The following is a 288358-nucleotide window of genomic DNA, read 5'->3' on the forward strand; positions in this document are numbered from 1 at the left end:
ACAATGACAATAAAAGTTGATTTGATTTGATTTGATTTGATTAAGGTGACATCAGGGGAAAATAGAAATAAGTCAAAGCTAAAGGCACTATATCTGAATGCGCGAAGCATTCACAACAAAATAGATGAATTAATAGCGCAGGTAGAAATTAATAGGTTTGATGTAATAGCCATTACAGAGACGTGGTTGCAATTTGGCCAAGGTTGGGAACTAAATATTCCAGGATACTTAACTTTTAGAAGAGATAGGCAAAATGGAAAAGGAGGAGGGGTAGCCCTGATAATAAAGGACGGGATAAAGGCAGTCGAGAGAAAGGATCTTAGCTCCGATAATCAAGAAGTAGAATCTGTTTGGGTGGAGCTAAGAAACAGCAAGGTGCAGAAAACATTGGTGGGAGTTGTTTATAGGCCCCCAAACAGTAGTTTTAATGTAGGGCAGCGTATACATCGGGAAATTAGAGGCACATGTAATAAGGGTAATACAGTAATCATGGGGGAATTTAATCTACATATATTCTGGGCAAACCAAATTTGCAGTAATAGTGTGGAGGACAAATTCATGGAATGTATGCAAGATAGTTTTCTAGATCAGTATGTTGAGGAACCAACTAGGGAACAGGCTATTGTATTGTGCAAAAAGAAAGGGTTAATTAATAACGTTGTAGTAAAGGGGCCTTTAGGGAAGAGTGACCATAATATGATAGAATTTTATATTGAGTTTCAAAGTGATTTAGTTAAATCTGAAAGTAGGGTCTTAAATCTAAACAAAGGAAACAACATAGGTATGAGGGGCGAGTTGGCTAAGGTAGATTGGGAAACTACATTAAAAGGTATGATGGTAGAGAAGAAGTGGCTAGCATTTAAAGAATTAATACATAATTTACAACAAATATACATTCCTTTAAGGCACAAAAACCCCACAGGAAAAGTGGTCCAACCATGGCTAACAAGAGAAGTTAAAGATAGTATTAGATCAAAGGAAGAGGCTTATAATTTTGCCAAAAAGTGTAGTAAGCCTGAGGATTGGGAGGATTTTAGAATTCAACAAAGGAGGACCAATAAATTGATCAAGAAAGGGAAAATAGAATATGAGAGTAAACTAGCGAGAGACATAGGGGGTGAAATTCAGTATCGCCCCGTTTGGAGCGCAATTATCGGCCGGGCGCAAAGTTTAGCACCTGGCACTAATTATCGCCTCCAACTGCAAATTTGCCTTCTATTACCCATGGAGGTGATTTGAGCGCTAAATCAGGTGCTACACACCTCTCTTAAAGCGCTAACACCGAGGAGTGAGGCGCTACCACAGAGTGCTGACGAAGCTCATGTGATGTCAGTTAGCAATGGAACACAGACACACTGGCGCCGGCCAGTTCTTAAAGGGGAGGGTCGATATTGCTCTCCAGCCACACCTTACTCATTGCAGCCTTGAATCTCGGCCTGGAGAGCATCAATTCTGCTGGAAAGAACAATGGAGAGGCCCAGGGACAGAGCTCAGAGTGCAGCCCCCTAAGTCTCTTCTAAATCGATGCAAGGTAGGTCAAATCAAAATGAACCTGCAAAGTGTTGCTCAGTACCCAAAATTCCTTCACACAGCGTTGAATCTCTCCAGAAGTCTCTCTTTCTCTCTCTCAGAATGCGTGTTGCAAAAATGTCGCTGACAAAAAAAGGCAGGAAGCGGCCACCTTTAAATAGCGCTCCCCAGTCCCTTCCCGACTGCAAAACGTTCCCCTCTACCTGTCGTTGCTAGCGGCAAGTGAAAAGGCAGGGGGCGCCACTCAAAATCCAGTCTGGGGCACTATCGGGACGTCGCATGCTCGACTGACATCATGATCTATGGGCGCAGGAGATCGTGGCGGTAGTATTTAGCGCTGCCACAAAATGTCTGGTCAATTTTGCATGGGGAGTAAGGAAATGACAGAGAAATTAAACAAATACTTCGTGTCTGTCTAAATGGAAGAAGATGCAAAAAACTTCCCGGATATAGTGGAGAACCGAGGGTCGAGCGAGAATGAGGAACTAAAAGAAATTAGTATTAGTAAAAAAATAGTACTGGAGAAATTAATGGGACTGTAAGCCGATAAAGCCCCTGGACCTGATGGCCTACATCCTAGGGTTTCGAAAGAAGTGGCTATAGAGATAGTGGATGCATTAGTTGTCATTTTCCAAAATTCCATAGATTCTAGAACGGTTCCCACGGATTGGAAGGTAGCAAGTGTATCCCCACTATTTAAGAAAGGAGGGAGAAAGAAAATGGGGAACTACAGACCAGTTAGCCTGACATCAGTAGTAGGGAAAATGCTAGAATCTATTATTAAGGACATGGTAACAGGGCACTTAGAAAATAATAATAGGATTGGGCAGAGTCAACACTGATTTATGAAAGGGAAATCGTGTTTCATGAATCTGTTAGTTTTTTGAGGTTGTAACTAGCAGAATAGATAAGGGGGAACCAGTTGATGTGGTGTATTTGGATTTTCAGAAGGCATTCGATAAGGTGCCACACAAGAAGTTATTAAATAAAATTAGGGCTCATGGGATTGAGGATAATATACTAGCATGGATTGAGGATTGGTTAACGGACAGAAAACAGAGAGTAGGAATAAACAGATCATTTTTGGGTTGGCAGGCTGTAACTAATGGGGTACCGCAAGGATCAGTGTTTGGGCCTCAGCTATTCACAATCTACATCAATGATTTGGATGAGGGGACTAAATGTAATATATCCAAGTTTGTTGCTGATACCAAGCTGGGTGGGAATGTAAGTTGTGAGGTGGATGCAAAGAGGCTTCAAGGGGATATAGACAGGCTAAGTGAGTGGGCAAAAACATGGAAAATGTAATATAATGTGGAGAAATGTGAAGTTATCTACTTTGTTAGGAAAATAGAAAAGCAGAGTATTTTTTAAATCATGAGAGATTGGGAAATGTTGGTGTTCAGAGGGACCTGGGTGTCCTTGTACACGAATCACTGAAAGTTAACATGCAGGTACAGCAAGCAATTAGGAAAGCAAATGGTATGTTGGCCTTTATTACAAAAGGATTTGAGTATAAGAGTAAAGACATCTTACTGCAATTATATAGGGCCCTGGTGAGACCACACCTGGAGTATTGTGTACAGTTTTGGTCTCCTTACCTAAGGAAGGATATACTTGCCATACAGGGAGTGCAACAAAGGTTCACCGGACTGGTTCCTGGGCTGGGGGGATTGTCCTATAAGGACAGATTGAGTAGACTAGGCCTATATTCTCTAGAGTTTAGAAGAATGGGAGGTGACCTCATTGAAACATACAAAATTCTTACAGGGCTTGACAGGGTAGATGCAGGGAGGATGTTTCCCTTGGCTGGGGAGTCTAGAACCAGGGGTCACAGTCTCAGAATAAGGGGTTGGCCATTTAGGACTGAGATGAGAAATTTCTTCACTCAGAGTGTGGTGAATCTTTGGAATTCTCTACCCCAGAGGGCTGTGGAGGCTCAGTCGTTGAGTATATTCAAGACAGAGATCGTTATATTTTTGGATATTAAGGGAATCAAGGGATATGGGGATAGTGCAGGAAAGTGGAGTTGAGGTAGAAGATCAGCCATGATCTTATTGAATGGTGGAGCAGGCTCGAAGGGCCGAATGGCCTACTCCTGCTCATATTTCTTACGTTCTTAAGTCCAAAGTCCCTGTGTTTGGTACATTTTTATTAGAATTCAAATTTATATTTCTATACATATTGACCCACATAAAACACACAAAAAAGCGAAGCAAGTAGGAAATACAGTAATTAAAAAATAAGAAAATTGCCAAATGAATGAAATAAGGTTGTAGTTTATTAGTTGCTGACATTGTAACATCTCCTAACGCTGTCAATTTCAACTACAGCGGAGCCCAAAGCAGTATCAATGAAGCCATGTGATTGGAAAAGTCCATTGCCAGAGAGGGGGAATCTGTGACACTTGTCCTTGGAATTGCTTTCTGTGTTCGACTTCGTTTCAAGCCGATATGTGAACCGATAAAAAGCTACATGTTACATCCATTTTTATTTGAATGCCTAAGGCCACGTTCCGTCTTGTAGGTCTGTTTTTGCTAAGGTTCATGCAAATGCCCACCCCTCCCCACGGTAGATGAGTAACAGGTGCCAGTTAAAGCCTGGCTTGATACTTTTGTGTCTGTCAGTTTGCGAGAGACACCGAGAGAGATTACAATGGGAAATCGGAATTTAATTCATAATCGGGGATTAAATGATATCGAGTTATAACAGAATATTTGGGATGTAAAAGGCGCTGAAAATGTGGGTCCCTGGATTCTCATGGTGGATGCCCATTCTCTGCTTGGCAGGTAAGAGTTAAACTACGTTTAACTTTGTAGTAAATGCGATGGTACCGCTAGCTCCCGCAAAAAAACATTCGATGAATGAACATGGCTGTCCAACGACGAGTTTATCGTTCTTTACCTACCTTATGTATTAGATCACCTGCTATTTTAGGGATATTTCCCAATGTTCCCTTTAATCCTCTCTCTCTACCTGCCTACGTTAAATAATAATAATAACCCTACGTGTTACTATGGTCCACCATATCACTGATATTTCAGCTAAGATCGATATATGCACTCGTCCACTATGTTTCAAGGCAAAGTTATTCATTTACGAGAATGAACGAAACCATTATACGCACCAAAACCGAGTGAAAGTATATAAATATAGATATGTTAATTACATTTTAGCAGCATTATACGCTAATTGATAGTTCAGTACAATTTTCAACAAAAAATGAGACCATTCGTTTGAAATTTAAAATATTGGATATTTTCGGTGACATTTTTCGATTAGTAACTACAAAAGCCTTGAAATCCCAATGTTATTTCTAAAGCGCAATTCGTGACTCAGGCTCGCATGATGCACTGAATCATACATGTAAAGACTTGGACTGTGACTATTGTATTGGATGAACTCTATTCTCCCAAATAAATGGTATGATTGGATCAGGAATTCTGAATAATGAGCATGAGTAATAGGAATTGTACTGCGGAATGCTGCGCTTGTATCTGAACCGAAGGCCAGATTTTTAACAAGTTGGTACATTCTCTTAAACCTCTGTGGCAATTCCAATTGTAGTAGAACAGAATCTTTTTTTTTTAAGTGTTTCCAAAGGATTTGCAACAAAAGCTACACAAAGGCTTCTAATTGTCTCAAAACAATTATATTGTTGAACTTTGCAACTGGTTGGAGCAAAACTTTTGTAGGACTGTTGGCATTTTACTCGAGTTCCTGGAGGAATGGACACAAGTGCAACTGGTTGTTAAAATGGTCGTACGCCCAAACCCGTCTTCACTGGTAGGTTATACATTATTAATAGAGATTTTATTACTTCTAACTCTCCCTTGCAGCACACAGATAATGCTGCACAACCGATGGAGATTTAAAATATGGTGCTCTGTTTGCACAATGTTAAAGAGTATTATTGGTGTATATTCTGGTGCTAACCATTTTAGCAATTCAACCAAGGTAGGAATATGCCTACCTTTTTATATAGTGAATCACAATCATTAGGAAAGTGTGTACACAGTGTAGTGAAATGAGTTATCCTGAGATATTGGAAATGGAAAATAGGAATATTAAAGTGAAATTCAGAGGACCATCCTGCTTCCATGTGGATTAAAGGTCAAATTTAAAACAAAATTCAAACGTCGGTACTTGTTTCTAAGTACCAATTTATTGCTTCTTCTATTTGAGAGCCATAATTTGGAACATGGTGCAAAGAAAATAGCACATTAGATATGCACTGAGATCTCCTAAGCTTTGTAGGTTGCTGTGCATGAGCTGCAGGTTCAGTTCCTGCTGGGGATACTACTTTTTGAAAAAGAAGGTTTTATTATTTTAGCAAAGCTCAGTTTTAGCCTTTGCAAATTGGTTGAAAATTTAAAAAGGTTGAAAGCTAAAATACCATCTCCAGCACTGTTCACTATTCAGATGAGTTCAAATACTGTGGAAAGCAAGTGAGAAAATTGGAAGTTAAGAGCAAGAAGGAAGAACAGAGGTAACAGGTAGCATCTTGCACAAAATTTAATAGACTTGTGCAATAAGTTACCAGGAAAGGCCATTGAAGCTAATAGTACAAAGATGTGAAGAAGCAACTAGATGTGTTTCTGTATAGAAACATATGAGAGATATAGTGATAGGGCAAAGGCAGGTAGACTGAGTGAGATCAAGCAAAAAGGTGGTTGGGCCTATTTGTTTTTTCCTGTTGCTGAACATTTTCCACAATGTAAGACGACTAATTTTGATGAGTTACCCAGTCAATACTATCCTCTTGGAGCCATCAATATTATGGGTATAATAACATGTGACTGCACATAGCACAACATCAGTTAACACATCTAAAACAAAACACTTCTGAATTGCGCCTTGTGGGTGGTGGAGAAGCTTTGAGTGGTCGGCTGGTGAGCCACTTGTCGCAGAGTACTCGGCCTCTGTACTGCTCCTGTGGTGAAAGTACTGATATGGCTGGTCCAGTTCACTGGTGATCTCCAGGATAACTGATTTTATTTAGCCCAATAGTTTATGTATTATACAAGTATGGGCCACGTTTAGGATTTTGGCCATTTTATACCAAGGTAACAAAAAACATAATGGCCTAGAAATTGCGGTCAGAGGCGTACCTCTGGAGTACGCCTCTGACCTGCAAAACAATTACAAAAGTACCTCCTAACACCCAGGCTAGGAAAGGTTGCAGTCTCGGGCCTCGAGGCGGAGGGCAGCATAAAGGCCCATGAATCCCAGGGATGCAGGGGGCTCGGAAGCATACCTGGGATCATGTGGGCCTGGTCCTCCAATGACAGGAGAATTCCATTTCAATCATTTACGAAGGGAATCCCCTAATGTTATGCAATGGAATCCCCAAATCTAATAATTACACAATGTACAGAATTGCAATTTTATTCACAAGTTCCTTCATTGCACCAACCTCAATAAAAATGTAATTTTTTGATAATTTTAAACATCACTAAGACTGTTCTCAGGCCAATATTTGCATAAACCCATTTAATAAAGTGTATGTGCATAATTAAGATATATAAATGTTTAATTTAAAGCTTAGATATCCCCTTATGCTGATGCAAGCAGGCCCTATGCCTACTTCCATCAACTGTAATACGTGGGCAATTGCTGGCCAGTCGCTGGGCAAATAGCCCAATTCTGCGCCAGCGATTGTTTTTTTTGGACCCGCTGTGGATGGCCTGTCGACACATACATTGACAAGCCACAAGTTCTGGATTTCGTGCATGTGCAAGCGCATGTGGTAATCCGGAACTTGCGGGGAATTTCAAAGGGAATACGATGGCGTACGCTGAGAGCACGCCATCAGAAACACTGCAATATCAGGGCCTATGGGTTGCTGTGTCTTTGTGCGTGTAGGTTTTGTATACTGTTCTTCGGGGTTTAACCTTATTGCCTTTGCGAATGTTTGTGTCTTTAGTACCTGTGCCAATCTTTTGTTTTTGTTTATGGTTATGTTGCATGTTCTAAGTCTCTAATTTTCTTTCCCTTTTTTTATGTCTTTGAATTTATGTCTCCCTACATCAGTTTTTGTTGTTCTGTTAAAGCTTGCATACCAAAGTGTAATAAGGTATTTAACTGCATTGTGTTAGTGCAAATGGATTATTAGTCCAAGCTGTCATCTATAGTTTGTCTATTTTGCCTTCCATAATATTTTCGTCAGGATTTTTTCATGCCCCCTTTTCCCATTTTGTTTAAGTTTCAATTTTATTGTTTGAAAAGTGAAGGCCTGTGCCCAGTGCATGTTAATAGTTGTTGAACCAAACAAAAAATGGAGCATAGTGTTGTAGGTTCAAATTCTGACATATCTCCTCTTGTCACTGTTCAGTGATCCCTTTTATCTATTAATTTTGGGTGAGAACAGAAAGAGGCTCAGCTGTAATGACCCAATGCCCACAGTCAAATAACTTATTGGCACTCACTATCTAGGCTCACTCATGAAAAGTTGGTCCTTAAATGAGGAATTGGAGGGAAACTGCCACCTGTTGAACCAACTACTGCATGTGTCATTGCCTTCAGCAGAATAGTAGAAGAGGAAGATTGAAGGGGTGAAAAAATTACAAGATAACTCATCTAGAAATGTGAAAGAAAATATTAAAATACATTTAGTTCAAGGCTTGGAAATGTTCACATGTTTTGGTGAGAAGCTATTGTATTTGGTTTTTATTTTCCGATTTCCTTTCCTCCCCCCTCCCCCCAACTTCTTTTCTGTTCGCCTGAAGTGACTGACGCAGTGGGATACAGCTCCACAAACACCAGGAGCTCTCTGATATCTCATCCAAGTTCTCATTCTTCATGTGTGAACTTTGACCATGAGATTCAACAGCCTATTCAATTAATGTGGGCATCACAGCACTAAATGTTATCAAGCAGTTACCCTAACTGAGTTCCTCACATCCAGCATAAGGATACTGAAGCCAAAAATAGTGGCCCGAATTTTGCGGTAAAAACAATGGGGAGACTATTAGCGTTCACCGTTATTAAAGTGTAAATCGCACAGCAACCTCCGGCGACCGTGCACGTGCAGTTAAACGCAGAAATCATAACGTTGATGTCCGAGTTGTCCTGCTCCTCCAGAAGCTCAACTATAACAGTATCTCGCTGAGAGACTCTGCATTCAAATACATGCAATGGCGTGAAGTTGCTGTACTTGCGGGCTAGATACACACTAAACTCGCCAGAAAAAGTTAGGGCTTGTCCATTCCAGTGTAAGTAAGTTTTAATTACTGCCAACCAGCCTCTCTGGTACTGAAAATTATCTTTTACAAGTGTGGAGTCTCATTCCTTCAGATTTTAATTATTGTTGGAGATTTAAAAAAATTGAAAGATTTAAATATTTTCTTTACCTTTTCTTTCTATCTCTTTTATCTCTTTCTCTTAATTCCATCTTTCTTTCCCTCTCTCTATTTTGTTTTCTGTACATGATTTGGCATTGAATTAAATATTATAACTTATACTTCCTGGTTCAGACTCTGCACTGCTCAGTAACAATTCTTTCATCTGATTGGTTAAGGAGATACACAGTTGTTTGTCCTGTTCACACAGGTCCCAGATCCTCTGTAGAGGGTGCTCTGCCGAAATGGCTTTCTAATCACAGCAAGTTCCAGTACAAAACTCCACAGAAAGTCTGTGGGCAAGTGTAAGTGTAATGATTGGCTGGCGCCATTCATTCACTGCTGACTGCAAAATCCGGCCCAACATTTCTACTGCTGCCTAGCTGAGTACAGACCAGGGATTGAATCTGAAACCTTCTTGATCTGTATAGTTCAATACATACCAAGCAATGCATTTACCCACTAAACCATCACTATTATTACATTTGGATTCATAAATATTCTTCTGAGGCAGTGTGTAGGGTGCAATGCATCGGAATACCAATACCCACTCCTGTACTGCTGTAGGGGGCATCAGACACAGTGTTCACACTGGGCTGCCATGACATGCCCTTAGCCAGCCAATCAAGGGCAGTACAAATCATGTATACTCTCTCAAAAATCTTTAATTCCTAGAGGTACCAATAATTTTTAACTTAAACTAGCAGAGCTCCAGTGCTGAAAGTGAATTGGAAGAGCATGATGGGGGACTGCTATAAAAAGCAAATGTGACACTTATACCCCTCCTCTGCATACAGTTTCTTAGCATCAACTTTTAATATATTATGCATTCATAAATGTTGATGCTAAGCAACTATATGCAGGGGAGGAGAGGGGGAAGAAAATTCAGTCGTAGTTTGAGTTAAATTGTTGTACCACTTTAATATTAATCCATGTGTCAATGGCCAGTAATCTGTTTAATTGTTTATTTTTTGTCCTGTGATGTCATTTCTCTTTAGTTGAAACATCATTAACAGCTGTTATGCCCTCATCATATTCACATAGTGCACAGTGCTCCCAGCGCTACAGGCAAAGTCGCCACGTTCAAGGAGCTGATTTGTAACAATGAAAATATAATTTGAAATCACAAATACCTCTAGGCTGTTACAAGTAATCGATATAATAAATTTATATCTATGTTTTTGGCAGTTTTAGAAATATTCAGGAGATTCAAGCTATTTTATTGCTAAAGTGATCTACCTCATAGACAATTTCCAGAAACAACACTCCCACTCCTTGAGTGGGAGTTTCAGTATTAGTATTGCAAACATTTAAAAATAAATATGATTAGCTCTCAAATCATTTTTCTGCACATTTTGTTGGCATTGAAACATATAGAGTACTGGTGACCTCACCAGGGGATTTGATCAGAAGGAATTATTGAGATTCATTTTCCTGGCCCTCCACCATTGCCTGAGTGCTGGACAGGCGGAGCACACCCGAAGTGCACTCTCAGTCCAGGCATCAGAGAGACCAAATGTGTTGGGCCAGCTGGCCACACCCTCCGCACAGGCCCACCCCTTGGCAGGGCAATGCACTATTGTAAACTCCATGACAGTTTTACATTGCAAATATCTTTTTTTCTTGTCAATTTTTTTCCCCTTGCCTTTATTGTTGAATCCATTTATTCATTTCTGGAGTATAGTTGAACAGGTGCTGGGCACATTCTGGTGCCCAACTAATAGTTAATTCATCAGTATTTAGTTAATTCACCTTGATGGCAAGTATCACCAAGCTATTTGATGGTGGGGACATTACAGCTGAGCTAGTCCTTTCCTCACGATATAAATACATGTACACCGCAACCAGGGGTCACAGATAGCAATCAGGACCAGTGCAGTGTTTAAGACTATCATATCATTATCATATATATAATATATATCTGGAGATTACACTGTTATTCATTTGATAAGCTATGCTCCTCACTGGAATATAAAGGATCAAAAAACAATGTAAGGGTATGGCTGAATACAAACATGTGGATCTATTTGTATTTGGGATGATTTCTCTTCAACTCCATTTGTACCCAGTTCTCCACACACAGCAAGCAAGGAATTCTCGTCAAATTCTCTCCTCGCTAATCTAGGGGCACTGAAGCCAATTGCTGCAGTGCTAATCTACCACTGCCCTGGTTAAGATCAGCTCATTCAGCACAGGCTGGGGATCAAATTTAGGACTTCCTTGTCCAGCTACTCAGCAGATAAACTCGGTGAGCCTTTGGCGGTGTTGTATTCGTTTTCATTTTTAATTGGTAATTAAAAAGGCGACGGGAGATCCACTGAGTACACATGGTAGGTCAGCAAAATTTGCATTTCTGAATTAGTGATACACGGCAAAATACCAGTTTCTTTGTGAAATAACTTGAGCAACATTTGTACGCAGAGTCTTAGGCATAGCTATTTCTGCAGAATTTTGCAGTCAGATCTTCTTTCCAGCATTGTGCCTCAAATACTGTATATTTACCTATCAGTTCAGTGTAAGCATATCCTGTTACTTCTCATTTCACATATTTTTCTCATTTCCGTATTATGCCAATTTCAGGGTCTGCCTGTTATAATTTTAATCAATATTTTTCCTCTCTTCTGCGTTTGTAGAAAATGATATATTTACTCTCATATACTTTATTTTCCTTTGTAAGACTGTGATGGATTAAAATGTAGGAGATGATTTCAGAATGAAATTTAGCACAAACATGAATGTTCTATGGAGAACAGTTGTACAATGTTCCTTTCACATTGATTCCCAATCACGAGAAAGAAACAGTCTGTTAACAGCATTAAACGTAGGGTTTTATAAGACTAAAGCCCCACATGCAATTTTTCTGCTAGTGTTTAAAATGGTGACCTAGTGTTACAGGGTATTCTGTGACTCAATGATATGATAATTCTGCACACTGTCATTGCCGTTCTTGCCCTTTGGCCGAGATTTCCCCTACTTCGGCGGGTCCGTGGGGGGCGACGTCGGTGGCAGGTCCTGACCCCGCTGCTGGCTCCATCCCGCTCTGTAGAATGATTTTTACATTGATTGGGCTTGTTAAGCCCGCCCAGTGCATTTGCCAGCCAATTGAAGGAAGTGGGCCTGATGATGTCATTTGATGACACATCATCAGCCGGTTTCCTTAAAGGGACCATGCGCAAATTTATTTTGACAGTTGTGCTGTCAGCGTTCTACGGCATTGAGGTGCTGCAAATATTGACGAGCACTGCACAAAGGTGCAGGGCTGCACCCGAGCTCTCCCATGATATGGAGGGAGTCTGAGCACGCAGTGAGGTTTTCTTCCCTTCCCATGGGTGGAAGAGACCTCCCCAGGAGATCAACGCAGCCTGGTTGCATATTGCACAGGAGGACACAAGCAGGGATGTCATCAGGGGGACCAAGCTGCAGTGGCACAAAACTTTCAATGATCTCAGTAGATCATGAAACATTACTGCAAAGCCACACTCAACCTATAATCACAGCCCCATCACTTTGCCTTCCCTACCCTACTCCTGCACGTCCTTACTCACACTAACTTGTACCTCCACCCATCCCTCTCTAACTACATTATCACTTCTCCATCTCACTAGCTGCCCCTCACACTCACCCTCATCCTAGTCCAATCATACCAACTAACAACAACTAGGCACTTGGGTGTTTTAGCCAATGTTCATGTAAAGTTTCTGTTAATGTGGTGTCAAACTTTGAAACCTTTATTTTCAACACTTTGCATTCTTGGACGGATGTGTGTGCACCTTTGGAAGTGACTTAGTAAGTTGCAGTGAATGGTGAGACATAGCTGTACCCCTCGCAATGGTGATGAGTGTGAAAGGAATGGCTTGGGCATTGTAGGGATGCTTTATGGTGTTGGTGTGGGGTGGTGCCAACCTGGCACATAATGTGGCAGCCAGGGTGTACAGCATCAAGTGAAGTAAACCTGGCCATAGTGAGGCCATCCCTGGCATCCTGGGCAGCAATGTGGTCGGGTGCTGATGCCCTCTGTCCTGTGCAGCATCAGTTGATTGTGGAGAAGGTTGGTATTGTTGTTGGTGCTGCTTGTGTGCCTGATGCTGCCGGTGTTGGTGCTGATCATGGTGGGATTCTGAGGACCAAGGTGAGTTCGTTTCAAGACCACCGATGCTGATGTAATAGATGGCAGGTGCGGTTGAGATGACAGAAGTGATCTGTCAATGGTGAGAGAGGTTGTTCCAATGAGGTGACATTGGATAGAGAGTTTGCTCCAAATCCTTGCAACCTGCATAAAGCTCAATCTGTCTTCCAAGTGCAGTAAGCAACAGCTACTGAGCTGGGAAAGTGAACAGCTGTGAGATGGGAGCTTTTATAGCACATTTGAAGCTGTCAAGTAATGAGATGATTCCATGGTCATGCAACTCCCAACCTCCTTACCTGATGTGAGCCACGAGCAGCATGGACCCAGTGGGTGACTTCGTAAAATGGTAAGGTGAGCTCAAAATACTTTTTCATGAGCTGTTAACAAGGTCATAATGACCTGAATTACATCCCCCGCCGCTGCATGTTGGGTCTCTTCAGCCCTGACGGACCCGACATCTGGGAAAGTCATGTGGCGGCGGGTTGACAGCGGTGTCCCGACCCGCTGTCAAATAAAAAATTCCCACCCGATCTGCCACCGAACGCGCCTGCTGACCCCTGAAAAATTCTCCCCTTTGTTTCAAGAGAAGGGAGAGAAAAGCATAGGGCAAGTCAACCCAGACTAGTCTCTCATTACTCTTAATGGCTGACTTTTTTTAAATTAATTTTTATGGGATGTAGGTGTCGCTGGCAAAGCCAGCATTTATTGCCCATCCCTAATTGCCCTTGAGAAGGTGGTGGTCAGCCGCCTTCTTGAACCGCTGCAGTCCTTGTGGTGAAGGTACTCCCACAGTGCTGTTAGGGAGGGAGTTCCAGGATTTTGACCCAGCCATGATAAATGATCGGCGATATACTTCTAAGTCAGGATGGTGTGTGACTTGGAGGGGAACTTGGAGGAGGTGGTGTTCCCATGCGCCTGCTGCCCTTGTCCTTCTAGGTAGAAGAGGTTGTGGGTTTGGGAGGTGCTGCCGAAGAAGCCTTGGCGAGTTGCTGCAGTGCATCTTGTAGATGGTACACACTGCAGCCACGGTGTGCCGGTGGTACAGGGAGTGAATGTTAAAGGTGGTAGATGGGGTGCCAATCAAGCGGGCTGCTTTGTCTTGGATGGTGTTGAGCTTCTTGAGTATTGTTGGAGCTGCACTCATCCAAGCAAGTGGAGCGTATTCCATCACACTCCTTACTTGTGTCTTGTAGATGGTAGAAAGGCTTTGGGGAGTCAGGAGGTGAGACACTCGCCACAGAATACCTAGCGTCTGACCTGCTCTTGTTGCCACAGTATTTATGTGGCTGGTCTAGTTAAGTTTCTGGTCAATGTTGACCCCCAGGATATTGATGGTGGGGGATTCGGCGATGGTAATGCAGTTGAATGTCAAGAGCAGGTGATTAGACTCTTGCTTGTTGGAGATAGTCATTGCCTGGCACTCCTGTGGCATGAATGTTACCTGCCACTTATCAGCCCAAGCCTGAATGTCGTCTAGGTCTTGTTGCATGCGGGCATGGACTGCGTCATTATCTGAGGAGTTGTGAATGGCGCTGAACATTGTGCAGTCATCAGCGAACATCTCCATTTCTGACCTTATGTTGGAGGGCAGGTCATTGATGAAGCAGCTGAAGATGGTTGGGCCTAGGGCACTACCAACCTGCCCCCGCCACACAGTACTGCCCCCCGATTATCAAAATCCACAACAAGGCCTTGGACAACGTGGACCACTTTCCATACCTCGGGAGCCTACTGTCAACAAGGGCAGACGTCGACGATGAAGTCCAACACCGCCTTCAGTGTGCCAGTGCAGCCTTCGGTCGCCTGAGGAAGAGAGTGTTTGAAGACCAAGATCTCAAACCTGGCACTAAGCTCATGGTCTACAGAGCAGCAGTGATACCCGCCCTGCTGTATGCCTCAGAGACATGGACCATGTACAGCAGGCACCTCCAAGCACTGGCGAGGTACCACCAATGCTGCCACCGCAAGATCCTGCAAATCCATTGGCAGGATAGGCGCACCAACGTCAGTGTTCTTGCTCAGGCCAACATCCCCAGCATCAAAGCTTTGACCACGCTCGATCAGCTCTGATGGACGGGTCACATTGTCCGCATGCTCGATACGAGACTCCCAAAACAAGCGCTCTACTCGGAGTTCCGGCATGGCAAGAGAGCCCCAGGTGGGCAGAGGAAACACTTCAAGGACACCCTCAAAGCCTCCTTGAAAAAGTGCAACATCCCCACCGACACCTGGGAATCCCTGGCCCAAGACCGCACAAAGTGGAGGAGAAGCATCCGGGAAGGCGCCGAACACCTCGAGTCTTTTCGCCGGGAGCAAGCAGAAGCCAAGTGCAGGCAGCGCAAGGAGCGCACGTCAACCCAAGCACCCCACCCACCCGCCCCTTCAACCACCATCTGCCCCACCTGTGACAGAGACTGTAGGTCCCGCATTGAACTCATCAGTCACCTGCAAACACATTTTTAATGTGGAAGCAAGTCATCCTCGGTTCCGAGGGACTGCCCAAGAAGAAGAAGAAGGAGGTTGGGCCTAGGACACTGCCCTAAGGAACTCCTGCAGCGATGACCTGCGGCTGTGATGATTGGCCTCCAACAACCACAACCATCTTCCTTTGTGCTAGGTATGACTCCAACCAGTGGAGAGTTTTCCCCCCGAATCCCATTGACTTCAGTTTTACTAGGGCTCCTTGATGCCACACTCGGTCAAATGCTGCCTTGATGTCAAGGGCAGTCACTCTCACCTCACTTTTGGAATTCGGCTCCTTTGTTCATGTTTGGACCAAGGCTGTAATGGGGTCGGGAGCCGAATGGTCTTGGCAGAACCCAAACTGGGCATCAGTGAGCAAGTTATTGGTGAGTAAGTGCCGCATGATAGCACTGTCGATGACCCCTTCCATCACTTTGCTGATGATTGGAAGTGGACTGATGGGGCGGTAATAGGCCGGATTGGATTTGTCCTGCTTTTTATGGACAGGACATACCTGGGCAGTTTTCCGCATTGTCGGATAGATGCCAGTGTTGTAGCTGTACAGGAACAGCTTGGCTAGAGGTGCGGCTAGTTCTGGAGCACAAGTCTTCAGCACGATAGCTGGGATGTTGTTGGGGCCCATAGCTTTTGCTGTATCCAGTACGCTCAGCTGTTTCTTGATATCATGTGGGGTGAATCGAATTGGCTGAAGACTGGCTTCTGTGATGTTGGGGACCTCAGGAGGAGGCCGATATGGATCATCCACTCGGCACTTCCGGCTGAAGATGGTTGCGAACGCTTCAGCCTTGTCTTTTGCACTCGCGTGCTGGGCTCCGCCATCATTGAGGATGGGGATATTCATGGAGCCTCCTCCTCCCGTTAGTTTTTTTAATGGTCCGCCACCATTCAGGACTGGATGTGGCAGGACTGCAGAGCTTTGATCTGATCCGTTGATTGTGGGATCACTTAGCCCTGTCTATAGCATGCTGCTTCTGCTTTTTAGCATGCATGTAGTCCTGTATTGCAGCTTCCCCAGGTTGGCACCTCCTGGCAAGCTCTTCTACATTCCTCCTTATTGAACCAGGGTTGGTCCCTTGGCTTGATGGTAATGGTAGAGTGAGGGATATGCCGGGCCATGAGGTTACAGATTGTGGTGGAATACAATTCTGCTGCTGCTGATGATCCATAGCGCCTCATGGATGCCCAGTTTTGAGTTGCGAGATCTGTTCTGAATCTATCCCATTTAGCACAGTGGTAGTGCCACACAGCACGATGGAGGGTGTCCTTCCCGACTATATACCACTGTGAGGCCACCCCTGGGTGGGTCTGTCCTGCCGTGGGATAGGACATACCCAGGGATGGTGATGGAGGAGTTTAGGACATTGGCTGAAAGGTATGATTCTGTGAGTATGACTGTCAGGCTGTTGCTTGACTGGTCTGTGGAACAGCTCGCCCAATTTTGGCACAAGTCCCCAGATGTTGTTGGGTGTGCCATTGCCTTTGCCATGTCCGTAGCCGGTGCCGAGGTCGATGCCGGGTGGTTCGTCCGGTTTCATTTTTTAATTATTTTTTGTAGCGGTTTGTTACAACGGAGTGGCATGCTAGGCCATTTCAGAGGGCAGTTAAGAGTCAACCACATTGCTGTGGGTCTGGAGTCACATATAGGCCAAACCAGGTAAGGACGGCAGATTTCCTTCTCTAAAGGACATTAGTGAACCAGATGGGTTTTTACAACAATCCGATAGTTTCATGGTTACGATTACTGATACTAGTAATTATTCCAGATTTATTTAATTAATTGAATTTAAATTCCCCAGCTGCCGTGGTGGGTTTTCTCTGGATCATTAGTCCAGGCCTCTGGATTACTAGCCCAGTGACATTACCACTACGCTACCATTCCCTGGTTTAAGTGTGGCTTAGGCTAAAAGCTAGGGAAAAGGCACTTTTCACCTCTGTCAGGGAATGGTGCATATTATAGGGAGACCTATAATTGCACCATAAAAGAACATCTGAACATGGAAACATGTAGTAATTCTTTTGGAAAAAAAGTGCATTTCACTCTAACAAATGATGCCTTATCTAATTATGGAAAACAAAATCATTAATTTCTAATTTAAATTTTCCAATTATGTAACAATAGCAGTGGCCCTGCTCCAAGTTGTATGATGTTTTCATTAATTCAGATATAAAGGAACACAAACATTCATTCCAGTCCTACATTCCATTCTGCTTCAACATGTTCAGCCTAATAAAAGACACAAGATCCATTGTGTTGGCCTTAAAGGCACAATGTCTTCCCATGGAAAGATTGGGAAGAAATACCCAGTGCCGTAACATTTATGAACGGCTTGAGCTGTATGAGAATGGAAATGTAGCTCCATTGCTATTTTTATAAATATATTTGTGGCCAGCCTAGCTATAAATAAAACCTCTAATATTTAAACAATACGTTACAATCAAAATAGCAAACCATAGTAACATTACTTACAATTGCTACAATTCAGTGTCACATCCCTATCGATCTAATCTCTCCACAACAATTCTTCACAATTGTTACGAATGTCTGATAATCTGGAGTTGGGTGTTCTCCCAGATATCTGCTGAGATTGCATCATTTGTTATTCCACAAAGATGGCAATACTCAGCTGCACATCATAAAGCTGAACTGTGCTGTAACAATACTAGCTGAGGGGAGACTGGGTGGTGCAGTTGGTTCAGAACATTGTTCTTTCACTTCTGGGACCCGGATTAAAATCAAACCTAGAATTAGAGGATGAAAGTCTCACTTCTCTGCTGCAATAAGGTTTCTAAATTAAAAGAGCTCAAGTAGTTTCAACCAGTTTTGGGGGCATGGCTCATGACATAAGCTAATAATAATTCAGAACTACTGACACTAAATTATACATTTCACTAAGAGAGGACACATGGATGGCTTATCTGGGAAATGAAAATGTTGCATTGGTGAAGGGAATGTTCTTCTGGAATCGAGGTTTTGGGGATTAGTGTTATTAGTCCACCTTAACCAGGGAGTGGTTGATCCTGACCAAGAAATCTGTTTAGTCCTTTGGCACTGACCTCATTGTTAGTAAAAGAAAAATTGCAAAAAAATGACTGATACTGGCTCTATGCTGCAATGAATATGGGATAGCATACTCCACAGAGACCATGTTTGTGTTTGAAATAGCTGTAAGTCAATTCATAATTCCTGCTCAATGCTTGAATGTTGTTCATTATACAGTGTTCTAGCCCTAGTATTCACATTGAATGAAGAACGTATTATTGACTGTATAGAAATGGAGCTTTGTCCTTGGTGTTTTGTGATGGTTTCATTGGAGAGGTGCCTTTATTAGGTGTATCTCCACTCTACTCCAATCACAGGGCTTTGTTTCCCACAATTGGATTGGATGATCTTTAGTTTTACTTTATCAGGGAACCTGTAAGTATGTCGAGTTTCCTTACTTTGAATTGATCCACTGACTGAAACAATCCACATGGGCACAAATGCCAGTGGGATAAAAACTGGGACTGGTGAACCATGTAGAAAGCACGAGACTTGCTTTATGCAATACGTATGTCATTTTCACAATGTGTTCAAAATAATAAAGATATGGAAATATCTTGTGATACTTATCAATCAAAGGCAGAGGTTTTATTGTTTATCACGCCCTCCAAGATAGCTATCTATTTAAATTGACCAGCTTAAGCTTCTTTGCACAGATCAAATATTATCCCTAATTTATTTACACAATACAGGGCAAGCAACCTAAAATATACATACTGGTCCTCATTCTTAATCATTCTGATGGAATAAAATAAAACATTCTCAAAATAAATATACACCCGAGACAGGCTACTGAGACAGTGACAGTAAAGCTTAATTAGTAGTCCAGAAATCTGGACTAACAATCCAGAGAATATGAATGCAAATCCAACCATGACAGTTTGAGAATTTGAATTCAGTTTTTTTTAAAGTCTGGAAATGAAAAGCTAGTATCAGTAAAAGTGACCATGAAGCTGTCGGATTGTGGTTAAAAGCACAACTGGTTCCCTAATGTCCTTTAGGGAAGGAAACTTCCCATCCTTACCTAGACTGGCTTACATGTGACTCCACTCCCACATAAGTGTAGTTGACTCTTAACTGTCCTCTGAAGTGGCTTAGCAAGCCGCTCCGTTGTATCAAACTGCTACAAACAGACTGTTTTAGCTCATGAAGAAGGCACACCACCACCTTCTAGAGACAAGCAGAGATGGGCAATAAATGTCAACCCTGTCAGCAATGCCCACATCCCAAAATGATTTTTTTTAAAAGGCTAACATTCATTATATAGGGCCCTGGTGTGACCACACCTAGAGTATTGTGTACAGTTTTGGTCTCCTTACCTAAGGAAGGATATACTTGCCATACAGGGAGTGCAACAAAGGTTCACCAGACTGATTCCTGGGATGGGGGCTTGTCCTATGAGAAGAGATTGAGTAGACTAGGCCTATATTCTCTAGAGTTTAAAAGAATGAGAGGTGATCTCATTGAAACATACAAAATTCTTATAAGGCTTGACAGGGTAAATGCAGGGAGGATGTTTCCCCTGTCTGGAGTGTCTAGAACCAGGGATCACAGTCTCAGAATAAGGGGTCGGCCAATTAGGACTGAGCTGAGGAGAAATTTCTTCACTCAGAGGGAGGTGAATCTTTGGAATTCTCTACCCCAGAGGGCTGGGGAATCTCAGTCATTGAGTATATTCAAGACAGAGATCGATAGATTTTTGGATATTAAGGGAATCGAGGGATATGTGGATAGTGCAGGAAAGTGGAGTTGAGGTAGAAGATTAGCCATGATCTTATTGAATGGTAGAGCAGGCTCGAGGGGCCGAATGGCCTACTCCTGCACTTATTTCTTATGTTCTTATTCACCATGCCACATTGCTGTCCATTCAAATTCCTATTGGTGTTCATGCTATATATAGAAGAAAGCCTTGACTAAACATTTTCTGAAGTGGAAAAATAATCAGAAGTCCAATTTAAATTCCAACAACGCCCTAAAGCATGAATGGCTTGACTTTGTCACTCTGTAAATATTATTGTTTCACTGCTCAGCTCACCACCCTACAGTTGTTCAAAACAATACTCCACTGGAGTGTTACGACCCTCTGTTGCACATACCGTAAAGGGTCAGACCGATATCTGCAAATCCCTTAAAATATCCCGAAGCACCTCAGTCTCTGAAGTGGTGTAGTGTCAAAATTAATTTTTCATTGCAACTATACATGTTCCATATTTGTTTCATTACAAACATTGAGGATTGTAGCAGTAGTATTGACAAAAAGAAAGAAAAATTAACATAGTGGGGTAGCTTTATAAGTAATCTTATTCTTGCAATATATCTGTATAAAAATGATTAAGCAAATGGTAAGTTAAAATTCCCTTTTAATGACACTGACAGTTGAAATTTAAGCTGCCGTTGAGTTATAATAGAAAGTTTATTTGTGAAAATTATAAATTTGTTAATTTTCTGTTTTTTAATAGTTCCTCACTTCTTGTTGAATATATGGGCTAGATTTTCCTGGAGCCATCGGGCGGGGTTTCAGGCGTGTGGGGGGGGGGGTAAAATCCTGAATTCGGGGGTCCCGACACCATCCCACCCAAAATCCCGCCCCACGCAACTTTCAGGGGTGGCAGGGACCCGCCGAAACCAGGCGGGAAGGGATTAGTGCCAATTAACTGCCTGTTAACAGGCAGTTTTTAGCCTAATCCCTATTTTAAGGAGTTTCATGTGGGATTCCCGACGGCTCCAAACCACGCCAGGTTAGAGCAGGCGGGCCGTCGGGTTGAAGGAGTTGGAGGGGTCGCGATGTCTGTGCTCAGGTGAGTGATGGGTGCATGAGTGCAAAGGTAAGTGTGTTTGGTGTGTCTAAAGTGTGTAAAGAACTTTTACTTACCAATACTTAACTTGACAGCCTTTCTTCCTGTAGCCGTTGGGAGCCCATCATTCAGCCGGCACGTAAAGCTGAACAGCAGCGATCTGTGAAAAGTGACAGCCTTCAGCTTTGAGTGCTGCTGAGATTTCTAACTGAGTCTGTGCAGAAGGACTCATGTTAGAAGTCAGACTGTCAGTGTTTCACAGCTTCAAACAGCTGTGAAACGTTGATATTTCATCTGTCAAGAACTCTTGACAGATGAAATTGCAGTCTGTGATGTCACCTGTTGCCGGGTGGCCCTTAATTGGCCTGCTGAGCCCGCTTGGCGGGCTCAACAAGGTCAATCAAGGGAAAATCGCGTGGATTGGCCGGATGTCGAAGTAGGTGGGTCTAAAACCCGAAAGTTGAAGTCCCGCCGCCTTCCCGACAGGTTCGGGAAAATCGACCCCTATGTCACAAAAACATTTAACTAGCTTGCACATCTACAATATTGACATTTTTAAAATAGGGTAAACTGAAACCATTTGCTACGTTTAATGAATTGTAACTGATGAGGTCAGATTACTTCAGTTACGTACAAGTACAGTACTTCATGCATTTTAATATCACAATGACCTCTCACTCATCCTTTGAAACCAACTGAAATGTTTATTCACAATACAAACGAGAACTAACAAAATACAATCTACACTCTACTGGCCTTTCCCGGTATGCATCTGGAACATTCGGCATGTCCAAGTCACTTGGAGAAAAAATATATGCCTGGAAATTGACAGGCAAGATTGAGTCTACCTTACGTGTATTCTCGGTCACCATGGTGTATCATAATGTAGGGAACATAGGTTAAGAATTCATAAATCTGATGGTTGAGAATTGGTCGTGCGACTGTGGCAGAGCTTAATTGCTTATTTGTATCTTTTGGGGTTACTTGACTGCAATTTTGACGGCAATATTTTATAGAATTTGCACCTGTGATTCCAACTCTTTGAGAGACTTTTGAAAAAGGATAATTGCCACAAAAGAAACCAATTTTGTTTAAGTTTTTTGAAAACTGAAGTGGTGCAAGAAAAAGAAAAATGTAATTCCAGACTTCTGGAAAAAAAATCATAAGCACTTCACTGGAAGTTTTACACAGTGGTTTGGGTGTTGCAACAGGCATCGTATTTTAGATATCTCTAATGGTATCTCCTTTATTGACAACTGTACCATGAGCAACATTCACGTCATTGATGCTTTATTTAAAGGTTAATGTGAACACTTTAAATCAATTTTCATATCTGGATTCCCAGACTAACAAAAAATGCACTACATTTTTTCCTACCAAGATGTTTTCAGATCAAATTATACAGCACTGGTCATTGAGCTCATTTGTGCATTTTAAATTTTGATTGAACTGCGATTGTGAAGAGTTATATATTAACAAATGCACAGAATAATGATGATATAATGAAGGACAAAGAAAATGCCAATTGAACAGTGGCCCTTGTCTGAAACCTAACAAGCCTCAAATTGTGAACCTAATTGGACCAGCTCTTCCCTTGAGGGTTCAACAGCATCAAACATTCCCAGGTCAGGTATAGTACAGCTCAAGCAAAGTTCTTTCTATACCCCCAACAATGTGCCTTAATCCCAACCTCCGAAGAAAAGTCCACTCCTCCACTGCACTAATATAAAGTTCTCTACCTCCTTGAGTAAAAATGCTAATTGAGTACCAGATCGTGAGTAGTTTTATTCTGCGGGCCTTTGCACATTAGCGACATAGAAACAGAAGATAGGAGCAGGAGTAGGCCATTCGGCCCCTCGAGCCTGCTCCGCCATTCAATGAGATCATGGCTGATCATCCAAATTCAGTACCCTGTCCCTGCTTTCTCCCCATATCTCTTGATCCCTTTAGCCTTAAGAAATATATCCAACTCCTTCTTGAATATATTTAATGAATTGGCCTCTACTGCCTTCTGTGGTAGAGAATTCCACAGGTTCACCACTCTCTGGGTGAAGAAATTCCTCCTCATCTCAGTCCTAAATGCCCCTTATCCTTAGACTGTGACCCCTGGTTCTGGACTCCCCGACCATCGGGAACATCCTTCCTGCAACTAGTCTGTCCAGTCCTGTCAGAATTTTGTAAGTTTCAATGAAATCCCCTCTCATTCTTCTAAACTCCAGCGAGTATAAGCCCAATCGACCCAATCTCTCCTCATACGTCATTCCTGCCATCCCAGGTATCAGCCTGGTGAATCTTCGCTGCACTCCCTCCATGGCAAGAACATCCTTCCTCAGATAAGGCGACCAAAACTGCACACAATACTCCAGATGTGGTCTCACCAAGGCCCTGTACAACTGCAGCAAGACATCCTTGTTCCTGTACTCAAACCCTCTCGCTACGAAGGCCAACATACCATTTGCCTTCTTAACCGCCTGCTGCACCTGCATGCTTACCTTCAGCGACTGGTGCACAAGGACACCCAGGTCTCGTTGAACTTCCCCTTCTCCCAATCTATTGCCATTCAGATAATAATCTGCCTTCCTGTTTTTGCCACCAAAGTGGATAACCTCGCATTTATCCACGTTATATTGCATCTGCCATGCATCTGCCCAATCACCCAACCTGTCCAAATCATCCTGGAGTTTCTCGGCATCCTCCTCACAGCACACACGCCCACCCAGCTTTGTGTCATCTGCAAACTTGGAGATATTACATCTAGTTCCCACATCTAGATCATTAATATATATATTGGGAATAGCTGGGGTCCAAGGACCGATCCCTGCGGTACCCCACTAGTCACTGCCTGCCACTCGGAAAATGACCCATTTATTCCAACTCTTTGCTTTCTGTCTGCCAACCAGTTCTCTATCCAAGTCAATACCTTGCCCCCAATCCCATGTGCCTTAACATTACACGCTAATCTCTTATGCGGGACTTTAGCGAAAGCCTTCTGAAAGTCCAAATACACCACATCCACTGGTTCTCCCTTATCTATTTTACCAGTTACATCCTCAAAAAATTCCAGTAGATTAGTCAAGCACGATTTACCTTTTGTAAATCCACGTTGACTTTGTCCGATCCTGTCACTGTTTTCCAAGTGCTCTGCTATTACATCTTTTATAAGATGTTGGGATGGCCCAAACTCATTTCGCGTCGAAACGTACCGCTAACAAAAGAAGAAACTTTGGGTGCTGTGGTACTAAATGCGACTTGCATCTGTAGACCTAGGCATGGAGTTATAGAGCTCTGGTCATCAGATAGTAAAATTATGCTGGGAAAGTAGGCAGAATCAGGACCTTTCTTTTAACATTTAATGGAATGAAAATTAATATTAAAATGTTTCCACTGCCTAGGAACTGTCAAAGCTTAGTTTTTGCATCAGACTGGGTTATACTACAATCTGTACACAGTCTGATCAGTGTAAGACTATCTTTAGGAGGCGATCTCATATGTCTTAGTTTTGGTTCACTTAGAATTAGATTGCTGACCAAACTCCCTAGTTACACTATTGCTTTATATTTAGCTAAAAGCAGTGGTGCAACGGCATGGTTTCAGCCCATCAATCAGTATGGATTGAAACTCGCATGCTAGAGGTGAAAGGACCATGTACTAACTCATTGTTCTGTATATTTCAAATGGGACTGTGTGGAGCAATCAGGGCATTTGACCATCGTGTCTGTGCCTCATCTTTGCTCAATCAATCCATAGCTAATCCCGTTGCCCTGCTATCACTCCATAGCCCTATGCCTCTGCTTCAAATGTTTATCTACTCACCCCTTTAAAAGATACAACGGTCACCACCTCAACTATACCCTTTGGCAAAACATCCTCTACTCTAACAACCCTGTGTAAAGAAATTCCCCCCAACCTCTCTCGCCACTCTTTTACTGGCATTCTTAAAATGTTGACTCCTCATTACTGACTCCACAACCAGAGGAAGAGAGGAAATAATATTTCTCTTCACCCTTAAAAACCCTTTGTGGCGGTACCACTGGTTGTCCCTTACATTGAGATACATAATTCCCTTTAACTTACCTTACTGTATGTGTCTGTTACTATACTCAGGCTCCTCTCCTGTACTCTGATGACGTCAGAGCTCGGAACCTTCCAACAGTGGAGCTCGGAACCTGCTGGCAGTTGAGCTGGGAAACTTCTAGTTAGTCCTCGTGGCGTCCCCGCTGGGACAAGACCTATACCACGGTGCTCCTACAGTCAGCCATCTTACCTGCCATCTTACCTGATGTAATTAGTCTGTTCCTGTAAATAAGCAACTTGTTAATAGTTCGTCAAAGTCAAACTCTCTTATTTAGTGCCGATCTACTCGAACCGCTACACCTTCATAATTTTAAAACCTTTATGAATCAACTCGGCCTTCTCTGCTCCAGTAGAAATAATCCCAGTATTTCAATTCTCTTCTCATAACTATAGTTTCCCATCCTTGGTATTATTGTGGTGAATCTACACTGTATGCTCTCCATGGCTTTAATGTCCTCTCTATAATGAGGGGCTCAAAACTGCACACATTATACTAACTGCAGCTTAACCATTGCATTGTACAAATTTATCATTACCTCTTTGATCATGTACGCTATCTGTAGTAAGTCAGCGGTTCAAATATTATTTGGTTCCAATGGTCTTAGATGCTTATAGTCACTGAAACAAGAAAGAATGAAAGTACTGCAAGTACTGAATTCCTCCGAAGCATAGTGCAGTAATGCAGAACAAATAACTTAGTGTGAATAATCCTTTTGTCTTTGTATTATAAGTACAATACATGCTAAACTTTAAGATATGGTACATTACAAACTTTAATTTTACTACAAATATCACAGCTCCTTCTTTCTGGGTATTCAGGGTAATGTTTTAAGATATAAGAACATAAGAAATAGGAACAGGAATAGGCCATTTGGCCCCTCGAGCCTGCTCCGCCATTCAATAAGATCATGGCTGATCTTTTACCTCAACTCCACTTTCCTGCACTATCCCCATATCCCTTGATTCCCTTAATATCCAAAAATCTATCGATCTCTGTCTTGAATATACACAACGACGAAGTGTCCACAGCCCTCTGGGGTAGAGAATTCCAAAGATTCACCACCCTCTGAGTGAAGAAGTTTCTCCTCATCTCAGTCCTAAATGGCCGACCCCTTATTCTGAAACTGTGACCCCTGGTTCTAGACTCCCCAGCCAGGGGAAAAATCCTCCCTAAATCTACCCTGTCAAGCCCTGTAAGGATTTTGTATGTTTCAATGAGATCACCTCTCATTCTTCTAAACTCCAGAGAATATAGACCTAGCCTACTCAATCTCTCCTCATAGGACAATCCCCCCCATCCCAGGATTCGGTCTGGTGAACCTTTGTTGCACGCCCTCTATGGCAAGTATATCCTTCCTTAGGTAAGGAGACCAAAACTGTACACAATACTCCAGGTGTGATCTTACCAGGGCCCTATATAGTTGCAGTAAGACATCTTTACTCTTCTACTCAAATCCTCTTGTAATAAAGGACAACATACCATTTGCTTTCCTAATTGCTTGCTGTACCTGCATGTTAACTGTCAGAGATTCGTGTACAAGGACACCCAGGTCGATCTTAACACCAACATTTCCCAATCTCTCACCATTTAAAAAATACTCTGCTTTTCTATTTTTCCTACCAAAGTGGATAACTTCACATTTCTCCACATTATATTCCATTTGCCATGTTCTTGCCCACTCACTTAGCCTGTCTATATCCCCTTGAAGCCTCTTTGCATCCTCCTCACAACTTAGATTCCCACCCAGCTTTGTATCATCAGCAAACTTGGATAGATTACATTTGGTCCCCTCATCCAAATCATTGATATAGATTGTGAATAGCTGAGGCCCAAGCACTGATCTTTGTGGTACCCCCCTACTAACCTGAAAATGACCTGTTTATTCCTACTCTCTCTTTTCTGTCCGTTAACCAATCCTCAGTCCATCCTAGTATATTACCCCCCACCCCATGAGCCCTAATTTTGTTTAATAATCTCTTGAGTGGCACCTTATCAAATGCCTTCTGAAAATCCAAATACACCACATCCACTGGTTCCCCCTTATCTATTCTGCTAGTTACAACCTCAAAAAACTCTTAACAGATTCATCAAACACGATTTCCCTTTCATAAATCCGTGTTGACTCTGCCTAATCCTATTATTATTTTCTAAGTGCCCTGTTACCACGTCCATAATAATAGATTCTAGCATTTTCCCTACTACTGATGTCAGGCTAACTGGTCTGTAGTTCCCTGTTTTCTTTCTCCCTCCTTACTTAAATAGTGGGGTTACTTTTGCTACCTTCCAATCCATGGGAACCGTTCTAGAATCTATGGAATTTTGGAAAATGACAACCAATGCATCCGCTATCTCTATAGCCACCTCTTTCAAAACCCTAGGATGTAGGCCATCAGGTCCAGAGGATTTATCGGCTTTCAGTCCCATTAATTTCTTCTCCACTATTTTTTTTGCTAATAGTAATTTCTTTCAGTTCCTCATTCTTGCTACACCCTTGGTTCTCCACTATTTCCGGGACGTTTTTCGCGTCTTCTGCTGTGAAGACAAACACAAAGGCCGCGATTTTATCGATCGATGCGGCTTGGGAGAGGGTCAGCTGGTTTCCGGGTTCCAGTCCCGCCCCCAACTTCATCCAGTCCACGGACATGAATTTACGTCAATTGGCCTTGTTAAGCCTGCCCTGCAGGCTTGCCAGCCAATTAAGAAGAAGCCGGTCAGATGACGTCATTTGATGACGCGTCATCTGCCGGTTTTCTTGAAGGGACCGCGCACATTTTTTCTTTGACCGCTCATTTCTCAGTATTTGATAGCATTGAGGTGCTGCAAACACTGACATTGACTGTTCACAACCTTTAACAGGCATTTAAGTGGCTATAATCCTATTCCCACTGCTAGATGTCGGGTCCATGTGCAAATCGGAGACCCAACACTTGGGAAGATTGATTGGAGGCGGGTTAACAGAGGGTTTCCTGCCTGCTGTCAATCTTTGCGATTTTGCCAGATGTCCTGCTGGCAAAATTCCGGCCAAAGTATTTGTTTAATTTCTCTGCCATTTCCTTATTCCCCATTATAATTTCTCCTGTCTTGGCCTGTAAAGGATCCACGTTTACTTTTGCTAATCTTTTCCTTTTTTTACATACCTATAGAAGATTTTACATTCTGTTTTTATGTCTCTCACTAGTTTACTCTCATTCTATTTTCCCTTTCTTTATCAATTTCTTGGTCCTCCTTTGCTGAATTCTAAAATCCTCCCAATCCTCAGGCTTGCTATTTTTGGCAACATTATAAGCCTCTTTGATCTAATACTATCTTTAACTTCTCTTGTTAGCCACAGTTGGACCACTTTTCACAGAATCACAGAAACCCCACAGTGCAGATAGAGGCCATTTCGGCCCATCGAGCCTGCACCGACACATCCCACCCGATCCCCGTAACCCCTACACCAACACATATCCCACCCTATCCCCGTAACCCCACGTATTTAATCCCCCTAACACTAAGGGTCAATTTATCATAGCCAATCAACCTAACCCGCACATCTTTGGACTGTGGGAGGAAACCGGAGCACCCGGAGGAAACCCACGCAAACACGGGGAGAATGTGCAAACTCCACACAGACAGTCACCCGAGGCTGGATTCGAACCCGGGTCCCTGGCGCTGTGAGGCAACAGTGCTAACCACTATGCCACCGTGCTGCCTGTGGGGTTTTTGTGCCTTAAAGGAATGTATATTTGTTGTAACTTATGTATTACTTCTTTAAATGCTAGCCATTGCTTGTCTACTGTCATACCTTTTAATGTAGTTTCCCAATCTATCTTAGCCAACTCCCCCCTCATACCTACGTAGTTTGCTTTGTTTAGATTTAAGACCCTAGTTTCAGATTTAACTAAATCAATTTCAAACAAAATATAAAATTCTATCATATCTATCATCACTCTTCCCTAAAGGCCCTTTTATTAATTAACCATTTCTAGTTGCACAATACTAGATCTAAAATAGTCTGTTCCCCAGTTGGTTCCTCAACATACTGATCTAGAAAACTATCTTACATACATTCCATGAATTCATCCTCCACACTATTACTGCAAATTTGATTTGCCCTGTCTATATGTAGATTAAAGTCCCCCATGATTACTGTATTACCCTTGTTACATGCACCTCTAATTTCCTGATTTATACTCTACCCTACATTACAACTATTGTTTGGGGGCCTATAAACAACTCCCACCAATGTTCTCTGACCCTTGCTGTTTCTTAGCTCCACCCAAACTGATTCTATTGATTTTCAGAGCTAAGATCTGTGGTGTATGTAACCTGTTCCACCTTACGAGAACTACCTTAAGAGATGTACTACTTTCTCTTGGCTGCTGTATACTGTAATACCGGTGGTGACCACACCGGTATATAAACGTTGTGTAGGGATTTGCTGGGCAGTTCAGCCCTGACCTCCGAATAGTAAAGACCTGTTAAAGTTATTCTTGTGGTCTGTGTCCAGTGATTTATAATAAGCATAACTGGGACACACGGACTTAACAGTGGCGACGAGTCCGATCTTACCCTGCTGCAGTTTTACATCCAAGGCAGCTTCGTCCTCAGAACGGGCGTCGAGAAGAGGCATCCACCCTCATCATCCTGCTGAGCACCATCGCACGGGAGGCATCGAGAACCCAGGTTAAAAAGAAAAAAAATTCTGACCACGAAGCCCTCCATCAGCGACAGGCAGTGATCATCCCTTCTACCACGGTGGTGGGTAAGCCGATCAGCGACACGAGCAGAAAGTCGGCCACGTTGACAGTGGAGTGGGGGAGGGAACACGGAGGAAAAAGGGCGGAGAACTCGACCACGGCCGGTGAAAAGGGCCGGGCTGCAATCGAGGCCGAGAGGCGCAGCGACTGGGGCAGCTTAAGGCACGAGAGCCACGGAGAACTCAAACGCAGCCGGTGTAAAGGACTGGGCTGCATGCGGGGCTGAGAGGCGCAACAGCAGGGGAAGCGTGAATGCCCACGGGAACCGTGGGGGAGTAAAAGCAGCGTCGGGGAATTGAGAACCGCTGGGGAGGCGAGAACGGCAGCAGCACGGCAATCGCCATTGCAGCCAGCGGGGGAAGAAGGCAAACGCGGGAATCCGCCATTGTAGTCGGCGGGGGAAGAAGACGAGCGCGGGAAAGACCGCCAAGCGCGGGAAGCCACCATTTTAGTAGGCGGGGGAAGAAGACAAGCGCGGGAAGCCGCCATTTTGAGAAAAAGAAAAATTTAAAAACTTGCAAGGATGCCTAAACATGGGAACATTAATACCTTTGATAGCGATATCGAAGATTGGACCACGTATGTAGAACGCATGGAAGTTTATTGTAAAGCAAATAAGGTACCAGATGATGAGAAAGCACTAACCTTATTAAGCTCAATGGGTGCGAAGACATACGGGCTATTGAAGCACCTTCTATCACCAGATAAACCGGCGGATCAGACTTTCGCGAATATTGTTACTGTCCTGAAAAATCATTTAAACCCCACGCCGCTGATGATAGCGGAACGATTTAAATTTTACAGAAGAACGCAGCTGAAAGACGAAAGCAACGCTGAATTTTTAATTGAACTGCGTAAGCTATCAAAGTACTGTCAGTTTGGAACAGGACTAGCAGATGCGCTGAGAGATAAATTTGTGTGTGGATTGTTAAAAGAAGGAACACAAAAGCGACTGCTTGAGGAGAATGATCTTACGCTTGATAAAGCTGTCACTATTGCAGCATCGCACGAAGCCGCAGCGAGAGGCACTGCGGAAATGCAGCTACGGTCACCAGAACTCGGCACCAATCAAATGGTCTTGGGTACAGTAAAATGTTATCGTTGTGGAAAGACAACGCACGATCAGAACCAGTGCTGGTTCAAAAATCAGGAATGCAGAAAATGTGGCAGGCTTGGTCACATAACTAAAGTATGCCGGTCAGGAAAGAAGACCAGCAACAAAACGCCACCGCAGGAAAAGTACAGAAAGGTACACAAGGTGACAGAGAACAGTTCGAACGAACAGAAGTCAAATTCAGACTCCAGCAGTAATGAACTGGGTAGTCTAAGAGTACACAATGTTGGTAATGAAGCAGACCTCCAAACAATCTGGGTCACACTTCAGATAGCAGGAGTCCAAGTGAAGATGGAATTGGACACTGGATCGGCATTGACGGTCATGAATAAGCAAGATTACAAAAGGTTATTCCCACATATTCCCCTACGGGATACGGAGATTGTATTGAAAACATACACGGGGCAAAGAGTATACCCCATCGGGAAGATAGAGGTAAAGGTGGTCCACAAGGGCAAAGAAAGCTGAGGAATGGACTTATATGTGCTACCTGAGGGAGGTCCACCACTACTGGGATGGGAGTGGATTAGGAAAATAAATATGGACTGGCATTCCTTAAAAGCACTAACGGTAGATTCCGGTAAAAAAGATGTCAAACCTAAACGATTGTCCAGAATATTGGACGATGCTAAAGAGGTGTTCCAACAGGGACTGGGAACACTGAGAGGAATTACGGCAAACATCAAGGTTGAAGAACATGCAAACCCGAAATTTTTCAAAGCCAGACCGGTACCTTATGCGATACGACCTGCTGTGGAAGCTGAGCTGGAAGGGCTAGAACGTTCAGGAGTACTGTCTAAGGTAGACTGGAGTGAGTGGGCCACGCCCATTGTCCCCGTCATGAAGCGTTCATCGAGCAACAAGCCGGGGGAACCGGGGAAGGTTCACATCTGTGGAGATTTCAAGATCACGGTTAATCCGGTGCTTCACACGGTGCAGTATCCGCTTCCGCGGATTGAGGATATCTTCGCTTCGTTGTCTGGCGGGAAACACTTCACCAAGATAGACCTGGCGCAGGCGTACTTACAGATGGAAGTTGAGGAAGAGTCACGCCAGTATCTCACGATCAACACGCATAGAGGCTTGTACCGGTATAATAGACTGGTTTTTGGAGTGGCATCGGCTCCAGCAATTTGGCAGAGGGCCATGGAGCAGGTATTACAGGGAATTCCAGGCACACAATGTTACCTGGACGATATTCTGATTACAGGAGATGATGACGAGGAACACCTTGCAAATTTGGAACTGGTGCTCACCAGATTGAAAGAATATGGACTTCGAGTTAATCGCCAGAAATGTGAGTTCTTTCAGAAGCGGATCTCGTACTGTGGTCATGTCATTGACCAGGAGGGGCTTCATAAGTCTCCTGACAAGATTGAAGCTGTTGTGAAGGCTCCCGCTCCGGATAATGTATCCCAGTTGAGGTCGTTCCTCGGGTTGATTAACTATTACCATAAGTTTCTGCCAAATTTATCCACGGTGCTGCACCCGCTGAATGCTCTTTTGCAGAAGGGAGTACCATGGAAGTGGAGCGAGGACTGTAAGAGGGCCTTTCGCAAAAGCAAGGCATTGATCACCTCAGGGAGTGTTGGCTCACTTCAACCCAATGCTGCCTATTCGTTTGGCTTGTGATGCTTCTCCATATGGTATTGGGGCAGTACTCTCACACAAGTTGCCAAATGGCCTGGAGAGGCCAGTCGCGTTCGCATCCAGATCATTGACCTCCGTGGAGCGCAACTATGCTCAGATAGATAGGGAGGCTCTCAGCCTTGTGTGGGGAGTAAAGAAGTTTAATCATTACCTACAGGGCCAAAAGTTTACGCTTCTGACAGACCACCAGCCGTTGGTATCCATTTTTAACCCGAAGAAGGGTGTTTCGGTGATGACAGCACAGAGACTCCAGAGATGGTCCCTTTTCCTAGGGGCACATCAATATCAGATTGAATTCAAAGGTACAAAGCAGCATGGTAATGCTGATGGGCTGTCGCGCCTGCCACTACCTACAGAGGAGGAGGCACCGACGGTTGACCCTGTTGAGTTATTTCACTCGACCATCATCGAATGTTTACCAGTCACCAATGCAAGTGTTGAAAGAGAAACCAGGAACGACCCGACACTGTCCCGGGTCTACGAAGTGACAGTGAAGGGATGGCCAGCACATGGTGATCCACTGTTACCGGCATTCTCAGCAAGACGAGAACAGCTGTCCGTCTGTCAAGGAACATTGATGTATGGAACAAGGGTGATTATTCCTCCTAAGTTAAGAGAGAGAGTTCTAAAGGAACTGCATGAAGGTCATCTGGGGGGAGTCAAGATGAAAAGCCTTGCTAGGGCTTATGTGTGGTGGCCGGGTATCGACCAACAGATAGAGGATCTGACGAAAAGCTGCTCAGGGTGCCAAAAAGTGCAAAATGCACCTCCGATTGCACCGCTGCATCCATGGGAATGGCCTTCAACCCCATGGCAACGTGTACATATTGACTTTGCTGGTCCATTCATGGACTCCATGTTTTTAATTGCGGTGGACGCACATTCTAAATGGCCAGAAGTGATTAAGATGACTACCACTACCTCGGAAAAGACGATCGCGGTGCTAAGAACGATATTTGCAAGAAATGGATTGCCAGAACAAATATGTTCAGACAACGGACCGCAGTTCATGTCAGAAGAATTCCAGAAATTCATGAAGAATGGGGTGAAACATTATACCTCTGCCCCATATCATCCAGCTACAAACGGGTTGGCCGAGAGATTTGTACAAACGTTCAAAAAAGCAATAAAGGCCATGAGCGAAGATCAGATTCCACTACAACACAAGGTGGACAAATTCCTACTGGCATATCGAAACGCCACTCATGCAGTGACAAAACCAAAGTCCTGCCATGATGTTCTATAACAGGAGGTTGCGGTCCAGGTTGGACTTGTTAAAACCAAATATGCGGAGGGAAGTTGAAAACAAACAGTTCCAGCATATAAATAACAAGACCACTCGGAGTTTCGAAATAGGACAACCAGTGTTAGCCCAGGACTATAAAAACGAGAAATGGCAATCTGGAACAATTCGGGCCAGACAAGGACCCCTGATGTACACGGTAGATATTGGTGAAAATGTAATACGGCGTCATGCTGACCAACTGGTAGAATCGAGAACAAGGGTCGAACCCAGGGTTACGGCAGAGACAACCGTGGAAGAAGTTAGTGAACCTGAAGCATCTACCTCAGAAGTGAATGTACCTGAGGATGATGTCCAATCCATAAAAGAGATCAACTAGATGAGTCACCCCAGCAACGAGAATCAGAGACCCCTGAAAGGCGTTATCCAACTCGAATCAGGAGGCCTCCTCAGAGACTGAATCTTTGAACTGTTTTGCATGAAGTTGTATATATATATATCTATATGTTATTATGTTATGTTAAATGGGGATATAACTGTTAAGCTAAAAAGGGAGGATTGTGGTGTATGTAACCTGTTCCACCTTAAGAGAACTACCTTAAGAGATGTACTTCTTTCTCTTGGCTGCTGTATACTGTAATACCGGTGGTGACTACACCGGTATATAAACGTTGTGTAGGGATTTGCTGGGCAGTTCAGCCCTGACCTCCGAATAGTAAAGACCTGTTAAAGTTATTCTTGTGGTCTGTGTCCAGTGATTTATAATAAGCATAACTGGGACACACAGACTTAACAAGATCCTTTCTCTCTCCTGTCTTTAAAGACATTCCAAATAGTAAGTGACACCAAGGTTGAAGTGACAGTTCTGTGATTGTTTGTGTTTGTTATTATAACAAAACTGTTAACAGCAATTTAGAGAATGTTTTGAGCCAATAAACTTTATTATTTTTCTAAAATCACTTGTCTATCTGGGGAGTGTGATGGGATATGTCCTTTCTGCATGAAACTTTGAAACTGTTGAATGGCATTTGGGTTCTGAAGCTGCACATTTTGGTTTTAAAAATTATCCCGCTGACTAAACAGATACACCATACAGATAACTTAAGATATGGAGGCTACATTTAATATTGGAAGATTTTCTTTTCTGTTAGTCATTAAGTTTTTGGTTAATTGTTTTTAAACCTTTTCACAATATAGCTCCCCAAATGCAACCTAATGGACAGGTCTTGAGTTAAGTCTCAACATTGCTGTTCACTCTGCCTCAGATCATTCCATTAACTCTCATTAACTGGACTGCTAGGCATTGTCAGGGGTGATGAAATCTGCATCTCCTGGGTAACAAAGTATTAAACAGTATGTACAGCACAGAAACAGGCCATTCAGCCCAACAGGTCCATTCCGGTGTTTATGCTCCACATAAGCCTCCTTCCACCCATCTTCTTTTAACCCTAACAACACATCCTTCTATTCCTTTCTCCCTCATGTGCTTATCTAGCTTCCCCTTGAATGCATCTATGCTATTCACCTCAACTACTCCCTGTGGTAGCGAGTTCCACATTCAAACCACTCTCTGAGTGAAGAAGTTTCTCCTGAATCCCCTATTGGGTTTATTAGTGACTACCTTATATTTATGGCCCCTAGTTCTGGTCTCACCCGTAAGTGGAAACATCTTCTCTATGTCTACCCTATCAAACTCTTTCATAATCTTGAAGACCTCTATCAGGTCACCCCTCACTCTACTCTTTTCTAGAGAAAAGAGCCCCAGCCTGTTCAATCTTTCCTGCTAGGCATAACCTCTCAGTTCTGGAATCATTCTAGTAAATCTTTTTTGCACCTTCTCTGGTGCCTCTATATTCTTTTTATAATATGGAGACCAGAACTGTTCACAGTACTCCAAGTGTGGTCTAACCAAGATTCTATACAAGTTCAACATAATTTCTCTGCTTTTCAATTCTATCCCTCTAGAAATGATCCCCAGTGCTTTATTTGCTTTTTTATGGCCTTATTAACCTGCTTTGCTACTTTTAGTAATTTGTGTATCTATACCCACAGATCCCTTTGTTCCTCTGGCCCATTTAGACCCCGAGGGCTGGAATTTTGCTGGTGCTCAGAGGGTGGGATTGGAGGCGGGTCAGAGGTTAAATTCGTAATGATTCACGGCGGGTTCCGAACCCGCCATGATCCCGCCTCCACGCATCTTTCCCGAGTGTCGGGTCTCTGATCTGCAAACGGACCGACACCAAACGGCGGGAAAGGGATTAAAGGCACTTAAATGCCTTTTACGTGGTACTTTAGAGCTATTTCACAGGGTTTTTAGATTTTCTAACTTCTGGGTCGGATTTCATGACATTCCAACAACATGCCAGGTAAGTGTGGCATGAACACCAGCGAGCTGGAGACTTCACAGCTGCAACTGCAGTGTAAAAGCTGCACTCTCAAATCTTGTCATTTAGAAATCTGTGAGGTTGGTGATTGAACAATTTGGGGGCATATTCTGTGTTTCAGCTGCAAGTATGTGTTGTGTACTATAGATCCACTGTAACCTGCATTGCTGGATTTTAAAGGTGCACTTGCCCTAAACTGTGCCCCCTCAACTTGTCAGCACACAGATGGCAACGATGCCAAACCTTTGTTCTACATCAATTTATTATAATATTGGCAAAGAATAGAAACTTTACAAATAAATCTATCATATCACCCAAGTGAGAACCCTTGTGATTATTAACATGACATAGAGTCATAACGGCACAGAAGGAGGCCATTCGGCCCATCGAGTCCGTGCCGGCTCTCTGTAGAGCAATCCTGTCAGTCCCATTCCCCCGCTCTATCCCCGTAGCCCTGCAAGTTTATTTCCCTCAAGTGCCTATCCAGTCTCCCCTTCAAAACATTGTCTCCGCTTCCGTCGACAGCGAGTTCCAGGTCCTCGCCACTTGCTGCGTAAAAACGTTTTTCCTCACATCTCCCCTGTATCTCTTGCCCAGAACCTTAAATCTGTGTCCCCCAGTCATTGTACCATCAACTAGTGGGAACAGCCTTTCCCCGTCTAGCCTATCCAAATCCGTCATAATCTTGTACACATCTATCAAATCACCCCTCAACCTCCTTTGCTCTAATGAAAACAAATCCAGCTTCTCCAACCTGTCCTTGTAGCTAAGATCCCCCATCCCCGGAACCATTCTGGTAAATCTCCTCTGTACCCTCTCAAGTGCCTTCACATCCTGCCTAAAGTGTGGTGACCAGAACTGGAAGCAGTACTCCAGTTGTGGCCTAACCAGTGCTTTATAAAGGTTTAGCATAACTTCTCTACTTTTGTACTCAATGGGCTGGATTTTCATTAAGCTGTCGGGAAGGAGGCGGGACTACAACTTTCGGGTTTTAGTCCCGCCTCCATCGACGTCCGGCCAATCGACGTGATTTTCCCTTGATTGACCTTTTTGAGCCCGCCCAGCAGGCTCAGCAGGCCAATTAAGGGCCACCCGGCAACAGGTGATGTCACAGGCTGAAATTTCATCTGTCAAGAGTTTTTGACAGATGAAATATCAGTGTTTCACAGCTGTTTGAAGCTGTCAAACACTGACAGTTTGACTTCTAACCTGAGTCCTTCTACGCAGACTTAGTTAGAACTCTCACCGACACTGAAAGCTGAAGGCTGTCACTTTTGACAGATCGCAGCCATTCAGCTTTCAGTTCCGGCTGAGTGATGGACTCCCGCAGCCTAGAGGAAGAAAGGCTGTTAAGGTAAATACATAGAAACATAGAAGATAGGAGCAGGAGTAGGCCATTCGGCCCCTCGAGCCTGCTCTGCCATTCAATGCGATCATGGCTGATCATCCAAATTCAGTACCCGGTCCCTGCTTTCTCCCCATACCCCTAGATACAGGTAAATAAAACTTCTTTACACACTTTAGACACACCAAACACACTTACCTTTGTACTCATGCACCCATCACTCACCTGAACACCAACATCGCGACCCCTCCAAGTCCTTCAACCCGACGGCCCACCTTCTCTAACCTGGCGTGGTTTGGAGCCATTGGGAATCCCACACGACACCCCTCAAAATAGGGATTAGGCTAAAAACTGCCTGTTAACTACCTGTTAATTGGCACCAATCCCTTCCCGCCTCGGGTCGGCGGGTCCCAGTGCGGGGCAGGTACCCGCCTCCCTTGAAACTTACGTGGAGGCGGGTTTTAGGAGGGATGGTGTCGGGACCCCCGAATTCGGGATTTTTGCCCCCCGCACGCCTAAAAGCCCGCCTCACGGCACGCTGAAAATCTGGCCCAATATCTCTATTTATGAAGCCCAAGATCCCATATGCTTTGTTAACCATTCTCTCAATATGTCCCGCCACCTTCAGGGACCAATGCACATTAACTCCCAGGTCCCTCTGTCCCTGCACACTCTTTACAATTGTCATTAACTGTATATTGCCTCTCTCTCTTCCTTATGCCAAAATGCATCACCTCACATTCTCTGTATTAAATTCCATCTGCCACTTGTCTGTCCATTCTGCTAGCCTTTCTATGTCCTGTTGCAGTCGATTGGTATCATCATCACTGTTTGCCACACTCCAAGTTTGGTGTCATCAGCAAATTTAGAAATTCTACTCTGTATTCCAATATCCAGGTCATTTATATTAAAGAAACAGTGGCCCCAGCACTGACCCTTGGGGAGCATCACTGTCTACCATCCTCCAGTCTGGAAAACAGCCATTTACCACAACTCGCTGTTTCCTGTCCTTAAGCCAATTCCTTATCCAAGCTGCCACTGACCCACCTATTCCATGAGCCTCAATTTTGTTAACCAGCCTTCTATGTGGTACTTTGTCAAACGCCTTCCAAAAATCCATGTAGACAACATCCATTGCATTCCCTTCATCAATCCTCCCTGTTACTTCATCAAAAAATTCAATTAGATTAGTCAAACATGATCTGCTTTTTACAAATCCATGTTGGCTCTCCTTAATTAGCTTAAACCTCTCCAAGTGCCCGTTAATTTTTTCCTTGATTATTGTTTCTAAAACTTTACCCACCACTGATGTTAAATTGACCGGCGTGCAGTTACTAGGATTGTCCTTGCATCCTTTCTTGAACAATGGTATCACATTTGCCACTTTCCAATCCTCAGGTACCTCCCCGCATCTAGGGAAGATTGGAAAATCGCGGCCATATTTTCCAAGGAGTATGTAGCTTCCTTATTCTTCCTACAAAAATGTATTACCTCACACTTATCCATACTGAAGTTCATTTGCCAATTACATGCCCATTCTGCAAGTTTATTAATGTCTCCCCATATTTTGTCACAGTCCTCTCCTGTATTAATTACACTGCCCAATTTGGTGCCATCTGCAAAATTTTGAAATTGTTTTTGCAATTCCCGAGTCCAAATCGTTTATCTAAATGGTGAACAACAATGGTCCCAGCACCGATCTTTGTGGAACACCACTTCCCACCATTTGCCAATCCGAGTAACTACCTTTAACTCCTACTCTCTGTTTTCTGTTTGGTAGTCAGCTTGCTATTCATTCTGCTACTTGTCCCCTAACTCCACATATTCTGACCTTAGTCATGAGTCTACTATGCCATACCTTATCAAAGGCTTTTTGGAAATCCAAATATATCACATAGACTGCATTACCGTTATCTAACTTTTCTGTTACTTCTTCAAAGAAATCAATAAGGTTGGTCAAACATGACCTCTTTTGGAATCCGTGCAGACTACACTTTATTATATTTTCAGTTTGTAGATGTTTTTCTATTACATCTTTGATTAAGGCTTCCATTGTCTTTCCTACCATTGACGTTAAGGCTTCTTTGGATTGAAGCAGCCAGGAGCTGCATATTTCATCATTGCCTGATTGCGATGATCATAGTTGGAGAAATGTTATGTGAAGACTCCCTCAATAGCTCAGCAAGCTTACCCAGTGAGCACCTGGGCCGTATAAAACTGACTTCAGCCATGGTGGTAGTAAGGGTGCTAAAATTAGTCTTGACCTACTCTGACCAATTAGGTCAACAGGAGGGAAAATTAGTTAGAGTTCCTGCTCCTGGTGACCCCTGCTAGAAGTGCATCTTTGTAGACATAGGGTGAAAACACTTTGGGACATTTTCTATGTTAAAGGAACTGTGCAAATTGTTGTTGACATTATTTGCTGGTTAAATAGGAATTAATGGGGAACCTGCAAATATACACAGAATTTACTTGATTTGCACATGGCCATAATTTCACACAATCAAAGCTGGCATCAAAACATCAGAGGGAACCAACAGAGTTCAAGGCATTAGCAGAGGAAGAAATAACTGGTGGACATTGACAACAAGGACTATATCAGTAAACGCAGCATCGGTGTTGTATCGGGTCTTTCTTCGCTAGACATTTTCAAGGAGGAGGTGGAAGAACAATAAAAGCCATGCGTGTGACCACCCCACTCAACCTCTACACTGCAGAATTATTCCAGCCGCCATCAGTAGAATCAGCCAGTTCACCACTTCATCATTAAAGAGGTAAAAGCTGTTCTTTCACCACATGTTGGAATACAAGTTCAACACTGCCATGAAACAATAAGTGTCACATGCATCTCCAGTGGTGTTGCTCACAGTGAGTCATCTTACCTTGTGACTCATTCTGTGGTTGTGATTTGTATTGTATTTTGGCCTGTTTTTCTCTTCCAGCTGTTGTCTCTTTTTGTAACAATATGCAATAAGGGTATTTTTTTTAGAATTTTCTGTTTTAAATGATTAGTTTGACATAGCGGAATAAATTGGTTTGACATAAAACTCTTGCCTTTTTTATTTCTTTTAATACTTATATTCTTATTCATCTAAATTTCTTTACTTAGGGTACCCTACTGAACTGATGCATCTTCATCTCTGTTATCAAGTATGTAATGCAGTACAAGGCTCAAAGGAATTCTACAGGATAAAGCTCTGCCTCACCTTTGTTTGCGTGAGAAATAGCCCCCTCTCTAATTAAAAAAAAATAAGTCAGAGTAAAATGGCTTTTAATAGCACCTTACAACAGCTAGCCTCTGAATAGGGATCACCATATTTGTAGGCTAACTCTCGAGTGCTCCACTGAAAGCAATGAACAGTAGGAGAATCCAGAAGTTGAAGTTAAACAAAGAAACATCACATTTCAATGCAATTCGCTGCAGAAATGCTGCAAAGGTGCCAGCTTAATTGTGAGGCCAAAAGTGCATGTTTCTTTTTGTTTCGGATGTGTGTTCTGTGCTGACTTCAACAGATGCTGTATTGCAGTCACCACAGTTGAGTCCTGAAAACCTTGGGCTGGATTTTGCCAATGGGGAGCTTTTGGAGGCGGAACTCCCACTTGTCGGGTTTTAATCCCGCCTCCGTCGACTTCTGGCCAACCCACACTATTTTCCCTTGATTGACCTTGTTAAGCCCACCCAGCGGGCTTAGCAGGCCAATTAAAGGGAAGCCGGTAACCGAGAACGTCAGCGTATGATGTTTCATCTGTAAAAAAAAACTGGACAGAAATGTAAATTCACATTGCAGATGTCTTGATTAATTAAATCTAGAACAGAACAAATTCAAACAGTAATCTTCTACACCAATTTGCACACGTTGCTTTTCCTCAAACCATTTTACTGGAAATAGGATTGATTTCTATCACAATATTTCCCCTGCTGCCTTACTTATCTCTTAATTGGAATTACATTAAATTAATCACCAGAAAGTGATTGATCTGAAAAACATTTATACAGCACTAGGCCCAAGGAAGCAGCCACAGTTGAGGTGGGTTTTGCATTGGAAGTGGTTGACAAATATTCATCGGGGACAGTGGCAGTTGAGGTCGTATTTTAGGACTAATTATGGCATACAGTTTTATTGCAAATGATGAGAAGGCAAAAAAGCTTAAAATCTGATCAAATTGTTCTGATGTGATTTTTTTTACTCATTTCCAGTGCAAATGCATTTCAATTTAACTTTATTGTTTTTTTAATTCATTTATGGGATGTGGGCGTCGCTGGCAAGGTCAGCATTTACTGCCCATCCCTAATTGCCCTTGAGAAGGTGGTGGTGAGCCGCCTTCTTGAACCGCTGCAGCCCGTGTGGTGAAGGTACTCCCACAGTGCTGTTAGGTAGGGAGTTCCAAGATTTTAACCCAGCGACAATGAAGGATTGGCGATATACTTCTAAGTCAGGATGGTGTGTGACTTGGAGGGCAACTTGGAGGTGGTGGTGTTCCCATGCGCCTGCTGCCCTTGTCCTTCTAGGTGGAAGAGGTCTCGGGTTTGGAAGGTGCTGCCGAAGAAGCCTTGGCGAGTTGCTGCAGTACATCTTGTAGATAGTATACACTGCAACCATGGTACGCCGGTGGTGGAGGGAGTGAATGTTTAATGTGGTGGATGGGGTGCCAATCAAGCGGGCTGCTTTGTCCTAGATGGTGTCGAGCTTCTTGAGTGTTGTTGCAGCTGCACTCATCCAGGCAAATGGAGAGTATTCCATCACACTCCTTACTTGTGCCTTGTAGATGGTGGAAAGTCTTTGGGAAGTCAGGAGGTGAGACACTCGCCGCACAATACTTAGCCTCTGACCTAATCTTGTTGCCACAGTATTTATGTGACTGGTCCAGTTAAGTCTCTTGTTTAATGGTGACCCCCAGGATATTGATGGTGAGGGATTCGGCAATGGTAATGCCATTGAATGTCAAGGGCCGGTGGTTAGACTCTCTCTTGTTGGAGATAGTCATTGCCTGGCACTTCCGTGGCGTGAATATTACCTGCCACTTATCAGCCCAAGCCTGAACATCGTCCAAGTCTTGTTGCATGCGGGCATGGACTGCTTTATTATCTGAGGATGTTCCTTTGTGGTAGCTGCTGTGTTCAGATATTCATTGCAATTGTACTTTAGAGGGTAAACTTAATGACCCGGAATTTGCAGGCAGCAGTGAAGGCTTTGCTGCTGGCCCCGAAATACGCTTTGCACAAGGGTCTCTCAATCACTGTGCCGAGAACTTCGGGTTTTCCGACTTTCAATTCAAATCAACAAACTGTAGTGGGGATCCCCTTGTGCAAAGTGCTGCCAATCAAAATGCAGAATTCTCACAGACAGCGAACAAGTAAGCTGTTAAAATTCTAACTTTTTAAAAATGTTAGAGAGAGCAAAACAAAGATTTGGGCTGCCACATGGGGAAAAGGCAAACCTGAAATAAGGATGGCCAAACTTAGAACAAACTTTTTTAAGAAAAAATATTTTTTTAAACATTTCTTAAAAATTAATTTTTATTAAAATGGACAAATTTTACACTGCATAAAATGAATATTACTTTTTGAGGCCCTTAACATTTGTTTAGCAGTAATAATGTGTCAAAACCCCAGTTACACCTAATCCCTTTGGATCTAACTTTTAGTGGCGAATTTAACAGCGTACTTACTGCGGAAGAGCCGACGTTTTCGTCAGTTTCAATGATTTGCAAGATTTCACTGACTCTGTGGGTGGGGGCACAGCGCAACCAGTTTCAGAGCTGTCATTGACCGACCGCAACGTCAGAATTTCTGCATGCACCTGTGCATGCGGCAAATCCCGAAGTTGCTGTCAGTTTCAAAGGCGGAATGACTGCGAACGCTGCCAATTCGCCGTCATCCCAACCGCAAATTCCGGGCCAATATAATTCCAGTTAAGCGATATCTAAGGGAGAAGGGAAATTCTAATAAATATGAATGTTGTTCCCCCTGCCCCCCTACAGAGTCGGTGAAATCTCGCAAATATATATATTTTAAATATATGTAATTTAATGTTACAAACAAGCTAGAATTTAATCACCAGACCCTAGAATGAGAAGATGATGCTTAACCGCCTGAATCACCAAGTACATAATTGGTTTCATTCACACAGTGATGGCCTGGGAAAGCTGACGTCATTGAAGCTGATTGGAACCTGCTGCAAGTCTGATATTGAGAGGATATGGTATCATTGCACGCACACAGTACTCCAGAGGCATCATGCACATGCAATGTCAACAGATGGCAAGCCAACCTGACCCATCTGTGGTTTAGTCCATTAATACTTGACTGGTGTCTGTGCTGTAAGCCTTCTTTTTAAAACTTACTTGGAAATAGTTATTTCCTTACAAATTAGCTACAGGGACAAGTACTTGAGAATAAGGGTGTTATACTTGAGTATTCCTTCCATTGAATTGCTTTGTAAAAATATAATAGATGGCAGAATGTATAATATATATTAGAAATCAGATGCACAACTTAATTAATAACATTCAATTGTGGTATATGTCAAATTCATTCATGAGGAAACATATTTATTTCAGTAATCATTGTTTTGAAAACTAGAACTGAATATAATTGTCGTCAAACAAAAAAGGTTAATACTTGCCTGAGCATCAATTGTAGGGCTTAAAAGTTTTCTTAAAAATTACACCTCTCTAATTTTGATGACAATAAGCTTCTGCTTTGTTTTTTATGTATAAAATGGAGGCATAGATGGAAGGATATGGAATTAGGAATCTTGCAAATGTGAGGCTAGTAGGAAGCAAATGGAAAGTGACAGTAAAATTAAACCTAATTATTGAATATCCTTAACACTTAATGAGACAAGAACTTTTGCTATAGCATCTACAGCTCCTAAATATACACTTTCCACAGTATTTATACACTGCTCAGGAGTGTACTCTTAAGAATGTAGTATATTCAGAAGAACTGATGTGGTGTTAATACCAATCACTGGTCAGTAATTTTGCCTAGTTTCCCTAATTTCTATATTCTGTTCCTTGCAGGCCTGAACTATTTAATGACAATCACCCTTCAAACTCGAGTTTTAAATGGAATTTTCACTGAGTCCTTTATCAGTATACCATTTCCCCCCATGGTTAATGGCAGTGGGGAAATTGTTTTATCTAGAGGTAGCTAGTAACAGCACTTAAAAAATTAGACATTCAACATATCACCAGTTGGAATATCGTGCTAAATATTCTTTGTATTCACTATAAAATCCTATAGTTTCTGAAAAGATATAAAATGAACTCACAGCATTAAAGACACTTTGTTATCCTGCAGACAAGAATTGCTTGATGACAGTGACCTTTTAAACTCAGAAATTTTAAATGGAATTTTCAAAGAGGCCTTGGAGAAGACAAAACTTGCCAAGCAAACCTCCCAGAATCACTAGATGTATCAACTCCTATTCTCATTTCCTAGCACATCACAAAGAATACGTTTGGCGTGCAGTCTTCTGTAAAATTGCCTACATATGAATTTAAAAATTGTGCCCTGCCAGAGATAAGACAGCTTCTTCGCTAAAGGGTAAAATGCTATGAAGGTAATGGAAGAGAAATACTGCTGATTAACCCCACTGGTGTGCCAAGGGAAGCTCCACTTGATTCTGAGTTGTGCTTCGATCAGGTTATAGCCAGATTACACTTTTTTTTAAAAAGCACTAAATTGTCGTATACCTCACTGCATTTAGCTATTCATTCTTTAACTAAATTTAAATCAAACAACAAATTTTCTTTCTCTCTTTCTCTCGTATCTGTTCTCTGCAGGCTGCTTACTGTCAGGTTCCTCCAGCTGGGTGATTGAAAGTCTAGGTCACAGACATTTCCATGATTTCTCTGGAGTTTAGAAGAATGAGAGGTGATCTCATTGAAACATATAATATTGTGAGGGGGATTGACAGGGTAGATGCTGAGAGGTTGTTTGCTGTGGCTGGAGAGTCTAGAACTAGGGGACATCGTCTCCTGATAAGGGGTAGGCCATTTAAGACAGAGATGAGGAGGAATTTCTTCACTCAGAGGGTTGTGAATCCTTGGAATTCTCTACCCCAAAGGGCTGTGGATGCTGAATCGTTGAGTATATTCAAGGCTGAGATAGATTTTTGGACTCTGGGGGAATCAAGGAATATGGGGATCGGGCAGGAAAGTGGAGTTGAGGTCGAAGATTAGCCATGATCTTATTGAATGGCAGAGCAGGCTCGAGGGGCCGTATGGCCTACTCCTGCTCCTAATTCATATGTTCTTATTCTGGCCTCTTGTGCATCCCTGATTTTAATCACTTCACCATTGGCGGCTGTGCCATCAGCTGTCTCAGCCCTAAGCTCTGGAATTCCCTCCCTAAACCTCTCCACCTCTCTACCTCTCTTTCCTCCTTTAAGATACTCCTTAAAACCTACTCTTCCCTAATATCTCCTTATGTGCCTCAGTGTCAAATTCTGTTTGATAACGCTCCTGTGAAGCACCTTGGGACGTTTTACTATGTTAAAGGTGCTATATAAATACAAGTTGTTGTTGTTAGGAAATAGCAACGGCTCTGGCCACAATTTTTCAATGCTTGCTAAATATGCGAATTGTGCCAATGGACTGAAAGTAGCCGATGCAATACCCTTGTTCAAGAAGAGAGAGAAGGATAAATCGGGTAACCGTAGACCAGTTAATCTAACATCAGTTGTGGGCAAACTCTTAGGGCTCGATTTTAACAGCGGGTTTGGAGGCGTATCTGCTGCTAAAATCGAAAAATAAATAAATAAATAAATAAAAATAAATGGCTTCAGACACTCAACCCGCCTCCATCCAGCCCCCACGCAATTCTCGTGAGTGTCTGTTCAGCTGCTCCCAAACTGACCAGACTCCAGCCTGTGGGACAGGTAGTTAAGGCAGTTAAGAGCCTGTTAACTGCCTTGATAATCCTATTTTGATAGAGGGTTCCCATTTTCTTGCCGCTGGCTCCTGTTTCCTGTCTTGTCAGAAACAGTCCAGCTGCAAGGAGACGAGTTGCTAGAGGACATGATCTGTAGTCGTTATTGGTGCGGAACTTTAAAAGCACTCCTGTAACATGGCTGGCATTCAAATGCATCAACTTTGTTGTTGGAGGTTTAGGATAAGATTTTGCAACTCTATTTACCTTGGGGTCGATTTTCAGTGTGCTGTGAGGTGGGTTTTTAGGCGTGCAGGGGGGGCTAAAATCCCGAACTCAGGGGTCCCGACACCATCCCGCCCAAAACCCGCCTCCATGTAAGTTTCACAGGAGGCAGGTACCCGCCCCGCACTGGGACCCGCCGACCCAAGGCGGGAAGGGATTAGTGCCAATTAACTGCCTGTTAACAGGCAGCTTTTAGCCTAATCCCTATTTTGAAGGTTGTCGTGTGGGATTACCGATGGCTCCAAACCACGCCAAGTTAGAGGAGTCGGGCCATCGGGTTGAAGGACTTGGAGGGGTCGAGATGTCGGTGTTCAGGTGAGTGATGGGTGCATGAGTGCAAAGGTAAGTGTGTTTGGTGTGTCTAAAGTGTGTAAAGAAATTTAAATTACCTGTACTTACCTTTACAGCCTTCCTTCCTCTAAGTTTCAGGAGTCCATCATTCAGCCGGCACAGAAAGCAGAATGGCCACGAGCTGTCAAAAGTGGCAGCCTGCAGCTTTCAGTGCCGGCGAGATTTCTAACTGAGTCTGCGTAGAAGGACTCAGGTTAGAAGTAAGACTGTCAGTGTTTGACAGCTTCAAACAGCTGTGAAACACTGATACTTCATCTGTCAACACGTCTTGACAGATAAAATTTCAGTCTGTGACGTCACCTGTTGCCGGGTGGCCCTTAATTGGCCTGCTGAGCCCGCTGGGCGGGCTCTACAAGGTCAATCAAGTGAAAATCACGTGGATTGGCCGCATCTCGATGGAGGCGGGACTACAACCCGAAAGTTGTAGTCCCGCCTCCTTCCCGACTTCTGAATGAAAATCCAGCCCCTTGTGACTGGTCAAGCTGACAGATCTGCTGTTTGAACTGATTGGAATAATTTCAGGCCACTTTGAGTGTGCGCTCGCAAGCTTCTTGCCTCAACTGAAGTCTATAACAACGGGATGGGAACCATTTACATCCTCTCATCCTGGTCGGCAGATTCGGAGGAAGAGCAGCGCGGCTTAGTGCTGCTGGACGAACAAGTGGCTCTGCACACAGCCTCCGAAGAGGAGGAGGACGGGGAGTAACGCCTTGCCGGGCCGGATGTGGCCAATCCAGCAGCAAGTGACCACATTGCTGGCCGTCAGGCAAGGGATGCACTCATCCATGCCAGATTCGCGTAAGGTTACGCTTCAACCACAGGTGGCTGGCACATGGAGATGAATACAAGTCTGACATTCTCAAAACCCCAGGCATCATCTGTCCAATAAACGGTGGTTTGCGCTCAGTGTCACCACCAACATTCTGCATGGAAATCACCCCGAGTCCTCACTCTTGAACTTCCATTTCCCAGAACACAGAAGCCGCACTTTAGGTGATCTCCGCAGATCATTAAACCTTTTTCCACAATGAACCTTTGTGCGTCTGCACACAGACCTTGAGCTCACCTTCTCAACAATTTGCAGTCAAGTTGTCCAAGCTGCCTCGGTTTGCTGAGGAGGCCTCCTTCTGTTTCCAGGGAAGAGGAGCTCCTGATGTCCTCTAACTCCCTCAACAAGAGCATGGAGAGAGCCCTCATTGAACCTGGGTGCAGCCTTAGTTATTGGGGCTGCCATTCCTGCAGCAGCCAGCACCTTTTAAGAGAAAAAAGCATTAATATTACAAAGCCAATGATTGGAACAAATCTGACATCTTTTTCATTTCATAGTCAGATAATAAATTGATATATATAAATAAATCATAAATATCTTTCTGGAATAATATGACCAGCAATTTTATTCATTACATTTTGTTCAGAACAGACGCTTCAACTGCCCTCTCTATATAATACAGCGCCAATCCATCCCATTGACGTTTTTTCCAAAGGGGACATGGCTCCTTTAAATTTTCATTCAAACAATGCGTCATCAGACGCGAGAAACTGACGGCCTTCAAGCAGTTGCCTGGAGGGACCCGCACGTTGGCCGTAATGAGGCCAATCAACCCAAAATAGTAACTGATGGGAGGCGGCAGCCGTGAGCAGGTCAGAAAGCTGCCGAGCAGCAGGCCCGCCCTAAACCCGCCTCCTCCATTAAAATCGAGGCCTTAGAATCTATAGTTCAATAATAAATTAGCAAGCATTTAGAAATGTATGGGTTGATCAAGGGTAGCAGCACGGATTTGTTGAAGGCAAATTATGTTTGCAAAATTTAATTGAGGTTTTTGAAGAAGTAGCAGATTGGATAGGTAAAGGGAATGCAGTAGATGTAGCTTATATGGATTCTCAGAAGACAATTGATAAAGTGTCTCACAGAGGGCTGTTGGAAAGATTCAGGCATATGGGGGGAAAAATTCAGTATCGCCCCGTTTGGGGCGCCATTATCGGCCGTGCGCAAAGTTTAGCACCTGGCGCTAATTATCGCCTCCGACGGCAAACTTGGCTTTTATCGCCCCTGGAGGTGATTGGAGCGCTAAATCAGGCGCTTCACACCTGTCATAAGGCGCAAAGTCTGAGGAGCGAGGCGCTACCTCAGAGCGCTGGCGAAGCAAGGAAGTGCATATCAAAATGAACCTGCAAAGTGCTGCTCAGTACCCAAAACTCCTTCACACAGCGTTGAATCTCTCCAGAAGTCTCTCTCTCTCTCTCAGAATGCGTGGTGCACAAATGTCACCAACAAAAAAAGGCAGGAAGCAGTCACCTTTAAATAACGCTCCCCCAGTCCCTTTCTGACTGCAAGACGCTCCCCTCAACCTGTCGTTGCTAGCGGCAGGCGGTAAGGCAGGGGGGCGCCACTCAATATCCGGTCCAGGGCGCTACCGGGGCGTTGCGCACTCGACTGACGTCACGATCTGCCGGAGCAGGAGATCATGGCGGTAGTGTTTAGCGCCACTGCAAAATGTCTAGTTAATTTCGCGAGCGGCACAAACATCGCCGCGCCCAGCTGCTAGTTGCTTTGCGCCCCATTAGCGCCCTCTTAAGGCGCTAACGGGAGGCGCAAACAACTGAATTTTTCCCCCATGGTATAAAAGGAACCTGGATAGAGATTTAGCTGATGGACAAGAAAGAAAGTTAGGATAAATAGGTATTGCTTAGATGAGAGAAGGTTGGATGGAAGTGATGTACCCCAGAAGTTAGTGCTGGGTCCACTTTTGTGGTTGGTATATAGAGATGATTTGGACTTGTGTACAGGGAATACAGTGTCACAAATAGGAGGTTTGGAAAACACTGAAGAGGGTTGTAAAAGACTATCTGGAAGACATAAAGTTAGTAAAATGGGCAAACAAGTGGAAGGTGCAATTTCATGTGGATAAGTGTGAGCTAATAAATTTTGAGAGAAAAAAAGAACGCAGTACATACTCCATGGAAAGGCACTGAATGGTATGGATGAAAAGAGATCTAGGGGCTGACTTACATATTTCCCTGAAAGTGCGACTGCAGGTAGATAAAACCAAAAAGGCCAATAGGTTTTATAAATAGGGGTATAGAGTAAAGAATTAATGATGAAGCCATACAAAATGGTGGTTAGGCCACTGTTTGTGTACTGCGTGCAGTTTTGGATGCCCCATTATAGAAAGCACATTAAAGCCATGGACAGCTTACAATATAGAATCACCAGGATGATGCCAAAAATGGGAAACTGTAGCAGAGCCACTAAAGGACTCAGATTGTTTGTATATAATTCCCTTTAACAACATGATAGCTACAGCCTGAGTCTGTATCTTTATTTATACTGTTTACTTGTACAGAGCGTGATTACTTTAACAGCGTGGGTAAACGCGATGACGTCACGCCGTACATCACGTGATCCCCCACTGGCGGGAAGACCGTGATGACGTCTTGACGTCAACCACGGGACCGCCCAAGCAGTCCTCGTGGAGCCTCCGAACTGAACAGACCTACACTCGATGTTCTCCTGCAGTTACTTGTTTAAACCTGTTAGTTTCCATTAAACTTCATTTTGTTTGAGCGCCTGAGTGGACCTCAGTCTTTGGATAGGAACTAGACATTCCTACATTGGTGACCCCGACTTTTGCGAACGGTTTTCGCAGAAGATAATCAGCATGGAAACGAACGCCGTTACCTTGAAGCTACCGCAGTTCTGGGAGCAACAACCAGCCACGTGGTTCATCCAGGCTGAAGCCCAGTTCGCCATCAGGGACATCGTTGTGGATCAGACCCGTTATTATTACATGGTCTCCACCCTCAACAACGCCACAGCCTCGCGGATCATCAGCCTACTCGGGAGTCCGCCTACTGATCGCGAGTATGACACATTAAAGGCGCGGTTGCTGCAGGTCCTCGGGCTCACGAAGTCGGAGCGCGCCCGCCGGCTGCTCGCTATGCCCGGCCTCGGGGACTCCAAGCCGTCCGAGCTCATGAGCCAGATGCTCACGCTCCTCGGTTCCGAGCCGGAATGCTTCCTCTTCAGGGAGCTATTCCTCAGCCTACTCCCGGAGCAAGTTCAGGCTGCCCTAGCCAGGTCCGAAGTCACAGACTGCGCGGAGCTTGCTGCCGAAGCGGACAAGATTTTCGCGGTGACACAGCAGCACTGCGCTGCCACGAGGCGCCCATCCCCCACAGATGCAGCTCCAGCTCCTCAATCAGCGGGGTTGTGCTTCTACCACGCCCGTTTTGGCGCGAAAGCAAGATGCTGCTGCCCTCCCTGCAGTTTTTCGCTCAAATAAAAACATCTACAGCCACCCTGGTGAAAGAGGACCGGATCTAACGAGCACCCCGCGGCTGCGATGGCCATCGGAGATTCGGGAAAGCTTCTCTTCATCACCGACTCCCTATCTGGTCGCCGTTTCCTTTGCGACACCGGGGCACAGTGTAGCATCCTACCTGCGTCAAATCTCGATATACTAGCTGGGGGCCACGGCCCCGCCCTTGCGGCGGTTAATGGCGCAGCCGTTCGGACCTTCAGAAGGCGGCGGGTCCAGGTGTGTTTCGGCGGCCAGCGCTTCCACTGGGAATTCATCACAGCCAAAGTCACGCAGGCCATCCTTGGGGCAGATTTTTTGTGCGCCAACGGCCTCCTGGTCGATGTCAGGCACCGCCGGTTGATCAATGCGGCCACGTTCCACTCCATCCCGTGCCACCGTGGTAACGCCATGCCGCGCACTGTCTTCTGTGTGTTCCCACCTCCAGACAACTTCACTCTGCTCCTCGGAGAGTTCCCAGATCTGACCAGGCCCACTTTCTCCTCCTTGGCCACTAAACATGGTGTTGAACATCACATCACCACCACCGGCCCCCCGGTTTACGCACGGGCCCGACGACTCGAACCCGGCAAGCTCGCAGCTGCGAAAGCGGAGTTCGACACGATGGAGCGGCTGGGGATTATTCGCCGGTCGAATAGTCCCTGGTCTTCGCCTCTCCACATTGTTCCGAAACCCGGCGGCGGATGGCAGCCATGTGGCGACTACCGACACCTGAATGACGCCACTACTCCTGATCGGTACCCGATCCCGCATATTCAAGATTTCTCGGCCCATTTGGCGGGAAATACCTTTTTTTCAAAAAGTCGACCTCGTCCGTGGTTACCACCAGGTCCCCGTGCACCCGCAAGACGTCCCGAAAACCGCAGTCATCACCCCATTCGGCCTGTTTGAATTTCTGCGGATGCCGTTTGGCTTGAAGAACACTGCACAGGCTTTCCAGCGCTTGATGGACTCCGTGCTTCGGGACCTCAAATTCCTCTTCGTCTACCTCGACGACATCCTCATCACCAGCCCTTGCAAAGAGGAGCACTTCTGCCATTTGCGCACCCTCTTCACACGCCTCAGTCAACGCGGTTTGATTATCAGCATGGTGGCATAGTGGTTAGCACTGTTGCCTCACAGCGCCAGGGACCCGGGTTCGAATCTGGCCTCGGGTGACTGTGTGGAGTTTGCACATTCTCCCCGTGTTTGCGTGGGTTTTCTCCGGGTGCTCCGGTTTCCTCCCACAGTCCAAAGATGTGCGGGTTAGGTTGATTGGCTATGATGAATTGACCCTTAGTGTTAGGGGGATTAAATACGTGGGGTTACGGGGATAGAGTGGGATATGTGTTGGTGTAGAGGTTACGGGGATCGGGTGGGATATGTGTCGGTGCAGGCTCGATGGGCCGAAATGGCCTCTATCTGCACTGTGGGGTTTCTGTGATTCTGTGATCAACCCGGCCAAGTGCCAGTTCGGCCTGCAGCAGATTGATTTCTTGGGCCACCGGATCACATCAGACGGCGCAATTCCCTTACAGACGAAGGTCGAGGCGGTTACATCTTTCCCGCGGCCGCAGACCATCAAGGCCCTACAAGAGTTCCTCGGGATGGTCAATTTTTATCACCGGTTCATCCCTAAGGGCGGCTCTGCTTATGCAGCCCTTGTACGAGGCCCTCAAGGCCAAGTCCGGTAAGGATCCGATCAGCTGGACGGCCGAGATGGACCGGGCGTTCGTCGACACCAAAGGCGCCTTTGCCAACGCAACCATGCTGGCACACCCGCTTCCAGGTGCCACCATTGCCCTTACCACCGACGCGTCAGACTATGCAATCGGCGCAGTGCAGGAACAGTGGGTGAATGGGACGTGGCAACTGCTGACGTTTTTCAGCCGTCAACTACGGCGAAATGAAAGAAAGTACAGCACTTTTGACCAGGAGTTGCTGGCCCTTTTCCTAGCCATCCGCCATTTCCGGTTCTTAGTAGAGGGACGTCCGCTCACGGCTTTTGTGGACCACAAGCCACTAACGTACACTATGGCCAAGACCACCGAACCGTGGTCGGCTCGGCAACAACGTCACCTGACGTTCATTTCAGAATTCACCACGGACATTCAGCATTTGTCCGACAAAGACAACCTGGTGGCGGATTGCCTCTCCCGCGCGACTGTGCACACAGTCCAACTCGGAATCGACTATGCCCTCATGGCTGCGGATCAAGCCTCAGACCCAGAGGTCCAAGCATACAGGACCAGCCCCTCTAGCTTCCAAGCGGCCGACGTCAAATTCCATGCCGCAGGCACCACGCTACTTTGCGACGTCTCCATGGGAGCTCCCCGCCCTATCGTACCAGTCGCCTGGCGCCGGAAAGTGTTCGACACCATACACGGGTTGTCACACCCTGGCATGAAGGCCTCGCAAAGGCTGATGTCATCAAAATTCGTCTGGAGGGGTATGCACATGGATGTCCGTGACTGGGCCAACACCTGCGTGGTCTGCCAAAAGGCCAAGGTACAGCATCATGTAAAAGCTCCATTGGCCACTTTCGCTGTTCCGGAGCGTCGATTCGACCACGTGAATGTGGACCTCGTGGGGCCGCTTCCACCTTCTCAAGCTTTTACACACATCCTCACAATGGTAGACCGCACCACTAGATGGCCAGAGGCAGTTCCTTTGGTTTCCACCACTTCAGCAGACGTGGCCAGAGCTTTCATCTCCTCTTGGATTGCTCGTTTCGGGGTACCGGCGGACATCTCTTCCGATCGTGGCTCGCAGTTTTCCTCTGAGCTCTGGAATGCTGTGGCTCAGGGGCTCGGCACCAAACTACATCGCACCATCGCCTATCATCCACAGGTGAACGGCCTGTGCGAGCGATTCCACAGGTCGCTCAAAGCCGCTCTGCGGGCCAGTCTTCAAGGCGCGGGATGGGTGGACAGACTTCCCTGGGTCCTTTTGGGTCTTTGTACGGCGCCCAAAGAAGATTTGCAATCATCTTCGGTGGAACTTGTATATGGCCAGCCACTACGAGTACCGGGGGATTTCCTCCCATCTCCAACAGAGCCATGGTCCGCATCCCAGCAACTCATCAGCCACCAGGAAGCGGCCAGATGTTTCGCTCCAGTCCCACATCCCAACTGAGCTGAAAAGCGCCGAGTACGTGTTTATCCACCACGACGCTCACTGGGATCTGCTCAAGCCTCCTTACACTGGGCCCTTCTGCATCATAGAGCCGGGAGACAAAACCTTTTCGGTTGATATCGGAGGTAAACCGGACCACATTTCGGTTGACCGGTTGAAGCCGGCACACTTAGACCTGGACCGTCCAATTGAAATCGCTCAACTGCCAAAATGGGGCCGACCGCTCACAGTCGCCGTGCCAGATCCACCGCAACCGCCCACCAGCTCGACCACTGTCCATCAGCTTCCACGTCAGGGTTACAGAAGTCGCTCGGACAGGCTTGTCAGGCCTCCTCGCCGTCTCACTTTTGCTGTTAAAGACAATTCTGGGGGGGGGGGGCGCATGTGGCGGAGCCACTAAAGGATTCAGATCGTTTGTATATAATTCCCTTTAACAACATGTTAGCTACAGCCTGAGTCTGTATCTTTATTTATAATGTTTAATTGTACAGAGCGTGATTACTTTAACAGCGCAGGTAAACGCGATGACGTCACGCCGTACATCACGTGATCCCCCACTGGCGGGAAGACCGTGATGACGTCTTGACGTCAACCACGGGACCGCCCGAGCAGTTCTCGTGGAGCCTCCGAACTGAACAGACCTACACTCGATGTTCTCCTGCAGTTACTTGTTTAAACCTGTTAGTTTCCATTAAACTTCATTTTGTTTGAGCGCCTGAGTGGACCTCAGTCTTTGGATAGGAACTAGACATTCCTACAAAACTATAGTTATGAGGAGAGGCTTGAGATATTGTCCTTATTTCCACTGGAGCAGTGGAGGCTAAGAGCAGATTTAAAATACATAGAGTGAAAGGAAAAGACTATTTCCTCCGTATAGGGAATCTGATGGAGGGTTATCAATTTAAAACGATCACTAGGAGAGTGAGGAGAGAGATTAGGAGAAATTTCTTTAGAGAGAGGGTTATTATTAGAAGATGGAATGCTTTGCCACACGCAATGGTTGAGGCAGAGACCACTGGATCTTTAAAGAGGAAATTGGATAAATATTTGAAACCAAAGAAGATGCAAGGCTATGGGGTGAGGGTGCAGCGATGGGATTAGCTTTGAATTACTCTAGTAAAGAGCAGCACAAATGGTTTCTTTCTGTTCTGTAAACATCTGTGATTCTTCCAAATGGTGCAGTAGGGGATGCTTTTCTGAGGTCATTGTTGGGACAAAGTACAGGGAGTTTTATTCTGCAGCTTTACATGATCTAGGCGTGTTTGATGCTGACAGTGCATAGCTGAACTGGGAGTGGTTCATTTCAGAACTAACATGCCTCCCCTTGTATCATCAGCAAAAAAAACAATTAAAAAATTGTTGTTCTTTCTCATTAGGGTAAATTCAACAAGAGCACACTCCCAAAGTGGGTTGGAGAATCAAAGTGTCAACTGCTACTCTTCTTAAAGGAGTGCAGCCCTTGCTGAATTTACCCTCACTGCACAACTTTTCTCAGCAAGAATTGTGGTGTAAATCTGTTCACAATCAAAAGCTTTGACATTTTCGCTACATCTCCAAATATATGAGATGTTCTTTTTGGCTCAGATTTTGCTGGAGCGGGGCATCTCACGTGCCCCGTTAGTTAGACTTTTTCCTTCGCCCTTCAGCTCAGAAGATGTCTGCCCTGTAAGTTGTTGGAAGTGTGAGCTGGTAACGGCGCAGTGAGGGCAAAAGGACATCTGGGACCTTAGTGAACAACGGGGCCAACAGTCTATCTCCTTAACCAACGAGATTTAAGGACTGAGAAAGAAACAGAGGAACGAATAGGGTGAATTAGAGTAAAATCAGGTACAGAAAGAGAAATAAAGGGAGGGGAAGAAAAAGTGGATTAAAGTGAGAGAAAAAAGAGACAAAGGAAAAGTAAGAAAAAAAATTCAATTTTAAAAGTCTCTAACAATAATTTACTACCTGTGAAAATGAGACTCCACGGTTTAAATTGTTCCTTTTCTGGGCTGAGAAGTTGATTGGCGTTAAAGGTACTTACGCTGATAAGTACTAGCCCTAACTTTATACGGCAAGTTTAATTGGCAATTAATGCGCAAATGCAGCAACTTCATGAAACTCTCGGCGGTTGAGGGAAAGCTGCCATTTTCGCGAGGCTAACTGTGGAGCAGTGCAAATCATTCAGCAACTTGTGGCAATTCACGGGGTATTTCTTCCTCACCGCAAGTTGCTGGAGGGTTTACACATTAATAATGGTGAGCACTATTAAACACGCTGTCATTTTGGCAGCAAGTACTGGCCCATTATGTTTACAATGTCACTAAGACAGTGACCAGAGGACATTTTGCCCCATTATGTTAATGTTTGGTTAAGTGATTTCTATGAAGATGGAGAAAAATATGTTTGTTTTGCTTCCAAATTCAATGCCTACAAACAAAAGTATTTAGTAAATAGTTATCATGTTAATGTTCTTGTTTTATTATGGGGCACATTAAAATGATAGCCATAATTTTCCTATTGTGATTAATAACTGGACAGTGCTAATTTTTCCAATGATAAATACCAATGATGGCAGAATTGCTAATAGTTTTGATTAAGAAACCATCTCAGAATTAAGTAGGTGCAGTATTTGGAACACTGTCCTTTCCTCTGTTACTTCGGCTTGAATCCAGCACAACCTAATTGGATGAGAATCTCATCTCTCTGGTGGATATAAGCATTCTAGGTGAAATATGTTTGGGCAGTCAGAGTCCAGCTCCTAATGAATCTGAGGAGACCGCATAAAGCTCCCAAAATTTGGCACTGAATTTCCTATTTCATTCAGAAAGGCTTTAAAGGTGGCTGTTATGGGAAATGGAAAAATTCATACTGTGTAGTAGGGGTACCCTTAGGATTAAACCACATTATTCGGGAATTGTAGAGGAAGCTTTACATCTTGCTGTACTGTACTTGGCTTGTGATGGTTGAGGCTGATACTAGGTGGGGAAAAATGTCCCATTCCCCTCACTGACATCTCTCCCCTTGACCAAAAAAAACACACACAGCAGAATGATGGAAAACTGCCCAGTAACTGCTTTAAATCACAAAGTCAATGCTAATCAGTACTATTTTACCACTGCACTATGAAGCACTCTCAGAAGAATATTTCCATTGAAACCACTTATGTAACAGCTGTTGCACAGATGAGGTGGGAGATTCGTCAACAGTTATATTGGCAAAGAATTTATTTGCTGTAAATGACAAAAAATAACTTAAGATCTTTTGGGCCTAAGAGACAGGTTCTGAATTAAGTGGAGATTGTTATCGTTTTGGTGAGATAAAAAGCCTGGAAGAGCCATGAGTCATCTGACATCATGTGAAAGTAACTTGATGATGCCTTTTTGAGGAGACTGAGCGCATTTTTGCAAATGATGATCCCCTTCTGTAGCACCTCACAATTTTTGTCTGCAAACCTTCTTTCCCATCCCCCCCAGATTGGGTAGGCTGCAATGACATTGTTCAATTTCTGCCCAACCTTCACGATATTGGCTTGGCGCTTCAATGTGTCTGTATAAGCTACATATTACTTCATGCTGTTTAAGGGTTTCTTGTGCAGATGATCCACCTTAACCTCTAACTCCTGGTGCTCATCATGCTGTTCCTGGTTCTGCTGCTGCCGCCTCTGCTGCTGGAGATCCTCTAATGGCAAGAAGGGTAGGATAAAAAGGCGACCCATGCTTCTCGTAGATGCCTCCGCTGAGGAAGCGCTGAGTGAGGGCGGTGAGAGGGGCTTCCCAGGAGATCACATTGGAGAAGTGTGTGAGGCTCCAACCTTCCACAGCTGTGCCTAAGCCTTGAAGAAGTAGCCCCAAAGCTGCAACAACAAGGTCCTTCAACATACAAATGCTGTCCCTTTAAATCGCAGCTTCTCCGATTTGACCTACAGCTAACAGCAAGCAAGCCGGCAAGCTTCACGCCAGGTTTCATCAGCGGGGTTCCCCGCAGGCGTGTTTGATGTGGGGAAAGCCCCAAAATCACAACGGTCCCTGAAAATCGACTTAAACAAGGTAATAATTGCTCATTAGTGTTCCGACGGCCAGTCCCACCAGCGGCGGGCGGGACTGAAGCGGGTCGCGGAGAAACGGCGGTCCGAAAGTCGGGCGGGGAATCAGGCGGGGGGGGAGTCGCGACCCGCTTTTTTGGCGATTTTCGGCCCCCGGCCGCCTGAAAAGCCGCCTGACGGCTGGCAGAAAATCGGGGCCTATGACTCTATGACTCAAATGAGAACTTTGATGGGGCAGGCTACAGAAGGAGGCTTGTGAAAATACGCAATGATATGATTGGCGCATTGGGAAGCCCGCCAGAAACTCTGCGTGCAATCTCAAGGAGCATGGAGGAGTCCGGCACCAACGTAGCACAGGGTTTTGTGCGGAGCTTGGAACCCATCCTTTGCAGCATGGAAGTCATGACCAACTCCATTAGCACACATGTGGACCCAACCATACTGCAACGTCTGATGGCCGATGTCTCGGCTTCCATTGCAGCACAAGCAGCAGCCACCCAACGTCTGGGTGCTGAAGTGGAAGCTCAGACTGCTCTCGTGCAAGGTCAGCTTGCTGCCACGCAAGCTCAGACTGCTTCCATTGTGGCTGCATTTACAAGTGTGGAAAGGGGCAGGGTCTCGCAGCAGTCCAGCCATCTGTCCTCCAACAGATTACTAGGATTGCTGAGGCATAAGAATGAGGGTCGGCCATTTAGGACGGAGATGAGGAGAAACTTCTTCACTGAGAGGGTGGTGAATCTTTGGAATTCTGTACCCCAGAGGCCTGTGGAGGCTCAGTTGTTTAGTATATTCAAGACAGAGATCGATAGATTTTTGAATATTAAGGGAATCAAGGGATATGGTGATAGTGCAGGAAAGTGGAGATGAGGTAGAAGATCAGCCATGATCTTATTGAATGGCGGAGCAGGCGCGAAGAGCCAAATGGCCTACTCCTGCTCCTATTTCTTATGTTATTATGTTCTTAATTGTCTGCTTTATTACATTTTGTGTGGCAGCATGGCTTTCATTTTATACAAGTTGTGCATGTGTGTGTAGGTTGTGCACCAGAGTCATCAGCCATGTTGTTAACTAATAGCCCTGGTCGCCCAGTAGCCACCCTTTGGTTTGCCGTGGTGGCTCAAATGCAGATGACACACTGGACTGCCGCAGAATGAAGGCATCATGACTGCTGCCAGGATACCGGGCATTGACCTGCATGATTTGCTGCCTGTAGTCACACACCAGCTGGACGTTGAGGGAGTGGAATCCCTTTCGGTTCTGGTATATGGCGAGTTGACATGCAGCGGCCGCAAAGTAATGTACATGTAGTCAATGACGCTCTGCACCATGGGGAACCGGAGCGAGGTGCTCGGCGAGTCGGGCAGAGGCAGCGCAGCGCGGTGAGCAGCAGCAGCAGCCAAGCCGACCCGCTGGAGCACATCGGCCGGCAGCTCCTCGGCAGGAAGGAATTCCGACTGGGAGGAGGGGAGCCGAGCATGGCGGCCAGAGGCCGACCCGTGAAGAAAGAGAAGTAGGCCCTGGGCCGTGGAGCGTGGAGCCGGCGACGGTGAAGAGGAGGCCGCATTGGAGCATTCACATCCCGACAATGTGTTCGGCGAGTCGGGCAGAGGAGCGCAGCGCAACGAGCAGCAGCAGCAGACTCACGACACGCTGCAGCACGTCGGCCGGCAGCTCCATTTTGGGTAACTCGCAGTCCGGATGGGAGGAGGGGAGCCGGGCATGGTGGCCAGAGCGGGAGAAGCAGGCCACCACACGTGGAGCCGGCAACAGTGAGGAGGAGGCCGCGGTGAAGAGGAGGACGGAGCGGCTAAGGGACATCGTGCTCCCACTGCCACGGGAAGCCATTGTATTGACTCAACGCGGCGCTGTATGTATAGCTGACGCGTCCCTATGGGGAACAAGCATTCCATTGTACTTGTTACATATGGCAAATAAATCTAATCTGAATCTGAAGCCTACAATCCTAGCAAAGCCATGTGCCCGCTCCGCCTCCTGGTCTCTGGCAAGAGAGAGTGAAATGTAGTTAACTCTTTTGGAATAGAGAGCCTCAGTGAGCTCCGTTACACAACAATGGACGGGAAACTGCGAGATGTTGTAAATATCTCCAGCTCCAGCCTGGAAGGAGCCAGGCGCATAAGTTCATCATCACGGTCACCTTCACAGCCACTGGCAATGTGGTCCTTGCCCTGCTCTGAGGTAGCCGTTGTGGCTGCAGCAAGTGGTAGATTTCAGTGAGGATGTCCTTATTGAAGGCCAGACATCTCGCACATTGTTCTTCGCTGAGGTTCAGGTAGGGAAATTGCTCTATGAACACCCAGGGCGGATATGGCCTCCTGTTGAGAGCCCTTCTCCCTCTCTTCCTCCTCCCTCCTCCAGCAGCTTGTCCTGCTCTGCGTGCCCTCTGTTCATTCTCCAAGTCATGTTGCATTCGAAGGGGAATGCCTACTAGTGCACCCATGTCTTACAGCAACTGATTTGTGCAGAAGCCTTGAACACAGGAATAAGTCCTTCAGCACCTGCCACACCACTCCCTGTAGACTGTCGAAACTTCAAACAACTATGGAAAGTACCAAACACTTGTAGAATTGTAGCAACAGCCAGTAGAAATCAATCAGCAACTAACCTGTAAGTAGGTGATGATCCCTTTAAATCGCACTGGTGGGGGGTCCTTCCTGCTGCTGAACACTTGTTCAGTGGTGTGAGGTTAAGAGAGGGCATTAGCTGAGCTCCAAAATGGCACCAATTGACGTCATGATCTGCATACTTCCAGTGGACGTTCACTGCATGTGCACTAACACCCTCACCAATATGGCATCCGGCACAATTTGCCCCACAAGTGTGCGCGTGCTGCGGACATCATTTTGGAACCAAAACGGCACTCATAGCACCAAACAAACTGGCTCTATGGATCCAAATTTTGCACCCTGAACACATTTGTATGACATGCCTTGGTCCACTATTTTAATAGAGGCATTAGCCAGTTTATTTTAAATGGATTAACTCCTCTGCTAAAATAGCAATACAAACACATTGGGGGTGATTTAAAGTCACTCTGCTGGGTGGCAGTGAGGCAATAGTGACCGATTATCACTGTGCTGTACTTACTGCTGCGTTCTCGCCCGGCTCCATTTTCCTGGGGGGCTTCACATGGGCAGTGAGAACCTCATTGCAATATGCTAATTGGGGCCTATGACATACATAGGTACCGGCATTGAGCAGCCTAAACAGCAATTCTTAAAGGGACCACTGCAGGACACTCCAAAACTAGGTTCGTTTTTTGTTTTTTAAACATTTTTGTGGAATGTAAATACTCCTCCTGGCCCCACAAAAATCTTCTAGCCTGCTGCCAGACACCTCCCCCTCCTCACCCTCGGAGAAAATTTCCAGCCTGGCTCCACCATGGAGCTACTAGAATTCTCAATCCCTCCATCGACCAACAATCTGCCTGTGAATACCCAAAAAACACTTGAAGCTCACTGGGTTTATGGAAATGACGCTCGGCCCTCAAAATGGGTCAGGCCTCCCCCAGGGACTTCTAGCACGCAACTCCTCCCACCACCCACCCGAAGTCTGTCCACAGTTAAGATTTACCACGATAATTGTTCCTCCCCAAATATCATTAATGACGTTACCATTTTTGATTTATATGGTCATTTTCAATTGTGCATCTGACCATTTCACACTCTGTACTCTGTTTACGCAGTTAGCCTTCATACTCAGTTCTGTCATTAGAACACATCAAGAGGTGAGATAGTATATCTCAGCAAAATAAACATTGGCTTCAATTAAAGAACCAATAAATGGGCTTCATTGTTAGTTTAAGCTAACAGACCAATCACTCCCAAAAAAGTGGCAATTGGAGATACTTGATTTTGTTTTAATGACATGTAGATTTATGTCAGAGGACTTTTAAATTAAATGATTTGGAAGTCTTTTTATGCTCTAATGATCTGTATCCAAACAATACAATATATTGACCTCTTTATCTGTTTCTACCAGGAATTTCCAATATGCTACTTACTAATATTTTTTAACATCATGTTTTTACAATGGGCCATTGTTATTCTGTGGCAACTGCAACAATAATTTTTGTACTGATTGCCTTTTGCAACTTTTTTAATATTCATGTATTCTCTCATGCAGCAGTAAAGATTAGCAAAAATGATTCCAATATATTTGTTCAGCATTCTGGCAATGTGCGGAATCAGCTTTGTCATTTTCATTATTTTTTATTAACTAGATAATTATAATTTTGTCTTTTGTTATTATCTTAGTGCAGAGTTCCACAGTAGTCTTCAAAGGGTTAAAATTTCACATATGAGGTATGCCACTTGAGATTAAAATGACCCCCACTATGTATCACAAAAAAAGGTCACAAGCTTTGTTTCCAAGGATACCATTGTGGTCTTCTAAGAAGTTTGTGATTGGGGGAGTAGTGTTTTGCAATACTGCCATGTCACCCAAGGTCTTGTAAGTGCAAACTGAACAAAAGAATTGAACTCTCCAATTAAAACGATTGATTATCTGCATCATTCAATATCTCAAAAAAATTCTCAGTAAAATTATTTTGCTCCATTTGCTTACAACTTACATTACAATGCCACGATGAGCAAAACTACTTTAAAAGATCAAGTGCCTTTTTTCAAAGTTTAAACGTAAAAATTGTTGATTTATATGTACGTTAAGTAAAATTATGGCACAAAACAAATGAGTTAAAGAATCATTCCTTATGCTATAAATTATTTTAATTGAAATATTATAGATTATAATTAAATGATCTAGACCATTTAATCTCTTTGGTTCAATTTACAAATATAGGACCTTGAGTGACAGGGCAGAATTCATATTTATGTTGATGACACTCAGCTCTACCGTTCCACCCAGACCACTACACTCCTTTCCATGTCTATGTCTTTTTTGGCTATCTGAAATTAAGTTATGGGTGACCCCTAACTTTCTCCCGTTGAATATTGGGGAAAATCCAAACCTTATTTAGCTCCAGCTAAAATCTCTGTACTCTTGGCTCTGACTTCCTCCCTATCCTCAACTGCTCGGGTCAATCCAGAGGATATGCAATCTTGGTGACCTTTTCAACCTCGAGCTGAACTTCAAACCCCATATCATATTTATTACTAAGACCGCATACCTCCATCTCTGCAACATTTCCCACCTCTGCCTGTACCTCATCCACTTCTCCACTGAAACTCTAATTAGCACTTTTGATACTACACCGCTAGACTTCAATGCCCTCCTTGCCACTTTTGGGCCTGGGAGGTAGAGAGAGTGATACTTCTGTCACCTGCCTTAAGTCTGTGAGTTGGTAGGGTCGGCCCAAGAACCTGTCAATCAAGGTTAATAGCCTTTGATGTATGGGCATGAGGCTCCTCACCATCTGCCTTAGCTAAGCTTCCTGCTACGTGAATGGAACAGAACAATACCCATGCCCTTGGATGTCACGAGAAATCCATCTTTTCACAATGGTGTGAAAAACTAATGATTATACATAACAATATTATTATTTGTTTACTAATTAACACTCAAAATCACACTGGTAATGTGCCTGATTTCAGGCTGCTGGCTTATTGTTGAGAAAATAACTTTAATATTACAGAAATATAAGTTTTAAAAAGTTCAGTTCGGGCAACAAAGGCAAAATCAAATTTGTCACAGTGCCTTTCTACGTTTTGGGTTAAGGGATATTAGTAGGTCATTTCTAGTTGAGGGGAAAGAATTCCACTATTATCTGTAACTAAATCATAAAACCAATTATAAAAGAACTGGAGTATATTTTTGTTACACAGATGAAATCCTCTGTCAAGAGTCATTGATGCTGAAACAAAAAGTAGAAAAGTATTGATTTCCCCAACACTGACTTGTCTTATGTTAATGAGCACAGAAATTCATGAAGTATTTATTATGCATATGTAAATAGTGTATGTAGAGGGAGCTTTTTAAAGACTGTTGCACAAGTTGCAGTTTTCAGATAGCATCACAAACTACTCAAACTATTGTTTAGAAATGTCCAATATTAGAACTGGAGTATAAATGAGATTTTATCATTTGTTATTCTGCCAATCATTTTTTTTTTAATTCAAAAAATCAGCCTGAAGAAATAGTAAAACAAATTAAAGATTATTTCATATACAATGAACTTGGATTGGAGCAAGTCCATTCAGAATATTGATTTTGTTTCCCATTTGTTTCCATGCTACTGAATTTCTGTTGCAGGTGGGCTGTTGAAATAGAGTCAAACCATAACATAACATATCACAATACAAGTTTCTATATTAGAATATCATTTTGTTGAATTACATATGTGCTGAAAGGGTACCTACATTAAGCTGAATTAACTTAACATAAATCTGAGAAAAAAGACTATTTTGAAGCAGTTTTGCAAACATGCTTTCAGATTAGGCGGTGTGTTAGTAGATCTAAACAGGGTGCAAGATGCTCCCAGGCAGTAACTGATTTTCAGCTATGTAATAAAATAGGATATGGAATAAGCTAAGAAACAACTTAGAACCGAAAATCAGTTTATATTCAGGTAATTTGGTTAAATTTCAGTGGGTCATATGGTCTTCAAATTCAGAGCAGTTTTGTACAAATTAGCCCTTAATCATATCAGCACTATGAGCTTTTGTTCAAAAACATTATAAATTATGATGTGTAACATTTGCAGAAATGAATTTGGCAGTATCAATTGTAAATATCATTACAAGTTTGGATACAGATTCTCAGTCTTGGTTATCTGTATCCAAATTGGAATGAGTATTCTTAAAAGGTTCAGTTTTAATAGTTTGCTATACTATATTTTGTAAGTTTCTCTACTGAATTCAAGAGTTTTGAGAGGAGTTTACCCCAGTACTAATTCAGGGATGACTTAGAAATCGTGGGTTACTGTAGACGGCAAAACGTATTGCTGGAATGTTGCTTTTGTTCTTGAGAACTCCAAGTAAACTCCAGAAAAAATAGTAACAAGCCTGTTTCAGTGGTTTAACTTGCAAACACGAATGGAGAGCTCTAGGATCCGTAATTAATAAAAACTTTTTTGCTTTCAGCGGTGAACGAATGGCGCTAGCCGTTCATTACACTTACACTTTCCCACAGACTTCCTATGGGATTGTGCACTGGAGCTTGCCATTTCGGGGCAGCGCCCTCTACGTGGCATCTGGAACCTGTGTGAACAGGGAAAGCAACTGTGTATCTCCTTAACCAATCAGATTGAAGTATCGTTAATGAGCAGCGCAGTGTCTGAACCAGGAAGTGCCAGTTAGAATATTTAATTCAATGTCAAATCAGATACAGAAAGCGAAATAAACAGAGGGAAAGATGGGATTAAGAGAGAGATTTAAAAAAATTAGTTTTTAAAATCTCCAACAATAATTAGAATCTGAAGGAATGCAACTCCACACTTGTAAAAATTAATTTTCAATTCAATTTACTTACACTGGAATGGACAAGCCCTACCTTTTCCTGGAGTGTTTAGTGGGTATATATCATGTAAGTACAGCAACTTCACACCATTCCATGTATTTCAATGCTGTGTCTCTCGGCGCGTATAGCGCAGCTTCTGGAGGAGCAGGGCAGCTCGGACAGCAGCATCCTGATTTCTAGGTTTAACTGCGCATGTGCGGTTGCCGGAAGTAGTTGTCCAATTTACCATTAATAACGGTGAGCACTGTTAGCCTCCCTGTTATTTCTACAACAAAATCAGACCCAATTGTCAGGCAGTGTCTTGGGTGGTGGACCTTCCTCGGGCACAGTTTATCGGGAAAGAAAAATTATCCAGTGTTTTATTTTGACAACCAATATTGTCCCCACCCACTGAAGAAACTCCATGCTCTTTAAAGCAGTGGGACCACTCAGTGCAAACCTACCCCAACAAACTGAAGAACGTTATTCTTACTGCAGTCTGTGCTTCTGACACGTTGTTTTTCTTTCCAAACCAATGATTTGAAGTTGCTGACACTTTGACTTTTCAAGGCAGTTGAGCAGTTACAGATGTCAAGTAAAGCCAAATGATGGAAAGGTTTCAATAGATAACAGCTATTCATTAACATTCTGATAGGCTGATGACCGGAACTAAATGAACAATAGCATGGCTAGACAAAACGACCGCAAAACTTTTTCCAAAGTTAAATTTTTGTGGAGGCAGAGGAGCAGAAATGAGGCTTCATGAGGCAGGAAGGCTGTGAGGGCAGTCAGGTTTTGTTCAAGCGAAAGCAGTAAGGGCTGTCACTGGGACAAAGAGCCTCAAAATGCTGGAGGATAGTTAGAAGACAACGGCCTAGAAATTGGGTATAGCCCCGCTTGAGGCGTTGGAACTGGCGCTGCGCAAAGTTTATAGCCAGACGAAACTTATCGCCGCCTGGCGCAATATTGGGTTGCATCGCCCCTAAAGGGGATTGAGGCGCGAATTCAGGTGTTACACGGGACTCCTAAGGCGCTAATCTTCCGGTGCAACCCAATATCGGAGCGGACGGGCTCAGCGCAGGTGCTCTCTATTACTGATGACCACGAGACTTCCAGGCGCTGGCCAGCTCTTAAAGGGGTGGGTCAATCAGCTTCAGCATGCACACTCTTCGCCTTGCAGGCCTCAGAATCGGCGCAGGCCCTTCTCTGGCGCTAAAAACTTGGACCAGATGGAGAAGGTGAGACAGAGAGCAGAGCGCTTCACCAATGAGGCTCTGGAGCAATTGGTGGCCGCAGTGGAGCGCCGGCGAGATGTTCTCTACCCAGACAATGGCACGAGGCCGAATCATAAGGACTACCGACGAGCTTGGAGGGATGTATGCCAGAGGGTCAACTCCAGCAGCATGGTGACCAGGAGCCCTGTCCAATGCAGAAAGAAATTCAATGACCTCACTCGGGTCGTGAGGGTGGGTGTTGTTTCTGCAAACTTCTGCATCCCTTCGTTTGCACCTGACTTTATGGCTACAGGGTGGGCTGTGCCCCATTGGCCATCTGCCAGCAAGCACCCATGGCCCTTTCTGGGCACACACATGCACATTTGACTCAAGGCGTCATGTAAGGGCTCTTGCACCATGGGGTGCATGAGATGATCACTCAGGGCATCATGTAAGGGCTCTTCCACCATGGGGGGCATGAGATGATCACTCAGGGCATCATGTAACATAACTTCCCCTCCTTTCCCCTGCAGTCCAAGCTGGCGAGGATTGGCAAAGACCAGCTTCGCACCGGTGGAGGACCTCCACAAGTGGTCACTCTCACGGATCTCGAGGAGAGAGTCCACCAGATTCTTGGAGGACGTCTGAGTGGTCCTGTAACCACTGCAGCTGCCGACCCCATTGTCGACAGCGATGGTAAGGCTCTCACCTTTTACAACTGTCTCCTTCCACTTGTTCCCCCCGCCAGCATGCTTTCTCACTGTGGACCCATGTCATAGCCTTGCCGCAATCTGGCATCCCTTGCTGCCAAGCTGTCCTTTTGCTAAAGCCACTCTTCCACCTCCCTGCTTTCAGATGCTGCATCACCAGCTCAGGAGCCAGGCCCTCAAGCTGCCAGTGCCAGTGCCTCCGAAGGCTCAATGAAAAAATTACTGTCCAACAGAAGGTCAGCAACTCTCTCCAGCAACGATCAGAATGGCCAGCCCAAATGGCTGCAGCTTTTATACTAGTGCTGTCCCCTTTAAATAGTGCCCCCCGAGTCCGAGAAGGGCCTGGGAACGCTCCATCCAACTGTCACTAATAGCGCCAGGCGAAAAGGTTGCGGGCGCCACCGAATATCCGGTCCGGGGCGCCAAAAAGGCGTTGCACACTGAAATGATGTCATGATCTGCCTGCGCCCGCGGGCAAGCGAAAAGAGTTGGCGCCGGCACTAAAAGGATACTCGATATGGGAGGTGGCGCTATATTCACTGCGCCCGCCCGAAAATTGGGTAACGCCCCAATTCTCGGGCTCTTTAGGCGCTAACCGCTGGCGCTACCAACCGAATTTCTAGGCCAACTTGTTTAAGTCAAGACAACTTACTGTTGTGGGCAACTGTCAAATTCTTTCGTATCACTGAGAAGATAAGTTATACTAATTGAATAAAGTGAATCTGATCATAGCTGTTGCTCTGTATGTTTACCTTTCTGTGAATTAAAGCAGCTTATTAATTTGTATCAGACATTGTATTAGATTGAGGGCATGTGTAAAAGATGTAAATCTCCAGTACAGTTCACAAGCAGGGCACTATTGTTACAACAACAGGAAATGCTGGAAACTCTCAGCAGGTGAGACAGCATCGAGGAGAGAGAAACAGAGGGGGGAATTTTCCCAGCCCTGGGAAGGCGGGTATGGAGGCTGGACTGACGGGGAAATGGCAGAAACTGGGAGCGGGTACAGACCCCGCTCCCAACCCGCCTCCATGCCATCCTCCCGGGAGGTGGGTCCCCGACTCACACAGAGACCCGTCTCCTCGAGGTGGGAAGGGGATTAGAGCCAATTAACTGCCTGCTAACAGGTAGTTAACAGGCAGTTTTGAGGCTTTTCCCGTTTTTACCCCTGCAAGTGCGGGCTTCCCGACGGCTGCGAACCTCGCCAGGGTCAGCGAGATGAGCAGTGGGTCTGCGGGAGTGAGAGGGATTGAAAAGTCTGCTGTAGAGGTGAGTGATGGGTGCAAGTGTGGAGAAGTAAGTATGAGAGGTGAGTGTAAAGTGTTGGAAAAAGTTTCCTCACCTTTGCTTGTTCCTGCAGGCTTTAACCTTTGAGGATCTGGAGGTGCCTCATCTCAACAGCAGAGATGACAGAATGGCTGCTGCATTCTCAGATGCAGCAGCCATCTGCTTTCTGCTGAGGAGAGGTTTTTGTGAGCCTTCTGTGCAAGAGCTCACCTTAGAACAGAGATTGTCAGTGTTTGACAGCTTCTCAAAGCTGTCAAACGCTGACAATTCATCTGTCAAAAATTTTTCAACAATTGAAACGTCATATGCTGACGTCCTTTGTCACCGGCTTTCCCTTGGTCTGACATCATTGGGGGCGGGACTGAAACCCGAAAACCAGCAGTCCCGCCCCCAACGCGTCCCCATTTACAAAATCCAGCCCAGAGTTAACATTTCGGGTCGAGGACTCTTCGTCAGAACTGGAAAAGGTTAGAGATGTAATAGATTTTTAAGCAAGTGCTGCAAGTGTTAACTCTGTTTCTCTCTCCTCGATGCTGCCTGACCTGTTGAGTGTTTCCAGCATTTTCTGTTGTTATTTCAGATTTCCAGCATCCGCAGTATTTTGCTTTTGTACTATTGTTACACCCAGGTTACTCTACCATACAAGTATAGGACAGTGTGCGTCAATGCCCTTAAAAATACACAGACCCTTTATAGGAACAACTGGCACAACTGAACCCAAAAAGGTATCTACAGCAGACCCAAATTTATAACAGCAAGTAAGAGTTTTCCTGTGAATATTTGGAAGCGTTTATAAGCCAGTGCAGCATAAATCCAATTTCCTTTCATGGAAGTGTCTTGGGGGAATTTTGTTCAGAATGGGTCTTTAGTATTTGTTACATCAGGAAGCACTGTGACAATATAATGGGAATATGAGAGTACATTGAAGTTGGATCAGAGATCTGAAATGAATGAAATTTTGAAACATAAATGTGGCAAATGTTCACTTTGAACTTATGAAAATACACTTGTGAAGTAAAGTGAAGGGCTGGATTTTCCCTGCGGAGGTGAGATGGCGGCAGGAGAGCTGGTTGGCTGTTTCCGCTCCCCCTCCTGTCTGCAGCCGCTCTCTCAAAAAGATTTTCCATAGATTGGCCTTGTTAAGCCCACTCTGCGGGGTTCCTGGCCAATTAACAGGAAGTGGATCTGATGACGTACTTTGATGATGTATGCTTATGGAGGGAGTCACAGCACGCAGGGAGATTCTCTTCTCTTCCCATGGATGGAGGAGACCTCCCCAGGAGATCAACAGTCTGGTTGCACATTGCACAGGAAGGCACAAGCAGGGATGTCATCAGGAGGACCAGGCTGCAGTGGCCCCAACCTTTCAATGATCTCAGTAGATCATGAAACATTACTGCAATGCCACACTCCAACTCACCCTGCTGTGCCACTCATCACATCTCCATCACTCTGCCTTCCTTACCCTACTCCTGCACATCCTTACTCACACCAACTTGCCTTGCACCTCCACCCATCCCTCTCTATCTACATTATCACTTCCCCATCTCACGAGCCACCCCTCACACTCCCACTCATCCTACTGCAAACATACCAAATAACAACACACAAGGGTTGGCACTTGAGGGGTTTAGCCAATGTTCTTGTGAAGTTTCTGGTAATGTGTTGTCATACAGTGAAATCTATATTTTCAACACGTCACCTTATTGGACAGATCTGTGCACAGCATGAGAAGTGTCTTACTGAGTTCCAGTAAATGTTGAGACATATTCCCTCCGCCCCCCCCCCCCCACCCCGCTATTGTGATGAGTGTGAATGGAATGGCTTGGACATTATAGGGATGCTTTATGGTGCTGGTGTGGGATTGTGGCAGCCAGGGTTTACAGCGTGAAGTAAAGCTGGCCATGGTGATGCCATCGCTGGCCTCCCGGGCAGCAATGTTGTCAGGGGCTGAAGCCCTGTGTCCAGTGCAGAATCAGGTGATGGCGGAGAAGATTGGTGTTGTTGTTGGTGATTTTTAAAAAAATTCATTGATGGGATGTGGGCGTCGCTGGCTAGGCCTGCATTTAGTGCCCATCCCTAATTGCCCTTGAGAAGATGGTGGTGAGCCGCCTTCTTGAACCGCTGCAGTCCATATGGTGTAGGTACACCCACAATGCTGTTAGGGAGGGAGTTCCAGGATTTTGGCCCAGCGACAGTGAAGGAACGGCGATACAGGTCCAAGTCAGGATGGTTTGTGGCTTGGAGGGGAACTTGTAGGTGGTGATGTTCCCATGCGTCTGCTGCCCTTGTCCTTCTAAGTGGTAGAGGTCGTGGGTTTGGAAGGTGCTGTTGAAGGAGCTTTGGCGAGTTGCTGCAGTGCATCTTGTAGATGGTACACACTGCAGCCACAGTGCGCCGGTGGTGGAGGGAGTGAATGTTGAAGGTGGTGGATGGAGTGCCAATCAAGCGGGCTGCTTTATCCTGAATGGTGTCGAGCTTCTTGAGTGTTGTTGGAGCTGCACTCATCCAGGCAAGTGGAGAGTATTCCATCACACTCCTGACTTGTGCCTTGTAGATGGTGGAAAGGCTTTGGGGAGTCAGGAGGTGAGACACTCGCCGCAGAATTCCCAGCCTCTGGCCTGCTCTTGTAGCCCCAGTATTTATATGGCTGGTCCCGTTCAGTTTCTGATCAATGGTAACCCCCAGGATGTTGATAGTGGGGGATTCAGCGATGGTAATGCCATTGAATGTCAAGGGGAGATGGTTAGAGTCTCGCTTGTTGGAGATGGTCATTGCCTGGCACTTGTGTTGTGCGAATGTTACTTGCCACTTGTCAGCCCAAGTCTGAATGTTGCCCAGGTCTTGCTGCATATGGACACAGACTGCGTCAGTATCTAATGAGTCTCGAATGGTGCTGAACAGTGTGCAATCATCAGCGAACATCCCCACTTCTGACCTTATGATGGAGGGAAGGTCATTGATGAAACAGCTGAAGATGGTTGGGCCTAGGACACTGCCCTGAGGAACTCCTGCAGTGATGTCATGTGATTGAGATGAATGACCTCCAACAACCACAGCCAACTTCCTTTGTGCTCGGTATGATTCCAACCAATGGAGAGTTTTCCCCTTGATTCCCATTGACTTCAGTTTTGCTAGGGCTCCTTGATGCCACACTCGATCAAATGCTGCCTTGATGTCAAGGGCAGTCACTCTCACCGCACCTCTTGAGTTCAGCTCTTTTGTCCATGTTTGGACCAAGGCTGTAATGCGGTCAGGAGCTGAGTGGCCCTGGCAGAACCCAAACTGGGCGTCAGTTAGCAGGTTATTGCTGAGTAAGTGCCGCTTGATAGCACTGTCGATGACACCTTCCATCACTTCGCTGATGATTGAGAGTAGACTGATGGGACGGTAATTGGCCGGGTCAGATTTGTCCTGCTTTTTGTAGACAGGACATACTTGGGCAATTTTCCACATTGCCGGGTAGATGCCAGTGTTGTAGCTGTACTGGAACAGCTTGGCTAGGGGCGCAGCTAGTTCTGGAGCACAAGTCTTCAGTACTATTGCCGGAATGTTGTCAGGGCCCATAGCCTTTGCAGTATCCAGTGTCTTCAGCCGTTTCTTGACATCACGTGGAGTGAATTGAATGGGCTGAAGACTGGCATCTGTGATGCTGGGGACCTCAGGAGGAGGCCGAGATGGATCATCCACTTGGCACTTCTGGCTGAAGATAGTTGCAAATGCTTCAGCCTTGTCTTTTGCACTCACGTGCTGGGCTCCACCATCATTGAGGATGGGGATATTTTTGGAGCCTCCTCCTCCTGTTAACTGTTTAATTGTCCACCACCACTCACGACTGGATGTGGCAGGACTGCAGAGCTTTGATTTGATCCGATGGTTGTGAGATCGCTTAGCTCTGTCTATCGCATGTTGCTTCCGTTGTTTGGCATGCAAGTAGTCCTGTGTTGTAGCCTCACCAGGTTGACACCTCATTTTCCGGTATGCCTGGTGCTGTTCCCGGCATGCTCTCCTGCACTCTTCGTTAAACCAGGGTTGATCTCCCGGCTTGATGGTAATGGTAGAGTGAGGGATATGCCGGGCCATGAGGTTACAGATTGTGGTTGAATACAATTCTGCTGCTGCTGATGGCCCACAGCGCCTCATGGATGCCCAGTTTTGAGTTGCCAGATCTGTTCGAAATCTGTCCCATTTAGCATGGTGGTAGTGCCACACAATACGGTGGAGGGTATCCTCAACATGAAGATGGGACTTCTTCTCCACAAGGACTGTGCGGTGGTCACTTCCACCAATGCTGTCATGGACAGATGCATCTGCAACAGGTAGATTGGTGAGGACGAGATCAAGTAGGTTTTTCCCTCTTGTTGGTTCCCTCACCACCTGTCGCAGACCCAGTCTGGCAACTATGTCCTTTAGGACTCGGCCAGCTCGGTCAGTTGTGGTGCTACCGAGCCACTCTTGGTGATGGACATTGAAGTCCCCCACCCAGAGGACATTTTGTGCCCTTGCTACTCTCAGTGCTTCTTCCAATTGGTGTTCAACATGAAGGAGTACTGATTCATCAGCTGAGGGAGGGCGGTAGGTGGTAATTAGCAGGAGGTTTCCTTGCCCATGTTTGACTTGATGCCATGAGACCTCATGGGGTCCTGAGTCAATGTTGAGGACTCCCAGGGCTACTCCCTCCCGACTGTATACCACGGTGCCACCACCTCTGGTGGGTCTGTCCTGCCGGTGGGACAGGACATACCCAGGGATGGTGATGGTGGTGTCTGGGACATTGGTTGTAAGGTATGATTCAGTAATTATGACTGTCAGGCTGTTGCTTGACTAGTCTGTGGGACAGCTCTCCCAATTTTGGCACAAGCCCCCAGATGTTGGTAAGGAGGACTTTGCAGGGTCGACAGGGCTGGGTTTGCCGTTGTCGTTGTCGTTTCCGGTGCCGAGGTCGATGCCGGGTGGTCCGTCCGGTTTTATTCTTATTGTTTTTCGTAGCGGTTGTTTACAACTGAGTGGCTTGCTAGGCCATTTCAGAGGGCATTAAGAGTCAACCACATTGCTGTGGGTCTGGAGTCACATGTAGGCCAGACCAGGTAAGGACGGCAGATTTCCTTCCCTAAAGGACATTAGTGAACCAGATGGGTTTTTGCAACAATCGACAATGGTATCATGGTCGCCATTACTAAGACTAACATTTAATTCCAGAATTAAATTGAATTAAATTTAAATTCCACCAGCTGCCATGGTGGGATTTGAACCCATATCCTCAGAGCATTTGACTGAGCCTGGTGTGCCTGGTGATGTTGGTGTTGGGGCTGATAGTGGAGAGATTCAGAGGACCAAGGTGAGATTTTTTTTCAAGGGCGCCGATGTTGCTGGAATAGATGGCAGCTGCAGGTGAGATGACAGAAGCGATCTGTCAATGGTGAGAGAGGTTGTTCCAATGAGGTGCCACTGGATAGAGAGTTGGCTCCAAACACTTGCAAGCTACAGAAAGCTCTATGTCTTACAAATGCAGTAACCAACAGTTTCTTATCGCTGAAACTGAACATCTGCAACATGGCATCCTTTATACCACTTCTGCAGCTGTCGGGTTATCCGATAAATCAAAGCAAACTCAACTCACGACAGAGTGAGCTGGCGTGTTCCCCGAGGGGGAGCACACAAAATTGCAAGGTAGGCTCAAAATAGCATTAAATTGGCTGTTAACAAGCCATTTAATTATCTAAATTGTCTCCCCCGCCGCTTGGTGTCTGGTCAGTTCTGCGCAGACAGACCTGACACCTGGGAGACTCATGTGGAGGCAGGTTGACAGTGGGTTTCCTACCCGCTGTCAATCTTTGCTATTTTGATAGCTGACCCACCTCCAAACCCCCCCTCTGAGCGCCGGCAAAATCCAGCCCGAAGTCTTTTTCATGCTTAACCAATTTTCTTTATACCTACAGGTGTATCTCTTGGCGTTCAAGTGACCATTTCTGAATATAAAAAGATAGCCATGTTGTTCCAGCCTGCTGTTCTACATTGTCAGTACTCCACCACGTCTATCCAACAACCTGTGGTGCAGTGGCGCTTTAAGTCATACTGCAAGGATCGTACCAGAGATGCCTTCAGCATCCACAGCACCGCTGCACACATAAGCCAGAAAGAACAGAATCCCACATGGGACCCATACCTAGACTGTGCGGACAACAGTCGCACCGTCCGAGTTGTGGCTTCCCGTCAGGGTTCTGCAGTCACCTTGGGAGAGTACTACAAAGGACGGGAAATCACCATCATCAACGGTAAGGATTTATTTCCAACATCTTTACTTGCTAATAATTCTATGAATAAGATAGTAAATTAATTGGATATTGGAGTCACTTACATTTTTTTGTTGCATAATTAGTATTTGCATAAGATATTTAAATAACAAGTTAACTTACTACTCATTAGAACAATCATGCATTACATGTCAAGTTGATGCGCTGGTGCAATTCCTAGCTTGCGTCAGCACAGGCCCCATTGTACTCAATTGATGCTATGGAGTGAACTCTGGACCACTTACATGATTTGTTTGTTTTGCACCTAAATAATTCAATATAATATAAATCTCACGTTTAATTCCTAGAGGGCTGTATGCATCTGCTTGGTCACTGCTGTGGGTTTACAGGCATGCCACCAGTGGTCAAATAGAGGCTTTCTCACATGTGCCAGCCCCATTTAACATTTGGAGGTAAAATTGAGTCGTGCCCCCTTTGGGGCTCTAACTTCACTGGGGCGCTACTTATTATAGGGGAGGGGCCAGCGGAGCACAACCCGGGGCCCAGCTGGACAACCAGGGATCAGAGTGCCAGCAAAAGAGACCGGCACTCAAGAGGAGTGCCTGTCAGACATAGCGTCCAGCGGTAAGTCAGGGGGCCCTAACGGTTACCGCCGCCGCTAACCTCGTGCTGAATTTCGCGGGAGGCGTTGGCAGCGCCGCGCCCGGGTGCTAGTTGCTTTGAGCCCCATTAGCGCCCTCTTAGGGAGGCGCAAATCAACCGAATTTTTCCCCCTTGCGCTTTGGATTCGAATAGCCAAAATTTTTAACTTTCCAGTTCTAAATGACTGTATGTATAGATCGTGATGGTCATAATTACCAGCTTTATCAGAGGGCCTCACCTACACTTACAATGGGTGAGACACAAATGTCCCTGTGGCTTCAACACAAAGGTCACTTTATATTCGTCCAACAAAGAAAACATTGGCTGCTGTACGTGTACACCATATAAGCTGATTATGACCTGGAATCTGAGTCCACTTGTGAAGTAACAAAACTCTACAATGTGTGGCTTTAAAGCAATCTCCATGTTCTAGAAAAACATATTTAAATATAGTCTCATTACAAAAATTGGAAGCAAAAATTTTGGTCGTGAAATTCATCTTGAGCGGTGGAGCAAAATGGGCGATAGGAAATCACTGGCCCGTTTTATGTGCTATCGTCCAAGGAGAATTTCACCCCATTGAGTTAATCATTTTCACAGTGAGTATCATACCTGAAATTTAAAAAAAAGATGATCCTGCTTTTCAGTCTGCTGAGAATTGTATATTACAATAGACTACAGCTGTCTGTCACCGTCTGTGACGGTAGTAAATTGGCTGCTCTGTCTGCAATAATATCCTTGTGCATTGAATGTTAAACAGGAATTCCTCACCAACAAGTAAGTAATGCAGATGGTAAAAGGACATTAATGAGAATGTATTGCACGTTTGTAGACTGAAGGTTGGCCTCCAACATTGTTCAGGTCAATTACCTACCATTGTTTGGTCTCTTACAGATGCAGATCTCCAGATTGGGAGGTTACACTGGGGAGACAGTGGGGCTTATTACTGCTCTGTTATCACTCCAGATGACATTGTGGGTAACAGCGAACAAAGGATGGAACTTCTTGTTTTGGGTGAGTATATAAGTATGTTTAAGCAGGTACCTGCAAACATGGTCACAGCCGAAGGTAGTAAATAGCAACTGTTAACTGGATCAATCCTCAAAATGTTTGCCATAGGATTTATTCCTAGATATGCACACACATTTATCTATCATATAGACTTGTTAAGTAGAGTAAGAGTTAAGCAGCCCAAAGAAGTGGGGTGATATGGACCGTTAAAACAGTTTATTGAAAAAGGATTTATTTGTAAAAATGGTCTAAATACTAAATTACTATGGGTCAGTGTAAGCCCACCACCTTATACTTTATATTATTATGTCATCTTATTTTTAAAATTTATACTCACAATAAAATGTGTTTTATGCTAACTTTGTCATGTTGTCAATGTTCAATTTTTGCACCAGCTGCAATTTTTAGAATTAGATATTAAAGCTAACTTCAAACTGAGTTACAGTGCCCTAAAAATATGTGTAGGTTACCCATTTTCCTTACTTTAGTCAGAATTAACTAAGGGAAAGGGGTAATTTGTGCAGAGTATTTACATTTCCACATGCTATTACTGCACAGTCCGTGTGGTGAAGGTACTCCCACAGTGCTGTTAGGCAGGGAGTTCAAGGATTTTGAGCCAGCGACGATGAAGGATTGGCGATATACTTCTAAGTCAGGATGGTGTGTGACTTGGAGGGGAACTTGGAGGTGGTGGTGTTCACATGCGCCTGCTGCCCTTGTCCTTCTAGGTGGAAGAGGTCGTGGGTTTGGGATGAAGGGCCTGTTGATGTGAGTCGGGTCTATTGGTATCTTGGAGTGGGAGGCAAGTTTATGTTTTGCATATACTGTAGATTCTTTGTCAGAACACAGTTTTTTTGGAAGTGCAGATCTGGATTAATTATCAGAAATTATATACATGTTACCATATGTGTATCATTACTGTATAGACAATGATTCTGGCAAATGTTTAATATTTAAATGTTAAATGTAAAATAATTTACAAAAATCATATATTTTAGGAGGCATAACCTCTAAAATGCAAAAGGATTCTGGTCAGACTATTATTTTCTTCTATAAAATGGGATTACTTGAACAGAAAGTACTCCCCTAATTAACAGTTATGAGCATTGGCACTGTAAAAAGCCTAACAGCTGAAGTTTAAATGCTTCATTTAAATCTCATTGACGTGCCACTGTGCGCCATGTCTGCGCTTGATTGGAACATAACTTTTTGGTGCTCCGACGCAATGGTGTCTTGACACTGACCGAGCCCTAAAAAGAGGATATTGGCTTCGCTGACATATGGCATTTATGTTTGTCTGACTGCAAGACCATAATAGATGACTAAAGTTGTGTTACACCAACCTGATAAAACAGACATTTAGTATTTATAAAAAAACAAATAGGAGTCGGAAGTCTGCTACTTATGTCTGGTTAATTACTCTTATTATGAATGACTTTGTAGAAATTGAAAGGGAAAATGCTAGCTTAATAATAGGAAAGACACTTAACAGGTTTAATGAATAGAATAAAGTTTAAATTTGCAACATTGTCCAACTAATATGATTTTAACACAGGTTTGATTTGATAGATGGAATAGCTAAGGGAACAATGTTACATGAGACTGACTCTGGCGGAGGTGGTTACCAGCTGAAATTCTTGAACAGTGGTGTAGAAATATAGGCCCGTAATTTCCGATAGGAGGCTTCCTGCGTGCAGATGCCTCCTATCGGGAAAAAATCTACGCCCTTACCCGAGGGCTCCCGAGGTCCGGACTCTTCTGCCCCTGGGCTTCTCCTGGCACGCGCGCAAAGGCCCAGGTATCCCAGGGGCGCAGGCGGTTCGCAAGCATCCCTGGGATCACGTGGGCCAAGCGAGCCAATGGGAGAAGGGAATCCCCCTTCATACTTTTGACAGGTAGACTCTGTCAAAAGTATGAATGGGGATCACTGAAAAAAAACACAACATTAAATGCATTTTTTTTAAATCACGTTTTTAAAATGAGTTAAAATTACATTCAATTAAATATTTTAAACAAAAATTTAATTTTTTGAAGAAAATGAAAGTTTTTTTTACGGGGCTAAAAATAAACTTACCTTCTTTAAAAGTATTTTTACATTATAAATGAGTTGGAAAAAAATTATTTTACTTTTTTAAACTCTTATGCTGGTAAAAGCAGGCCTTACGCCTGCCTTTACCTGGCGTAAGATTTTTAAGGGATTTCAGCGGGCAGAGGCTCTGCAGAAAGCGGAACTCTCCCCCCGCAGAGGCCCTTCTCCAGGGCAGGGGTGCGATCTGTCAAGAGGATTCTTGACAGATCGGAAGTGCCGGTTTTCAGCGTATGCGCTTCGCATGCCTGAAACCGGAACTTGCGAGGTCCCGACGGATGTGTACACAGCTCGTACACACTCATAGGGATCAGAAATTACGGGCCATAATAAATGCAGGTGTCCCAATAGTCTGAAAACCCCCAGAAGATACAGCCATCATTCACCACAAGATGAGAAACAAATTCTCAAATGTTGTTTAAAAATTGAAAGTAACTGTGTCTCTGGATGTCCAATCAATTCTGGATACGGATGACAATGAATAAAGATTTACTTAGGCTTGGGTTTTGTATTTTAAAAACATCCCACGCTGTTCTATAGGGTTTTGAATTCACAATGAAAATCAAAGATTTCCACACGTTGGAAGTCATAGAAAACACAGATTCCAGATGACTCATTTCCATGTGACTAAAGGGGCTTTTATGAATCATTTTTGTTACATGTTGACAGCATTTTGACAGCAGTTCTTTACACATATCTACAAAGAATGAGACGCACTTTATTTTTATCTCACATAGCCAGCAAGTAGAATCTGAAGCTTACAAATATCTGATTGAGTGAATTATAAAAGTGCTTATCTGAATAGCAAAACACACTCATTTATTCTGGTTAAAATCATAATTCATTTGTTATTGCTTTGAATCCAAAACACCAAATCATTTCAAATTTATTTGCAAATAATACATCCTATTTTATGTTTTGAGCAGGCCCATTTATTGTAATAAATATTTTGAGGTTAAGTTAGTTACTGCTGAAGTTAATGAATGAGAAGATCTACTTATTAGAGGTGTGATTAGCCACTGATTGCTTTGGCACCAGTAAAAACCAAAGGGGAAAGTTCTTGACTTTAGTAATTTTAATGAACAAGCAGACATAAGCATGAGAAGGAAGTAGAAAGTGCTAACGGAAGACTGGCCCATGTTTAGTACTGCTCTGACCATTCCTACTCCTCCACAAATGAATTAACAACTATCTTCAAAAAGTGAGGAGAAAAATAAACAATTTTTACTTATTTAAAATCATTAAAATGCAACTGTGCAGAATTAAGCACCTGTGGAAATGAGCAAAAGGTGAATATTTTATTCCAGATCTGGAGTTAGTAGGGGAGATTTCCTGGAACTGCTCCCAGATGCAGTGGATCAACAACAAGAACGTACATTTATAGAATGCCCTTAATATAACAAAATGTCCCAAGATGCCTCACAGAGATGGAATCAGACAAAAATGGATGGCGACCCACAGAAGGAGGGTGACCAAAACTGGGTCAATGAGCATCTGTGTCAGAGCTACTGACTCTGCCTACCTTGAAATTTCCCCTTTCCTTAAAATCATAAGGGAAGGTTATCCTGGATCTGCTCGCAAATGCATTGAATTGCCTGGGTGCAATGAATATTTTGAAAATTAGGCATGTTGGAGCGCATGCCAGTAAAGGAAGCTACCCAAATATATAATAAATAAAAGTGTGCATATCTAAATATATGGGCACATACTGAGGCAGATGTTACATTACACTGCTCACAGTAAATCAGATGATGTGCTGTTTTTTTAAGGACAGGGCTTTTTTTTATATTCGTTCCTGGGATATGGCATCGCTGGCAAGGCCAGCTTTTATTGCCAATCCCTAATTGCCCTTGAGAAGGTGGTGGTGAGCCACCTTCTTGAACCGCTGCAGTCTGTGTGATGAAGGTGCTCCCACAGCGCTGTTAGGGAGGGAGTTCAAGGATTTTGACCCAGTGATGATGAAGGAACGGCGATATATTTCCACGTCAGGATGGTGTGTGACTTGGAGGGGAACTTGGAGGTGGTGGCGTTCCCATGCGCCTGCTGCCCTTGTCCTTCGAGGTGTTAGAGGTCGCGAGTTTGGGAGGTGCTGTCGAAGAAGCCTTGGCGAGTTGCTGCAGTGCATCTTGTAGATGGTACACACTGCAGTCACGGTACGCTGGTGGTGGGGGAAGTGAATGTTGAAGGTGGTGGATGGAGTGCCAATCAAGTGGTCTGCTTTGTCCTGGATGGTGTCGAGCTTCTTGAGTGTTGTTGGAGCTGCACTCATCCAGGCAAGTGGAGAGTATTCCATTACACTCCTGACTTATGTCTTGTAGATAGTGGAAAGGCTTTGGGGAATCAAGAGGTGAGACACTTGCCACAGAATACCCAGCCTTTGATGTGCTTTTGTTGCCACAGTATTTATGTGGCTGGTCCAGTTAAGTTTCTGGTCAATGGTAACCTCCAGGATGTCGATGGTGGGGGATTCGGCGATGGTAATGCCATTGAATGTCAAGGGGCAGTGGTTAGACTCTCACTTGTTGGAGATAGTTATTGCCTGGCACTTGTGTGGCATGAATGTTACCTGCCACTTGTCAGCCCAAGCCTGAATGTCATCCAGGTCTTGCTGCATGCGGGCATGGACTGCTTCATTGTCTGAGGAGTTGCTAATAGAACAGAATACAGGAAACTTTCGTTTAACCGGTGGTTAAATGTCCGGAAAGCTCTATCTACCGGCAAAATTCAGGAGCCGTTTCCTATAAGTTTTTTTTACTTCTCGTTGCTTTTTTTTTTCCAGTCAGGCTCTGCAAGGTCTAGCTGAAGCTGTTGCTTAGCTACAGAGACGCTTTTAAGCTGCGGCCGACTGTTTTGAAGCTGTTGCTAAGCAACAGGGTTTGTTGATTCACACGGAGCTCAAAAGCTCCGTATGTTTTAACATTAGCGCTGGTTTCTACGGCAGTTTTGATGGTACGGCACCAGCTCGGTCCCGTCAGTGCCGGATACCAGAAAGTTTCCTGTACCATGCAATCATCAGCGAACATCCCCACACCTGACCTTATGAAGGAAGGAAGGAAGGTCATTGATGAAGCAGCTGAAGATGGTTGGGCCTAGGACACTGCCCTGAGGAACTCCTGCAGCGATGATTGGCCTCCAACAATCACAACCATCTTCCTTTGTGCTAGGTATGACTCCAGCCAGTGGAGAGTTTTCCCCCTGATTCCCATTGACTTAAATTTTACTAGGACTCCTTGATGTCACACTTGGTCAAATGCTGCCTTGATATCAAGGGCAGTTACTCTCACCTCACCTCTGAAATTCAGCTCTTTTGTCCATGTTTGGACCAAGGCTGTAATGAGGTCTGAAGCCGAGTGATCCTAGCGGAACCCAAACTGAGCATCGATGAGCAGGTTATTGGGTGAGTAAGTACTGCTTGATAGCATTATCAGCAGCTAGTTCTGGAGCACAAGTCTTCAGCATGACAGCCGGGATGTTGTCAGGGCCCATAACCTTTGCTTTATCCAGTGCGCTCAGCCATTTCTTCATGTGGAGTGAATCGAATTGGCTGAAGTCTGGCTTCTGTGATGGTGGGGACTTCAGAAGGAGGCTGAGATGGATCATCCAGTCAGCACTTCTGGCTGAAGATGGTTGCAAACTCTTCAGCCTTGTCTTTTGCACTCAAGTGCTGGACTCCACCATCATTGTGGATGGGGATGTTCATGGATCCTCCTCCTCCAGTTAGCATGTATGTAGTCCTCTGCAGCTACCCCAGGTTGCCACCTCATTTTAAGGTATGCCTGATGCTGCTCCTGGCATGCTTTTCTACACTCCTCACTCCTCATTGAACCAGGGTTGGTCCCATGGCTTGACGGTAATGATGGGGTGAGGGATATGCCAGGCCATGAGGTAACAGATTGTGGTGGAATACAATTCTGCTGCTGCTGATGGCACACAGCGCCTCATGAATGTCCAGTTTTGAGCTGCTAGATCTCTGTTCTGAATCTATCCCATTTATCACGGTGGTAGTGCCACACCACATGATAGAAATATAGAAACATAGAAGATAGGAACAGGAGTAGGCCGTTCGGCCCCTCGAGCCTGCTCCGCCATTCAATGCGATCATGACTGAACATCCAAATTCAGTACCCTGTCCCTGCTTTCTCCCCATATCTCTTGATCCCTTTAGCCTTAAGAAATATATCCAACTCCTTCTTGAATATATTTAATGAATTGGCCTCTACTGCCTTCTGTGGTAGAGAATTCCACAGGTTCACTGCTCTCTGGGTGAAGAAATTCCTCCTCATCTCTGTCCTAAATGGCTTACCCCTTATCCTTAGACTGTGGCCCCTGGTTCTGGACTCCCTGACCATCGGGAATATGCTTCCTGCATCTAGTCTGTCTAGTCCTGTTAGAATTTTATAAGTTTCAATGAGATCCCCTCTCATTCTTCTAAACTCCAGTGAGTACAAGCCCATTCGACCCAATCTCTCCTCATACGTCATTCCTGCCATCCCAGGTATCAGCCTGGTGAATCTTCGCTGCACTCCTTCCATGGCAAGAACATCCTTCCTCAGATAAGGCGACCAAAACTACACACAATACTCAAGATGTGGTCTCACCAAGGCCCTGTACAACTGCAGCAAGACATCCTTGTTCCTGTACTCAAATCCTCTCGCTACGAAGGACAACATACCATTTGCCTTCTTAACCGCCTGCTGCACCTGCATGCTTACCTTCAGCGACTGGTGCACAAGGACGTCCAGGTCTTGTTGCACTTCCCCTTCTCCCAATCTATTGCCATTCAGATAATAATCAGTCTTCTTGTTTTTGACACCAAAGTGGATAACCTCGCATTTATCCACGTTATATTGCATCTGCCATGCTTCTGCCCAATCACCCAACCTGTCCAAATCATACTGGAGTTTCTCGGCATCCTCCTCACAACACACACGCCCACCCAGCTTTGTGTCGTCTGCAAACTTGTAGATATTACATCTAGTTCCCTCCTCCAGATCATTAATATATATTGTGAATAGCTGGGGCCCAAGGACCGATCCCTGCGGTACCTCACTAGTCACTGCCTGCCACTCGGAAAAAGAGCTGTTTATTCCAACTCTTTGCTTTCTGTCTGCCAACCAGTTCTCTATCCAAGTCAATACCTTGCCCCCAATCCCATGTGCCTTAACTTTACATGCTAATCTCTTATGCGGGACCTTATCGAAAGCCTTTTAAAATCCAAATACACCACATCCACTGGTTCTCCCTTATCTATTTTACCAGTTACATCCTCAAAAAATTCCAGTAGATTAGTCAAGCACGATTTACCTTTTGTAAATCCATGTTGACTTTGTCCGGTCCGGTCACTGTTTTCCAAGTGCTCTGCTATTACATCTTTTATAATGGACTCTAGCATTTTCCCCACTACCGATGTCAGGCCTACCAGTCTGTAATTCCCCGTTTTCTCTCTACCACCTTTTTTGAACAGTGGGGTAACATTAGCTACCCGCCAATCCATGGGTACTGTCCCAGAGTCTATCGAATTTTGGAAGATGACCAGCAATGCATCCACTATTTCTAGGGCCACTTCCTTAAGTACCCTAGGATGTAGATTCAGGCCCTGGGGATTTATCGGCCTTCAATCCCGTCAATTTCTCTAACACCATTTCCCTACAAATACTGATTTCTATCAGTTCCTCCCTTTCATCAGACCCTATGTTCCCCGACATCTCTGGGAGGTTATTTGTGTCCTCCTTTGTGAAGACAGAACCAAAGTATGTATTTAATTGGTCTGACATTTCTTTGTTCCCCATTATAAATTCCTCTGATTCTGACTGCAAGGGACCGACGCTTGACTTCACCAATCTTTTTCTCTTCACATATCTATAAAAGCTTTTACAGTCAGTTTTTATGTTCCCTGCAAGCTTACTCTCATACTCTATTTTCCCCCTCTTAATTAATCCCTTTGTCCTCCTTTGTTAAATCCTAAACTGCTCCCAATCCTCAGGTTTACTGCTTTTTCTGACCAATTTATATATCCTCTCCTTGGATCTTATGCTATCTCTAATTTCCCTTGTTAGCCATGGTTGAGTCACCTTTTTTGTTTTATTTTTATGCCAAACTGGGATGAACAAATTCTGTAGTTCATCCATGCGATCTTTGAATGTTTGCCATTGCCTATCCACCATCAACCCTTTGAGTGACATTCCCCAATCAATCCTACCCATCTCACGCCTCATACCATCGTAGTTTCCTTTATTTAAATTCAGGACCCTAGTCTCTGAGTCAACTACTTCACTCTCCATCTTAATGAAGAATTCTATCATATTATGATCGCCCCGACCCAAGGGGCCTCGCACAACAAGATTGCTAATTAATCCTTTCTCATTACCTAATACCCAGTCTAAGATGGCCTGATCTCTAGTTGGTTCCTCGACATATTGGTCCAGGAAACCATCCTGTATACACTCCAGGAATTCCTCCTCCACAGTATTGTTACTAATTTGGTTAGCCCAATCTATATGTAGATTAAAGTCACCCATGATAACTGCTGTGCCCTTATTGCACGCTTCTCTAATTTCCCTTTTAATGCCATCCCCGACCTCCGCATTACTGTTTGGAGGTCTATATACCACTCCCACTAACGTTTTCTGCCCCTTGGTATTTCTCAGTTCTACCCATACAGATTCCACATCATCAGAGCTAATATCCTTCCTTACAATTGTGTTAATCCCCTCTTTAACCAGCAATGCTACCCCACCTCCTTTTCCTTTTTGCCTATCTTTCCTGAATATTGAATACCCCTGGATGTTGAGTTCCCAGCCTTGGCCACCCTGGAGCCATGTTTCCGTAATCCCAATCATATCATATTCGTTTACCTCTATTTGCGCAGCTAATTCATCCACCTTATTACGAATGCTCCTCGCATTAAGACATAAAGCCTTCAGGCTTGTTTTTTTAACGCTCTTAGATCTTTTAGAATTCTTAACTACTGTGGCCATGTTTGATTTAAACCCTTGATTTCTCTCTCTGCCACTTTCGTTTTTCTCCTTCCTGTCTTTTGCTTTTATCCTTGTTTCCCTTTCCTCTGCCTCCCCGCTCAGGTTCCCAACCCCCTGCCATTTTAGTTTAAACCCTCCCCCAGAGCACTAGCGAACACTCCCCCTAGGACATCGGTCCCGGCCCTGCCCAGGTGCAAACCGTCCGTTTTGTACTGGTCCCACCTCCCCCAGAACCGGTTCCAATGCCCCAGGAATTTGAATCCCTCCCCCTTACACCATTCCTCTAGCCACATATTCATCTGAAATATCCTTCTATTTCTACTCTGACTAGCACGTGGCACTGGTAGCAATCCTGAGATTACTACCTTTGAGGTCCTATTTTTAAATTTACCTCCTAACTCCCTATATTCAGCTTTTAGGACCTCATCCCGGTTTTTACCTATATCGTTGGTACCTATATGCACCACGACAACTGGCTGTTCACCCTCCCTTTCCAAAATATTCTGCAGCCGCTCTGAGACATCCTTGACCCTTGCACCAGGGAGGCAACACACCATCCTGGAGTCTCGTTTGCGGCTGCAGAAACGCCTATCTATTCCCCTTACAATAGAATCCCCTATCACTATAGCTCTCCCACTCTCTTTCCTCCCGTCCTGTGCAGCAGAACCACCCATGGTGCCAGGAAGTTGGCTGCTGCTGCCTTCCCCTGGTAAGCCATCCCCCTAATCAGTATCCAAAGTGGTATATCTGTTTGAGAGGGGGATGGCCACAGGGGACCCCTGCACTACCTGCCTGCGCCTAGTACTCTGCCTGTTGGTCACCGATTCCCTTTCTGCCTGTGCAACCTTTGCCTGCGGTGTGACCAACTGCTTAAACGTGATATCCACGACGTCCTCAGCATCACGAATGGTCCAGTATGTATCCAATCGCAGCTCCAGCACCGCAATGCGGCCTGCCAGTAGCTGCAGCTGGATACACTTCCTGCACACATGGTTGTCAGGGACACAGGAAGTGTCCCTGAGTTCCCAGAAATGCAGGAGGAGCATGCCACAGGGCCGAGCTCTCCTGTCATGACTTACCCTTTAATTAATTCAAAATAAATTAAATCAAATCAATCCCACCAATTACACTACACTTAAATGATATATATTTAAGGGCCCTGGTTTACAAACTGTCCCCGCTACACCACAGAGAGCTTAGAAACTATAAACCACAGAGTTAAAGATTAAAAAGAGAGAATTACTCCCCAACCAATCACTTACCTGCTTTCTGGTGACGTCACACTTCGATTACTTTTTACTTCTCTCCCTCTCTCTGAGATTGGTAAGCCTACTTGGTCTCTGCCGCTACTTTATAGCCTCACCGCCGCCGCCGAGTTTCCCGCCACCGCTCTGAGGCCTACCTGGTCTCTGTCGCTGCTTTATAGCCTCGCTGCCGCCGCCGAGTTTCCCGCCACCGCTCTGAGGGCTACCTGGTCTCTGTCGCTGCTTTATAGCCTCGCTGCCGCCGCCGAGTTTCCCGCCGCCGCTCTGAGGCCTACCTGGTCTCTGCCGCTACTTTATAGCCTTGCCGCCGCCACCGAGTTTCCCGCTGCTGCTCTGAGGCCTACCTGGTCTCTGCCGCTGCTTTATAGCCTCGCCGCCTGATGGAGGATGTTCTCAGAGTGAAGATGGGACTTTGTCTCCACAAAGACTTTGCGGTGGTCACTGCTACCAATACTGTCATGGCCATATGCATCTGCGACAGGTAGATTGGTGAGGACGAGGTCAAGTAGGTTTTTCCCTCATGCTGGTTCTCTCACCACCTGCCGCAGGCCCAGTCTGGCAGCTATGTTCTTCAGGACTCGACCAGTTCAGTCAGTAGTGGTGCTATCAAGCCACTCTTGCTGATGGACATTGAAGTCACCCACCCAGAGTTAGGGTTGCAAAATTCTGGGAATTTTTAAAAGAGGAAACTTTCCATGGGAATTTTCGGGAATTTATGGGAATTTTGAGTTTTTTTGCACACTGATGGTTTTTGTCTCTGACCCTTATATTATCTTTGTCGTCAAAATAGACATACTGTTCCATACAAATAAAAACAGGCTTTCAAAACTTTATTTAGGTTATAATTTTGAACTTCATTGAACCCCCACAAAAAAGACCCATCTAAAATAAAATAAAAAGAGCGTCAGCTTATTTAGCCTGTAATTTGTCCTTATTTTGTCCCTTTGAGTCTTCTACTCATGAGTCTTCTGAGTCTTCTACTCCTCATTGCTCCTCCTGATTCTCTGGCTCTGACGTGTCCATTTCCTCCTCTGTGTCAGTGTCTAGCTGTGTGGTGGACACTTCTGTATCTGGCTCAATAAGTTGTAGGTTCGCCCAGATAGCCACCAGTTTCTCCACTCTCTTGTTAGTCAGCCTGTTGCGCACCTTTGTATGCGTATTCCCAAAAAGTGACCAGTTTCGTTCAGAGGCCGCTGATGAAGGTGGGATTTGGAGTATCACCGATGCAATAGGTGACAGGGCCTCAGATGCACAAAGTCCCTTCCACCAGGTATGTGCACTGATATGCTTGCATGATTCCCATATCCCATCCTCATTCCAAAGACCTTGCTTGGTAGAGAACTTTGCCAGACTTCCCAGAACTTTGCCCACATCCAGATTGAGATGGTGTGAGAGGGTAGAAATCACACTCTAAGCGCTGTTGATCTGTTCTCCAGAAAGTATTGGTCTCCCAACATGCTTTGGGTCCAGCATGTATGCTGCAGCATGAATCGGCTTGACACAAAATTCTTGACGTGTCTGTATGAATTGAACAATTGCCTTCTCCTCTGCTTTGAGCAGCAGGGATGTGGGTAGGGCAATGCTGATTTGTTCTTTTAAACCAGTAAAAAGCCTGAGAACATCTAACAAGACAGCGTCATCTCCTTCAATCTGAGCAATTGCAGATGCTACTGGTGAGAGTAGTTTAAGGCTGCTAACCACACTCTCCCAAAACACATCATCCAGCAGTATTTTCTTGATGGTGGTTTCCATATCCCCAGACTGGGATATTGCCATTTCTTGCAGCGACTCCTTACCCTCCAGAAGGCTGTTGTACATTATGACAACACCACCCCATCTAGTGTTGTTGGGCAGCTTCAGTGTGGTGTTCTTGTTCTTTGTCATTTGCTTGGAGTTGTAGGTTGCTGCAACTACCTGTTTTCCCCTGACATACTTAACAACTTGCTTGGCTCTCTTGTACAGTGCTTCCATGGTTCTCAAACCCATGATGTCCTTGAGGAGCAGGTTAAGCCCATGAGCTGCGCACCCAATAGACGTAATATGAGTGAAGTTGTTGCATTTGGATAAATGCTGCTGCATCTTTGTGGCATTCTTTACATATGGCTTTCTACAGTGTTTGCACATGTACACAGTCTTTCCATCTTTAATGCCTGGGGTAAAATGCTTCCACACATCCGACGGTAAACGTGGCATTGTTCTATGCAGAGAAATAAAGGGCATTCATGTCTGTGTCGAACTGCGGTCGATCAGCACGATTGCAACAGGGTGAGTACATTTTTGCTGATGCTCCATGTGATGGAAGCATGACCTGTACACACACGATGCTACATCACCAATAGTGTATTATTTTGTATATTTTAAATTGAAGGACAACAGAGTTCAACAAGTAACTGGTTTATTTGGTATAAAGTCTGACTTACTTACTGCATCATCACAACATCAGCAGAAAACAAAATGACTTCCCTCAGGACCCCTAACCTGGATCTTAAAAAAACTATAGCAGTCTTGCAGATGCCTGCAGGCCAATCACAATTCGATATGCAAATATTACAAATAGAGGGAGCTAATCGCTCATCCACTCATCCAACCAATCAGGACACATTTGTTCACAGTCACACACAAAACTTGTAATTATTAAAACAAGCCAAGTAAGAAGATAAACATATATTGATTAAGAAATTCCTTAATAATTAAGATTCCATCTCTGTTAGTAATTTTAAGAGAGGACCTGTGGGGAAAAAAAAAGAAAGAAATACAAAAAAACAATATTATGCTAGCATGTGCATTTTTGGGCAAAATTCCCAAAATTCTCAAGTTAAACTTCCCGTGGAAAATTTCCGGAAATTTACCGGAAACTTTCCACCCCTTTGCAACCCTACCCAGAGTACATTCTTGCTACCCTCAGTGCTTCTTTCAAGTGGTGTTCAACATGCAGGATTCATCAGCTGAGGGTGGGTGGTAGGTGGTAATCAGCAGGTGGTTTCCTTGCCCATGCTTGACCTGAAGCCATGAGACTTCATGGGCTCTGGAGCCAATGTTGAGGACTCCCAGGGTCACTCCCTCCCGACTGTATACCACTGTGCCACCGGTGGGACAAGACATACCCACCAGGACATATCCACCAGCGATGGTGATGGAGGAGTCTGGGACATTGGCTGATAGGTATAATTCTGTGATTATACCTATGTCAGGCTATTGCTTGAGTCTTCTGTGTGACAGCTCTCCCAATTTTGGCACAAGTCCCCAGATATTAGTGAGGAGGACTTTGCAGGGTCGACTGGGCTGTGTGTGCCATTGTCATGTCCGAAGTCGAGGTCGATGCCGGGTGGTCCATCGGTTTCATTCTTCTTATTGTTTTCCGTAGCAGTTTGTTACAACCAGTGGTTTGTTAGGCCATTTCAGAGGGCAGTTAAGTACATTGTTGTGGGTCTGGAGTCAGACCAGGTAAGGACATTAGTGAACCAGATGAGTTTTTATGACAATCTAATGTAAGAAACACGGCAGCCAATTTGCACACAGCAAGGTGAAAGCAGTGTGATAGACAGCAATGTGATAATGACCAGATATCTGTTTTTAGTGATGTTGGTTGAGGGATAAATATTGGCCAGGACACCGGGGAGAACTCCACTGCTCTTCTTTGAAATAGTGACTTAAGTCCACCTCAGAGGACAGACAGGGCCTCGGTTTAAAATATCATCCGAAATACGGCACTTCGGACAGTGCTGCACTCCCCCGTACTGCACTGGAGTATTAGCCTGGATTATGTGCTCAAGTCTCTGGAGTGGTACTTGAACCCACAAACTTCAGACTCAGAGGCGAGAGTGCTACCAATTGGGAGAGTGCAGGGCAACGGGCACTCGGATTAATTTTGGATTGCTCCAGCAAAGTGCCGCCTTCTATGCTGCAAACTTCTATTATTCTGTAGATGTTGTGATGGGAGAAACAGTGTACCAGGGAGTTGAGCTTCAATGGACCAAATGACCTTTTCTTTTCTCTGACTTTTCTTATCTGCACTGAGAATACTAGTGATAGTATAACATGTGTGTATGACATTACTACCATAGATCGGAGGAGGCTATGACATTTTCAAAATTTTCCCTACTTCACAATCCTTGATTAACAGTGAATTAAATATTTGTAATTGTGATCAATTGTAATGGTCTGTTACTAGTATTGAGAGGGTTATTGTTGTGTATGTAATATGTGTGCTACTTTGAACCTATGGACAGGACTGCACTACTTGTTGGGCGTAGTGATACGCAGTACCACTCCTGGCCATAGGGGTATAAATAGTACTGTGGGTACTGATCTCCCCTCAGTTCCCGCCTGTGGGCATGAAGTAAAGACCTACGTATAGTCCCTACCTCCAACCAGTAAAGACCTGTTTTATTGTTACTGATTAAGTCTGAGTATTAATTACTTGAACAACTCACAGATTTAACACTGGCGACGAGTCTGATTCGGACCCTGCGGCAGTCACTCCACGGCAGCTTCGTCCACAGCCAGGACGTTGCAGAGAGGTTTCCACCCTCTCCACCCCACTGGAAGACATCCTGACCTCGGAGCCTCCATCGGCGACCGTCAGCTTCTTCTCCAGCTTGGTGGTGGGTAAGCCGTTGTCTGAGCCGGGCAGCGACGCGACAGGCAGTCCACCGCGTTGGCCGCACGAACGGGGCTGGGGGAGCTGGAGGAATAGGGCGCGAGAGCCGCTTCGAGCGGGAGGCGTTTCAACAGAGCGATCGCATCTCCTGATAAGAGCCGAGAGCCGCTTCGCGATCCAGCGATCGCATCCGCTGATAAGGGCCGCACTCGGGCGATCGCGGCGAAGATAAGGGCCGCACTCGGGGGCTGAAGGGAGACGGCGTTGGGGGACGGGTGAAGACCGCCAAGCGCGGGAAAACCGCCATTTTGTGGGCGGAGGACGACGGCAAGAGCGGGAAGCCGCCATCTTGGACAGCAGTAAAAAAAAAATCTGAGAAATTGCAAATCTACAATGCCTAAACACGGGAATATTAGCACCTTTGATAGTGACCTCGAAGATTGGGCCATATATGTTGAAAGAGTAAAAAATTATTGTAAGGCCAATAAAATTCGTGACCAAGATAAAGCTCTAACATTATTAAATTTAATGGGTGCGAAGACATACGGGCAATTGAAACACCTGTTATCACCAGATGAACCGGCGGATAAGACGTTCGATGAGATTGTTACTGTCCTGAAAGATCATCTAAACCCCACGCCGCTGATGCTAGCGGAACGATTTAAATTTTACGACAGAAGGCAGCTACAGCATGAAAGCAATGCTGATTATTTGCTGGAATTGCGTAAATTAGCGAAATATTGCCAGTTTGGAACGGGACTGACAGAGGCACTTCGAGACAAATTTGTGTGTGGTTTATTTAAACAGGATACACAAAAGCGACTGCTCGAGGAGAATGAGCTGACGCTTGAGAAGGCGGTCACTATGGCAGCAGCACACGAAGCTGCAGCGAGAGGCACGGCAGTAATGCAGCTACGGTCACCGGAGCTCAGTGCACACAAATTGGGTGTGAGTTCTGGCAAATGTTATCGTTGTGGAAAGACAACGCATGATCAGAACCAGTGTTGGTTTAAAAACCAAGAATGTAGAACTTGTGGTAGGCTTGGACATATAGCTAGAGTATGCAGGTCAGGGAAGAAGACCAGCAACAAGAAGTCACCGCAAGGAAAATACGCAAAGGTACACAAGGTGACCGAACAGGAGTCCGATTCAGACGCTAGCAGTAATGAACTGGCTAGCTTAAGCTGTAATGAACTGGCTAGCTTAAGAGTACTCAACGCTGGTAAGGGTGCAGACCTCCAGACAATTTGGGTCACTCTTCAGATAGAAGGAGTCCAAGTAAAACTGGAATTGGACACTGGATCGGCATTGACGGTCATAAATAAGAAAGATTACGGAAAGTTATTCCAACATATTCCCCTACAGGATACGGGGATTATATTGAAAACATACACGGGGCAAAGAGTGTACCCCATCGGGAAAATAGAGGTTGCAGTGGTCCACAAGGGCGAAGACAGTCAAATAATGGACTTATATGTGATATCTGAAGGAGGTTCTCCACTACTAGGACGGGAGTGGATTAGGAAAATGAATATGGACTGGCATTTCCTACAAACAATAACGAGTGAGAACTCGGTGAAGATAGTCGGCCCAGACTCTGGAACGGATGATGGTAAGCCCAACTCAGGTGCAAAAGACAAAGTTTCAGCACAGAATTCCACTGAGCAACAACAACATAGTTTAACTGTGGATTCTGAGTCTGGCAAGTCTACTGATGTGCCCATTTCTGAGGGACATCGGGCTCGAACTCAACTCCATTTCAAACTACAACAGCAATTAGAACAAATGCTTCACCGTTTTGAGCAAGAGTTGAATGCAACGAAAGAGTTCTTTGATATAGAGTTGGAGAATCTGGAAAGACAACAGAAGCAGCTGATGGAGAAAATGGAGCAGGAGCACACAAAACGTCTGATGTCAGAGGAGTTAACGGTCAGCCAACTCCTGCATATGCTGAAGGACAGGACTCTGAAATGGGAAAAACTTGAACACGAACTTCAATATTCAAACGAAAGGGGTTTGGAGCTCTCAAAGGTTATTGGAAGAGCTGAGGTGGCAACACGGACTGAGATGACTGCAACAGAGCAACCCTTGGATGCCAAAAGTACGCTGACTCACGTCAACGTAGAACAACAGACCGCTGAAACAGCTGCTCCGGTAGAGGGATTGAATAGTCCGATCAATCAATCTCCAAAAGAAGTTGAAGTAGTAAAATCTCAAATGAGGTCATTAGTAAATGACTTGCTGAAAGCCCAGAAAAAGCTGGATGAAGAGGTACGCATGAAGAAGTCTCTTCAGGAAAGATGTCTGGACTTGGAACAAAAGCTGGCTAACGCCCAGCTGGGTATGGAGGAAATAGAAGACCCTCTCGCTGGCCTAGATCAGGACGACACCGAATATTACTATGTCCTGTCCTGCCCAACTTGTAACTTCGACTCCCACCATACAGAAATCATGGAGGAGCACCGAAAGTCTACGGAACATCGGGAGAAGGTGGCTCTACTACGGAAAAAGGAGGAAGAGAAGGAGGAACTGCGCATGCAGCTGGCAGCTGACAGTGGAGCCCAGAGAGTCTCCAAGAAGCAGAAAAGGAAAAGTCGAAACAGAAGATGACCCATCTGAACCATTATTACCTCTACCAGATCACACACGTGGTCCCTCCGAACGGAGCCAATTCAGTTCGGAAGCTCAAACTGTTAAATCCATGGAAGGACTATTGAATGAGTCACTCCAGCAACGTGAACCGACTACACCACAGAGATTGAATCTGTGAACTGTTTTCCGCAGAGACTGAATCTGTGATCTGTTTTGACATGAAGTTATCTATGTTATTCTGTTATGTAAACCTGAAGTTATATATGTATATATGTTATTACGTTATGTTAAATGGGGAGATGACTGTAAAGCTAGGAAGGGAGGAATGTTGTGTATGTAATATGTGTGCTACTTTGAACCTATGGACAGGACTGCACTACTTGTTGGGCGTAGTGATACGCAGTACCACTCCTGGCCATAGGGGTATAAATAGTACTGTGGGTACTGATCTCCCCTCAGTTCCCGCCTGTGGGCATGAAGTAAAGACCTACGTATAGTCCCTACCTCCAACCAGTAAAGACCTGTTTTATTGTTACTGATTAAGTCTGAGTATTAATTACTTGAACAACTCACAGATTTAACAGTTATAACTTATGTGTGTAATTGGTAGAGAAGTGCAGCAATTTATCTATCAAAATACATGTAAAATGAATTAGGATTGGCAGTAATGAGAGCTACCAGGATTTGAAATGCAGCATTGGTCCACCAAATTCAGTAGAGAGATTAATTAACTACAATCTGCCACCCACTGACCTGACTTTATGGGTCAGTGCGTTTCTCATTATGCTTGTTAGCTTATCCGTTTATTGTTCGTCACCATTTTCTCTCATTTGCCTCTCCATGTAGACTGCTCACAAGCACATAGTCTCCTCCAGCTGGGAGGGCATAATGCTCTGTGATGCAGCGTTCTGTACTACAGCTGTCAGTGCTGCTGAGTGATTGGCTGTCCGGAGATGTGATTGGACTGAGGGGAGCCAGACTCCATAATCTTTTTCCTTCCCTCCCCTGCCCCCTTCCCCCACTCATTCCTAAAATTGCAAACCTCACCTCTGTGTAATGCTTCATCTATACTTAAAGATAAAACCAGGAATTACTTCCCCAACTGAGATAAGCTTCTACAAGTAAAAAGGCAGGTGTCCATTGAACAACATGATTAATTAAAATGCAGCTTTAATATATAGAACCCTTTTAAGACAGTAAAATACTTTTTGTGAATGGAGAAAATGTATACCTTTGTTAGACCCTCTTGAATTAGCAATTAAAACACGTTTTGTTCATCTTTATCAGCCACAATTCTCTAACATTCGAATGCATTTTCTGATTTCGAGATATAGCCACCACAGATTTATTCTTAGTAAGGATACAAATAATAAGCTGTAAGCAGTAAAGGTTTTGAAGATTAAGGCCTTTGCTACCAGAGTTTCCATAGCAACTGCCTTTGCAAGGCTCTTGTCGCCTGTTAGGCCTTTGATCTTTTCAAAAGTGCTTCTTTTGTGCACTTGCCTCCCTCTGCAGCTTTATTGAAAGCTTCAAAAGCTTTTGGAGAATAAAATCAAGAAAATAGAAATAAACAAATTAATTGAACTCACATCTTCTGGCAATAAATCTGTAACCATCTTTTATCACACAGTGGTTAGTTTTTTCTTAAATAAACAAACACACCAGTGCCTGTGATGACCTGCTTTCCTCAAGAGTTCAAAGAAAAAACGGTTTCCAATTAGGGAGTGTTGTTCAGTTGGGTCTCTCAACTTCATCTGCTGTTGGTATGACAACAGTTGGGTTAAATGAAGGGTAGAGTCAAAGGTCAAATATGAATTGGACTCCTCTACTCGATTCATTCTGATGCAGTGAAGAAAGAAAAGTGATTATTTCAAGAATGTTTTATGATAACATGCAGTTTTAAACTGAGAGAAAAATGTAACGTGTTCCTTAAATCTTTCAAAAAGCAAATTATCAGTATTCTATCCAAATATTTTTTGTATACTAATGGAAGTTAAAGGAAATTATATCAAGAAGTTATGCATTGCTTTTTAAGATAATATAAATAACATTAATAACAGCTGTAATGCCTGACTATCAGGTCTGAATACAGACATGAGTATGGAAACCTATCAAGTGTGAATTTGTAAGCTTTCTCAATATTTACAAATTCTAATTTTTGTAAAATATATCTGTTTCCTTAAAATGTCTGTGCCTTTGCGATCTTCCATGTCCCAGCATTGTGATGCCATTTCTTGACATGCTCCTGATGTAAGTTATGGTTAGTGGCAAGTGCCCAGCTGCATTTTATAGCTAGCGCCACAGCAACAAATGTGTGTCTTTTTCTTTTTGCAAATGTGAAAAGGTTTAAAATTATTTTTAGTTCTGTAGTGGTAGGTATCTGCTTCCTGACATTTTAATTGCATAGGATGCACTGTAGTCCCCACTGGTCAAGTGCTAAGTACACCTACCTACCAACATTACCCATACCATTTTACCAAGAAAGGCTAGAGAGCATGATGATTTTATTAACCATCATAGTCTGGAGTGGGTGGTGCTGACAGGTAAGTATCTGGTCATTGGGATAAGCGACTGATCGTTGATCGCCTGAGGTGATATCCAGTGGCTCGATTGTCCTGTGTGGGTAATGTTATAGTACATGGGAACAGTAGCATAGTGGTTATGTCACTGGACGAGTAATCCAGAGGCCTGGCCTAATGATCCGGAGAAGTGAGTTCAAATCCCACCATGGTAGCTGAGGAATTTAAATTCAGTTAATTAAATAAATCTGGAATTTAAAAAAAAAAGCTAGTACAGTATCATTAATGGTGATCATGAAACTATCAGATGTAAAAACCCATCTGGTTCACTAATGTCCTTTAGGGTCTGGTCTGGCCTATACGTGACTCCAGACCCACAGCAATGTGGTTGACTCTTAACTGCCCTATGAAATGGCCCAGCAAGCCATTCAGTTCTAACAAACCACTACGAGAAACAATAACAATAATAAGAATAAAACCAGACGGACCGCCCAGCATCGGTCACAACAACGGCACACCCAGCCCAGTTGACCCTGCAACGTCCTCCTCACGAATATCTGGGGACTTGTGCCAAAATTTGGAGAGCTGTCCCTCAGGCAACAGCCCTCCCTCAGCTGGTGAATCAGTACTCCTCCATGTTGAACACCACTTGGAAGAGGCACTGAGGGTAGCAAGGGCACAGAATGTACTCTGGGTGGGGGACTTCAATGTCCATCACCGAGAGTGGCTCAGTAGCACCACTACTGGCCAAGTCCTGAAGGACATAGCTGCCAGACTGGGTCTGCGACAGGTGGTGAGAGAACCAACCCGAAGGAAAAACGTACTTGACCTCATACTCACCAATCCAACTGTCGCAGATGCATCTGTCCATGACAGTATTGGTAACAGTGACCACTGCACAGTCATTGTGGGGACAAAGACCCGCCTTCACACTGAGGACACCCTCCATTGTGTTGTGTGGCACTGCCACCGTGCTAAATAGAATAGATTCAGAACAGATCTAGCAGTTCAAATCTGGGTATCCATGAGGCGTTGTGGGCCATCAGCAGCAGCAGAATTGTATTCTACCACAATCTGTAACCTCATGGCTCAGCATATCTCTCACTCTACCATTACCATCAAGCCTGGTTCAATGAGGAGTGCAGAAGAGCATGCTAGGAGCAGCACAAGGCGTACCTAAAAATGAGGTGCCAACCTGTGGAAGCTGCAAAACAGAACTACATGCATGCTAAACAGTGGAAGCAGCATGCTTTGACAGAACTAAGCGATCTCACAATCAACAGATCAGATCAAAGCTCTGCAGTCCTGCCACATCCAGTCATGAATGGTGGTGGAAAATTAAACAAGGGAAGAGGAGGCTCCATGAATATCCCCATCCTCAATGATGGTGGAGCCCAGCTTGTGAGTGCAAAAGACAAGGCTGAAGCATTTGCAACCATCTTCAGCTGAAGTACCAAGTGGATGATCCATATCGGCCTCTTCCTGAGGTCCCCACGATCACAGAAGCCAGTCTTCAGCCAATTCGATTCACTCCATGTGATATCAAGAAATGGCTCAGCGCACTGGATACAGCAAAGATATGGGCCCCGACAACATCCTGGCTGTTGTGCTGAAGACCTGTGCTCCAGAACTAGCCACGCCTCTAGCCAAGCTGTTCCAGTACAGCTACAACACTGGCATCTACCCGACAATGTGGAAAACTGCCCAGGTGTGTCCTGTCCACAAAAGGCAGGACAAATCCAATCCGGCCAATTACTGCCCCATCAGTTTACTCTTAATCATCAGCAAAGTGATGGAAGGTGTCGGCAACAGTGCTATTAAGCAGCACTTACTCATCAATAACCTGGTCACCGATGCTTTGTTTGGGTTCCGCCAGGACCACTCGGCTCCAGACCTCATTACAGCCTTGGTCCAAACATGGACAAAGGAGCTGAATTTCAGAGGTGAGGTGATGGTGACTGCCCTTGACATCAAGGCTGCATTCGACTGAGTGTGGCATCAAGGAGCCCTAGTAAAACTGAAGTCAATGGGAATCGGCAGGAGAACTCTCCACTGGCTAGAATCATACCTGGCACAAAGGAAGATGGTTGTGGTTGTTGGAGGTCAATTATCACAGCCCCAGGACATTGCTGCAGGATTTCCTCAGGGCAGTGTCCTAGGCCCAACCATTTTCAGCTGCTTCATCAATGATCTTCCCTCCATCAGAAGGTCAGAAGTGGGGACATTCGCTGATGATTGCACGGTGTTCAGTTCCATTCGTAACTCCTCAGAAAATGAAGCAGTCCATGCCCGCATGCAGCAATACCTGGACGACATTCAGGCTTGGCCTGATGAGTGGCAGGTAACATTCGCGCCAGGCAAGGACTATCTCGAACAAACAAGAGTCTAACCACTTCCCCTTGACATTCATGACCATCGCCAAATCCCCCCACCATCAACATCCTGGGGGTCACCATTGACCAGAAACTTAACTGGACCAGCCACATAAATACTGTGGCCACAAGAGCGGGTCAGAGGCTGGGTATTCTGCGGCGAGCGGCTCACCTCCTGACTCCCCAAAGCCTTTCCACCATCTACAAGGCACAAGTCAGGAGTGTGATGGAATACTCTCTGTAGTGTATGTGCCTTTAAGAGCCCCATGTGTGCTGTAATGCCGGTAATGGCCACTCGGGCTATATAAGCCTGTATATTGTGTTATATCTGTTAGTACCCCTCCAGACTTTGCTTAGTAAACACCTATGAACCAACTCCTGTCTTCAGTGTCTCTATCAACACACGGACACTGCAGTGGCGATGAAGTGGAAACGGACTTACCTGCAATTCGGCAGCACCTCAAGGACATCGATTCCTCGGGCGTCCAGAAGACTGGAAGAAAGTGAAAGAAGCTGTGGTTTCACCAGCTGGCCAAGCTGTTGGCAGGTACTGCGCTAATCCTTCCTGGGCGTCAGGCTGGGGCTCCAGCGGCTGGCTCTACAGCTGGGACAAGCAGCGAAATCGGAGGCAAGCAATAACAGACGGGGAGGGAGCACTCGGGAGACGGCCGGCGCTGCAAGCAGGTCGGCGTTCAGACCTAGAGAGAAAGTCTGGCGGGAACGAGTCTCCAACTGTAAATAAATTTTTTAAAAAGAACGGAAACCGCGGGAAACAGCGTTGTCATCAGCAGCAGCGGCGGGAAAGCGCAGGAAGCGCCATATCTTTTCTGCAGAAAAGAAAGAAAAGCGCGGGAAGTGCCATATCTTTTCTAAGATGCCTAAGTCTGGCAATATTGATGCTTTTGATAGCGAAATAGAGGATTGGACCACATATGTGGAAAGAGTAGAGGTATATTGCACTGCAAATGGAATAGAAGGTGAAAAAAAAGCTTCAGTACTGCTGAATCTAATGGGCGCAAAGGCATATGGGCTGTTACAAAATTTAATCACTCCAGCCAAACCAAAGGACAAGGATTTTAAAGAAATTGTTGATACCCTGCAGGAGCACTTAAACCCAACACCGCTGCTAATAGCGGAACGATTCAAATTCTTCAAGAGAAATCAACACAAGAATGAAAGTAACGCTGATTACCTCACCGAATTAAGAAAGCTATCAAAACACTGCCAATTCAGGGCAGGACTAGCAGATTATCTTCGAGACAAATTCGTCTGCGGTCTCTTAAGTGAAGGAACACAAAAAAGGCTGCTTTCTGAAAAAGATTTAACACTGGACAAGGCTTTCAGTATGGCTATATCATACGAAGCAGCAGCAAGAGGAGCTGCAGAGATACAACAAAAGACACAGGACTTCGGCACCCATGAAATGACACAGGGTTTCGAAAGATGTTATTGCTGCGGCAGATCCACCCATAACCAGAGGGACTGCTGGTTCAAGGACAAAGCATGCAGGCAATGCGGAAAGATTGGACATATTGCACGGGTATGCCGATCTGGACAAAATAAATCCACAGACAGGAAAAAAAAAACCAATAAAGAAAAGTACAGAAAGGTACAAATGATGACGGACAGTAGCTCCGAAGACCAGAAGAGCAATAGCGACTCCGAAAACAAGAGACTAAGCTGTCTCAAATTACATAATGTACTTGCCAAAGATGATTACCAGACCATTTGGGTTACCCTCACGATAGCAGGGTCCCCAGTTAAAATGGAGCTAGATACAGGATTAGCTCTGACCGTAATAAATCGATGGGATTACGAGAGGCTATTTCCGCATATACCTTTAAAAGACACATCCATTATCTTAAAAACATATACGGGGCAGAAAGTATACCCCAAAGGAAAAATAAGGGTGCCTGTTGTATACAACGGCAAGGAAATACAAAAGTTGTATTTATACATTCTACAAGATGGTGGCCCACCGCTGTTAGGACGTGAATGGATCAGGAAAATACATTTAGACTGGCACTCCATTCAGGCACTGACGGTGACCAGTAAGAAAAAAAACGATGATGACATCATACCTGAACGATTAAAAGACATCTTGGCCAACGCCAAAGAAGTGTTTCAAGAGAAACTAGGAACCTTGAAAGGCATCACCGCCTCAATAAAAGTGGAAGATGCAGCAATTCCCAAGTTTTTTAAAGCAAGACCAGTGCCATACGCAATTCGTCCAGCAGTCGAGGCAGAGCTGGAGAATTTGGAAAATGCAGGCGTATTATCCAAAATAGATTGGAGCGAGTGGGCAACACCCATCATTCCAGTCATGAAGAAAGCATTGAATAATAATAAATCTGAAGAACAGAGAAAAATTCGCATCTGTGGAGACTTCAAGGTGACGGTAAACCCGGTCCTTCACACGGTACAGTATCCTCTTCCGAGGATAGAAGATATTTTCGCCTCACTATCCGGAGGGAAACGTTTCACCAAAATTGACTTGACACAGGCATATCTACAGATGGAGGTTGAAGAGGCCTCTAAAAATATATCTCACGATAAATACACACAAAGGTCTGTACCAGTACAATCGACTAGTTTTCGGAGTAGCATCCGCTCCAGCTATCTGGCAAAGAGCTATGGAGCAAGTCCTCCAAGGGATTCCGGGTACTCGATGCTACCTGGACGACATCCTTGTAACAGGAGAAAAGGACAACGAGCACATTGCCAATTTGGAGCAGGTGCTCACTAGGCTGAGAGAACTGGGCCTACGAGCAAATCGCCCCAAGTGCCAATTTTTCCGAAATCAAATATCATATTGTGGCCACATAATAAATAAGGAAGGGTTGCATAAGTCACCTGAAAAAAATTGAAGCGGTCAGAAAAGCCCCAGCACCTGAAAATGTTTCACAATTAAGGTCGTTCCTGGGATTAATAAATTACTATCATAAATTTTTACCGAACTTATCAACTCTTCTACACCCTCTTAATGAACTGCTACAAATAGGAGTAATTTGGAAATGGAACGAAGACTGTAAACGTGCCTTCCATAAATGCAAAGACTTAATCACATCCGAAGAAGTTTTGGCTCATTACAACCCATCACTGCCAATCAGACTGGTGTGCGATGCATCCCCTTACGGCATAGGAGCAGTATTATCGCATAAATTCCCTGATGGCTCGGAACGGCCGATAGCTTTTGCGTCACGCTCATTGAACTCAGCTGAGCGTAACTATGCCCAAATCGACAGGGAAGCAATCAGCCTGGAATGGGGAGTGAAGAAATTCAACCATTACCTACACGGACAAAAATTTACCTTGTTGACTGACCATCAACCCCTCATCTCCATATTCAACCCTAAAAAGGGTGTTCCCATTATGACAGCGCAAAGGCTACAGAGGTGGTCCCTTTTTCTAGGGGCACACCAATACAACATAGAATACAAAGGATCAAAACAGCATGGGAATGCTGACGGTTTATCGCGCCTACCGTTGCCAACGGTAGAAGAGGCACCTACAGTAGACCCAGTGGAGATGTTCCACTCTACCATAGTGGAATGTCTACCAGTAACAAATTCTGCCATTGAAAGGGAGACGAGAAATGACCCGACTCTCTCACGGGTCTACGATTTAACAGTGAAGGGATGGCCAGCACATGGCGAACCACTGTTGCCAGCATTCTCGCAAAGAATAGAACAGCTGTCAGTGTGCCGAGGAACCTTGATGTGTGGATCCAGAGTGGTGATTCCACCCAAACTCCAGGATAAAGTGCTAAAGGAGCTTCACGAGGGGCATCTGGGTGGAGTGAAAATGAAGAACCTAGCCAGGGCGTTTGTATGGTGGCCAGGTATCGATGGAGACATCGAAGAAATGACCAAGAGCTGCCTAGGATGCCAGAAGGTCCAAAACGCTCCACCACAAGCCCCTCTACATCCATGGGAGTGGCCCTCATCTCCCTGGCAAAGGGTACACATCGACTTTGCTGGTCCATTTATGGACTCAATGTTCTTAATTGCGGTTGATGCACACTCCAAGTGGCTGGAGGTAATAAAGATGTCCTCCACCACCACGGAAAAAACCATCACAGTATTAAGGACCATATTTGCCAGGAATGGGCTGCCGGAACAGATCTGTTCTGATAATGGACCGCAATTTGTGTCCGAAGAATTCAGGAAGTTCTTAAAAAAACAATGGGGTTAAGCACTACACGTCCGCCCCATACCATCCCGCCACCAATGGATTGGCTGAAAGGTTTGTCCAGACTTTCAAGAAGGCCATAAAGGCCATGGGTAATGAAGACATAAAACTTCAGCACAAGGTGGATAACTTCTTGTTCGCATACAGGAATGCAACACATATGGTTACCAACCAAACTCCCGCCATGATGTTCTTCAATAGAAACCTAAGATGCCAGCTGGATTTGGTCAAGCCCAACATCAGAAGGGACGTGGAGAACCGGCAGTTTCAAGGCATGAATGAAAGGCCAACTAGAACCTTCCAGATAGGTCAACAAGTTTTGGCCCGGGACTACCGTACTGAGAAATGGCAGCCTGGAACTATCTGCACAGGACTAGGACCACTGATGTATACCGTGGACATCGGAGAAAGCATGATAAGGCGCCATGCTGACCAAATCATAGAGTCATCCGAAAAGGGACAACCTACACCACAGCTCTATACGCCTAACGATGAAGTAGAGATACCCATATCTACCTCCGATCTGGTGATACTGGAACCCGATGAACCCGACACTGGCATTCAAGCCGAATCAGCCTTGCCAAAAGAACCTACTACACCACCAGAAACTACTACACCACCGAGGCGTTATCCGGACCGAGTCAGGAAGCCTCCAGAGAGACTGACTTATAATTAACTACCTGAAGTGCCCGGTGGTGCCGAGGCTTTTTCGAGGGAATGTTGTTGTTGGAAGAGAGAGAGAGAGAGCGACTGGGGGGGGAAGAGGGGGGAGGGGAAGAGGGGGGGAGGGCGGGGGGGAGGGGAAAGGGAGGGCAGGGAGAGGGAGGGCGGGAGGGGAGGGAGGAGGGGAGGGAGGGGGGGAGGGGGAAGGGAGGGCGGGGAGGGGAGGGGGGAAGGGGGGAGGGGAGGGGGGGAAGGGGGGGAGGGGAGTGCGGGGGGGAGGGGAGGGAGGAGGGTGGGGGGGGAAGGGGCGGGGCCCCCCCCCGAGGGTCGCGGCCCCCCCCCCGAGGGTCGCGCCCCCCCCCGAGGGTCGCGGCCCCCCCCCCCGAGTGTCGCGGCCCCCCCCCGAGGGTCGCGACCCCGCCCGCCCGCCCGAGGTGAAGACCGCCAATTGCGGCTGTGCGAGACGGCCGGCCGGGGTTGCCAGGGTAACGCTTGACGCTCAGCAAGCCCCGCCCCCCGGCCGAGCCAGAGAGAGATGCCGCGTCTCAGCTCCTGCTGCGCGCGCACCCTAGCGGCGCTGGGCTGAGGCTCGGCCCTCCAGCCTTCGAGTGGGGCCGGGAGGTGCCTAGCTCGGGCATGGGTGCGGAGGAGACGCCGAGGCTTCTAGGCCTACCTGGAAAAACGGGGAAAGGTAGGAAAATTAATGAGATTAGATAAGTTAATTACTTTCTAAATCATTTTTTAAAAAAACAATATGTGTTTTAAAAGCAACGTTTTTTTTAAGACGCAGAAAGCGGGAAAAAGAAAGGAAAAGTTTGGAATCAAGATGGCGGCGACTCACCTCGGTTCAGAAGGATAAGGCTCGGCCACACGCGCACCGATTGGCCCGGCGGCACACGCCAGCAACCCGGCGTACGATTGGTCGAGCTCGAAGTCACTCTGTCGCTAATGAGCGGATAATGAGATGCTAATGAGCGGAACGTTGAAGGTTTTTGGGATACCGCGGGCGGGATTTTAGCCCGGCCGAAACGTAAATACGCTTAAAACCGTCTCGGAAGCGTAAGCTTTCTTTGGAGGTAACGCGCGCGTAGGTACGCCCTGTAACTTTCGAGCGCATAGCCCGACAGACGCACAGGCGATGACAGACAGAATGACAGAATGACAGACAGACACACCGACCGATTTATATATATATAGATTAACTACAGCAATGTGTATATTATTTTTCTTATAACATGTAATTAATAATTACTTAAAATATGATGTACTGGTTAGCTAAAAGGGGAGGAATTGTAGTGTATGTGCCTTTAAGAGCCCCATGTGTGCTGTAATGCCGGTAATGGCCACTCGGGCTATATAAGCCTGTATATTGTGTTATATCCGTTAGTACCCCTCCAGACTTTGCTTAGTAAACACCTATGAACCAACTCCTGTCTTCAGTGTCTCTATCAACACACGGACACTACACTCTCAACTTGCCTGGATGAGTGCAGCTCCAACAACAGTCAAGAAGCTCGACACCATCCAGGGCAAAGTAACCTGCTTGATTGGCACCCCATTCACCGCCTTAAACATTCACTCCCTCCACCACCGGCGCACCGTGACTGCAGTGTGTACCATCTGCAAGATGCACTGCAGCAAATCGCCACGGCATCTTCGGCAGCACCTCCCAAACTCGCGACCTCTACCACCTAGAAGGACAAGGGCAGCAGGTGCATCTGAACACCACCACCTCCAAGTTACACACCATCCTAACTTGGAAGTATATCGCCGTTCCTTCATCGTCACTGGGTCAAAATCCTGGAAGTCCCTCCCTAGCAACACTGTGGGAGCACCTTCACCACACGGACTGCAGCAGTTCAAGAAGGTGGCTCACCACCACCTTGTCGAGTAATTAGGGATGGGCAATAAATGCTGGCCTTGCCAGTGACGCCCACATCCCGGAACAAATTAAAACAAAAATTTATTACTGATTGCAGTATGTTACCACTGCAGTAAATCAACATTTATGCTAATTTCTAGTAATCTGCATTATTTACATATTATTAAACACAATTTTAACAATAATAGCTGGCTAAAATACCAATTACGCCAACGATTAGTGGATAGATCACTTTTCAGTTTTAAAAAAAAACTGGCCTGTCCCACTTTCTTGCTGCTGCTGAAATCAATTTTTCGATATAAAAGTTAAAAATATGCAGCACTTCACTAACTATCCTTGTACAGCAACACTAAACCTGGACCAGTGACTGTATTATCAGTTGTATATGAAGCTTTGTTTACCAGCATGGTGTCTCCAGGTCTATCTTAATGGGCTCGGAAGAACTGAAGAGCTGTAGCAGGCTGCTGAATTATATCGCTCTGCCTGTCCATTCAGCTGTCCATCAATACCTCCCGCAGACACCTTGTGGACTATCCCCTGCTGTGAGAGATTCTGCCACTCCATGTGTGTCTCACAAAGCAAGCCGATAAATAAGATTGTTATTTTTAGTGTATTAAGAACACTTTATTGCAGTCTGCTGGCTCTTCGAGTACACAGATTAATGAAACATATACTCCCCAAGTTATTTTTAAAAATAATCTTTCTTAGCTTTGCAAATACCATTTAAAAAATAAATAAATAAAATACTGATTTTTCTCAGACAATTTAGATTTGGGGTAATTTAAATTTTTGGTGATCATGTAAAACAGCCGCCTATTACACATTTCCACAATGGAATTAAAACTCAGGAGAGATGTATAACGGGCAGCTGAATCAACATCGCCCGCTTTACACCATCACCCAAAGTCAAAATTATCCCCTGATATGTCTTAAAGACTATGGGATAAGATTTTAAAAACCTTTTGTACTGCAGATTTAAGAGGCCTTGGAAAACGATACAATATGCGATTTATATGACATTTGGCATCCAAAATGAAAATCCAATGAGTCAATGGATGTGCACATTAGTCACTGTTATAAAAAGGAAATTAGCATCACTGTCCCTTCAACAGCAAATATTCTTGTGGGTGGAGCACCTCCAGCTTTAGCCTTCCTAGTCAGACTTTTTTCTATCGGCACTTTTAATTATGCTATCCATTGATTCATTCAGATTGTTTTCACATTCCTCGGCATCCCTGAGACACTTTGTTTATTTTCTGGGCTGATAAAGTCCAGCTGTTCTGATACACAGACACTGTTGGTATTTTCACAGCACCATGGCCCGGAATTTATGATGGGTTATTACCTCTTCGAAACTGACTGCAACTTCAGGATTCAGCCTATGCGCATCCTAACGCGGAAATCCTGAAGTTGCGGTCAGCCATTCACTGCTCCGACACTGGCTGCGCTGTGGCCCCTCCCTCCCCACAGCTGGCACTCGGGGAAATCAGGGAAACTGATGAAAACGTTGGCTTTTCCACAGTAATATCGCTGTTAAATACCCCATTAAAAAAGTTAGACCCTTTTGGATTAGGAGTAACTGGGGTTTTAACAGCGTATTGACTGCTAAACATTATGGCCCTGAAAAACTAATTTTGTGGAGTGTTAAATTTCTCCACTTTAATAAAAATTACAATTTTTAAGAAACTTTAAAAAAAAATGTAAATATTTTTTAAAACATTGTTCATATTTATTTATGGTTGACCTTCCCCCCCCCCCCCCTGTGAAAGCCCCAATCTTTGTTTTGCTCTCTAACATTTTTAAAAAGTTAGAATTAAAAGGAGTTTATTCACTTCCTGGTTCCGGGTCTGTGAGAATTCTGCATTGTGATTGGCTGCTTAGACAGCTTGTTGACGTCACAGCAGCTCGTGTTAGGGATTCCCCATTAACTTGCACTGATTTCAACTGAACGTCGGAAAAGCCAAACTTCTCGCCATGGAGATCGCGAGATTTTTGTGGGAAGCTTACTTCGGGACCAGCGGCAAACACCTTTTTTTTTGCCACAAATTCCGTGCCCATATATTGGTGCAAGAATGCCAAAGCTTCTTGTATCCGTGGGCCGCTTAGGTGCACAACATAGTGCTTCGCAGGCCAGATATAAAATTTGAATCAATGGTCCTATTTATGTATATTTCAAGCTGTGGTTACAAGCAGATCAAGGTGTTCTGATTTCGGATTTATCTATCAGTGAGGCAACAGTACTAAGAGTAGCTCTTGCCAAATTCCTGGTTCAAGAATTGAAGAAAACCGGACTAACTCGTGTGTAAGAAATATAAACCCAAAAGAACAGAGTTGCCTTGGCTTCTTGGGCTGGAGTGCTAGGGCTTGAGGGGCAGAAATGGCACATGGGCTGTAGTTTGGGCACCCCTCCATTAGTGCACTATACCACCATGTTCCTTTCGTCCACAATTATTTTAAGAAAATAGTATATCATAATATAAGAGTCAAATATTATTTTAAGACGGCACCTCCGACAGTGCAGCACTCCCTCGGTACTGAAGTGTCAGCCTCGATTGTGTGCTCAAGTGTTTGTAAAAGTTTTTCTTTATTCTGTACTGGAAGGAACATTGAGACTACATTTGAGTATTACTGTATGTTCCTTGAACCAAGGAAGCCATTTTGAGGAACTTGCAAAAGCAGACATGATTAATAAATATGTTCGTTTGAGTTCAGACTTTGAAAATGGTCAGGAGCTCCAGCCTCCTGTGGACCAGATACACTTAGCGGAGATGCCAGCGTGCAGGATCGTTTGGTTATGAGGCCCAATAATCATTTTTTCCCTCAGAAAATAGTATTGAATTAGTTAGAGTGCGGCTGGAGGAAAAAGGGTAATGTTTGTTTACACCTTTTGCACCTGCTGAACTGAATAAAATGTGTCATTTATTTAAAGTACAATTATTAACAAGGCAAGAAATTAAGATGTCGAAAAGGATCAGTTCCACTTCCACCATTTGCAGTATTACAGAATGAATAAGGTATATAACCCAACCAAGATCAAGATGATGATTTAATCACAGTGGATATCCTATCAGTTCAGATTTGCTTTTTAATCATCTATTGCTAGTTTTTATTACCGAATTGCACATTTTTTATATCTTGCTACTTCAGAAACGCTTTTGGAATATTTCTCTCCGAAACATCCCAAAGCACCTCACTTGCAATAAATTACTTCAAAGTGCAGCAATTGTTGTTATGCAGGTAAACGTGGCCAGCATTTTGAGCACTCAAACAGCAATGAAATGAATGACTGGTCAATCTGTCTTTGGTGGCAGTGGTTGAAGTAACAATGTTAGTCACTTCTTGTGATTCGTCAGATAATGCCACACGATCTCTAACATTTAACAGAACAGTTTAAAATCTCATTCAAAGAGCAGCATTCCTCAGACTGCACACAAGTATCAGCCCAGTTTATGTGTTCGAGTCCTGGAGTGGAGGTTGAACCAAAAACCAACTGGCTCGGGGCAAAAGGGCTACCAAATGAGCCAAGCAAGCACAATAGGAAAATGTGACAATTACTGATCCATTAAAAAAAGCTAGAAAATATATGTGCAATATCTTAACTTTATTGTAGATATACTAAAGAATAAAATGATGCAGTTTTATAGAGCTAATGGCTTTTTGTTAGAACTTTATGAAAAACATTGTACTGAATGTTCATTTTCTAACATGACATTTTGTAATCATGCTGATAATCACGGAGACAGCAAACTGAGAACTAATAATAAGCACCCTTAGTCCAAACAGTCTGAATGTACTGGTCTTTGATTATCTGTGGACAGCTATATTTAAAGGGGCAGTTTAGTGCTATGCCAGACATGTGCATCACCCCATTGTACATGGTAACAGACTACAAAACTCCCACATCCTTTTTTTAGAATGCTATTTGTGAAGCATTTATAACCCACTCAATCTTCAGCTGGAAGCTTCCTTGAGTGTCTCACTATTTAATTTAAAGTAGGATGGGGGAGGAGGCTCTAGTGGAGCATAAACATTGGCATTGACAGTTGGGCCGAATGGCCTGTTTCTGTGCTATAAATTCTATGTAAACCCGTTAAGAATTGTGCTATTGGAAGAATTGTGGCTCATAGTTTGCTGTTTTATTGCATTGTTGCTGCAGTAGATATGTAAAAGAAAACAATACAGCTTGATTCACATTAAAATAGCAGTATGTTACAGTATTTTTTTGTCTCCATTTTTGATTTTTTTTGTATTAAGCCTAGATCTTTCCGCCTCCTATTTTTTTGGTCATTTTGTGTCTTGTATCCATGCAAGAAGGAAGGCAAGCCACCTCTTGCAAGCATTGTTCTTTTTCATCTAGTGTTGATACATTCATCATCTTTTGCCTCTTCGGATGGCTCTAGTTTAGATTGGGAAGTCACCTTGAAGAGCATCACAAAAGTGAACCATTGAAATTAGTCTACCATTTTAAGAAGAAATTAAGACTGTGGCAAAAAGCATGACGTTAGCAAAATGACACATTCTTGAAAAAAAAAATCACACAACATGTATCAAAGCAATTGCAAACAGACCAAACAAGCCTGTTTATTAATCCTTAATCCAGACCTTACTCAGTCTGGGGTAAACTGATTTTTTTTTTAATGTAACAGTGCCATCTAGTGTTTCTTTATATGACAATAAATGACTACTTTTTGAACATGATGGGTAACTACAACAATTTCCAGCATTGCCATTCTACGTGTGTTTAAGGATTTGTGATCTAGCCCATTTTGGTTCAGTGTGGTTCAACCTTTACCAAGCCCCCCCACCACCCCCAGCTATTTTAATAAACTCAAACAGAGCCATTAACCAAAGCTGTGCACAGGACTTTGCACTTTAGATTTTTAAACAATGCTCAATCCAAATTCAAGTCAGGTCACCAGAAATGAACTGGCTCAGTTCAATCTAACCCTTGAAATCTGTGAGGAAATATTAGTGTAAACTCTAACTGTTGTTTTTGATTATTTCAATATACAGGAAACTTTTTTTTATCCGGCACGGACGGGACCGACGTGGTGCCGGTTCATCAAAAATTCCGGATAACCGAACGCTATAGTAAAAGATACGGAGCTGAGAGCTCCGTATAAAGCAACAAACCCAGCTTCAAAACAATGGCCACAAGTTGCAAGCGTCTCTGTAGCTTAGCAACAGCTGCAGCCACACCCTTGCACAGCAACAAATGGAGGAAGGCACGTAATAAAAGTTACCTGAACCTACTCCTGAATTTTGCCGGTTAACCGAGATTTCCGGTTATTTAGGTGCCGGTAAATCAAAAGTTTCCTGTAATTCATTGAGTTCACAGCAATTTAAACCAGATGAGTTATAAGCAGTAGCTAATGAATTGTAGAACATGACATCTACCAGTCCTGTAATACTAGGGAATCTAAAATGGCTCCAACTGGAACATTGCTGGAATGCTGCTCGGCTGATGACTGGTCTTCAGCCATGTAATCAAGAGGAGAGGACATTTAAAAATAAATAAATAAATGGTGGTGCAGAAATAAGACTCATCACTAGCTGGGCTTCTATCAGCCAGAATTAGGAAAATGAAAAATGAGATGATGGATCAGCAGTTCTACCAACCCACCCTTATTATCTATTCTATCCTTTCACCAGTAACTCCCTACCATCAGTGTTGGAGATATTGAGACAATCATTGTATCTGATGGTAGTCACTGATGCAGGATTGTAAAAAGTAAAAACGAAAATAAACTAGTGATAATCCCCCTCATGTTAACATAGTGTGGGATCTAGGCCGATGCTGGAAGAGTATGACAGTGTACGGGGGGGGGGGGGGGTTTACACTCTATCTAACCCAAGCCACACTAACAAGGATGCATGAGTACATGATCCTGACAGCTGAAAAGAAAAAGGAGAAAATATTTCATTTCCTTGTACTATCATTCTTCATTTTGATAAGCAGAAATAAATTGTGTGCACACACAAAGCAATAACAGTAGAAACCATTTTATCTAAACTTCTGAATAAATTGAAATGCCTATTGGTTTCCTGTGCACCATCACAGGTGGGAAGTTTATTTATTGTTTATCTGAAATGCTGGTTATCCAGATTTTTCAAATGTCTCTTGGGTAATTTATTTTCTTCTGTTCTTTCAATATGATGTGTTCAATCAAATCTATGTGGACTGATGTCACTCTAAACTGCAGCTTCTGTAGGAGGTAGTTGTTTTGGTGAATGGCATTGATTTCAACAAACACAATTGTTAGCAAATGTAGCTTTAACATCCAGCATGCAGTAGTTACAAGGACTGAGCATGTATCAGTCACAAGTACAGATTGAACTGTACTCTATTCATGCTTAGTAATCATATTTCTTTCTCCTCTCTTTCTCTCTCTCTCTCTCTGATTTCCTAGGTAGGAGTGAAGTGGTTGCAGATCTGTTGCCCAGTTTTGATGTAGAGATTATGCCAGGTACTGGTATTTCTCATGAAGTCCATTCCATCTCTCACTCCTCCCCCCTCCAATTTATACTCACTATGATGCTGTTTATCTGCCATCACAAGGTCTGACATTTCAAGCAAATTGCTATCTTAATGTTTTTGTGGACTGCAGTGAAATTTATGTATCAAATGGATCTTGACAAGCTTAATCAGTTGGTGGAGAAATGACATGCAATTTAACACAGGGAAATGTGAGATTTGGCAGAGGGAAGGTTGATGCGGTAAATTGGAATGTACTTAAGGTATTGGAGCAGGAGAGAGATCTTGCGGTTTTAGGGGACAGGTCATTAAAACCATCAGCACAATGTTCCCAGACCGTTAAAAAAGCAAACAGAATATTGGGATGCATAGCAAGGGATATAACATATAAATCCAAAGAGGTAATTTTCAATCTGTATTTGGCCCTGGTGAGATGAGACCACATCTGGAGTTCTACGCAAAAAGGATATTCCATTATTGGAGCAGGTAGAGAGAAGGGCTACTCGGCTGATTCCTGAACTGAAGGGAATGATGTTTAGGGTAAGACTGACTACCCTGGGTCTTTTCACTCTCTTGAAAAGAGAAGACTGAGGGTATATGATAGAAGTCTAAAATTATGAAAGATTTGGACAAATAGGATCTAGGTAAGCTTTTTTGTCACACACAAAATTTATGCACAAGGAGTCATATTTACGAATTAAGGACAACACAGTTGGTTGCAATTTGTGGCATTAATCTTTGGCCGCCAAACCTCCTCCATCGATAGGCGAAAATCTTTACAGCCCATCAATTGGGAGAAACTGCATTTTGACCTAAATAGGTAGGCTGAGCACTCAACCTGTCCATGGCTGCCTGCCTCCGGAAGATCCAGGCAAAACTGCCTCTTTAGTTGGGTGTTGGTGCCTCCAGTAATACCACCTCGTTTACCTCAGTGTTGTAACCAAAGTTGGTCCTGCAGTCAACGGGAGCGATTCTATGGTAAAGGCACCACTTCTTTTAGCCTGACCATACAGAGACTAGTTTGAACTGACCTCTGAAATCTGTCTTCATTTTTAATTAGCTTTGTTAAGAACAGTATCACATTAACTAGAAACCTTCAGTGACTGACTAGTAATCACACCAAAATCCTTTTCCTTTTCCATCTTTGCTAAGGGAGCCTCTCCAATGGTTTAGTTGGTAAAAGTAGTGAGTAACTCAGCCATACTGCCCAGAAGATCCCAGCTGTTGCTGGCCAGCCTGCCTTGAGGCTTTTCACTTCCCTGAGTTACTGACCTATCTTAAAATAGGAGCCTTTATCATCCCATGAAGTTAGGTTTCTACATTCCACTGGCCTATTGTGAAATAACTCATCATGCAGATTTCATACTTCCTATTCCAACATGCATTACATTAATTTATCGTCACTGAATCATTCTGCATAATTGTTCCGGATGTTTCTGAATGTTGCTCATTTCTCTTGTACTTGTAACCTGTCCACATAGCTTGGGAAATAGTGTGAACAGCAGACGATCCTGGACAGACCCCTGGAGAACCGTTCATCCTCAGCCAGAGCTTTTCCCATTTATCACCACCACCTGATTCCTATTGTCAAAACAAGGTTCCAGTCCAGGTTACTAATTTAACGTTTATTCCACTGATTTTTTTATAGTCTCATGTGGCTGATTAACTCAGAGGGGAAAGATTTCCTGTTTGTTTGTATAGCAAAATTGGAAATGGGATAATTGTAAATGTAAGTATAATTTTGTTTAAAAAACACAGAGAGGAAATCTTGAATGCATCAAATTGACATTGTTGGAATGCCCATGTGAAAGCAACATGCTTAAAGATAATGCAACTAACATAATAATTTTAAAATCCTCCAAGGAAAGATCAATTTTGCTTTGCCTGATCACATTTGCCAACTGTGGGTGGAGAACTGCCCTAGTGCTTACTCGTATGCTGAAGCATCTTTTGCTGAAAGTAATTACTTCCATGTATCATAAATAACAGCAGCAGCAAATCAAAATCAAGTAAAAATTTGTATTTATATACTGTAGCACCTTCCCACATCTCTCAAACATCCCAAAACACTTCACATTACAATGAATTACTTAGAAGTGCAGTCACTATTGTTTTGTGCCTAAGGTCCCAGGCAGTAACGAGATGACTAACAGCTTAATCTGGTTTTGGTGGTGTTGGTTGAGGGAAGAATGTTGGCCAAATAGTGTCATGTAATCTTTAACATCCAATGGAACAGACCGATGGAGCCACAGTTTAATGTCTTAACCAAAGATGGCAATTCCAATAATGCAACACTCCTTCAGTGCTTCACTGAAGTCTCAGATTATGCCCTTAAACCCTCGAGCAGGTCTTGAATCCAGAGTCGAGAGCGCTATCAACTGAACCAAGATTACACTGAGGAGAAAATGAAAATAAAGAGCAGTGCATTGGAAAATATCAGGAATCAGCAGCAAACATATTTCATAGTGAGTGATATGAAATGTCAAATTGGAATATTTCACATATTAGTATGGTAGTTTATAGAAGGGAAAGAAGTAATGGTGTGAATTTACACCATGCCTCTCAAACTGCTTTATACTCAAAAGGAGTGGGACTGTAGTTTTGGGTACAACTAACGAATGAACTGATCTTTCCAGCTAGCTGCCTCACTTATTGCTGCTGATCCTGACTGGTGCTGTTTAATGTCAGGATGGTCTGATTAAAACGAGAGCGTTACGAGGTGCGTTTTACACTGTTCCCAGGGGAGTTTTATTGTCTGAAATATTTTTGCCGTAATTTTCTGTACCTGGGCGGGTCGGCGTGGCAGGTCGCGACCCTGTTTTTCATTTCATCCCACTCCTGAGATCGACGTTCCCTTAATGGCGTCTATTAAAGCCGGCCTGCGTGTTACCCGGCCCTATTAAATAGTGCAGGTCTGATGACATCATTGTTGATGCGTTTTCAGGCGGGATATTTAAAGGAGCCATGGCTACATTGCATTTGAAGGTTCAGCTAGGATTGTGCAGGCACTGTATTGGACCACTGGAGTCTTGGAAAGACTAGCAAACATAACTGCACAGAGACAGAGGGCTGCACCCAGGTTCTCGGGTGACTCCCTGTATATGCTTGTGGAGGGAGTCAGAGCACGCAGGGAGATCCGCTTCTTTTCCAATGGGCGGAAGAGACCTCCCCAGCAGACCAAAGGAGTCTGGTTCCAAATAGCAGAGGAGGTCAACAGCAGGGATGTTGTCAGTGGGACCTGGGTGCAGTGCCGGAAACGTTTCAATTATCTCATTAGATGAGGAAAGATGAGTGCAAAGCCACACTCAACTTCATCCTGCTGTGCCTCTCATCACCTCCCCATCACTCTGCTTTCCCAAACCTACTCCTGCACTTCATTACTCACACCAACATACCTTGCACCTCCACCCATCCCTCTCTCTCTATCTACATTATCACATCCCCATCTGACTAACCACCCCTCACACTCGCCCTCATCCTAATGCAATCATACCAACTAACAACATACAAGGAGGCTATTTGGCATTGCCACCCCACTCCATCATAGTCACCCTCTAAAGAAGTTACCCATCCATTCCTTACACTCATTCCATCACTCTCACTCAACCTTCTCTTCTTTCCTTCTTGCAGAAGGGAGCCCACAATAAGAGGGAGAGAACTGGAGTTGGCACTCTATCATTGTCCATCTTGACAGCAACAGAGGAGGTCATCCTGGAAGTGTCAGGAGTCACAGAACAGCTGGAGATGGGAGACGGAGAGAGGGGGACATCTCAGCAACCTGGTGACACAACTACATCTCATACAGCTACATGGCATACAACAGTCACTCATATGGGGACTGATGTCAGCAGCCAGTGAATGTTCATCATATGCATAATGGTATCTGTATCCATTCTTCATATGACATATCTAACTCATCTCTTTACTGTCCCACAGGTCCATCAAAAGCACCCCCCACCCTCCACTGTCCAGGAGGAAGAGGAAGACGACTCCTCAGAGGAGCCTCCAGCCTCTGAGGGCGCACCATCAGCAGACATAAGCACACCCAGCACCAACACAGATACGCACACCTTGGTGGGTGCCATGCGACACAGAGTAGTGTTGTCACCTGGTATGTCACAAGTCACAAGTGAGCAAGAAGAGATGGTGGAGACAGGGGCATCAGTGGAGACTCCTCGCCAGAGGGCACAGGATGCTCCCAGCTCTGCTCAGCTGCATGCAGACGCTCAGCCTCGGGGGCCATCCAGAGAGAGGGTGTTGCTGAAGGTGCAACAATAAGTGCGGGAGGCTTTGACAGGTTTTGTGACTGCGATGTCTGTAAATGTACAGAGAATGCAGGAGTCCATCTCTAACATGAGCACCACCATGTCGCAGGCAATGGCAACTGTATGGATAAGATGGCCACCTGCGTGGAGCAGCTAATGTGCCACTCACAGGAGCACATGGTCTCTATGGAGAATAGATGGCAGACGCTTATAGACTTCCTGTCCAGGAGGGATTTCAACGTAGATTTAGGTTTTCGTGGCCCCAGTGCTGTGCAGCAAGGTGCTCTCCAGCTCCTTGCTAGCAGGGAAGTGTGGGTGGCCCATGAGAGGGATGATGTTGAGAGGGGACATGGAAGTGGGGGCTCCTCTCAAAGCGCTCACACTTCTCCCCATTGCCATCCCTCAGTCAGAGTCCCAGATGGCTCCTTGGATCGCGATGGCCAAGTCTGCTGCTGCACAGTCACAGGAGCAGCAGTCTTTGGCGGGGCCATCAGAGGCTCCAAAACCCAGAGGACGTCCGCCAAAAGTGTCTGTGCAGTCACATCAGGGAAGTGAGCAGGCTGCCTCTAACTCTGCTGAAGCCACAGGGGTAGCATCTCATAGAAGCACGCATAAAAGAAAAATGAAACACAATTAGATGCACAAGGATAGCCACTTGGGTGTTTTAATAATTGTTTGTGTAAAGTTTCCGTTACTGTGATGTCACAGATAAAATATTTATTTTCACCACTTTCATGGCCAAATTTGTGTGCAACTTTGGAAGTGACTTCGTGAGTTGGAGTGAATGGTGAGACATAGCGTTACTTCCACAATGGTGGTCAGTGTGAAAGGAATGGCTTGGTCATTGTAGGGATGCTTTATGCACTTTGGCAGAAAAAATCAAGAGCAAGTTATTATCTAAATGGAGAGAAACTGCAAAGTGCTACAGTACAAAGGGATCTGGGGGTCCTGGTGCATGAAACACAAAAAGTTAGTATGCAGGTGCAGCAAGTGATCAGGAAGGCCAATGGAATCTTGGCTTTTATTGCAAGGGGGATGGAGTATAAAAACAGGGAAGTCTTGCTGCAGTTATACAGGGTATTGGCAAGGCCACACCTGGAATACTACGTGCAGTTTTGGTTTCCATATTTAAAAGATATACTTGCTCTCGAGGCGGTTCAGAGAAGGTTCACTCGGTTGATTCCAGAGATGAGGAGGTTGACGTATGAGGAAAGGTTGAGTAGGTTGGGACTCTACTCATTGGAGTTCAGAAGAATGAGAGGCGATCTTATCGAAACATATAAGATTGTGAGGGGGCTTGATCGGGTGGATGCGGTGAGGATGTTTCCACTGATTGGTGAGATTAGAACTAGGGGGCATAATCTTAGAATAAGGGGCTGCCCTTTCAAAACTGAGATGAGGAGAAACTTCTTCACTCAGAGGGTAGTAAATCTATGGAATTTGCTACCCCAGAGAGCTGTGGAAGCTGCAACATTAAATAAATTTAAAATGGAGATAGACATTTTCCTAGCAGATAAGGGAATTAGGGGTTACGGGGAGAGGGCAGGGAAGTGGACGTGAGTCTAGATTCAGATCAGCCATGATCCTATTGCATGGCGGAGCAGGCCCGAGGGGCCGTATGGCCTACTCCTGCTCCTATTTCTTATGTTCTTATGGTGTTGCTAATGGGTGGTGGGAACCTGGTGCAGCATGTGGCAGCCCTATAGATGTAATGCCTGAAGTTAAGTAAATCTGGCCATGATGAGGCCATCCCTGGCCTCCCGGGCAGCAATGTGCTCGGTTGCTGGTGGGATCTGGACCGCAGGTTCCTCCTGCTCCTCCTCCTCTGAAGAGGCTGTGCCCTCAGAGCCTTGCTCCCCACGCAACACGAATCCTCGCTGCTGTGTTATGTTATGCAGGTTGCAGCAGAACACGATGATTCTGGAGACCCTGGCTGGTGCGTACTGAAGGGCTCCTGCATCCAGATCGGATCAGGCATCTGAAGTGCATTTTCAGCATGTCTATTGTCTGCTCTGACACATCTGTTGAAAATGTGGCTTTCATCTCTCCTCGACCTCAGTACGTGGCCTCCTCAAGGGTGTCATGAGCCACGTCTTCAGTGGATAGCCCTTGTCTCCAAGCAGCCAACCGGAAAGTCTGTTTGGAGGAGCGAAGAACTGAGGGACGGTGGACTGGCACAGAACAAAATAGTCATGGTAGCTGCCAGGGAATTTGACGCACTCATGCATGATGATCTTGCTGTGGTTGCAGACGAGCTGCACATTGAAGGAGTGGAAGCCCTTGCGGTTGACAAAGACTCCTGGGTGATGATGGGGTGCCCTGATGGCCACATGTGTACAGTCAATGACTCCCTACACCTGTGGGAAGACAGCCAGAGTGGCAAAGCCGAGCGCCTGCTCAGTAACACTGGCTTCATCAGTGGCAAAGTTGATATAATTGGCTGACTTGTCAAACAGGGCATCGGTGACCTGTGCAAAGCACCTGTGGGCGGCCGACTGCGAGATGCCGCAAATAACTGCTGCAGGCCCCTGGAAGGAGTCTGAGGTGAAGAAGTTGATTGCACCGATGACTTTGACAGCCACTGGTAAGGGGTGGCCACATGCTCCTCTGGGCTGCAGCTCTTGCTCCGGCAATCTGCAAATGTCTGTGATGACCTGGCACGATAGCCTGAGCCTCCTTTGGCACTGCTGCTCAGTCTTGTTGAGGAAGCTCATCCTCTGCCTGTATACCTGGTGTTGGGGGTACCGCCTCCGGTGCGGTGCAGTCCTGCACTGATGCCCTCTGTCCTGTGCAGCAACAGGTGGTTGAGGATAAGGTTGTTGGTGCTGCTGGTGTTGGGGCTCATTGTGGTCCGATTCTGAGGACCAAGGTGAGACAGTATAAACGGCACCCATGCTTATGTAATAGATGTCAGGTCAAGTAGAGATGACAGAAGCAAACTGTCAGTGGTGTGATAGGTTCCAACAATGAGGTGACAGTGGATCCCGACTTTGCTGAAAAGACTTGCAACCTCTAGAAAGCTAAATCTGTGCTGACAATGAACTCAGCAACAGCATCTGCCTTCGGAAAGTGACCAGGTGTCAGGTGGGAGTACTTATTGTACTTTCCATGCTATGCACTAATGAGCTGGATCAATGGCCACTGAACTTCTGCCTCTGGTTCACAGATATGGTTCTTCAGCTGCGTGATTCCTGTGGTCATCCAGGGAAATTTGAAAGGTAGAGTTGAAAAGTTTACGGGTCTGACAAGTACCTAATAATCATCTAAATTACCTCGGCTGCCTCTGCCGTTCGGGTCGCTGCCGCGCTGGCAAACACCCAAGGGAAAGGCGCGTGGGGGGGGGGGCGGGATGACAGCGGGTTACCGACCCGCTCCAAGTTATTTCATATTTCCCTCCCGACCCGCCTCCAATCACACCCACACAGACGCCAGAAAATTCCGGCCTTGGCTGTTGATTAAAAAAAACTATACTTTGAGTGTGTTTCATTAAGAATACATATCAGAATGCCATGGATAATGGAAAATAAACCACTGAATGATGCAGGGCAGCGTACTTCACAAGTGGTATTAGGACAAGATAATTATGTTGACTGTGTCATGAATGATTTATTTACAATGATCCACTGCACCTTGACGTGTATTCTGTTTATACCAAACTATGCAGTTATTTATAATATACACAAGCTGATGTCGCTCATGAGAGGTCTGGGGTCTGGAGTACAGTTGTGATGTTTAGCTATTAACCTGGCCAGTCCCTTTAAAGCCTTTGGTCAGTTACTCCCTGTAAGAAAGTGTTACAAATTGGTCCTGGAGCTGTCTGGACGTTTTTCTAGATTGACAATTGATTGATTTGCTTGGTCTTATCCCCATTGGAAGAGGCCAAATTATATCTAAATAACCCAAAATATCTGAAGGTCTGAGAAAAGAAGCATAGAATGAATGAAACATTTTTAATTATTTAAGTATTTAAATATATTTTTTTAGATTGGGCAGTTGGTGTTTTATGCAAGGTATGATCTCTGGAATGTGATAGACACACTCAAAGCTTCCATATAAGTAAATAAGAAAGAAAGCAAGATCGTGCCTTTCACAACCTCAATGTCCCAAATTACAGCCAATTACGTACTTTTGAAGTGTAGTCATTGTTGTACTGAAGGAAATGTGGCAGCCAATTTGCATACAGTGAGGTTCCACAAACAGCAATGAGAAAGTAATCTGTTTTTAGTGATGTTGGTAGAGGGATAAATACTAGCCAAGACAGCGGGAAGAACTCCCCTGCTTTTCTTCAAAATAGTGCGATGGGATCATTTATGTCCACCTGAGAGGGGAGATAGGGCCTCGGTTTTATGTATCATCCAAAAGGCAACACCTCCGACAGTGCAGCGCTCCCTCAGTATGGCACTGAAATGTCAGCCTAGATTTTGCGCTCAAGTCTCTAGGGTGGGACTTGAAACCACAACCTTCTGGCTGAGAGGCAGACTTTGGATCAGAGAAAGATAAATCGTAATATTTTCTTAATGGTGAGAGACTAAGAACTGTGGAAGAGCAAAGGATTTAGATGTCCATGTACACAAATTACTAAAAGCTAGTGAACAGGTACAAAAAGTAATCAAAGTGAGGAAGTGATTCTTTGGTTGTGCAGAGTCTTGGTCAGACACCATATGGAATACTGTGTTCAGTTATGGGCACCGGACTTCAGGAAAGGTATATTAGCCTTCGAAGGGGTGCAGTGCAGATACACCAGACACTGGCTAATATTTATTCCACTGCTCTTCTTCGAAATGGTGCCATAGGATCTTTTATATTCACCCGAGAGGGCAGATGGGACCTCAATTTAACATCTCATCCGAAAGACAGCACCGAAAGTTACAGAAATAGGGTCAGGTAAGATCATGGATAAGAATTTTAAATTTGAGACTCTGGGAACCAGGAAAAAAAATCAACATTCCCGTTAAATTGCGCGGCCACGCGATCACTCAGCGGTCTGGAGGTCCCACGCAGACCACTTACCGGCTTTACAATGGAAAAACCGAGCATGCACGGAAATTTGAATGGGCTACGCAGTCTGTTAAAAGGGGCCGGGCACCCAAAAATAATTAGAGGGAACATGGGAAACAATGTAGGTCAGCAAGCACAGGGGTGACGGCTGAGCAGGACAGTGCGGGTTAGGATACAGGCAGCAGAGCTTTGAATGAGCTGAAGTTTATAAAGGGTGGAAGATGGGTGGCCGGCCAGAAGAGTGTTGGAGTGATCGGGCCTGAAACTGACAATGGATGAGTGTTTCAGCATCAATTGGGCTCAGGCCGGGGTAGAAGCAGACGATGTTATAGGTAGGCAGTTTTTGTGGTGGAGAGGATATGGGACTGGAAGCTTAGTTTGAATGTCCTAAATATTTTGAATAATCAATTGTTTAACCACCAGGATATAGAGGATGTACTATATTAGCAGGAAATTATTCATATCATTAAGTATTTACTCATTTGGATTTTAGCTCTTATTTTAAGTACTTTGACTCACTCTGAAACAGATAAAGCTATAAATATGGTTTATCTGAAAAATGTGATGGCAATAAAACTGAATATTTAAAGGGGGTGCATCATCAGCAGTTTGAATTGTAAATCAAAACCTCCTGTTTCCAAAATCATCGACTATTGTGATGGTTCTGTCATCAATGTGCTTGCAGAGCTAGTGACCCCCACTTTGTTAGCATTGTGTCTGGAATATCCTTGCTGGCAAGAGTGAAGATTGTGCCCATGGCACCAATTTTTATTCTAAACTCTATCCATTATAGTGCAAAAGATGCATGGAAATTATATAATATTAACACTGCATTGCCTACAGTGGGAAGGAAGGCCCACTTCAAACAATCCACCAGCCACCCCCTCATACCCACCCATCCTGGAAATATTTCAATTTTGAAATTTAATTAGTTTTCCCTTGTTCTTTTTCCCCCCCAAGTTTGAAATAAATAATTAAACCCAAACTGTCAATTTAATATGAATTAAATCTGAATAAGAAACTGTTTCACTCACAGAGGCCATAAGGGAGCCTAGAGTGGGAAATGGAAGTGACACGCCCATACAGTAAAAGTTCCTGTTCTGAGATTTACGTTTAGAATCATCAAAAAATGTGGCAGGATCTTTACCCTACTTTTATCTTGGACTGTACCTCAGCTAAGAGCCTTGGATGCTAATACTTGGGTTCCCTGCACAGGTATTCCTTACCTGGATGAGCATAAATTTCTAAGAAAAAATTAGGGCAAAATCCAGGAATGTGCCAACCTTTATCTGGCTTTAGATAACTAGCATATTAACTAAAAAAAAGATAAACAGCCCCAGTATTTACCATTATAAACCCCCCCGTCTTGCAAGACCAGTAATTTCAATTGGCAAAATAATGCTAATATCACATTTTTGTGCATATGAAATATTAAATTTGGGGTCAAATTAGGGTAGCATGAAATTATCACAATGAATATTGAAAATAAAAAATCTCTCTCAAATCAGAAACTCTTGATGATGTACTCCCACTTCAAAATCACTGCAGAAAGTAAATACACAAATATCAGAATGGTTCATTATTCCTTTGTTTGTTGGATGTTTCCCAATGTTCTCCCGTGTCCTGGCATAGTCCCTCATCATGAACTACTAACATTTCAGTCATCTTCAGCATTTTGTGTGTTGGGATGTTCATGTCGTAATAGAATTAGGCTTTAAGGGCACTGATGTTGACACTAGTGATGCAGAGACCATCAGTCATGCGAGAAAAGGATAACCGCAGAAACATTTTGACAACTATTCCTTTGAGTTCTATGTGGGAGGTGGTGGATTCACATCACCTTACATTTTCAGTGTAATATAGAAATAAAACCGAATCTAATATTTTTTTTTAAACTATTATTGCTGTCTATTTTCTCAACTTTCCTGTAGGCCCCTCACTACAACTGCCTGCTGCTACATTTTCTCCAGCTAGGAGAGGGAAATCTGGACTACGGACTTCACCATTTTTGAAGGACTTCTGGTTTTAAATTTGCTATCAGCCAAAAATTACTGACTATGGTGCATATGTATTAAAGCCAAGCTCAGCCAGGGTAACAGTACAGGCACTATAATTGGCCTCAGTAGCTCCTGAGAAGAAAACCAGCTAGAGGTCCCACTCCGATCACTCTTCAGTGTCCCTTTTGTACAGTGCATATCTGTAGATGTTGGGAGAGGACAAAGTAGAGCTTACTTATGATTACCTCCCTGCTGACACTTACTGTGCAGTTTCACAGGAAGAAAGGCCACTTAAGCAGCTTTTCTCTGTGGGTTTACCAGGTTGATGCTGGAATAAGGGTACCAGATTTTGCAGTGAGCTCACTAATGCTCCTAGAACCCAAACAAAAACAGTACCAATATAGAAGTGGCTTTGGAATGTTCCCTGTGGAACCATGTCCCAGTATGAGTGACTGACGTCAGGAGAAGTGGGAGGGGTTAACCATTGTGGTATTTTTCTGGGTTTTTTTTTATCAGTTATAATGAAATCTATCAAGGTAGAATGGTGAGTCATTCTCTAATAAAGCATCAACATTTATTGTAAACACGTCACCCCTTGCCAATGACCTAAACTTTATAGAAATGTTATTTATTTAAATATTTTAGAAAATACTTTTAGGGTGAAAGAAAAACATTGTATTTTTCAGCAAGCACAACAATGTAAAGCAGTAGTGAATAATACAGCATGTTTTATGGTGCAATAAGGGGTAGAAAGCTAATTAAAGCATGCAGTAACATGTGAATAAGATGTGAGGACCATTATGTTATTTAACCATTGCACTCAGCATGGCGATAAAATTCTTTGTGTGTTGTATAATGTTCTTTATTCATTTTTTGTATTACAGAATGGGCATTTGTTGGTTTAGTGCTCTCAGGATCTCTTCTACTTCTTATCCTACTTGGTGTATGTTGGTGCCAGTGCTGCCCTCACACATGCTGTTGCTACGTCCGCTGTCCATGTTGTCCAGAATCCTGCTGTTGCCCTCGAGCCTGTAAGTACACCTTTCCACAGTACAGTTGTTAAAGAGATTGTTTTCTGTCACTTTATTTCTCCCTTACATTACCTTTAAGGTATTTCACAGATGCTTATTTAGTTAAAGATGCAAGATCAATAGGGTCACGTCGTTGCTCATACTCTTCAGGAATTACTCTCCTTGGAATATGACTATTAATTTTTCCTCTATGCAATTATGTCTAGGAAAAGATCTGTTTGGGGGGGTTACAAACAAAAAGATGCATAAGCTATACGCTGATCTAAGTAGAAATTGTGTTGCCTGTGATGTGCCTCAATAATTCCGAGACTCGATGTTAGCGAAACAAAACAAGGCTTTTATTAACTTAGAAGGTAACACGCAGTGGAGAGAGGTATCTTCCATCTGGAGGTCTGCAGTACTGGATATGAGGCCAGACTGAGCTTGCTTACATTGGGGCCAGGTATGGGCGGAGCCCTACACACAATACATTACAATATACAATACAATGGTGAGGAGACGGAACTGAGGTAAGGGAACTGAAACCTGAAACCAACCACAGTCACAGGCAGTGATGAATGGAATATTTCATCACAGCCTGAATATAGCTCTGAAACCGGCTAAATGCCTAAAAGGATTTTATGGGATGAGGGCGTCGCTGGCAAGGCCAGGATTTATTGCCCATCCCTAATTGCCCTTGAGAAGGTGGTGGTGAGCTGCCTTCTTGAACCGCTGCAGTCTGTGTGGTGAAGGTAGTCCCACAGTGCTGTTAGGGAGGGAGTTCCAGGATTTTGACCTAGCGACGATGAAGGATCGGCGATATACTTTTAAGTCAGGATGATGTGTGACTTAGAGGGGAACTTGGAGGTGGTGGTGTTCCCATGCGCCTGCTGCCCTTGTCCTTCTAGGTGGAAGAGGTCGCGGGTTTGGGATGAACTGCCGAAGAAGCCTTGGCGAGTTGCTGCAGTGCATCTTGTAGATGGTACACACTGCAGCCACGGTACGCCGGTGGTGGAGGGAGTGGATGTTTAAGGTGGTAGAGGGGCTGCCAATCAAGCGGGCTGCTTTGTCCTGGATGGTGTCGAGCTTCTTGAGTGTTGTTGGAGCTGCACTCATTCAGGCAAGTGGAGAGTATTCCATCACACTCCTGACTTGTGCCTTGTAGATGGTGGAAAGGCTTTGGGGAGTCAGGAGGTGCGACACTCGCCACAGAATACCTAGCCTCTGACCTGCTCTTGTTGTCACAGTATTTATGTGGCTGGTCCAGTTAAGTTTCTGGTCATTGGTGACCCCCAGGATGTTGATGGTGGGTGATTCAGTGATGGTAATGCCATTGAGTGTCAAGGGGCGGTGTTTAGACTCTCGCTTGTTGGAGATAGTCATTGCCTGGCACTTCTGTGGCGCGAATGTTACTATGGCAGCACGGTGGCATAGTGGTTAGCACTGTTGCCTCACAGCGCCAGGGACCCGGGTTCAAATCCGGCCTCGGGTGACTGTCTGTGTGGAGTTTGCACATTCTCCCCGTGTTTGCGTGGGTTTCCTCCGGGTGCTCCGGTTTCCTCCCATAGTCCAAAGATGTGCGGGTTAGGTTGATTGGCCATGATAAAAAAAAAAAAAATTTTTTTTAAATTGACCCTTAGTGTTAGGGGGGATTAAATACGTGAGGTTACGGGGTTACAGGGATAGGGCTTGGGTGGGATGGCTGTCGGTGTAGGGACCGGGTGTTAGGGTTTGGATGATCAGCCATGATCTCGTTGAATGGCGGAGCAGGCTCGAAGGGCCGAATGGCCTACTCCTGCTCCTATCTTCTATGTTTCTTCTATGTTTCTATGTCACTTATCAGCCCAAGCCTGAATGTCATCCAGGTCTTGTTGCATACGGGCATGGACTGCTTCATTATCTGAGGAGTTGTGAATGGCACTGAAAACTGTGCAGTCATCAGGGAACATCCCCATTTCTGATCTTATGTTGGAGGGAAGGTCATTGATGAAGCAGCTGAAGATGGTTGGGCCTAGGGACACTGCCCTGAGGAACTCCTGCAGCGATGTCCTGGGGCTGTGATAATTGACCTTCAATCACCACAACCATCTTCCTTTGTGCTAGGTATGACTCTAGCCAGTGGCGAGTTTTCCCCCCCGATTCCCATTGACTTCAGTTTTATTAGGGTTCCTTCATTCCACACTCGGCCAAATGCTGCCTTAATGTCAAGGGCAGTAACTCTCACCTCACCACTGGAATTCAGCTCCTTTGTCCATGGTTGGACCAAGGCTGTAATGAGGTCGGCAGGCAAGTGGTCTTGGCAGAACCCAAACTGAGCATCAGTGAGCAGGTTATTGGTGAGTAAGTGCCACTTGATAGCACTGTCGATGACACCTTCCATCACTTTGCTGATGATTAAGAGTAGACTGATGGGGCGGTAATTGGCTGGATTGGATTTGTCCTGTTTTTTATGGACAGGACATACCTGGGCAGTTTTCCACATTGTCAAATAGATGCCAGTATTATAGCTGTACTGGAACAACTTGGCTAGAGGCGCAGCTAGTTCTGGAGCACAAGACAGCCGGGATGTTGTCGGGGCCCATAGTCTTTGCTGTATCCAGTGCACTCAGCCGTTTCTTGATATCATGTGGAGTGAATCAAATTGGCTGAAGATTAGCTTCTGTGATGGTGGGGACCTCGAGAGGTGGCCGATATGTATCATTCACTCGGCGCTTCTGGCTGAAGATGGTTGCAAACGCTTCAGCCTTGTCTTTTGCACTCATGTTGGGCTCCCCCATTATTGAGGATGGGGATACTCATGGAGCCTCCTCCTCCCGTTAGTTGTTTAATGGTCCACCATCATTCACAGGTGGATGTGGCCGGACTGCAGAGCTTTGTACTGATCCGTTGATTGTGGGATCGCTTAGCCCTGTCTATAGCATGCTGCTTCCACTTTTTAGCATGCATGTAGTCCTGTGTTGCAGCTTCCCCACGTTGGCACCTCATTTTTAGGTACGCCTGGTGCTGCTCCCAGCATGCTCTTCTACACTCCTTATTCAACCAGGGTTGGTCCCCTGGCTTGATGGTGATGGTAGAGTGAGGGGTATGCTAGGCCAATTAGATTACTGATTGTGGTGGAATACAATTCTGCTGCTGCTGATGGCCCACAGCGCCTCATGGATGCCCAGTTTTGAGCTGCTAGATCTGTTCTGTATCCCATTTAGCAGGTGGTAATGCCACACAACACGATGGAGGGTGTCCTCAGTGTGAAGACGGGACTTCGTCTCCAAAATGACTGTGCGGTGGTCACTGTTACCAATGCTGTCATGGACAGATGCATCTGTGACAGGTAGATTGGTGAGGACGAGGTCAAGTAGGTTTTTCCCTCGTGTTGCTTCTCTCACCACCTGTCGCAGGCCCAGACTGGCAGCTATGCCCTTCAGGACTCGGCCAGCTCAGTCAGTAGTGGTGCTACCGAGCCACTCTTGGTGATGGACATTGAAGTCCCCCACCCAGAGTACATTCTGTGCCCTTGCTACTCTGTGCTTCTTCCAAGTGTTGTTCAACATGGAGGAGTACTGATTCATCAGCTGAAGGAGGGCAGTAGGTGGAAATCAGCAGGAGGTTTCCTTGCCTATGCTTGACCTGAAGTCATGAGACTTCCTGGTGTCCAGAGTCAATGTTGAGGATTCCCAGGGCCACTCCTTCCCAACTGTATACCACTGTGTCGCCACCCCTAGTGGGTCTGTCCTGCTGGTGGGACAGGACATACCCAGGGATGGTGATGGAGGAGTTTGGGATATCCTCTCTACACTATGTTACAGGCTAAAATAACATAAGGTATTTCTTATATATCATGTAGACTCATGTAAAAGGAGAAACCGAATCATAAGACACTCCAAATATCAGGTTTGCAGGTCGTACAAGAATTAATTAAAAAACTTCCAAAATGCCTCTCATCACTTGTACCAAACTATACTTTATAAATGGTGTGGAGATGCCATAACCTGGTGTTGTGTGACTTCTATACTTTATAAAGATCACTGAAATATAGAAGTGACTATAGGAACTACAAATTTAAACAACAAAATGTGACTGTGGAAGCTGTCCACTGCTGATTTAGGAGATCATGACAGTCAAGTTGTGAGCAGTAACGAAGGGTTGGGTATCACACAAATAATAACAAGAATTAGGAGCAGGTGTAGGCCATACGGTCAAGTGCATTGTTCAAGTGCATGCAATGCTCAATAGTTGTCAGTCCTTTGTTAATCAAGAAAGAAAAATCAATATACCTGCAGGCAACTTGACCGTTAAAAATTAAGAGAGAAATGTTTAACAGTATTCTTTTCTCTTTATCAGTGTACGCAGCTGGGAAAGCAGTAAAAGCTGGACATCTTCCCAATGTTGCAGACTATCCACCATACTACATTCCTAGTGTTTCTAGGGTACCCATTTCACCAAGTGTAATTGATGCAAAGCCTTTGCCTCCACCTGCACGTGTGGACAATGATATGGGGGGATCTGGTAAGAATACTTTCTTTCAAAACTAAAATTAACTCAAAGACGTAAGGTACCATGTCATCGACATCAACATTATCAACTTCTGTGTGTGAATGGATAATAGGGTCTTCAACTTCTTCCAGACAAAGCTCCAAACCCAACTATATAGTAATAACCGGCAGTAATGTTACAAGTCAGCAACTTGCAACAACAATTTGCCATTTTTCACTTCCTCGCCCACTCCTTCTCCCTCATCCTGGGTTTTGCCTTATATACACAATCCGCCCTCTGCTTCCTCAGGAGGCAGAGGAACCATAACTCCCCTCCTTCCCACAGCCCAGTCCCTCAGTAATTCTGTCCAGCAACCGGGAGAGGGAGGGAGGCAGCGATCAGGAGAGGGAGGGAGGCAGCGATCAGGAGAGGGAGGGAGGCAGCGATCAGGAGAGGGAGGGAGGCAACAACTGGAAAGGGGGGGGGGGCGGTGAGCAGAGGCCAGTGGCGGCCTGTGGTTTTAATGTGGAGCTGGGAGGTGTACTCCTGCTCTTCCCGGCTCCACATTCAAGTAAGGACCACCGGTTAGGCCGTATGTAGACCTGGTTCTCCTGAATGCAGCCGGCCCACGCCAGTTGCGTTCAGCCCAGTTTTACAAAGGGAGCCTCAAACAGGCATTATATACAAGACCGAGATGATTTTTTTTTTTAGGTAAGGGATATGGAGGAAAGGCGGGTAAATGGGGTTGAGGTACAGATCAGCCATGATCTAATTGAATGGTGGAACAGGCTCGAGGGGGCTAAATGGCCTACTCTTGCTCCTATGTAATTGCTACCAGCACCTGATGCCCTCGTGGATAAGTACACTGCCCAATGTACTACAAAGGTGTACAGATCAGAAGATCCCAGGTTAAATTTCTGTGTATGCTGGGTTGGCTAATCTCAGCTGGTACAGTTATTGGAGCAAAATAACAACAGAAAACACTGGAAAAACTCAGCAGGCCAGGCAAATTCCGTGGAGAGAGAAACAGAGTCAACGTTTCTGGTCGAAACCCTTCTACAGAACTGAGAAAAGGCAGTTTTGCTATTGTATCAGTTATTGGAGCACTACAGTTGGGCTCAGTACCCTTGGACAAGGTGGGAAATAAGTGTTGGTTCCTGCTTCTTACTCCTGTCCAATGACTTTTGCTGACAAAAGTTTGTATTGACTTCCATGGTTGAACAAGCTCAGATATGAAGAAAGACTACTTGAGGAGGTGCAGGAGGGTTGCTGGTGCCGCACCATGAGTCAGCACCTTCAGTTTGTACGTTCTTTACATTTTGGTTTGATTATGTGACAGTGAAACCCTCATATAAACAGTAAATCAAAACTTATATTTGCAAAACACATATGTTTCTTTAAGTTATTAGCTATAAATTGATTTAAGGCCAGGTTCCTGTAATACAGCTATTTTTTTCTATTTCCTCCATAGTACATAGTGGCTACAGGATTCAAGCCAACAAAGAGCAAGACTCCATGAAGGTCCTTTACTATGTGGAAAAGGAGCTGGCACAATTTGACCCCTCTCGGAGAAAGTATGAGCAATGTACGGGTTATAGGTATTGAGATAAATTTGAGAGATAGTTGGGGTTGATTTCTTCTGTAAATCTGCTGGCTCAGTAAAAATACTAACTTCACAGAGACCTATGTCTTGTTTCAGTTTGCACTATCATGGTTCATTGGGTTCTGTTCATCCTCAGCCAAGCTGCTAATTAGATTGCCTCATCTTCGTCCTGAGTTAAAGAAATAATAGCACTACTATCCAAATCTACGGGATTTTGAAGTATGCATTTTGAAATGGAATGCGGAGTCCCATCTACCAGTTTTAATATGTAATAATTATATTGATATGGTTAACATTTTCAGTGTAAATAAAGTCAATATTACACAAGGCCTCTGAAATTCCGTGAAGGTTTTCACGGTCTCCTGCTATAACTGTAGTGGGAGACTGGCAGAATCCCCCAGAAATGGTGTAAATGGCTGAAAACAGCCGGGACCACCCTCCGCAGAATTTTCAGGACCAAAGTCATCAACTATTGCGGGAGTCACCAGTTTGCACTTTTTGTGGAAAAATGCATAAAATCATGTAATGAGGTCCCCAAAACATCTTCACAAATCTGGGAATCTGTAATAATTTGAATCATTCAATCACTACAAACTCGTGGCTCTGCTTGTTACCTGTAAAGCAGAAGCACTCAATTCGTTCTGCCATCCGAAAGCTCAGAAGATAAACTGAACATCACAATGGCCGTATGACAATTAATGGGCACAATTTCAAAATTTGCAGATGACACGAAACTTGGAAGAGTAGTAAACAGTGAAGGAGATAGTAATAGACTTCAAGAGGACATAGACAGGCTAGTGGAATGGGCGGATACATAGCAGATGAAATTTAATGCAGAAAAATGTGAGGTGATAGATTTTGGTAGGAAGAATGAGGAAAGATTTTGGTAGGAAGAATGAGGAAAGACAATACAAGCTAAATGGTACAATTTTAAAGGGGGTGCAAGATCAGAGAGACTTGGAGTGTTTGTGTACAAATCTTTGAAGGTGGCGGGACAGGTTAACAAAGCAGTTAATAAAGCATATGGGATCCTGGGCTTTATAAATAGAGGTAGAGAGTACAAAAGCCAGGAAGTCATGTTAAACCTATAAAAAACACTAGTTCGGCCTCAGCTGGAGTATTGTGTCCAATTCTGGGCACCACACTTTAGGAAGGACGTGAAGGCTTTGGAGAGGGTAGAGAAGAGATTTACTAGAATGGTTCCAGGGATGAGGGAATACAGTTACGTGGATAGACTGGAGAAGCTGCGGTTGTTATCCCTAGAGCAGAGAAGTCTAAGAGGAGATTTGATAGCGGTGTTTAAAATCATGAGGGGTTTAGATAGCGTAAATAAAGAGAAACTGTTTCCAATGACTGAAGGGTCGATAACCAGAGGGCACAGATTTAAAGTGATTGGCAAAAGAATCAAAGGCGACATGAGGAAAAACTTTATTATGCAACGAGTGGTTAGGATTTGGAATGCACTGCCTGATAGGGTGGTGGAAACAGATTCAGTAGTAGCTTTCAGAAGGGAATTAGATAAATACTTGAAAGAGAAAAAAAACTGCAGGGATATGAAGAGCGGAGGAGTGGGACTAATTGAATTGCTCTTCGAAAGAGCCAGTGCAGACTCAATGGGCCGAGCGGCCTCCTTCTGAGCTGTACTATTCGATGATTCTATGTAGGGAGACTACATGCAATGAGAAATACTTAGCACTTTACAGAGCCATTATTGACTTCAGAGAATTTTTGAGTTGGCAAAGTTCCTGGAAATTGTAGAAATAGCTTGCTCTGAAAAATATGATTCCACGGCTGCCAATCTCACTGTTGGGAAAGTGTGCACTGTCTGCTACAGCTCAAACTATTGTGATGTGATTTTTGTACGGGTAGTTGAATTTTTTTTTTAGCCTTTACACTGCAAACGCATATGCTTTTAGAAATATCTGATGCGATTGTTAGTTTACAAAGATGACAATAGCCTTTCAAGTATTCCAAAGCCTTTTTACTCCAAGATCCAGGCTGTGAACAATAATCTAGTACTGAAGGGCTGCTCTGCAAGCAGCAGACTGACATTGTGCAAGAGCAGGTGCTAGGCTGACGCCATCACAGGGTTTAGTCAGAGAGCATCTCGGTGGGAAATGAGTGTTTGCTGCATTTTCTGTTTTTAATTGAGTTCAGCATTCGCTTTCCCTTTTCATATGCAAATCAGAAGCTGTGATTTGCATTGTAAACCAGTTTTGGAAGAATTCTGGGTTGCTTTTGTCTGGTACCAGTTTGTAATGTAAACCACCAGGAAAACATTAGAAAAAGAATATAAATAAATGTTTTAAACTTTTTGTATTATACAGCCAGCAACATGTCAGAGCTGAGTTCACTGCACGATCAGAACACTGATTACCGCCAGACATTCTGTCAGGCTCGAAGACAAGCGCTCCCCACAATTACTGACCAGGACGCTGACTCAGCACCCAGGGCTCAGCTGGGAAGAGGATCGGGACATTTCAAGTGCAGAGAAAAGAGAGACAATGAACGCAGCAGTAGCAGGTACAGTAAAAGAAATGTTCAGTGTTTGAAAAATAAATCTCGTATAGCATATATATAAATATTCCTCTTTATAGTTTTTTTTTTACAATAACCTGTACAGCCTCGCAGGTACACTGTTGGTCATCCATATTATCAGAGGTCATAACTCCCTCCTGACCTTTTTATTCCATCCTCTAAAAAAAAATTGACATTGCTGGAGATGGAGAAACGTTCTTGCAAGTGAATTAGACAAAATGAACAGTTAATAAACAGCTACACGTACATTTAAAACTACTCCTCGATACCGATTGTTATTACGACTTTAATATAGAAAGTTCATTTAAATCCCTAAGCAGTTACAGGATAATGGTAAATGTTACGTTTTTAGTGTTTGTTCGATGATCTATATATAAAATCATTTAGTAAAGTAGGACAAAGAAAAAACAGCACAGACTTGCCTAAATATAACAACAACATAGTTAGTTTCCATATTTAAATTTCCAATCACATAACCAAAATACTTAGGCCGAGACTTTCCAGGGGGTCAGCGGGCGCGATCGGTGGCAGGTCGGGTGGGAAAGTATTTCTTTCCCCCAGAGGGTTGGACCCCGCTGTGAACCCACCGCCACGTGCCTTTTCCCAATGTCTGGTCTGTCAGCGCTGAGCAGACCCGACACGCAGCAGCGGGGGACCCAATTCAGGTAATTATGACCCTGTTTAAGGATCATTAAGAATACTTTTGAGCTCACCCTTTGATTTTACGTGCTCACCCACGGGGTCCTCGCTGCTCGGGGATCACGTCTGTTAAGCTGAGGCAGGAGTTCAGTGGTCATTGAATCAGCTGTTGAGTTGACAACTTCAAATGTAAAGTAAAAGCTCCCACCCTAGAGAGATATCTTCCCTCAGCTCTTCTTCACTGCATTTCCATGACAGATTCACCATGCTGCAAGTCTTTACACAAGTCTCCATCCAGTCTGGCTTCATTACCTCTCTCACCATTGACAGATCACTTCTGTCATCTCTACTTCACCTGCCATCTATTACACCAGCATCGGTGCCCTTGAAACTATCTCGCCTTGGTCCTCCGAATCCCAACACGATCAGCCCCAACACCAGCAGCACCAACAACACCAACCTTCTTCACAATCAACTGATGCTGCACAGGACAGAGGGCATCAGCACCCGAGCACATTGCTGCCTGGGATGGCCTCACCATGGTCAGATTTACTTCACTTGACGCTGTACACCCTGGCTGCCACATGATGCGCCAGGTTGGCACCACCCCACACCAACACCATAAAGCATCCCTACAATGTCCAAGTCATTTCTTTCACACTCACCACCATTGTGGGGGGTACTGTTATGTCTCACCATTCAGTGCAACTCACTAAGCCACTTCCAAAGGGGCACATAAATCTGTCCAATAACGCAGAATGTTGAAAATAAAGGTTTCAATGATTGACACCACTAACAGAAACTTTACATGAACATTGCATAAAACACCTGTGCCTACCCTTGTGTGTTGTTAGTTGATATGATTGCAATAGGATGAGGGCGAGTTTGAGGGGTGGCTAGTGAGATGGAATGTAATTGGCTGCTTAGCCAGATCCTACTAGAGGAACCCCACTTAAATGTCAAAAAAGGCAAGCTTCTCGCCACAGAGATCGTAAGATCTTCAGGGCCAGCGGTGACCACCTTTGCTTCGCCGCTGACCGCAAATTCCGGGCCAATGCTTTTTGTCTCTAATGGGGAAGGGGATATGCAGATCTAATGAAAACTGGTTACTCTGAAGGAGAGTAACGATCTAGTAGTGGTGGTGGTAATGCAATTTGTAGTCAAAATGGTGATGGTTCTTGGACACACTCCTGAGCACAGGTGTAACTTCTCTAACCTTTTTAGTGGTTTCAGTCATGGGAGCTTCAAGTATTTTAATTTGTATTCTATGACTTTCAACTTTGACTTCAGAGTACCAGACTTTGTCGCTCCAAAACCAAGGCAGAACAGAAGTGTGAACTAACATGAATACTGTACATGCTGTTTAGTAAGAATAAGTTTTTTGCTATGTACATATTCCATGAAAGTGAATGAACTTTCGTAGCAATGGGCACATCATATAGCAGGATGTAGCTCGTTTTGAATTGCAGTAGAAAGCCATTAAGAATATTTCATTTTTATTGTTCACTAGGTCACGATCTCGATCTTGTGAAAGACAAAGGGTTGAATTCAATGACAAGGAACAAACAAGGTCACTGGATGAACTTGAAGAGTTTGCTGAATCCTACCATTACAGGGGGAGGAGGGGTAATTCCCTGGAGCCAGAACGATGGGAGAGAAAAGATGCTGACAGAGGGGAGTATTACAGAGCACTCAGAGACCGGTACCACTATCAAGACAGCTCTTTGGATGATTATTACAATAAAAGGAGTAGAAGCAGGAATGAACTGTATGATGCTGACCAGGGACAAGTTTATAATAGTCAAAGGAAGAGAGATAGGCAGGAAGAATATCCACTAAGGTGCACAAATGATGGTGGCAGAGCCTATGATGATGCTTTCATGAACAGTATTCTGGAGAGAAAAGCCAAATGCAGATCTTACAATGAAAGCTACAGCAGTGAAACCCCTTCCAAAACCAGCATCAAGCGAGGGAATGACCATTATTATGGGAAATCTCCAAGCTACAGGACAGAAGAGGAAGAGACACTGCCTCCATACACTGAAATGCACTTGCAGAGGCTTAGGCCAGAAGAACTGGCAGCCAGGGTCTACTACCAGAAAATGGAGAGTGCTCATGAGAGGAAAGAACAAACACGACAGAAGAAAACTGTGAGTTCAATGATCTATTTAATAAAAAAAATAAAGAAGAAATTGTATTTCTTTTTGGAACCTGTATACGTCCTTTGAAATGCATTAGTTTGATTTAAATTTAGTTTACTCTAAGATAATGTTGTCTTGTGCTAATGAATTCTGTGCTCATCAAGGTGCAGTTTTTGTCAGTTCTGGGGAACAGAATATTCTCTCACGTTTGGCACCCATTGCCAAGCATCCTAAAGTCAAGTATCGCACAGTGCAGAGTAGCGTACCCTTCACCCAGTCCCAATAATGTCCTTTATGAAGATACAAATCTCCCAGTTTGTAGTGTGGTTCCTAGGGTTGGGTGGCTCTGGAACAGCTCTCAAGCCGATTTGAAATCTTGTTTGCAATGGAACCATTCCAAGATGCAGTGGGATACTTCTCATAACTGACATTACCAGAGCAGAGAAGGAACCCCTTCTATTTTAAAGAGAAAAACGTAGAAGAGATAGTTAGTAAGAATATCATTTTCTAATATAAAAGAGGGAGAGTACTTGGGAGAAATAATTTTTCCCTTATGCTTTTCATCACTTTTACCCTAAAAGGAACATCACATTAAAACGTAATGGGACCGATTTTCACCTTCGGCAACGAGTTGCAGATGAAGTCAATGGAAAGGAAAATCGTGCAGGGTGTATAACAGGCAGATGATCCACTCCTGCCAGTTTTCCATCTCCACCGAAAGTGAAATCTGGCCCCTGTCGGTTTTAGAAATAGCGAGCATTAGCGGTGATTTATATTCATATTTTATATGTCTTGTATCTGTATTGTAGTTGTATTTTTTATGTGTTTTAAAAAAATAAATTAACTTTATAGTAATATAATTACTCATGTACCAGACAGTATTTACTTAAGGTATTTACCAAACAGTAAAAATGGTCGCTCTGAGGATAGTCAATTTATAAAAGCGGTTATGAATTTCAATTAATTGAAGAACAAAAAGAAATTAATACAGCCTGATAAATAAGCCCTTTATATATTTCAGTGCTGCGTATGCTGGGAGCTAGCCCTGACTGCAGCAGTGCTACTTTACAACGAAAACAGCACAGCTGTCACCGGCGGAGCAGAGAACCACCTTTGTAGGTGGTTTTCCAAGACTCCTCTGGAGTCAGCAGTGCCGGCTGCAGCAAATATGAATGCCTAGTACTGGTTGCCCTGGCCTCTCTTTTTTTCCCAGCCACAGGCAGATTGAGCACACCCCTGAAATATTCATCAGCCATCACCAATAGTCCATGTGTAGTTGTTTCTCTGTTGCCACCAATGCTGCACAATATGTTTACCACAGTAATGCTGTAAATTCCACAGCACCAGGAACTCTTGCATATTACAGAATGTTCTGCAGTATAAATAGGCCATCAAAGTGGGTTCAGTCAGGCACAATCAAACAAGCCACATTCAAACAGATTTGGCTTTTCTTGGCTTGCCATCACACTTGATTCTACAAAATGTTTCAATTTTTCAGCACTGTCATTCTTTAGCATGGATGATGAGTGTATAATACATTGACTGGAAATTTTGCTCATGTTGTTTGTATTTTGAATAACCATAGTTAAAAATGTCAAATCAATTATATTAAAAAAATATTCAATATCTAATTCACCCTATCATGTAGCAAATATATTGAAGGAACATATTGTTGAATGTCTTCGGTTGCTTGATTAATATGTTTTTGTCTTACAGAATAATTTCCCAGCCAGAGATGCTCTTGTGGTGTAAAACTAAAAAGGATTAAGGGAAGATTCTGCCACCAAGTTTGTCAAATGTGAGATGCCAATGATTTCAGAATGCTGGGGACATGGTTTGTTCAACATGGGGGCTCTACAACACTCGATAAAATGGATTACAAAGCACTGGGAGCTGGCTGCCACAGTTCCATATTTCCAAGTATTATCAGTCTCTGGCAGATTTGTCAGATTGGTTTACATGTACAGTATACAGTATTAATATGGTGGCTTTAGAACCTGCCGCAATTTATGCCATGGTTGATGCTATTATTCTAGAATTTAGAAACAATCTTTTTGTATCTGGTGACTGATTCAATACAGTGGAGTGTGGACATTACCATGCCAATTTGTCCCAAGCACTGGTCATCATCGTTATAAAATATCAAACACAAACCACAGAATCACAGAGTTTTATAGCACAGAAATAGACCAGGCAGCCAAATATCGCCCATGCTGGTTCTCTGAAGGAACTAACCACTTAGTCACTTTCCCCATGCTCTTTTAATTTCTTTTCTGTTTCAAATATTTATCTACTTCTCTTTTAAAAGCCATTATGGATTCCACTTCCACCCTATTTCTGGTATAGAATCCCATGTTCTCTACCTAAACAAATTATTCTAATTTCTCCCTTGGTTCTTTTGGTGATCAAATTAAATTTATGCACTCCTCATTCACCAACCAGTTTTGCTCTGTTTACTTTATCGATATCTCTCAACTTGAAAACCTCTATTAGATCTCTTAACTTTCTTTCTTCTAATGAAAAGAGCCCCAGTTTGCTAGTTTCTCCTGATAACTAACCACTTACTATATCTTTCAACCTACTGTATTTTATTCAATGACTTAACATCTCAACTAAGTAAAAGTGCAATTTAACAGATTACAATTCTTGGGACTGTGACTCTCTAATTCTGAACTCTCCCACCCTAGCCTGCCACCTGCAATAACATTAATACCTCAGTCAATCTTCTCAATGACTGGCTCACCTCCAGCTTTGATGCTCTCATCCCCCCACATCCCATACAGTCTCACATGCCCACAATCGGGAGACCGTAATCCACTTGCCGTTCCTCCTACCTCTTTCGATCACCAGTTCTGGCTGGACCATCGTTCCCACTCCCTTGTCAAAACTACTTTCCAAGATCTTCTTGGTGAGCAGAAACAACATCAAACTCCTGTTCTCCACCATGAACTGCATCTTCAAACTTCACCCCCTCCCCCCACATGCTCACTCCAAACTCAAAATGTGAGGAACTCGGGCTTTATTTGGATCCAATATTGAGGCCATTCACCTATCAGCCACTGCTCCTAAAATCTCTCACTCTTCCAACTGCCAGCTTCCCTTTCTGCTCTCCACCTTTGTCCTCACCTTCCTACTCGTAGTTTCTCCTCGATCCTCCCCCAAGCCAACCCATCTCATGCATGAAATCCATCGCTTACTTTCTTGATCCCCTCCCTCCGAGCTCTTGACTATCCAATTGTGCTTCTCACTCCTATGCTTACTGATATTATCAATCTGTCTCTCTTGTCCAGCACTATGCCTCACCTCCTTCACTCCTTCGTCAAGAAACCCACCCTCATCCCCCTCCACCTTCATCCCCCTCCACCTTCATCCCCCTCCACCTTCATCCCCCTCCACCTTCATCCCCCTCCACCTTCATCCCCCTCCACCCTCATTCCCCTCCACCCTCATTCCCCTCCACTATCTCCAGTAACATCCAATCTCAAACTTCTACTCCCAAGAGAATGCTTCAAGAGTGCTTATCCACAAAGTCAAGACTGGAGGTTTGTTAAATTCAGTTAAGGGAAACCTAATTAATGGTCAATGAACAATTGAAGAATGCCCAATATTAAAAGCAACGTATATCTTGGACCATGGCTAGCAAATTAATTATATTATTCAATATTGAAGAACATGAGTCAATTACTTTTCAAAACCATTTAACTTGAGAGCCATGACAAAACCAAAGAAGCTAATCCTACATGCTGCCTCTTAGGATTTAAATATTTTCCATTAGATAGTTATATTTTTACTGTAATTCTATAAAAGTCTCTACATCGGAATGACTATTATCTTCATAGTGTAACATGACATCTACTTCTACTTTGCCATTTGTAAGATGCACAACACCTGGTTCCTCAAGAGTCTAAATTCTCAGCTTGACAAATGCTTTCCATCCATAGCTGGAGCTTTAAACAGAAGATGCTGGAAATGCTCAGCAAGCCAGGCATCATCTGTGGAGGGAGAAACACAGATAACTTTTCAGGTCGATGACATAATTGGCCTGAAACATTGGGCTCGATTTTCCCAGCCCCGAGGAGGCGGGTTTGGAGGCGTGCGAGTTGTTAAAATCGCCAAAACTGGTGGGTGGGCCCGTTCCCACCTCCATCCCGCCTCCGAGCAATTTTCCCAAGTGCGTGTTTTTTGACCTGCTTTCCATCCCGCCTCCAAGAGGCGGGATAGGCCCTTAAGGCCCTTAACAACCACTTAATTGCCTCTATAATCCCATTTTGAGAGGCCTTTCCAATTTTAACACATTTCCCCCATCCTACCCGCCTCCTCTGGAACATGCCAGGTAATCCTGGCGGCCTCACTAGTGGATTGCTTACGAACAGCTACAGATGCAGCTCCACCATTACAAAGGAGTTTTCACCGATGATCATTTGGAGGTGGCAGAACTTTGTTGTTTCAGGTCTGGGGGAACTTTTAGAAGGCATACTCAGTGTTGTGGAAGTTTGGAGCCTGACACCCATTTCCAGTGTGACCTCCTTGGAAACCCCTCTCCCCACCTTGACTAAGCGCTTCCTCAACTGAGGCATATACCAGAAGCATGGTGACCATTTAATTCCTTTCCTTTTGGACATCAGATTCGGATGAAGACCAGCCGCGGCAGCAGCAGAACCATGAGCAACAGCAGCACCAACAGCAGGAACATCAACAGGAGCGCCAAGCTGCTAGTTACCCACCTGAAAATGCACAGGCCAGAAGGCGCCAGAGTGCCACCATATTGCTGCCCGGGATGTAAGGGACGCACTCATGTTGGTCACATTTGCTTAGCCTGCACAATCAAACAGTTTAGCCTCACACCTTCTTACCAGAGCATCGACAATGGACAAGAACCTGCGGATTCCTCTCACTCTGACCACCATACTGACAATTGCAAGTCGCCCTAAGCCCTCAATGTCGAAGTTCCATTAGTGAAATGTCACATGCCACAACTGCAACAGTTTGCCATCAGAATTTTTTATGGCAATAAGCAACTGATGGCTTCTCAAAATTAAACACAACATTACACCCAAGTGACAACCCTTGTGACTACTTGTGCATTATCTTCCTCTTGCGCGTGCTCCTACGTGATGCTTCCCCTGTGGCTTCAGCAGATGTGGAGGCCCCTTGCTCACTTTCTTGCTCCTGTCTCGACACTTTTGGTGGACATCCTCTGGGGTTGCAAACCTGTGAGGGCTCGGCAATAGTCTGCTGCTCCTGCGGCTGTGCAGGGGTTGAGACGCCAATCTCAGTTGGGTGGGGACTCTGGTGGGGCTCTGGCCGAGGGCTCTGCAGTGGCATGGTCGTGTGAGCGCTTGGAGAGGAGCCCTCACTTCCTTGTTGTATGCCACCAACATCACTCTCATGGGTCAGCCCCACTTCAGAGCTAGCAAGTGGCTAGACAGCACCTTGCTGCACTGCAGGGGGGGCCATGAGGATCCGTTTCTGCACTGGAAGTCCTACTCCAAAGGACTTCTATGAAGTTCTGGTTTGTTTGCTCAATAGCTAACCATCGCTCCTCAAGAGATGTCAGTCTATTCTGAACAATTACCATGTTTTCCATACCCTGGCGACTAAGCTCCTCCATGGACGTAGCCATCCTCTCCTCTACTGTAGCCATCCTCTCCTCTACCATAGCCATCTTCTCCTCTACCGTAGCCAGCCTTACCATGGAGGTAGCCATCCTTTCCACGGAGGTTGTCATCCTTTCCGCGGTGATGCGTTCATGCGCCAATGCCTCCACAAAGGCTCTGCTCATGTTTGCGATGGACTCCTCCATTTGCTCCACACTCGCAGCGACCCTGGAGACAAAACCTGCCAGAGACTCCTGCACCTGTTCCTGGAGTTCAAGCACCGCTCTCCTTCTGGATGGACCCGGAGGCACAGGGTCGACATGCAGCTGAGCCGAGCTGGCAGAGTCCTGCGCCCTCCGACGAGGACTCTCCACTGCTGTCCCTGTCTCCACCATCTGCTGATGCTCACTTGTGAGCTGTGATACACCAGGTGACAACACTACTCTATCTCGCGAACGTCTCACCGAGGTGTGAGTGTCTGCGCTGGTGTTGGGTGCACTGAATTCTGCTGACGCTGCACCCTCAGAGGTTGCAGCTTCCTCTGAGGAGTCTGGATGCTCAGGCTCTTCCTCCTGGCTAGTGGGGATGGGTGCTGTTGATGGTCCTGTGGGGGTGTAAAGGAAAGAGTTAGAGATGTGAGGTCAAGATTACATGAACATTGAAAAGTGCAGATGATCATAAGTCAATCTGTTAGAGCATCAAATTCATTATCAGTGACTCATGCAATGTCAATGAGAGAGATGCCAAACTATTCTGTCACCAGCTTGCTGTGATGCGCCTATCTGTCCGTCCCCCACTTGGGAATCCTCCTCGATCCCAGCGATTTCCAGGACCGCCTCCTCCCAGGCGGTGAGCTGGGCTACTGAGGGTGGCCCTCCTCCTGTCATGGCTCTTTCCCTCTTATTGTGGCCTCTCTTTTCCTGCAATGAGGGACACAAGTGGAGTTTGAGTGAGAATGAAGGAGTGAGTGTAGAGAATCCATAACATAGATGCTTAGAAGGATACTGTGCTGAAAGTTGTTGTTGTCACGGCATCACAGTGATAGGGAGTGTGAGGGCTGCATGGTTGAATAGTTAAGTGAATGTGATCCTAGAGAGGGAGGGAATGGGTAAGGGTGCAGGCATGTAAGTGTCAAGTGGAATGTGGAGGAAGAGGTTGGCAAAGCGGAGTGCTGGTGAGGAGAGGCGATGGGGATCAGATTGAGGGTGATGGGAAAGTCATACTCACTTTTCCTGTTCGGAGAAGATCATGAAACCTCCTCCTGCATTGCAGCCAGGTTCTGCGGCTCAGCGAGATGAAGCTGACCTCCTGGGCCACTTGCAGCCACACAGCTTTTGTCTGCTGTGGTGGCTTTTTTCTCCCTGAGGAAGGGAGCAGCACCTCCTTCCTGGATCTCACTCCCTCCACCAGAGCTTGGAGGGAGGGCTCATCGAAGCGTGGAGCACAATTTGGCCTACTGCTGGACATAATTTGGCCTACTACTGAACATAGTTGATGAAGAAGGCGAAGACAGCAATGGCCATATAGGTTGCAGTCTCCAGAAGAAGCAAGGCTGCTTGCAGGCCTTAAATCCAGCAGCATTGATGACATCATCAGAGGCGACTTTCTGTCTGAAAAGATTCATTGGGCGAGGGGTTCCCACGTGCAGGAAATCAATTGGCCAATTCGGGGAAAATCCCACTTTTTCAGCACTTCAATTAGGAGTCAGGGTCCTGGCACGATTTCACCCTGACACGCTCCAGCCCGCCCACACTGACAAAATCCAGCCCATAAACTCTGTTTCTCACTTCACAGATGCTGTCAGACCTGCTGAATATTTCCAAAATTTTCTGTTTATATTTCAGATTTCCAGCATCTACAGTATTTTGCCTTTGTGGAAGTTTAATCAGTTCATTTCCCAAGAACTTTATTATGCTCTTAAATTTGGATAATTAACTGAGAAATGTACATTGGTTTTCATTTCAGACTCTCGCCTCCTAAAATTTTTAATGGCATTAGAGCTGCCATGGGTCCTCATCATCTGTGCCAGTTACAGGTTGCGAAGTTACTTAGTTGTATATTAGCTCTCTACATCTGTATTAACCAGTGTCACCCAGTGGCTCAGTTGGTAGCACTCTGACCTCAGAGTCAAAAGGTTGTGGGTTCAAGTCCCACTCCAGAGACTTGAGCACAAAAATCTGAGCTGACACTCCAGCGCAGTACTGAGGGAGTGCTGCACTGTCGGAGGTGCCGTCTTTCAGATGAGGTGTTAAACCGAGACCCCCGGGGGGGGAATTTTGCCAGCCCTGGAGAGGTGGGTATGAGGCGGGACTGTTGGGAAAACGGCAAACATTTTTGACCGATGAAACATCATACGCCAACATCCTGTGTCACCGGCTTAATTGGCGGGCTTAACAAGGTTAATCAAGGGAAAATAGCGTGGGTTGGCCGGACGTCGTTGGGGGCGGAACTGAAACCCCACAAGCAGCAGTCCTGCCCCCAACGTGTCCCCATTGATTAAAATCCAGCCCCCCCGTCTGCTCTCTAAGGTGGACGTAAAAGATCCCATGGCACTATTTCGAAGAAGAGCAGGGGAGTTATCCCTGGTGTCCTGGCCAATATTTATCCCTCAATCAACATAACAAAAACAGATTATCTGGTCATTTTCACATTGCTGTTTGTGGGAGCTTGCCGAGCGCAAATTGGCTGCCGCGTTTCCTACATTACAACAGTGACTACACTTCAAAATTACTTCATTGGCTGTAAAGTGCTTTGGGACGTCCGGTGGTCGTGAAAGGCACTATATAAATGTAAGTCTTTTATTAGTTGGTTTTTTTGTTAATTCCATAAGAACTTTTCCGGCCTCGAGTTCTATACAGGAAACTCTTTTTTTATCCGGCACCGACAGGACCGGCGTGGTGCCGGTTTATCAAAAAGTCCAGATTACAGAGAGTTATAGTTAAAAGGTACGAGAGCTCCGTACACAGCAACAAATCCAGGCTTCCCTGTTGCTCAGCAACAGCTGCAGGAACCCCGGCCACAGACCAAGCATCCCTGTTGCTTAGCAACAAGTGCAGGAACCCCGATTACACAGCCACAGATCCAGGAACGGCCACTAATATGAAGTAAAACTTACCTGAACCTACTCCTGAATTTTGCCGGTTAACAGAGATTTCCGGTTATTTAGGTGCTGGTAAATCGAGAGTTTCCTGTATCTTCCTTCATTTCAGTGGCTGCAACTGGGTCTGCCTTGTTCTAGGTTTATCAGATACCTTCTTAATGCTCCAAGAACCTATTTGTTAGCTATTAACAGATTTATGTTTCTTTGTGCTTTCCTTCTGCTCCTTGGGCCAGAGCAAATTAGCCCTTGCCATCTTCTTTGCATTCTATTTTACCAGCTCTTATTTTATCATAAAGCAAGGAGATTGTTCACAGAATCACAGAAACCCCAAAGTGCAGATAGAGGCCATTTCGGCCCATCGAGCCTGCACCGACACATATCCCACCCAATCCCTGTAACCCCTACACCAACACATATCCCACCCTATCCCCGTAACCCCACGTATTTAATCCCCCTAACACTAAGGGACCCAATCCAGCAACAAGCTTGGCAGAGAAGTGCTTCTATTGGTCTTGTCGTGGGTGTCAGTTTACAACTTACATAATAACACGCTGTCACTTAATAGCCTCCCTTGTTTATTACAGCATTGCCTGTTAAGTTAGTTAGCTGCTCACGTGTTAAAATACCTGTTCTGAGGAATTGGGTGGAGAAGAAACTGCAAACCACATTTCACTTTATGGTGCTACCTACACACGGCAAATCTAGAATGTATTTTGTCACAATTTTAGCAGCCAAAGCCATCTTTTGGATATTTGTATTGCTATTGTGCCCAGGGAGTTCCTTTCCTTCAAAGAACTGACAATTGTTGTTTGTCCCAGCAACATTGCTGTCACAGCTCTCTGATTTAAGGGAGTTATTGCGTTGTCCTAAATTTAGTGCAATATCCACCTCCCCACTTTGGGTTAAAATGGACGTCTTCTCCATCCAATTTCTCAGAATGGGTACTTTAACAAGTGGGCAGCTAAGTAACTTAGTGATGAGGACTGCTGCCCTAAGCTGCTGGGGCATTTTTTTTTTTTACCCAGGCCTTATCCCATTTGGTGTGGTTACAAACATCTTAAATTTAATTTTTTTTTTACTGGGAGGTGCTGAGTTCCTCAATCAGCAGGGAGAATGATCTACACAGATTGTAATCCAGAACGTGTACCATAAATTAGAAGATTGCTATTGCACAAGTCATTTAGCCAATGAAAAATTCGGCAATGTTTTCAGCAGTATCCCAAAGACGACTGACTCACTGTGACTGAAAAACTCTCTTAAAGAGTCATAGTTACTCCTGCTAATTAATTATCATCTCGCAGCTGTGCTTTCATCACTCCTTTTTCAAGCCCCTCCAAGCCTGGCTGCCATCTGACCAAAGTACAAAGACCCTACTGATCAAAATCTCAAATGACACCTTTTGTGTATGTAACTATGGCTCACTATCTTTCCTGTTCCTTCTTAACCTCTGCCACTTCAGATACTACAGCCCACTTCCAATTTCCCTCCTCTGAAGTCGACCTTCAGGATACTGTACACTTCTGGTTCTTTTTGACTTAACACAGGCAATATTTTGCTGCCAACAGCTGCTCCTCTTCTACATGGTTATCTCTAGCATATGCCAGAGGCCCATCCTTGGCCCCCTCCTCTTCATCATTTATATTCTACATTTGGTGACACTATCCAGATTTATGGGGTTAGCTTCCCCATTTATGCTGATGACACCCAGCTCTAACTTGCTGCCTCTTCCACTGACAGAATAGTTGTTGTCAAATTCAAAATGCCTCTATGATAACAAGACCTGGATTAACCAAAACCTACTTCAGTTGAATGTCAGCAAAACTTAGGCCATCGACGTCAGCTCCAGTCAGTATCTTTATGTTTCTGGCCTAGATTCCATCAGTTTCTTTGACTGCCACCTCAAGCTGAGTCATTCGTGCTTGATGCTGAGCTCACCTCACGCCATCACCCCACCCCCAACATCTACTCCATTACCAAAACTGCTTTCTTCTAACTCCACAACAAGATTCTCTCCTATCACAGAGACAATCTTAATAAATCTTTCAAAAGTTCACATGAAAGTATGAAATCACTAATTGATTTTTGGATAATATTCATTTAATGGAATTCATTACCATAGGTGGTTCCAATATCTTAAATCACTTTGGATTTTGAGGAATGTGTCCTCTTCCTTCATCCCCACAATATTGGGTGTCTATTCCCACTTCCATTGGTTTAAGGCTATTTTCATTGAGACTGCAATAATTTCTAATTGGACACACCGTATGCGGTAACCCAACAATATTGACAATTAATTTATAATTTTCTATGTAATTAGTTTCCTATATAGGTTCTGTAAGACCAGTTATCACCCACATCCAGTCTTGACTTTGTGGATAACCATGATATTCTGTCCCATTAACCTTTTTCTCAGCCTTCTTAGCTTTGTTCAAGGGAGAAGTCGTCAAGGAGCAGCCTATTGGTAAGGATGAGGGCCTGTGGATTGGAACATATTATATGAACCCACCTGATAAAATCTTTCCAAAACCAAATTTCACCAACTTTTAATACAAGTATCACAATCTGTCACATCCCACCCCACAACCTATCTGTTCCTTTGCTTTATAAAAGGACAAATACTTTCATTTGATTTGGTTTCGTTATTTATATGCCATTAGTTTACCCAGCTTTCCCTCTCCCCCAGTACAAGTCCCTCCGGGGCCTTTTTTCCCTGCAGTCAAAAGGACAGGATTGGTGGCTTATTTGCCAAGAGGTGTGTAAGAGAGGCTCAAAAAGACTCCCATCTGATTTTTGCACCCCTTCACGGAGGTGCTTAGCCTTCACTTAGCACTATGCCGCATAGCTGAGATTGGGAACTCTCTGGAGTATCAAGTTAAATATGCTTCCCACCACTCAGGCACAATGCACTGAAAACCACCTAAAGACTCTCGTTTTAATCTGACTAAAACACTGACAAAAGTAGCCTATTGTTCCAATAAATACACAAGCACATTTCACACCTCAACAGTATTTTCAGTCAATCATCTTTGTCAGCTGCTCTCAGATTTCATTAGAAACAAGATTTCTGCAATCTCAGTCTCACAAAATCTAAAATGCCCAATTTACAACACTTGATTTATCTTTTTCATCAAATTAGTCTAATTTCTACCTTAACTCTGGTTGATAAATTGGGTGCAAGACTACCCTGCAATGTATTCAAAGGGCAGAATGTGGGCCAGCATTTTATGTAACAAACAAATTAACTGATGATGTTGGTTGGGAATCTTGCATCCTACTGCTGCTTTTTTTCCTGTGCTGGTGATTAATGTCGGATATCTTAATTAAAATGGGACAGTTGGAGGTATGGTAATCACACTCCACTACAAAATGGGGCTTAATCCAATGACAATCTTAGAGAAGCAAAAAAAAGAGAAATTCAAATCAGCAATACAAACTATCAGATGTGACTCCTACGTGTTCATACTTGCCAATCTTTTTTTCAACAAGAATTGAACATAGGCGAACAATGACAGACAGGAAAAGACCCACTGGTCCATCCCGCCTGTCTCACACAACTGCAATGCCTTGTGCATCACAATATAGACACTCCCCACCCCACCCAAAAGCCATGTAATCTCCTGGGAGAGGCCATATGTACACTAACATGTTCAATGATGGGTCTATTAGAGTGCCAGTCTAATAGTAATTCAACCTTCTGTTATCAGTGATGTATAAAAAATGGATGTGATTTCCTGTGGTTGTTATCTGAGAATAGTGTTACTATGTCTGGTGACTTTCTTTTACCATCTGGCAGTAGTAGTGAATTTATAGTATTTAGTCAGGTATTTAATATTTTGCAATCTGTTGTATTTAATTTTTACCACTTTCTGAATGCTAGTAAGAGTGTGTTATTACTGGTCTAAAAGAGGTTGGGTTGACAGTCATACTGAACATCTACCCATTTTCTCCTTTATTTGATGTGGTACACTGATATAAGAAAATAAGACTATTTGTATTATCAATATTTTACATAAGTATTTCTCGCTGAATACCTCTTGTTATGATTGATTGTACCTACTGTATGATGGTGGCAGCCAAAGTTTTGCCATGTTCATATTATTGTCGTTTCGAGGGAAAAAAATGATAAGACAGTAGAAAAGCAAAAAAGTAGTATTTTTGATTGAATTGGTTGAACCAGCAACTAGGAATATCGAGGACTTTCCGTATTTCAGTACTACATTGGGAAGGAAAACATTTCTGCCTATGTAGTCTGTATAGAATAACCTACTAGTTGGTCAAACACTATGGGCCTTATTTAATATTTTACTTTGTGCTAGCATAATCTCCAAATTGATTTCAAAATTGTGGTTGCAACCAATATCTATTGAAAAGTTCTGAATGGATTGCAACATTCCACTTCAAAATGCATTGAAAAGCCATGTTATACTATCTCAACAGGAGAACCCATCATTAATGTTTCAACATTTACCTGCACCTGTTACTCCTGTATATGACACTGTGATAGGATTCCTCAATGTTAAGTTTCACATAACTTTCAATATGCAATGTGGGAGCTATTCTACTAGCTGCTAACGTTAACACCAAACAACCTGGTTCAGTTTCCGTGCAGTTTCATGATCTGGCCACTAAGTCACACTGTGGAGCAGCCTGTTTGTAGCCACTGTTGTTTCAATCAGAAGAAAAGGCAAATATTAAAGTTTTAAAGTATTTTAAAAAGGTCAATATTTTCAGTCCCTTACAGCTCTCCTGGACATCACTCCATCTCATCCTCCATGTGCATCTTCTCAGAGGTGTGCCACCTCCAGCCACCCCAAATGGTCACTGATCAACACGCCTTTCTCATCCATCAAACCCCAACCACCCACTCCAGATCATTGCCCTTGCAGCCCACGCATGAAAAAATGCCAGCCTGCTGCCCACCCACCTGGCCTTTCACTCCTCTGCCAGCTCTTCAGCCCCAGACGACAAACTAATTTCGCTGCCTTTGCATACGCTGACGGGTTCTGTGGCCTGCATTGAAATCTCCCCCTCCTGGCCTCCCCTTTCCCCATTGAGCACCACTATGCCATTTTCTCATTGCCAGCTGCCTTCAATGAATGGCCACCCCTCCAAACATCTGCCAGCCCATCATCAACTGAACAATTGCCCACCCAACACCTCCTCCGTACAGTTTGGAGTTTGGTGTGTTGTACTTCACTGGCCACAGGCCCAGCCGCACCCCGCCCCCACCACCAATCAGCATGTTAGCATTATTGCCACTCCCCCACTCCACTGTGCAGAACTGTGGACCTCTCTCCCCCCGGCACTTTGCAACATCCACATTCCCCCAGATTCTCACCCCACCCCACTAAGCAGCGTTTAGGCCCAGCCCTCTTACTGCAATTATCTACTTCCCCTCTCTACTGAGAATCCTTGCGGGCCCCAGACTTCACCTCCACTGAGCATCATTTAAAATCCCTCTCTCTATAATTAGTACTTTTAGCCTTCCCCAACTGAGCATCTACCCAGCAAGACTCGCTCTTTCTCCTCCTCTTCCCCCCCCCCCCCACCCCCATTGAGCAGCACATCAACCTCACTCACTGAACAGCATTTCAGCTAGCTCTCCCTTTCCCATTCCCATTCCTTTTCCTCCTCCTCTCTTCTCTCCCCTTCCCTTCCTCCTCACCACACTCTCCAAATCCTTATCCTTCTTCGCCCTCTATCTCCTTTATCTACTTCACCACCACCACCGCACCACCCCACCCCCCCATCCTTTTTGTTTTCCCTTCCCCATCCCTTCTCTCTTCCAGTCGCCACTTTCTGGGAAGAATAAGCCACCTACCTTCTAACTTTGTTTGACCTAAATACTGCAGCTGGTCTTGACTCCCCATGCACAATGCCACAGGAGATTGACTAGTCTATAAATGTTCTGCATCTGGCACATATGACTCTGCAAGTCAAGACAGATCATTGTGGTCTATCTAACTGATCCCAAAGTTCAAAGAACCCAAAACCAATGAATTGGTCTTTTATCTCAGTTTGTGGAACCTTGCTGTCTCATTTGCCTAGATAGCAAGAGTGCCTACACTTCAGAAACAATTCATTGACTGTGAAGCGCTTTGCGACTCCTGAAAGTGAAAGGTGCTATATAGATGCAACTTCTTATTTCTGCCCATCTCTTAAAACCTCTCAACAGTTTCTTTCCCCAAAAATCTGCCCAGCTTCCTCCTGAAATTGCGGACACAAACTGCCCCATCTGTCTTGTCGGCTGTCTGTTCCACATATTCGCTGCTTTATAGAATCATAGAATAGTACAGCACAGAAGGAGGCCATTTGGCCCATTGAGTCTGCGCGGCTCTTTCGAAGAGCAATCCAGTTAGTCCCGCTCCCCCGCTCTATCCCCATATCCCGGCAATTTTTTCTCCTTCTAGATGCAGGAAGGATGTTCCCGATGACGGGGGAGTCCAGAACCAGGGGTCACAGTCTAAGGATAAGGGGTAAGCCATTTAGGACTGAGATGAGGAGGAATTTCTTCACCCAGAGAGTGGTGAACCTGTGGAATTCTCTACCACAGAAGGCAGTTGAGGCCAACTTATTAAATATATTCAAGAAGGAGTTAGATATATTTCTTAAGGCTAAAGGGATCAAGGGATATGGGGAGAAAGCAGGGACAGAGTACTGAATTTGGATGATCAGCCATGATCTCATTAAATGGTGGAACAGGCTCGAGGGGCCGAATGGCCTACTCCTGCTCCTATCTTCTATGTTTCAAGTATTTATCCAATTTTCATTTGAAGGCTACTATTGAACCTGTTTCTACCACCTTATCAGGCAGTGCATTCCAAATCCTAACCACTTGTTGCGTAAACAAGTTTTTCCTGAAGCCACCTCAGGTTCTTTTGCAAATCATCTTCAATCTGTGCCCTCTTGTTATTGACCCTTCAGCCATTGTTAAATTAAACTCTTTGTTCACTTTTCTTCTTCTGAGGTTGAGTCCATGTGCCCTTGTTACAGTATGTGATTATGTTTCATGTTTATTTGTACCTCTTAGAAACTTAAAAGCTTTGATAGAATATCCCTGTTCTGTTTTTATGACTTCCCCAAATATTTCTCGTGCTCAGTACCAAAGACCATGCCCATAAGTGAACTCTCACTTTCTACAAAATGAAGTGTAACTTCACACACACAATATTTCATATTATAATGTTGCCCAGGGTCAAATATGAGCCCTTGTTACTGCCAATTTGTGTTCTCCCACCCTTCGGACAGTGAAAGAATAAACATTCTATCACAATGTGCGGCTTAGGCTATAAACCTAAGCAGAAAGTGAGTACAGCGGATTATGCTGGATTACAAGCTTTTAACTTGCAACCTCTTGGGTACAAATATAACACTCCTAATTCTACCAAACTTGACCTAGCACCCATAATTCATACTTATGCATAAGGGTTCATATAACCACCATGGAGACTTTAGATATCTGTCTCTATCATGATGAACCCAGAAAAACTGAAAAGCTGTATGAAATTGTCAAAAAATCCTTCTGCTTGGGCATAGAATTATCTGTCAAACCCTCCCACAGAAGAATTGTGGACCATCCCCTGTTGTGAGAAACTCTGCCATGACATCTCAGCTCTTACAGACATCTAGCCTGGCAATCCACATCTGAAATGGTTCCTGGCCAGAGCCATACAATAGATGCTAGACCAAACTCCATTGACTCCTGATCCCAAGCTCTTTTGCCTTTACTGACTAAATTCAGAACAAAGTAGGCATCCATCACCAAGATTGGCTCGGTAGCACCACTACTGACCAAGTTGGCCGAGTCCTGAAGGACATAGCTGCCAGTCTGGGCCTGCGACAGGTGGCGAGAGAACCAACACGAGGGAAAAATCTACTTGATCTCGTCCTCACCAATTTACCTGTCACAGATGCATCTGTCCATGACAGCATTGGTAGCAGTGACCACCGCACAGTCATTGTGGAGACGACAGTCCCGTCTTCACACGGAGGACACCCTCCATCGTGTTGTGTGGCACTACCACCGTGCTAAATGGGATAGATTCAGAACAGATCTAGCAGCTCAAAACTGGGCATCCATGAGGCGCTGTGGGCCATCAGCAACAGCAGAATTGTATTCCACCACAATCTGTAACCTCATGACCCGGCATATCCCTCACTCTACCATTACCACCAAGCCAGGGGACCAACCCTGGTTCAATAAGGAGTGTAGAAGAGCATGCCAGGAGCAGCACCAGACGTACCTAAAAATGAGGTGCCAAGCTGAGGAAGCTGCAACACAGGACTACATGCATGCTAAAAAGCGGAAGCAGCATGCTATAGACAGAGTTAAGCGATCCCACAATCAATGGATCAGATCAAAGCTCTGCAGTCCTGCCACATCCAGTCGTGAATGGTGGTGGACAATTAAACAACTAACAGGAGGAATATCCCCATCCTCAATGATGGTGGAGCCCAGCACGTGAGTGCAAAAGACAAGGCTAAAGCGTTTGCAACCATCTTCAGCCAGACGGGCCGAATGGACGATCCATATCGGCCACCTCTCGAGGTCCCCACCATCACAGAAGCCAGTCTTCAGCCAATCTGATTCACTCCACATGATATCAAGAAACGGCCGAGTGCACTGGATACAGCAAAGGCTATGGGCCCCGACAACATCCCGGCTGTCTTGTGCTCCAGAACTAGCTGTGCCTCTAGCTTAGCTGTTCTAGTACAGCTGTAATGCTAGCATCTATCTGATAATGTGGAAAACTGCCCAGGTATGTTCTGTCCATAAAAAGCAGTACAAATCCAATCCAGCCAAAATTACCACCCCATCAGTCTACTCTCAATCATCAGCAAAGTGATGGAAGGTGTCGTCTACAGTGCTATCAAGCGGCACTTACACACCAATAACCTGCTCACTGACACTCAGTTTGGGTTCCACCAGGACCACTTGGCTCCAGACCTCATTACAGCCTTGGCCCAAACATGGACAAAGGAGCTGAATTCCAGAGGAGAGGTGAAAGTGACTGCCCTTGACATCAAGGCAGCATTTGACCGAGTGTGGCATCAAGAAGCCATAGTAAAACTGAAGTCAATGGGAATCGGGGGCAAAACTCTCCACTGGTTGGAGTCATACCTAGCACAAAGGAAGATGGTTGTGGTGGTTGGCGGTCAATCATCACAGCCCCAGGACATCGTTGCCGGAGTTCCTCAGGGCAGTGTCCTAGGCCCAACCATCTTCAGCTGCTTAATCAATCATCTTCCTTCCAACATAAGGTCAAAAATGGGGATGTTCGCTGATGACTGCACAGTGTTCAGTGCCATTCGCAATTCCTCAGATAATGAAGCAGTCCATGCCCGCATGCAACAAGACCTGGATGACATTCAGGCTTGGGCTTGATAAGTGGCACCACACAAGTGCCAGGCAATGACTATCTTGAACAAGTGAGAGTCTAACCACCGCCCCTTGACATTCAATGACATTACCATCGCCGAATCCTCCACCATCAAAACTTAACTGGACCAGCCACATAAATACTGTGGCAACAAGAGCAGGTCAGAGGCTAGATATTCTGTGGCGAGTGTCTCACCTCCTGACTCCATAAAGCCTTTCCACCATCTACAAGGCACAAGTCAGGAGTGTGATGGAATATTCTCCGCTTGCCTGGATGAGTGCAGCTCCAACAACACTCAAGAAGCTCGACACCATCCAGGACACAGCAATTCACTTGATTGGCACCCCATCCGCCACCTTAAATATTCACTCCCTCCACCAACAGCGTACCGTGGCTGCAACGTGTACCATCTACAAGATGCACTGCAGCAACTTGCCAAGGCTTCTTTGGCAGCACCTCCCAAACCCGTGACCTCTACCACCAAGAAGGACAAGGGCAGCAGGCGCATGGGAACACCATCACCTCCAAGTTCCCCTCCAAGTCACACACCATCCTGACTTGGAAGGATATCGCTGATCCTTCATTGTCACTGGGTAAAAATCCCTAACAGCACTGTGGGAGTACCTTCACCACACGGACTGCAGCAGTTCAAGAAGGCAGCTCACCACTACCTTCTCAAGGGCAATTAGGGATGGGCAATAAATGCTGGCCTTGCCAGTGACGCCAGGTCCCATGAACGAATAAAAAAAAAAAGCAGGTATATAAGGTTGTAATGAACACATTGGCATACTAAGAATAGTGTTTCATTATTCTTATGAAGGGTACACACCCAAAACATCATGACCTGTTTTTCACTTTACAGCTGTGACTAACTTGCTGTGCATTTCCAGTATTTTCTGTTTTTATTATCAATTTATCACAGTCTGATTTGCGGTAGGAGTAAATAATACTGGCTTAATGAAATGTAAATTTTGTAAACCGTTATTTTTAAGACAATCTGTCTTGGCCTTGGAAATACCATAAAGAAAAATAATACACTATGGTCAGAATACTCCTGTTTTATCACAGTCTCCTCTAAGCCTTCTTTTCTCTATGGTATACATTCCCAGCATCCGTAGACTTTCCTTGTTGCTCAGCTGTCAAATCCCCAAATTAGTTTGCGCATGCCTACATTACAACAATGACTACACCAGAGTTTATCCAGTGAGTAGCAAGCCATACAGACCAGATAGGCCAAGATTTAGGAAGGAGATAGATAGATTTCTAGACACAAAAGGCATCAAGGGGAATGGGGAGAGAGCAGGAATATGGTATTGAGATAGAGGATCAGCCATGGTCGTGTTGAATGGCAGAGCAGGCTCGAAGGGCCGAACGGCCTACTCCTGCTCCTATTTTTCTATATTTCTATTCAATCTCCAGCCAGTCTCTGCTTAATCAGCTACCTTAGCCAGGGCGAGGGTAATGATGCTACAGCTATCCTCAACAGTCCTCAGTTAGAAAGAGGAAAATTGGCCAGGGTTTCCTGCTTATTGCTATCTAGTGACCCCCCACCCCCCTGCTCCCTGCTAAAGTGCAAGGAGACACTGACCTCAGTTGTGATGCCCCCTGTGACTGAACAGCATTCTGACATTACCAAAGCTCATATGTAAATATGACCATTTGGGGGTGTACCAGAATTCAACTGGTGCCTGTGAAAAAGAGAACATTGGTGGAGGAAATTGAAAGAAAAAACAAAAAAAATGTACATTTGGCAATAATAGCTGCCAAAGCTAGCGTTTTCAGAGCTAATCTGAGGGGAATGACGAAGAACATTGCGGGTAATTTAAAAGGATCATTTCCTTTCTCAGCTTCCCCCTCCCATTCCCCATCTCCCCAAACAAAAGGATTGTACCATGTCAGAGAGCTTTCAGGAACAAAGGAACAAAAGTTGTTTTCCATTATTTACAACATACTCCCAAAAATGTATCAATTCAATCTGTTCGTATTGGCACAGTATCAAAAAACTAAATTACAGTTGTTATACTTACGAGCACAGCAGTACCACAATTGTAGCCGAGCATCAGTTTATGCTGACATAAGAAAATATTAGATAGTGCCCAATAAATACCTTCAAATAGGGAGTAATTAATTCCTCTGCAAAGCTATTGTGGTGCCTTTTGAAAGCTGAACCTATCACTGACTTATCTCAAAGCAGGAACACTTATTGTTGATGCATATTGTACTTGTATTCAGTATTAATGCAAGTAATGTATAGCAGGTTGGATGTACTGTAGCAGCAAAGAACATGCCACATAGAATAGTGTCATTTGTTTATTGATTCAAGCAACTTTAAAAAAAAAAATGCACATAACTAATTCGGATCAAAGTTAAAGATGGCTTCTTAAGACACTGCTGCTAGAGTCTGTCTCTAATTATTGTTTTTTCCAATAAGCAAAGTGATCCTCACTGAGGCAAAACATAGTGAACTATCTTAATGCTGCCAAAAAAGGGAAAGTGACTACTCTCTCAGCAGTTCAAAAATGAAAGTCCCAGTGTTGGTCGTGAACTTCCTATCTGTAATTAAGACAATTCTACTTCTAACCAGAAGGAATGATTTAAGAGCATCTAGAGGCTGCAACAGAAATGCAAGTTATCTGAGATTTGTGTAATAATTGTATTGTTTGAATTGAGTTAAATGACTTTCACTATTAAATTTCTCTAAAACCTTACAATTACAAAGATTGGATTGGAGTTGCACCTCTGTCATATTTCTGATTATTATTGTTCTTATAGCTTTGTCAGTAAAATTCAGAATTGTTTAATCATTTACTTTTCTTTCCAGAACTAAGAGTTTAATTCTGTTGTAATTTGTTCCCGAAGACAATACTGTAGTAGCCTGGTGCTATAGTACATACAGGAGATTTGTTAAACTGTGTTGATAACATGTCCTCTGAATACACCAGTAAATCTGGCTGTCATAAAGCTATGCTTGAAATGTGCTTCTATGTATTTGATTATTTTTAAAATCATGATGTTTAAGTTTTCAATAAATTGTGTTACATCATGGGCATAAAGTTGTGAAATTGTGTAAAGAAAAGATTAAAATGTCACCATCACAAAATGTTTAACTTGGTACCAAGTGAAACTGCACAACTTATTTACAGTGGGACCTTTGGAAAAATGTGGGATATTGGCTCGGACTACATGCCCACTCTTTGTGTTTAGCAACAGGAGGTTAGATTTTGTAATTGAGCCTTCGATTGGACAATAGAAAACTAGTGAGTTATTAGCACCTGCTCAACCTTTACTGTGCTGACCCCTCCTGATTTAATATCATGGGGGAAAAATTGGGTATCGCCCATTTTGGGGCGCTAATATCGACCGGGCGCAAAGTTTAGCGCCCGGCGCTAATTATCGCCTCCGACTGTAAAATTCGCCTCTATCGCCCCCTGGAGGTGATTTGAGCACTAAATCAAGCACTACTCACCTCTCTTAAGATGCGAACGTCAAGGAGCGAGGCACTACCTCAGAACGCTACCGAAGCTCAGGCGATGTTAGTTACCATGGAAGCCAGACAGACTGACACCGTCCAGTTCTTAAAGGGGAGGGGCCATCTTGCTGGCCAACCACACTCTGCTCATTGCAGCCTTGAATATTGACCTGGAGAGACCTCTGTTTCAATTTTGTCTTGGAAGCACTAATGGAGAGGCCCAGAGAAAGAGCTAGGCGCTTCAGCGACCAGGCATTGGTGGTGCTGGTTGGCGCTGTGGAACGGCGATGGGCAGTGCTGTTCTCTCCCGGGAGTTTAGAAGGGTATGGAGGGAGGTGGCTCAGCACGACTCCTCAAGGAGCCTGGTGCCAAGGACCCACACCCAATGTCGTAAGAAGTTCAATGACCTCACTCAGGTGGTCAGGGTGAGTACCTGCTTTTCAATACTTCTACATCCCTCCATCTCAACTTCATTCTGTGCCCATACGGTTTAAAAACCCAAATGCCCAACACTCATCCAAGAACTATGGCCATCTCAAAGCTCACATGCACATCCCACACCTTGCACACATTAACGGCTATTCAACTATGGTAGGCACATCTGCCAAACACATGGCTGCACACTCACTCACACGCTGTCCTTTTTCTTGCAGGCCAAGCTGTCTCATAACAGATGGGAGCAACAATGCACAGGAGGAGGACAGGCAGACCTACACCCCCTCACTGAGTCCACAGGATCATTGCCAGCCAGGTTAAAGGTGCCGTGGCCGCTGGAGTGGTCGACCCTCTTGGTTGTTCATCAGCTTTCTCTCCTCTCTCATACCACTTCCCCATCACAACACCAGCCTTTTACACTTTCAATCCAACTAACTGTCTCCAGTCCTTTCTCCCTTCCTGCCCCCCTGCCCTCACACTAAAGCCACTCTTGTATCTTCCTGCTTTCAGATAGTGAACCACCAGCTGAGCAGCCTGTACCTCAACCTGCCAGTGGCAGCAATGCACCAAAGGAGGAGGAAGAGGAAAACAGAGCCTCGCCGCCTGCGTGTCCCGAGGGTGAGACATCCGACACTGGGGCCACGCCTTCCCTGGAGGGGAGCAGGGGATTAGTGTCTGAAGAGGGCGAAGCTCCTGGACCCAGCGGGCTGCAGCAACGCCATGGGGATAGGGAAGCTTGGGGGCCATCTCCCCGGAAGGTGAGTAGGTGCACGAGTTCTGCTGCACAGGACTCGGATGAGGACCTCGACATCGCGGTCATGAATACACAAGCCTTGAGCATGCATACTGAGCTCATGGGTGCAATGGCAAGGGTGCCCAAAAGCATGGATGGACTGGCCAGGAGCGTGGAGGAGTCCGCCGCTAGCACAGCTGTCATCTGTGCGCAAACCCTTGAACCTGTCCTTGCCTCGTTGCAGAGGATGGTTGAATTGCAGGGAGACCGTGGGGAACCAGAGCCCATGCCGCGTGTAATGGGTGAGGTGGCAGAATCCATTGCAGCACAGGCTGATGCCACGCAACAGCTTAGTGCTGCAATCGAGTCATTGGCTGGTGCCATCCAGTCTCAGACTGCTTTCATGCAGTCTCAGATTGATGTCACGCAAGCACTGACTGCTGCCATCCTCGCTGGGTCACCCATAGTCTCTCGGGGATCTCACGGTACCGCAGTAGGCCAGCAATCTGTGATCGAGCAGATTGCTCCGGATGCTGAGGTACTGCCCCGTGGGAGTGGCAGTGTGTCAGTCGAGCAGGAATGACAGCATTCCTGCTCCCACCACTGCCACTTCCCCATTGCACTTGGCACGGCCTGCAACACAGCCAGCCCAGACTGCTGCCGTCTATGCAGAGTTTGTGCAGTCTGCAGCCGGGCCCTCCAGGCCCAGAGCTGGTCAAGGGCATCCTTCAAGGCCATCTGCAGCCTTCTGCCAGCCTTGCTGCAGCCACAGGGGCCACATTGCGGAAGAGCAGTAGGGTGGGAAGGGGGGCAGTGCACAGGGGATGGAGATCACCCTCAAAGGCCCAACAGTAGAATCAGTAAATAAATGGGGGAATGTTTGTGGGAAAGTTCAATGTTGATGTTATTATATTTGTTTACTGTTTTGCCTTTTATCTCCATGTTGTGAGAACGAGTTTTGTTAGTTCATGAATTGTTGGGTTTGTTTCTAATTGTTAGAATAATCACACAGAGTTTGTAATATAAATAAAAAATGTTATTGTTACTTTACATCTTTGCTGATTTGACGCTTTGCCCGACAATAGGGGGTGCGGGGTGCTTGCGATGATGTGCTTCTTCATCCCAGAAGCCATCTTCTCTGTAAATGGTTAGAAGCGGTATCTTATCAGCTGATCACGGACGGCGCTTGCAGTGGCAACACTATGCACCTCCCTCCCACGTTGGTGCTGCTGATCCTTCTCTTCATTCTCCTCCTCCTCCTGAGGTGGTGCACCAATCCCTGGTGGCTGTTATGTCCGTGTAATAAATAAGAAAAGGACTGCAGAGAACGGTACAACAGGTGTTTACTCAACGTGGTTCAAACTGCAACTGAAACAACAGATTACTACTCAGCGTTATATACAGGTGTGGTCACTGCCGGTACTACAGTATACATGAGCTGTAGAAAGTAGTTCCCCCCTTAAAAAGGTACATACATTACAATTCCTCCCCTTTTAGATTAACAGTACCATAACACTCATTTAACAATTAAATATCAAACTAATTACAATTAACACTTTTAACATGCAACATTAGCTGAAAATAGTCTATTATAAATCCAGTCTTTGGGGAGGCTTCCTGATCCTTTCTGGATAGCGCCTTTCCAGAGTGTCTTGCTCTTGGTGCGGAGGTGATTCTGGCCCCCTGTCGTCGGTTGGTTCATCAGCTTCCGATGCTACTGTTTCTGGGGTAGATGCTACCTGTACGTCGGGTTCATCACCAGGTACGTATGGGCGAGGCATGGGGTTGACTCGTTCCTGTGACTCTAGGATCTGGTCAGCATGGCGTCCCACGATGCTCTCCCCAACGTCCACTGTGTACATTAGTGACCCCTGCCGTGTGCATATCGTTCCTGGTTGCCATTTCTCTGTTCGGTAGTTGCGGGCCAAGACTGGTTGCCCTACATTGAAGCTCCTTGTCGGCTTCTCATTGATGTGCTGGAATTGCTTACTCTCAACATCTCTTCGTACATTTGGTCTGAGCAAATCCAGACGAGATCTCAACCTTCGGTTAAAGAACATTGACGTAAGAAAAAGGAGTCTTACCATCAAGTAACTTTAAAGTAAGCTTTAAGTAACTTATAAACACACTATATACAAGAGAGGTCTTTACCATGCCTCTGGTAGAAGCCTCTTACAATACCGAACAGACCAGTATTTATACCAGTCCAACAGGAAGTGACATATGACAGGAAGTGAGGTATGCACACAGTTCATAGTTCATAGTTCACAGTTCACAGGAAGTGATGACATAACTTCCCGGAAGTTATTATTATTATCACATTCTTCCCTCCTGCAGGATTAGGAGGCTGTGGTCTACCTTTTGGTCCGCAGCCGCCGAACAAGGAAGAGTCGCACCCGTTTGGATTCCCGTCGTAGAGGGTCGCTGGTCCGCTTACATGCGGTTGGCCATTGGTCAGAGTCTGTGTGGCCTGGATTGCCCTGTGAAGGGTTGGGGAGATCATGGCTTCGAGTACGAGCCCCAATAGGTTCAAAGTCGGACTGCCTCTGTTCAGAGGGAGGTGCAGAGCTGGTCTGTGGTGGATCAGTACTTTCATGTGCGGTACTGGGAGGGTCGCAACCTTGAGTACGGGGTTCTCGGAATATCGTATGTTTGCATAGGTGGGGTTGGCATCGGTTAGTTCGACCTCGTCTACGAGAGGGTCATTTTTAGACGTTTTTAGACGTCCGAACGTATCTTCGGAGTAATACAGGTCCAGGAGTAGTTAGCCATGACGGGAGTGATGTCCCATGAGATGAGCGACGCTGGAATCCAAAGAACCGCTCATGAGGTGTAGTATTTGTGGCTGTAGAAAGCAGGGACCGGATAGAGTGCAATGCATCCGGAAGCACTGTTTCCCATTGCTGGTCTGGTAGGCCCCGAGATCTTAAAGCGAGACGTACGGAATTCCAGATGATACCGTTGTACCTCTCTACCTGCCCATTTCCGATGGGATGGTATGGTGTTGTTTTGCTTGTAGCAATTCCCCGTTCTGAGAGGTAGTCCTTGAGTTCCCTTGACATAAAGGATGGACCCCGATCTGAGTGAATATAAGCCGGCATGCCACAGAGAGAAAATACCTGCTCAAGGCAGCAGATTACTGTGGACGCCAGCATATTGGAGCAGGGGAAGGCAAACGGAAAACGTGAATATTCGTCGATCATGGTGAGCAAATATGTGTTCCGAGTTGAAGAGGGCACTGGGCCCTTAAAATCGATGCTAAGTCGTTGCATCGGTTGGGTTGCATGTATGAGTATACCATCTGAGGGGCGGAAGAACTGAGGTTTTAATTCCGCACAAAGCCGGCATTCTGAGCATATTTTCTTTACATCTCCAGTGGAAAAAGGGAGATTCCGTGATCGTACGAAATGTAGCATGCGCGTAACGCCAGGATGACACAAACCATTGTGGACATCCATGAGAGTGGAGGATGACATAGTGGAGCAGAATGCCCGTGTGAGGGTGCCCGGGGCCACATTCTCCTTGCCAGGCCGATAGAGAATGGTATAACCAAAAGAGGCCAGTTCCATCCTCCAAAGTTGTATTTTATTATTCTTAATTTTGGTTCGTTTCCGATTATCGAGCATGAAGGCGACTGATCGTTGGTCCGTGATCAATGTAAAGTGCTGGCGAGCTAGAAAATGGTTCCACTTCCGTACTGCCTCTATGATGGCTGTGGCTTCTTTCTCAACCGGAGGATAATGTAGCTCGGCACCTTGTAAGGTCCTGGACATAAATGCTACAGGACGACCTTCCTGATTCAGAGTAGCCGAGATCGCCACCTCCGAGGCATCACATTCAACCACGAAAGGGAGATTCTCATCGATGGAGTGAAGAGCCGCTTTCTCCAACTGTTTTTTGAGAAGGTTAAAGGCTGCAACAGCCGCTGTTCCCAGTGGAAATGATCTAGCATGCAGCAAGGGTTGGATTTTGTCCGAAAAATGAGGAATCCATTTAGCGTAGTATGCAAACAGACCGAGAGCCCGACGTAAAGAAGCCGGATTCTTAGGTGACGGGAGCTCTTGGAGCGGGCGAAGTCTTTCTGGGTCTGGCTTAATGATACCATTGCCTACGCAGTAGCCAAGGATGTTGATGGTCGGTTGCGACTCAACAGATTTGGATTCATTCAGGGTCAAATTACGGCGATGGAGGGCATCCCGAAATTTTTGGAGGTTGGCGTCGTGTTCCTGTTGATCGTGACCTGCAATGGTAATGTTATCAAGATAGGGAAAAGTGTCCCTTAGGTTTTCCTGCTTAACCAGGCCATCCATTGCCCGTTGGAAGACAGCCACTCCATTAGTAACCCCGAATGGGTGGCGACGAAATTGGTACAGCCGTCCATTAGCCTCAAAGGCCGTGTACTGCTTATCTGAGACCTTCAAGGGTACCTGATGATAGGCACTTTTTAAATCGTAAGTTGAGAATACTTTGTATTCGGCCAGTTTATTAACCATATCATCAATGCGTGGCAATGGGTAGGCGTCCAAGTCGGTATATTGATTGATGGTTTGCGAATAATCGATGCATAGTCGCTGTTTGTGAGGTTTTAGAGGGTTCTTGACAATGACGACTTGAGCCCGCCAGGGCGACAAACATGGTTCGATGATATCCTCTGCTAGAAGTCGAGAGATTTCAGCCGCAATAAAAGATTGGTCTTCCTGATTAAAGCGCCGCGATTTCGTTATTATTGGTTTGCATTGAGGCGGAATACTGGCAAATAATGAGGGTTCATCAAGTGAAGCTGCTGACAATGCACAAAACGGTAATTTAGACGGTATATTAGAAATAGTAAGTCCGGGTTTGGATCCACCAAACTCAATGGTGAGTTTCTTATGCTGTTTTTGGAAGTCCAGCCCTAAGAGGAGATCACTACATAAGTCCTTGAGCACCGAAAGTCGGGTGGAGGGATACATACGACCATGAAGTGTCATAACACAAAAGCCGGAGATTCTGGTATTAAGTGATGACTGAGCCATCGCAATTGCCTGGTCCGATGGGAAGACATGTAGTTTCAATTTCGCAACAATCTGTTCCTTAATGAAACTATCAGTACTTCCTGAGTCAATTAAGGCATCTAAGGTATGCCCTTTAATTGAAATTTTTGTGGCTGCATGAGACAGGTTCTGTGGGCAAGCAGCTGTAATTGGTGTCGTTGCACAGAGAGTGGCTAAAACTCTCGGTGTGCTTCTTCGGGAGAGAGTTCGAGAGGAAGCTTGATCGGTCCTAGCTGGAGCATCTTGATAGGCCCTAATTGGGGCAGTTCGGTAGGCCTTAGCTGGATTGGCCCTCGTAGAGGCCCTTGATAGGCAAACTTTAGCAAAGTGTCCTTTTTTCCTTGCAATAACTGCAGATTGCATTGCGAGCAGGGCAGGTTTTCCTAGGGTGAAAAGCATCTCCACAAAAGAAGCACTCCTTCCTAGATTGCCAAGAGGCTGCTAAAGTGGGGTCATCCTCCTCTTCTTCATCAGAATTATCAGAATTAGATTCCCCCATGATAGGGTTCACCTGAGACCGCTTGAATTGTCTGGTTGCAGCTACAGCAGCAGATCGAGATCTGGGCAGCTGATAGAGGTCTGCATTTCTCTTTGCCAAATCCAGAGAACAAGCTAGGTCAAAAGCTTTTTGTAGCTCAAGTGTTTTACTTTCTAGTAGACGCTGGCGTATAAATGGAGAGGCAATCCCGCAGATGAAAGCATCACGAATCATTTCATTGCGGTACAGCTCAGCTGAGGCTGCCTGAAAGTTACAATCTATGCTGAGCCTGCGAAGTTCTTGCAGGAATTCGTCAATTGATTCCCCTGGCCCTTGTTGGGCTGTGGCCAGTAGATGTCTAGCATAGACCTCATTTGGGGTCTTGGCATACAGTTTCTTAAGTGCCCGAATCACCTCATCGTAATTATCCCATTCATCAACATATTCGAACACTTTTGGGGTCACATAATTGATAAGTATCCTCAATCTAGCAGGAGCATCCGCTTTACATTCATCCAGAAAATTCTCAAAAGTACGGTACCAATGCTTCCATACCCTGCCAGCTGCTGGTGTATTCGGGTCCAAGTCCAGACGAATAGGTCTAAGGATTCTCTCCATGATGGGTGGTTCCCTGGATCCTTAACTCCGAGTTTGTCCGAAGGTCTAGTATTTGTGAGTGTAAATACTAAGTTACTTAAATTGATGTAAGAAAAAGGAGTCTTACCATCAAGTAACTTTAAAGTAAGCTTTAAGTAACTTATAAACACACTATATACAAGAGAGGTCTTTACCATGCCTCTGGTAGAAGCCTCTTACAATACTGAACAGACCAGTATTTTTACCAGTCCAACAGGAAGTGACATATGACAGGAAGTGAGGTATGTACACAGTTCATAGTTCACAGTTCACAGGAAGTGATGACATAACTTCCCGGAAGTTATTATTATCACAAACATCATGGCCGGGGCCTGGTTGGTGACTGCATGTGTCGCATTTCTGTAGGCTAACAGGAAATTGTCCACCTTATGCTGCAGTGGAATGTCGTCATCGCACATGGCCTTTACTGCTTTTTTAAAGGTTTGTACGAACCTCTCAGCCAATCCATTTGTGGCTGGATGATACGGGGCGGATGTGTAATGCCTTACCCCATTCCTTTTCATAAATCTTCGAAACTCTTCGGACACAAACTGTGGTCCGTTATCAGAGCAAATCTGCTCTGGCAAGCCGTTCCTGGCAAAAATGGTCCGTAGGACTGCAATAGTTTTCTCCGTGGTGGTGGAGGACATTTTGATCACCTCAGGCCATTTCGAGTGCGCATCCACGGCTATTAAAAATATTGAGTCCATGAATGGACCAGCAAAATCAATATGCACCCGTAGCCATGGAGATGAGGGCCACTCCCATGGGTGTAGAGGGGCATGTGGTGGTGCATTTTGGACCTTCTGGCATCCTGAGCAGCTCTTTGTCAGGTCCTCAATTTGCTGATCGATCCCCGGCCACCACACAAGCCCTAGCAAGGCTTTTCATTTTCACCCCTCCCAGATGACCTTCGTGAAGCTCATTGAGCACTCTCTCCCTTAACTTGGGTGGAATTACCACTCGGGATCCACACATCAAGGTCCCCAGGCATACGGACAGCTGTTCTCTTCTGGACGAGAATGCCACTCTTCGGCATTTTTGGGTGTGGTTAGACTGGCTTAAATTGGCGTCTTCCCGCGCTTTCCTTTCTTCCCTGCTGCGGCTTAAAATGGCGTCTCCCGCGCTGCTGCCAACGCCGCTCTCGGCGGTCCTCGTGGCAAATGGCGACGCCCTGTGGGTTTCATGCGCTGCTCCTGCGCTGCTGCCAACGCCGCTCTCTGCGGTCCTCGTGGCAATGGCAGCGCCTCGCAATTTCCTGCGCGCCTCTCTCCCCCGTTGACGCTGCTCGGCCCTTGACCACCGGCTGCGCTCTGCTCTCTCTCGTCTCTCTCCCCCGTTGACGCCGCTCGATCCTGAACACCGGCTGCGCCTTGTGCGCTCTGCCCTCTCTCTCTCCCCCGTCGACGCTGCTCAGCCTTTTTCTGTGCCGCTCGGTCGGGCTCTAGCCCGTCGCTGTCCGGGAAGGGTCTGCGCAGTACCTGTTGCCAGCCCGTTTCGCTGGACCACCGTGACTGGAAAGCCAAGCCTGGCTCTCGACAGCCTCCCCTGCGATGCTCAAATCTCCGCTGGATGACTGGGCGGTTGCCCGTGGTCGACGCCCGTGCTTCTGGACTCGACCTTCTTCCACTGTTCTCCAGGAGCGAATCCCTGGGAGGTGATGCAGAGTTGCAGGTAGGTTCGAAATTGCTCGTCGCCACTGTTACGTCCGTGTAATAATAAGAGAAGGACTGCAGAGAACGGTACAACAGGTGTTTACTCAACGTGGTTCAAACTGCAACTGAAACAACAGATTACTACTCAGCGTTATATACAGGTGTGGTCACTGCCGGTACTACAGTATACATGAGCTGTAGAAAGTAGTTCCCCCCTTAAAAGGTACATACATTACAGTGGCAATGGCTGGGTCCTCATGATTGCAAGGTTGTGAAGCATGCAGCACACAAGGAAAAGCAAGATTCGCTCGGGAGAGTACGGCAGGGCTCCTCCCGAGTGGTTCCGGTGTCTGGACCATTGTTTCAAGACGCCAATCGTCTGCTCTATGAGGTTCCTGGTGGCACTATGGCTCTCATTATACCGCAGCTCGGCAGGGGTGTTGGGGTTACGGAGCAGTGTCATCAGCCAGGTGCAGAGTGGATAACCCTTGTCCCCGAGGAGCCATCCACTAGGTTGACGCGGTAGTTGGAAGAGGTCTGTGACACCGGTCTAGCACAGGATAAAAGCATCGTGGCTGCTGCCAGGATAACGGGCATTGACGGCGAGGATGCACTGTCTGTGGTCGCACACCAACTGGACATTCAGAGTGGAAGCCCTTGCGGTTTCAGAACACCTCTGCATTCTCATGGAGGTGCCCGCAATGCCACATGCGTGCAGTCAGTGGCGCCCTGAACTATGGGGAAGCCCACTATCCTAGCAAAGCCACATGCGTGTTCGGGCTGTTTGTCCCGGGTCATGGGGAAAGAGATGTACTGGCATCTCCTTTTATACAGAGCATTTGTCACCTCCCCAATGCAACAATGAACAGCAAACTGGGAGATATTTGCTATGTCCCCAGTTGAAGCCAGGAAGGATCCGCTGGCATAGAAATTCAGAGCCACTGTCACCTTCACTGCCACCGACTGAGATATCCTGGTCCTGAGCTGAGGCTGCAGATCTGGTTGCAGGAGGTGACCACCTCCTTGCTAAAGTGCAGCCTTTGGAAACACTGCTCCTCAGACATATGGATATACAGTAGGAGAATTGCTCCCGGAAGGGTAAGGTCTCCTGTGCAGAGGCCTGTTGGCCCTCCTCCCTCTAGCAATGTTTGCCGCTCTCTCTCTGTGCCTCCGAAGGTGAAGCTGGAGGACGACGCCTCGAGTTAGTGCAGCCCCCATAAAAGCTTCTAAATATGAAGGTCAAATAAATAAGAACCTCAAAAGTGGTGCTGAAGACCCAAAACTCTCCAGATGTCTCTCTCCCTCTCCCTCTCAACCTGCGTGTACCTAAAATTTTGCCGACAAAAAAAAAGGCAGGAAGCACCCGCCTTTAAATAACGCTCCTCCAGGCCCCTCCCTACTTGAAAACGTTCCCCTCTACCTGTCGTTCCTAGCGGCAGGCGCTAAAGCAGGGGGCGCGAATCAGTTTCCGGTTCGGGGCGCTACTGGGGTGTTGCACGCTTGCAGGATGTCACGCTCTGCGGGCGCAGGAGATCGTGGTGGTAGTGTTTAGTGCCAGTGCAAAACGACTGATCAATTTCACGAGCAGCGCTAAAATTGCCGCGGTCTGGCACCAAGTTGCTAATGCCCCTCGGAGACGCTAACGGGAGGCGCTAACCAACCGAATTTTTCCCCCATGTGTTCCAACTCCCTGCCCATATTGTGATTGGTGTTGGGAATTTGCCAGAAAGGGAGGGGGTGGGAAACTTAAAATTGCCTGTAAATTGCATGCAAAAGGCCTGTTTACAATAGTGATGGGTAAATTTAAAAGGATGCAGCCATTTAAGTGGATACGTTGGTAGCCTTTATAAAGGCAGCGAATATTTTAACGATAGCAAAATACTGCAGATGCTGGAAATCTGAAATAACAGAAAATGCTGGAAAAACTCAGCAGGTCAGGCAACATCCGTGGAGAGAAATTGAGTTGACATTTCGGGTCGAAACCCTTTTTCAAAACTGGAAAGGAAATAAAATAGATCGAAGGCAGGGCTGCAATAGAACAAAAGAAGTAAAAGAGACATTAAAAGGTATTCAAAACCAGACGAGATGGTAATAGGCCAGTGGAGACAAAAGACAGCTGAGATTAGGTGTGAAGTGTACTGGCAGGATAAGAGACAGCTGCCAGGTGGGAGAGAGAAGAAAAAAGGAAAGGGTTGTGGGGGGGGGGGGGGAAGGAGGATCCAAAACAAAGGGGTGGAAAAAAATATAAGTAAAAAAGTAATAGGGGCCAAGGTTACGATCTGAAATTGTTGAACTCGATATTGAGTCCGGAAGGCTGCAAAGTGCCTTATCAGAATATTTTAATGTGTATTTCTGCCTTTGCAAAAATTATTTGGGCAACTAAAATTCCTGAGAAAAACCCAGTGGCTGGCACTAAAAATAGAGGCAGAAAACCTGAGGCCAAGTGATGTAGCGGCAACACTCCAACCCCCTTGTTTGATGGATGTTTTAATGAGGTAGAATGAGATGTTTGCAAGGAGGGTGGTTCGGTTTGCCACTCCAGAGCACCTCCACCCCCATAGGACAGCATTGCCACATGCCTGGGCGAAGGTGGAGGGAAAAGGACTTGGGGATGCATCTGATCATTACAGCCACGGGCAGTTCCAGCCCTACAGTGCGTGCTAGCTCGAGGTGTCTTGGAGCAGATGGACCAGCTCAGCTGGCTGCCTGCTGCCCCAGAGCTTGTGTTCCCGAGTTTTGCACTGTCATTGCCAGGTTGGTCTGCCTCTTCCTATAAACAGGAAGGTCCTAGATGGTGGGCCCAGTCTGCCTCTGATGTGGCCTGACCTTTCTGGCATTGGTCCACTGCTCCTCCTCTAAAAAGCAAAAGTAAAAGTGCATTCCCATTTGGAAACCCATTGTCACAATATTGTGAGCGTACCAAAAATGGCAGGGCCAGAGCACTTGGCACAAATTAAATGGAAACAGGAAAGATTCAAAATGCTGCAACTCCATGAATTTTGAAATGTACTTGCATAAACAGCATTCCCTAGCAGTATTGGACATAGAGGTTATATGGGCGGGTGTAAACATTGGAAAAGTACGTGCTGTTTAAGTGACATGGAAGCCTAATGTTAATACAATTAACTGCAAACTAACAGCTGCTTTTGGCACCAGTTTAAACCTAACTGGAAAATTGAATGGGGCATGAAATGGCCTGAAATCTGGCATAACTGATCTCTGCCAATTCTTCCGATCAGTTACATCTATTTTATACCCTTTAACGGGCATAACCAATCAGAAAATCTAAATACTATGTGAGCTTTTTATCACCCATCAGAACAGGCATTTGACACCTTGGTTTAAGATCTCATCCAAAGCTAGGTAGTCCTATCTGTACTGGTCTGTCAGTACTAAATATGAGCTCAAGTTCCCAATCTGCATATTTTGATTTCACAAATTTTTGCTTCAAAGCAAGACTAAGCCAACTGACATCAATTAGCAATGCACAACTCAGATATCCGTTTCTATTCAAAGAAATTTACATTTTCTAACTTATTCCCAATGAATCCTAATGTGAATTTATATGTAAAACACAGCACAGCAAATACTTCACTGCCCAAAGCTTTCACTTGATTAAATCCTAAACCCAGTGCAATGTTCAAGTCAATGGTACCAGCTACCTCTTAAATATTAATAGACAAACATATTCTAGAGGTTTTGTTAAGGATTATTAATTGGTGATTAATTGTACACACCATAGGACAAAATGGTGTCTGCTTACACTCATGTTTTGGAATTTTGTGTCCATTTTTCCACAGAAAGATTTTAGGGAAAAAAAAAGTTGCCTTTAAATTGTGGTATTTTATAGTATAGTATATTCACACAAGTTAAAAAGGCTCCAAGACAACATGTGGTTAAAATGATAACGAGCTAGCTTTAATGTTGTTTACCCATAGGCTGTAAAAAATTGATCAATTCATTAATTTGTCTGTAATCAATAAAGCACCTCGCACATATCGTGTTGGCAAATCTGGTTCTGGTGGGCTTTCCTTTGTTGGGTGTGAACAGAGGGTGATAAGAAATAGAAGGGACACAGCCAGCGAATCATGTTTTCAGAGAAATCTGCGAAGGCTTTTGCTGAGACCGAGATTAGAAATGCTGAATGACAGTTAGAAATCATCTTGTAAATCAAGTAAGATGACCCACCGATCTGGGGTAGCATGGTGTGTTCTTTATTTTGTATTATGTGAAGATACGTTGTACTGATTGAATTAAGTGAGTCTGATCATAATTGTTGTTCTGTGTTCAAATTTTACAGTGCAATAAAGCAGCTTAATAATTAATGTCTGGCCTCGTCTGACCAAGTGTTTGCTCAGTCTGCCTTTGAGAAGCTTGAAGAAACACACATGCTAAAAGCACGAATATCCAGTTCAGATCACGGGAGGATGCGAGTGTCACACCCCTGGGTTACACTTTGTTACAAATAAAGAGCAGTGCAAATCAATTTCTATAAAAGTAAGATGCTCGGGCTACTTACGGGAGCAACTAGCACTGCTGTACCCGAGAGAATCTCTCAGGCAAGACCCTCAACGTGAATTAGGTACCTTCAATCGTTGACATATGATCTGTATCTGAAAAGAACTTTTTGTTCAGTTTTAAGCCTGCAATTGCAATTTGGATCTTCTTTACACTGCCTAGCTGCAAACTGACTTTGCTGGCACATGAATGCTTACTTGCAAGCAACAAGCTCTGTTCCCAACTGGAGTACTGCATTCAGTTTTGGGCACCCAACCTCAGGAATTATAACAGAAAACGCTGGAAAAACTCAGCAGGCCAGGCAGCATTCGTGGAGAGAGAAACAGAGTTAACGTTTCAGGTCAAAGACCTTTCGTCAGAACTGGAAAAAAGCAGGAAATGGAAAGCAAGTTTAGGAGCTGGGGAAAGGTGAAGGGGATGAAAGAACAAAAGGGAAGGTCAGTGATAGGACAGAAAGCAGGAGAGAGTAAGAGACATTGAGAAACATTAAGAGATATTCAAGGCAAGAGGAGGTGGTAATGTGACAGGTTAAGGAACAAAGGATGGCTCTAGATGAAGTGTGAATTGCGCTGGCAGAATGAAGGACAGCTGCCATGTTTGGGGGGGGGGGGGGAGAAAGAAAAAAAGGCCAAACAAAAAGTGTGGATAAAAAAAAGAAAATATATATATGTGATAGGGGCTGAGGTTATGATCTGAAATTGTTGAACTCTATGTTGAGTCCAGAGGGCTGTAGAGTGCCTAATCGAAAGATGAGGTGCTGTTCCTCGAGCTTATGCTGAGCTTCCGTGGAACAATGCAAGAGGCCGAGGATGGTGAGGTCTGAGTGGGAATGGAGCGGTGAATTAAAGTGACAGGCCACCGGGAGCTCAGGGTCCCCCTTACGGACTGAACGGAGGTGTTCTGCAAAGCGGTCACCAAATCTGCATTTGGCCTCCCCAATGTAGAGGAGACTGCATCGTGAGCAGCAAATACAGTATAATAGATTGCAAGAAGTACAAGTAAATCACCGTTTCACCTGGAAGGGGTGTTTGGGGCCCTGGACAGTGGGAAGGGGGGAGGTATAAGGGCATGTGTTGTATCTCCTGTGCTTGCACAGGAAGGTGCCGGGCGAAGGGGAAGGGGTGCTGGGGGTGGTAGAGGAGTGGACTAGGGTGTCGCAGAGGGAGCGGTCCCTACGGAATGCTGAAAGGGGAGGCGAGGGGAAGATGCATTTGGTGGTGAGATCACGCTGGAGGTGGCGGAAATGGCAGAGGATGATTCGTTGAATGTGGAGGCTGGTGGGGTGAAAGGTGAGGACAAGGGGAACCCTATCGTGGTTCCGGGAAGGTGGGGCAGAAGTGAGGGAGATAGAACGGACACGGTTGAGTGCCGTGTCAACCACTGTAGAGGGGAATCCTCGGTTGAGGAAAAAGGAAGACATGTCGGAAGCACTGGTGTGGAAGGTGGCATCATCGGAGCAGATGCAGCAGAGACGGAGAAACTGGGAGAATGGAAGAGAGTCCTTACAGGAAGCGGGGTGGGAGGAAGTGTTGTCCAGGTAGCTGTGGGAGTCAGTGGGCTTGTAGTGAATGTTTGTCAATAACCTATCCCCAGAGATGGAGATGGAGAAGTCAAGGAAGGGAAGGGAAGGAGATGGACCATGTGAAGGAAGGGTGGAAATTGGAAGCAAAGTGAATGAAATTTTCTAGTTCAGGGCGAGAGCAGGAGACGGCACTGATACAATCATCAATGTACCAGAAAAAGAGGTGAGGGAGGGGACCCGAGTAGGACTGGAACAAAGAGTGTTCCACATATCACACGAAAAGGCAGGCATAGCTAGGACCCATGCGGGTACCCAAAACAACACCTTTGATTTGGAGGAAATGAGTGGAGTCAAAGGAGAAGTTGTTCAATGTGAGAACAAGTTCGGCCAGGCGGAAGAGGGTGGTGATGGATGGGGACTGGTTGGGCCTCTGTTCAAGGAAGAAGCGGAGCGGCCTCAGGCCATCCTGGTGGGGGATGGAGGTGTAGAGGGATTGTACATCCATAGTGAAAAGGAGGCGGTTGGGGCCGGGAAACTGGAAACTATTAAAGTGGCGGAGGGCGTCGGAAGAGTCACGGATGTAGGTGGGAAGAGGCTGGACAAGGAGGAAAAAATAGAGTCGAGATAGGAAGAGATAAGTTCCGTGGGGCAAGAACAGGCTGAAACGATGGGTCTACCAGGACAGTCCTGTTTGTGGATCTTGGGAAGGAGGTAGAAGCGGGCTGTGCGGGGTTGGGGAACTATGAGGTTGGCGGCCGTGGAGGGGAAGATCTCCAGAGGCGATGAGGTCAGTGACTGCCTTGGAAATGGTGGCTTGATGTTCGGTAGTGGGATCATGGTCCAGGTGGAGGTAGGAGGAGGTGTCGGAGAGTTGGCGTTCAGCTTCCGCTAGGTAGAGGTCGGTTCGCCAAACAACAACAGCACCACCCTTGTCAGCAGGTTTAATGACAATGTCGGGGTTGGATCTGAGAGAATGGAGTGCTGCAAGTTCAGAGGGAGGTAGGTTGGAGTGAGTGAGGGGAACAGAGAAATGGAGACGGCCGATGTCACGACAGCAGTTTGCAATGAAAAGATCTAGAGAGAGTAAGAGGCCAGAGAGAGGGGTCCAGGTAGAACGAGAATTCTGAAAGCAGGAGAAAGGGTCAGCCGTGCAAGGGGGGGGGAGGGGGAAAGACTCCTGGCCAAAGAAGTGGGCACGGAAGCGAAGGTGGCGGAAAAAGAGCTCAGCATCATGCCGAGCTCGAAATTCATTGAGGTGGGGGTGTAAGGGGATGAAGCTCAGGCCTTTGCTGAGGACTGATCGTTCGGGGTCAGAGAGTGGACGGTCAGAGGGGATAGTGAAAATGCAGCAGGGGGTGAGATTGGGAGAAGGGGGGTCAGAGGAAAGTGAAGGGGAAGAAGGTTCCGGAGGGGCGTTGGTGTTCAAGAGTTGATGAAGCTTGCGATCCTTGACATCAGAAAGGAAGAAAAAAAGTTTTTTGTTGAAGCGTCCGATGAGTCGAAGGATGAAATGGAACTGTGGATCGGACAGCTTTGAGATAGAGTGCGTCGGTGCTGCTGAAGAGAGAATTATATATTGGCCTTGGAGGGGGTACAGTGCAGATTCACCAGAATCATACCAAGGCTTAAAGGATTAAATTATGAGGACAGGTTGTATAACTTGATTTGTATTGCCTTGAGTTTTCTCTGGTGGGGGAATCCAGAACAAGGGGCATAATCTTAAAATTAGAGCTAGGCCAGTTAGGAGTGAAATCAGGAAGCACTTTTTCACATGAAGGATTGTGGAAATCTGGAACTGGCTCCCCAAAAGGCTGTAGTGTTGGGTCAATTGAAATGTTCATGACTGAGATTGATAGAGTTTTGTTAGGTAAGGGTATCAAGGGATATGGAGCATAGGCGGGTAAATGGAGTTGTGGTAGAGGTCAGCCATGATCTAATTGAATGATGAAGCGGGCTTCAGGGCTTGAATGGCCTACACCTTTCCTACGTTCCCATGAAACCAAGTAGAGATAGGAGTCTCCACACTCAGAACAGTTTATAAAGTCCAGAAGGCCCAGTGGACCCCTGAATGTTCTTTACTCCAGGCTTGGCTCGACACTGGAACTAATATTCCATTGAGCTGTTGAGCCAAATCAGTATGAAACAGCTTCCTCCAGGGACTTCAAACTGCTTCAATCTGGAGTTCGAGGCTGGGATTTTCCACTTTAGTGGAATCCTGGCACATCTTCAACTGGATGAGAATTCCCCGGCTGATTTTCTACAGTCAGAATCAATTAATTAATGCCTATGGGCTCCCAGCGGAATTCCTGTCTCCATTGGGAAGCCCATCTCAGGGGAGGGAGAAAAATCATTGCAGTAGGACTCCGTGCTGCCTGTCTCTGGAGCAGCTGAAGGGAATTGTAAAATTTTTGGAAAAGTTTTGAATTTACAAGGCTCAATTCAATTCCCTGTGGGCCAGTTTAACATTGAAAATCCCCACTCCTACCCTCTCCATATGCCATAACTGTCTTAGAAGCTAGGGGTTCCTTGCACCCAGTGTTGCTTTGGCACACACAACAGATAATGCAATGGATGACATAGTCCTGTCATTTAGATGTCGTTTCAAAGAGCCTGCCCATGTTTAGGCACATATATTCTACATTAACCTATTAGTTCCACCAGAAAATTCTGGAAATGCCTGGAGAGTGTTTGATCCAGCAGAACAACTCTCAAAGAATTTCAAGTCCCAGCCCACTGGAGTTGTGCCAAAGAGGTAGCGAATCACCAGCGTCAAATCCCGCCCATACTGTCACACTTGTGTGGCTACAACATCTCCACAGGATTATGCTGTGTAAACTTTTGTTCACATTTATAAATCAGAGAAAGGATAAACCTTTTCAAAAGCAAATTGTGTTTCCTGAACAAATGTTATACTTGCACGCAGTTTACACTTCCACTCAAACATTCCCATTTATTTAAGTGTAAATATGTCTAATTTGTGTTTTCTCATAATCGCTAACCTTTTAATTAGTAATCTAATTAAATTGGTTTAACACCCCATTATTCACCAATTCAGTTTTCACAAAACATGTGCTAGTTAGTTGATCTTATTGGCAGCACTGATTGTGACAATATTAATATGCTGCCGGGTGCACAGCCAATGCAAATATTGATTTTGTGTTCACACACAGGCCTTAGACCACACCATTGATAACACTGCCTTGATAACACTGGGTTTACACCACTGGTCTTGAGCTTTTTTTGTAACCAGGGTGGAAATAGCTTTTCAAAATTCTGCGAACGGTCACAGACCTGAAACGTTAACTCTGTTTCTCTCTCCACAGATGTTGCCTGACCTGCTGAGTATTTCCAGCATTTCCTATAAGGCTATTTCTTATCTGCTGTTTAGTTGTAAATAGGTTTAAATTAAAACAAGCATACTAACGCACCATCAACATGCACACTCGGTTACTAAATAAAATAAGCCTGGGAATTATATTGTGCGATGTATGAACATTTACTCCTAGAATATTCTTCTGTGTGCTATTGTAACAGAAGCATTGTTCTGTTTATTTTACAGCTTTTGCACCATTACACACAGAAGCACATTTATATCTCACATATTACAGGACAAATCTTGCATGTGCTTAGCTATGCCCTTTTGGAAAATTTCTGAAAACATTCAGGTCAGTCAACAACTATAGGGAAAAAAAAAAGTTCATGTTCCAGGTGTAGACCCTGTGGACTAGAAATTCGGCTCCTTTGTGCCTGCCATTAGTGTCTCCGGGGGCGCTAATGGGGCGCAAAGGGCTATCGCCCCACCGGGGGGGGCAAAAAAGCGCCTCCTGAGAAATTCGGCGGGGCATTGCTGAGGCGCTACTCGATAGCGGCGCGCCCCCACTAGACATCATCGTTGTGCGCCACAACCCCTTAGCATGCCACTACATCCCCTTACCGCCCCGCGGCAGAAATTCAGCTGCACCCCACGAGCGATGTCAGCGCCAGCCTTGCGGATCACGAACCGGGCTGACCTCTGCTCGCGAGGCGGTATTTAAAGGGAAGGTGCAACTGTGACCCTCGCCGCCATTTTCTTTTTTTGGTCGGCCCTCTGTGGTATGTTGTTGCGTAGTCCTGGCCGCCATCGCGCAGATCGGCACCGCGTCTCGGCACCAGACTGCTGCCATGGCACCACGCCGCCCTGGTGGCCTAGTGTGGGCCATTGGAGACCCTGCAGTGTGTGCAGCGGCCTTTCCCTTTAACTGATGGGGAGGGGCGTTGAAACATGGCAGCACTCCATGACGCCTCCGCGGAGCGCTGCTGATCGCACCCTGACATCGCCTCGGTTACCTCCGCAACAGGAAGTGAAATGCCTGAGATTGCGCTCCACTTCCTGGGCGGGGTGATAAGGCAAATTTAGCAGCCGTGGCGGTACTTCCACGCCCGGTGCTAATGTCCGGCCTTAACTCGGTTACCGTTACTGCCCCCAAACGGGGCATAACCGAATTTCGCACCCTTTGACTTTCCTCTCAATTCCCCTTGTTCTGTTCTTTTTCTAAATGCTGTTCAACTGTAATTTCTTCCAGTTCTGATGAAGGGTCTACACTGGAAATGAAAAACTTTTGTTCTCTCGACTTGCTCAATTTCCAGCTTCTACACTTGTTTTGGTTTTTGCAAGGTTTCAGATCATTTTTACTCTTATCTGAAAAGAGAATAAGATTTATTTTCCAAGATCTTAAAATATTTATAAAAAGGTTCTTATATAGTTCATATATTTTCTGGTAGGCACAAATTTTACATTGTAGCATACTTCTCCAATTTGAGTGTAACCAAGGGACGAGGCAGTGAGCAATCTATCTTTTGCTGCTGCATTGAAACTTGACACCTAGTTTGATAGATCAAATTGTAAAGTGCATTGAAATGGCCTTGTGTGTCCTTAACTGAGAAGTACCCACATTCACATGGTAATTTCCTTTGCCTTTTAGAGTTTGTACACAAATGATAAAAGCACTAACATTCTCTCAAACCTTTTTGACACCACTGTTGATCATCAATCGAAATGGTGACAACAACATGCTCAGGTTATGATTTGAGGTGTTAGGATGATGTGTCCCTAGAGCTCTTGTATGCTTTACTACTCAGACACAAGAGGCAGATGTGACCACATTTAATACAGATTAATTGCAGTCTGATTGACACTTTTGAGGCTTTTACTCTACTATAGTGCAGCCAACAGCAAATATGCTGTTCTCCACTGGGTGCATTCACTAATCTAAATGTCCTGATCTCTATTGTTCAGACAACAGTATAGGCCCGCATTATACTGGGCCTACTGATCTGGCACCTCTGCTCTTGCATCACTAAATGCACCAAAGTAATTGACACAAAAAAAACTCAGCAGTCAAAACAACTGCATACTGCACTCATAGAAAGCACAGCTTTGATGCTGCCCTTTTCAGAAATAAACCAAATTTCTCATCTTTTGGCAAAGGATCTTAAGGCTTTTGCAGCTGTAAGCATCACATTTTGCAATTGTGTCATTAAGTGTTGATTCTCAGTTGGAGCCCCTCCCTCACAGCAGAGAATGGAGACAACCTTTAAATATAAATGGGAGAGAGTGTGGCACATGACGCTTATCCTCTCAAAAAACAGATTAACATTAACCCCCAATATAAAATCACCTGTTAAAATATCTTTCATTTTTCTTTTCCCTTTTCTACTATGTAGCATCAAAGCACTGGGGCTAACCTTTGTGTGTGGCATATATATCAGGTGGATGGGGCGCCCATTCCGCACACCCAATGATGTCGCCTGGAGGTCCAGTTGATTTTCATGATTGGGTCTCATTTGAATTGCCACAAGATAAAAGTGTCATGGCAACTGCCAGAAAAGTAGGTATAGATCTGCATCATGTGCGGCTGGTGATTACACACCAGCTGTGCATTAATGAAATGCAAGCAGTTACGATTCATAGCAGTGAGCTCATTTGCATGGTGATGTGTTTACAATAAATGATGCCATGGACTTGGGGAAGCCTGCAATCTGCACAAACCTCAGAGCCCTATCCTGCTGTTCCTGGATGTCCAGCAAGAACACTGGCTGCCTAAATGAAACCCCACTCAAAAATCACAACGGGTGGTCCTCTGGTGATAGGTTGTGATTTCTTTTTGATTTTTGTGCCACCCTATTTCACACCAAAAATGGAGCGGAAGGGAGATGAAAATTGGCCCCACTATATCTTAGTGGTGTCCACTTTGGTGAATGACCAAACTCAATTTTTTCCTCATGTCCAAAGAAAATGTAAAACAGATATATTGCAAAATGTTTCTTTATTCAGAAGATAGATAGCTGGAATAATTTACCAAAGTTGAGGGCATTTAGTGCAGTTGGACCCCAGGCTAGGTGAATTGAACTAGTCAATAGTCTGAAAAGCCTTCTCTCAGGTTTGACTTTTCTTATGATTTTGTATCTGTTTCCTGAATTCTAGCTTGATGTCACAGTTCTTTAGATTTCTTTTCAGTGTTTCCTTATTATGAATTAACTGTTCTCATGGGAACAGCTGTCCTCTTTCAGCTGGGAATAGAGGTTATTTTTGGCCATTTGGGACTCAGTCTGCTATGCCAGTACCTCAGTGTATGGGATATTTTCTTGCCCTCTGATGTTAAAGAGGCTGCAGAAGTAGAAATCTTAAAGAATTTGATATGGCCTCTGTCCAAATCATACAACCATAAATAAAATTATCTTTCTTGAGCTTGATCTTGATTTTTGGTCCATTTTCATCCCATATGTACTTTCACAAACACAGCATGTTTGCAACCATCCTAAACTAATGCAAATGAATTTTCATCCAGAAAATTAATACCTTATGTAACCATCATAGCAAATAATAACTGATTACAAAAAATACATTTGGAATAGGCTTCTAGCTGGTAAATTACTTCTACTTGCCTAATACTTATACTGCCATAACACTTCATTGTCCTTCTGATCCATTCTAAATGCACAAGAAATGCCTCATTACTAAGCAAGACTGGGAAGGCTCTAAGATCTGAACCATCAACTGACTAACTTCTGTTTCTTCACAAATGTTGCCTGATCTGCTGAGTATTTCCAGCTTTTTTCTGTTTTTGATTTCCAGCATCTGCAGTATTTTGCTTTTTGTTTCAATTAAGTGGTTTGTAGCATTTGTTCAAGTGTTGGATGAACCTTACTGACCTTATGATCGATTTTGCACCCATGATTCCCGTAGGTGAGAATAGACAGACTCTTCCAGCAATGCAGCCCGAACTCTTCCATTCCCTTCCCCCCCCCCCTCTGCTGAAACGATTCTCAGGATATTGAATCATGGAATCAAAGATTTACAGCACAGGAGGCCGCCATTTGGCCCATCTTGTCTGTGCCGGCTGAAAAAGAGCTATCCAGCCTAATCCCACTTTCTAGTTCTTGGTCCATAGCTCTATAGGTTACGGCACTTCAAGTGCCTATCCAAGTACTTTTTAAAATGCTATGAGGGTTTCTATATTTAAAAAGGGAGATATAGATTTCTAGACACAAAAGGCATCAAGGGGTATGGGGGAAAGAGAGCGGGAATATGGTATTGAGATAGAGGATCGGCCATGATCATATTGATCATGGGCAGCACGGTGGCATAGTGGTTAGTACTGTTGCCTCACAGCGCCAGGGACCCGGGTTCGAATCCGGCCTCGGGTGACTGTGCAAACTCCACACAGACATTCTCCCCGTGTTTGCGTGGGTTTCCTCCAGGTGCTCCGGTTTCCTCCCACAGTCCAAAGATGTGCGGGTTAGGTTGATTGGCTATGATAAAGTGACCCTTAGTGTTAGGGGGATTAAATACGTGGGGTTACGGGGATAGGGTGGGATATGTGTTGGTGTAGGGGTTACAGGGATTGGGTGGGATATGTGTCGGTGCAGGCTCGATGGGCTGAAATGGCCTCTATCTGCACTGTGGGGTTTCTGTGATTCTGTGAATGGCAGAGCAGGCTCGAAGGGCCGAATGGCCTACTCCTGCTCCTATTTTCTATGTTATGTTTCTGCCTCTACCACCCTTTCAGGCAGTATGTTCCAGACCCACCCCTTGGGTGAAAAAAGTTCTCCTCAACTCCCCTCTAATCCTTCTACCAATTGCTTTAAATTACTTTATACTAAAATACTGGGTGCGTGTAATGTAATAAAAAAATGCAGAAATAGTTTGGCCTCTAAAATATAGAACACCAGAGACATCTTCTCTGGTTTGACCACATTTTGAGCAGCAGGTCTCAGCTCCCAGTGGCGGTGCGGTCACATGCCACACCTGTTTGGCGAGCGGGGAGAGAGCTTCTATTGTGAAAGCTCACAACAAACCGGTTCAGGCAGAGCGAGAGAGAAAAAACACTAACCAGAAGGCGGAGATAAACCGGCCACGCAGTCTGTTACCGGGGTTCCTCGGGATCTGCAGGCGGAAAGCGTTGCTGAAACCAAAGGGCACCAACTTGCGATGAGTTTGGAAAAGTGAAGCAACCGGCCGGAGAATTTTCAGGAGGAGTCGGAAGAAAGTGGCAATGAACAAACTCGCCGTCTGCATCGTGTTCTCCGTCACCCAAACAGGTAAGAAAAGCGGTGGAGAGAAATTTTGCCAGCTGTCTTTTGCCAGCCAGCTATTGGGGGAACATTGTGGCCTCGCTGTTTTAATTAATTTTCATAAATAATGTTTTACCCGAGCGCGCCTGCGTACTAGGGCATACAAACAGGTGAGTTGGGAGTGGATCCCATTTTAAAGCTCAGACCTTCAAAAGGTAACCTCTTCATTCAGGGCGCGGCGGCCAGTTTTATAGTAACGAGTATTTTAGTTAATGTTGAGTGGCTAAACGGGACCAATCTCTCGATTGATTGGGTAAATTGGATGTATTTGAGAGGATTTGTGGGGCTTTTATTGGGCAAACGACAATCCAGCGCCAAAGCGGAAGAATGGCTCCAATCCTGTAAACGGTTACTCTAGAAAAGTCCCTTTTTTTCCAAAAAAAAACCTGACAACTATTTTTAGTGAGTAAAATGGTGTCGTTTTTAAAGTGACTTCCTATTTGGTGGGGTAGGAGAGTTCTTGAACTGGCCCAATATGTAAGGTGTATTAGAGCAGCTTGGGTGGACTCCTTTCTTTATTGCTTCTCCCATACCTGAGTTACAGGTACTGCGCAATACAGTGTGTCTAACCACTCCATGCACAGGGTAGTGCTAAATCGTTTCATCAATATCTGGGATGGCTTATTCAGAGATTTTTTAAAAAGTGTTAGTGGAGAAGTTTAAATACCCAGATCCCTGGAGGATTATTCAATCCTTATCCGCATGCCCAAAAGCACTTTTAAAAATTGTGATTTTAAATCATACAATTTTTTTTAACAAACAAAAGTACCCAATTTCCATTATAGACTCTTTCATCCCCCCCATTCTTTTACCCCCCAGTACTAATATGAGAAGTGTCTCTGATCATGGATTTCGGTATCTGCTTCTATGTGGATCCTGTAAGATGAGTACCAGATTCTTGCACTTCACCCTGCTTTTTGGCTAGCTACAATACTCTTGCTAGGATTTGTTGCCTTCTGAAGGATTTTCTCCAAGGTGGTTTGCTGGATTATTTTTGGCCTTCCATGCTTCCCTTTTCCATTCAAATACCACATTTCGCAGTTTGATGTGGTAGTTTGGACTCCTGTTTAGTGACCAAATGACCTAACCAAATGAAATGTTTTTGCAATGCAAGCTGACTTTCTGGTACGTACTTTACTCTTTCTTGAGTTTGTCACTTTGTTAATATCATCCTGCATAAATAGGAACACAGAACAAGAATAGGGCATTCAGTCCCTCGAGCCCTCTCTTGGATCATGGCTGAGTGTTTTGCAAAGATCTTTCATGTCAAAAATGTCAACTTTCTTTTCTGTAGCTTGTCATTGCCAGGTTTCTGTTCAACATATTTTAAATATTATCAGGACTGTATTGAAATACAATAACAACAGATAAAACATTGCTTTTGTATTTCGGTATAGTCCTGGTAGTTTGATATAAATGAAGGCGTTGTCTGATATCCATAATCAATCTTTTGATTTGCATTGTGTCTGCAGGTCAAGGACGTCAGTCTGTTTGGAGTTACTGATGTAGTTTCACTCTTCCTGTACAATTGTATTTCAGCGCTCCAGCTTTTTAGTCAAGTGTAAATGCTGAAAACCTCATCAGTATTTATGCATTTTTACTTCAAGTAATATTGTAAATGCTTGAAGCTGTAACTATTGAAATGATGAATCCAATCTTTTTACATCGTGTTAATGTACATTCTATGCTTTATGCAGGAAAGGGCCTTATCATGATTTTTATTTGATTAACATCATCATGGTTATAAAGGAAACTTGGCTCACAGGTGGCATTGCTTTGTGCCTTTCTGAAGCCTTGCTCCCTGGTTATATTTTTCTACAATCTGCCCCACCCAAACTGCCATAGTGGTGATATGACCCTTATCACCAAATCACACTTTAGTCTCTCTTCTACCCCCCCCCCCTTTCCTCTGGTACCTTCTCCTTCAAGCACCTAACTTTGTTCCACCCCGCATTTCTCTTTCTAAAATCCTTGTTCTCCACAACCAGCCCCCCCCCCCCCCCCCCCCCCCCAAGCACCTCCACGAGTTTCACCCTACTTTCCTCCCTCAACTGCTGAACTGAGAGACTGCTCATCCTTGATGATTTTAATCTCCATTTGAACTCATCTTGCCCTCTTCTCAGATTTTACTGTACTCCAGACCTCCCTCAACCTCTCCCTCCATATAAACTCTCCTACCCATATTCATAGACATCCCCTTGACCCTGCCGTTTCACATGGCTTCTTTACTCACATCATCTTGACGACAGGCATTTTCGACCACTTTCTTGATCCCTCACTGTCCACATTCCCCTACCACTTTCCAGTTCCACTTCCTTCTGTGTCCACTCCAGGAGCAAACTCTTCCTCTTTCTCTCCCCACCGCCACCGCCCCCCCCCCCCCCCCACAAAAGGCACTTACAATGGCACTTTCAAACTCTCAGCTGTCTAGCCTTTAGCCCTCGGTTTGCCATGATACTTTTGCAGCTGTCAATCTGCTCAACCACCCCCTCGCCTCCACATTTGATGCCTTTGTCCTCAGTACAATCTTTACATTGGTAGTTCCCCCTAACATACCTTCCATCTGATGGATTCCCATCAAGTTCAAAGGGCGCAGACTTGAACGTACCTGGATAGCTAAACCAGTCATACACTATCGCCAGATCTGGCTGAGCCACGTTAAGTCCTATAAGGCTTTCTTTCTTCTGCCAAAACCATTCACCACTCTAAGATCATGCTGAAGAGTAAAAATAACCCCTGGCTTTTTTCTGCTACAAACCATCTCCTTAAACCCCTCTCCCTTTCCCCTCTTTCCTGTCCTCTCCAACAACAAGTTCGAGGAGCATGGACTTCTGTCACTTAAGATTGAGACCATCCATTCAGTTGCCTCTGTCCCCCCACCCCCACCCCACCTTCCTTCACCTTGCCCATCAACCCAAGACTACCCCCCTGCCCTAGCCATGAGCCCATGTCTTTCTCTAGTTTTCTCCCATCTTCCCCATGCCCTCTTCAAGCCCATCTTGCCCATGAGACTCACCTCCTGCTTGCTTGACCCAATTCCCATTAACTCCTGACCACCCAACTTCCCTTCCTGGTATCCATGCTAACATTGTAAGTAGTTCCCTTTCCTCAGGTAATGTCCCCCACCCTTTCAAACCACCATCATCATCACCCCGCCCCCTGCCCCTCCTCAAAAATCCTACCATTGACTTCTCTATCCTTACAAACTTCCATCTCATCTTCAACTCCCTTTCCTCTCAAGTCCTTGAACATATTGTCGCCTCCCAAATCCGTGCCCATCTTTCTTGCAACTCCATGTTTGAATCTCTCTCTTTAGTGAGGTTTCTACCTCTACCACAGCACTGAAAGGACCCTAATTAAAATCAAAAATACCCCCTTTGACTGTGGTACATGATCCCTCCTTGTACTTCTCAACCTCTCTGCAGCCTTTGACACCATCGATCATGCCATCCTACTCCAATGCCCCTCCTTCACTGTCCAGCAGCGTGGGACTGCTGAAGTTTGGTTCCACTTTTACCTATCCAGTCATAGCCAGAGTACCTGCAGCAATGGCTTCTCTTCCCACCGTTAACTCTGGGGTCCCCCAACGATCTATCCATGGCCCCTTCTTCATGTTGCCTCTTGGTGACCTCATCCGAAGAGGTCAGGTTCCACATGTATGGTTACGATACACAGCGCTACCGCTATGCAACCTCTCTCGACTCCTCCACTCTCACCTCAGGCAAAAGGTTGTGGATTCAAGTCCCACTCCGGAGACTTGAGCACAAAACTCTAGGCTGACACTCCAGTGCAGTACTGAGGGAGTGCTGCATTGTCCGAGGTGCTGTCTTTCGGATGAGACGTTAAACCGAGGCCTTGGCTCTTGGGAGTTGTAAAAGATCCCACGGTACTATTTCGAAGAAGAGCATGGAGGTGTCCTGGTCAATATTTATCCCTCGCTCAATCAACATCACTAAAACAGATTATCTGGTCATTATCACATTGTCATTTGTGGAACCTTGCTGTGCACAAATTGGCTGCTGTGTTTCTTGTATTACAACAGTGACTACGCTTTAAAAGTATTTCATCATTAGCTGTAAAGCGCTTTGGGTTGTCATGAAAGGTGTTATATAAATGCAGGTCTTTTTCTACATTGCCTCTTATCAGACTGCTTGTTCGACATCCGTTCCTGGATGAGCTGTAATGTCCTCCACTTAAACATTAGGAAGACTGAAGCCATCGTCTTCGGCCTCTCGCCACAAACTCCGACCCTCGCCATTGATTCCATCCCTTTCCCTGTCTTGGGTTGCGGTTCAACCGAAGTGTCCTATTTGACACTGAGCTGAGCTTCTGATATCCTCTCCTTCACAAAGACCATCTATTTCCACCACCATAACATTGCCTAACTCTGCCTTTGCCTCAGCCCAACTGCTACTGAAACCCTCATCCATGCCTTTCTCACCTCCAGAGATTACTATTCCAATGGTCTGTTGGCCTCCTGTCATCCACCCTGCATAAACTTCAGCTCATCCAAAACTCTGCTGCCCATACCCTCTCCTGCACCAAGTTCTGCTCACCCATAAGCCCTGTGTTCATTGACCTACATTGGCTCCTGTGCCTCCAGCAGCTCAAATTTAAGATTCTCATCCTTTAGTTTAAATCCCTACATGGTGTCACCCCTCCATATCTCTGTAATCCTCTCTAGCTCTACAACCCTCCAAGAGGTCTGAGTTCATTTAACTCTGGCCTCTTGTGCACCCCCACTCCCTTTGCCCCACTATCGGCGACTGCACTTTCAGCCGTCTAGACCCTGAGCACTGGAATTACCTGTCTAAACATCTCGACCTCCCCCTCCTTTTTTAAGACCCTCCTTATAACCCACCTCCTAAACAAACTTAATATAATAGCAAAATACTGCGGATGCTTATTTTCAGCATTTTCTGTTGTTATTCCTAAACAAACTTGTCTGCACGATTCGAAGAAAAGCTGGGGAGTTATCCCGGGTGTCCTGGCTGATATTTATCCCTCAACCAATGTCAACCGATTATCTGGTAATTATCTCATTGCTGTTTGTGGAATCTAGCTATGCACAAATTGGCTGGTGCGTTTCCCTACATTCCAACAGTGACTACACTTCAAAAAGTACTTAATTCATTGTAATGCGCTTTGGGATGTTCTGAGGTCGTGCAAGGCACTTTATAAATGCAAACGACGTCCACATCCCATGAACAAATAAAAAATTATTTCTTTCTTTTCCTATCTCTGTTTGAACCTGCTATGAAACCATGGGCTTTGTTGTGGATGGGATTTATATAATGGCAGTGGTTTCAAGCAATCTGATGTGTTGCATGAGTGCTGGGAAGGCTAAAGTGTTGTCATACTAGTATGACACTACTGCCATTCTTCACCATTCCAATCATAGAAAAAGGCAGCATAAAAAACACTGTCAAAAGGACATCCATGAAATATTACAATAGAACATAAGAAATATGAGCTGGAATTGGCCATTGGGCCTTCAAGCCTGCTCTGCCATTCAACAAATCATGGCTGATCTTCTACCTCAATTCCACCTTCCCGTACTATCCCCATATCCCTTAATTCCCTTCGTTCCCAAAAATGTATCGATCTCTGTCTTGAATATACTCAACGAATGAGCATCTACAGCTCTCTGGGGTACACAATTCCAAAGATTCACAACTCTTTGAGTGAAGAAATTTCTCCTCATCTCAGTCCTAAATAGCCGACCCCTTATTCTGAGACTGTGACCCCGTGTTCTAGATTCCCCAGCCAGGAGAAACATTTTCCCAGCATTAACCCTGTCAAGCCCCTTAAGAATTTTACATGTTTCAATTAGATCATCTCTCTTCTAAACCCTAAGGAATATAGGCCTAGTCTACTCAATCTCTCCTCATAGGGCAATCCCCTCATCCCAGGAACCAGTCTAGTGAACCTTCACTGCACTCCCTCTAAGGCAAGTATGTCTTTCTTTAATAAGGAGACCAGAACTGTACACAGTACTCCAGGTGTGGCCTCACTAATGCCCTGTATAATTGTATTACAACTTTACTCTTATACTCAGCAGCAGTCAACTTCCTGGCACCAGGGGTGGCTCTGCTGCACAGGACGGGAGGAATAAGAGGGGTAGAGCTATAGTAATAGGGGATTCTATTGTAAGGGGAATAGATAGGCGTTTCTGCGGCTGCAAACAAGACTCCAGGATGGTGTGTTGCCTCCCTGGTGCAAGGGTCAAGGATGTCTCAGAGCGGCTGCAGAACATCTTGGAAGGGGAGGGTGAACAGCCAGTTGTCCTGGTGCATATAGGTACCAACGATATAGGTAAAAAGCGGGATGAGGTCCAAAAAGCGGAATATAGGGAGTTAGGAGGTAAATTTAAAAAATAGGACCTCAAAGGTAGTAATCTCAGGATTGCTACCAGTGACACGTGCTAGTCAGAGTAGAAATAGAAGGACATTTCAGATGAATCTATGGCTAGAGGAATGGTGCAAGGGGGAGGGATTCAAATTCCTGGGATATTGGAACCGGTTCTGGGGGACGTGGGACCAGTTCAAACTGGACGGTTTGTACCTGGGCAGGGCTGGGACCGATGTCCTAGGGGGAGTGTTTGCAAGTGCTCTGGGGGAGGGTTTAAACTAAAATGGCAGGGGGTTGGGAACCTGAGCAGGGGGGCAGAGGAAAGGGAAACGAGGATAAAAGCAAAAGATAGGAAGGAGACAAACAAAAGTGGCAGTCAGAGAAATCAACGGTTTAAATCAAACATGGCCATAGTAAATAATAATTCTAATAGGTCTACGAGCGTTAAAAAAACAAGCCTGAAGGCTTTGTGTCTTAATGCAAGGAGCATTCGTAATAAGGTGGATGAATTAGCTGCGCAAATAGAGGTAAACAAATATGATTTGATTGGGATTATGGAAACATGGCTCCAGGGTGGCCAAGGCTGGAAACTCAACATCCAGGGGTATTCAATATTCAGGAAAGATAGGCAAAAAGGAAAGGGAGGTGGGGTAGCATTGCTGGTTAAAGAAGGGATTAACACAATTGTAAGGAAGGATATTAGCTCTGATGATGTGGAATCTGTATGGGTAGAACTGAGAAATACCAAGGGGCAGAAAACATTAGTGGGAGTGGTATATAGACCTCCAAACAGTAATGCGGAGGTTGGGGATGGCATTAAAAGGGAAATTAGAGAAGCGTGCAATAAGGGCACAGCAGTCATCATGGGTGACTTTAATCTACATATAGATTGGGCTAACCAAATTAGTAACAATACTGTGGAGGAGGAATTCCTGGAGTGTTTAAGGGATGGTTTCCTGGACCAATATAAGAACATAAGAAGTAGGAGCAGGAGTAGGCCATACGGCCCCTCGAGCCTGCTCCGCCATTCAGTAGGATCATGGCTGATCCGAACCTAGACACACGTCCACTTCCCTGCCCGCTCCCCGTAACCCCTAATTCCCTTATCAGCTAGGAAACTGTCTATCTCTGTTTTAAATTTATTTAATGTCACAGCTTCCACAGCTCTCTGAGGTAGCAAATTCCATAGATTTACTACCCTTTGAGTGAAGAAGTTTCTCCTCATCTCAGTTTTGAAAGGGCAGCCCCTTATTCTAAGATTATGCCCCCTATTTCTAGTCTCACCCATCAGTGGAAACATCCTCCCCGCATCCACCCGATCAAGCCCCCTCACAATCTTGTATGTTTCGATAAGATCACCTCTCATTCTTCTGAATTCCAATGAGTAGAGGCCCAACCTACTCAACCTTTTCTCATACGTCAACCCCCTCATCTCCGGAATCAACCGAGTGAACCTTCTCTGAACTGCCTCGAGCGCAAGTATATCTTTTCTTAAATATGGAAACCAAAACTGTACGCAGTATTCCAGGTGTGGCCTCACCAGTACCCTGTATAACTGAAGCAAGACTTCCCTGCTTTTATACTCCATCCCTTTTGCAATAAAAGCCAAGATTCCATTGGCCTTCCTGATCACCTGCTGTACCTGCATACTAACCTTCTGTGTTTCATGCACCAGGACCCCCAGTCGAGGAACCAAACAGAGATCAGGCCATCTTAGACTGGGTATTATGTAACGAGAAAGGATTAATTAGCAATCTTGTTGTACGAGGCCCCTTGGGTCGGAGCGATCATAATATGATCGAATTCTTCATTAAGATGGAGAATGAAGTAGTCGACTCAAGAGACTAGGGTCCTAAATTTAAATAAAGGAAAGTACGATGGTCTGAGGCGCGAGTTGGGTAGGATTGATTGGGGAATGTCACTCAAAGGGTTGACGGTGGATAGGCAATGGCAAACATTCAAAGACCGCATGGATGAACTACAGAATTTGTTCATCCCAGTTTGGCATAAAAATAAAACAAAAAAGGTGACTCAACTGTGGCTAACAAGGGAAATTAGGGATAGCATAAGATCCAAGGAGAGGACATATAAATTGGCCAGAAAAAGCAGTAAACCTGAGGATTGGGAGCAGTTTAGGATTCAACAAAGGAGGACAAAGGGATTAATTAAGAAAGGGAAAATAGAATGAGAGTAAGCTTGCAGGGAACATAAAAACTGACTGTAAAAGCTTTTATAGATATGTGAAGAGAAAAAGATTGGTGAAGTCAAGTGTAGGTCCCTTGCAGTCAGAATCAGGAGAATATATAATGGGGAACAAAGAAATGGCTGACCAATTAAATACATATTTTGGTTCTGTCTTCACAAAGGAGGACACAAATAACCTTCCAGAGATGTCGGGGAACATAGGGTTTGATGAAAGGGAGGAACTGAAAGAAATCAGTATTTGTAGGGAAATGGTGTTGGGGAAATTGATGGGATTGAAGGCCGATAAATCCCCAGGGCCTGATAATCTACATCCTAGGGTACTTAAGGAAGTGGCCCTAGAAATAGTTGATGCTTTGCTGATCATCTTCCAGCATTCGATGGAATCTGGAACAGTACCCATGGATTGGAGGGTAGCTAATGTTACCCCACTATTCAAAAAAGGTGGTAGAGAGAAAACGGGGAATTACAGACCGGTAAGCCTAACATCGGTATTGGGGAAAATGCTAGAGTCCATTATAAAAGATGCAATAGCAGAGCACTTGGAAAACAGTGACAGGATCGGACAAAGTCAACATGGATTTACAAAAGATAAATCGTGCTTGACTAATCTACTGGAATTTTTTGAGGATGTAACTGGTAGAATAGATAAGGGAGAACCAGTGGATGTGGTGTATTTGGACTTTCAGAAGGCTTTCAATAAGTCCCGCATAAGAGATTAGCGTGTAAAGTTAAGGCACATGGGATTGGGGGCAAGGTATTGACTTGGATAGAGAACTTGTTGGCAGACAAAGAAAAGAGTTGGAATAAACAGGTCTTTTTCTGAGTGGCAGGCAGTGACTAGTGGGGTACCGCAGGGATCGGTCCTTGGACCCCAGCTATTCACAATATATATTAATGATCTTGACAAGGGAACTAGATGTAATATCTCCAAATTTGCAGACGACACAATGCTGGGTGGGCGTGTGTGCTGTGAGGAGGATGCCGAGAAACTCCAGGATGATTTGGACAGGTTGGGTGATTGGGCAAAAGCATAGCAGATGCAATATAACGTGGATAAATGTGAGGTTATCCACTTTGGTGGCAAAAACAGGAAGGCAGATTATTATTTGAATGGCAATAGATTGGGAGAAGGGGAAGTGCAACGAGACCTGGGTGTCCTTGTGCACCAGTCGCTGAAGGTAAGCATGCAGGTGCAGCAGGCGGTTAAGAAGGCAAATGGCATGTTGGCCTTCGTAGCAAGAGGGTTTGAGTACAGGAACAAGGATGTCTTGCTGCAGTTATACAGGGCCTTGGTGAGACCACATCTTGAGTATTGTGTGCAGTTTTGGTCGCCTTATCTGAGGAAGGATGTTCTTGCCATGGAAGGAGTTCAGTGAAGATTCACCAGGCTGATATCTGGGATGGCAGGAATGACGTATGAGGAAAGATTGGGTCGATTGGGCTTGTACTCCAGCGAGTACAGAAGAATGAGAGGGGATCTCATTGAAACTTATAAAATTCTGGCAGGACTGGACAGACTAGATGCAGGAAGGATGTTCCCGATGGTCGGGGAGTCCAAAACCAGGGGTCACAGTCTAAGGATAAAGGGTAGGCCATTTAGGACAGAAATGAGGAGGAATTTCTTCACCCAGAGAGTGGTGAACCTGTGGAATTCTCTACCACAGAAGGCAGTAGAGGCCAATACATTAAATATATTCAAGAAGGAGTTGGATATATTTCTTAAGGCTAAGGGGATCAAGGGGTAGTGGGAGAAAGCAGGGACCGGGTACTGAATTTGGATGATCAGCCATGATCGCATTGAATGGCGGAGCAGGCTCGCGGGGCCGAATGGCCTACTCCTGCTCCTATCTTCTATGTTTCTATACTCTAATCTCTGTAACAAAAGCTAACCTATCACTTGCTTTCCTAATTGCTTACTGTACCTGCATGTTAACGTTCTAGGATTCATGTACAAGGACACCCAGGTCCCTTTGACTGCAAACATTACCCAGTCTCTCACCATTCAAAAAATATTCTGCGCTTTTGTTTTTCTTACCAAAGTGGATAACGTCATACTTCTCCACATTGTATTCCATTTGCCATGTTCTTGCCCACTCAGTCAACCTGTCTATATCACTCTGCAGCCTCTTTGTATTCTCCTCACAGCTTACTTTCCCACCTAACTTTGTATCATCAGCAAACTTCATCTAAGTCATTAATATAGCTTGTAAATAGCCTGAAAAAGTTCTGTTTATTCCTATTCTCTGTTTTCTGTCCATTAGCCAATCCTCAATCCATTCTAATATATTCCCCCCAATCCCACGAGTCCTAATTTTGTGAAATAACCTCTTGTGTAGCACTTTATCGAATGCTTTTTGAAAATCCAACTACACTACATCCACTGGTTTCCCCCTTGTCCATCTTACTAGTTACATCTTCAAAAAACTCGAATAAAGTTGTCAAACATGATTTCCCTTTCATAAAACCATGTTGACTCTGCCTAATCATATTATGATTTTCTAAGTATCCTATTACCACGTCCCTAATAATAGATTCTAGCATTTTGCCTACTACTGATGTCAGGCTAACTGGCCTACAGTTCCTCATTTTTTTTCTCTTCCTCCTTTCTTAAATAGTGGGGTTATGCTTGCTACCTTCCAATCCTTGGGGACTGTTCTAGAATCTAGGGATTTCTAGAAGATTAATACCAGTGCATCCACTATCTCTGCAGCTACCTCTTTTAAAACCCTAGGATGGAGGTCATCAGGTCCATGGGATTTGTCACCACTTAGTCCCATTAATATCTCTAGTACTAGGTCTTTACTTATACTGATTTCTTGAAGTTCCTCATTCTCTCTAGACCCTTGGTTCCCCTTATTTCTGGAATGTTTTTTGTGTCTTCTACCGTGAAGGCCGATACAAAGTAATTGTTTAATATTTCTGCCACTTCCTTATTGCCCATTATAATTTCTCCTGTCTCTGCCTCTAATGGGCCCACGTTTACTTTCACTAATCTCTTCCTATTTACATACCTATAGAAACATTTACAATCTGTTTTTACGTCTCTTGCTAATTTACTCTCATATCTGTTGTACGGTGGGGTCCACTTTTTTTAAATGTGGAGTTACATACAGGTATCTGTGTGGTATTATCTATACTAAAGTGAACATGGAACCTGCGATAGAGGATAAAGTCTCTGCTGTTTTAAGAGTATATGTCCACTAAATTGCAATTTGGTGAGATTGATCATTCTCCAAACCTTTTCCTGTAAAGTTTCAGATTAGGATTTGTCTAATAAATTCTTAATTCATTCTGTATTTCTCTTGTCTTAAGCAGTGCCTCGATTTTTAAAGTACTCATCCTTGTTTTCAAATCCCTCCATGGCCTCGCCCCCTCCCTATCTCTGTAATCTTCTCCAGCCCTACAACCCTCTGCGATATCTCTACGCTCTTCCATTTCTAGCTTCCCCAATTTTAATCGTTCCAACATTGGTGCCTTCAGCTGCCTAGGCCCTAAGCTCTGGAATTCCCTCCTGAAACCTCTCCGCCTCTCTACCTCTCGCTCCTCTTAAGATGCTCCTTAAAACCTACCTCGTTGACTAAGCTTCTGGTCATCTACACTAATGTGGTTCGGTGTCAAATTTTGTTTGATAACACTCCTGAGAAGCGTCTTGGGATGTTTTTCTACATTAAAGGCTCTATATAAATACAACTTGTTGTTGTCTTGTCCTACTAGATGAAATGATGTCATAGAGTTGCTTAGACAGAGGTTTAAACAGCCTATCCGGATGCTTTCTTGGTTGCTGTGGTATCTTGCAACAGACCTTAAAATCAGTGGAAAAGGAGATCAAAGAAATGTTTTATATCTACATGGCATAGGACTGAGGCACTTTGTCTTTAAGATTTTTACCTCCATCCCTTTAGGATTGTATTATTCCATCTGTTTGTTGTGCTTGTTTGTGTCATATTAGTAGAAATTAAACAACTAGAAAACCATCATAACTGTTGTATCTAGGGGTGAATGCTCTATGGAAGATAATATGATGTGTATACTTCCCGTTAAAGATTGGGTTGGGACTCATATAAAACCTAATTAACAATTAAAAAAAATTCCTGGATAAACCCTTCATTTTGATGGAGAGGAGGTTCTGGGTGTTGCAACTAGTTTTGTATTTTGCTGGATTCTGATTTCCTGATACACCAGATCTTTGTTCTTTTTAAATGTAAAGCCGTCTCAATTATAACACTACCACTTGTGTCATTTATTCTGGTGACATCCTCTTTGCTTCCTGGCTGCAGGCTGCAGTGAGCCAAACCCCTTTTAGTGGCATCGTCTCCTATGACAATGGCAGAAGAGCTCTCATTCAATGAATTGAGAATTTCTCGAGCAGAAAAATTTGAAATCTGCTGGAGAAAAGAAAAGTTGGAAGTGTGTAATTTAAAAAGTAATAAACTGCACCAGACAGCTGCTGTAACAGACCTTTAAAAGGGGAGCAAAGTGATACCAATATTTTTTTTTAGAAAAGAGGAGGTCTAGGTACACTCTGCGCTGCAGTTGAAGGCACTACCCTTGGTATAGCACATAGCCTGTTGGAAAGGTGTAAATGGTCATCTCCAGTGAAAATATTATTCTGAGGGACTGCCTTCCATTTTGAGCAAATAAAAGTACTACTTTGGTTATAAAACAATAGATAACAATATTACTGGCGGAGTAGCAATTTCAAACAAAAGCCCATGTATTGAATTGTATTTATAATTACTGATACCTGACGTGTATGGTAGCCCCACTTTTTAGGGATGGGTACTACAGGTAGCAATTTGCATGTCAGTATGCACTGGAGGTATTTATAGCCACATTGTAGTTCACTTCCTGTCTCTCAAGCATGCAACCTGTTCCAGTTGCCCTCCATTTTAGGAAATAGTTTTTAATCAGAACAAAAACACAGTGCTTCCCTGATGCCTCTGAGATTCATTGCACTGTATGTTGTGTTACTGAGCCATAGAAACCATGAGAGTCCCACCATAAATTCCTGATGTGTGCTGGGGTATCCAATTTCAGGCTAGTCAGTGGTGGGATCATTACAGTTGGCTGGGAGGAAAAATCATCCAAAATCCCATTTCTGATGCCTATCCAGTGACACTAGTTTGAAAGTGCACGTGTGCATGTTTTGTGAAATCCGGGTTTGGCTCGCCAGCAATTCTTCTTTTCATGATTGAATAGCCCACCAACACTCGCTCTCTAGGCTCCTGTAAGATGAATGGGCAAGGTATTGGAGGGCTGGTGGTAACTGTGGTACAGTAGCCCAGAATGAGCAATCGCCTTCAGTAGAAAGAGGGAAGAATTTGGGAGAGGGAGCAATTCCAGCATACTTTCTCAATCGGTTTGCATACTTGAGCATGCCTCAAACGTTTTCAAGCACTTCACATACAGTGAATACTTTTAAGTACAGTCACTGTTGCTATTTGTGAAAATGTACCAGTCATTTGTGCACAGAAGAAACAATGAAATAAATTAACTATTGTTAATTTTGATTGAAGAAAATGTGATGGGATCTTCCATGTCCAACTGAATAGGCAGATGGAGTCTCGCCTTAATGTCTTATTCAAAGGATGGCCGCTGCAACAAAGCAGCAGTCCCTCAGTACTGCATTGGCGTGTTAGCCTAGATTACAGGAGACTTTGGTTTATCCGGACGTTGTATGTCCGGAAACCTCGATCTACCGGCAGAAATCAGGAGCCGTTTTGTTAGGTTTTTTTTCTTCTCGTGGCTTTTTTTTCCAACAGTCAGGCTCTGGAAAGTCTCTTTGAAGCTGTTGCTAAGCTACAGAGACGCTTCCAAGGTACGGGCCGACTGTTCGAAGCTGTTGCTAAGCAACAGTGTTTGTTGTCAGATACGGAGATGAAAACCTCTGTATGCTTCAACATTAACGCTGGTATGTCTGGCAGTTTTGATAGATCAGCAACAGCTTGGTCCCGTCGGTGCCGGATATAACAAAGTTTCCTGTATATGTTCAATTCTTGGCGTGGGGCTTGAACGACAACTTTCTGACTCGAGATGCAATATTGCTTGGCGTTGAGCCAAACTGGATTTTTTTAAATCTTGCATTTATATTGCATCCTCAGTACGTCCCAAAGAGCTTCACAACTGATTTACTTTTGAAGTGCAGTCATTGTTCCATAGGTAATCGTTTATATCAACCCCAATTCATTTTCTAATCCTGGGCCCTACATTCACTTTTTTATAGGCATGGGATCCTGATAAATATTATAGCACCATTCTTTTGGAAGGCAACCTGGATTTGCAACCTGTGTATCTCGCATATCTGTCAACCTATAAACAAGATAATTGAGGATGCAGCCTACAAAAATTAGATTACTTTTTGGGTTTACACTTCTGCTTTAAACTTCATTTGCGCATCTGTTAATTAGTCATGAATTTTACACTCGAGAGGCTCAATATCTACCTGCTCCACCACCGCGATACTGTGGCTGTAGTATGTCCAAGCTACAGGATGCACTGCACCAACTCACCAAGCTTGCATCAACAGCCCTTCCCAGCCCCACAACCTCTACCATCAAGAAGTACTGGAGAAGGAACTTCATGAGAACACGGTCACCTCCAAGTCACACCATCTTGGATTGGATGTGTATTGTTGTTACTTCATTGTCGCTGGGTCAAAATCCTGCAACTCCCTACCTCACAGTATCGCGGGAGCATCATCAGCACAAGGACTGCAGCAGTTCCAGGCCCAGCACTACCTTCAGGGCATCTAGGGATCGGCAATAAAAATGCAGCATTACCAGCATAACCAACGCCCCGAGAACATTCTTTTTAAATGAATATCCTGTAGTATCCAAATTGATTTCAGTTGAATATTTACAACGGAATGAAAGTTTTCAGCCAATCAGCCTCTCTGGGATTTAAAGTTTTAGAGGGAGGTAAAAGGATAGTACCATTCGATCGCCATTTTTATCTGGTTTATATATAATTACAGCAACTTGCATTTATATAGCACCTCTAACATAGGAAAATGTCCTAAAGTGCTTCACTGCATGTAATTGACACTGAGCCAAAGAAGAAAATATTAAGGGTGACTAAAAGCTTGCTCAAAGAGGCAGGTTTTAAAGAGGGTCTTAAAGGAGTAGTGATAGGTGAAGAGGTTTAGGGAGGGAATTCCATAGCTTAGGGCCTTGATGGCTGATGGCATGGCCACTAATGGTGGGGCGAAGGGAGTGGGGGTTGTGTAGGAGTCCAGAGTTGGAGGGACGCAGAGTTCTCAAAGGGTTGTAAGACTGCAGGAGGTTAGAGATGGGGAGGGGTGAGGCCTTGAAGAAGGAATTTGAACATGAGGATGAGAAATATAAAATGGAGGCATTGATGTACCGGGAGCCGATGTAGATTAGTGAGCACATGGGTGTCGGGTGAACGGGATGGTGTGGCTTCGGGCAGCAGAATTTTGGATAAGCTCAAGTTTATGTAGAGCGGAGGATGGGCGGCCGGCCAGGGGGGCATTTGAATAGTTGAGTCTGGAGGTGACAAAAGCATGGATGAGTGTTTTGGCAGTAGATTAATTAAAATGTTACCTTGACAGTTCAGCATGATGAGCAAAGTTTCGTAGCAGGCTCATGATCCAACTCTGTTGTTCATTAAATTGGCTGCTGTCCGAACAATGTCCCGATAGAACTGTGTAGAAATTAGTATACTATTAATAAGCCACAACTTCCTCCACCTGTCTCTAATGATTTTTTTCTTTGCGTGTGTTTGTTGTAATGGGTGGGGAGATTTTGAGCTTCCTGATGTATTGAATCAGTAATTGTAGTTTGTGGAAGTTGAAATTTTCCCATTAAAGAATGAAGATGGTAATAGACTTTAGGGAATTAAGAGTGCGGTATAAATAAGAGCTGAAGCAAGCACTCCCTGGGCAGTTATTGTACTATCAGATACTGCAGCTATATGAAACCACAGCATTACAATAGAATGATTGAAGTCTTGCAATTATTTTAAAGGCATGGAGCCCATGTGTCCAAAGCAAAACTCAGTTCTCTTTTGGTCTGGCTGCAACAGATCTTTATGTTCCAAGACTTTTGCAGTTGTATTACATTTTAAAGTATGACATTCTCTTTCTTTTACATTTTAGCATGGATGCTACTTTTGGGTGCCAAATATTAAAATAGGCAAAGTGAATGTCAAATACTTGAAACCTGATCCTGCGTCGCCTGAAGTCTGCACACATACACTTTCCATTAGGTGTCACTGACAAACAACAAGGACCTAGATTACTTTCATTTTTGTCCCCTCTCCCTAACTCGGGACACTAAAGCCAATTGTCGCACCCCTACTGCCACCCTGGCTAGATTCTGAGGGCTGGATAGTGTAAATGCTTCAGATCTGGGGTCTGGAACCATATTGGAGCCCTTGCTTAAAAAAAACAGTGGAACAAGGACATTCAAGCGTAGATCCGTGACCTCCACGCTCTGTTCTCGATTTTACATTTTACATTTGTTCCTGCTACCGCACCCAAGCAAGGCCCATTGCAGACTTTTTAACTGGATCAGTGCATTTCTGATTTTCTGATTAATCCATTGGTTGCATTACTTTACAGTTAACATTTCAATATATACGATAGTAGTTGAGCCATTTAATTTTTCAGCAACGTTCGTTTGAAACCTGCCAAACATTGTCATTGGAAGTACTGCCTATCTGCCCTCGACAGCAATCCTGAAATATAAAACCGCCTCAAGTATTTATTGCAGGTAATTGTTAACTAGTTGCTGCAGTAACAGCGTTTATAGCAAAGGTGGCCAGGAGCCATGATGTGGTGGATTGTGCAATAACAAATTGTTGCATTCTGATCAGTTGAGTTTCAGTTGAGTTTCATTTGAAGCTCATATAGTTTTTGTTAACCCTTTAAGAGCAATGGACTAGATAATTTTTTTTGTTTCTTAAATGCAGCATTTACTGTTTTAAAACCCATTTATATTGTTTGTATTCACTAAAGAAGTCACTAACCTGTAATTTATTAAGTTTTGTACAAAAAACAGTCCCTAACCTTTATAACAATAGTTCAAGATGAGGTGTAAGTATAGTACAGATACAAGGAATGACGGAGAATGTAATAGAACAGAAATAAGCTCATCAAGTCAGCATGGTGTTTTTCTCCATGTGATCTATTCAGCTGATTTAACCCCTCTTCCCCCTCCTCCCCCCCCCCCCCCCCCCCCCCCCAAACGCTCGGAGAACTGGACGTGCAGGGGGTTAAACTAAAGGCGGGTTTTGCCTCTCTGGGTGGGTGCTGAACGCATGCCTGCTACCAGTTTAGCTGGCATGTTTCTGGCAGCTTGCGAGGTCTTGCCGTAGGCAGGCGAGGGCAGCATAAATATGCAAAGGTTGGACCCTGACATGATTTTAACATGGAGTCACGCGACCCAAACACGTGCCAGGCTTGCCAGAAAAAGCTGGCAGGAGCAGGCCCAGAAGATAAGATATTTACTTTTTTTTTAGTTTCTTTGTGGACCAGAAAGAGCAGAAATCCTCCACTGCCCCAGGCTTCCTCCCTTTCCCTTGACTGTGATTGCCTCCGGAACACCCCCCCCTCCCCCGGCACTCTTTCTCTCTTCCCGCCCCCCCCAACGCACTTACCTGACTGCCAGTGAATGTTCTGGCCACCAAAATCCCGCACCCTCCTGCCTGCCAGATACTGATTCCTGTCAGGATCAAGGCGGACAGGGGACTACCATTGCAAATGGAAGTGAGGCCCGGGACTTAAACTGGCCTGGGCCATACTCCAGTGCGGCCAGGCAAGCTTGGTATTTGCATCAGCACCTCCATGTTAATCGGGGCTCTAGTATAATTGCTCAATTCTGCTTGTTCTTGATGGCTTTTAATAGTCCTCTTTTTCAAGTAACTATCTCTTTTTCAAGTAACTATCTCATTTCCTTTTTTTTAAAAAAAAAAATTGAATAATTTCAACAATGGTTTGTTTCAGGATATTCCAAACTCTGTTTTCTATCATCACTTTCTCAAATTTGAATGAATCTGCCTCTTCATACATGGAATCCCAGCCTTTGACACACTCCCTTTTCTCATTACTGGAATATATTTGATTAGTACCCTTCTCAATGCCTGTTTAAATATTGACTGACAGAGGAACAGTCCTAAAATGATTTACAAAATCCCAACACCTCAATTATTTCCAATTTATTTTTGTATATTTTTAATTTGTTCCATTTTTATGTTCTCCTAAGCACATTGAATATACTTTTTTCTGCTAAAGCCTTGAACTGAAAGATTTACATTCTCATAATGCTCACTGATTGCTGCTTAGTTACTGCTTTTCTTTTGAGCACATGTTCGTCAATGTTGTGCTTAACCTCTATATACTGGCTTACGACATATACGGTGCACTTGGCTTTCTTTCACGTGTTGATCTGCTGATTTCCCAACTATTAATTGAAGGTTTATTTGTTTGCATCTGCTACTATTAAACTAGAGTTAGTAATCTAGAATAACTGCTATCTAGGAGTACGGAATCAAGAGGTTGAGATAACATTGTGACCACAGGAGGTCAAAGTTTTAACATAGATTAAACATTGCTAAATTGATTAAAGCGCAAACAGCGGAAGGAGCGCATGTCAACCCAAGCACCCCACCCACCCGCCGTGGGTCCCGCATTGGACTCATCGGTCACCTGAGAACTCCTTTTTGACGTGGAGGCGGGTCATCCTCAGTTCCGAGTGACTGCCTAAGAAGGAAGAAGATTGATGAAATGTTGTTTGAGCTTTGAAATGTGTTTGTCTTGTAATATACTGTTTAACACTTGTGCCTTTGTGATTTCTTTTTTGTTAATATGCTAGTTTTGGAAATAGGCAAGTTCAGCACACACACAACTGCATACAGTATTTTACAAAGTTTATTGAATCACCATTTAGAGGCATACTGAAGTTTGCAGGATACTTGGTTATGCCTGATACCTTGGTTTTACTGAGTATTTGTGCCTTAAGTCTTGCTCGGTATTCAAATCTGATTTCAGATTCTGCAGATTTGCCCAATATTGAGTGCTGACTATTGCCTAGATACCTCCATTGGTGAACATTATTTACTTTTGTACATGTGTAAATGGCAATTCCATGTTTAGTGATAGCAGATCATTGATAATGTGATGTGGGACCGTTCATTTCAGTAGTGAATCCAGATGTGAGTTTATATTGCTCAACCTTTGAATCCATACTCACATAAAACCTGCTCTTCTCCCTCACTGCCCCTCCCGCCCCAAACTAAGTTTACTTTCTATCTAGGCTGATTAAGAGTGCAGAATTGGAGCTCCTGCTTGGCAATTGCAGGTTGAATTCTGGACCCCTCTCATTGCTGAAGAGATTGTCAGTTTAGTGATTGAACTTATGTTCCTGAGTCTCCGTCACATTCTACTAGGCCATTACTGGGACAATTCTTCTTACCGGGCTACTCCTCCAAGAGTTAAACTTGGCAGCTCGAGTGAACTTTTGCTCCTCTTTAATTGAGCCACATTTTTTTTTCTAATTGGAATTTCTCTTTGGAGTTTGGCTATCCAATGAGGGCAGTTTTCTACTGTGGACGTATAATACCAAAGCAAAGTATTTCATGTTGAGGGAACTTTGAGGCCAATATCACCTGACCAAGAACTGTATTTGAACTTAGATTTTTGTAAGTCTTAAGTGGAATTTGAAGTACCTTGCACCAGCTACCTTGATTGTACTTTTCAAAACATACATAGACTAGTTTCATATGTGCCGTGGACTTACTCTTTTTTTCAAAACTAGCACTAGAAACCTCGCTTTGCATTCAGTAATTTAAGCATTTAATGGTGAAATCTTCTACTTAGAATGTATTGGTGTGGAGATGCCGGTGTTGGACTGGGGTGGACAAATGTAAGAAGTCACACAGCACCAGGTTATAGTCCAACAGTTTTATTTGAAATCACAAGCTTTCGGAGCGCTGCACATGACTTCACCTGAAGAAGGAGCAGCGCTCCGAAAGCTTGTGATTTCAAATAAAACTGTTGGACTATAACCTGGTGTTGTGTGACTTCTTAAAATGTATTGTGCAGTGGAATATGCCCTATTTATATCGCAGAAGCCCAGTATGCAGACAGAGTGGGCGCTCATTCTTGAAGGCTGTTCATTGAGTATTTGTAGTGGTGCGTTGCAAGCGATGAATCTGGAACAGGATCCTGAGGACAGGCTGTAGGGGATTAATTAAACCCCCTGTGGAGTGCATAGGTGTCAACATTCACTATTCGTGTTCACTGGCAGCTCCTACAAGTGTTTCTGCCTTTTGGCTGAACTCATTTGCTATACCAGAACTGAGAGGATATGTTTGTCAGGAAAGGTTGAACAGGCTGGGGCTCTTTTCTCTCAGAGAAGGCTGAGGGGTGACCTGATAAAGGTCTTTAAGATAATGAAAGGGTTTGATAAGGTAGATGTAGAGAAAATGTTTCCACTTGCGGGGGAGTCCAAAACTAGAGGTCATAAATATAAGACAGTCACTAATAAATCTAATGGGGAATTCAGGAGCAACTTCTTTACCCAGAGAGTGGTAAGATGTAGAACGCACAACCTTAAGGATTAGTTGAAGCAAATAGCATAGATGCATTTAAGGAGAAGCTAGATAAGCATATGAGGGGGAAACCAATAGCAGGATCTGCTGATGGGGTTAGATGAAGAGGGGTGGGAGGATTACGTGTGGAGCATAAATGCTGGCGGGGAGTGGCACTAACTGGATTGCTGTAAGAAAGAGCCGGCGCAGATTCAGTGGGCCGAATGGCGGCCTCCTGTGCTGTACTATTCTATGATTCTGTAAGTACAAACACAAACTTGGCAATGAGAATTTATTTTTCAGACCAGTTTTTTTTGTTACCTTAAATAACAGAATTCTTTGGCATATCTTCTCTTGTATACTGTTTTATGCAGTTTGTCATAGCTCACTATAAATTCATACACATTTGACCGGGCTTGTAAATTCTGCCAGTTGTGCATTCATCGGATGAGTTGCAGAACAAAAGGTAGTTACAATATAAAGCACATAGCCAAATGGAGACTTTCCATTGAATGCTCCTCTTTTCTCTTGTGATTTGCCTTGGCTGTACATAACCTGTCACTCATGCTATTGGCAGAGGGATTTACAGATTTTGTGCAGTGCAATGGATCTTGCACAGACAGAGCTGCTGGATGTGGCTACTTTCTTATCTCCAGTATGTTGGGAGATGGTCTGTTAATTTGACCATCTTTTGGGAACCTATATAGACCACGTCATTTAAGGTAACCACACATCCAGTTTTGGGGGCGGTTGCCTCGTAATCCTGACAATTGAAAATTGGACAGAAGCGGCTGTTCAGATGCAGGCTGGTACACGGGATCATGTATATTACATTTAAGTTAATGACAAGAAAAGCTATAAACACTCAAAACAATATCTAAATACTGTATCCACATGTTGTGTCCTGGAGAAAGTGGGACTGATTAGAGACATTCTTCTCCTACATTTCTATATTGCTCTCTGCTTGTTTGACGTTTATCATTGGTAACCTTGCTAATTTCTTTTTACTACAGCAGATTAATTAATATTGTCACAAAATTGGACTTGCCATTTCGTTCTCACGCCAGTTGCTTCGACTGGATTCGGGTCAGTGTTAATTGTTTCCATCATATGGCTTGGGACCAATGATAAAAGATTCCTCATCACTGGCCAGTGTCATGAGTGGTGATGTCTTCTGTAGAAGTTGGCATGGGTAAAGCTGAGGTTGCAACATTCAGTCTCTGAGAACATCCAACCATGATTCTTTCAAAGCAGTGTCCATACCATTGAAAATCCTATTGGCACAACAGTCTCAGAATTATCTCTGTCATGGGCATTTCTCAAATATTTGCCAACTCAATTAATAAGACAGCTCTGGAGTCCTTCCTTCTGAATCGTTTGTCCCGTGCCTCCGCTCTCCAGAGCAGTTCGTGCTACTGCTTGTTAGATATTGAAAGATGGGACAGACTGTGTGCATCCAGACAGGGATCACAACGTCCGTGTCCCAGAAGTAAGAAAGCACTACTCCTAAGGCTTACTAATGGACTGGCCCAGCCAGAGGAAGCATTACTTAAGGGTGACTAACCAGAGGATGGGCTGTTCTGTTAAAATCCTATTTCTGTGCCATATTAAATGTATTTTAATGTATTTCAGTTCAAACCAAATTCATTGCAGATGTAATATTTTAGTCATCACAGACCTCACCTGTTCACTGTTTTTCTTTCAGCATGCCTTGCATTGTTGGTGACAGTACAGGATACCACACGTGTAACTACGCTTTTTTCTTCCATTGCTCTAAAATGTGATTATACAACATCCTCTCAGTCGCAGGATGTCGTTGTCACCTGGCGTTTCAAGTCATTTTGCAAAGATCCCATAATGGAGTATTATTCCTCATGTAAGTATTACTATTAAACATTTCCTCCCGCCCCCACCACTGCTAATACTGTCTTTTGAGTAATCTGGGGAATAATCTTCAGCAAACTTGTATTAAATTGTTTTTAAAGGCTGAATAAGTGTCAAAGCTGGGTAATCGTTTTGTGACGAATATTGAAACAAAGTCCTGCTGTTCTATAGATGCTGACTCTAAAGAACACATGCTAAGTGCCCAGTTTCAGAAGGGCTGATGTAAGACTTTTCTCCCCTCCTCTCCTCTCCTGAAAGCACTGACTTGCATATGGCATCGGTGGCCTCTGGTACCTTGTGTAAGTGGCCATTCTTCATGTATGAGCCCAGGCAGTGAGTGTTGTAAACTTTTCATTTGGGAGTGGGAAGAGGCAGAACAGGCACGAGGGGCTGAATGGTGGTCCTATGTTACCATCACACAAGATTTTGCCAACCCTGTGTCCATCACCCTAAACATAGCATTGTTACACAGTTTCCATTTATATGATCTTTTTTATTCAGCTCAAATGTCATCTGCTGTTCCCCCCCCAACATCATTCGTCCCTATGTTCTTGCAAAGTTTCTGTATCAAAGAAACCAGCTCCCACATGAATAAAAATAAATCATTTGGTCATTTCGGAAAGGAAAAAGCTATGCAACAGCACCATCTGATGTGAAAACATGGAAATACAGCACAAATATGCTGTGTGAGCAGCAACAACAGAAAATGCTGGAAATGCTCAGCAGGTCAGGCAGCATTGTGGAGAGCGAAACAGAGTTAACGTTTCAGGTCGCTGACCCTTCATCAGAACTGAGTTGTGTCAGCAGCATCTGCTTAATAGACTCATGTTATAAAATTTTTGTTACTGCAGATTTACCCCACTATTCAAAAAAGGTGGCAGAGAAAAAGCGGGGAATTATAGACCGGTAAGCCTGACATCGGTAGTGGGGAAAATGCTAGAGTCCATTATAAAAGATGTAATAGCAGAGCACTTGGAAAGCAGTGACAGGATCGGACAAAGTCAACATGGATTTACAAAAGGTAAATCATGCTTGACTAATCTACTGGAATTTTTTGAGGATGTAACTGGTAAAATAGATAAGGGAGAACCAGTGGATGTGGTGTATTTGGACTTTCAGAAGGCTTTCGATAAGGTCCCACATAAGAGGTTAGCGTGCAAAATTAAGGCACATGGGATTGGGGGCAAGGTATTGACTTGGATAGAGAACTGGTTGGCGGACAGAAAGCAAAGAGTTGGAATAAACGGGTGGTTTTCCGAGTGGCAGGCAGTGACAAGTGGGGTACCGCAAGGATCGGTCCTAGGACCCCAGCTGTTCACAATATATATTAATGATCTGGACGAGGGAATTGGATGTAATATCTCCAAATTTGCAGACGACACAAAGCTGGGTGGGAGGGTAAGCTGTGAGGAGGATGTCGTGAAACTCCAGTACGATTTGGACAGGTTGGGTGATTGGGCAGAAACATGGCAAATGCACTATAATGTGGATAAATGTGAGGTTATCCACTTTGGTGGCAAAAACAGGAAGGCAGATTATTATTTGAATGGCAATAGATTGGGAGAAGGGGAAGTGCAAAGAGACCTGGGTGTTCTTGTGCACCAGTCGCTGAAGGTAAGCATGCAGGTACAGCAGGCGGTTAAGAAGGCAAATGGTATGTTGGCCTTCGTAGCAAGAGGGTTCGAGTACAAGAACAAGGATGTCTTGCTGCAGTTGTACAGGGCCTTGGTGAGACCGCACCTTGAGTATTGTGTGCAGTTTTGGTCACCTTACCTGAGGAAGGACGTTCTTGCCATGGAGGGAGTGCAGCGAAGATTCACCAGGCTGATACCTGGGATGGAAGGAATGACGTACGAGGAGAGATTGTGTCAATTGGGCTTATACTCACTGGAGTTTAGAAGATTGAGAGGGGATCTCATCGAAACCTATAAAATCCTGTCAGGTCTGGACAGACTAGATGCAGAAAGGATGTTTCTGATGGCCGGGGAGTCCAGAACCAGGTGTCATAGTCTAAGGATAAGGGGTAAGCCATTTAGGACTGAAATGAGGAGGAATTTCTTCACCCAGAGAGTGGTGAACCTGTGGAATTCTCTGCCACAGAGGGTGGTGGAGGCCAGTTCATTAAATATATTCAAGAAAGAGTTGGATATATTTCTTGAGGCTAAAGGGATATGGGGAGAAGGCAGGGACAGGGTACTGAATTTGGATGATCAGCCATGATCTCATTGAATGGCGGAGCAGGCTCGAATGGCCTACTCCTGCTCCTATCTTCTATGTTTCTATGTACATAAATTTCAATTTTTGTACTTTCTAGAGTTTTTAAATTTCACTGGTTAGTAATAAGAATGAGATTGAATATGCAGCAATTGGATTTTTTTTTATTCGTTCACGGGATGTGGGTGTCGCTGGCAAGGCCAGCATTTATTGCCCATCCCTAATTGCCTTTGAGCAACTGAGTGGCATTCTGGGCCATTTCAGAGGGCAATTAAGGGTGAACCACATTGCTGTGGGTCTGGAGTTACATATAGGCCAGACCAGGTAAGGACGGCAGATTTCCTTCCCTAAAGGACATTAGCGAACCAGATTTTGTTTGACGGTCTGGTAGCTTCATGGTCACCATTACTGATAACAACTAGTTTTTTTTAAATTCCAGATTTATTTATTTAACTGAATTGGCAGCTGGGGAATTTAAATTCAGTTAAATAAATAAATAAATAAATCTGGTACTCTTGCTCTGAATATTGGATACTAATGATTGGGCATGAATTTGCAGTCGATATGACGGCGTACTCTCGCCTTTGAAACTGACTGTAACTTTGTTGACCGCTCCAAAACTGGCTCTGCTCCACCGGCTCTCTTTCCGACCCCCCCCCCCCCCCCCACAGAGCCGACAATCAGTAAAATCTCATAACTCATTCACCCTGATGAGTAAGTACACTGTTAAATTCCCTACTAAAAGTTAGACCCAAAGGGATCAGGTGTAACTGGGGTTTTGACAGCGTTATTACTGCTAAACAAAGGTTAAGGGTCTGGAAAAGTAATATTAATTTTGTGCAGTGTGAAATTTGTCCAATTTTAATTTTTAAAAAAATAACATTTTTAAGAAAGTTTCCCCCAATTTTTTTTAAAGTTTGTGCATCTTTATTTTAGGTTTGCCTTTTCCCCATGTGAGAACCCCAATCTTTCTTTGTCTCTCTCATTATTTAAAAAAAGTTATATTCACTTTGGGAGGGTACCAGGTAGAGCAATTATATGTAGAGAAAATCGGTAACTGAGAAATATACAGAAATATAACTAAAGCAAAACAAGTCATGACGTGGAGTGATGGAATCTGTTTTTTTAACTCACTGATGTAGCCCAGTATTATGCTAGCTGATAGAGCCTGAATCACACATTTTACATAAGCACGAGCAGGAGAAATAAAAATGTGTGTATTTATGAATTTGTGTGTCTGTATAAAATAAAACAAAATGGACCATCTCCAGTGGTGTTGCACACAGGGAATCGAGACTAAGAGTAGTCTTCAGGGGAAAGCACCGTGGGACATTTTTACTACATTAAAGGTGCTATATAAATTCTTGCTGTTGTTGTTATTGAAGTGTGAATAGAGGGTGGGGGATAATTGGAGTAGGGCACACTGATATAATTCAGTCTCCATTTTAAATCATAGCAACAAAAATACTTAATCGACAGGAAAAGTCTGGCGGTCTTGGATCACTGTGCTCACAGCCGTGTCGCAGCAACATTGCACTGGATTTTTAAAAATATGTTTTAGCAGCTTTCATTCTTTAAATTGCCTGATCTCTAAGAGGAAATAAGTCTGAGTGCCTTGATGATGTATAATTAGGGTTGCCATCTCTGGTTGGACATATTCTTGGAGGTTTCATCACATGATCTCCTATCTCCAACTACCCCGCCCCCACCAATGGCCGCCCGACATGTCCATCCTCATGGTGCACCGCCTTTCTATGCCAGTCGGAAAATGAATGGACTCTTCATTTCTCAATTGGATGATTCTTGACTGTCAGTCAAAAGCATTTTTTCCCAACTCCAGTATTTTGTAACTAGTAAACAAAAGTGTTCAAAGAATTTTTTTTAAGCACAATTTTTTTTTCATTGCTCCTCTGATTTCTCTCCCAGGTTGCTCTCAGCAATGTCCTAGAAATTGGTCTATAATTCCTGGAAACTCCAGGAGGGTTGGCAACCCTGTCTATAATTGAAAATATTATGGGGGAGAAATTCGGTATCGCCCTGTTTTGGGGTGCTAAATTTTAAAAGTTGAAAAATCAAGCGTTCCACTTCCTTCCTGGAGCGCAGCAGGCGGGGCAGTCGGTGAGCAGCGCTGCACACTGGGCCGTGCAGCACTGCCACGTTGGAAGGCTCCTTCCCTCCCTTAAAGGGAAGGGCCATCGCTGCAGGCTCTGCAAGGGAAAAACTTACCTGGTCCCCGGCAGCAGCCGTGATCCAACCCGATCAGCCCGATGCACTGCAGCAGAGTGCCGGGCTGATCGATCGCTGGCGAAGAGAAATGAAAAATAAAAGATAAAGAGCATTTCAGAATTTTTGTCACTTACCTCGGCCACCTTGCCTTTAAGTATTGCCCGTGAAGAGCCCGGCCTTCTGATGAACACCTCCTACAGCTGCCAGTGTTTTCGCTCAGCGATGCTGCAGGGGGTGGAACTGAAATTTGGGTCTGGGGCGATGCGCACGGCGATGATGTCACGATCTCCAGACGAAGGCGATCGGGGCACATCGCCATACTGCCGCCGCAAACCTCCCGCCGAATATAGCGGAGTCGATCTCACAGCACCCGGTCAGTAAGTGCTTAGTGCCCTGTTATTGCCCCCCCGGAGACTTTCTAGCCCAACTTCTTTGATCACTTGAGGTGCAAACATTCTAGCTTACATTTACAGGTGTAAAAAGTGAACACGGTATGGAGTAAGATGGTAGAGAATGTTTCGCAAGGATAGACTTAAATTAGATGAAGGAGGCATTATTGATTGAAAAATGGCATAACAGCTGTCAATAATAGAGAGAACATAAGGGACAACAGGATCGGACAAAGTCAACATGGATTTACAAAAGGTAAATCGTGCTTGACTAATCTACTGGAATTTTTTGAGGATGTAACTGGTAAAATAGATAAGGGAGAACCAGTGGATGTGGTGTATTTAGACTTTCAGAAGGCTTTCGATAAGGTCCCGCATAAGAGATTAGCGTGTAATGTTAAGGCACATGGGATTGGGGGCAAGGTATTGACTTGGATAGAGAACTGGTTGGCAGACAGAAAGCAAAGAGTTGGAATAAACGGGTCTTTTTCTGAGTGGCAGGCAGTGACTAGTGGGGTAACGCAGGGATCGGTCCTTGGACCCCAGCTATTCACAATATATATTAATGATCTAGACAAGGGAACTAGATGTAATATCTCCAGATTTGCAGACGACACAAAGCTGGGTGGGTGTGTGTGCTGTGAGAAGGATGCCGAGAAACGACAGGATGATTTGGACAGGTTGGGTGATTGGGCAGAAGCATGGCAGATGCAATATAACGTGGATAAATGTGAGGTTATCCACTTTGGTGGCAAAAATAGGAAGGCAGATTATTATCTGAATGGCAATAGATTGGGAGAAGGGGAAGTGCAACGAGACCTGGGTGTCCTTGTGCACCAGTCGCTGAAGGTAAGCATGCAGGTGCAGCAGGCGGTTAAGAAGGCAAATGGTATGTTGGCCTTCGTAGCGAGAGGGTTTGAGTACAGGAACAAGGATGTCTTGCTGCAGTTGTACAGGGCCTTGGTGAGACCACATCTGGAGTATTGTGTGCAGTTTTGGTCACCTTATCTGAGGAAGGATTTTCTTGTCATGGAAGGAGTTCAGCGAAGATTCACCAGGCTGATACCTGGGATAGCAGGAATGACGTATGAGGAGAGATTGGGTCGATTGGGCTTGTACTCGCTGGAGTTTAGAAGAATGAGAGGGGATCTCATTGAAACTTATAAAATTCTGGCAGGACTGGACAGACTAGATGCAGGAAGGATGTTCCCGATGGTCGGGGAGTCCAGAACCAGGGGTCACAGTCTAAGCATAAGTGGTAGGCCATTTAGGACAGAAATTAGGAGGAATGTCTTCACCCAGAGAGTGGTGAACCTGTGGAATTCTCTACCACAGAAGGCAGTAGAGGCCAATTCATTAAATATATTCAAGAAGGAGTTGGATATATTTCTTAAGGCTAAAGGGATCAAGGGGTATGGGGAGAAAGCAGGGACCGGGTACTGAATTTGGATGATCAGCCATGATCGCATTGAATGGCGGAGCAGGCTCGAGGGGCCGAATGGCCTACTCCTGCTCCTATCTTCTATGTTTCTATGACATTGCAGTTTGATAAACTGGTTTTTAAAAATGTGATAACTTAACAGTTGCTAATCAGTTCAAGCTGAGTGGGTAGATATCAAACTGTTGGTTTGACATGCATGCAAAGCTGAAGTAAACATGTGATAATCACGGGGAATCCCAGAGGTAGAGTGAACAGATGATGTACAAACAAGTGAGAACTGAAAGTGCAAGCAATTTTATAAAGATTCCATCTCCACACGTGAAGTAGTGTTGTTAAGCAAGTATATTTAGCTGTTCATCAAATTTGATCAGAAGCGAGTTTTAGTGATTTGTATAGTTGGCCTTTATTGTATCAAATCCAAGGTCAGAAGCATTGCAGATGTGTAATACTCAGCAAGAGAAAACTTTGAACTATATGAACTATGAGAGCAAATTAAGTGGGAAGTGGAACTAGAAGAGCAAATTACAAAAAACAAATGAACATTTTAACATCACTTTTTAAAGGATACAATAAATAATTGTGTCTCATGAGAAATAGCAAGATTAAATCTACACTGGTTGAGTAAGGAAGACAGAAATAACCCAGAGCCTGGGAGTCATACAAGAATCTCTTTGCTGTAGGAGTATTAAAGTTAGACAATAGAAAGGCAGGTTGTTGATGGTAAGAAGAGGATCAAAGGGATTTTTAGCTACGTATGAAATAGGTGAAGTACTAAGGATTAAGTAGGTCCTTTTATAAAGGATGTTAGTTAGAAATATTATAGGGATCAGAAATTAGCAGATTTAAACAATTTTGTAATTACATTACAGTTAGATTAAGTAGATACATTTCAGATTGCATCTAGCTGGCTTGGGAATCTATTAACGCATAGGGAAGTCAGTAAAGTAAAAGCTGTGGAGAAATTCAAATCATTAAAGGGTTGAGACAGTGACCTGGATTATTTAAGGGGAAATAGATAAATATTTGAATCAGAAGAAGGTACAAGGCTATGGGGAGAGTGCAGGGCAATTGGATTCATTTTGGATTGTCAAAGAGTTGGCACAGACACATGGGGCCCGATTTTGTGGATTGTGAGAAATGGTCGGATTCCCCGAACGTGGGGCTCTGACCCACAAAAAAATGTCATCCAGCTGCACGCAATTTTCCCTCAAGTGGCCAATTAATTTCCAGCATGTGGACAGCCTTGCTAATTGTCCATTTCTAGTCAGAAAGCCCCACAGTATGATGTCATAATTCGTGGTGCTTTCAAGGTCCACAGCAAGCATTGCTTCCTCTGTTGGCTTCCAAACGAACCATACAAGATGGCAGAGGAGCCTGCAGCAGCTGTGGCCAGTGCCAGACCCCGAGCTGCCTCCAAATTCAACAAAGCTTCACTGCAGGCATTATTGGATGGGGTTAGGGCCCACAGGGAGGTCCTCTTCCCTAGGTCAGGCAGGAAGAGGCCTCCCACTGAGACCAAGGCTGCATGGATGCAGGTGTCAGCAGATGTCAACTCAAATGTGCATGTAACCATGGCATCACATCTCTAACTCCTTCCTCTACTCCCCCACAGGACCATCCAAAGCCTCTGTCCCCACTGTGGAGGAGGAAGAGGCTGTGCAGCCAGACTCCTCAGAGGAAGCTCCAACCTCTGAGGGCGCAGCGTCAGCAGAAGTAAGCGCCACCAGCGCAGACACTCGCACCTCGGGGGGACCTTCGGGACATAGAGTAGTGTTGTCACCTGGTGTTTCACAACTCACAAGTGAGCCTCAGCAGATTCTGGAGACAGGGACAGCAGTGGAGAGTCCTCGTCGGAGGGCGCAGGACTCTGCCAGCTCAGCTCGGCTGCGCTGCATGTCGACCCTCTGCCTCTGGGTCCATCCGCAAGAGAAGAGGTGATGGATCTCCATGCACAGATGCAGAAGTCTCTGGCAGGTTTTGTTTCCAGGGTCGCTGCGAGTGTGGAGCGAATGGAGGAGTCCATAGCGACCATGAGCAGAGCCTTTGTGGAGTCATTGGCGCATGAACGCATCACCATGGAAAGGTTGGCAACCTCCATGGAGGAGATAACTCGCCAGGGTACGGAAAACATGGTGAGTGCTCATAAGAGAATGACATCTCTTGAGCGTTAGCCATCTATTGAACAGAGAAACCAGACCTTCATGGAAGTCCTTCTGAGTAGGACTGCCAGTGCAGAAACGGGTCCCCATGGCCCCCTAAAGCGCAGCAAGGTGCTCTCAAGCCACTTCCAAGTGCTGGCCCCTTCTGGCCTGTGCAGCTTCAGGTGAGTGAGCAGCAGCCTGGTGCTCATCCTGCTGTTCCTGGTTCTGCTGCCGCCTCTGCTGCTGGAGGTCCTCTAATGGCAAGAAGGGAAGGAAAAAAAGGCGTCCCATGCTTCTCGTAGATGCCTCCGCTGAGGAAGCGCTGAGTGAGGGTGGCGAGAGGGGCTTCCCAGGAGATCACATTGGAGAAGTGTGTGAGGCTCCAACCTTCCACAGCTGTGCCTAAGCCTTGAACAAGTAGCCCCAAGCCTGCAGCAACAAGGTACTTTACCATACAAATGCTCTCCGATTAAATCGCAGCTTTCCCGAATGACCTGCAGCTGACAGCAAGCAAGCCGGCAAGCTTCACGCCAGGTTTCACCAGTGGGGTTCCCCGCAGGCGTGTTTAGCGTGGGGAACTCCACAAAATCGCAACGGCCCCTGAAAATAGGTTTAAACAAGGTAATAATTGGTGATTAGTGTTCTGACAGCCAGTCCCGCCAGCGGCGGGCGGGACTGATTCGGGTCGCAGAGAAACGGCGGTCCGAAAGTTGGATGGGGCGGGGAATCAGGCGGGGGGTCGCAACCCCCTATTTCTGCAATTTTTTTTTTTCGGCCCCCGCCCGCCTGAAAACCTGCCCGACAGCTGGCAGAAAATCGGGGCCATGTGTCAAATGGCCGCCTTCTATGCTGCTGTGGTTCTCGGGTCTGCAAGGCACCTAGAGCAGTTGAAGTACACCTTGAAAGGATTTACATAGTCTCAGTGGTTGCTGACACTTATACAACAGTTTTCTAATGTAAGCTGTTAATTTCAGGAGAGGTGAGGAGAAAATAAATAAAATAGGTTGATGATGAAATCTGCTTTTTCTCTTCCAGCATACATTGCTATGTTGAGTATGGGTCAAGATCCATCCAATGACTGCCATGATGACCAGCGAGAGGTGCGAATTGTTATTCAGAAACGGGGACAGAATGAGCCTATACTGGGGTACGAATATAGACAAAGGAAGATCACCGTTCAGAACAGTAAGCATCACATGGAGATCAACTTAAGTACAGTCAGCAGGAGGGCATTCTCTGTGGCAGTAACATTTCTGCTCCTGCCCCACTACCCTGTTCCAGTTCCCAAGTTTCAGTTCCTCCTTCAGGAAACTAGTTTTAAAATGTGATCCATTAAATAAGCCGAACCCCCTCATCTCTTTCTCGTCATTAATTTTTGTGCAGTTATTTATTCCAACGATTTAGCACAAAATAGAGATCTGGTACACAAAACCAACAAAATATGATCAGTGGTACTGCTACTGTAGACCATTTGTTTACAGTGTTATAAGATGGCAATATTAGCTAGCAAAAATGTCTTAATGTGTTTTACTAGCACTCGGGATCTACATGCTGAGTATAGCTAAGATCTTGCCAGCTAGAGTGACGTTGCTAAATTCCTAGTCTCTTTGATGTAAATACAAAAACCTTTTAAAATGTGGATCAGGATATCCCAATTATCAGATGGTTCCCATTAAAGAAACACTGCCATAGTGTCTTGAAATATGTCATATTAGTGCAAGAGAAGGGTGCTCAGTGCAGTCCCATGTTACTACAAATTATTATCTATCCTATACCATCTATACATAGACTTGTGCTAGATGCAAGACTTAGATCTAGCATATTCCAGACATCACATTGTTACAGAAGCAAAACATCTTTTTAAAAAAAAGAAAGCCAGTCATTGAACTGAAGCCTGAAACTTACAACCAACTACAATTACTTGGATTTATCTGATTAGAGCCTTGAGGGGATAGGCCAGGTTTGTAGCTAAACATTAAAACTGCGCTGCAGACCCAATGTCACAGGAGACCTACTAGTTACTTTAATAAAAACTAAGCTAGAAATGAAAAAAGTCATGGCAAAAGTTTGTTTTAAAATAGTTACAGGATTTGTTGCTGTGAGAACCAACAAATGTTTGAGAGCAAGCTTTCAAGGTTATTCCAAGACCTAATTGTCCAGGGAGGGGGGAAAATTCATTATGGAATCACTGCCTTTTTAAGCAAAACCCATTGAAAGTACAATGGGAGCCTGAGCTGCCTGATGCAATGCTTTTCATTGTTTCCCTCCCTATTCCATTCTTTGCTAAACAGTCTTGTTTCCCGACATTACCTAAAACTGTTTGCCAAATGTCCCAACTCTTCCACTGACTACCATTTTACCTAAATTGGCTGCCGCCTTCTCGTTCTCTTCCCCCCCCCCCCCCCCCCCCCCAAAAACAATGTTTGATGTCACCTTCATGCGATCATAATATTCCACTCCAGGCAAAGTTGATCTGTGAATTGTTACCAGCTGTGCTGCCACTGTGATTCTCTGGAGGTTGCAACCCACATCATGATCTCCACTTGATCTCAGCAGATTTCCCAATCTGAGATCTGGAGAAAAGTGATAACTGTTGTCCATTTGAATCAAGCCCAGATGAGGGAACTGTGTCCTTCTGCTTTAGGATGCAGAGTGACACTTTAAGGACAAATCCAAGTTCAAACACTATCCAGGCAGCAACACCAGAGAATTCTTACTGATCCAGAATGAAATGGGATATGTTTGAGCGTCCTTTTATTTACAGTGTATAGCACAAAATTACTACGAATTCAGTATTAATTAATGCTAATTTGACAATCTAGATCAATTCTGTGTAACCTGTATATATTTACTTCATAGGAGCTGATCTGTGGATTAGTGAAGTGATGTGGTGGGACCATGGTGTTTATTACTGTACTGTTGAAGCACCAGGAGACACTACGGGAGACTCTGACAAAGAAGTTCGACTTATTGTTTTACGTATGTTTTTTAATTTGTTTCATTTCCATCGTGGTAAACTCTTTCTAAATTATCCATTTATATAACCGAATCACTTCACTTATGTATCTGCAGCATCATAAATGATTCACTTAAATAGTCAATATCTGTTCAGTTAACCATACTGATTTGCTCAACTCTTTTTTTTATTGATCATCACTAACCGGTAGGAAAAGCTACTACTACCAACCAATAACCAGCAATCCACACCAAAGCAACCAACCAATCAAATTGCTCCTTTTTCTCCAAAACTACCAGTCTGGAACCAACAATTACCAGAAAACCAAAAATTATTCAAATGCTTTAAGTAACCATCTTACTGCCCTACAAAACCAACTCTAAACGGCTAAAATAACGGGCCCGATTTTGCTATCAAAAATAACGGTGAGGCTAATGGCGCTCGCTGTTTTTTATGTGTAAATGGTACAGCAACTTCAGGCGATGGGCAGATGCACGGTTAAATGGGAATATCCAAAAGTTGCTGTCTGAGTTGTGCTGCTGTGCCGTTAGCTTCGCGAAAACAACTTTTCACTATCTTGCCTCACCATTAAAATGCATTGAAGGTCTTGAAGTTGCTGTTTTTGCACAGTAGATACGAACTAAAACCGCCACAGATATTTAGGACTAGTAATTACAAGCGTAAGTACCCTTTTAACAATGCGATGTGTTATTGACCGCCAATCAACCTCTCTGGTACTGAAAATTAATTATTACACGTGTGGAGTCTCATTCCTTCATGTTGTGACTTGTTTTAGGGGAGATTTTAAAAGTGTAATTTTTTTTTTTTTTAAATCTTGCTTTTTCTCTCTTTGTCAATCCAGTCTTTCTGCCCCTCTCATTATTCCTCTTTCTGTGCCTGATTTGACATTGAATTCACCCTCCTCCTCAGTCTTTCAGCTGTTTATTTGCCAATCCTTAAATCTCATTGGTTAAGGAAATGTCCTGTTCACTCAGGTCCGAGATGCCCTGTTCCCCTCGCTGCACTGTTATCAGCTCTCACTTTCAGCAAATTAGTGGGCAAAAAAAAATTGAGCTGAAGGGTGCAGTGGCAAGTCTAACTAACAGCAGACGCTGTTAGATTCCCTGCTACAGCAGAATCTAGCCCAACATAATCTCAAAATTATGTAAAAATATTAAATAATTCTGGGGGAGAAAGACATCAAGTTGTCCATTACGCAGCTATTGACAGTGCCTCGGAGTAATTTTCCCCAGCACAGTCCTGAAGATATTGCTGTTCGAATGATTTGAATAACTTAAGCTGAATGCCTTGGGGGTGTTCCTTGTAACCATCTGTTATCTTCCAATACTTTCACACGCTTGGAACATTGTATTTTGGACAAATATCAGTGGAATGGTCAGACACAATTACACATTTACTCATGTGCCAATCTGCATTCCTCTCTAACACAGTACTTCGGCTTATATTTATCAAAATGAATGTGTACAAATGTGTGCATATCCATGTATGTGAGAGAGCAGTAAAGGCAAGAGAGTTGTGTGTGTGTAAAGATATTTCAGTCTAAACAAGTTTGGAGTGTCCTGTTTCTAATGTGCGCTTGCACATGTCTATATTCTGCACACTACATTGTGTGTTTTTGTGTAAAGCTAAAGTAATTGTGCCTTTGAAAGGGGTTGCTCTGTTTAAAAGAAATCCCTTCACTCAACCCAAGTACAAAATACAATACTGCATTAAGCAGAACACTGGGAGTCCTTCCTTGCAGTAGATTATTCTACAATACAGTCCATTAATTCCGATTTTTTTTCCTTTGTTCCAGATTGGCTTACAGTGATCTTTATTATCATGGGAATTTTGCTATTGTTAATATTGATTAGTATCTGTTGGTGCCAGTGCTGCCCACAACGATGTTGCTGTTATCTCCGATGCATCTGCTGCCCAAAACGCTGTTGTTGCCCAGAGGAAGGTAAAAGCAGTTTTTTCAATTACTTATTTCCTTTCCACCCCCCCTTACAAATGTAGCTAATGATATGGTTGACATTGGAAGAATTTCCAACCATCAATCCAATGACTAATTGGCTATGGTAGTGTAATGGTTAAGGTACAGGAATATCTCTGACCACCTAGAGGTCATAGAAACATAGAAGATAGGAGCAGGAGTAGGCCATTCGGCCCCTCGAGCCTGCTCTGCCATTCAATGACATCATGGCTGATCATCCAAATTCAGTACCCTGTCCCTGCTTTCTCCCCATATCCCTTGATCCCTTTAGCTTTAAGAAATATATCCAACTCCTTCTTGAATATATTTAATTAATTGGCCTCAACTGCCTTCTGTGGTAGAGAATTCCACAGGTTCACCACTCTCTGGGTGAAGAAATTCCTCCTCCTCTCTGTCCTAAATGGCTTACCCCTTATCCTTAGATGTGACCCCTGGTTCTGGACTCCCCAACCATCGGGAACACCCTTCCTGCATCTAGTCTGTCTAGTCCTGTCAGAATTTTATAAGTTTCAATGAGATCCCCTCTCATTCTTCTAAACTCCAGCGAATATAAGCCCAATCGACCCAATCTCTCCTCATACGTCATTCCTGCCATCCCAGGTATCAGCCTGGTGAATCTTCGCTGAACTCCTTCCATGGCAAGAACATCCTTCCTCAGGTAAGGCGACCAAAACTGCACACAATACTCAAGATGTGGTCTCACCAAGGCCCTGTACAACTGCAGCAAGACATCCTTGTTACTGTACTCAAACCCTCTCGCTACGAAGGCCAACATATCATCAGAGGTCATGAGTTTTTCTTTCTTAATTCTTGAGATGTGGTCGTAGCTGACGAGGCCAGCATTTATTGCCGATCCTTAGTTGCCCTTGTTACAACTGTGTAGTTTGCTAGAAAGCCAGACCACTTCAGAGGGCAGTCAAGAGCAATGTTCCTGCTAAGCAGCATGGCCGCGCAGTCATACACAAGGTCCCGTGCAGGCCGCTCACCGGCTTTTACATTGTAGCTACCGTGCATGCCCAAAAATTTGAATGGGCTGCGCATTGGGGGAGGAGGGCCACGCAGGAGGCAGTGCAGCTTACGGGGGACATTGGTCAAGAGTCAACCACATTGATGTGGGACTGGACTCACATGTAGGCCAAACCGGGTAAGGACAGCAGGTTTCCTTCTCGAAAGGACATTAATGAACCAGTTGAGTTTTTATGACAGTCCAGCAGTTCCATGATCACTTTGTACCGATACCAGATTTTTAAAAACTGAATTCAACCAGGCCTCGGGATTACTAGTCCAGTAACATAACCACTACACCACAGTACCCATGTTCAAGTTCCACCATGGCAAATTGTGCAATTGAATTCAATTAATCTAGCAGGATATGTTGATAGGGTTAGATGAAGTAGGGTGGGAGGAGGCTCATGTGGAGCATAAACACGGGCACAGACCAGTTGGGCCAAATGGCCTGTTTCTGTGCTGTAAATTCTATGTAATCTGATCATTTGTGGGCTAGTGCTAGGGAAAAATGGCAATAAATCATTGTAAAAACCCAACTGGCTCACTAATGTGCTATCTAGCCTATACATGACTCCAGTACCACGATATTTGGTTAACTCTTCATAGAGTCATAGTCATAGAGTTACACAGCACAGAAAGAGGCCCATCATGTCCACACCGGCCATCAAGCCCTGTCTATTCTAATCCCATTTTCCAGCACTTGGTCCGTAGCCTTGTATGCTATGGCGTTTCAAGTGCTCATCTAAATGCTTCTTGAATGTTGTGAGAGTTCCTGCCTCTACCACCCTTTCAGGCAGTGAGTTCCAGATTCTAACCACCCTCTGGGTGAAAGTTTTTCCTCAAATCCCCTCTAAACCGCCTGCCCCTTACCTTGAAACTATGCCCCCTGGTTATTGACCCCTCTACTAAGGGGAAATGTTCCTTTCTAGCTACCCTATCTATGCCCCTCATAATTTTGTACACCTCAATCAGGTCCCCCCTCAGCCTTCTCTGCTCTAAGGAAAACAATCCCAGCCTGTCCAGTCTCTCTTCATAGTTGAAGCGCTCCAGCCCAGGTAACATTCTGGTGAACCTCCTCTGCACTCTCTCCAATGCAATCACATCCTTCCTATAGTGTGGCGACCAGAACTGCACACAGTATTCCAGCTGTGGCCTAACTAGTGTTTTGTACAGCTCCATCATAACCTCCCTGCTCTTATATTCTATGCCTCGGCTAATGAAGGCAAGTATCTCATATGCCTTTTTAACCACCTTATCTACCTGTCCTGATGCCTTCAGGGATCTATGTATATGCACACCAAGGTCCCTATGATCCTCTGTCCTTCCTAGGGTCCTACCATTCATTGTTTATTCCCTTGCCTTGTTAGTCCTCCCAAAATGCATCACCTCACACTTTTCAGGGTTAAATTCCATTTGCCACTGTTCTGCCCATCTGACCAACCCATCTATATTGTCCTGTAGCCTGAGGCTTCCCTCCTTGCTATTTACCACTCCACCAATTTTCGTGTCATCTCCGAACTTACTGATCATACTTCCTATATTCATATCTAAATCATTAATGTACACTACAAACAGCAAAGGACCCAGCACCGATCCCTGCGGTACCCCACTGGACACAGGCTTCCAGTCACAAAAACAACCTTCGACCATCACCCACTGCCTCCTGCCACTAAGTCAATTTTGGATCCAATGTGCCAAATTGCCCTGGATCCCATGGGCTCTTACCACCTTGACCAGTCTCCCATGCAATCAAATTGGTTGGACATGATCTCCCCCTGACAAAGCCATGCTGACTATCCTTGATTAATCCTTGCCTCTCCAAGTGGAGACTAATTCTGTCCCTCTGAATTTTTTCCAAAATTTCCCTACCACTGATGTTAGGCTCACTGGCCTGTAATTCCCTGGTTTATCCCTACTACCCTTCTTGAATAATGGTACTATGTTATCTGTCCTCCAGTCCTCTGGCACCTCCCCTATGGCCAGAGAGGTTCTGAAAATTTGTGTCGGAGCCCCTGCAATCTCCTCACTTGCCTCACAGAGCAGCCTGGGATACATCTCGTCTGGGCCTGGGGATTCATCCACTTTTAAGCCCGCTAAAACTGCTAGTACCTCCTCCCTCTCAATACTAATTTGTTCAAGTATATCACAATCCTCCTGCCTGATTTCTATGCCTACATCGTCCTTCTCCATAATGAACACAGATGCAAAATATTCATTTAAAACCTCACCCACATCTTCCGGCTCTACACACAGATTGCCAGTTTGGTCCCTAATGGGCCCTACTCTTTCCCTGGTTATCCTCTTGCCCTTAATCTATCTATCTATATATATATATATAAACTGGTACGTCTGTCTCTGTCTCGTCTGTCTCTTGTCTGTCTGTCTCTTGTCTGTCTGTCTCTTGTCTGTCCGGCTATACAATCAAAAGTTATAGAGCGTACCTACATGTATGTTATATCGAAAGAAAGCTTATCGTTAGGGGACTCTCGTAGGTGTATTTATTTTTTTGTCAGACAAAAATTGTTTGGACAGTATACAAAAAACGTTCAAAAATCCACTCATTAGCGGTTGACCAATCCTACCTCTCATTAGCGTTGAGTGACGTGCTGCTTGACCAATCCTACAGTTCACTCACCTGATGGTTGACCAATCAATGCGTCACGGGTGGGTCCTAATCCTCCAGTCTCCCTAAATTTCGCCGCCATTTTTTCCATCCCCACAGGGACTGCAGCAGCAAAAGAAACCCCCACATTGCGGCTCCCGCTCCCGCCCCGCCGGAGTGGCAGGTAAGTAGGGCTTACTCGGGCCGTGCCTCGCAACCGCTCGGCCCGACACACACAGCGGTCGGGGCAGCGGCCAGCCATCAGCCGCGCTATCTGCGGGTAAGCTCAGCTCGGGTCCGTCTCAGCCCGACAGCCCGGCCGCGCCTCAAGCGCTAGGCCCTGCACGGCCGCTATCACAATGGAACCGGGCCTCCGGTGCAGGCAGGGAGAGGGGAGGGAGGAAGAAGGGAGGGAGGGAGAGGACAGCACAGTGAGAGGGAGAGAGAAGGGGGACAGACCGGGGCAGGGAGACCGCGCGGCCCAAAATTGCCCTGGCAACGCCGGGCACCCCCAGCTAGTATATACTTATAAAACACCTTGGGATTTTCCTTTTATTTTGCCCACCAGTGTTTTTTCATGCCCCCTCTTTGCTCTTAATTTCTTGAAGTACCCCCCTGCACTTTCTGTACTCTAGGGCTTCCACTGTTTTTAGTCATTTGTATCTGCCAAAAGCCTCCCTTTGTTTCCGAATCCATTCTTGTATATCCCTTGACATCCAGGGTTCCATGGGCTTGTTGGTCCCACCCTTGACCTGTACGGGAACATGTTGGCATTGTACTCTCTCTATTTCCTTTCTGAAAGACTCCCACTGTTCTGATGTGGATTTTCCTACAAGTAGCTGATCCCAGTCCACTTTGGCCAGATCCTGCCTTATAATATTAAAATCGGCCTTCCCCCAATTTAGAACCTTTATTTCTGGTCCATCTTTGTCCTTTTCCATGACTACCTTAAATCTCATCGAATTATGGTCACCATCAACAAAATGCTCTCTCTCCTACTGACACTTCTACCACTTGCCCGGCTACATCCCCTAGAATTAGGTCCAGTACCGCCCCCTCTCTTGTAGGACTTTCTACATGCTGGCTCAAAAAGCTCTCCTAGATGCACTTTAAGAATTCCGCACCCTCTAAGCCTTTCACACTCTGACTATCCCAGTTAATATTGGGGAAGTTGAAATCCCCTACTATTATTACCACACTTCTGAGATTTGCCTACATATCTGTTCCTCTATCTCCCCCTGACTGTTTGGGGGCCTATAGTACACTCCCAGCAAAGTGCTTGCCCCTTTTTGTTTTTAAGTTCTACCCATATGGCCTCCTTAGAGGAACCTGCTAAGATATCATCCCTCCTTACAGCAGTAATTGACTCCTTGATTAATATTGTGACACCCCCCTCTGTCTCGCCTGAAGATTCTATACTCCGGAATATTGAGCTGCCAGTCCTGCCCCTCCCTCAACCATGTCTCTGTGATAGCAACAATATCATACTCCCATGTGTTCATCATCACCTTCAAGTCATCTGCCTTACTCGCAAGACTCCTTGCATTAAAATAAATGCCATCCAGCCTTGCCATACTCCCTCGTGCCGTTACATATTTGCTCTGCCTTCCAGGCTGACTTGTTTTTTTCCTCTATATCTGACTGTGCATCACCCCCTACTATAGCTCCACTCCGTATCCCATCCCCCTGCCAAGTTAGTTTAAACCCCCCGCAACAGTACTAGCAAACCTCCCCGCAAGGATTTTGGTCCCGTTCCGGTTCAGGTGCAACCCGTCCAACTTGTACAGGTCCCACCTTCCCCAGAAGCAGACACAGTGATCCAGGAAACTGAAGCCCTCCCTCCTGCACCAACTCTTTAGCCACGCATTCATCTGCTCTATCCTCCTATTCCTATACTCACTAGCACATGGCACCGGGAGTAATCCAGAGATTACAACCTTTGAGGTTCTGCTTTTTAATCTGCTACCTAGCTCCCTAAATTCTTGTTGCGGGACCTCATCCCTCTTTCTACCTATGTCGTTGGTACCAGTGTGGACCACGATCTCTGACTGTTCGCCCTTCCCCTTCAGAATGCCCTTGATTCTTGCTGCCTTCTGAGATAACCCAGCACACCATTCAGTTGTTCAGGGCAACAATAAATGTGGCCTTGCTAGTGTGGCTAGCATGTTTAATGAGTTGGTCACACCGCAGGTAAAGGCTGCACAGGCAGGAAGGGAATGGGTGACTGCCAGGCAGAGTAGTAGGCGCAGGCAGATAGTGCAGGGGTCCCCTGTGGCCATCCCCCTCTCAAAGAGATATACCACTTTGGATATTGTTGAGGGAGATGGCTTAATGGGGGAAGGCAGCAGCAGCCAACTTCCTGGCACCATGGGTGGTTCTGCTGTACAGGACGGGAGGAAAAAGAGTGGGAGAGCTATAGTGATAGAGGATTCTATTGTAAGGGGAATAGATAGGCGTTTCTTCAACAACAAATGAGGCTCCAGGATGGTATATTGCAAGGGTCAAGGATGTCTCGGGGTGGCTGCAGGGCATTCTGGAGGGGGAGGATGAACAGCCAGTTGTCGTGGTGCATATAGGTAAAAAACGGGATGAGAACCTAAAAGCTGAATATAGGGAGTTGGGAGGTAAATTTAAAAAATAGGACCTCAAAGGTAGTAATCTCAGGATTGCTACCAGTGCCACGTGCTAGTTAGAGTAGAAATAGAAGGATATTTCAGATGAATACGTGGCTAGAGGAATGGTGCATGGGGGAGGGATTCAAATTCCTGGGACATTGGAACCGGTTCTGGGGGAGGTGGGACCAGTACAAACTGGACGTTTTGCACCTGGGTGGAACCGGGACTGATGTCCATGGGGCAGTGTTTGCTAGTGCTATTGGGGAGGGTTTAAACTAAAATGGCAGGGAATGGGAACCTGTGCAGGGAGACAGAGGAAAGGGAAGCAAGGCTAGAAACAAAAGACAGGAAGGAGAAATGCAAAAGTGGAAGGCAGAGAAATCAAGGGTGTAAATCAAACAGGGCTACAGTAAACAATAATTCTAAAAGGTCTAAGAGTGTTAAAAAAACAAGCCTGAAGGCTTTGTGTCTTAATGCGAGGAGCATTTGTAATAAGGTGGATGAATTAGCTGCGCAAATAGATGTAAACGGATATGATATAATTGGGATTACGGAGACATGGGTCCAGGGTGACCAAGGCTGGGAATTCAACATCCAGGGTTATTCAATATTCAGGAAGGACAGGCAAAAAGAAAAAGGAGGTGGGGCAGTGTGGTAAACCACTGTTATTGTTTACACTGTTGTTATCACTACACAAGGTTACCTCTTGCCTCGCACGCTGTTATACCTAGGCATACCTCAGCTGACTCCGCCCATGGCTCCGCCTGCTTGCCCAGGTATAAAGGTGATTGCTTGGCTAGTATTCTTCCTTGCTGGAACCGATCACCCACGAGGGTGGGCTCTGTTATTTAGCCAATAAAAACCTATAGTTACTATCTTAACTCGTCGCTTTTCATGGAATGAATTGATAGGTATATCAATTTTATTGGCTAAATTTTGAAATGACTGACCAGCCCCAGCAGCCGACTTGGCTGTGAGCCCTCCGACCGCCGTACCTGGATCTAAATCCACAGGCAGCGAATTCAGCCCTCTACTTCGATCACTGGCTGAGCTGCTTTGAATCCTACCTGGTAGCCTCCGGCGTGCCATTGGAAGCTGACAAACTAAGAGTTCTGACCGCCCAGGTGAGCCCTAAAGTATTTGCACTCATCCGGGACCTTACTACATACGAGGAGGCCCTCGACCTGCTAAAATAGCAGTACCGGAGCCCAGTAAATTCAATGTATGCCAGACATCTCCTAAGATCCTGCTCGCAACAGCCAGGAGAGTCTGTAGATGAATTTTTACGGGCGCTACAAACACTCGGCAGGGACTGTGACTTTAAAGCTGTATCGGCTGCACAACATGCTGAAGGAAATATCCGCGATGCCTTCGTGAAAGGCCTTCGGTCCGACTAATCACGGCAAAGACTGCTTGAATCAAAGGACCTCGACTTGAAAGCAGCTACAGCCCTCGCTCGCTCCCTGGAAGTGGCCCATCGGGACCTCGAGGCGTACTCCGGGTACAGTGCTGCATGACCGTGGGACTCCAGCCCGACTCCGGCCGCAATACCCCTCGCACCGCCGCCCCTGGGACCTACTACGGCGTCGGTGTCCCGGAATCGATCGGGACCGCCACCCCCGGGACCTGCTGCGGCAGCGGAGCCCCATGATCGGGCCGCCAGCTGCTATTTCTGTGGCCAGGCGAGACATCAAAGGGCGCGCTGCCCTGCAAGGAACGCGACCTGCTCCGGCTGCAGAAAAAAAGGCCACTTCGCGAACGCCTGCAGAGGGAAAGCCACAGACGCCAGCAGTGCCTCATGTGAGTTGTGGGGGCGGCCATCTTTGATCAAGGCCACAGACGCCAGCAGTACCTCATGTGAGTCGTGGGGGCGGCCATCTTCTCCGCCATTTTGTTCACCGCACTCGGCCGCCATGTTGTCTCCAGACCCGACCACCGCCTCACCTGCCGACGACAGCAGCTCACTCAGCCATACACTGGCCTCCGTCACGCTTGACCAAGCTCTCCCGCATCATCTGTCCAGGTCCATGATGGACATCGAGGTAAACGGCCACGCCACGACCTGCCTGTTCGGGAGCACGGAGAGTTTTATTCACCCAGACACGGTGCGCTGCTACTCCCTCACTGTCCGGCCAACGCGCCATCGGATCTCGATGGCATCGAAGTCCCATTCAACAGACGTCAGCGGATACTGTGTGGTGACCCTGTCGGTTAGGGGCACGAAATATAAAAACTTTAAACTTCTCGTCCTGCCCCAGCTCTGCGCTGCCGTCCTACTAGGGCTGGATTTCCAATGCCACCTCAAGTGTCACTTTGGCATACGGTGGACCCCTCCCCCCACTCACAGTCTACAACCAGCAGTTTTTAAACCGCCCGCCGCATACCACCTGCGGCCTCTCCACTCTCAAAGTCCCGCCCCCCTCCTTGTTCGCTAACCTCACCCGCGACTGTAAACCCGTCGCTACCAAGAGCAGGCGGTACAGCACCGGGGACAGAGCTTTTATTAGCTCTGAGGTGCAGCGTCTCCTGAAGGAGGGCATCATCGAGGGGAGCACCAGCCCCTGGCGTGCCCAGGTCGTAGTCGTTAAGACCGGCAATAAAAACCGCCTGGTCATCGACTACAGCCAAACCATAAACCGGTACACCCAGCTGGACGCATACCCCCTTCCCCGCATATCTGACATGGTCAACCAGATTGCACAGTACCGGGTATTCTCTACCATCGACCTTAAGTCGGCCTATCACCAACTCCCTATCCGCCCTGAGGACCGCCAGTATACCGCCTTCGAGGCGAATGGCCGCCTCTACCACTTAGGGTTCCCTTCGGCGTCACCAACGGGGTTTCGGTCTTCCAAAGGGAGATGGACCGGATGGTTGACCAGAACGCGCTGCAGGCCACATTTCCTTATCTAGATAACGTCACCATCTGCGGCCACGACCAGCAGGACCACGATGTTAATCTGGAGAAATTCCTCCGTACGGCCCAACGGCTGAATCTCACTTAAAATAAGGAGAAATGTATGTTTAACACCTCGCGCCTTGCCATCCTCGGCTGCGTAGTAGAGAACGGAGTCATCGGCCCTGACCCCGAAAGAATGCGCCCCCTCATGGAGCTTCCCCTTCCCCACTGTCAAAAGGCACTGAAGAGAACCCTGGGGCTCTTCGCTTACTATGCCCAATGGGTGCCCAATTATGCGGACAAAGCCAGACCCCTCATGAAGTCCACCTCCTTCCCCCTGACAGCAGAAGCATGCGCAGCCTTCTCCCTCATAAAAGGAGACATTGCAAAGGCCACAATGCACGCAGTGGATGAGTCCATCCCTTTCCAAGTGGAGAGCGATGCATCCGACTTCGCCCTAGCTGCAACCCTTAACCAGGCGGGGAGACCTGTGGCCTTCTTCTCAAGGACTCTCCAGGGCCCTGAGATCCGACACTCTTCTGTCGAGAAGGAGGCCCAGGCGATTGTGGAAGCGGTACGACGCTGGAGGCATTACCTGGCAGGCAAACGATTTACCCTCCTCACCGACCAGCGTTCGGTTGCTTTTATGTTTAATAACAAGCTGAGGGGCAAAATCAAGAACGACAAGATCTTGAGGTGGAGAATTGAGCTTTCCACCTACGAGTATGATATCTTGTACCGGCCTGGTAAACTCAACGAGCCCCCAGATGCTCTATCACGAGGTACATGTGCCAACGCGCAAGTTGATAGACTGCGGACCCTCCACAACGACCTCTGCCACCCCGGGGTCACTAGACTTTACCACTTCATTAAGGCCCGCAACCTGCCCTACTCCATCGAGGAGGTCAGGACCTTGACCAGGAACTGCCAAGTCTGTGCCGAATGCAAACCGCATTTCTATAGGCCGGACAGAGCAAGCCTGATCAAGGCCACCCGCCCCTTCGAGCGCTTGAGCATCGATTTTAAGGGGCCCCTCCCGTCCTCTGACCGTAATGTGTACTTCCTCAACATTATTGACGAGTACTCCCGTTTCCCCTTCGCCATCCCCTGCCCAGACATGACCAGTACCACGGTCATCAAATGCCTGAACAACCTCTTCGCCTTGTTCGGGTTCCCGAACTATATACATAGCAACCGGGGCTCATCCTTCATGAGCGAGGAACTTCGCCAGTTCCTGCTTGCAAGAGGTATTGCTGCGAGCAGGACCGCCAGCTACAACCCCCGGGGGAACGGCCAGGTGGAAAGAGAGAACGCGACAGTTTGGAAGGCCGTCCTCTTAGCCCTAAAGTCTAAGGGCCTCCCAACCTCTCGCTGGCAGGAAGTCCTCCCGGCAGCGCTCCATCCCATCCGGTCACTGCTTTGTACTGCCATTAACGCCACCCCCCATGAGCAAATGTTCGTTTTCCCCAGGAAGTCGACTACGGGAACCTCGCTACCAACATGGCTGACTTCTCCAGGGCCCATCCTGCTGCGGAAGCACGTGAGGACCCATAAAATGGACCCCCTGGTCGAGAGGGTGAACCTCCTGCACGCCAACCCCCAGTATGCCTATGTGGAATACCCAGATGGGCGGGAGGACACAGTCTCCTTGAGACCTCGCACCCCTGAGACACCACCGTTATCCCCCACCACTCCCCCAAATCCAGCTCCTGTAGGCGGCATGCCGGAACCCCAGGGGCCTTCGTCGACCACGCAGACACCAGCATTAACATCGGATACTGCACCACTGCTGCTGCGCCGGTCAGAAAGGCTTACGAGGCCTCCTGATAGACTGACATACACGAACTAGTAGTACACTTCACCCCGCCGGACTCAATTTTAAACAAGGGGTGAATGTGGTAAACCACTGTTATTGTTTACACTGTTGTTATCACTACACAAGGTTACCTCTTGCCTCGCACGCTGTTATACCTAGGCATACCTCAGCTGACTCCGCCCATGGCTCCGCCTGCTTGCCTAGGTATAAAGGTGATTGCTTGGCTAGTATTCTTCCTTGCTGGAACCGATCACCCACGAGGGTGGGCTCTGTTATTTAGCCAATAAAAACCTATAGTTACTATCTTAACTCGTCGCTTTTCATGGAATGAATTGATAGGTATATCAGGCAGCATTGCTGGTTTAAAGAGGAGATTAACACAATAGTAAGGAAGGATATTAGCTCTGATGATGTGGAATCTGTATGGGTAGAGCTGAGAAATTCATTAGTGGGAGTTGTATACAGACCCCCAAACAGTAATGCTGATGTTGGGGATGGCATTAAACGGGAAATTAGAGACGCGTGCAATAATGGCACAGCAGTTATCATGGGTGATTTTGATCTACATATAGATAGGGCTAACCAAATTAGTAACAACACTGGAGGAGGAATTCCTAGAGTGCATACGGGATGGTTTCCTGGACCAATATGTCGAGGAACCAACTAGAGACCAGGCCATCTTAAACTGGGTATTATGTAATGAGAAAGGATTAATTAGCAATCTTGTTGTGCGAGGCCCCTTGGGGAGGAGCGATCATAATGTGATGGAATTCTTCATTAAGATGGAAAGTGAAGTAGTTGACTCCGAGACTAGTGTCCTGAATTTAAATAAAGGAAAGTACGATGGTATGAGGCGTGAGTTGGCTAGGATGGATTGGAGAATGTTACTTAAAGGGTTGACGGTGGATAGACAATGGCAAACATTTAAAGATCGCATGGATGAACTATAGAATTTGTTCATCCCTGTTTGGCATAAAAATAAAACAAACAAGGTCACTCAACCGTGGCTAACAAGGGAAATTAGGGATAGCATAAGATCCAAGGAGAGGACATATAAATTGGCCAGAAAAGGCAGTAAACCTGAGGATTGGGAGCAGTTTAGGATTCAGCAAAGGAGGACAAAGGGATTAATTAAGAGGGGGGAAATAGAATATGAGAGTAAGCTTGCAGAGGACATAAAAACTGACTGTAAAAGCTTCTATAGATATGTGAAGAGAAAAAGATTGGTGAAGTCAAGCGTAGGTCCCTTGCAGCCAGAATCAGGGGAATTTATAATGGGGAACAAAGAAATGGCAGACCAATTAAATACATACTTTAGTTCTGTCTTCACAAAGGAGGACACAAATAACCTCCCAGAGATGTCGGGGAACATAGGGTCTAATGAGAGGGAGGAATTGAATGAAATCAGTATTTGTAGGGAAATGGTGTTGGGGAAATTGATAGGATTGAAGGCCGATAAATCCCCAGGGCCAGATAATCTACATCCTAGGGTACTTAAGGAAGTGGCACTAGAAATAATAGATGCATTGCTGGTCATCTTCCAAAATTCTATAGACTCTGGAACAGTTCCCATGGATTGGATGGTAGCTAATGTAACCCCACTATTTAAAAAAAGGTGGTAGAGAGAAAACGGGGAATTATAGAACGGTAAGCCTGACATCGGTAGCGGGGAAAATGCTAGAGCCCATTATAAAAGATGTAATAGCAGAGCACTTGGGAAACAGTGACAGGATTGGACAAAGTCAACATGGATTTACAAAAGGTAAATCATGCTTGACTAATCTATTGGAAGTTTTTGAGCATGTAACTGGTAGAATAGATAAGGGAGAACCAGTGGATGTGGTGTATTTGGACTTTCGGAAGGCTTTCGATAAGGTCCCACATGAGATTAGCGTGCAAAGTTAAAGCACATGGGATTGGGGGTAAGGTACTGACTTGGATAGAGAACTGGTTGGCAGACAGGAAGCAAAGAGTTGGAATAAACGGGTCTTTTTCCGAGTGGCAGGCAGTGACTAGTGGGGTACCGCAGGGATTGGATATATTATATATATAATCTAGACGAGGGAACTAGATGTAACATCTCCAAGTTTGCAGACGACACAAAGGTGGGTGGGCGTCTGTGCTGTGAGGAGGATGCAGAGAAACTCCAGTATGATTTGGACAGGTTGGGTGATATGGCAGATGCAGTATAATGTGGATAAATGCGAGGTTATCCACTTTGGTGGCAGAAACAGTAAGGCAGATTATTATCTGAACAGCAATAGATTGGGAAAAGGGGGAGTGCAATGAGACCTGGGTGTCCTTGTGCACCAGCCGCTGAAGGTAAGCATGCAGGTGCAGCAGGTGGTTAAGGCGGCAAATGGTATGTTGGCCTTCATAGCGAGAGGATTCGAGTACAGAAGCAAGGATGTCTTGCTGCTGTTGTACAGGGCCTTGGTGAGACCACACCTTGAGTATTGTGTGCAGTTCTGGTCACCTTATCTGAGGAAGGATGTTATTGCCATGGAGAAAGTGCAGTGAAGATTCACCAGACTGATACCTGGGATGGCAGGAATGACGTATGAGGAGAGATTGGGTCGATTAGGCTTATGTTCGCTAGAGTTTAGAAGAATGAGAGGGGATCTCATTGAAACTTATAAAATTCTAACAGGACTAGATGCAGGAAGGATGTTGCTGATGGCAGGGGAGTCCAGAACCAGGGGTCACCGTCTAAGGATAAGGGGTAAGCCATTTAGGACCGAGATGAGGAGGAATTTTTTCACCCAGAGAGTGGTGAACCTGTGGAATTCTCTACCACAGAAGGCAGTTGAGGCCAATTAATTAAATATATTTAAGAAGGAGTTAGATATATTTCTTAAGGCTAAAGGGATCAAGGGATATGGGGAGAAAGCAGGGACAGGGTACTGAATTTGGATGATCAGCCATGATCTCATTAAATGGCGGAATAGGCTCGAAGGGCCGAATGGCCTCCTCCTGCTCCTATCTTCTATGTTTCTATGTTGCTCACATTCCAAGAATAAATAGTTAACAGTGAAAAAAAGTCCAAAGATAATATTTAGAATGTTCCTACATGCTGGACATTGTCTTTGTCTACATATTTCCATATGGAGACAAAAGTGAGCGTGCAATGAAGTGATTGTTATTTGGATCCCAATAACAATCACCTTGTGCCTACAGCTACTATGCTTCCTTTCTCATAAATATGCATCTGAAGAGTTCAAACTGCTCCATTGCTTTCAAATAAACAGATTAAACAATGGGGATTGAGTAATCATGTACAGCCCAATTGGCACACAGTGTTGGTTTTATTACGGAACTCGAGCCCAAGGGGGAGAAAGGAGAGAGAGCGTAAGCAGGAAGAATTTTCAAATATCTTCAGCCAGAAGTGCCGAGTGGATGATCCATGTCGGCCTCCTCTTGAGGTCCCCCTTCATCACAGAAGCCAGTCTTCAGCCAATTCGATTCACTCCACGTGAGATCAAGAAACGGCTGAGCGCACTGGATACAGCAAAGGCTATGGGCCCCGACAACATCCCGGCTGTTGTGCTGAAGACTTGTCCTCCAGAACTAGCTGTGCCTCTAGCCAAGCTGTTCCAGTACAGCTACAACACTGGCATCTACCCGACAATGTGGAAAACTGCCCAGGTATGTCCTGTCCACAAAAAGCAGGACAAATCAAATCTGGCCAGTTACCGCCCCATCAGTCTACTCTCAATCATCAGCAAAGTGGTGGAAGGTGACATCGACAGTACTCACACATACCCTACTCACCGATGCTCATTTTGGGTTCCGCCAGGACCACTCGGCTCCAGATCTCATTACAGCCTTGGTCCAAACATGGACAAGAGAGCTGAATTCCAGTGGTGAGGTGAGTGACTGCCCTTGACATCAAGGCAGCATTTGACCGAGTGTGGCATCAAATAGCCCTAGTAAAACTGAAGTCAATGGGAATCGGGTGGGGGGAACTCTCCACTGGCTGGAGTCAAACCTAGCTGTCTTTTGTCTCCACTAGTCCTATCACCATCTCGTCTCGTTTTGAATACCTCTTAATGTCTCTTCACTTCTCTTTTGTTCTCTCCCAGCCTGGCCTCTCAAATCTATTTCATTTCCTGTGCCTTTCCAGACTTGACAAAGACTTTGACTCGAAACGTTGACTCTTGTTTTCTCTCCACGGATGTTGCCTGGCCTGCTGAGTTTTTCCAGCATTTTCTGTTGTTATTTCGGATTTCCAGCATCCACAGTATTTTGCTATCATACTAGCACAAAGGAAGATGGTTGTAGTTGTTGGAGGACAATCATCTCTGCCCCAGGACATTGCTGCAGGAGTTCCTCAGGGCAGTGTCCTAGGCCCAACCATCTTCAGCTGCTTTATCAATGACCTTCTCTCCATCATAAGGTCAGAAGTGGGGATGTTCGCTGATGATTGCACAGTGTTGAGTTCCATTCGCAACTCCTCAGATAATGAAGCAGTCAATGCCTGAATTCAACAAGACCTGGATGACATTCAGGCGTGGGCTGATAAGTGGCAAGTAATATTTGTGCCACACAAGTGCCAGGCAATGACTATCCCCAACAAGTGAGCGTCTAACCACCGCCCCTTGACATTTAACGGCATTACCATCGCCGAATCCCCCACCATCATCATCCTCGTGGTCACCATTGACCAGAAACTTAACTGGACCAGCCACATAAATACTGTGGCAACAAGAACGGGTAAGAGGCTGGGTATTCTGCGGCGAATGTCTCACCATCTGACTCCCCAAAGCCTTTCCACCATCTACAAGGCACAAGTCAGGAGTGTGATGGAATACTCTCCACTTGTCTGGATGAGTGCAGCTCCAATAACACTGAAGAAGCTCGACAGCATGCAGGACAAAGCAGCCCGCTTGATTCGCACCCCATCCACCACCTTAAACATTCACTCCCTGCACCACTGGCGCACCGTGGCTGCAGTGTGTACCATCTACAAGATGCACTGCAGCAACTCGCCAAGGATTCTTCGGCAGCACCTCCCAAGCCCGCGACCTCTACCACTTAGAAGGACAAGGGCAGCAGGCACATGGGAACACCATCACCTCCAAGTTCCCCTCCAAGTTACACCATCCTGACTTGGAAATGTATCCACGTTCCTTCATCGTCACTAGGTCAAAATCCTGGATATCCTTCCCCAACAACACTGTGGGAGTACCTTCACCACACGGACTGCAGCGGTTCAAGAAGGCGGCTCACCACCACCTTCTCTAGGGCAATTAGGGATGGGCAATAAATGCTGGCCTTGCCAGTGATGCCCACATCCCAGGAACGAATAAATAATGTTCTGTGTGACAACAGTAATGAAGTGATACTTGAAGAATGTGCTGACTCCATATAGTCATTTTATATTAGTCATTTTTATAAAGTTAGGATTAGATATTTTTTGCAGTGTCTTGGTGCTTCATTTAGAACATGGGGAAAATTAGTAAACTTTGTGGTGGGCCAGTTTACAAACAAGCTGGGGGTACGGTAGCATAGTGGTTATGTTACTGGACTGGTAATCCAGAGGCCTGGACTAATGACCTGGAGCCACGAGTTCAAATCCCACCACTGTGACCATGAGACTACCGGATTCTCGTATAATCCCATCTGGTTCACTAATGTCCTTTATGGAAGGAAATCTGCCGTCCTTACCTGGTCTGGCCTACATGTAACTCCAGACCCACAGCAATGTGGTTGACTCTTAACTGCCCTCTGAAATGGTCTAGCAAGCCACTCAGTTGTACCAAATCGCTACAAAGTATCATGGACTGCAGCAGTTCAAGAAGATGGCTCACCACCACCTTCTGAAGGGCAATTAGGGATGGGCAATAAACGTTGGCCTTGCCAGCGATGTCCACATCCTGTGAACGAATTTTAAAGAAAAGCAGGAAACACTGAGAATCCAGTACAATATTGGGGATTGTAGACTTCTCCCTGTAGGAGTGGGACAATCTGCATTACTTTTTTTAAAAGGGATAACTCTAGATTTGATACCACTGAAGCAGAAAAGCGAACTAGATATAATGCAAAATTAAATGTACACTTTTAGCGGACAGCCATAAAAGTTTGCAAATTTGTCTGTTTTCTATAGATTTATGGCATTGATGCAACAGTTGGAAGGGTATTAAACCCACACGTAGCTGGAAAAATTCTTGGACATATACTGAAGTAGGATGCACACAACATATAAAAACAAAATCCATCAAATCTTCCAAAATTTGCAACAGTCATGAATGTAAAGGTACATGTGTGGGTTTAATATCCTTCCAACTGCTCCATCAATGCCACACATCTACAGCAAATATTGTAGAAGGTAGCATTATAATCTGGCATAATTTAGATACTACTTTTGGAATCTAGTAACGCTAATTAAATTCCAAGTGGGCTGTTTGTTAGCCCCAATAAACCCCTAATTAATTAATATATGGACAGTGCATTTTTAGGTTATGGAAGGTTTAGTTTTGCTAGTAATAAATTTGTAAAATCAGCAATTTAGTTTAATATCTGGCTACTAAGTGAAATCATTGCAACAGTGTTAGATTATGAATCATGATATACTTATTAGTAATTTTATATTTCAGAAGCCTCTTATTGAATGTTTTTTGAATAATATAATGAATTGTGACACTGTCTTTTTTTTATTTAGCTCTTGCAAGGCATGAACTAGCCAAACAGGCTGAGAAGGGTATAATGCCGTGGATGTTTAATAGACCCTTGTATGGTGAGGAAGAAAGGAATTCCCAGTTAAATTCGTTCTACATGAATGGGCCGACACAAAGAGGTTTGTAGCATTAATGTGCCACTGCATATATTTGAACTGATACAATTCATGGAGCAGATAGTAAATATACAAAAATAGGCAGAGAGTTGTATGGTAACATAACATTGACTTTTTACCTCTATGCATCAGTGACTTCAACAATAAGCCGAGGTGGCACCGAAGAAAACTTTCAGCTGGCATTACTTTTTGATTTTGTTTGTATTTTTTTTCCTGCTCCAAGTATAATTCTGATTCACAGAATTTTCTTTGAATTCCCTTCCATTTTGCATAAAATTAGATGTGGTCGCTTTTTAAAAATGTACTTAAAAAAATAATAATAAAGCTGTACACGTGCACGCCCACTCATATATGGACCTAATTTGGGATTATAACCGCTGCATTTAAAAAGAATTATATAGTGAATGTATAGCATTCATTCCTGAAAATTACCTGTTGGTGTAACCCCAAAACTAGACAGTTGGTTCCTATTATATACTTAGTCCAATCATGTAACATTTCTGGACAAAATCATTCTCTCTCTTATTCTTTGGAACAGTTAGAAGTCTACTTAATAGAACGCACACATGTGTTTGAAGGTAGTCCAAAAGCGTGTACTCAAAAGTTTAATCTCTTTTTTGTTTCCATTATGTAGATTTTTCCACAAAGCACAGTATACCATTGACTATGGTCCCTTACAGTACCTACCCAAACTCTTCTGTTAGAATGCTGGACTACATAGAGAATGAGGTGAAAAATTTGAACACTGTACAGCCTCTACAAAATGGAATCCGCACAAGTGGCAGTCCACCTCCCAGCGTGCTTTCATCACTAAACGATATTGGAGTTAGAGAGATAGATCGTCGTGTTATCCACCTACCTCCAATACTGGAGACAATCCGTGAGACTAGCCTCCCTTCATCACAACGAACCAGTAACTCATCCCAGAGGAATAATCAACGAAGGGCTAGAAGTCATGAGGATATTTTGGATGCAGGACTCTCCAGGAATCAAAGATCTCAAGAAGGATCAAGGTCCAGTAGGAGCTCACAAGACAGAAGACCTAACCGATCTCCAAGGAATAGGAGAGCTGATTTTGAAGATGGCCAACGGAGAGGTCAGTTGCTTCCAAGCAGACAATATCATGCAGATTATAGTGATGATTCCGATAATGATGATCGGTCAAGACGCAGCAGTTCAAACCAGAGGCATGGCAGAAGAGGTTATGAGGAGGACAGACGACCACATCGCCGAAGTAATAAAGACTACTCACCTGAAAGAAGAAATAGGCGCAGAGACCAAAGTTACTCTCCTCCACCTCGTGGAAGGCGACAAGGATCATGGAGTTCCCTGGATGATTATGATAACCACTCTCGCTACAACAGGGTGCAACAAGATGATCGAATGGCAAACTGGTTGGAAACCCTGAAGAAGCCACTTAAATATAATGAGAAGCCCCCAAGCTACCATTCAGTCGATGGGGCCTCACAGGAAAGTAGTACACGAAAATCTAATAATGGACGACAGTCAGTAAGTTTTTGTTGTATTATAAAGTATTTTTCTGAACTTTTATAGTATAGTCATTCCTACCTCAGAAGTGTGGTTATAAGAAATTTCCTAACTCACTGCATGTAACCAGGTTCTAGTATATTATAGTAAAAACAGAAAATGCTGGAAATACTCGGGTCAGGCAGCATCTGCGGAGAGAGAAACCGAGTTAACGTTTCAGGTCGATGACCTTTCATCAGATCTTTCGTCTAGTATATTATACATTTGAAGATTATGATGTGATGTCACATTGCTTGGATGCTCCAGAGTGCAAAATGCAAGTTTACACTTCTGATTCTTCCCTAAACGCACGGTGGCATAGTAGTTAGCACTGTTGCCTCACAGCGCCAGAGACCCGGGTTCGAATCCGGCCTCGGGTGACTCTCTCTGTGTGGAGTTTGCACATTCTCCCCGTGTTTGCGTGGGTTTCCTCCGGGTGCTCCGGTTTCCTCCCACAGTCCAAAAATGTGCGGGTTAGGTTGATTGGCTATGATAAATTGACTGTTGGGGGGATTAAAATATGTGGGGTTACGGAGATAGGGTGGGATATGTGGGGGTTACGGGGATCGGGTGGGATATGTGTCGGTGCAGGCTCGATGGGCCGAAATGGCCTCTATCTGCACTGTGGGGTTTCTGTGATAAACGCAAGATTTCCTGATCATGACTGGGCCATGCGTGGAATATCAGAGCAGAACACACCCTAGAGGGAAAGTTCTTGCACCATCAATATTAATAGAAGAGTCTGACCATATCATTTCATTTATGTGATCAATTAAATATTGACTATCAACATTTATCAAATTCCAGCCACACAATACAACAGTGCTGTCTATAGCAAGATCTCTAATGTAAAATACAGTCTCACAAGTCATAGTGCTGTAATTGTTTGGAGGTGGAACGTAATTCCTTGTTGCAAGTACTGAAACTTAAAATGCTTTGTATTTTTTTTTTTTTCCCTTAATTTTTTAAAAACTAAATAAATTGCATGGAATGAATTTAAAATTTTAAACTAGGTAGCATTACTTACAGAAATAAGCTATAATATTGCTCAAAAAAATTCACATTGACAAACTGAAGTTTTTTATTGTTTTTTCATTGACAGGAACGGGGAAGTTCTCGCAGTGGTAGAAGTGTAGTGATATGAAGAAACCTCCACTTGTCACAGTCCATAATTGGTATCTGCAGGGTGGGGTTGTAATATAGATGGCAGCCTCTGACTTTCCTTTTAAGCATATCTTTTCATCATGGACTTTCACAGGACAGAAGCTCCAATTTGAATAGGACTTCAAGACCTGCTTGAGATGTGTGACTTTGCAACAGGAACTGACTATGTGGGATAAGAAAGCTTATTGATTTTGAAATGGACAAAAATACAGATGGATGTTGGTGGGCACCTGCTAGTTTTAAATTGTAAATTTTTTTTTTAACATACACACTTCCTGGAGAATTGGTAATACAAGGTTCCCTCCAGCCATTTCTTTGGACCTACATTTGTATCCAGGTCAGACAGTCAGAGTCATAACAGCACAGAAGGAGGCCATTTGGCCCATCAAGTCCGTGCCAGCTCACTGTAGAGCAATCCAGTCAATCCCATTCCCCCGCTCTATCCCCATAGCCCTGCAAGCTTATTTCCCTCAAGTGTCTGTCCAGTCTCCCCTTGAAGAATAAAGGTAAAAGTTTCCTGTCTGAGGAAATTATGTACCAACTCTGAAATGACCAGTTGACATTTCAATTATTCCTATTTTAGATTCTAAATCTACCAAAAACATCTCGTCTCCAGAACATTTACATTTTGGAAAGTGGCAAAGTAAATTGTCAAAAGGATTACAAATGGTTGTGTTAAGAGAATTTTAAGTTAAGTCCGAGGACTTAGGAGATCTAACAAGTTGGAATTGTTTGCTAATTTTGAATATGTAGGGGAAAATTATTGTTTTATCTCTTAATGCAAATGATCTGTATATTGGAATAAATTAACTTTTTTTCTTTTATTGCACCACATTTACTTCCTAAAAAGTAATACTGCTAATAGTTACGGGATGGTAAAATGTATGCGAAATTAAACATTTCTATTAACAGGACACCTGTCTATCACTTAACATTTCAGTTAGACAGTATCAATAAGAACTTCTCAAACTGTACAGTGGAGGATTTTCATGTTCATGCCTGGTCCCTACCAGAGAGATTCATCATCTTAGTTAGACCATTGGATAATATTCCAGCAATAAAATATATATAAAATAGTATCTTTAGGATACTCTGCTCTGTTCAGTCTTTCTCCATCAGTTTGTTGCATCTTATCTGTTCACTGAATTCTTGGCCCATTGCTCCAGAATTCCCTCCATAAACTTATCTACCTGCCTCTCTGCTTTTTAAGACCCTCCTTAAACCCCGCCCCCATCTCCTTTATTGGCTCAGCGTTCATTTTTGTCTGATTACACCCTTGTACAGAACCGTAAGACATTTTTCTATGTTGAAGGTATATAAATGCAAGTTGTTGTAACTTAAGATGTAGGTATACCCAACATTTCACTTGGATTGGGGGAAATAACCCCATAGAACATGAAACTTGAAGGTGGCTTCAAGTGTTGATGACACAGTTAATTTTCAAGGGTGGAATTTGGGGCCATTCCACCACCAACCTCCCCACCCCAAGGAAAGATCTTGATTAACACTTTATTTAAACACGTACATTTTTTTTTAATGCAAAAGAAACATTTGCTCAATTTTATTGAAAATGACTTTGCTAATTTAAAAAAAAATTAAAAACTTTCTTCCAATAGCAACATATTCTGTATTACTGGGAGAAACTTTTTTTTTAAATGACCATAGCAAATAAGGGATTATTGCAGTCTGAAATATTTAGAACTTTACATGCTTCTTCCAATCGTTACCCTCGTATTCCCTGCAGCAACGGGAGGTACATTGGAGGGTGGGCAGGAGCATGCTCTGTGGGAGGGAAAAAGTAATTTTTACATTGAAAATTTTGGTTCATTTAAAAAAAATTGTTTTTAAATATTATAAATAGCAATGTAAAATTGGGTTAACAATACACCAGCCAGACTTGTTAACTGAGCAGACTCCTTTCCCTTTCAACTCTTTCCCCATCCTATTCAGTTGAGACTTTTCTCACCACCACCCCAGTTCACAAAAGCATGCTCCTGTCTCCTCAGTAACTGGTATTGCTCAGACACAACAATAATTTGCATTTATACATAGTAAAACATCCCAAGGTGCTTCACAGGAGTGTTAAACAAAATTTGACACTTGAGCTATTAGAACAGGTCAAAGAGGCAGGTTTGAAGGAACATCTTAAAGGAGGAAAGACAGGTGGAGAGGTTTAGGGAGGGAATTCTAGAGCTTGGGGCTTAGGCACCTGAAGACATGGCCACCAATGGTGGAGTGATTATAATCAAGAGGCCAGAATTGGAGCGCAGAGATCAGAGGGTTGTAGTGCTGAAGGAGGTTACAGACATAGGGAGGGACAAGGGATATGAAAACAAAGATGAGAATTTTAAAATTGAGGTGGTGCCAGTCCAGGAGACAATGTAGGTCAGTGAGCATCGGTGATGGGGGAACAGGACTTGGTGCGAGTTAGGATACGGGCAGCAGAGTTTTGGATGAGCTCAAGTTTATGTAGGGTGGCAGAGGGGAGGCTGGCCAGGAGTGCGTTGGAATAGTCAAGTCTCGAGGTAACAAAGATATGGATGAGAGAAACCCTCCACCCCCCAGTTCAGCTACTCCAACAGTCTTGCAGTTTAGAGGCATAAACTTTCTTCTCCCTCTTTCCCCTATTGGCTCTTACCTTTGCCCCCATAATTCACGCAACCATTTCCCTTCCTCCTCCCTCCCCCCAGTTCACACATGCACTCACCTACCCCCCCACCACACGCCAGCTCTTGTTTTTGCTACCTGTCCAAGGGCTTGAATGCCTTGCTGGGATTGACAATTCATAAAGAATTCCTGTCCAGTCTGCAGTGCTGCTAATCCTTTGGAACCACAATTAAAGTCCAGGAGCAGCATTGAACTTCTGCCACAGACAACTTCTTGAGAATACTGATGTCTACATGAAACAAACAGTTGATATATGTCCAGATCACTCAACTTCACTTCTGTTACATAATTCGTAGAGTACCATGTTGCCTTTTACATATTTTGTCTATAGGTGTCTGCTCAAATTCAACTTTCCCTCCTTTTGATAAACAAATTTAACCAGTTTGCATTGAGCCTCCTGAATCTGCATTGGTAAAATAAATTAGAAAGCCAATATAACTATAACAAAGGATATATACATACATCACACCATACAGCAGTCCCTATCAACATTTAAAAAAGAATGAATACAGGGATGTACAAAGGTCTTGCAACAGTAATAAAAATAATCATTCCTGATAATGCTAGGTCATCTGTGTGGAAAAGCATTATTGAAAAGCCATTATTCCCTAATATACATCTGTCCCACGTGTAGGCAATAGGACAAGCAAGCCTCCATGAATGCCAATTGGAACTGGCAAACAGAAAGCAGCCTGGAGATGAATAGAGGCAAGATACAATGTACTGAAGCCCAAAGATTATTTGCCTTCCCACACCACCTCCCCACTCCACTCTGTGGAAATTGATTGTTTACCATTAGACACAACTGAAGGCAACACACCCAGAGCGTGAACTCAGTGGTTATCAACACTCAACCGTGAGGGATTATGGAGTGTCCTCCTCAAATGTGGCTGCCCTCAAAAGTTTGTCACCATCCTCCGGCTGCTTCACGACAACATGCAAGCTGTGATCCTGACCAATGGTTCCACCACAGACCCAAGTCACGTATGAACCGGGGTCAAGCAAAGCTGTGTCATTGCACCAACGCTCTTCTCGATCTTCCTTGCTGCAGTGCTCTATCTTACCCTCAGTAAGCTCCCCACTGGAGTGGAGCTAATTTACAGAACAAACGGGAAACTGTTCAAACTCCATCGCCTCCAGTCCAGATCCATAGTCGTCCCATCCTCTGTCGTCGAATTACAGTATGCAGACGACGCTTGCGGCTGCACTCACTCAGAGGTTGAACTCCAAACCATCGTCAACACCTTCATCGAAGCGTATGAGAGCATAGGCCTTACAGTAAACGTCCGTAAGACAAAGGTCCTCTACCAACCTGCCCCCGCCACACAGTGCTGCCCCCCCGATTATCAAAATCCACGACAAGGCTTTGGACAACGTGGACCACTTTCCATACCTCGGGAGCCTACTGTCAACAAGGGCAGTTGTCGATGACGAAGTCCAACACCGCCTTCAGTGTGCCAGTGCAGCCTGAGGTAGAGTGTGTTTGAAGACCAGGACCTCAAACCTGGCACTAAGCTCATGGTCTACAGAGCAGCAGTGATACCCGCCCTGCTGTATGCCTCAGAGACATGGACTATGTACAGCAGGCACCTCAAAGCACTGGAGAGGTACCACCAATGCTGCCTCCGCAAGATAGGCACACCAATGTCAGTGTTCTCGCTCAGGCCAACATCCCCAGCATTGAAGCTTTCACCACGCTCAATCAGCTCTGATGGATGGGTCACATTGTCCGCATGCCTGATACGAGACTCCCAAAACAAGCACTCTACTCGGAGCTCTGGCACAAGTGGGCAGAGGAAACGCCTTTGAAAAAGTGTAACATCCCCACCAACACCTGGGAATCCCTGGCCCAAGACTGCACAAAGTGGAGGAGAAGCATCCGGGAAGGCGCTGAACACCGAGTCTCTTCGCCGGGAGCAAGCGAAAGCCAAGCGCAAGTAGCGCACGTCAACCCAAGCACCCCACCCACCCGCCCCTTCAACCACCATCTGCCCCACCTGTGACAGAGACTGTAGGTCCCGCATTGGACTCATCAGTCACCTGCAAACTCATTTTTAATGTGGAAGCAAGTCATCCTCGGTTCCGAGGGACTGCCTAAGAAGGAGGACAAGCAAGCCTCCATGAATGCCATTTGGAACTGGCAAACAGAAAGCAGCCTGGAGATGAATAGAGGCAAGATACAATGTACTGAAGCCTAAAGATTATTTGCCTTCCCTCACCACACCTGCTCCCCACTCCACTCTGTGTGGAAATTGATTGTTTGCCATTAAACACAACTGAAGCCAACACACCCAGATAGTGAACTCACTGTGGTTACCTGTAGCTGCACCTGGCCACAATGTAAAAGTGCACGAATGAAGTACAGCACTGTAGTGTTGGCCACCACGAGTTTCTACAGTTTTTATTGTAATGGGGTGACATTTCTTTTAGTACACAGGCAGCACAATGAGTTTAAATTTTAGCCTTATTTGAAGGAACACCCAAAGTAAATCTTTTAAATAGTTTTTATATGAAAAAGATTTTTTTTTAAAGAACTAATCTAAATTGTTCCTTAATGTAGCTTTTGAATTTGAAAAGTAGCAGATCCTAGTTGTACATAATAGCTAGGCTTCCCAAATGAATGCAAAATCTATTCCCAGTGATTCAAATCTACCAACCAGTCAGGCATTTAGTCAAATCACGTGCTTCATGGAAGCACACGTTTTTACTCTGAAGAGTTTTTTCCCCATTTCAGCACAATGGGGGTGCTTCCTATGATGGCTTTAGCAGAAATCACCATCTGAACTGTACTGTCCACTTGGATAAAACAGGCTACTGGAGAGACAGTAATATAGGGGGTGGGGGTACCAAAATCACATGCAACTGAAGATTTAAAAAAGGATAGAAATAAAAACTAGTCTAGTGCATTTACATTTTTAATCAAAAATAGGCATGTTTTAAATTCAACATTTTCTCATGCAATATTAAAATGAGCACAACCAATAGCATGTAGAGAGCATTACAGCATCCAGTGTTTTTGATTCAATGTGCTTCTCCCTGGTTTACATTTTTCTTGAGATAGTTACATTTACATAAATCTGTAAAGAAAATTCCATCATTGTTCTAATTTAAGCAAATATCTCAATGCAATTATCTTAATTTATTCTCAACTTCATACATTGCTGATTATAGAAAAATCTAGTTATAAGCAACTTTGTTCCAACCCATTACAAATAATAGGATTTTCATGTATTTCATTTATATAAAGTACAAAAAGGCATTTTATTAATTAAACGGAGGGGATTTCCAGGTTTGTTTTAAGGAAATAAAACAGAATTTTAATATACCCAAATCTGCAAGATTGTTCTAGCAACATTATTTTAAGAAAATCTGCAAGATCACTTCTAATGATTGATTTCTTTAATTGGCTCGAAGTGGCACTCATAGCACAAGTTCCCTTTCCAGTGCAGCGATCTTAAGTTGAGGGAAATCCTGAAAAAGCCAGAGTGTATTTTATTCTGATCTGTTCCATTCGTCGTCAACATTCACGATTTCCTTTCACCTACAATAAGCAACCAGAATGTTACAATGAAGTAAAGGGCAAGTACATTTATATAAGATGTGCTTTCTATAAAAGGGAGAAACATACATGATCTTATTGAATGGCAGAGCAGGCCTACTCCTATTTCTTATACTAAGGTGGTCAGGTAGATCACAAGTTAGGTATAATGTCTGTTACTCGTTTATATTATAATGTGTTTAAACTCTAGCTTCAGTGACTGCTGAATGTATGCCAACTGAATCAAATGTAGTGCGGTATTTTGTGCTGTGCTTGCACATTTTAGAACTGCCAGTACTAATGTCAATTACTGCACCTTAAAAGGGTTCCATCATAAGGAATTTCTACTCAAGTCAAAAATCACTTCATATCTCCCAATTTACAGTTATGAAGTGTAAAGTGGATCAATTTGTAGGGAATCCAATATGAGAACAGCAATGGAATTATAATTTCAAACTGGGTTTGAAACACTGATCTTCAGGCATTGTGTGCACCTGCACCACAGAATGGCTCTTGCGCTATAATGCAAAGTCAGCTAGTTTAAATACACTTCTGGTGCACACAACTTGCTGGTGGGGTTGAGTTATCCAGCAACAACAGCTGTTATGGGGCTGCTGATAACCCTTAAAGGGGAACTAGCCACAAAGGTAAAACATTCTGCTCTGAAGGTATCTCTGCAGACGGTACAGAAAAGGGTACCATAACAAAGAGAGCTAATGTTTTACCTGTGGCCTGTACCTGACAGCATGTGAGGAAGAATGTTTCTGAACTATTCAAGGCTGGATAAGGTGTACTTACACTTTGTATTATGTAACAGTTACCTTACATGGCATTTTATTAGCACTACAATGCAAATGAGGTACAACATCACAGAGAAAATGTCAGCTCTCTAGCAACCATTTATTTACTTTCCAAACACAAAGGCCGGCCTGTATTTTACCAGGGCACTCTACATTGCTGCTATAATACTCCATTTGCCCACGAAATGTATAAAGCAGCAAATACCAAGCACACTGCTAACACACATTGTTAGCTGCTGGTCCAGACACTTGGGTTATACATATGGTCTTTATTATAACATTTACTCCTGTTCCATCTACTTGCTGGATGTCACACATAACCAGTGGTAGAAAATACAAACAGGAGGGGGTTCATCCAAGTTGTGGCTCGACCCTTTATGAGGAGGGGGCCCTGGAGATTCTTGGTATATTGGTAATAGTCAGGGAAGGTGAGGTCAAGGGCCTCCTCCAAGCTCATTCGTTGCTTTTCATTTTTCCGTGTCTTAGTCACACTTTCACAGATATACATTGCAGCCCAACAACAACTTGCATTGATATAGCACTTTTAACGTAGAAAAAAATCCCAGGACGATTCAGAGAGGTGTAACCAGACAAAAATGTATACTGAGACAGAGGAGCTATTCAGAGGGTGAAGAGGCTGATTACCCTTACCCTGAGACTATGCTCCCTTGTTCTAGACACTCCAGCCAGGGGAAACAACCTCTCAGCATCTACCTTGTCAATCCCCCTCAGAATCTTGTATGTTTCAATGAGATCACACCTCATTCTTCTAAACTCCAGAGAGTATAGGCCCAATCTACTCAATCTCTCCTCATAGGACAACCCTCTCATCCCAGGGATCAATCTAGTGAACCTTCGTTGCACCGCCTCTAAGGCAAGTATGTCCTTTCTTAGATAAGGAGACCAAAACTGTGCACAGTACTCCAGGTGTGGTCTCACCAAAGCCCTGTACAATTGTAGCAAGACTTCCTTACTCTTGTACTCCAAACCCCTTGCAATAAAGGCCAACATGTAATTTGCCTTCCTAATTGCTTGCTGTACCTGCATGCTTTGTGTTTCCTGTACGAGGACAGCGAAATCTCTCTGAACACCAACATTTAATAGTTTCTCACCATTTAAAAGACATTCTGTTTTTCGATTCTTCTTACCAAAGTGAAGATACAGCTGTCTCAGCAATGCCACATCTGTAACATCCAGGCATCTTACTCAAATGATTACAGGCCCAGGCAAATACTACATCAAAACCTATGGTGCCTGACATTTTGGAGCAATCTACAGGCTTAAGTATTGGGCCAACTCCATCTCTAGAGGTAACCACTGACGCACAACAACCATCACGCTAACTTCCTCTACCCACTAGGAAAGCAGTTAGATGGAGTATGTTAGGAAGAAGAGGACACTCACAATACAGTCACAGGGGAAGCACTGGATGTCACGGTACAGGATCTTTTGGCCGTATTTGCACAAAAAGTTAATTTAAATGTGTCGTTATACCTGGTATATTCATGCAAGTAAAAGAGACGTCCGAGATGGTAGGTAGCCAAGATGCTAATGCACCAGCTTTGATTATGTTTCTTCTTAGACTGGAAATAAGCAATTCATCAACTTGTCTCAGCAATTGATAAAATGCCACACATTATGTTGCAAGATTTTAGATCTCTTTCTGGACACGAACAGCCAGGAAATAAAGCACAATTACCAACACTGACCAGCAACATTCCCGCTAAGTTGCGCAGCAGTCTGGAGGTCCTACGCAGGCCGCTCACTGGCTTTTCAATGGGAATAACAGCGCATGCACAAAAATTTTAATGGGCCGTGCTGCCAGTTAAAGGGACCACGCATAAAAAAAGTTACAGGGAACATTGCTGACAAGTCTTTTGGGGAAAAACAGGATGTTGTGCAGTCAGGCAAAATTTTTTTACAGGAGGATGGAAGATAGGACCAGCTACACATTGATGGAAGTGGAACCCCCTTCTATTCATTAAATGGTTGGGGCCCAAAAAGACACATAGGAACAGGAGTAGGCCATTGAGCCCCTCGAGCCTGTTCTGCCATTCAATGAGATCATGGTTGATCTGCAACCTAACTCCACATACCTGCCTTTGGCCCATAACCCTTAATACCTTTAGTTAACAAAAAGCTATCAATCTCCAATTTTAAATTAACAACTGATCTTCAGAGAGTTCCAAACTTCTACCACCCTTTGTGTGTAGAAGTGTTTCCTAGTTTCACTCCTAAAAGGTCTGGCTCCAATTTTTAGACTATGCCCTCTAGTCTTAGAATCCCCAACCAGCAGAAATAGTTTCTCTCTATCTACCCTATCTGCTCCCCTTAATATCTTGAAAACTTCGATCAGATCACCCCTTAACCTTCTAAATTCTAGGGAATACAACCCTAATTTGTGTAATCTCTCCTCGTAACTTAGCCCTTGAAATTTGGGCATCATTCTGGTAAACCTACGCTGCACTCGCTCCAAGGCCAATATATCCTTCCTAAGTTGTGGTGCCCAGAACTGCTCACAGTCTCGAGAAGAGCTTGGAGTGGGGGGGAGGGGAAGGAAAGGATACAGTTGTCGTGGTCAATTTAGGAAGCAATGACATAGGTAGAACTAGGAATGAGGTTCTGCTGAGAGAGATTGAAGAGCTAGGGTCGAAATTAAAACGCGGAATCTCATAGGTAATAATCTCTGGATTGTTACCTGAGCCATGCGCAAATTGGCATAGGGACAAACAGGTTAGAAGGTTAAATGCGTGGCTGAAAGAGTGGTGTGGGAAACATAGAAGATAGGAGCAGGAGTAGGCCATTCGGCCCTTCGAGCCTGCTCCGCCAGGGGTTTTAATTCATGGGGCACTGGCACCAGTACTGGGGAAAGAGGGAGCTGTTAGCGGGGACGGGCTCCACTTAAACAGGGCTGGGACCAGTATCCTGGCGAATTGAATAACTAGGGCAGTAGATAGGGCTTTAAACTAATGAAGGCGGGGGGGGGGGGGGCGATGGGAGGATTCAGGAAAGGGTAAATTCAAAAGCAGCAAGAGAAATGTCACGGCTGTAGAGCAGAGTAGTGATCTGGGTAAAGATAAGCAGAGTGGGTCAGGAAGGGATAGAAAGATTAATAAAGGTACTAGGGCATTAGTGACTAAAGTGACATCAGGGAAAAATAGAAAAAAGTTAAAGCTAAAAGTACGATATCTGAACGCACAAAGCATTCGCAACAAAATAGATGAATTAACAGCGCAGATAGAAATAAACGGGTTTGATTTAATAGAGACGTGGTTGCCGAGTGAGCAAGGTTGGGAACTAAATATTCCAGGATATCGGACTACTAGAAGAGACAGGCAGAAATGGAAAAGGAGGAGGGGTAGCCCTGATAATAAGGAGGGAATAAAGACAGTAAAGTGAAAGGATCTTGGCTCGGAAAAACAAAATGTAGAATCAGTTTGGGTGGAGCTAAGAAACAACAAGGGGCAGAAAGCACGAGTGGGAGTAGTCTATAGGCCCCCTAACAGTGGCTGTAGTGTTGGGCAGAGTATAAATCAGGGAATTAGAGATGCATGTAACAAGGGTAATACAGTAATCATGGGGGACTTTAACTTTCATATAGACTGGGCAAACCAAATTTGCAGAAATAGTGCAGAGGAAGAGTTCATGGACTGCATTCAAGATAGATTTCTAGATCAGTAGGTCAAGGAACCTACGAGGGAATTGGCTATTTTAGATCTAGTACTGTGCAATGAGACAGGGTTAATTAATAACCTTGTAGTATATGATAGAATTTTATGTTGAGTTTGAGAGTGATTTCGTTAAGTCCGAAACAAGGGTCCTAAACCTGAACAAAGCAAACTACATAGGTATGAGAGGCGAGTTGGCTATGGCAGGTTGGGAAACTAGGTTAAGATATGACAGTAGAAAAGCAATAGCAAACACTTAAAGAAATAATTCATAATTTGCAACGAATATACATTCCCTTAAGGAATAAAAACTCCACAGGAAACATGGTCCAACCGTGGCTAACGAGAAATTAAATGATAGTGTTAAAGAAGCTTATAATTTGACAAAACGAGTTGTAAGCCTGAGGATTGGGAGGATTTTAGAATTCAACAAAGGAGGACCAAGAAATTGATAAAGAAAGGGAAAATAGAATGAGAATAAACTAGTGAGAGACATAAAAACAGACTGTAAACGCTTCTATAGGTATGTAAAAAGGAAAAGATTAGAGAAAGTTAATGTGGGTCCCTTACAGGCTGAGACAGAAGAAATTATAATGGGGGATAAGGAAATGGCAGAGAAATTAAACAAATACTTTGCATCTGTCTTCACGGAAGAAGACGCAAAAAACTTAGTGGAGAACCAAGGGTCGAGCGAGAATGAGGAATTGAAAGAAAATAGTATTAGTTAAAAAAAAAGTACTGGAGAAATTAATGGGACTGAAAGCCAATAAATCCCCTGGACCTGATGGCCTACATCCTAGGATTTTGAAAGAGATGGCTATAGAGATAGTGGATGTATTGGTTGTCATTTTCTAAAATTCCATAGATTCTAGAACGGTTCCCGTGGATTGGAAGGTAGCAAATGTAACCCCACTATTTAAGAAAGGAGGGAGAGAGAAAACGGGGAACTACAGACTAGTTAGCCTGACATCAATAGGAGGGAAAATACTAGAAACTATTATTAAGGACATGGTAACAGGGCACTTAGAAAATAGTAATAGGATTAGGCAGAGTCAACACAAATTTATGAAAGGGAAATCGTGTTTGATAAATCTGTTAAGAATTTTTTTTAGGTTGTAACTAGCAGAATAGATAAGGGGAAACCAGTGGATGTGGCGTATTTGGATTTTCAGAAGGCATTCGCTAAGGTGCCACACAAGAGGTTATTAAACAAAATTAGGACTCATGGGAATGGGGATAATATACTAGCTTTTCACCATTTAGAAAGTACCCTGTTCTATCCTTTTTCAGTCCAAAGTGGATGACCTCACATTTGCCTACATTGGTCATATGTGGCATCAATAATGTCCTGTGCTTTGCAGAATCCAACCAGACTGTAAAACTGAAGAGCACTCTCATATTGCTGCATGTTTTCTGTGGGGACGTTATGAATTGAGAGGCCTGAGCAAACAAGTCATTTGCCACCTGCAGGATGCAAATGTGGACCGCAGGTTGGGTAGTTTAGCAGGTATCTCCCGCTGTTGCTTATAACGACCTAATTACTTAAAGGCTAGAGCTTTAATTGTCACAAGCACCAGGATGTATTAGGATGTGCACAGAGCATAAAATGGCAATGCAGGGAGCCAGCTTCCAATATGCGGCAGCACTGAAGATTTATCAGACCCATGTCTTTATGTTTCGTAACCTTAAATTGCTTAAATAGGATTTTAACTAGTCCAACGTGCATTTATATAGCATCTTTAACATAGTGAAACGCACGTAGGTACTTTGCTGGAGGTAACAGGCATTGATCAGGAGCCGAGGAACGCTAAAGGGGGGGGTGTGGTGGTGACTGAAGGCATGGCTAAAGAGGTCAATTTTGAGGAGGTTTTGAAGGGGAGCGGGGTAGTGCGTGGGGGTTTGAGTAATAAAATTCCAGAAATGCAGGGGCATGATAGCTGAAGGCTCTATCACCAATGGTGGAATGGGGGTGGCATGCCACTCGCACCCAAAAAAAACCTGAATAAAACCATCCCATGAAATTCTATTTTTAAAAAATTAAAGGATAATTGGAATGACTTCAGAATTGGCATCTCAACTTAGGGTTCAAATCAAGATTTCTTCCTGCTACCCGGTAACAAGATTGCTGGCATGTAAATCACACCAAGTATCTATTATTATTATTCAGTGCTCTTAATTAAAATGCTGTGCTTAAAAGAAGCAATGATTTGCTTTTTAAGTATCAGCATAACTATCTTCATTTTTCATGTACTACTTTGAACAATTCTTTGTAATAACAGCTTCATTCTAAATCAGCCAGTCTCTCCTCCCTCCAGATCAGCTGGAGTAAAGCGCAACAGTGAGGATATAGTGCCGTCATTGCCACATGGGAAATAGGCCAAGGAAATAGAGTGATACACGACTTGTTTTTAATTGGCACATTAATCGTGATAATCATCACTATTTATGATTCTAACACAAATTAACACATATTGCTCCTTTTAAAATGAGCAAAATAAAACTTCAGTTTATTCAAAATTCCTGCAGGGTTGTGTTATTATGAACAGATTGAATAACTACTGGCTTTGCTTTGTTTGGAAATTTGGGCAGTTGCACAAGGACTGAGCACTAAAGCAGGATCCAACCCGTCGCTACAAACTGCAATATAAGGTAGGAACTTTTTACCAGTCAAATTCCTTTTATATTCAGGCTTGACATTGTAGTACTCCTCCGGTGTTACTGTTTTAGCTCCACCAAAGTAATCCAGGACCCAAATGTTGGTAATGTTGAGCTTGGCAAAGTACCATCCATGATCATGTGGCCAGTCAACCATTGCTGGATGTCGGCTGAAGAGAGCCTCTTTGGCAAAGTTGATTTCTGCCTTGTTCACCTGAAAAATTTACATGCATAAAATATTTTTTCCTCTGTTGTAATCTGAAGGAAACTGGAAATGTTATTCACAAGAATACTTTTCAGTTTATCATGCTTAGGATGGTATCACAGAACAAAGCCAGCACGAAATTGCATAATTGAGTAGGTGTGGGTTAATTGTACCGAATTGTCTCACCCTCATAACAAGAGCATAGTGGCTGGCGTGCAAGTGGAGTGAGCGCAGGTGACTGAAGGTATTGCAAAATTACAAGCTGTGGCATATATTTCTGAACCCAGAATAGACATCTTTGTTAGGGCGAATGCACAAAAATTGCATCTTTATTGCAAGACCTACAAAACAGTCTCAGTAATCCAAAGATCTATTTAACACACAACAGGAAAAGATTAAAATTCTGTAAAAAGAAACTCGCAGCACAGAGCACCAACAATTGGCGCCACAGAGTGCTGGAATGTTGGTTCAATTTTCTGACATTTCACTGAATTCCCTATCTCAGTCACACTGCTGTGGGAGGAAAAACTGTCACTGGGACTACTGTTGCATGCCCCCAAGCACCCAGTTGGAACACATTAACTGAGAACCAGCAGCAGAAAGTCCTCCTGCCAAAGCAAGAGAGATTTTGTTGAACAGTGGAAGGAAGCAGAAGGTGGGGAGGGGGGTGCAGGATTTCTAGTACTAAACTGCAGCATACCAACATCATTGTTCCAGAGAGCATCACACGACAGCAAACTGGACTTTGGGGGTCAAACCCTTGTTTCCTGCAGTAGTCCGTCCCTGCCAAGGACATGACCAGGGATGTTTCTGGATTAGCCTAAAATAAAATTTTAAAAAGTGAGACACAGTAATAGAAAATAGAAATTAAAATGTCAAATTAGCCACAGTAATTCACATCCAGCAAGTAGAATTATAGAACCATAGAATCTTATAGCACTGAAGGCGGCAATTTGGTCCATCATGCCTGTGCTGAGAGAGCTATCCAATTAGTTCCACCCTCCCACTCTTTCCCCATAGCCCTGCAAATTTTTCCTTTTCAAGAATACATCCAATTCCCTTTTGAAAGTTACGACCGAATCTGTAGTGTTCGAGGATCAATAATACTCAGACTGCAGGAGAACAATACAACAGGTATTTACTGAACAGAGAGTAATTCAAGACTGAAATACAGAAGCCTGCTATGGCTTTATATACAGGGGTGGTCACTGCCGGTACTGCAGTATAGAATCAGTTCTTCTCTTAAAGGCACATACACAACAATTCCTCCCCTTTTAGATAAACAGTACATAACATTCATTTAACAACTAAATAATAACTAATTACAATTTTCTCTGCACTATATACATCAACTGAAATAATCATTTATAAGTTCAGTCTTTGAGGAGGCTTCCTGATCCTGACTGGATAGCGCCTTTCTCGAGTATCCTGTTCTTGCGGCAGAGTTGATTCTGGCTCATTGTCATTGGTTGATTCGTCAGCTTCCAATACCACTGCTTCTGAGGTAGACGCAATCTATACTTCGGGTTGATTACCAGGTGCACCTGCTCGTGGTATGGGTTTGGCTTGTTCCTGTGACTCTAGAATCTGGTCAGCATGGCGTCTCACGATGCTCTCTCCAACGTCCACTGTGTACATTAGTGGTCCCTGCTGTGTGCATATCATTCCTGGCTGCCATTTTTCTGTTCGGTAGTCGTGGGCCAAGACTGGTTGCCCTATCTTGAAGCTCCTGGTTGGCTTCTCATTTATGTGCTGGAATTGCTTATCCTCAACATCTCGTCTTATGTTTGGTTTGAGCAAATCCAGGCGACATCTTCGCCTTCGGTTGAAGAACATTATGGCTGGAGCTTGGTTGGTGACTGCATGTGTCGCATTCCGGTAAGCAAACAAGAAATTATCCACGATAGCAAAATACTGCAGATGTTGGAAATCCGAAATAACAACAGAAAATGCTGGAAAAACTCAGCAGGTCAGGCAACATCCGTGGAGAGAAATTTGAGTTGACGTTTCGGGTTGGACCCTTCTTCAAAACTGGAAAGAAAAGAAACTAGATCGGAGGCAGGGCTGCGATCGGACAAAAGAATAAAAGAAACAAAAGAAGTAAAAGAGATTAGAAGCTAGACGAGATAGTAATAGGCTGGGATTAGGTGTAAAGTGTACTGGCAGGGCAAAAGATAGCTGCCAGGTGTGAGAGAGAAACAAAAGGAAAGGGGGGGGGGGGGGGGGGGGAAAGGAGTGGAACAATTACAAGAGAAAATGAAATGGGGGCCGAGCTTATGATCTGAAATTGTTGAACTCGATATCGAGTCCGGAAGGCTGCAGACTGCCTAATCGGAAGATGAGGTGCTGTTCCTCGAGTTTACGTTGAGCTTCCGTGGAACAATACAAGAGGCCAAGGACGGTGAGGTCCGAGTGGGAATGGAGCGGTGAATTAAAATGACAGGCGACCGGAAGCTCGGGGTCACCCTTACGGACTGAACGGAGGTGTTCCGCAAAGCGGTCACCCAATCTGCGTTTGGTCTCCCCAATGTAGAGGAGACCGCATCGTGAGCAGCGAATACAGTATACTAGATTGCGAGAAGTACAAGTAAATCGCTGTTTCACCTGGAAGGGGTGTTTGGGGCCCTGGACAGTGGGAAGGGGGGAGGTATAGGGGCAGGTGTTACATCTCCTCCGCTTGCACGGGAAGGTGCCAGGCGAAGAGGAAGGGCTGTTTGGGGTGATAGAGGAGTGGACTAGGGTGTCTCGGAGGGAGCGGTCCCTGTGGAATGCTGAAAGGGGAGGGGAGGGGAAGATACGTTTGGTGGTGGGATCACTTTGGAGGTAGCGGAAATGCCGGAGGATGATCCGTTGAATGTGGAGGCTGGTGGGGTGAAAGGTGAGGACAAGGGGAACCCTATCGTGGTTCCGGGAGGCAGGGGTGAGGGCAGAAGTGCGGGAGATAGAACTGACACGGTCAAGGGCAGTGTCAACCACAGTAGAGGGGAATCCTCGGTTGCGGAAAAAGGAAGACATGTCTGAAGCACTGGTGTGGAAGGTGGCGTCGTCGGAGCAGATACGGCGGAGGCGGAGAAACTGGGAGAATGGAATAGAGTCCTTACAGGAAGCGGGGTGGGAGGAAGTGTAGTCCAGGTAGCTGTGGGAGTCAGTGGGCTTGTAGTAAATATTGGTCGATAACCTATCCCCAGAGATGGAGACAGAGAAGTCGAGGAAGGGAAGGGAAGAGTCCGAGATGGACCATGTGAAGGTGAGGGAAGGGTGGAAATTGGAGGCAGTGAATGAAATTGTCAAGTTCGGGGCGAGAGCAGGAAACGGCACCGATACAGTCATCAATGTATCGGAAAAAGAGGTGAGGGAGGGGACCCGAGTAGGACTGGAACAAAGATTGTTCCACATAGCCCACGAAAAGGCAGGCATAGCTAGGACCCATGCGGGTACCCATGGCAACGCCTTTGATTTGGAGGAAATGAGTGTGTATTCGCTGCTCACGATGCGGTCTCCTCTACATTGGGGAGACCAAACGCAGATTGGGTGACCGCTTTGCGGAACACCTCCGTTCAGTCCGTAAGGGTGACCCCGAGCTTCCGGTCGCCTGTCATTTTAATTCACCGCTCCATTCCCACTCGGACCTCACCGTCCTTGGCCTCTTGTATTGTTCCACGGAAGCTCAACGTAAACTCGAGGAACAGCACCTCATCTTCCGATTAGGCAGTCTGCAGCCTTCCGGACTCGATATCGAGTTCAACAATTTCAGATCATAAGCTCGGCCCCCATTTCATTTTCTCTTGTAATTGTTCCACTCCTTTCCCCCCCCCCCCCCCCCCTTTCCTTTTGTTTCTCTCTCACACCTGGCAGCTATCTTTTGCCCTGCCAGTACACTTTACACCTAATCCCAGCCTATTACTATCTCGTCTAGCTTCTAATCTCTTTTACTTCTTTTGTTTCTTTTATTCTTTTGTCCGATCGCAGCCCTGCCTCCGATCTAGTTTCTTTTCTTTCCAGTTTTGAAGAAGGGTCCAACCCGAAACGTCAACTCAAATTTCTCTCCACGGATGTTGCCTGACCTGCTGAGTTTTTCCAGCATTTTCTGTTGTTATTTAAGAAATTATCCACCTTGTGTTGTAGTGGTATGTCGTCATTATGCATTGCCTTTATGGCCTTTTTAAAGGTCTAAACAAACCTCTCAGCCAATCCATTTGTGGCTGGATGATATGGGGCAGATGTGTAATGCTTCACCCCATTATTCCTCAGAAACCTCCGGAAATCCTCTGACACAAACTGTGGCCCATTGTCGGAGCAAATCTGTTCTGGCAAGCCATTCCTGGCGAAGATGGTCCGTCGGACTGCAATAGTTTTCTCCGTGGTGGTGGAGGACATTTTGATGACCTCTGGCCATTTCGAATGGGTGTCCACAGCGATTAGGAACATTGAGTCCATAAATGGACCAGCAAAATCAATGTGTACCCGTTGCCATGGAGATGAGGGCCACTCCCATGGATGTAGCGGGGCCTGTGGTGGAGCGTTTTGGATCTTCTGGCATCCTGTGCATCTCTTGGTCATATCCTCGATTTCTTTATCGATTCCCGGCCACCACACAAACGCCCTGGCTAGGCTCTTCATTTTTACCCCTCCCAGATGACCCTCATGAAGCTCATTGAGCACTCTATCTCGCAACTTGGGTGGAATTACCACTCGGGATCCACACATCAAGGTCCCCCGGCACACTGACAGCTGTTCTCTCCTTGGCGAGAATGCTGGCAACAGTGAGTCGCCATGTGCTGGCCATCCCTTCACCGTCAAATCATAGACCTGAGTGTGTATCGGGTCATTTCAGGTTTCCTTCTCTATACTCGAGTTTGTAACAGGTAGACATTCGACTATGGTCGCATGGAATATCTCAACAGGGTCCACTGCAGGTGCTTCCTCTACCGTAGGCAACGGTAGGCGCGACAGCCCATCAGCGTTTCCATGCTGTTTCGTACCCTTGTACTCTATGTCATACTAATGTGCCCCTAGAAAAAGGGACCATCTTTGCAGCTGTTGCGCCGTCATCACCAGAACGCCCTTCTTTGGGTTAAAAATGGAGACCAGGGGCTGATGATCAGTCAGTAGGGTGAATTTCTGCCCGTGCAGATAGTGATTGAACTTCTTCACCCCCACACCAGGCTGAGGGCCTCCCTGTCAATCTGGGAGTAGTTACGCTCGGCTGAGGTTAACGAGCGCGACGCAAAGGCTATTGGCCTCTCTGAACCGTCAGGGAATTCGTGCAACAGCACCGCTCCGATGCCGTAGGGAGACGCATCACATGCTAACCGAATCGGTAGTGTTGGATTGTAGTGGGCCAATACTTCTTTTGAAGTGATTAGGCATTTACATTTCTGAAAGGCACGCTTACATTCATCACTCCATTTCCATGTTACTCCAGGTTGCAGTAGGGTGTTCAGTGGGTGCAGAATTGTGGATAAATTCAGCAAGAACTTATGGTAGTAGTTCACCAACCCGAGGAACGACCTCAGTTGCGACACATTTTCCGGTGCTGGAGCCTTGACTACAGCCTCAATCTTGTCTGGCGACTTATGCAACCCTTCCTCATCAATCATGTGGCCACAATACGAGATTTGTCTCCTGAAGAACTCGCATTTGGGGCGGTTGGCTCGTAGCCCATATTCCTGTAATCTCGTGAGCACCTGCTCCAGGTTGGCAAGGTGTTCACTGTCATTTTCGCCCGTAACCAGGATGTCGTCCAAATAACACTGGGTCCCCGGGATCCCTTGCAGGACTTGTTCCATCGCCCTCTGCCAAATAGTCGGGGCTGATGCTACCCCGAATACCAGTCGATTGTACTGGTAAAGGCCTTTGTGAGTGTTTATCGTGAGGTATTTCCTAGACGCTTCTTCCACCTCCATTTGTAGATACGCTTGGGCCAGATCAATCTTTGTAAAGCGTTTCCCTCCAGATAGTGAGGCGAAAATATCTTCTATCCGTGGAAGTGGATATTGCACTGTGTGCAGGACTGGGTTCACAGTTACCTTGAAGTCCCCACAGATGCGAACCTTCTTCGGTTCCCCAGGCGTGCTGCTCAATGATTTCTTCATTACAGGAACGATGGATGTGGCCCACTCGCTCCAGTCCACCTTGGACAGCACACCCGAACGCTCCAGACTCTCCAGCTCTGCTTCAACGGCTGGGCGGATCGCGTAAGGTACCGGTCAGGCCTTAAAAAATTTTGGGTTTGAGTTATCTTCGAATTTTATCGTTGCCGTTACTCCTTTTAGAGTCCCAAGTCCTTGTTGGAACACCTCTTTCACGTCAGTTAGAATTTTTGACAGTCGTCCAGGTGTGACGTCATCATCCTTTTTATCAGTCACAGTTAGCGCCTGAATGGAATGCCAATCCAATTGTATTTTTCGGATCCATTCACGTCCCAATAATGGTGGTCCGCCATCTGGTAGTATATATAGATACAGTTTCTGTGTTTCCTTGCCGTTGTATTCAACTGGCACCCTTATTTTTCCTCTGGGGTAGACTGCCCCGTGTATGTCTTCAATACAATGGACGTGTCCTTCAAGGGTATGTGTGAGAATAGCCGCTCATAGTCTCGTCGATTCATGACAGTTAGGGCTGATCCTGTGTCCAATTCCATCTTTACTGGGGACCCTGCTATCATGAGGGTGACCCAAATGGTTCGGTGATCCTCCTTTGCGATCACGTTGTGTAACTTTAGACAACTTAGTCTCCTGCTCCCGGAGTCCTTATCACTCTCCTGATCTTCCAAACTACTGTCTGTCAATTTCTTTACTTTCTTGTACTTTTCCTTAGTAGTTCTTGTAGTGTTGGTTTTCTTTCCCGACCTGCAGACTCTTGCTATGTGTCCCATTTTCCCACATTGCCTGCATACTTTGTCCTTAACCCAGCAGTCCTTCTGATCATGGGTTGTTCTGCCGCAGCGATAGCACTTTTCTGCTCCATACGCCATTTCGTTAGCGCTGTATTCCTGTGGTTTCTGTTGTATTTCCGCAGCTTCCCATGCTGCTGCTTCGTAGGATACTGCCACGCTGAAAGCCTGTTCTAGCGTCAGGTCCTTTTCCGAAAGTAGTCGTTTCTGGGTTCCTTCACTCTGGAGCCCGCAGACAAACTTATCCCGCAAGGTGTCTGCCAGTCCTGCTCCGAACTGGCAGTGCTTCGATAACTTGCGTAGTTCCGTAAGATAGTCAGCATTGCTCTCATCTTTGTGCTGGTTTCTTTTATGGAACTTGAATCTTTCTGCTATCAGCAGCGGTGTAGGGTTTAGGTGTTCCTGTAAGATATTAACAATCTCTTCAAAACTTTTCTCCATTGGTTTAGCTGGGGTAATTAAATTCCGCAATAGGCTGTACGTTCTTGTGCCCATCAAATTTAATAATACCGACGCCTTCTTTCCATCGGCCACCTCATTTGCCTTGCAGTACACTTCAATTCTTTCCACATACGTGGTCCAGTCTTCTACCTCGTTGTCGAAAGCAGTGATACTGCCACTCTTCGGCATCTTGAGTGATTTAAAATGGCGCCTCCCGCGCTTTTCCTTCTTCCCCAATGGAATAAAATGGCGCCTCCCGCGCTTTTCCTTCTTCCCCTTGTTGCCACGCTGCTCCTAGCATTCTGCAGGGTAATGGCGGCGACCCGCGGCTTTGGCGCGTATCACTTTTCCTTCCCCGCGTTCTATCCTCTCCACGATGCCCTGTTCTCGAGCACCGACCGCGCCCCGTGCACTCCACCCTCTCTCTCTCTCTTCCTCCCGACAACGCTGCACGGCCCCTTTGCAGAGCCGCTCGATCGAACCCGAGCCCGCCGCAGTCCGGAAGGGTCAGCGCACTACCTGCTACCAGCACGACTTGCTGGAACACCTCGACTGGGGAGCCAGGCCCAGCTCTCCACAGCCTCCCCTGCAACTCTCCGATGGATCCCTGGGCGGTTGCCCGCGGTCGACGCTCGCTGTTCTGACTTCGACCTCCAAGAAGCTTCTCTTCAGGGAAAAGATCCCCGTGAGGTGATGCAGCACTGCAGGTGAGTTTGAACCTGCCTGTCGCCAGTGTAGTGTCCGAGGATCAATAATACTCAGACTGCAGGAGGACAATACAACAGGTATTTACTGAACAGAGAGTAATTCAAGACTGAAATACAGAAGCCTGCTATGGCTTTATATACAGGGGTGGTCACTGCCGGTACTGCAGTATAGAATCAGTTCTTCTCTTAAAGGCACATACACAACAGAATCTGCTTCAACAAGCCTTACAGGCAGTGCATTCCAGATCATTAAAATTCTCTAATAACATTTCTCCTCATCTCCCCTCTGATTCTTTTGCCACTTACTTTAAATGTGTCCTCTTGTTACTTACCCTCCTGCCAGTGGAAACAGTTTCTGCTGCACGCCATCAAAAAGCCCTCAAGTTTGAACACCTCTATTAATTCTCCAGTTAACCTTCCCTACTCTAGGGGAAGGAGCCCAACGTCTCTAGTCTCTCCATATAACTGAACTCCCTCATCCTTTTATCATCCTATAAATCTCCCCTGTACCCTTTCTAAAGTGTGGTGCCCAGAATTGGATTCAATATGCCAACTGAGGCTTAGTGATTTATAAAGGTTTAATCAGTTTATAAATGTTTAGCATAAGTTCCTTGCTTTTGTACTCTATGCTTTAATAACGGCTTTATCAGCTTGTTCTGCCACCTTCAAAGATTTGTGTATGTGAACCCCCAGGGTTACCAGAGTTATTCAAGTAACGCTTGAGCTGCCGGGCAAGCCTCTGTTCCTGCACCCTCTTTAAAACTGTACCATTTAGTATACATTTCTTCTCCTCGTTCTTCCTCCCAAAATGCATCACTTCACAGTTCTCGGCATTAAATTTCATCTACCATGTGTCTGTCCATTTCACCAGTCTGTATATGTCCTCCTGAAGTCTGCTACTCACTATTTACTGCATTTCATCTGGTACTATCCTCCCCACTGCTTACTACATTTCTAAGTTTTGTGTCATCTGCAAACTTTGAAATTGTGCTCCCTAACCCAAGACCAGGTCATTATTATATAGCAAAGAGAGCAGTGGTCCTAATACCGACCCCTGGGGACACCACAGTATACTTCCCACCCAGTCTGAAAAACAACCGTTCACCACTACTCTCTTCTTAGCCAAGTTTGTATCCATGCAACCACTGCCCCTTTAATCCCATGAGCATCAATTTGCTAACAAGTCTATTATACGGCACTTTATAAAACACCCACATGCACAACAGCAACTGCACTACCTTCATCAACCCGCTCCTTTATTTCATCGAAGATCTGGATCAAGTTTGTTAAGACACGATTTGCCTTTAACAAGGCTGTCATTTATTAACCCATGTTTTTCCAAAGTAAAAATTAATTTTGTCCCAGATTATGGTGAAAGTGAAATCTAAATATCTTGATTGTTTTGGAAAATGTACTGAAAATATGTGATTTTAAAACATTTTTCTTGTGCCCCAGTGTAGCACAATTCAATCTATTGATCAATCCACAGAATACTGGGATTACAAATAGATTTCAGGATTACCAATGGATTTCAGGATTGATTTTTTTTATTCATTCATGGGATGTGGGCAGTGCTGGCAAGGCCAGAATTTATTGCCCATCCCTAATTGCCCTTGAGAAGATGGTTAGAGCCGCCTTCTTGAACCGTTGAACCGCTGCAGTCTGTGTGGTGAAGGTACTCCCACAGTGCTGTTAGGGAGGGAGTTCTCGGATTTTGACCCAGCGACGATGAAGGAACGGCGATATATTTCCAAGTCAGAATGGCATGTGACTTGGAGGTGGTGATATTACCATGTGCCTGCTGTCTTTGTCCTTCTAGGTGGAAGAGGTCGCGGGTTTGGGAGGTGCTGTCGAAGAAGCCTTGGTGAGTTGCCGCAGTGCATCTTGTAGATGGTACACACTGCAGCCACGGTACGCCGGTGGTGGAGGGAGTGAAAGTTTAAGGTGGTGGATGGGGTGCCAAAAAGCAGCCTGCTTTGTCCTGGATGGCGTCGAGCTTCTTGAGTGTTGTTGGAGCTGCACTCATCCAGGCAAGTGGAGAGTATTCCATCACACTCCTTACTTGTGCCTTGTAGATGGTGAAAAGGCTTTGGGGAGTCGGGAGGTGAGACACTCGCTGCAGAATATCTAGCCTCTGACCTGCTCTTGTTGCCACAATATTTGTGTGGTTGGTCCAGTTAAGTTTCTGGTTAATGATGACCCCAGGGTGTTGATGGTGGGGGATTCGGTGATGGTAATGCCGTTGAATGTCATGGGGAGGTGGTTAGACTCTCACTTGTTGGAGATAGTCATTGCCTGGCACTTCTGTGGCGCGAATGTTGCCTGCCACTTATCAGTCCAAGCCTGAACGTCGTCCAGGTATTGTTGCATATGGGCATGGAATGCTTCATTATCTGAGGAGTTGTGAATGGTGCTAAACATTCATTCCCTCTACACCTGCTTAATCTTGTGACAATGTCATCATATATGCAGTTAAATCAGGTGTTCGTTAATGCATGTGTGTCTGGCTTTGTCTTTGATGCCTTTAGCAAGTAGGTGTTAAACTACACTTCAAATAGTGTTGTACTGCATTCCTGTGACTGGTTTGGCTTGATTGACTAACTAGCAATATAATTTGGACTAGATATGTGGACTATCCAAAGACAATTTAAATTGTGTCTTATAAATGTTAGACATTAATGGTAGATCCATCTTGGAAATGTGTCTGATGTTTTAACTAATAGAGATTGTACATTGCATTGTATAATACAGGTAACATATTGTGTAGGCTTTCACATTCATCTATCCAACAATGTGAAGTCACTTTTGTCATGTCATAATACTCCTTCAGAGTTATTTAAAATTAAACATTTTCCCTCTTTCAGATTCTAAAATCCCTCCTTTTACAATTGCCTAAAACTTTCTACCCATGTCTCTTTCAAACCTTTTTCCTGCTCATTTCTTGGCTAGTGGAACATTGCCCTTCCACCACTGCTGTTATTTTACCTAATCCACTCTGCAGCAAGAGTGGCTCAACTTCAAGCATATCACAGCTACCCCTCACTTTACTTTTTCTCCCCACATTAGATAATAGCAAGGCAATAAGTTGAATGGACTGAAAGTCATTGTGTGATAAACCAATTGTTTAATGAACTGATTCTAATCGTTTACAAAACCAACCTAGGAGTGAAAAACATTCGGCAAGTTGTTGAAAAAGCCAAAGTTGTTCAGGATACACAGCAGACCATGATATGTAACCTGAAGCACCATTGTCAGTGTCTCATTAGGAGCATGTAAAGAGCTACAGGCGAGAAGTTCGTAACAGTTCAAACAGTAACAAAGTATTTTCTGCCACCTTTCCAGAAACACACTTGAACAAAGTATTACAAAATGTTACATCACTTGAAAATTTCAAAACAAGACTTAAGGAAGGCAATGTCTAACAAATAATTCAATCGAAACATTTCAGTTTCATGCAAAATATATGTATTGATTGAAGATTGGTCAGTGGTCAGAGAACAGCTATACGTACACTAAATGTGACTCACACTGACTCAGCAAAACTTCCAGAATTGCTGCTAATCTGCTCAATGTCATTATCAGCAAGTTGCAGCCCTTCTAGTGGCAATAACAAACAAAACTCATCACACCATCTCCCACTTTAACTCATTCTTTCCTAGGGCTCTGAAACTGTGAAACTTTTAACCTTCCTGTTTTTCCTTTCTCCTAAAATTTGCAGCTTATTTCCAATGTTCTGAGTCTGAAGTTTATTGCTCATGTATCAAATTTTTTCTCACTTTTGTTTCTCTATCTCTGTCGCTACCTTCAGCTCTGTCCTTTATCTCTTAGAAGATTTCTAGACTTTAGATTATAAGAGCAAAACATTGCATGTATATTACTGTCACTACCACGGACACTACAGCTACTGATGCTCCCAGCACTGGCACAGCACGCCTTGCATGGAATGTAAACTATGGATTCAAATGTTCACATAACTAAGAGCTGCCTAATTCAGTACCCAAATCTTATTTTACAATTATTGTGTTAAAGTTTTCAAGCTAATTCATTACTTAAAGCGGGCAGCATACTACTGATACGAAAGCAAAATACTGCGGATGCTGGAAATCTGAAAATACTGACAGTAGGCTCCCGAGATATGGAAAGTGGTCCATGTTGTCCAAGGCCTTGTCGTGGATTTTGATAATCGGGGGCAGTACTGTGTGGCGGGGGCAGGTTGGTAGAGGACCTTTGTCTTACGGATGTTTTGTGTAAGGCCTATGCTCTCGTATGCTTCAGTGAAGGTGTGGACAATGGTTTGGAGTTCGACCACTATTCAAAAAAGGTGGTAGAGAAAAAGCGGGGAATTATAGACCTGTAAGCCTGACATCAGTACTGGGGAAAATGCTAGAGTCCATTATAAAAGATGTAATAGCAGAGCACTTGGAAAGCAGCGACAGGATCGGACAAAGTCAACATGGATTTACAAAAGGTAAATCGTGCTTGACTAATCTACTGGAATTTTTTGAGGATGTAACTGGTAAAATAGATAAGGGAGAACCAGTGGATGTGGTGTATTTGGACTTTCAGAAGGCTTTCGATAAGGTCCCGCATAAGAGATTAGCGTGCAAAATTAAGGCACATGGGATTGGGGGCAAGGTATTGACTTGGATAGAGAACTGGTTGGCGGATAGTTGGAATAAATGGGTCATTTTCCGAGTGGCAGGCAGTGATTAGTGGGGTACTGCAAGGATCAGTCCTAGGACCCCAGCTGTTCACAATATACATTAATGATCTGGACGAGGGAATTGGATGTAATATCTCCAAATTTGCAGACGACACAAAGCTGGGTGGGTGGGTATGCATGCTGTGAGGAGGATGTTGTGAAACTCCAGTACGATTTGGACAGGTTGGGTGATTGGGCAGAAACATGGCAAATGCGCTATAATGTGGATAAATGTGAGGTTATCCACTTTGGTGGCAAAAACAGGAAGGCAGATTATTTGAATGGCAATAGATTGGGAGAAGCGGAAGTGCAAAGAGACCTGGGTGTTCTTGTGCACCAGTCGCTGAAGGTAAGCATGCAGGTGCAGCAGGCAGTTAGGAAGGCAAATAGTATGTTGGCCTTCATAGCAAGAGGGTTCGAGTACAGGAACAAGGATGTCTTGCTGCAGTTGTACAGGGCCTTGGTGAGACCGCACCTTGAGTATTGTGTGCAGTTTTGGTCGCCTTATCCGAGGAAGGACGTTCTTGCCATGGAAGGAGTGCAGCGAAGATTCACCAGGCTGATACCTGGGATGGCAGGAATGACGTATGAGGAAAGATTGGGTCGATTGGGCTTATACTCACTGGAGTTTAGAAGATTGAGAGGGGATCTCATCGAAACCTATAAAATTCTGCCAGGCCTGGACAGACTAGATGCAGGAAGGATGTTTCTGATGGCCGGGGAGTCCAGAACCAGGGGTCATAGTCTAAGGGGTAAGCCATTTAGGACTGAAATGAGGAGGAATTTCTTCACCCAGAGTGGTGAACCTGTGGAATTCTCTGCCACAGAGGGCAGTGGAGGCCAATTCATTAAATATATTCAAGAAGGAGTTGGATATATTTCTTACGGCTAAAGGGATCAAGGGATATGGGGAGAAAGCAGGGACAGGGTACTGAATTTGGATGATCAGCCATGATCTCATTGAATGGCGGAGCAGGCTCGAGGGGCCGAATAGCCTACACCTGCTCCTATCTTCTATGTTTCTATGACTGAGATGAGGAGAAATTTCTTCACTCAAAGGGTGGTGAATCTTTAGAATTCTCTACCCAGTCGTTGAGCATATTCAAGAGATCGATAGATTTTTGAATATTAAGGGAATCAAGGGATATGGGGATAGTGCAGGAAAGTGGAGATGAGGTAGATGATCAGCCATGATCTTATTGAATGGCGAAACAGGCTTGAAAGACCAAATGGCCGACTCCTATTTCTTAAGTTCTTATGCTGCCTGGCCTGAGTATTTCCAGCATTTTCTGTTTTTATTTCAGCACTCTACTAATATGTTCCAAATCATAAATGGTACAGAAAAAAAATCTGTATAATTAAAAGGTGCTCACAGACCACAATCTCAATATGTGTCAGTCACATTGGAAGAAGTGACAGCTGGGGGCTGTCTAGCCTGGGTGACATTCCTGCGCCAGACGGCGGCTACAGCGGGAACGGGCGCGCGCAGCCCCGCTTCTCACCTGCATGTCCTGCACCGAGAGCTCGAGCGGGGTCAGGTAGAGGTAAGGCACTCCGCTGGCCTTCTGCGGTGGCCCGTCGCTCACCGAGAAGATGTTCGCGAAAGCCTGCCCGACGACCGGCTTGTGCGTGGAGATGGTGGCCACCGACCCCCAGTCGCACTTGTGAACGATGAACCGCGCCATTTGGGCCACCTCATCGTGAGGGGGAATGGAGCTGGAGCCTCCGAGGACAGCGAACAAACCCAAGAACGCAGCGACCGTACAACCCGACATCGTCCTGGGCGAGAGTGACGGCCGACAACCAGGCGGCACGTGATCTGCCGGGCACGTGATGTGGACAGGCTGTTTGAGCAGCAACCAGCGTGACCTTTCGCAGCAGTGCACAGAGCTGCACCAATCGGTGCGGAGGGGAGAGAACGGGCAGACCTCCTCGTGGTACTGCTCCTGGGCCTGGCTAAAAAAAACATCAATTGGCCCAGGCAGCGGGCGGTCGAGGGGGTCGTTCAGCCAGATTGCCTGCCGCTCTTCTGCGGCCATGTTCGCGCCCGGGTGGCCCTGGAGATGGAGCACGCGGTGTCCGCCGGCACGCTTGAGTCCTTCCGCGACTGGTGGGCGCCGCGGGGACTGGAGTGCATTATCAACCCGGACAACAAAATTATAATTTGATTTGTTAAGTTTTATTAATTTACAGTCAATTTGTTTATGTACCTATCAAAAGAGCACACAGAGCTGCACCACTCGGTGCGGACGGGAGGGAAGGGGTGGGGGAGGGGCGGGTTGGAGGACTGCCCCTGGGCCTGGCCAAAGTGGCTATTAATAGATCCAGGTAGCGGGCGGTCGAGGGGGTCGTTCGGACCAATTGCCTGCCTCTCTTCCGCGGCTATCTTCGCGCCCGGGTGGCCCTGGAGATGGAGCACGTGGTGTCCGCTGGCACGCTTGAGGCTTTTCGAGACAGGTGGGCGCTGTGGGGACTAGAGTGCATCATCTCCCAGGCCGGGGTGATTATAATTTAAATTGATACGTTTTGATTATTAATCTAGCATTTTTTAAGCTTTCTTTTTTACAGTTCGGCCGGGAGAGCGGGAGGCTCCGCTCGGCAATGCAGAGAGCCCTGCAGACGGAGAAAAGTGTCAACCAGAGTCTGCCGGATCTGCACAAACCCTCCACTGGGAGCGCCGACCCTCATCTGTATGAATTCCTGGAGACCCGCTATCCGGATGAACAAGTGAAGACGACCAGAAGCTTGTAGAGACTGGGACCCCTGCCTTGTAGGCATGAGGGCTTGTGACTTTGTACAAAGAGCGGGGGGGAAAACTTACATACGAATTAGGAGCAGGAGTGGGCCACTCGGCCCCTCGAGCCTGCTCCGCCATTCAATCAGATCGTGGCTGGTAACTGTTCACCTGTCATTATTAAAATGTGGAATGCATGTGAAGTGCATATTTTAAAGAGATGTAATTCGCTTTATTTGTACTTGAAATCTTCTCCACAGAGATGGAATATTTTGGGGTAATAAAGCCCATATCTTCGAAGTAAAAAAAAAAGGAAAAAAAAGCAATCAGCATGACCTTTCGCAGCAGTACACAGAGCTGCACCACTCGGTGCAGAGGGGAGGGGAGCGGGCGGGTCGGAGGACCTCCTCGTAGGACTGCTCCTGGGCCTGGCCAAAGTGGCCATTAATAGGTCTAGGAAGCGGGCAATCGAGGGGGTCGTTTGGCCCGATTGCCTGCCTCTCTTCCGCGGCTATGTTCGCGCCCGGGTGGTCCTGGAGATGGAGCTCACAGTGTCCGCCGGCACGCTTGAGTCCTTCCGCGACCGGTGGGCGCCGCGGGGACTGGAGTGCATCATCACCCCGGACAACACAATTTTAATTTAATTTGTTAAGTTTCATTAATTTACAGTTGATTTGGTTTTAACCAAAAGAGCAAAAGAGTAGCAGCAACCAGCATGACCTTCCACAGCAGTACACAGAGCTGCACCACTCGGTGCGGAGGGAAGCGGGCAGATCGGAGGACCTCCTCGTAGGACTGCTCCTGGGCCTGGCAAAGGTAGCCATAAACAGGTCCAGGCAGCGGGCAGTCGAGGGGGTCGTTCGGCCCGATTGCTTGCCTCTCTTCCGCGGCCATGTTCGCGCTTGGGTGGCCCTGGAGATGGAGCACGCAGTGTCTGCTGGCACGCTCGAGGCCTTCCGCAACCGGTGGGCGCCGCGGGGACTGGAGTGCTTTCAGCCCGGCCAATCAAATTTTAATTTAATTTGTTAAGTTTTATTTAAAGTTATTTTAGTTACAGACTATTTGTTTAATCACCAAAATCAGAAGAGTACACCGAGCTGCACAAAATTCATTTGTGCACACATCCGTGTACAGTATACTTAAAGCTGCACATTCACATGTATTATTTTGCAAGGCTGCATCAGTGGCAGGGCGACTACCTAGGGTTACCAACTGTGGTTGGAGGCATTCCTGGAGGTTTGACCACATGATGTCTGCCAATGTTACTGCCTTTACCTTGTAAAGGTTGGATCCCCTGTAGGTGAGTATTTTTGCTGGTGGTTTTGCACCGGGAACTGTTGTGTGAGAAGTTCCGAGAACCAGGAGACCATATTAGTCTGGGGTTGTTTTATTTCGAACAGAGGAGGGTGAGGAGAGATTTAATTGAGGTGTATAAAATTATGAGGGGCCTAGATAGAGTGGATAGGAAGGACCTATTTCCCTTAGCAGAGAGGTCAATAACCAGGGGGCATAGATTTAAAGTAATTGTTAGAAGGGAGTTGAGGAGAAATGTTTTCACCCAGAGGATGGTAGGTGTCTGGAACACACTGCCTGAAAGGGTGGTAGAGGCAGAAACCCTCATCGTGTTTAAAAAGTACTTGGATATACACTTGAAGAGTCATAACCTGCAAGGCTACGGACCAAGAGCTGGAAAGTGGGATTAGGCTGGGTAGCACTTTTTCGGCCGGCCTTCTTCTGTGCTGCAAATTTCTATGATAATTCACATACAGTCCCCACTTATTATTTAAGTTCCTTAGTTTCCTTTGTTTTGTTTTTGCTTAAGTTCTTTATTAAGGGGCCACTTGTTTTTTTTCTTCGACGAGTGCCTCCTTATAGGTTCATCAGAAAAGGCATGTAGTCCCCACAAAATTGCCAGTTATAGCGTCTTAAGTGCTCCGTTTATTACAGCTTTGCTTACTAGTTCACACCTTCTCAAGGTGCACTGAATGTTTAAATAAAATTACCATCCCCATAGTGTAGCAGTAATACTAATTAAGAAGTTATATCAGCAAAGAAATCACTCAACTATTCACCTTTGCAACAAAAAAATGACAGTTTTAGGTGCTTAAATCTTCCGGTTTTGTAAAGGTGCTAGTCTCCCCATTATCTGGTTATATCCTGGAATACAGACACACCGCGCAGACGGGGTAGAATTTTCCAAGGACATAGGCCACCGGCTGGTGTTTACATGAGTGAGCCCCAAAATATGAGTAATTGGAACATATTGGCCTGGAATTTGCGGTTGTAATGACGGTGAAACTGTCTGTGCTCACTGCCATTGCTGTGTAAAACTGACAGCAATTTCTGGTGTCCGCACATGCGCAGTTAAAGGCGGAAATCCGGAGGTTGCTGTCGGTGATACCCTGCTCCTCCACAGGGTGCGCCGTTGCAGCCTTCACAGATGCAATCAACACAGAATCAGTGATTTGACATGAACGTCAACTTTTTAAGCACAATTCTCACTAAAAAAACATTCAAAATGTTAAACCTTGCTGAATGAGGTGCAACCGAGTTTTTAATGGCATACTAAGTCATAATTACTGCTGAACAACCTCTCTAGCCCCGAAAAACTAATTTTATAAGTGTAGAGTGTCATTCCCTCCATTCGATGATAAAAAATTCCATTCATTTTAAAATAATTTTTATTGATTTTGGAGAAGCAGGTGACATGCAAGTGGACTATTGAGCAGAGGTTATGGACGAGCATGAGTGATTGACTATTTTGAAAGCCACAGGAAAATCGAGAGCAAGGAGTCCTGTACTTTCTTGTGTTCCTACTCTGGTGGCTGACTGAAGACTTGCTGCAGACTGGCTAAACAAATCAACAGCAAATTAAAAATGCAGTTAAGGAACATGCTTCTTTCAATGTATTTTCTTCAACACCTGTTATGTACTGCACTTGCAAACTTGTTGAAAGAACATGCACACATAGCACCATGCTTATTATCTGAACAATAATGAACTTAATGGGCATGTGCATGGTTTGTGCCTGTGGTTGGAGTGTACATGTGGGCAAGGTGAGTGGTGGCCCTACCATAATTTTACCAGTGGTTACACCTATGCTGGCAATAAGGGACAAGTGATCAAAATCTGGAATGTCTGTTTTGTCACTGATGCACTTGCATTTATCTTTAATTTACTCTAAAGTCTGTTTTAAAACCACACACAAGCTAAAACTCAGAGTGAAATAAACACATTTTTTATAATGTAATAGATGTGTTTTTGTTTGAAATCTATCAGAAATAACCTGCACTTGCCCTATAAATATCACAGAAAAAGTTCATGTTCCAGTCACAAGATGTCACTGTAGGGAAAAAAATTAGTTTTGCTTTCCAGTTGTTTCTTCTGCACAATCAGTGTGCTTCTCCAAAATAGATGGTGTGGTTACACTCTCAGTCCCACTGACTCTTCCTCTCATACAGTTAATAAAAACAGTTGTATCACTTTAGTACGTGAGCAAGCATGCAAATTGCTGCCTTCATTGACGTGCTCAACAGCAGTTTTGCTTCTTTTCTCGGCACCCTCATCTCCACTAGTTCTTTCAATTTCCTACCCCACATGTTTGCTAAGTACAAGATTCACTTTCACGATCTCAAGTAATATCTCTCCTCTGTGGCCAAATACCTACCAACCCATGATTGTGTGGAGGGTAAATGCCGACACGGACTGGTTGGGTCGAATGGCCTGTTTCTGTGTTGTAACTTCTACGTGTAAAGTCATCCTGTTCAACCCCTGCTTTGCATTTTTGCCCCGATCCCATCTAATTTCCCAGCTGTTTGCCTAGGCTGAACTTAACAATGTGTAACCTTGGTTTTCTGTTTAACCCTGAGCTGAGTTTCAAACACGACATCCAGTCAATCACCAAGACCACCTATTGCCAGCTATGTAATATAGACCCTCTTCAAGTCCTACCTCACCCTCATTACTGGCAAAACCCTCATCTGCTTTGTTACCACCATCCTATCTCTGCAACCGCCTCGAACTGTGCCTCTCAGTTTGTGCCCTCCACACTTCCCCCTCCACTGCCTACTGTGAGTTTTGCCTCCCTTCACTCCACTATTATTGGAACAGCCTTCAGCATTCTCACTCCTGCACTGTGTGGTTCCCTTCCTAAACTCTTTGTCAAATCTCTTTCCATTTTCAAAAGCATCTTCAAAATCTACTTCTATGACTCTTTGGTCACCGCCCCAAACACCTCCCACACTCTTTTTAGGTGCTAGATTTCACCCACCTTGGAAAAGGAACCTGTAACATTTGACAGTATATAAGTGCTAGTAATTGTTTCAAATCAACAAAAGTGTTTAATTACTGACAAAATAAAATGCGAATGCAATGCACATGCTAGTTCAGCTGAGCAGCTGTGGTGCCAGATGCATGTTTGCTCCCTTGAAAAATTTACTACAACTTGTATTTAAATAGCGCCGCTAATGTAGTAAAACATCTTAAGGCGCTTCACATTAGCGTATTCAAACAGAACTTGACACCGAGCCACATAAGCAGATATTAGGACAGAAGCTTGGTCAAAGAGGTAGGTTTGAAGGAGCATCTTAAAGGAGGAAAGAGAGGTGAAGAGGTTTAGGGAGGGAATTCCAGAGCTTAGGGCCTAGGCAGCTGAAGACACGGCCGCCGATGATGGAGTGTTTAAAATCAGGGATGCGAAACGGCCAGAATTGGAGGAGTGCAGAGATCTCATAGAGTTGCAGGGCTGGAGGAGGTTACAGAGATAGGGAGGGGCAAGGCCATGGAGTGATTTGAAAAAAGGATGAGAAATTTAAAATTGAGACATTGCCGGACCAGGAGCCAATGTACGTCAGCGAGCACAGGGGAGATGTGTGAACGTGACTTGGTGCGATTTAGGATACGGGCAATGTTTCCTTTTATTTTTTTTGAGTGCACGGCCCCTTTAAGGGGCTGCACGGCCCATTCAAAATACCACATGTTTGTGGTTTTTCGCATTGAAAAGCCAGCTGCGCTGGATACAGGCAACGGAGTTTTGGATGAGATTAAGTTTATGTAGGGTGGAAGATGAGAGGCCGACTGTAGTGTATGTGCCTTTAAGAGCCCCCTGTGTACTGTAATGCCGGTAATGGCCACTCGGGCTATATAAGCCTGTATATTGTGTTGTATCAGTTAGTTCACCTCCAGACTTTGTTCAGTAAACACCTGTGAAACTAACTCCTGCCTTCAGTGTCTCTATTAACACATGGATACAACAGTGGCGACGAATTGGAAACGGACTTACCTGCAATTCGGCAGCACCTCAAGGACATCGATTCCTCAGACGTCCAAAGTCGAAGAAAAGCAAGAAAAAAACCCAAAAAAAACTGTGGTTTCACCAGCTAGCCGAGCTGGTGGCAGGTACTGCAATAATCCTTCCTGGGCGGCGGGCTGGGGCTCCATCGGCTGGCTCTGCAGCGAGGCCAAGCAGCGAAGGTGGAGGCAAGCAGAAACAGACGGGGGGGAGCACTCGGGAGACGGCCGGCGCTGCAAAGCAGGTCGGCGTTCCGACCTAGCAGAGAGGGGGGAAAAAGTCCCAGAGAGTCCGGTGGGAACGAGTCTCCACCTGTAAATAAAAAAATTAAAATAAAAAAACCGCAGAAAACAGCGTTGTCAGCTGAGCGTAACTATGCCCAAATCGACAGGGAAGCACTCAGCCTGGTATGGGGAGTGAAGAAATTCAACCATTACCTACACGGACAAAAATTTACCTTGTTGACTGACCATCAACCCCTCATCTCCATATTCAACCCTAAAAAGGGTGTTCCCATTATGACAGCGTAAAGGCTACAGAGGTAGTCCCTTTTTCCAGGGGCACACCAATATGACATAGAATACAAAGGATCAAAACAGCATGGGAATGCTGACGGTTTATCGCGCCTACCGTTGCCAACGGTAGAAGAGGCACCTACAGTAGACCCAGTGGAGATGTTCCACTCTACCATAGTGGAATGTCTACCAGTAACAAATTCTGCCATTGAAAGGGAAACGAGAAATGACCCGACTCTCTCACGGGTCTACGATTTAACAGTAAAGGGATGGCCAGCACATGGCGAACCACTGTTGCCAGCATTCTCGCAAAGAAGAGAACAGCTGTCAGTGTGCCGAGGAACCTTGATGTGTGGATCCAGAGTGGTGATTCCACCCAAACTCCAGGATAAAGTGCTAAAGGAGCTTCACGAGGGGCATCTGGGTGGAGTGAAAATGAAGAACCTAGCCAGGGCATTTGTATGGTGGCCAGGTATTGATGGAGACATCGAAGAAGTGACCAAGAGCTGCCTAGGATGCCAGAAGGTCCAAAACGCTCCACCACAAGCCCCTCTACATCCATGGGAGTGGCCCTCATCTCCCTGGCAAAGGGTACACATCGACTTTGCTGGTCCATTTATGGACTCAATGTTCTTAATCGCGGTTGATGCACACTCCAAGTGGCCGGAGGTAATAAAGATGTCCTCCACCACCACGGAAAAAACCATCACAGTATTAAGGACCATATTTGCCAGGAATGGGCTGCCGGAACAGATCTGTTCTGATAATGGACCGCAATTTGTGTCCGAAGAATTCGGGAAGTTCTTAAAAAACAATGGGGTTAAGCACTACACGTCCGCCCCATACCATCCCGCCACCAATGGATTGGCTGAAAGGTTTGTCCAGACCTTCAAGAAGGCCATAAAGGCCATGGGTAATGAAGACATAAAACTTCAGCATAAGGTAGATAACTTCTTGTTTGCATACAGGAATGCAACACATATGGTTACAAACCAAACTCCCGCCATGATGTTCTTCAATAGAAGCCTAAGCTGCCGGCTGGATTTGATCAAGCCAAACATCAGAAGGGACGTGGAGAACCGGCAATTTCAAGGCATGAATGAAAGGCCAACTAGAACCTTCCAGATAGGTCAACAAGTTTTGGCCCGGGACTACCGTACCGAGAAATGGCAGCCTGGAACTATTTGCACATGACTAGGACCGCTGATGTATACCGTGGACATTGGAGAAAGCATAATAAGGCGCCATGCTGACCAGATCATAGAGTCATCCGAAAAGGGACAACCTACACCACAACTCTATACGCCTAATGATGAAGTAGAGATACCCATAGTATCTACCTCCGATCCGGTGATACTGGAACCAGATGAACCCGACACCGGCATTCAAGCCGAATCAGCCTTGCCAAAAGAACCTACTACACCACCAGAAACTACTACACCACCGAGGCGTTATCCAGACCGAGTCAGGAAGCCTCCAGAGAGACTGACTTATAATTGATTAACTGCAGCAATGTGTAGATTATTGTTCTTGTAACATGTAATTAATGATTACTTAAATATTATGTACTGGTTGGCTAAAAGGGGAGGAATTGTAGTGTATGTGCCTTTAAGAGCCCCCTGTGTACTGTAATGCCGGTAATGGCCACTCGGGCTATATAAGCCTGTATATTGTGTTGTATCAGTTAGTTCACCTCCAGACTTTGTTCAGTAAACACCTGTGAAACTAACTCCTGCCTTCAGTGTCTCTATTAACACACGGATACAACACCGACCAGGAGAGCATTGGCATGTTACAGAGGTGGAAGTAAGCGATCTTGATGATGGAGCAGATATGTGGTCGGAAGCTTATCTTAGGGTCAAATATGACACCAAGGTTGTGAACAGTCTGGTTCAGCCTCAGACAGTTGTAAGGGAAGGGGATGGAGTAGGTGGCTAGGGAACAGAGTTTGTGGCAGGGACCAAAGACAATGGAGGAAATTTCTGCTCATCCAGTACTGGATTTTGGACAAGCAGTGTGACAAATCGGAGACAGTGGAGGGGTTGAGAGAGGTGGTGGTGAGGTAGCACTTGTGTCATCAGCGTATGTGTGGAACCTGACGTGTTTTCGGATAATGTCGCCGAGGGGCAGCGTGTAAGGAGGGGGGGCCAAGGATAGATCCTTCGGGGGACTCCAGAGGTAATGGTGCGGGAGCAGGAAAAGAAGCCATTGCAGATGTTTCTCTGGCTACAACTGGATAGATTAGAATGGAACTAGGTGAGGGCAGTCCCACTCAGCTGGATGACGGAGGAGAGACTTTGGAGAATGGTGTGGTCAATCGTGTCAAATGCGCCAGGCAGGTCGAGAAGGATAAGGAGGGATAGTTTACCATGGTCATAGTCACATAGGATGGCATTTGCAACATTGTTAAGGGCCGTTTCAGTACTGTGGCAGGGGCGTAAACCTGATTGGAGGGATTCAAACATGGAGCTGTGGGAAAAATGGGCATGGATTTGGGAGGCGACAACGCATTCAAGGACTTTGGAGAAGAAAAGGGGGTTGGAGACGGGGTGGTAGTTTTTAAGGACAGAGGGGTTAAGGGTGGGTTTTTTGAGGAGGGGGTGGTGACAGCAGATTTGAAGGGGAGGGGGGACAGTACCTGAGGAGAGGGAACTGTTAACAATATCAGCTAACATGGGGACCAAGAAGGGAAGTTGGGTGGTTAGCAGTTTGATGGAAATAGGGTCGAGGGAGCAGGAGGTGGGTCTCATGGACAAGATGAGCTCGGAGAGGGCATGAGGGGAGATAGGAGAGAAACTTTTCTCATGCCATGATTGGTGATTCAAAACTACAGGGCTGATATTCCTACGCGCCCCACCCCAAACAGTGGATGGCCTCGCTGGCAGTTGGCCTGGGCCACCAAATCAGGTGCATGATACTTCTAGGGCACCTGATTTTCTAATGGGTGATTTGAGGACAAAAATGAGGCTACAGACAAATGCAGGCTACATATAAATATTGAAATTACCTTGAAAAGATCTGAAGCCCAATCTCAGGACTGTGGCTGGTCCCTCCCACAGTATGCTGCTCAGCTGTAAATGCAGGGCCCAGATGGGCAGTCCTAGGACCTGGTCTCCTTAAGTAAACTTCTTAAAGGTGGTTTTTGCTGCAGGTTAAAAAAAGTTTGCTTTTGCAATTATATTTTGCTGCAGTTTGCTCCATATATTAGTTGGAGTTACTTGGAAGTCCTCCATTTCTTCATATTTTTTTCTTGTCAATACTTTATAAAATAATGAAGGGACTGGATTGTGTTTATGTGGGCCAATTATTTCAACTGGATAGGTTAGGGAGGACCAGGGATCACACAAGTTATGTAAGGGCAGAACTAGGTTGGATGTTTGGCGGTTCTTTTTTTCCCCAGAGGTTGTCGGCTTGTGCGATGAACGCTGATTAGCTGTATTCTTTCAAGAATTGGCTGGACCTGTTTCTGGCTGGGATGGCGATCACCTTGTATGAGAAGTAGGTACTCTGCAATATAAATCAGGGTCAAATTGATCTCCTGGACTAAAGGGGCCAAAGAGGAATTTTCCAGGCTTTTTTTCCCCTAATTGGCCTGTGTTTTTATCTTTTTTTGCCTTTCCCAGGAGATTACTTGGCTCCGGATGGGTAGGGAATGTTTATATCATGATATATAGTGCATCACTACCATATGGGACAGGCTAGATGGATAGTGGGTCTTTACCTGACCATCAGTTATGTATGTTTGTAATACTTTGCTTTATTATGTATTTTTCTAACTATCCCTTAAATGAATCTACGCTATCGGCCTCAACCACTCCATGGAGTGGCGAGTTCCACATTCTAACCTCTCTCTGGGTAAAGCAGCAGCGCCTGAATTCCTTATTGGATTTATCGGTGTCTATCTCATATTTATACTTCGCCCCTAGTTATTGGATTGGACACAAGCAGAAACATCTTCTCTTTGTCTATCATGTCATACCCCTTCATAGGATCCATCCCCCACTGATGCTACGAGTAATATCCAGAAAGTTACTTGGCAAAAAAAAGCAGAATATGTGAAGAGGCAATAATCACATGCTAAACGTTTGACTCTTTAATGCAATGAATTGTTAAGACACCTACCTTCGTCTTTTGATTTTAATGTTTCTTCTGCTAAGGAGTTAAGGAGAAACCAACTAAATGTAGAATTCATCGAAGCAGTTTGAGTGTGGCGGATTTTATTAACAGCATAGGATGCAGCCAATAGAGTGCTAAATCAAACCCATTACAAAACATGTCACCACCGATATTAATATGTGTAACAGTTGCGTCTATGCAAGCTGTAGGTTATAGGCTCGGCCGGCCGAGATGCACCCGGCCCAATCTTCAGTTCTACTGGAAACAGCGGAAGCGGATATAGGATTGGGCCTAGAAAGGGCTGGTGATTTTATACCGGTCATTCTAGGCCTGATCCTATATTTGAATATAAGAGTAAAGATGTCTTACTGTAATTACACAGGGCCCTGGTGAGACCACACCTGGAGTATTATGTACACTTTTGGTCTCCTTACCTAAGGAAGGATATACTTGCTATAGAGGGAGTGCCTGGTTCCTGGGATGGGGGGAGTGTCCTATGAGGAGAGATTGAGTAGACTAGGCCTATATTCTCTGGAGTTTAGAAGAATGAGAGGTCATCTCATTGAAACAGACAAAATTCTTACAGGGCTTGACAGAGTAGATGCAGGGAGGATGTTTCCCTGGCTGGGGAGTCTAGAACCAGGGGTCACAGTCTCAGAATAAGGGGTCGGCTATTTAGGACTGAGATGAGGAGAAATTTCTTCACTCGGAGGGTGATGAATCTTTGGAATTCTCTACCCCAGAGACCTGTGGAGGCTCAGTCTTTGAGTATATTCAAGACAGAGATCGATAGATTTTTAGATATTAAGGGAATCAAGGGATATGGGGATAGTGCAGGAAAATAGAGTTGAAGTTGAAGATCAGCCATGATCTTATTGAATGGTGGAGCAGGCTCGAAGGGCCAAATGGCTCCTAATTCTTATGTTCTTATTATTCTTGGTTGCTGCTGTCACTTAAATTGCAACATAAAAAGTCCATATCATATGAATCACTACTCTGGGAGCTATGTTTATAGACCCCGCCACATGTACCTGGACATGCCAGAGAACACCTATCTTTGCTGCCTTAACTTCACAAAACGGGTAACCCACAGAGTTGTGCTTTCTGCTGCATAATGACCTGAGAGAACCTGGGTACTGGTCAACATGAAACTTCAATGCTAACCAATCATTCTAAGCCACTCCAGGAGAGATGTGTCACATTAGGCAAACTCAAGTGCATACATGTGTTACATGGCAAGTGCCATATTTGCAAGGGGCAAGCATGTACTCATTTAAACTACAGGTGCACTGTGCCACCAGGGGGTAAGAATTCCTTGGGTTACTATGTGTAGTATTGTAAAGAATGGGCTTATGATTTTGCTAGAAAAACCAAACAGAGGAAATAATTTATGATGTTGCTATATATAGCAACCAAAGGATTATTATCTCCTTGTCACCCATTGCCATTTGAAGAGTAAAACCTTATGGGATACATCCCAGATCATCAGTTCTGGACATTATTTTGAACTCAAGGTGATGGGGAACATGCCAAGAGGATAACCCAATGACAATATGACTGAAGACAGGAAACCACTTCAAGGGATTAGTTTGATGGGTACAATGTAGGGCAAGGAACAGTGTTTATAATAAAAGTAGCATGCCAAGACTGTACTATTAATTGGTACAGTAAGCTTTACAAAAATAAACTGGAGCAGCATTGATGACACTTATAGAAGAAATAAAGCAGCTGTGTTCTTTATAAAATGTGGGAGCATCAAAGTTTACTTTTCATTCACAAAGGGACTCTTGTTATCATGCGCTGTATGACCTAGACATGTTATAATGAGGACCTACTGTGTTTAGAGATATAAACAATATTCCCTCCTCCCTTCCCACTGCCCAGGGCCCCAAACACTCCTTCCAGGTGAAACAGCGATTTACTTGTACTTCTTTCAAATGAGTATACTGTATATGCGGTCTCCTCTACATTGGGGAGACCAAGCATAGATTGGGTGATCGCTTTGTGAAACACCTCCGTTCAGTCCATAAGCATGACCCTGAGCTTCTGATCGCTTGTCATTTTAATTCTCCGCCCCACTCCCACTCTGACCTCTCTGTCCTCTGCCTCCTACACTGTTCTAATGAAGCTCAACGGAAGCTCAAGGAACAGAACCTCATCTTTTAATTAGGCACTTTACAGCCTTCCAGACTCAACATTAAGTTCAACAATTTCAGATCATTACCACTGCTCCCATTTTTTCGGACAGCAGGTGCTGGGAATGATTCTGCTTTCATAATTTTCAGCTCCTCTTGACCCATCTTTTATTTCTTTTATTGTCCCATTACCACCTCCTTTTGCTTTGCACCATCATTCCTTTAATCACTTCTACCTTCCACCCTATCACCGACCTTCCCTTTTGTTCTTTCCTCCCCTCCCCCCTTTCCCTGCCTCTGTAATTGCTTAAAACCTGTTACATTTCTAACTTTTTCCAGTTCTGACGAAGGATCATCAACCTGAAACGTTAACTCTGTTTCTCCACAGATGCTGCCTGACCTGCTGAGTATTTCCAGCATTTTCTGTTTTTATAAACAATATTATATGTGTTAATGGAAGTAAATAATTTATTTAAAAAAGGAGAAAGTTATGTAAATGTAAGTTCAGAATTACACATAGCTTTGAATCCAATGCCTTGCGGGCATTTGTAAAAGCTTTCTGTACCTTCAAAAATGTGTAAATCATCAATTTTCTTTGGGCATTTTCTCATTTAATCATAGGCATAGTTGATCAAAGAGATTTTTTTTACTTGCTTTTCTTTTTATTTCTTTACTGTTTGAGTAGCCTTGTGCCAAGTGGTCGGGCACATTTGTTTTTTTGGTATGCTAACGATATTGGGATAATGGATTTCCCAATGGGGAATATATGGAGGAAGCGGGAGAGGAACAATGGAGGGATGCCAAGCAGGTTAGGCTACACCAGAGCCTGGTACCCTCCTGACCGTTTTTACAAGCAGTGGCACACATATCTGACACTAACCATGTGGAACTGAATAGATAGGCTCCAGGTAAGCAAACAGTCAGATGTAGAAGTGTGCCATCTGTTGCAAGGACATCTGAAGCTACCATGCAACACACAGCTGGCACTGCCCATTACAATTTTTTCCCCCAAGTTTTAGTTTGATGTCTATCCCTTTAAATCCATGTCACTGTACATAAGCAGCTTCAAAAAACAGAACTGCAGTTCAGGTCCCTGTACCAAGCTTATTTTGGTACAATGTTGCAACATTAGCAGTTACAAGTTGGAGCGAGAAATAATTCAAACTTAAACAATATTGTGCAATTGGTTCAGTTTGCATATGACTGATAGTTTTTTTTTAATTTGAAAGGGCAGATATCCAAAATTCAGGAAGTCCTAGTTAACTTAAATAAAAAGGGGTGTTATGTTTAAAATCAAAAATCAACCTGGAGTTCACTGAAAGAAGGAACCAGCCAGTTTGAAACTCCTGAAAGAGAGGAAAAATTGGCTTGAAATTTGCCAAAAGCAGTTTAGATTATTATAGGCTCCCACAGTAATAAGAAATTCAAAAAGAAAGTTGAAACATGTATTTGAAGTTATTTGTGAAGGATTAGTTTAGTTCTTAGAGTTCCAATCTTTTTATTATATTATGCACTCAAAGGGGTTGGCTTCGATTTTTGGGCGACTGGTCTCCAGCAGTCGAAGTGAAGTGGCAATGATTTTGAACTGTGGCCTCACTAACATCAGGCCGGCGATCTGTGAGATGCCAAACAGGCGTGCTGAGTCAGGTCACCGGATTGAAGCCTACCAATATTGGGTGGGCAGAAAGATAAATGCGGGGTGGTCACGAGCGCAGAGGAGGTCCCGGGACAACAGCGGCCCAGATTATTTTATTATGAGGCCATTAGCACCTCGTTAACACCAGGCAATCCAAGTTAAAATTAACCCTGAAGAGTTTGATAATAGACTTTCTACTGTGGCTATATACTATTATATGGCTGTTAATTATTTGCTTTTTGGTCTATTAAATAAATTCACTTAATGATTTTAAACTTAAAACGAGATCTGAAGGTATGGTAGTCTATTTGCTTATTGAAGGCAAGCGAGATGCTGCGAAGGCTAAGGATAAGTCTGGTAACTAATAGTTAACAGGCAGGGTTTTTTGTTTTGTTAATCTCGGATGTTTTACTGAAAGCTTACCTAGGTCTCAAGGATTAGGTCTGAACACTCTTGAAGATATGGGGAGTTGAGAATTGCCGAAGAGAGTGATTTATGATGTGAGAGCTGAAATAAGGTTACAAAAGACCCAAATATGCAACAGGCAGCTGTGTCCTCAAGTCCACTTCCAATGTGCTGTGCAGGATCAAACAAGAAGTTGCAGTATTGCAGCACTCCTTCACTTGCCCACTGTAATGTATTATCACATGGTTTGTCACATGGTTTAGTATAAGCAACCTCAGTTTGCTCTGGCCAAATAAAGCAAGACTAGCAGCTCATCCTGTCGCTGTCTTTCATTTGTTCTACCCACATATATTACATTTTGGCGACGAGGATAGGATCCCAAAGCCATTTTTAGGGATCATGAAAGGACACAGTGTTCAACCTTTGAGTGGACAAGTTTAAGGTGAATTTGTGACACCTAAACTGAATTTTTCTGATGTTTTACTGTTAATGCTCATGCAGAATAGTCTGTGATTTGCCTTCACGTGTATGTATACACAGCAACAATGGTGTTGACTCTCACAGGTACACAGGTCACTGTTCGACAGGATCTGGACAATCATGGCCGGGCCTACTGGATTCATTGGAAGCCTCAGCATGTATGACCAAGCTCGCGAACCATTCAGTTCTTAAGCTGAGTGGATGGAGATGTTTTTTAGGTCCTTACTGAGACCGAAGGTGCAGATGAGAATATTCAAGCTCAAAATAAAGTAATTTGTGAATGGAAAAAAGCAATTTTTCTAATGGAGATCGGGCCAGATGTCGACGGAATGTTGACAAACCTACTTGCACCAGGGAAAGCGAAGGATGCGTCGTTTGGAGACGTTGTTGAGAAACTCAAGGACCATTTTGACCCAAAGCCGTTAGAAATAGCAGAGCTTTAAGTTTGGTACCAGAAACCAAAAACAAAGTGAAACCATCAGTGGGTACATTGTAGCTCTTAAGAACCTGTCTTTGCATTGTAACTTCGGCACATTTTTGGATTGTGTGTTGCGAGATAAGTTTGTGTGTGGACTGGTGGATGAGCGCACACAGTCCAAGTTACTGAGCACTCCGAACCTAATGTTTGATATAGCATGCAAAATTGCCCTATCTATGGAGATGGTATCTAAGAATGCTAGGGTACTCCGTCCAACTCAAGTGACTAGTGCAGCTGAGGTCTACAGTCACAAAGCCACCACCAAAGCTAAAGTTGTGAGACCGAGTCAAAAGCATGTTGGTGAGAGCAGTTCAGTGAATTGCAATGGAAATCACTCACCACAGTCCTGCCAATACAGAAATGCGAAGTGTTTTTACTGCCAGAAGCAAGGCCATATTTCAACAGCTTGCAGAGCTAGATCTAAAGCAGGAAGTAAGAACCATTCTAGTGGCAATGCAAAGCAGCAACAATGAAAGGGAGGAGTTCACAATATTGAAGTGAACACACCGGATGTTGAAGAACTAGGCATCTACAGTATCTATGCCACTAGTGGCAACGATAGCAGTTGTGTGAAAGACTTCCATACAAAACTTTTGATCAATGACCAATATATTGATATGTGTAGCAACACAGCGGCGGACTGCTCTATCATGAGTAAGGACACATATTTTAATCAAGTACCACTTACAAAGAATACCGTAGAGTTAAAAACCTACTCTGGAGAAATGCTGGAGACATATGGACAAATGGAATGTACAGTTCAACACAATGGCTAGTCAGTAAAGCTGCCTAGTATTGTAGTGAGCTACAATAGGCCAACTCTCATGGGCAAAGACTGGTTGAGAAAGTTAAAACTAGACTGGAAAAACATCTTCAGTGTAGATGCTTCAAAGAAGTGACTTGACAAAATGCTGAACAAATACGAAAGCATGTTCACAGACAGTTATGAGGGCATCACTGGGTATGATGCACATATCTGCATTAAGTCCAACTGTCTATTGTAAGGCAAGGCCGGTCCCCTATGCCTTGAAAAGTCATGTGGAGGAAGAGCTAGCAAAGCTCAGAGAAAATGGAGCGCTAGTGAAAACTGACAAAAGTGAATGAGCTACCCCAGTTGTGGTAGTGCCCAAAGCAGACAAAACTGTACGCTCGTGAGGTGACTAAAAAGTTACTATCAACCAAGCAGTTGACGATGAGCAGTACTCATTACCTACATCACAAGATTTGTATGTAGCACTCTCTGGGTCAAAGGTTTTATCCAAGCTTGACCTGTCGCTGCTTACACTCAACTGAATGTTGACAAAGAGAGTCAACAGTATCTCACTATGAAACACACACAAGGGACTGTACTCATACACCAGGCTGTCGTATGCTGTAAAGTCCTCCCCCAAAATCTTCCAAGCTACAATGGATAAGATTTTGCAAGGAGTTCCAAATTGTTTATGCAATCAAGACAATGTGCTGATCGCAACAAGCAGCGAGGAAGAAAATCTAGAAGTGTTAGGTATAGTGCTTCAAAGGTTGAATTCCCAGAATGTCAAATTGAACAGGAGCAAATGTGCTTTTGTGCAGCCCGAGGTTGTGTACTTTGGTCTAAAAGTTGATGCAAATGACTTGCAACCAGTGAAGGAAAAGTTTGATGCTGTCATCAATGCTCCAAAGCCACAGAACGTGTCTGTGTTAAGATCTTTCCTTGGAATGGTCCAGTACTATGCAGGTTTCTTACCTGAGTTAGCGAGCATGTTAGCTCCATTGCACGAGTTCCTCAGGAAGTGCAACAACAACGACTTGTATTTATATAGCATAGTTAGATTAATTATATTTATATTAATGTAGTAAAACACCCCAAGGAGTATTATAAGACAAAAAAAATTGACACCGAGCCACATAAGGATAAATTAGGGCAGGTGACTAAAAACTTGGTCAAAGAGGTAGGTTTTAAGGAGCGTCTTAAAGGAGGAAAGAGAGGTAGTGAGGCGGATAGGTTTAGGCAGGGAATTCCAGAGCTTAGGGCCTAGGCAACAGAAGGTACGGCCACCAATGGTTGAGCGATTATAATCAGGGATGCTCAAGAGGGCAGAATTAGAGGAGCACAGATATCTTTGGGGGGGGGTGGTGGTTGTGGGGCTGAAGGAGATTACAGAGATAGGGAGGGGCAAGACCATGGAGGGATTTGAAAACAAGGATGAGAATTTTGAAATTGAGGTGCTGCTTAACTGAGAGCAAATGTAAGTCAACGAGCACAGGGGTGATGGGCAAATGGGAGTTGGTGTGAGTTAGGACATGGGCAGCCGAGTTTTGGATGACCTCAAGTTTACGTAGGGTAGAATGTGGGAGGCCAGCCAGGAGTGCGTTGGAATAGTCAAGTCTAGAGGTAACAAAGGCATGGATGAGGGTTTCAGCAGCGGATGAGCCAAGGCAAGGGCGGAGACAGGTGATGTTACAGAGGTGGAAATAGGTGACCTTTGTTATGCTGTGGATATTTGGTCGGAAGCTCATTTCAGGGTCAAATATGACACCAAGGTTGCGAACAGTGTGGTTTAGCCTTAGACAGATGTTAGGGAGAGGGATGGAGTCAGTGGCTAGTGAACGGAGTTTGTGGCGGGGACCGAAAACAATGGCTTCAGTCTTCCCAATATTTAATTGGAGAAAATTTTTGCTCATCCAGGACTGTAAGTTGGACAAGCAGTCTGACAATTTAGAGACCATGGAGGGGTCAAGAGAAGAAGTAGTGAGGTAGAGCTGGGTGTCGTCAGCGTACATGTGGAAGCTGACGCTGTGTTTTCGGATGATGTCGCCAAGGGGCAACATGTAGATGAGAAATAGGAGGAGGCCAAGGATAGATCCTTGGGGGATACCAGAGGTAACGATGTGGGAATGGGAAGAGAAGCTGTTGCAGGTGATTCTCTGGCTACGATTAGATAGGTAAGAATGAAACCAGACGAGTGCAGTCCCACCCAGCTGGACGACAGTGGAGAGGCGTTGGAGGAGGATGGAGTGGTCAACCGTGTCAAAAGCTGCAGACAAGTGAAGAAGGACGAGGAGGGATAGTTTACCTTTGTCACACTCACAAAGGATGTCATTTGTGACTTTGATGAGAGCCATTTCGGTACTGTGGCAAGAGCGGAAACCAGATTGGAGGGATTCAAACATGGAGTTGCAGGAAAGATGGCACAGATTTGGGAGGCGACAACACATTCAAGGACTTTGGAGAGGAAAGGGAGGTTGGAGATGGGGCGGTAGTTTGCAAGGACGGAGGGATCAAGGGTTGGTTTTTTTGAGGAGGGGGTGATAGTGTCAGATTCGAGGGAGAGTGGGACAGTACCTGAGGAGAGAGAACCGTTAACAATGTCAGCTAACATGGGAGCCAGAAAAGGAAATTGGGTGGTCAGCAGTTCGGTGGGAATAGGGTCGAGGGAGCAGGAGGTGGGTCTCATGGACCAAGATGAGCACAGAGAGGTCATGAGGGGAGATCAGAGAGAAACTGGAAAAAGATGCGAGTTCAGGGCTAGGGCAGGGGGGAACCTTAGAGGAAGTTTGGCCCAGCGGGCTATGGGAAGGAAGGGAAGTGGCAGAGGCAGCTGAATGGATGGTCTCAATCTTAGAGACAAAGAAGTCCATGAGCTCCTCACACTTGTTATCGTAGGTGAGGGTGGAGGAGACAGAGGAGAGGGGTTTAAGAAGACGGTTAGCAGTAGAGAATAGGAGCTGGGTTTATCTTTGCATTCCAGAATGATTCTGGGTTAGTGAGCAATTTTGGCAGAAACAGGAAGCTTATGACACTTGCAAGAGAAGTCTCTCTAGTGATGCACTACAACACAGAGCGTGAGCTTAAGTTAGCGTGTGATGCTTCCAGTAACGGTGTGGGAGCTGTCATAAGCCACGTAATGGATGACAGCCAAGAGAAACCAATCGTGTTTGCATCGCGAACCCTCACAAAGAGTGAAAGAAACTACACGCAAATTGAAAAGGAAGCACTTGCCATAGTATTTGGAATCAAGAAATTTCAACAGTTCCTGATCGACAGAAAGTTTACCCTGATAACCAATCAAAAACCGCTCCTAGCAATATTGGGGCCAAAATCTGCCATCCCTGCAATGGCCGCATGAAGAATGCAACGTTGGGCAGTGTTGTTGTCACAATATGACTACATGATTGAATATCGCACTTCAAAGCAGAACGCAATCGCCAGGCAATATACTATCTCCAACAAGTGAGAGTCTAACCACCTCCCCATGTCATTCAACGGCATCACCATCGCCGAATCCCCCACCATCAACATCCTAGGGGGTCACCATTGACCAGAAACTTAACTGGACCAGCCACATAAATACCATGGCAACAAGAGCAGGTCAGAGGCTAGGTATTCTGCAGCGAGTGTCTCACCTCCTGACTCCCCAAAGCCTTTCCACCATCTACAAGGAACAAGTAAGGAGTGTGATGGAATACTCTCCACTTGCCTGGATGAGTGCAGCTCCAACAACACTCAAGAGGCTCGACACCATCCAGGACAAACCAGCCCGCTTGATTGGCACCCCATCCACCACCTTAAACATTCACTCCTTCCACCACCGATGTACCGTGGCTGCAGTGTGTACCATCTACAAGATGCACTGCAGCAACTCATCAAGGCTCCTTCGGTTGCACCTCCCAAACCCGCGACCTCTACCACCTAGAAGGACAAGGGCAGCAGGCGCATGGGAACACCACCTCCAACTTCCCCTCCAAGTCACACACCATCCTGACTTGGAAGTATATCACCGATCCTTCATCGTCACTGGGTCAAAATCCTGGAACCCCCTCCCTAACAGCACTGTGGGAGTACCTTCACCACACGGACTGCAGCGGTTCAAGAAGGCGGCTCACCATCACCTTCTCCAGGGCAATTAGGGATGGGCAATAAATGCTGGCCCTGCCAGTGAAGCCCAGATCCCATGAACAAATAAAAAAAAAGATGCCTTGTCCAGGTTGCTACATGAGGACTTGTGTGTTGGGAGTGAAGGTGCTTTTTTCACGCTAGATGCAATTGACAAAGACTTTCTCGTGACTGCAACTGAGATTGCACATGAGACTCAAAAGGACTCAGTACTGAAAAGAGTGTATGAAAACACCTTGAATGGATGGGCTGATTAGTGTATGGACACAGAATTGAAACCATTCCATAACCGTCATACTTAATTGTCTTGTAAGCAAGGTTTTATCAATTGGGGAAACAGAGTGATGGTACCGATTCCTTTGAGAGATAGAATTCTGGCCGAACTTCATACTGAACATCCAGGGATCATCAGTATGAAATCAATTGCAAGAAGCTTTGTTTACTGGCCTGGATTGGACAGTGATCTTGAATCCCTTGTCAGCAAATGCAGCTTTTGCCAAATTTGCAGAAACAAACCACCCAAAACTCCACTGCAACCCTGGTCATGACCAAATAGACCTCTCCAGAGCGTACATGTAGATTTCTGTGAGAAAGCAAATGATTATTTCCTGGTACTTGTAGATAGTCACTCAAAGTGGATTGAAGTGAAACACATGGGTTCAAATACTACAACTGAATGTACCATAGAAGAGTTGAGGTCTATCTTTGCATGTCATAGCTTACCTGAAGAGCTTGTTTCTGACAATGGCCCTCAGTTCCATTCTGCTCCATTCCAAGAATTCATGAAACGGAACGGTATCAAACAAACTCTCATTCC

The 288358-nt window shown here is 44.7% G+C and overlaps 3 protein-coding genes and 1 long non-coding RNA gene across 7 annotated transcripts; 2 read left to right on the plus strand and 2 right to left on the minus strand.

Annotated features, from left to right (window-relative positions):
- Positions 1-4091: 4091 nt before the first annotated feature.
- ildr2a (immunoglobulin like domain containing receptor 2a) lies at positions 4092-157842 on the plus strand. Of its 2 annotated transcripts, XM_086006882.1 has the most exons (10): positions 4092-4319; positions 75403-75738; positions 77254-77373; positions 112928-112984; positions 125137-125283; positions 129601-129765; positions 131204-131317; positions 133663-133858; positions 136023-136662; positions 138370-157842. In XM_086006882.1, exons 1-10 carry the CDS (start codon positions 4271-4273, stop codon positions 138403-138405), a joined length of 1860 nt encoding a protein of 619 aa, XP_085863008.1. In that variant the 5' UTR covers positions 4092-4270; the 3' UTR covers positions 138406-157842. The 2 variants fall into 2 exon arrangements, with proteins under 2 accessions (XP_085863008.1, XP_085863009.1); XM_086006883.1 differs by lacking the exon at positions 112928-112984 and having other exon boundaries at positions 4093-4319.
- Positions 124813-181669, minus strand: LOC147107660 (uncharacterized). Of its 2 annotated transcripts, none has more exons than XR_015080847.1 (2): positions 181582-181669; positions 124813-125293 (listed from the first exon to the last, which is right to left on the minus strand). It is a non-coding gene; the product is annotated as an uncharacterized LOC147107660 (long non-coding RNA). The 2 variants fall into 2 exon arrangements; XR_015080846.1 differs by lacking the exon at positions 124813-125293 and adding an exon at positions 160694-161410 and having other exon boundaries at positions 181582-181653.
- LOC147107661 (immunoglobulin-like domain-containing receptor 1) lies at positions 181664-239512 on the plus strand. Of its 2 annotated transcripts, none has more exons than XM_086006886.1 (8): positions 181664-181789; positions 204633-204803; positions 214258-214407; positions 216082-216201; positions 217995-218141; positions 235776-235910; positions 236542-237416; positions 238537-239512. In XM_086006886.1, the coding sequence occupies exons 1-8, from the start codon at positions 181744-181746 to the stop codon at positions 238576-238578; spliced, it is 1686 nt and encodes a 561-aa protein (XP_085863012.1). In that variant the 5' UTR covers positions 181664-181743; the 3' UTR covers positions 238579-239512. The 2 variants fall into 2 exon arrangements, with proteins under 2 accessions (XP_085863012.1, XP_085863011.1); XM_086006885.1 differs by lacking the exon at positions 181664-181789 and adding an exon at positions 204221-204416.
- A 4650-nt stretch (positions 239513-244162) lies between these two features.
- creg1 (cellular repressor of E1A-stimulated genes 1) lies at positions 244163-266719 on the minus strand. Its single transcript, XM_086006887.1, has 4 exons — positions 266379-266719; positions 252832-252951; positions 251936-252140; positions 244163-244806 (listed from the first exon to the last, which is right to left on the minus strand). The coding sequence occupies exons 1-4, from the start codon at positions 266649-266651 to the stop codon at positions 244790-244792; spliced, it is 615 nt and encodes a 204-aa protein (XP_085863013.1). The 5' UTR covers positions 266652-266719; the 3' UTR covers positions 244163-244789.
- Between the last annotated feature and the right edge of the window lie 21639 nt (positions 266720-288358).

Source organism: Somniosus microcephalus, chromosome 14, assembly GCF_052327205.1.
Source record: "Somniosus microcephalus isolate GS21.2 chromosome 14, FLI_Smic_1.0, whole genome shotgun sequence".
Lineage (NCBI taxonomy): Eukaryota > Metazoa > Chordata > Chondrichthyes > Squaliformes > Somniosidae > Somniosus > Somniosus microcephalus.

What these genes read in the sequence shown, in the direction of transcription:
- ildr2a (XM_086006882.1), top strand. Translation starts at nt 4,271, where the DNA reads ATGTGGGTCCCTGGATTCTCATGGTGGATGCCCATTCTCTGCTTGGCA. An exon ending in CTGCTGTTGCCCTCGAGCCT is followed by an intron (nt 125,284 to 129,600) that starts GTAAGTACACCT and finishes TCTCTTTATCAG; the next exon opens with TGTACGCAGCTGGGAAAGCA. An exon ending in AAACACGACAGAAGAAAACT is followed by an intron (nt 136,663 to 138,369) that starts GTGAGTTCAATG and finishes TTTGTCTTACAG; the next exon opens with AATAATTTCCCAGCCAGAGA.
- LOC147107661 (XM_086006885.1), top strand. Translation starts at nt 204,236, where the DNA reads ATGGGCATTTCTCAAATATTTGCCAACTCAATTAATAAGACAGCTCTG. An exon ending in ACAACGTCCGTGTCCCAGAA is followed by an intron (nt 204,417 to 204,632) that starts GTAAGAAAGCAC and finishes TTTTTCTTTCAG; the next exon opens with CATGCCTTGCATTGTTGGTG. An exon ending in GAATGGGCCGACACAAAGAG is followed by an intron (nt 235,911 to 236,541) that starts GTTTGTAGCATT and finishes TCCATTATGTAG; the next exon opens with ATTTTTCCACAAAGCACAGT.
- creg1 (XM_086006887.1), bottom strand. Translation starts at nt 266,651, where the DNA reads ATGTCGGGTTGTACGGTCGCTGCGTTCTTGGGTTTGTTCGCTGTCCTC. An exon ending in TCTCGGTGCAGGACATGCAG is followed by an intron (nt 252,952 to 266,378) that starts GTGAGAAGCGGG and finishes ATTTTATTTTAG; the next exon opens with GCTAATCCAGAAACATCCCT. An exon ending in TCTCTGGAACAATGATGTTG is followed by an intron (nt 252,141 to 252,831) that starts GTATGCTGCAGT and finishes TAAATTTTTCAG; the next exon opens with GTGAACAAGGCAGAAATCAA.